At 39.0% G+C, this 236,436-nt stretch overlaps 2 protein-coding genes and 2 pseudogenes across 6 annotated transcripts; 2 read left to right on the top strand and 2 right to left on the bottom strand.

The window, feature by feature from the left end:
• Positions 1 to 2,522: 2,522 nt before the first annotated feature.
• SH3RF2 (SH3 domain containing ring finger 2) lies at positions 2,523 to 169,532 on the bottom strand. Of its 5 annotated transcripts, none has more exons than XM_072630651.1 (12): positions 169,441 to 169,532; positions 167,454 to 167,980; positions 108,933 to 109,202; positions 93,492 to 93,587; positions 87,871 to 88,194; positions 59,044 to 59,103; positions 39,836 to 39,927; positions 38,178 to 38,348; positions 29,616 to 29,845; positions 25,302 to 25,663; positions 16,895 to 17,201; positions 2,523 to 3,457 (listed from the first exon to the last, which is right to left on the bottom strand). In XM_072630651.1, the coding sequence occupies exons 2-11, from the start codon at positions 167,832 to 167,834 to the stop codon at positions 16,929 to 16,931; spliced, it is 2,259 nt and encodes a 752-aa protein (XP_072486752.1). In that variant the 5' UTR covers positions 167,835 to 167,980; positions 169,441 to 169,532; the 3' UTR covers positions 2,523 to 3,457; positions 16,895 to 16,928. The 5 variants fall into 5 exon arrangements, with proteins under 5 accessions (XP_072486752.1, XP_072486755.1, XP_072486754.1 ...); XM_072630652.1 differs by lacking the exon at positions 2,523 to 3,457 and adding an exon at positions 16,612 to 16,660; XM_072630654.1 differs by lacking the exons at positions 167,454 to 167,980; positions 169,441 to 169,532 and adding an exon at positions 109,509 to 109,850.
• Positions 64,212 to 64,887, bottom strand: LOC140518472 (deoxyuridine 5'-triphosphate nucleotidohydrolase pseudogene; annotated as a pseudogene).
• On the top strand, positions 109,782 to 110,093 carry LOC140529571 (large ribosomal subunit protein P1 pseudogene; annotated as a pseudogene).
• Positions 169,533 to 220,429: 50,897 nt separating the features above from the next.
• Positions 220,430 to 234,614, top strand: GRXCR2 (glutaredoxin and cysteine rich domain containing 2). Its single transcript, XM_072630648.1, has 3 exons — positions 220,430 to 220,765; positions 227,047 to 227,274; positions 232,749 to 234,614. The coding sequence occupies exons 1-3, from the start codon at positions 220,430 to 220,432 to the stop codon at positions 232,929 to 232,931; spliced, it is 747 nt and encodes a 248-aa protein (XP_072486749.1). The 3' UTR covers positions 232,932 to 234,614.
• The last annotated feature ends 1,822 nt before the right edge of the window (positions 234,615 to 236,436 follow it).

Raw genomic sequence — 236,436 nt, 5'->3', positions numbered from 1 at the left:
GGATCCCTTGGGACACCTAGAGCTTTTCTTTTTGTAAAGCTACGAAAGAGAAGATTCACAGTGTGTTTTCCTCCCCTCCTTGCCTCCCCACCCCCACAGTAACAGTTCTCATTTCTATATTCTGTAATGTTTAAGTATTTATTCACAGAGCTGTCCACACTGATGACCACAGGATGCTGCTGATACAACTAAAGTGATTCACATACATGTAAACTCATCAGTATTTTTCTCTGGTCTCTTCAGTCATATCCTGTGTCTGAAAAAGAGCAGAGGTATTCTAGCTCCCCATGGCAACTGCTCTCATACCAAGCAGATTACCCGTGGAGCAGAAAGTTCCCTTTTCCTTTTCTTTCTTCATCTATTCCCTTAGTCCACAATAATAATAATGACAACAATTAATTATAATGATAATGGTAATAATGAGCAACAGGCCAGAAGAAATGAAACCACCAAACTCCATGATAAATAGCTGAAAGCCTGAGCTGACCTCATTTGAAACTCATGTCCTTGATCTTTTCCCTCTCTTTCCCTGGCCTTATAGATTTTGTACTGTGGGGTTGTCACATCCCACATTCTCCTTAGGGGATGGCAAGTTTTCTGGCTTCTCTGGGAAAAGATCAGATTTTTTTGCTCAAATATTTGGTTCATCAGCTAAACAGGTTTGGGAGAGAACCAAAAATCCATGAACCCTCCATTTGAAAGTCATGGGGGAAATACGGAATGCTAAAAATACTGTGTATAAGACACTTAAGAAGAGTAATTTCTTGGTGATCTAACAATGTAAGGGTGATGCTAGTGCACAAAGATGGAGATATTCCTCATCTATAATATGAGGACCATAGCAGATCCTACCTCACAAGTTTATTGTGAAAATAAAATGAGATTTTATATATATGCATATGTATATGCATATATGCTACACATATATAGTACTATGTGAACCCTGGAGCACCATATAAATGGCAGGTATCATTGTCAGCATCATTAAGTTAATGAGGGGAGAATAAAGAACTATGAAATATACTATATTGCCTGGTGGCTTCAGGACACTTAAAATTAAGGTGCTTTTCCGACTTAACCTCTTAGCCCTTGTAAAGTCAGGTCTTGCCATTTATCTAACAGGTGGCTTACCAGAATCAACTGTGACTGGGAAAATATTCTCAGTGTTTTAGATGAGGTTACAGTTGGGGCAGGCAGGGTTTGGTAAAAAAAAAAAATCACTGCTTGGCACCCTGTACTACTTCTGAGGCAAGAAGAGACTTCAATCTCATTTCATCATCACAAAGCAGATGGGGCCAACTCTTACTTATTCAGGAGTTGGTTATTTAGCGGGTCTTTTTTAATGATAGTAGCTCATACAGCAATCACTGTCAGCAATGCCATTGTCAAAGATATATATATATATATATATATATATCGATCCTGTTTGTGAATGATCCAAGTCCCTTGCTTTCCCACTCACCCTCTGGTCAATACTGCTAGCATATAGGGGTTCTTGGTGCTTGCTGCCATCTTTATCTGACATTAGTCAAGGGAATGGAAAGATTACAAGACCCAGTACGCCATGGGATCATGATTCCCATTGGTTTAAGAATGATAGCGGTCTTCACCCTACAATAGCTGGTTAAAATATAGATGAAAACTCTGGCAGGATCACATGTATTTCCCATGCTTGACTGTGTTACTAATGGCTTGCCCTTGGTCACAAGTGGAAGGGATAAAAGAAAGTGGATAGATCAATGCAAATCCATCGTCACCAGTACAAAACAAGTAGTCAATGTATTCTACTGATGGTGAATTGTAAGGTTATGTTTGCATACATAGGATAGAATGCACTTTTTAAAAAAGCTCTTGTAAAAGTTTCAGAGTAGAGGAGAGGTTAAAAGTGTAGGCTAAAAAAGTTTTTGGATTCTTTGGAAATTGAATTTACCCATGCTGTACTGCCTGCCCCCTCTTCCCAGCTGGTATGGATCATTCAAATTTTGCATTATAAGCTCAACTTGCTTCATCTTTAGGAACTTTTTTTTTGCATGTTTTCATACTGACTTATTTTGGAATAAAAGGAAATACATGGCAGTGTACCATAGTGAATAGTGCACTAGACTTCGAGTTAGAAAAATCTGGTTCCAGATCCTATTTCATGCTTACTAGCTGTGTCACTTAGCTTCCAAGATGCCTCAGTTTCATCTTCAGTAAAATAAGGGTGTTGGACTTGATGGCTTCTAAGGTCCCTTCCCCATATAAATAAATGATCTTATGAACCTGTGACTTATTCCTGAATAAGAAGCGAAGAGAGGCAGAATGGAAACAAAGACCTGAGTTTTTTCTAGTTCTGCCTCTGACATATACTGGCTGTAGGATAACCTAGAGCAAGTCAGTCAACTTCTTATACCTCAGGCAACTCTTTAAGACTTTCAGTTATAGGTGAGTTCTTGACTGCAAGTGGGGAGAGAATTTCCATACCAGGAGTTCCTGGTGAAATGAACATTCTGGATCAAAGAGGAGACGTCCAATTGCAACTCTTCATCCTCCATTTAATTCAAATATTGACCATAGCAACTAGTCATGTCCTTCTCATTACCTGATCATGCTTTATTTTTGCTTGAGATTGTTCATTACCAGTGCCCTCATTTCTTTGATCAGTACACCCCAACTGTAGAGAGTCCCTTGCCCAGAAGGCATCCAGATGGAAAGAGCAGTTTTGAAACCACAGGAAAGTGGAATGGAAAAGAATAAGGCTTCAGAATCAGGACCTAAGGATGCTGAATGTGGAGTCAAGGGAAAAGGAGGGGGATTAGGGACATCGTGAATAAGTGCTGGCCCTTAAAAGGAAAACAAAATATTAAGAATTCAACTGTCTTAGAAAGCTTTAAAAGACTGGAGATAGGGGCTCAACCAGGTTATCTCTGAAAGGTAGGCTGGGTTTAAGATTCAGTGATAAAGGGGAACAGCCCCACCCACCAATTCCTTAGGCTCCATGAGCAGGATAACTTCTGCATAATTCTAAATTGTAAGAGTAAAGACAGGATGGACAGAGAGCTGGCAGTCATCTGATTCTAGCCTGACCTTTCATTTGCCATTGAAATGCCAAGATTAGCGAAATCAGAACGATGTCTAGGTTCACATTGAAAAGAGACATGAGTGAATGGAGTACCCGGGCTTTCATGCCCCCAAAGGGAAGCCAAAGATGTGTAACCTGTGCCAGTACATGATTCTCAGGTTTCACATGCTGGCTCATTGCCTGTTAATACTGTAGATGACTAGAGATTGTTTTTCAGTTCCATTGCTTCTCATATTAGACCAGGCCAGTGATATACCTGTGGCATCCCTGATGTTAAAATAATTTAACACCAATTGAAGATTTTTCCATCAAGCATTCTTCAGACAAACATAGATATTCATCTTCAGCATCCAATTCCTTGCTTAATTTATCCCAGGAAGAATAAAGTAGCAGGACCTGTGGAGGTTAAAAACAAGACAAAACAAAATAACTCTTAGACTCTAGGGTATATTTAATGTTGTTTTGCAACATTAGGTTTTCAAATCAATTAACTCAAAGCCATTTTTTCTGGCTTGGAGAACTTGTATTGGTTACACCACTCTCAACTCTGCACATTTACCAGTGTTCTCTTTGCAAACACACCTGCTTCTTTATCTCTTTCCTCTGTCACTCCACAAAGAGAACCTAAGAATCCGACTTTGGCTAACCCTAGGAAAGAGCAAATAATGCAACCACTGGGGAATAGAAGAAATGAATTCCATTCTGTTTGAACTTTATTCTTGACCTTCAAGGGAAGTTGAGATTTACTGACTAAGGTAGATTGAGAACTTTTTACCCATCAGCACAGCAGTTTGGAAATTTACTTGGCTTATAAAAGTCCCAAACTCAGAATTTTCTCACAAACATTCTTACTAGAAAAAAGGTAAGAAGCAAGAGAAGGAGATGAATCATTCTCTGTCAATTTCCTTTGGCTTACTGCCTGATTTCATATATATGTATCCTGATATCCTTTATGCCCCAGGGCATAAGCTAATTTAATGTCCTTGCTTTCTCTTTGTCTCACTGCTTGAATAAGTAGGGAGTCAACAACCAAAATCCTGCTGGTAAGATGGAGGACTTCTAGGCCTTACCCTCTCCCTGCCACTGTATCCTTACAGGATTCTCAGATCTTTGCTATTTACCCTGCTACACCTTAAAGACCTCCAGGCACTTCTGCCTGAGCTTTCCATTCATCATTAGGCCTTTCTCCTGCCACCTGCCCCACAACAGAACGTTTTAATGTGTATACTCTCCCCTTAATTAGTGTGAACTCCTTGAGAGCAGGAGCTGTCTCCACCTTTCTATGTGTATAAGCTTAGCACAGTGCTTGGTACATATTAAATGTTTAATAAATGCTTATTTATTCATTCTTCATTTCATTTCATTCCTTTGGGAAGACTCTGATAACAACCAACACTGCATCTTTTCAGGGAAGCTTGGTTGGGAGTCTTAGCTGGTTCTCCAAAAACTTAATTATGATTCATTGTTCAGGCAGCTAGATTATTGAAGACATTCCAGCTTTCAAGGAGACAATCCCATTTGTGCTTAGAAGCATTTCTCTTCCCAGGGTTCTGGCAATTCAACAACTGTGAAATGAGGGCCTTCTTGGCACAGAGCAGGCATCCCAGCCAGCAATGTGAGAGATGCTTACTAACCAAACCTCCCCAGTTAGGTGCATGTGTATATTTGGTTCCTTAGTGCCTCTCCTGGCTTTAAGAAAACAAGACTCAGTAAGAACAGTGAAAGGCATCATGTGGTCATCTTGATACTTTAATTGAGTCTGAGAAGTTTGAGACCAAAATCTTTTCACCTAAACCCTCTGCCTCCTGACTTCAGGGCTTTGGTCAGCAGTACCAGCGGCTCCTAGTTTCCCATGTTGGTAACCCTGGATTATCTTTGATTCTTTATTCTTCTTTATCTCTCACATCTAATCAGTTCTTAGGCTGTTGATTCCATCAGTGCAAACTCTCTTACATTTATTCTCGCTTTGTTATTAATACCTAATTCAGGTCATTACCACTTGCTTAGATTATTACAATAGTCTCCTAACAGGTCTCCCCACTTCCACTATTTTCCCACAGCAATTCAACCTATACATTGTTGTCAGAATCACTTAAAAAAATAGTTACTTCTCTTCTTAAAAATCTTCAATGGCTCTTTATTATCCTATTGAATAACATTCAAGATCATTGCATCTCAGATTTGGAGCTGGAAGGGATCTCAGAGATCATCTGAGCCTAATCCCTTCATTTTACAGATGAAGAAATTAAATGTCTGGTCCAAGATCACATAGGAAGAAGGCATTAAAGGTAGGATTTGAACTCAGGGCCTTTGACTCCAGAGCCAGTGCTCTTTCCATTGTATTGTCTGTTCTCCTTTGAATTTTAAGGCTCTCAACAAATTGACATGCTCCCCACCTTTCTAGCTTTGTCTCTCATATTCCTCTCCTTCATACTCTCTGTTCCAGAGAAACTGGACAACCCTGACCCATTAACAATACTGTATTCTCACATCTTTGTGCCTTTACTTAAATTGTTAGACCCTATGCCTGGAATACATTCCCTTCCCATCTTCTTCTGGTGTTGGACTTCTACCAAATACTGCCTTCAGACTCCATCACACTGCAGTTTAGTTTGTAATTCGGATATGCTCATGGGATATTGTATAATAGAGTTGTGTTGGGTCATTTTTTTTCTCCTTTGGTCTAGATCTATGTTTTCATGAATATAGTGAACTGCAGGTGAGGAAACTCCCTCTACCCGTGTAACTTATTGAGCCAGAATATATGACACAGGACTTGAATACAGGTCTTCCTGACTATCTACTATACCATACTGCTTCTCATTGGTATCAGATGCCCTATTAGGTTGTAAACTTTGCATCTCCCCATCACCAGCACAGTCTTCTACACACAGTAACAATACTGATAATGGTAATTAGCATTTGTAGCACCTGAAGGTTTACAATCCTCACAACAACTCTACAGGATAGGACAGGTGCTACTATTTTTCTCTTTTCAGAGATGAGGACACTAAAGCAGACCTAAGTTAAATAATTATCCCACACAACTAGTAAGTGTCTGAGGCAGGATTAGAACTCATGTCTTCCTGAAACCAAGTTCAACATTGTATCCTCTCTTCTACCTAGCTGCCTAACATATATTTGATAATTGATAGATTAATAGGAAACACACTGTCCCTGACATATTGTTGGTACTTAATTTTTTTAAAGGATTAAAATGTCATTAGAATGTGTGATGATTGATGAATTATCTTATAGTCTAATGCTCTCATATTTAAAAACATTTTTTTCAATTAAAAATAATTTATTTTCTTTTCCTCCCCTCTCAAGACACATTGGAAAAGAAAAAAAGAAAAACAAAATTCTTGTATCAAATATGGATAATCAATCTCAACATATTCTTATCTTGGCTATATTCAAAAATGTGTGTCTTATTCTATATATTTAATCCATCACCTCCCTGTCAGAAGGCTGGCCACATTTTTCATCATCAGTCCTCCGGAATCATTGGGGTTCACTGTGTCTATCAGAGTTCTTAAGTTATGGAGTGGCTGAACTAATTATTGTACATGGATGAAATGGAATGAATACTATCGTGCCTTAATAAAGTATTTAGTTGTGTCCAGTGATTTTCTATGTTCTTTAAATACTTATGTAACATCTTCTCAGACATAACACAAGCTGATGTTTTAGGTATCACTTGTTACTATTTTGTAAGCTCTCTCAGGCCCCATCAGGAACCATGGCAGTCTTCTGTGTCCCTCACAGAAAGTGGTCACTAAGTATTTTTTGATAGATTAATAGGCCAACAACATGGAAATAATCATTTGTATGTTCATTTTGAGACTTGACATCTAATAACCAGTTTTGGTTGCAGACCATTGTTTCAGCACATAAGAGAATTGTTTTTCTAACTCTACCAGGTCTCTTGAAGTTTCTTCATTTGGAAATGAGGAAAAAATGAGATGAAGCAGAATTTCTGAGAATAATCAAGGGAAAAAGAAGAAAGTATATCCAAGGAAACATCCAAATTAAACTATTCACTTTATAAAATTGAAGTGAAATTCCAAGTGAATAGTCAGAAAATGAGGGTCTTCCCAAGACTGACTGTATAATGTTTGCTCATAGCTCCTGTTGTCTATTTTAAGTGTTTTGCATATTAAATAGGGAATGTTGTTTATTCAGAACATAATACCATGGGAAGCTGAAAATACTGTTGCCTGCAAAACAGCTTTATGGCCATTTCTATGACACAGATACTTCCTTTGGACTAGTTGGAGCAATAATCAGGATGGAATGACCAGGGCTATGCTTCACGGTGCCAGAACTTTAGAGTCCTCTGACAATACCTTTGCTCCTTCAGCAAGTAGAAACTGAGTTTAGAACTTAGTTAAAAAAATAATTAAAATACGAAGGTACTAGATGACATGCTTCCTTTCCTTCCCTACAACCCACCTGTGTCAGAGGCAAGTTCTTCCCAGTCCTGGCTCCACCATACTCCTCCCCTTTGAGGCCTCCCCAGCAGCAGCCATGTTACCATGATATTAGTGGGTGGGAAGTTTCTACCTACAGGGACTATTGCCTCATGTTTCAATATCTCTCCAGGACTTCTCTGAGTTGGTCTTAGAAAGTGGATTTGAGTGTGCCTTTTGTGCTGCTTGCCCTGGGTATGTTTCATGGAATTTGTCCTGGCCATCAGAAAATGTTCTTCTGGGAGTTCCATGATCACCCTGATAAGCTACAAGCTTTAACTTTTTTGATTGCCATACAATTTTCATTCTACTTTTTTTACTTCTTGCTTTCATTCCATTAAAACTCCAAAATTATTTTAATACATGAACCTCTTTATAGTCATGCTAACCTCATCTTTTACTTATATTTTTATCACTAGTGTAATATTTTACACTTATCTCTTTTTAAGTTTAATTTAATTTGTTGAGAACTTCTTGGATCCTGACTTTGATCCAGTCATTATATTCCTCCTAAATTTGTGACATTTACAAATTTGAAAAGCATACCATCTACATCTTCAAATGAGTCATTGCTAAAAATGTTAAATGGCACAGGACCAAGTATGGGTCTGTGGGACACTCCACTAGAGATCTTCTGAGCTGATACTAGACCATGAACAATTACCGTTGCCTCAACTCTGAGTCTCCTTAACGATTGTCTATTCTCCATTTCTCCCAGAGCCTAGAACAACTTATGCACATAGTAGGACTTAATAAATATTTGTTGAACGAATGAACCCTGTTGAAGTTGTCAGACACTCTGTATCTTTTTGCCTCCTCCTCCAATGGCTAAAAAGAAATTCAGAACCAAGCAAAAAAAAAAAAAAGATTCTCAAAAAAGCAACCTTACTTATAAATAGATTTTGCTGAACAGAATATTTGGAAATTTAGTTTCTTAAGCTTAAAAATAACCTTCCCTTCAAAGTACCTCCCCATCTTGTTCTGACAGTTCTGTTTCTTCTGGAAGCTGTTGTTCCATCTCTTTCTATCTGTGACTGACATACTCTTTTCATATGGTTTATTTATCTTTTTTCCCATGAGCAACACAAAGCTTCTACCCAGGGGTTCCTTAGGGGATCTGTGGTGCACTTATGCAGAAATATTTTAAGTCTCAGCCAGGGCCCCCTGCTCAGGCTGCCTTTCCAGGTTCAGGTTTGATTTTTGTTGATTTCAGCATGAAAAGCCCCTGAATGGAAACAATTCTTACAGCTGTCAAGTTGGGTTAAAGAGTTCAGTTAATTTGTATGGAAAAGATTTTGGGATGGAATTAATTGGCCCCTGGGCCTCATGTCCAGCATTAGCCCAATCTTTGTCACTTTACAATAGTCTTAATCAAGTCCATCCCACTAGCAAAGATGTCAGTAACACTAATGAAAAAACAAAAAAATTGTTTTTGCAAATAGATGTTTTTTGTCCTTCTCCTTCCCAGCTCAAATCCCTCTGTTTCTTTCCATGTCTGAGGCACTTGCTTATCCATCAGTGACCTCATCTGTGTAATTAGCCTGCTTCTGTGTGTGTCCCCCCAAACCTCTTACCTTCTAGCTTTTGATGATCATTAGTATGGTAAGTAGAGGGATGCCAGCTTTTTCAAAGTTCTTTGGATCTTATAGAAGAAGATGAGAGTGTGGGTTGTTTTGGAAATTGAATTCCTTTTTATGGGGATTCTACTAAGTATAATTTAAAGCAGGCAGGCAAAAGCAGAAATAGCCTGCTAGAAGAGAAAATCTGGGGAATGAAAAATGTTTACTGAATTTCAACATCAGTGATCCAAAATGAGATAGCAGCCTCAACTCTTGTTCCAGGTTTTCCTAGTCATGCCCAGTTGCTCTTGTAGCTGCAGTAACTTCATTTTCTTTCTTTTCTTTGGGCAGAACAAAGATATGCTGAAACTCCCTTTGATGATCCCCTCCCCTTGACTTTCTGCAATGAAGTCCAAAGTTGTCTTAGCCTTTTTTCTTAAGGCCCTGTCATCTTCACTGTGCTCAGTAGAATATTTATCAAATAGATTCTCACCCTCTTTTCACACCTATGAACTCACCAACATATTCTTTATCCAACCAACTACTGATGATATTCACTATCTACTTGTCCAACTGAGTATGGCGCAGATTTATATATGGTGTTACCTATCTACTTGTCCAACCGAGTATGGCGTAGATTTATATATGGTGTCACCTATCTACTTGTCCAACCAAGTATGGCGTAGATTTACATATGGTGTTACCTATCTACTTGTCCAACTGAGTATGGCGTAGATTTATATATGGTGTTACCTATCTACTTGTCCAACCGAGTATGGCGTAGATTTATATATGGTGTTACCTATCTACTTGTCCAACTGAGTATGGCGTAGATTTACATATGGTGTCACCTATCTACTTGTCCAACCGAGTATGGCGTAGATTTACATATGGTGTTACCGATCTACTTGTCCAACCGAGTATGGCGTAGATTTATATATGGTGTTCACAGAAGAAGATGAAAAGATGATGAAAGTGGGGAGCATGTTATAAGAGAAAGAAAACTATTGCTAGGCAGTTATTAGACAAAGGATCCATTGGTTGAAGTAATTTCCTCACTGGAAGTTTCCTAAAGTCTGGGCTCTCTCTCCTCCTCCCTTCAAAAATGCTTCAGAAGATCTAAGATTTCATCAGTGTGACGAAATCTTTCTCCATGGCAAATTGCAGTACTTGCATGCTTTAGCATGCTTATATGAATTGCTGTGGCCAACAGAATTTATCCCTCTAGCATCTCCTACTGCTTCCTGATGGGAGACCTCTCCACACTCAGCTAGGCTAGTGCTTGGGTGTCAGGCTGGGATTCCCATCAGAGTCACTGGGTTCATTCTGAGCATTCTAATTTGATAGGTTTGGCTGCTTGTGCCTTTCAAAAGCCAGGGTGACCTCCATGATGCCAGGATGATTCATCAATGGATGTCATTAGTGGATTGTAATTATACTGTTACTTCGTGGTCTTCTTGTGAATGAGATGATATAAAAGTATAATGTATTACATAAATATAGGGATAGGCACTAGACCTGTGGTTTCATTGGTGTAGGGAACTCCCACGTGAGGAAACTCTTCACTAATGCAGAAAAACACCTTCTTTGCAATTTACAGCAAAATGCAGTAGTGTTATACTCAAACAGAAATGGGGCAGGGCGGATGGGTGAGGGGCACTAAACCATACATAAGGATCCCTAAAGGATGCATATTGATTTCAAAAACCACATATTAACATTATCTATGTTCTATTGCATTTTTCTCATTTTGTAAATATTTTCCAATTACATTTTAATCTGGTTTCCACCGAAGACTGTGCAGGAATCTTGTTTGAGGAATCACGCCTTATGGCTGTGTTTGACACTTCTGGTTGAAACTATCAGGGCTCAGAATAGCCTTGGGCACTGGAAATTAAATGACTTTTTCAGGGTCACAGCCTCATATTTATCAGAGGCTGGATTTTAATCTGTCTTTTTGGTTACTGGACTAGGTCTATAGTCACTGCTCCTTTCAACCTCTCTATGTAAATGGAAGACACACATAAAACACTTTGTAAATCATAAGGTGTGCTACAAATGTATGGTTGTTATCATTCACTGATTCAATTCAGTGATTTCTAGGGGACCTTCAGAATCTGAGGATTGTCTTTCAGTTTCTGCAGGTGGAGATCTGGAGGTCCAGCAACCAAAACACCTCTCTTTTCATTCATTCATTTAATCTGCCATTTCTTACTTGAAAACTTCCTGGTAAGCACTTATGGTATAGAGCAAAGCTTGCCAGACGAAGAACCCGAAGATTCTGATCTGAGGCCTGACTCTGTCGCTGACTAGCTCCTGTGTGACATTGGGCAGCTCTCTTCACCTCTGTGTTTGTTTCCTCCTCTAGAATTTGCTACTTGGACCATCCAGGGAGGTGGATAGAGTGCTTTTGGGTTAGAGACTCTCTTGGCAAACCCGAATTCAAATCCTGTCTCTGACCCTGGGCAAGTCACAGTTTTTATATGTCTCAAGCAACTCCAGAAGATTTGTGTCCTTGACACAGACAGGTCTGTATTGCTGTCAAGTCACATATAGGTTGTGATCTGTGCTGGTGAAGGGCATCGCCATATCTGGAGTTCCCCCATGCTCTTCTTCATCACATATCCATGAAACACTGCAACAATCATTATGCTGCCTGCCTGATGGGGGTTATTAAGTCTGAAAATGATATAATATATGTGAAAGCAAGACGTCTTATTCTCCTTTCCATCAAAGCCAGTCAACACTGTGCATTTGTAAGGGCCTATCATTATTGCAGTTAAGGACGGTGATTAGCCTAATAGCCTGTCATTTCTTGGTAAGAATTCAAAGCATAGGTCAGCAGGCTGAAAGAGCTTCTGGGAATTCTGTGTTTCTGCACAGATCTGGGGAAAATACAATACCACGGATGAGGCAAACAGATGGCTTTACATCCAACAAACAAACAAAACTCCTCCATCTCAAGTAAAGTGTCTTTCCAGGATTCATTCCAAATACATCATGCAGCGGCAAGGACCTACTGAGTTAATTCTTCCAGTGTCATCCTTTCAGCAAAATGGGTTCCACACAGTTCTTCTGAACTGCCATGACACACTGTGCAGGGAGATCTGATACCCCTTCCCCTTAGCTAAAGGAGTTAATGGTCTTTATCTTCAGGCTATGAACAAAATGGCCTAGTAGCAGCAAAGCTGCTGGCCGATCATTCAAACAAGAAAAGAAACAAAAATGGAGCCCTTCGAGTGCCAGTTCACATACACCCTTGGGTTACAACTGGGACAACTTTGCTAGGCCTTGGCTGTTCTGACTGTCGCTACTGCTACTCACTAAGACATCCAGGGTGAAGAGGGCTTAGGGCAGGTCTGTGCTTTGAGAGGTGGGGGAAGGGAAAGAGAGGGATGCTGGCCCTTGGATCTTGTCGAACACAATGGCTCTCACCCCTGCTGAGTTTGTGCCAGAGGGGCTGGTGAGGCCAGGGGAGGCCCACACATTATGATGTCTGAAAAAAAAAATTGTTCTCTAAAAACAGCAGGAAGGAAACAGCAGTTTCTGCCTAGAGCCATGGCTACAACTATTTGTCAGGCAGAGGGCAAGCAGTCAGTAAAGATAGATAGCCCTTAGAAAGGTTGAGTTCAATCTATGGTGATCAGATGCAAATTCACCTAACCCATCCTGGACACATATGTTGAACCTAACTTTAAAGTTCTCCATATGGGGTGGGAGGAAGAAGGAAGTCCTCGATCTCTGACCTTAACTGGTAAACTATTCTGCACTCAGCCTTTTCAGTGTTTTTCATCATATAGGAACAACATAATGGAATGAATAATATTTTGCCTTGCAATTTCTGGTGTGTGTAGTGGTGGTGGGGTTGCCAGTGGGAATCTGGACCCATGATTTCACTGTGGGGAGGAACACTTGGGTATAGCAATTATCTTGGCCAATGCGGGTTGGCAATTCACTGGTAACTTGCAGTTCTCCTTTCCACATTGTGACTTTCCTCATTGCAGTTTCCATATAATTCAGGATGGTGTAAGAAATTAAATGGGAATTTAGGGGGTGTTTTGTGGACAAGCAAAGGTCAGCAGACAACATAAAGCCTATAACTAAAAGCTTAACTCAAATGTGACAATAAGGTATCATAAACACCCCAGAAAAGGAAAAAGAAAAAAATCCAGACATCTTCTCTGGCACAATTTTTTGCCATGCCCCTAACCCCCTCAATGTGGGAGGGCCAACTGTAATTGAGAGCTGCCTAGCAGATTGAAGGAGTCAGTCAACAAGTGTTTATTAAGCACTATGTGCCAGCATGGTGCTAAGAGCTGGGAATACGAACAGAGGCAAAAACTCGATCTCATTTCTCAAAGAGCACACATTCTAATGAAAGAGACAACAAGCAAAAATGTACACAAAGGTATATGTATGTATATGTGTATATGTATACACACGCACACACATATACACAGTGTAAGTGGAAAGTAATCTCAGAGGGAAGGAGTAGGGGGAACTAGGAAAGGCTTCTTGCCAAAGGCATCATTTAAGCTGAATCTTGAGGAAGCCACGGAAGCTGGGAGCTGGTGGTGAGAAGGGAGGGCACTCCAAGCATGGGACATAATCAATGAAAAGGCATGGTCGACAGTAGATGGAGTGTTCCAGAACTGCAAATAGTCCAGTGGAGCTAGCTGGATCTTAGAGGAGTAAAGTGTAACAAGTCTGGAAATATAGGAAGGGACTTGGTTGGGAAGAGCTTTAAATGCTAAACAAGATTTTATATCTGATCCTAGATGAAATAGGGGAGCCATCGGACTTGTCTGAGTAGGGGGAAAGTGATATGGTCAGACCTAAGCTTTAGGAAAATCATTTTGGTAGCTGACTGCAGGATGGAATGGAGAAGGGAGAAACTTGAGGCAGGGAGACCAATTTAGGAGGATGTTGTGACAGTGCAGGAGAGAGGTAGAAAAGTCCTGTACTAAAGAGGTGGCTGTGTGAGTGGGGAAAAGGGAATATCTGTGGGAAATGCTGGGAAGGTGAAAACAAGATGGCGACAGATTAAGAATGAGTGAATGAATCAAATGAGTAAGAATGACTGAGTGAGTCAAAGATGACACTGAGGTTGTAAGCTTGAGTGCCTGAAAGGACAGTGGTACCCAACCTCCAGCAGGCAGATGCTGGACCTCCAAATTATTGCCCTGGCCACAGGGGCTGCTCGACCCTTAGGCTCTCAAGACCCAAATAAGAAGTATGAAATTCCTGAGAGAAAACATGTTTAAGGGACTGCTATTGGGACAACACTATAAAGTAGGTGAGGCAGATGAGCCCAGATGCTGGATTTTTCTCCTACAGGGGCTTCCCTCTCTAATATTCTGTGCCCTCTTGCCCTCTGTCTTTTTCTTATACTACCTCCCCACACAACAACAAAAAAACCTGCGTTCACTCCCCTTTCTCTCTCCATACAAGCCAAAGTATAAGTGACTAATAACAGCTTCGAACATTACCTCTTTTCCCTTTAACCAGGGACAAAGCTGAGCCTTAAAGAGGATGAAGCTCTTTGGCTGGATCTCTTGCATTTATCATAATCCTTAAATTATAATTATATGTATTTCTCTCTTCCTCCTCTCCCCTCTCCCTTTAGAAGGCAAGCTTCTTTAGAGACTGATCAAGTTCCTATCCATATTGGCATCTTCAGCACTTAGAATATAACTGAGGTCCTTAATAAATAGGTGTTGGATAGAAGCAAAGAATCTATCTGAAGACTTAATGGCAGAGGATATTTGGGGCTTGTCTAATATTTCTTGGGCAGCTAGATGGCACAGAGGATAGGCTGCCAGGCTTGGAGTCAAGAACATTCGTCTTCTTAAGTTCTAATCTAGCCTCAGACACATACTAGCTGTGTGACCCTGGGCAGCTCACTTAACCCTGTTTGCCTCAATTTCTTTATTTGTAAAATAAGCTGGGGAAGGAAATACCAAAAAATTCCACAAACCCCAATATCTTAAGTCTATTTTTAAATAGGATCAGATGAAGGGGTTATTTAACTATATGCTTAGAGAAGGGAAACCAACAAAACTCAGGGCCTTGCCAGGTTGTACAGAGATGAAATATCTTGGGTATGTCAGATGTCACTGTAGACCTACCCCTAACTCATACAGGGAAAGCAAATCTGAGGGTGCAATGATTGGAAAGCTGCTTCCTCCCCTCCAACACCCCCCCTCATATAGTGTTTACTAGGATCATGTGCTCCTAGGAGAAGTTGCACTGTAGGATGCCATGTTATATGACTAGTTTGGAAGACATTAGCTATGCTTTCAGCAAAATAGTCAATTCTGTCATTTCAGCAAAAATAAATTTTAAAAAATCCGTTGAATTGAATGTTTAGTGTGATGCAAGCCAAACAGCCAGAGAATTCAGGTGGTTTTGCTTTTTTTTTCATTTTTTTTTTTCCCTCCTGAACTGTTTTGGGGTGGGGCTGTACAGCCAGACAGATCTATTAAGAGAAGGCCTTCATCTTGAATATTTTATGTGTCAACTCCCTGAGAGAATTATTGTCCTGGCCCTGCCTGTTCAGGATCTGGAAATATCTCTGTATCTCAGCTTGCTAAATGTATGTTTGGGTACAGTAAGCAAATACTCTAAGACTTACAGGGTGTTTTCAATCAAGGAATCTCCAAGGGCCAATTTACATGATTAGTCTAATGGACAGGGCTGCTGTAATTCTACCTTCTTCATGACACGCATACTCACCTTCAAACACCACATTACCAAGCACCCACAGTGTTTGGGGCTCAATACATGGTAAATAATAATAATTAACCCTACTCTTAATATAAAGCCTTCACCATGTTTTTTCTGGCTCAATAATTTGGGTTATCAGATTTAGCCTCCACAATAACTGAACAATTTAACAAGACTCTTCACCTGTCTGCCATGGACAGCACCACCTCCTTTATCTCCTTCCATTTTCTGATACCTTCAGTACTGTGGCCAAGTGACTATTCACTTCTCCCACTGTAGATGGCATCCCTCCTTCCCTAACAGCCACTGTGAAATACTTCTTCTTCTTTCCTTCCTTCCTTCCTTCCTTCCTTCCTTCCTTCCTTCCTTCCTTCCTTCCTTCCTTCCTTCCTTCCTTCCTTTCTTCTTTCCTTCTATCCCTAGACTAGTGGTGATGACATCTAGATTCTAGTCCTGTATCAGCCACTAACTAGCAATCATTTAACAGATCTGGGCCACAGTTTCTTAATTTGCTAACTGGGAAACAAAAAATACCTGTACCACTTACCTTCCACAGCTATGCATATTAAAGCATTTTGAAAAGTTGTGTCATAATAGTGCAAGATGGCATTATCTTTTTGAAGTTAAGTAAGACCCTCCCCTCTCATCCTCCTGATATTTTTTTGGGGGACAAACAGAGAATACTGACTCTTTGTGTGTTTACACAGTGAATCTCCATTTCCCGGCAGGACAATGATTATATGAAAGGGAGACAAACTAGCACCCAACAGAAGCCTATATTTTCCCTTTTATTCTTCTAGGAAGAGGAAAGACATGGTCCCGGGGCAGGGCTTCAGGATTCTCTAGAAAGGTGCAAGAAGAGGTAAGACTTTCAGAAACAGAAGCACCAGAACACTCTTTTAATCTGTGGTAGACTATTAATAGCTTCCTTCTATTTGGTCTCCCTGCCTCAAGTTTCCTTCCACTTTAATCTGTCTCCTACATAGCTACCAAAATGATTTTCCTAAAGCACAGATCTGACCACAAAGACAGGCAGGAGACACACAGTCAAGACAGAATGTTTAAGCATTATTCACCTCTTTGGACTTTAGGAATAGTCGCACCAGAGATTCACTTGCTGGGTATGATGGCTATGTCAGAGGCAGGGAGTACTGGAGTTACGGGCCTTGAATACTTTGGCTTTCTCCTGTGGTCTGTCTGCTGCCCAGAATGGGATCCACTTCGATGGACAAATAAGGTTGTCATCTCTTGGCACAAAGGGCCTGTTTCTGACTGCGATCCTTTGGACATGGCCACTGACTCCGGTTTGCCAGAGGTAGAATGAAAGCTGTGGTGTTTGGGTGGAGGAGGGCTGTAGTTCTGAAATCTCACTGTTTTGACTTGCTGCAAAGGCAAAAGAGAACAAAAGATTACTGGTGAGTCAGAGCTGTGCTGGATGTAAACAAAACAGAAACTCTGGAAACAAACTGTTCACTTCTGTCCCTGGGGGTTTGTTGGTGTTGTACATCCTTCTTGGTATGCTACCCCACCTGAACCCTACCCATCCATCCAAGGTGCAGCTAGGTGATGGGGGGGGGGGTAGGGTACTGGAGTTGGTGTCAGAATGAATAGAGTTCAAGTTCTGCCTCAAATACTTACTAGTTGTATGATCCTGAATATGTCACTCAATCTCTCTGACCCTCAGTTACCCCATCTGTAAAATGGAGATAATCATAACCTCTATCTCACAGGGTTGTTACAAAGATCAAATGAGTGCTTTGCAAGCCTTCAAACTCTGTGGAAATGCTAACCACAAGTCCAAAATATGAAATTCTTAGTCCAAATTCCTTTTATAGAAAGTTTTATTTGGAATGAAAAGTCTTGAAAAGCAAAGAAACTCAGAACAGGAAAGATCCTCGGAGTCACTTATTCCAACTTGCACCTAAGCATAAATCCTCTCTATATTCCTGAAATACAATCTCCATGGGAAGACTGCTTGAAGATATCTCTTGGGAAATATATGGTCAGAAAATATAGGTCAGTCACTTACTGAGAGTGAGAATATCACCGAATGGACAGCCCTGGTGCTGGAATAATACCTATGAAATATTAAAATTCCTGAAGGCAAAGCTCAAGATCCTCCAATAGTATGTAAGCTACTTGAAAGCCAGGATCGTCTCATGTCTGTCTTAGTATGTGGCCTGCCACATGGTCTTAATAAATGCTTATTTATCGATTGAGTCACTCCGTTTCTGAGGATTTATGTGAGGGTATGGACAAGACTCACATGGGATAAGAATGGATATATAGCACTGGAGAATATACTCAACTGAAAAACAACTGGAGAAAAAAATTTAAGTGTCTTCCCTCAAGTAGCTTACATTCTACAGATCCACTGACATCTTGGAGTTCTGACTGCTTCCTGAAGCCCTTTGTTTTGAGGAAACAAATCTATATGAAGTAGACAGGGTAAGGATTCTGGGAGTAGTTAGTGTGGATGCTGTGTGGCCCAGAGGATGTCCCTGGCTTACTTCACATTCCAGCTAAACTGGATCACCAGCTATTTCTTGATCTCTGTGCATTCAAGAAGGCAGTCCCCCCCCCACCCCCCACTCTCATGCTTGGCACACTTTTTATCTCTGCCCTATGGAATCTTTCTCTTCCTTTTAGAACTCAGTTCATGCATCACATTCTCCATGAAGCTGCTTTTTGATTCATTTCCCTCTCCTCTGAGCCAACCTCTCTCCTCCATCTCTTTCCTGAATTATCTACACATTTAAAGTGGAGACTCCTCAAGGCCAGAAACTATACTCTTACATATACCCCAATACCACAGGCTGAACAGCTGAGTGGGTGTTCACTAAGTACTCACTGACAGAGTTTTGTCAAAGGCAATGACTTCAAAGGTGATGGAGCATTAACTTGTAGCTGGAATCTACCATATGTCTTGTGTAAACTCCTAGAAAGTACAGGTTATTTCCACTTTTCTTATTATCCCAAGAACTCAACATAGTGTTTTGCACATAGTAGAGTTATCCCTTTCACATTGTGGGGGTTAGGGGTGTGGTGTCTCTTCAATCAAGAAAAACCGAGTAAAACTTTTTGGCTCTCCCTTCATACCAGAGAAGAAGTCTGAATTTTTTCTTTTTCTTTTATAGGTGTTTACAGTAGTTTATTATAAAGTTTGGCTTAAGTATTTGATCATAGGCTCTGTGTCAACTGATGGCCTTCACGTGATGTCTGCAGCTTAGGCAAAACTCCCTCCCTTAAATTCCCATTTAATTTTTATGTGGAAGGGATAACTGTATTGTACTTAATGTTTGTCTCTCTATCTTGCCCCCCCCCCCCAAACCCTGTCCCCTTTCCTGTGTCTGATGGGAAGTGGCTAGGTCTCATGATGCAGTTGCTTGCTCTGAACTGTGGTCCAATGCCATGATTATAATTCAGGAGGCAGTGACTATAATGCCCTTTTTTTCCAGAGGAGGAGGAGGTTACTGAAGTCTATTCAGATAATGGTCTAAGAAGGTTTGAGGGCAGAGGTGGTACTCTGGCTGGACTTTGAAGGACAGACAGGATTAGCAAGCAATTGAGAGAGAGGAAGGTGTTCTAGTCATCAAAAAATAGACTAAAAAAAGTCATGGAGGCAGAAATGCATATAATGTGTTTATTTAGTTTTGCACATATTCAATTCTTTAACTATCACCATTAATATTTTAGTGTCCCTAAGTTCTTAAGACAGGTCACTCTGGCAACCAAATTGAATAAAATTAATTCTGATTTTCCTGTGTCTTTGGCACAACTTCTCACTTAACCCAGGTGAACAGATGAACAGGCTACTCTCAAGGCTCCTGCACATCAAATGCTCAATTACAACTGAAATTGATTGGGTGCTTTAGACAATGTGCTTTGCATATAATATCTTAGTGGAGCCTCACAGTAGCATTATCATTTCCACTTATAGATGAAAAAACTGAGGCTCAGGGAGATTAAAGGATTTAGCTATGGTTAGTTACATAGCTCCATACATAGTTACATAGCAAAACTGGGATTTGAGCCCAGGTTTTCCTGATTTCAAATCCAGGACTCTGTTCACTATATGGCGTGCTGCCTCTCACAGAGAATATAACTCACAAAAGCGTGCGAGTGCGTGCGCACGTACGCACACACTCTTCACCAAATGAAGCTTAGATCACTTTCCTTGAAAGAGCACTTTGGCAGGCACCTTTCTCATATGAAGTTTACTAGTAGATCAGGAAATTATCCTGACCTCATTAGCCTGAAAAATAGACAGTGATACAACCTTCTATATTATTTACTAATTCTACCTCCTTATATTATAACCTCACCTCCTTTTTCTTTCATTCCCTCAGGTCATTAAGAAAGCACAAATAATTTGTCTTTAATAAATGAACTAATCCTAAGAAGTTCAGCTGAAAGAATACTTGACTAACAGATTTGGAGTCTAGTCCCGACTCTCCTCATTAATTATTCATGTGACCTTGACAAACCATTTAAATTCTGTTTCTTGGTAGCCTCATCCATAAAATGAAGAAAATAGCTGCCTTAGTATGCCTCTGGTTTGTTGTGAAGGTCAAGAGAAATTATGTATCAACCAATGAATCAATCGCTAAACAAGCTTACTATGGATGTGCCAGGCAGCTACATGGTACAGTGGACTCTGGGCCTGGAGTCAGGAAAACTCATCAACCTGAGTTCAAATCTGGCCTCAGACACTTATCAGCTGTGTGACCTTGGGCAAGTCACTTAACCCTGTTTGCTTCAGTTTCTACATCTGTAAAATGAGCTGGAGAAGGAAATGGCAAACCACTCTGGTATCTTTGCCAAGGAAACCTTAACTGGGGTCATGGAGAGCCAGACACAACTGAAATGACTGAAAAATAACAGAACATGACTGGATTTAGTACTAATTGTAACTTCATGATGTCACAGTCCTCTTTGAGAATGAAGAACCACCACCAACAAAGAGAACTCCAAAAAATATAGAAAGTTTTCACTACTTGGCTCTTTCTTATTTTTTCCAGCATTATAATTACTAGTTTTTCATGCATTCTGCTGCTCAGTTAAACTGGCCCCTCCTTGCTGCTCCTCACACATGATAGATATTCTATTTCTTTTCACTGGCTGTCCTCCATGTCTGGAATGCCCTTCCTCCTCATCTCCATCTCTTATCTTTTCTCAAGAATTTTTTCAAATCCCACTTTCTGCAGGCCTTTCCTGGTTCCCCTAAAGTTAGTGCCTTCCTTTGGAGATCGCCTTCTATTTATTTACTCTATATCTATCTTGAATATACACACATATATGTATATACAGTTATTAGCTATCAGTATATATGTATGTCTATATATTATCTATCTACTTATCTGTCTGTCTAAATATCTATCTATATCTGCATGTCCCCTCCATGAGAATGTGAGCTTCCTGAAGGCAGGAACTATGTTTCTGTCTAGCCATGCTTCTCCTATTTTATCCTTGTGATATTGAATAAATAAATGGTTGTTGCCTGAATGACATGCACATGCTATTACTTATTATTAGCTGAAATAAAGGAGAGTCGCAGGGGAAGAATTAAGAAGGTCTGAGTCTGCACTCCAATTCTGACACATAATAGTTGTGTGGCCCTGGGGAAGTCACTTAATCTCTCTCTGAAACCTACTTTCCACGTTTGTAAAGTAGGAATAATATTTACACCATGTACCACGTTTGTTGTTGCTGTTTGGTCATTTCAGTTGTGTCTGACCTTTCATGACTACATTTGGGGTTTTCTTGGCAAAGATACCGGAGTGGTTTTGCCATTTTCTTCTCCAGTTCATTTTACAGATGAGGAAACTGAGGCAAACAGACTTAAGTGACTTGCCCAAGGTCACACCGCTAGTAAGTATCTGAAGCCAGATTTGCAGTAATGAAGAGGAGGCTTCCCGACTCCAGGCCTGGCACTCCATCCACTGTGCTGCCTACTTGCCCATATACCACTGCAGAGGAATATGCTTTGTGAGCCTATAGATATGAATTATTATTGTTTTTAACTCTTCTCATTGCTAATGAAAAAAGCACTGCCCTGGAGATTGAGAGACTTAGTTACTTAAATTCTCTACGGTTTCAGTTTCCTAATTAGACCTTTATGGCATCTTTAGACTCTTCTATCTTAACATTCTATGACTACATGAAAGGCACCTTTAATCCAAATCTCAGTGCTTTTAGAACTGAGGCAATGAGCTGAGTTCATGCAGGTACACAAGGAACCAACTTAGGTTTTTAGAAGATAAGCATAGAAGACGGACATAACGGCAGATAACAGCAAGTAAATAGAAAAGCATGGTGTGTTCTCATATGAAGAGTGTTGGGAATGCTGAAGTTGAGACTGGTTAAAAAAGCTAAGGACCAACAAGAAAGGGTTTTAAAAAACTATATTGGGGATAAGAGGAGGATCAAAAAAGGGATGGAAGCAGTGCTCTATGTGGACAGGACAATGACCACTGCGGAAAGAGAGGTGATTGGTTCTTATTTCACTTCTATATTTAACAAATATGGCTTTTTATGGGGAATAGGTACCCATTAAATAAGAAGACTGTAAGATAGCTGCTAGCTACTCTTGATGACTTCAAGTCCTCTGGTACCAAAAGACCTGGTGGACGTGACTACTGAGTCACATTGTCAGTAATATTTGAGAAACTATGAAGAAAGAGAATTTACACGAAACTTTCATAGGACTGGAGAACAAGGGAAAAGGTATCCCAATTTTTCAAAAAGGAGAAGGAAATGATATTTGCAAATTATAGGCTAGTGAACTTGACTTGGATTCCTCGAAAATTCCAGATAGGAGGGATAATAACTGAACATCTGGAGAAGGAAGCAATCATCACAAAAATCAGCATGGCTTCATCATGAAAAAGGTATGCTAAATGTTTTTTATTTCCTTTTTTGACAGTATTAGTAGGTTAGTGGGATCAGAGGAATTCTGCAGATCTTATTGAAATACAATGTGCTTAGATTTGAGAAAAACATTTGATAAAATGTCTTTATATACTATGTATATAATATATATTATGGACAATATATATTATATCTATATATCTATACACATATATGTGTTAGAAAAGATGGAGCAATAGAGGATAAATGCTGGAACAATTAGAGATGGATTCAGAAGCGGGGTAACAGCCAGATTCAAACCAACTTGAAAAGAAGCCTCTAACGGACTGACCCAGAGATATGTTCTTGGCCCTGTGCTTTTTGACATCTTAATAAATGATTTGGATAAAGGCATAGATGGCATGCTTAACAAATCTGCAGAATGCACAAAGCTGGAGAGGGATAGCTAACACAAAGGATAACAGAATCTGGATCCTGAAAGATGGACAGACTAGAACATTGGGCCAAATCAAAGAAGTTGAATGTTACTGGAGACAAATGTAAAGTCACATTTGGGTTCAAAACTCAATTTCTCAAGTACAAAATAGGAGAAGCATGGCTAGACAGCATATTTTTTGGAAGTGGATCTAGATCCTTAGTGAAAACACACATTTAATAGGAACCAACAGTACACGGCAGACAATAAGGCAATTTTTAGCCCGCATTTTAAAAAACCTTGCTTCCAAGAATAAGGAGGTGATATTTCTCTTGTTGATTCCTTTTACTTAGGTTGATCATGGCTTTTTGGGCAGCCATGTGGTACAGGGGATAGAGTGCCAGACCTGTAGTTAAGAAGACCTGAGTTCAAATTTGCCCTTAGATATGTATGGCCCTGGGCAAGTCACTTAACCCTTTTTGCCTCAGTTTCCTCATCTCTAAAATGAACTGGGGAAGGAAATGGCAAACCACTCCAGTATACGTTTGCCAAGAAAACCCCTTATGGGTCATGAGGAGTCAAGCAAGGCTGAAAATGATTAAACAAATTTTGGAGGGGCAGAAGGGCAGCTAGGTAACACAGTGGATAGACTGCCAAGCCTGAAGTAAGGAAGACTCCTCTCCCTGACTTCAAATCTGGCCTGAGACATTTACTAGCTGTGTGACTCTGAGCAACTCACTTAACCCTGTTTGCCTCAGTTTTCTCATCTGTAAAAATGAACTGGACAAGAACATGGCAAACCAATATCTTTGCTAAGAAAACCCCAAATGGGGTCACAAAGAGTTGGAGATAATTAAAACGACTCAGTAACAACTTTGCTGTACTCTGACTTGTTCAGACTAATTTGTTGTACTGTGTTCAACTCTAGATGCTACATTTTAGGAAGAATACAGAAGAGGGCAACCATATGATGAAGGGTTTTGAGTTCATGCCTATCACCACCCTAACCTAGCCCAGGCCCTCATTACTTCTTGGCTAGACGATTGCAGTAGGATCCTGAATGGTCCCCCCACCCCATCTACTTATTGTGCTCTATAATCCTTCGTTCCACACAGATGCCAAATTAATATTCCTAAAATGCACATTTTACTCTACAGATTAAGAAGTTTTAGTGGCTTCTCATGCATTACTTTCTGCTGCCTCTGCACCTTTACACAGGTTGTCTCCATGGTCTGGAATGTTCTCCTTCATCTCCATGTCATGGAACCTTCAAGGCTCAAGTCAAGCATCCTTTCTTTCAAGAAGTCTTTTCTGATTCTTCCAGCAGTTAGTGCTTCTCTTCCCCTAGCCCAATACTGTGTATTTATTTTATTTGGAGGCAATCAGGTTTAAGTGACTTGCTCAGGGTCACACAGCTAATATCTGAAATTGCATTTGAACTCAGGTCTTCCTAACTCCAGAGCTGAAGCTCTACTCACTGAACCACCTAGCTGCCCAATTAATTTTTTATGACTCTTCCATTTACTTATCTATGAACATACTGCATTCCCCCTGTAAAATATAAACACCTTCAGGGCAGGGGCTATTTTAGTTTTGTAATTGGATCACAAGTATTTAGTGCCTGTCATTCCATAGGTGCTAAATAAATATGTACTGATTGAGAGTTATACCTAATGTAGAGAAGATGGAGAGGGAACATGATAGCTGTCTTGAGGTAACTGGAGAGTGATTAAGAGGAGGAAGGATTACACTTGTTTTCCTAGAAACTGGATGGCACGACTAGGACAATGGGTTGATTCTCCCCATAAAGGAGCAAATGTAGGCTAGATATAAGGAAGAACCTCCTCATGATCATAACTATCCAAAAGTAGAATTGGTTTCCTCTAGAAGTCGCAGGTTTCCTCTCATTGGTTATCTTCAAGCAAAGGATAAACTGACCACTTGTATTTTATGAAGAAGAGGGGATTCCTGCTTGGTACAGGTTAGACAAGATGGCCTGTGAGGTCACTTCTGACTCTATAACTCTACATTGACTAATTCAGGAAGCATCAGTGCACCAGATTGTATCCAAAGTAAACTCATGAAATAGTCATCTCTGGCTGATATTCAAATGCTGACCCTGTCAGAATATTTTCTAAGTGAAAAATTTTGATCCCAAAGGACAGATGTCGCCCTCCTTGTGGGAGCCCCACACCTACCTTTTCAGTGCCAGTTTTGGAGTTCTCTGGTTTCACTAGGATGGATGGTGGAGCCGATGCAGGTGGCTTTATGGGAGGTTCACTCTTGACTGGGGCTTCTTTGGTTTCCACAATGATGGAGCTGGCAGCTGAATGGATCTTGCTATCAGTGCCTCTGCTTCCAAAAATGATGCCAGGCTCACTGGCTGGAGAAGCCCTTGTACCAACTTCAATCACAGTGGCAGTTGGAGGTGGTGGAGGGAGGGATTTTGACTGATAAGATGTGAATGGATGGGTTCGAACTGAAACTGTTGGGGTCCGCCGGAGGGAGCCAACAATGGCGCTTGGGGCCCCAGACAGGGATGGTCTCTGAAGTGATCCATCTGGAAAGTAAGATGATTTATATATCAATTACAGAGGGGTCCAGCTGCTTTTGTCAGACTCAAGTTTACATCCAGAATTCTTATCACAAGAAACAATATTCTGCAATATCCTGGAACATTGCTGTGCTTTTCCAACATGAATCACATGCATTCCCTCAGGATCACTCAAAGTTCTATACTCACGTTCCTGTTTTATACCTAGCACAGACAATATATTTTTAGACAGTGACATTGTTTTGGGGGAAGTATTTCTTTGTTCCACAAATTAGGGTGTTAGGCCATGATGAACTCTATATTTTGCTGTTGTTCTGTCGTTTCAGTTGTGTCTGACTCTTCACGATCCCAATTTGGGGGTCTACATTAAGATACTGGAGTGATTTGCCATTTCCTTCTCTAGCTCATTTTTACATATGAGGAAACTCATAAGTGTTAAACAACTTACACAGTTTATCACACAGCTAGTATCTGAGGCCAGATTTGATCTCAAGAAGATGAGTCTTCCTGACTACGGGGTCAGTATTCTACCTACTACCCTACCTAGCTGTCCCCAAATTAAGGAGTTAGGCTATGAGGAGACATATGTAGGATGACAGATTAAATCAGAGAGAACGTTTTTTTAAAGCTTAGCTAGTACAGTCCCTGGACAATTCACAACCCTGTTTGCCTCAGTTTTCTCATCTGTAAAATGAGCTGGAGAAGAAAATGGCAAACCACACCAGTATCTTTGCCACAAAAACCCCAAAAGGGTTAGGGAGAATTGGACAAAACTGAAATGACTCAACAACATAAGTACAACCACTTTTCATCTAACAAATGAGAAACCCAGTAAGATTCACTGATGTCATATATAGCAGAAACGCAAATTTGAACCCAAGTCCTCTGACTCCAAATTCAGCGTTCTTTCTACTGTATCAGCTGCAGAACTCTGAGCAGTTACTTGCCGATGGTGATAGCACCAAGCAGACTAGCCCAATGGGGTCTGAGACCACAAGATCAAAGTATTTAGAACTAGAAGAGACCTTAAAAGTCATCTAGACCAACCCCCTCATTTTACAGACAAGGAAATGAGACAAGAGATTAAGCAGGCAGACTTTGTCAAGAACTTGAATTCTCTCTTCCCTCCCTTTCCTCCCTTCTGGTTTTTGAGATACATCATTATGATAATAAGAATGAGAAACTCCTTTTACCAGATACACAGTGACAAGATCAAAAGGTATTATCTTTGGTGGAGAAGCAGAAGTAAATACAGATTTGGGAGCTAGTAGGATCATAGCATGGCAGTGAGGTGCTACAGAATACATCTATTCGATCACTGATCTTGGACTTAGGAAGTTCAAATCCAGCCTCAACACTTGGTAGCTGATTGACCCTGAATCACTTAACCCTATCTGCTTCAGCTCCTCATTTGTAAAATCGGGACATGCCACAGATGAAAATGGCAAACCACTTCAGTATCTTTGCCAAGAAAACTCCACGGGCAAGTCCATGGGGTCACAAAGAGTCCGACACAACTGAAGAACAACAAGGGATCATCATATCAAGGTGTTCTGGAAACGGAAAACATTGAGTTCTACACTAGTGCTACAATTCACACAGTCCAAAGGTATTCATTCTAATGGGGGAAATGCATTTCTGATTTTTTAACAGCAACTTTATGTTTTAATACAGGATCCTTGAGGTAGTCAGACTGAAGCCTGAGACTTTCTGTCTTGCAAGTGAAAAGGGAAGTCAGACATTTATTTCTGGGGACTTCTGGGCTCTTGCCTTCTTACCTTAGGACTCTGTCTCTTATTGGGTACCACAGCATTTAAGGCTTTGGAACAAAGATACCTTAACCTAGAGGGGACTTATCTTTTGCTACTATTATTACCCAAAGAGAACTAGTCATCATTCACACATATATTCCACCTTCCCCCCACCTTGAGTATGACGCAGTGCTTTGGGAACTGAACTCAGTTTTCTAGTCATTTTATTGCTCATAGTATAGATAATTCAATTTTGTAAGAGTCTGAAAAGCAAAAACCTTGGAGGCTCAGCCCATTCTGATCCAAAGTATTTTTTTTAAGTTGCTATTTTACAGTACAAAGTTAACATTTTTGCTTGATCTAATTAATGTCTATAGCCCCTAAAATTCCATGATTACATATTAAATTTTTTTTGAAGATTAAAAAACAAACAAACAAACAAGAAACAGAGCATCAGGGAAATCAGAGTACTAGAAAGAAGACAAGAAGTTTTAAATATGTTGATTGCCCAAGGGGGTGAAAAATTCTCTGCATCCATATGCTATTAATATCTCAACACTACACATGTTTACACATTGAATGGGCTGATAATATGAAGCTGAAATGGTTGAGGGTGAAATGTTCTTTTGGGGTCTTCTAGGACATGATTCCCCTGATTCACAGGAAAGTAAAAATCCCTGCTTACTCTGGATAGTTAGTTCTACTGCATTTTTGTGTTTAACCAATCAGCAGGGATTCCAGAGGCCCAGTTAAAAAACAGATGGAATGGTTACATTTATAGATTACATTTGTTCTAAAATCTTCTCCCTAATTCTATAGAAGGCCAAAGGATCCAACAAAAGAAAAGAGTCTGGCTGTCATGGAGACTAAGGATCTCAAACCCAAAGTCCATATCAGGCTTCAGTTAATTGAACTAACCTGTTTGCACTACTATCATCTCAACCTTCTTTTATCTAGACAAAGGCACAAAAGGTGGGATTATGGAATTTGGCAGGCCCACATTCAGTTCAAACTTATTGAAGGTTTCAGATCCTTGACCTGGAAAACTAATGGAGTAACTGCCAGTGAGGGTCATCCAGGAGAGTCCTAGGGATGTCCTGAAGCTAGCGCTAAGGGACTCTGGAGAGCTAATTGTTAAGTTTTAAATGTGAGCATTGACATTTCAGAAATTGACAAATGCTACAAATTAGGGCTTGATTTATTGTTCTGTTGATTGTCTAAACTTAAGAAAGTAAAAGAGAAAATATAATAATGCAGATTAAACTCAAAGTGTGTCCAGCATATGTGTTTGTATACCCATATATTAGTGTGCCCAGCAAATATGTGTGTGAGCTGGGTTGTAGGTGGTGTTTTTCTTCTTTTCCTTTTTGAGGCAATCTAGCCTGGGTCAAACATCATTCAAATCTAGGACCATTTGTTTGCAAATGGTTAACATTTGCAGAACTAGTTCTTCATTTACCAGCACCATCATTGGCTTTAGTTGTATGATGTTTGACCCAGGTTAGATTGCCTCAAAACAAAGAAATAAAAAACAAACCCCACCACCAACCCAACTGAGTTTTTGTGAGGCAAAATATATTCAGTGGTTCAGTTAAATTCCACACCTCTTGTTTTGAAAAATAGCTTTAATCATTTCACCCGTCTCTTAGTTCAGGACAAATGTTCCTCTACATCAGGAGTTCTCAAAGTATGTCCTTGGCCCTTTGGGTCTACAAGACCTTTTTGGGAGATCTTTAAGGTAAAAATTTTTCATAATAATACTAAGATGATATTTGCCCATTAAAATACTCATCCTTTTCCAAACTCATATCTATGTGAGGCTAGATTTTCTTCACATACTTCAACCAAAAACAACATACAGCAAACAAACTGAATACAGAAGCAGATATGAAATCGTTGCTTCTATTAAGCCAGACTTTTAAAGAAATTTGCAAAAATGTCAAACAATGCCATTCTTCTATTTTCTGAATATAGTTTTTTTTTAATTAGGCAATGTTATTTAACATGTAACGGGATTATTATTGTTTTAAAATTAATTAGTATTTTGAACATTTCTCAGTTTTAATTCTTAATTCAGTAAATATCAATAGCTATAACTTACATAAGTAAAAACTCTCTGGAATTTTATCTCAATAATTTTTGAGAGTGTAAAGGTATCTCCTGAGACCAAAAATGTTTGAGAACCTCAGCTCTGTCTCATCACTTACTTTTTCTCATGCTGCTCCGTACTTTCCGAAGGGAAGCCTGTCCAAAGGCTCCTGGTCCACCTGTGTTTCTTACTGGGTTGACTACAGCTGTTGGCACAAAGACTGATTTAAAGGGATGACCTTGTCTGGGATCATTGTCTGAGATACTCCCTTGGGATGAAACTGAAGAGCTGGATAATGTCCACGTGGCATAGAGAGGAGTCCTGGAATCTGGAAAACCAGATGTCTTCCTGGTGGATATGTTTTTAAAGAAAAAAAGAGAATTTTACAATAACAACAATAACAATAATAATTAACATATAACTAACATTTCAAGTTTTGTGAAGTATTTCATGTGTAATCTCTTTTGTTCCTTCTCAACACCCCCATGAAGTCATTAACAATTTGGCAAGCATTTAAAGATCTACTGGTCAGGTACTTTGCTAAGCTATAAGAAATATGAAGAAAGAAAGGCATGAATCAGTCCCTGCTCTTAAGAAGCTCACAAAAAATGGTGCTATTATAATCCCCATTTTACAACTGAGGTTGAGGGAAGTGAATTTGCCCAGGGTCACACAGCTAGTAAGTGTCTAAGGCAGTATTAGAACTTAGGTCTTCCTAAATTCCAAGTCCAATATTTTATTCACTGTGTCACTTATGTTTAATTATTCCAGGGGGTCTTGCACTCTAAATGTGGCAATGTTTCAATACGTTTGGCTCCTTACCATCCTTCAAACCACAAACTCTCGATTAAGTTATTGAAAATTGATCATAAACTTAACTAGATTAAGGCAAGATATCTCTAATCCCAGAGAAGTGATTTCCATAAGAATACGGTTTCCCATTTTCAAGTCCACTTGCAGAAGAAGAAGACCTGTTATTTCATCAGCCTCCTTCTGCCCCACTTCAATCATTCCCTTACTAAAGTTGTTCTTGGCACTTGAGTGAACAGCTTATACAATAACTTCGTGCTCAGTGCTATATATCTGGTTCACTCATCTTGTGCTTTAAGATTCGCAAAGCGATTTTACATCTGTTATTTTCATTTGATCCTTACACCAACCCTGTAAAGTAGGTGCCATCACTACCCCCCCAACATTTTATAGATGAGGAAACTGAGGAAGAGAGAAGCATCTTGCCCGAGGTCACACAGTTAGTAGGTGTATGAGGCAGGATTTGTATTTATGTCTTCCAGTCTCCAACACTCTCTCCCACTGCATTGCATAGCTGCCTCAACTGTAGTACTCTTTTTTGTAATCTTTTAAAAAAAATTATGAGCCTAACAATGTCAATTGTAATATCCTTGAAAGTAAAAACCCTTTGTTCCTGATAGGATAAGAAATATATGGATGATATAGATCAATTTTGTTTTTACTAAAGCCCTGTGATTTCACTGGCATAAAAAATTCCAGTAGAGGCAAATCCCTTTCCCAGTGCTGACCTTCAACATCCAATCTACAATGTATAGTCTTTGAGACCTGCCCAGGATGGTGGTCTCCAAACTTTTTTGATCATGAACCACTATCATAAAAAAATCTAAGCTCCATCCATTTGTGTATGTTTATTTATTTACAAATTATATACATATACTGCTGTAAGAATAAAATTATGTGCATTATAAAATATGTATAAAATGGAAATAAAAAAGGATAAGATAAAAAGGAAATAATATTTGATTCTAGGGAGAATAGGGAGCTATTGAGGGTTTAATTGAGCAAGGTACTGAACATGATCACACCTGTGCCTTAGGAAAATCTCTCTGGCGGCAGTGTGGAAGGGCTAGCGAGGGGAAAAAATTGAGACACAGAGATTCAATTTAGAAGACTACCGCAATTGTCCAGGCAAGAGGTGATGAGGACCTGATGGAACAAAGGTGGTCTCCAGGTAAGTACAGAGAAGGGAATAGATGTAGGAAATGTGGAGGCAAAACTAAAAGATTTGGCAAGTAGTCGACTATATGGGTTAAGGGAAAGTGAGGAATGAAGCCCAAGAATGAACACCAAGGTTGCTACCCTGGGTAACTAACTGGAAGGGAAGATGATGGTGTTCTTGACAAAAACAGGGAAACTGGGAAGAAGGGCAGGGTTGGATGATGATAATTTAATGGTATTTTCAATAAGAGGCAGCTTAATGTCTCATTGGATAGAGCACTGAGCTTGGAGTCAGGAAGACCTGAGTTCAAATGTGGCCTCAAACACTTACTAGTTGTGTGACCCTGGGCAAGTCACTTAACTTCTATTCATCCTTAATCCACTGCAGAAGAAAATGGCAAACCACTCTAGTATCTTTGCCAAGAAAAGCCCACGGTGTGCTGTGGTCTACTAGGTCATGAAGAATTGGCCATGACTGAACAACAACAAATTTTCAGTTCAGAACACAATTCATCCATGACTTTTCAATCTGTGATTTACTCTGTTCTACCCAAAATCAAAAGAGTGGGGAAGGGAGGGATCTCACAGACCTTTCTCCTCTGAGAGGTACCTACTACTGCCATGAAGTGGCATGGGGAACAGTAAATGAATATGTGGAAAAGAGGAGGGGTGGAATTTTCTCAATGACATATGTACATCTGGTGCTGTGTGGTACAGATTATATGGCATCTTGCTTAGAAGGAAAGAGAGATTGGTGGGAGTTTGTAATAACAGAAGAAATATTGGGATATAAAGGTAGACACTTTATTTTGAAGATAAGCCCCCAAATTGGCTATAACAAGGAGGTTGACATGTGATCAATTCAATTCATTTCCCTCTTCCTGACTGATCACACACCCATCTTGGGTTGATCAGGCCATAGACTTCAATTTGGACAGCACTGGCCTAGGGCCATAAAGAGTCTTGCCCAGGGTTTATATAGCCAGCACATGTTAAAGATGGGACTTGAACTCACAAGTGTCCTGATTCTAAGTAGAAATTTAAATTCATTTTGCCACTGTGTTTTTCATATACTCATTAGGTTTTTAATAAATGTATATTGATTGAAAAAGTGAAGCTCCTTGAGGGTAAGGAAATCCCATCTCTGATACTATCTGTGCAACCCACGGTAAGTTACTCAAAATTGCTGATCCCTCATTTCTTCTATCTTGAAAACTGAGGTTATAAAAGCACCGATGCATTTACAGGACTGCTGAGAGGATTAACAACAGTGGCCTAAAGTGGACTCCAATACCACGTGTTCGATCAATTATTTTTTAAATAGATGCTGGCAGTGTTGAGTACCGACATTTTATCAAACCACTATATGATATAAGACTATATATTATGGTTGACTTTGTTTCCTACTCAGATCCAACCAAAGCCCCCTTGGGTCCCAAACACTCTCCCTTTAGGTTCCAAGTTTTCCACTAGTGGAGAATGGTGAGAAAACCACCAAAGGCTGTCAGGCTGTTCAGCAACATTGTGTCTGCTGAGCTCTGAACAAGACCTGTCACTCTGGGCCAAGTCCTAGGTTCCTCTGTTTGCTGGGGAAGGCTGTGCCCTCTTTAACCTAACTCTGACCCAACAGGAAGCTTTCCCCCAAGTAGCCCCATCATTCAATTTGTCACGCTGATTGAATTACCTCTGCTAATTCACTAGGAATAAAGTCTATTAAGGCTGGCAATGATACACTCTTTCAAAGAACTTCCCAGTCTTCTTTTCTGGGATTCTTTTTTTTTACTTTTACTTAGGAGGGTGATTTATAGTTTTTTTTAATCAAGTGTTTTTACCAAGATAACTGAGGCATCACTTCATTATGGGCAGGCTCAGCTAAGTCTAGAAACTAATCTCTGGGGCCAAGGAGGACTTTCTCTGTGATCCTCAAACTGGTTATTGTTTCACTGACAGGGCTATCTCTGAGGAATAAGGTTCAGGGCTATCTGATGATTGGAGGTCAGGCTGCATCCGGGAGATTTATAGATGTGGGGGAGAACAAGAGAAATCACCAGAGCTTGAGCAGGATCACCACTGCCAAGCCAAGCAGGGGACTGTACTAGGCCACCAGGATGAAGAAGTCAAACGTTCTTTGACATATAATAATAAATAATAGCTAATATTTACATAGCATTTACTAGATATGCCACGAGTTGTGCTAAACACTTTTACAACTATTATTTTATTTGATTTTTACAAAACCCTGAAAGGTAGGTACTACTATTATCATTCCCATTTTATAGGTGAAGAAACTGAGACAAACCAGAGGTTAAGTGACTTGCCCAGGGTTCACACAACTTGGAAGTGTCAGAGGCTGGATTTGTACTCAGTTCTTCCTAATTCTAGACCCAGGGCTCTATCCCTTGAACCACCTAGTTCCCATGACTCTGAAAAATGAATTGACAAACTAGAGAGGGAAATAGCAAAGACTGATTCAACACAAAGATGACACACAATTAATGAGGCCAGTTCCAAGATCATTCAACCTGTCCTTTCGTTGCTTGAATATTGCCCTTAGGGTGTGGTCTCATTTTTCTGCGCTTAGGGTTCACCCAGGCACTAGGAATTCCTAAAGATTCGGTCCCATGGATAGGACCAATTGCTTCTACATTTTTTAGCAAACAAACCTCTTCATTATCCTACAGTTCAGCACTTATACAGTGTTTAACAAAAAATACTTTGAAAGGATTTTGCAAACATTTATTAGTTAATACCCAGAGCACCCCAGACAGGCAGGTAACATGTATGATTCTTGATTTGCAGATGGTGAGGTTATAGGCAAAGGAGGATGATCCCTTGCTCAAGGACATCGTGCAGTTCCCGGAACGCTGGGTTCGTTTGCTTTGCCTCACGTGTGAAGTTGCCTACGAACACAGACCACAGTACCTCTCCCAGTTCTCTGCCCCTGAGACAGGGCAGTTCTATGCTTTGTCCATCAGACGGAAGAAATGCCAAAGATACTACTGCACCAGGCTTGACCTTTGCTCTGATATTCTCCTTAGGTGGGACAAGAAAGGATAGCGATGGTCGGGCACTGGCAACATTTTTCATATTATTCAATACTGAGCATAAGAGAAGAGCACTCATCTGCTTCACCTAGGCATAAGCCAATAAGGACTAAGAGGACAGACATAATAAAAGCAGCCTTAGCAACTGGGTAGGTAGTGGCTTAGCAGATGTAACCCTGGTGAGGAGAAGGAATAATATCCCAACATTCCACTGTCTGACACAGAAACATAATCCTAGACCACAGAATGTTGGAGCTGGAAGGGATCTTGAACATCATCCAGTCTAACTTCCTCATTTTACAGGTAAGAAAACTGAGGACCACAGGAGCAAACTGTGGCTTGTAAACTGGTCCTATGTCTTTGACTCTGTCAGATAAGAGAATCATTTTCGACCCATTCTGCCTACCGTATTAACACTGTTCTTAGGGGTGGGGAAGCTGCAGCCTCGAGACCACATGTGGCCTTTTAGGTCCTTGAGTGTGGCCTTTTGACTGGGTCCAAGTTTTATAGAACAGGGGATTTGTTTTTCTGAAGGGGATTTGTTCTGTGAAGTTTGGATTCACTCAAAGGGCTAGGGCCATGTGGCCTCAAGGCTGCAGGTTCCCCACTCCTGCCCTAGTCTAGTTTCTATGAAATCCTGCTTGCAATAAATCCTGAAAATCCGAAGTTTCTGTAGGATTGGTGCTGTCCTATGTATGTGACTACTTAGTTATCTTTGTTTAATCTGCGCCACAGACTCTTAATCCTAGTCAGTCCATTTGTAAATTCCTGTCTTGGATCACAAGAAAGACGGAGCTAGAACATAGGTGAGGACATGCAAACCTTTCCTTACTCTTGGAAAAGCACAATCCAATCAATTCAACTCAAACTATGTATGCTGCTCATAGGGGATGAATACAGACATTTTTATAAATGAATGATGGCATTGTTAAGCCCTGAGGAGTGAGAGGAACTGACCTTTCTTTCCACAGTGGAAAGATTAGTTAAGGGCAGATATTGTCTGTGTCCAGATGGGAAAACTTGGCATCTGTTACCCATGTTCAAAATCTTGAGCTGAAGTGGCTCATTTTGCATTTAGGCAGCTCAGGTGAAGCACCAACATGTCTCACACCTGGAAAACAGCTGGTGCTCCAATTACCCAGAGATCAGCCTCCAAACCCACTTTATCCTGGAAGGGATTTGAGGATCATGCCTTGGTCTTCTTACCCACTCACACCCATAGTGAAAAAATAGTGGTTACAGTAGCAACATCTGTGAAAACCTAGGACAATGATAACTGTCATTTCCAGGTTGGAAGCAAGACTTTTATGAGTTTCATAGTGGTTTATTAGATCTTTGTGGAGCTGAAACTCCCTTTTATCCACTCCCGACATACAGTAATTTCTGGAGGTGAAATTCAATAAATACCTAAAACAACAACAACCTTACATAGGAGAAAAGCCAAAAAAGCAAGAAAGAAATCTGATGCACCTCTTAGTTAATTGGAATTGAATCTTGCCTCTAGCACCTGTGGATCTTTGCTGACACAACAAGGATCTTGGGTTGATGTCAAAATGTAAACTAATACCTTAGTTTTAAGCACCTACCTACCAGGAGGAGTTCAGGACAAATTCAGCTGTTTGTTAGCTTTTCAGCCACATGCTACAGCAATTCGGTCTTCCTTTAGTGTTCTCAGTCATTGAGTTGATAGATTAGTTGAATTTTCACCAAAAAGTTGAGTTGAATCTTTCACTTGCAAGGAACTTTCCCTTTCTCCTGTCACCTACATACTATCTTTGACAGTGGTCACCCAATTCAGCCTCTCTTTATATATTTTTCAATGTCAGGGAGCTCATTACCTCACAAAGAAGTCCAACTTACTGTTGGACACCTTTAGAGAGTACATTTTATATCAAGATAAAATCTGCCTTGCTGTATTTCAACTTTCACTTGGTCCTGGAATTCTGCCCTCTGGAGCCACATAGGACAAGTTTAATTTCCTCTTCCAAATGACGAACCTTGAATATTTGAAAACAAAGTTCATGCTTTTCCCCAAACACCTCTAGTTCCTCCCACTTTCCTCAACAATAACATGATTTTCAGGTCCCCCTCTCCTTACCATCATCTTTGTCCTTCTCTAAATGTGTTCCCTCCTAGCCTCTAGCACCCTAAACTTTTGAACCCAGTATTCTAATAAGTGATCTGGCAAGGGAACAGAGGACAGTGGGATTATTTCTTCCTGGGAAGGTGTGACCCTGTGGTATGTCATAAAGAGATCTTTGTTGCTTGTGATGACCTTAGGGGTGACTCCTTATCCTCTGCCAGTTTTTTAACTGAAGAATTGGGAATCCTGGGAGAAGGAAAATGGAGGTAGAGAAGGAGAGTTTGTGTGTGTGTGTGTGTGTGTGTGTGTATGTACACACACAGCCAGCAGAGCATGTCAAATCACCCCTAATGCCCAAGAGAGGTTCTTAATCCTTTTCATGAAGCTGACAGTGGGCATGCCCAAACCTTTCAGAGGGAGAAGCAAAGTCCCAAACAAAAGCTCAGTTGTCCCTATAAGATCCTCAGCTTAATCAAAGAATTTCCCTCATCAGTCCCCTACATAAAGATGGCCAGGTGGCTGGATCAATAAAGTTTGTGTCTATGTTACAAGCTGAAAAAAATTGTTAAAATGGCATAGACCTAGAAGAAGGTTTGGGAGAGAGAATCTTCTTTTTCTTGGCACAAAATCATAAGGAGTGATGTGAATTCCTGGAAACTCTAGCTTGTGCCCTGGCATCCTGAGAAACTTTTCAATATGTTTTGGGGGAAGCAGTGTGGTATAGATTGAGTCGAGAAGACTGGACTATAAATCCCACTTACCGTACTTATGAACTATGTGATTCTCATTACTTGATAATTATCATTATTTTAATTATAATCATTATCTGACTTCTCTAAGTTTCAGTTTCTTCATCTGTGAAATGGGAATTAATAATACCTATAGTATTTACCTCAGCAGAGTGGTCGTGAGGCTCCAATAACCTACATGAAGTGCTTGGTGAAGCTTTAAATGTCATGTTAATGTCATTATTTTTCTTCCACTGGAAAATTTCCATGATGCCTAACCACATTAGATGGTCATGAAGTGAGATACAGTGGGAAAAAATTCTGGGTTTAGAGTCAAAAGACCTGAGGTTGGATCCCAGCTCTACTTCTAGTAACATATTATCTGTGGGACTTTGGGCAAGTCATTGAAACTTTCTGGTCTTTAGTGTTGTCATCTATAAAATGAAGGGATTGGACCTAAGGTCCTTTTAGCTCTAAACCAATAATTCTACAATATCTCAGGTTACTTAACTTTTATCTGTTCTTTCCTTTGCCTCTATCACACTCTACCTTATACTTGTTTGGGACCCCCCCACCAATTAAAGGCTAAAACACCATGAAGACATAGACTGTGCTATTTAATTGTTTTTCACTTTTGTGCTCTAGTGCTAAATAGTGTCCTGAACATAGTAGGTACTTAGTAAATATGTAATTGATGGATCCATTAATTAACAAATCAAGTAATTAATCTACAGAGAGAGCTTTTGAGACAGAAGTTGCTGGCTCCTGCCGTGGAGGACTGTTAACTACATCACCATCAGGTCACTGGAGTAGACTGACCTTGACCTCCCCAGAACTATGACCTTAATGAAACAAACCTGAAAATAGGAACAACATAGTTGTTTGGGAAGATCCCAACTCTTCCAGTGACCAAGGACACACCCTTAAGCCAGCCTTCATGGTACTTTCCAAGGACCCGGACGCCTTCTCCTTTTTGAAGATCTAATTCATCTGGTCCATGGGCTGAATAAGAATGCAGAGCAACGAACCTGGGGAAACAGAGATACTCTGGTGAAGAGAATGGAGACAGTAAAGCCTGATGGGTGGAACTCATGCTCTATCCCCCCAAAATAATGACCAAGGACCATTTTGGGTGAGGGCATGGGACCTGGCATCTAAGCAGAGGTCAGAAGAGAAGATTCTCTTTTTGACTCCTTCTATTTAAAAAATGACAATGAATGCATTTTTTTCTTAAGAGGAAAGGCCAAAGGAATTAGGTTAACAGAGAATGGAAAAGAGAAGACTTGGCAGGGGGAAGAATATGACACTTTTTTAGGTCTAAGAAGAGGGTAACAACATTCTCCATATTACCTATATCACCTGTATCTCACAAGGATGTTGTAAAGAAAGTGTTTTGTATACTGGAGAGGGCCATAGACTAATGTGAATTAATTTCATTATTTAATATTGTTGTTCTTCTGCACAAAGGACAAGGCAAAAGGGAATGGATTTTATACCACATCAAAAAATGATTTAGAATTAGGGAATCTCAGAATTGGAAAGGACTTCAAAAGCTCAAAGGGTCATATAGATCTAAAGCTGGATAGAACCACAAAGTTCACCTAAATCAATCATTTCATTTGACAGATTAGGAGCTGGGCCCAGGGAGTTTAAGTGACTTGCCCAAGGTCATGCAGGTCATAATCCTCAGAGAAGGGATTTGAATTCAGGTTCTGTGACTGCAGATCTAATCATCTTTCTAATTTCTATATTTGAAAAAGGATCCCCTCTACAAAATACCTGACAAAATGGTCCTCAATTGATTCTTGCCTTGAGAGAGAGACATTAGAAAGAGTGTCTTGATTTTGGGTTATAGCAGTAGGGTGCTGGAGCCAGCCTGAATTGGCTTGTGAGAGCTGATTGTTAAATGTTTGGTATGAACACTTATACCTCAAAAATCAAATGCACTATAAATTAGTGCTTGTTTTGCTTGCTTGCTATTTTTTCGTTTGTTGCCTAGACTTAAGGAAGTGATACAGAAAATGTTAATAATGAAAAACAAACCTAAAGATGTGTTATGCATTTTTTTAAAAAGGAAAGCTGGTTGTTAAACATTTACCAGCACACCACTGGTTATGAGACACTGTAAAATGCTATTAAGGGAGACTGTGCAATGCAATACTGGGGGTTTTAAAAGTTAACTTGAACTGGAAGGGTCCACAGAGGTAATCTATACCAATTCCCTCATTTTATAAATGAGGAAACTGAGGCCCAGAGAGGTTAAATGACTTGCCTAACATAACTTATGTATAGAGTCAGGATATCAACCTAAGACCTCTCAATTAAAATCTAGCACTTTTCCCATTGTACCATGTTTCCCCTTCCAAGTTATTTCCTGAGATAGTTTAAGAACACTGTACTTGAAGTGGAAATGTTTGTTGTTAGGATCTTGGAAGAGCTAAGAGGGACATGGTGTGGTTGACCTCTCCAGGCTCCTTCTAGCCCAAGAAACAAAGGAGTTTATATTCATACTCACATATTAGCTGATATGTGTTGCTGGGAATAGGGAAAGTTGACAATCGCAGCAGAGTGTCCCAGGGATCCAGATGTGTTGTAATAAGTGCTGACCTGTAATACACATACACACACACACACACACACACACACACACACACAGACAGCAGAACATTAATCAGATGAGTTCACCAATACTTTTCCTTGGAAGTCAGAACAATTATGCAGATACACCTGGGAAGAAACAATTATACCTTTGTTTGAAGTTCCTCTTTGTGGGGAGAAACCCTGCAGTAGTAGCTCATGGCATCTTGGACCAGAGTGACCCTGTTGGTATTGAGCCCCAAACTCCTCCTGAGACTGGTATATGATGATTTGGCAAATCTAATTCTACAGTGACTCTTTTGAGTTTCTCTCTTTCTGCCCTTTTACCCACTCAGAGGTTCTTCTCCCCAAGGAAGATTCCTGGTCTCCACTATTTATGCCTCAGTGGGAATTCCTGTGTTCCCCATATTCCCTCTGCAAGGGAGTTTTGCATTTGAAGTTTCAATTCTTGCTGCTGAATGAAATGAAAGACTGTTTGGTGTGTTGGACTTCAGACAAGAGTCCTGAGATTTTCAATAGGTATGACATTCATTAGCCATGTGACTCTAGATAAGTCACTTAACTTCTCTGGGGCCTCTGTTCCTTCATCTGTAAAATGAGGGGATTAGACTAGGTGACCCTCTAGGTCCTTGCAAGTTCTAAATCTATGATCCTATGAGTCATGAAAAAGGCTTTATTTCCTCCAAAAGGCATTTCAAGAATTAGTATGCAGGTACCAGGGGTGGGTATTTTGGGGAAAGGATAGGGGAAATCCTTTGTTGCCCCATGTTGGTCACCAACAACTCTGTCTATGCTTCAGAGGCCAGAAACAAGTAGCAAACAATTTTCTGATAAAATTTATGCATAAAGTTTCAGAATGGATAATCTATAGGCTGATAATGGAGAAATGACTGAATTTATTTTTATTATAGAGCATTGGTGTCAAACTGAAAGAGAAAGAGGGGTCACTAAACCATACATAAGGATTCCAGCAGGTCACATATTGACTTGGAAAACCACATATTAATATCATTTACATTCTGTTGCATTTTTATTTTGTTAAATATTTCCCGATTACATTTAAATTTGATTCCTCAGCAAAAGAGTGTTGAAAGGACTCTGTCTGACACTTCTGCTAGAGGGCCAAAAAAACACAGCTGGTGTGTGATCCTTTGTATGTAGGGTGGAAAGGCCTGCCCCCATCTTCCCCACCCCTCATCCACTCCCTGCCCCTCCCAAGCAGGCTGCCTTCGACATTTAATCAGGTACTAGGCAGATTTTCCAAGGGTTCAGATCACTGTTTTGGCTCCTTTGCTTACCTTTGGAAAAGTCTAGCAGGTACAGAGTACTCTACAGGGCCCTGGACAAACTGCCCTCTTGTAGTCTGAGTCTTCATACTTATTCCATGTATCTGCCTAAGACCATCACACCTATTTATACATGTATAACTGACCTAACACTATATTCGTTAATTACCGTACGACTGTCTGTCCCTGGGATCTTAGGTGAAATGTATATATGTGTCTCTGTGAGCATTTCAACAAATGTTTCAAAGGTTTAGGGCTGGAAGTAACTTTAGAAATCATCCCTTCTAATCCTCTCATTTTACAGCTAGGGAAACTGAGGCCCAGAAAGGTAGTGACTTGTCACACAGACAAAAAGAAGTAAAACTAAACTCTGAAACCATATCTTCTGACCCTGAACGATGCTATTTCTGTGTATGAGAAAGTCATATGTCTATAATTCCATGTGTGTGTATGTATACACAGATATATGTATATTCACATGAACGTATGTGTGAATGTTGGAACAGCTCCATTGATATTGTATCAAGTTATCCAGCTGGAAATCACTCCACCTTCTCTCATCCGGGTACTTTTTCCATGACACAGAGTTGTTCTGAGGTTTGTAACCAAGTATTGTGAAACTGGTTTTCTCAAAATAAGTATAAAATTTCAAAAAGGAGGTGGCTTTGGGCTAAGCTGCTAGCTGCTCTGCTTCCCCATAGTAAGGCAAGGTAAGGCCCTGCTGGGTTTGGGAGAGATGCCAAGGGAACATCTTATTAAATGGAAGACTAATCTGGTGTTGGTGGAGATTGCTGGAAAACTGATTAAACAGGATAAACTTCATTTAACAGCCATGACTTTCAAATGTTAGGTTTGAGCTGAAAATCCCTTCAATCCATAAACATTGCTAATCGCCTAACAAGAAGGGAACCACTGGAGTACAAAGAGGTAGGTTTCATCCTGTGGTTTGTCCTGTCCTATGCCATTCCTGCCTGCTTAAGGAGGGGTCTGTGGGTTGGGGTTAAACTCCTGCATGGAACCTAAGAGGGAATAAGAGTGTGTATTTGTGACCAACTGAGCAAAGAGAGGAAAGGCAAAATGTCTAGTTTGGGTCTCTGTGTTTCTGTGTGTGAGAGGGAGGGAAGGAGGAGGCAACTAGGAGGGGAAAGGGAAAAGAGAGAGAAAAAGAGACAGAGACAGAAAAGGAGGAGAAAGAGGAAGGAAGAGAAGAAAAAGGAGAGGAAAAGGGAGAGGGTGAGTGAGACTGAAACAGAAAACAAAAGATAGAGGAAAGAAAGATGGGGCAGAGAGAGAGAGAGGAGAGGAGACGGATAGAAAAACAAAGAGGGGAGAGTGGAGTGAAGATATTTAGAGATAGGAGATGGGAGGAAAACAGAAGCATAAAGACAGATGAAGAAAGGACACAGAGGACCAGAGACAGAGTGAAAGAGGCAGAGAATAACTGCAGATATAATAAGGAGAGGAAGACAAATAAATAATAAGGTGGAACTTTGACTTTTGAATGAAAGCAAGTCTCTTCTTACTACTTGGAGTGAAGTTAGAGATAATCAACCTTCATTAGTAAATGGGTAAGACAACTGAACTGACGTATCACATAAACTCAGTCCTGGCTCTAGGGCTCCAAGTTCTTCTGGCCTGAGGAATCTAGCATGAAGATCAATCAGTCAACAAGCATTTATTAAGTACCTACTGTGTGCCAAGGACGAGTATTTATTAAACACATTCTATTTGCCAGCACTACGCTAAACACTGGTTATAGAAACAGAAGCAAAAGACAATCATTGCCCTCAAGGAACTCAAAATCTAAATGAAAGAGACAACAAGCTAACAAGCACAAACAATCTATAAGAGGGTAGATATGAAATGACTAACAGAAGGAAGGTACCAGAGTTAAGAACAGTTGGGAAAGGACTTTTGGATTTTGTTGCTACCTGAAGGAAGCCTGGGAAGCCAGGAGGTGGAGATGCAGAGGGAGAGCATTCCAGATTTCCTAACACCTTGGATTTTGGTAGCATTTTGTTTTCTAGTTTTTGGTGTACTTGTAGAGAACAGTGGCTTGGGATCTAGGAGGTCTGATTTCTCAGCCTAGCTCTGCCACAAACTCCCTTACTGCCTGAAGGCAGTTGTTCAACCACAATGCTCTTATTTCATCTGTAAAAGGGTGCTAGATTAGAGGATGATCTGTAAGGTCTGCTCCAGCCCTAATATTCTGTGATTCTACATAAAACTTCTCAGCCTGGCTTTTGAGACACCCTCTGATTGGGCTTGAGGCTTATCCTTCAATAAATAAAAAAGTAAGTATGTTTTGCTTTGTTTTGGTTTTTCTCATGGTTTTTCCCATTCATTTTAATTCTTCTATGCAACATGACTAATGTGAAAATGTGCTTAAAATAAATAAATAAATATTTATTAAGCACCTACTATGTGCTAGGCCCTGAGGATTAAAATACAAAAGCAGACAGGCCCTGCCCACAAAGTGCTTATATTCAAGTGTTGTTGTGCAGGAATTTCAGTCTTGTCCTACTCTTTGTAACTCCACTTGGGGTTTTCTCAGCACAGAAACTGGAGTGGTTTATCATTTCCTTCTTCAGCTCATTTTACAGATGAGGAAACTGAGGTAAAAAGAAGTTACGTGACCTGCCTCAGGTCACTCAGTGTCTGAGACCTGATCTGAACTCAGGTCTTTCTGATTCCAGACCCAGGACCACCTATCTAGCTGCTTCTTTTATACATGCAGCCTCTCCTAATTATCTTCCCCACCTGGCTGCTGATGCCATTTTACCATCTCCCTCTCCACCCCAATACTTCATGTATATATTTTGTGTTTACTTTTTTGTGTATATGTGGTTTATTACCAGTATAATGTAAGCTGCTTGAGGGAGATTCCTTCCTTTTTGTCTTTGTAATATCATCCTGGCATAATGACTGGCCCAGAGTAGGTAAGAAATAAATGTAGAAGTAAATTAAGGTAAAGGTGTCTTCTCTTCCTAACTTCATGTGTTGTTGCAAGGGTCAAAAAAGAAGTCACAGAATTTTCATTTATTTTGATTAAAAAAACATTAACTGTGAATAGCACTGTGCTGGATACTGGTAATACAAAGATTTTTTTGGAAAAAGTCTCTCACTTAAGGAGTTCACTTCTTATAGGGATACTGATACGTACATAAATGAGTATGATGCAAGTTAGATATATGATGGTAAAGGAGAGATACAGAGAAAGCACTAGGGAAAAGCTGGAAGAAAGAGAGATCATTTTTATGTGTAGGAGGGTCTCACTCAGAGAAGGTTTCAAAGAGTAGAAGGTATATGAGCTGAGTCTTGGAAGAGGAGAATTTCAACAAACAGAGGCTTGGAGAGAGGCAGTGCTAAGTAAGGGGTGAGGTTTGAGAGTGCAAAGCCGATCAGGGATTTGCTAGTACTATTTGGATGGAAAGTAAAATTCTTGAAGTGAAATAACCCTGTCAAATATGAAACAACTGTCCTGGTTAGTGAAGACTTTATGGACTTCCCCGCTATCTTCTGGCCAACAATCTTGCTAAGTTCCCTCTCAATCCTCCTTAACACAAATCTTTCTAGTTCTGGAACCATTATCAACTCAATACTGCTCTTGGAAAAGGGTATATCTGATTGTTCCTCTGTGGGTCTGCTGACCATCCTTAATACCTAATAAACCTAAGCAGCCCCCTTTGACTTAGATTACTCCTTCCTATGTGTTGTCTCCTCCTACTTGAATGTAAGGGCAGCTAGTTAGCTCAGTGGATAGAGTTCTGGGCCTGGAATCAGAAAGACTTGAATTCAGATCTGACCTTAGTCACTAACTGTGTGACCCTAGGCAAGTCACTTAACCTCTGTTTGCCCTAATCCACTGGAGAAAGAAATGGCTAACTCTTCCAGTATCTTTGCTAAGAAAAGCTCATGGACACCTTGTGCTGTGGTCCATTGGGTCATAAAGAACTGGTCACATCTGAACAATGACCTATATGAAATGGCAGTAATGAAGGAATACAGATTTAACGAAATTTTTTTCCATTTTCACGAATTTTTTTTGTTTACTTAATGCATTAAGTATGTACTTATAATGGTGTTCAACACTTCACTTTTCATCCTTTCCAATTTTGCCCCTAATCAGTTCTACTTAACTCTTAATCCTTTGCCTTTTGGTCTTATCTCTGCTCATGACTTGCCAAAACATAATTCTTGAATACATCATTCTTCTCCTCTGCTCTGAACAGTGCTGGAGGAAATCATACAAACTTGTATCCTTAGAAAAGCTCTCACTTGACTCTACCATGCCCCCTCAAGTAATTGTTCTTTATCTCTCCTTTCATAACTAAAGTTCTGGGGGCAAAAGCTGTCTACAGCTCCTTTCCTCTCACTCACTTCTCAAGTCCTTGCAATCAGGAGTTCCAGCTTCATTATTCAAACCCCAAGAAACTTCTCTCTCCAAGGTTGCCATCGATCTCTTAATTACCAAATCTGAGATCCTCTTCTAAGTTCTTTGTGACCTCTCTGTAGTATTTGACACTGGTCACCACTAGCTCTTCTTATATTCTCTGTTCTCTCTGGGTTTTCATGATGTTACTTTCTCCTGGTTTTCCTCTTGTCTGTCTGGTCAATCTATCTTCTTTGCTGAATCATCAATTATCTTGTCAAGTCTCTAGGGTTAAATTATTATCCATATGCACATGACTCCCAGCTCTATCTCTCCAGCCCTTGTCTTTTTCCTTAATTTCAGCCCCACATCACCAAATGACTTCCAGGTATTTCTAATGGGATGTCCCATAAACATGTCAAATTCAATGCAACCACAGTGAAACTCATTATATTTCCATTCTAACCCACCTCTTTTCCTAACTTTCCTATTTCTGTTAATGACAACACCAGTATTTCCAGGCATCCAAGTTTGCAGATTCAGCATCATCTTTGACTCTCTTTCCTCTCCCTCACTTTCCAGATCCAATGAGTTGCCAAGCCTGGTCAATTCTATCTCCTTGACATCTCTCAAATATTTTTCTTTTCACTCACAAAAAGTGTCTATTTCAGGGACTCATCATTTTTCATCCGGAATATTGCAACAAACTCCTAACTGGGCTCCCTGCCTCAGTTTCTCCCCATCTCCAAATCATCTTCCACATAGTTGCTAGAATGATTTGGTCTGACCATATCTTTCCCCTACTCAAAAAGTACTTTGTAACCTGTCTCCAGACTGCCTTTCCCACTTCATACACACATCATTCGCCTTCACATATCTTGTTCTTCAGACAAACTGTCCTACCTGTTCCATCTACCACCTCTGTACACAAGCTATCATTCCCTCATGCTTAAGATGACCTTCATTTTTGCCTCTTGGGATCCCTAACTTTCTTCAAAAAAATCAGATGCTTTCAAGATGGTAGTGCCTCTTCCTCAAATTGCTTTGTATCGCCTTTGTATGTATAATGTATTTCCTTAACTGTGTTCATGCTATTTCTTTTGTCTTTGTATTCTCAGGGTTAGCACACAGTAGGTACTTAACAAATATTTGTTGATTAATTGAGATAAACTTTGAAGGACACTTCATATGTACTTATGTATGTACATGTTGTCTCCTCCAATAGAAAGTAAGGGACTTAAATGAAGGGACTGTTTCATTATTGTCCTTGGATACCCAATTAAGTCTTTGATATATAACAGATGTTTAATAGATGGTCTTTGATAGATGGATAGATTCTAGATCCATAGACTGGGGAGTCTATGGATAGATTCTAGCCAACGGAGAGATGTTCAGAGAATTTGATCAAAGCTTTGTTCCCAAGCACCGTGGAAATATGGAGCCCCACCTAAAGATATACTACACTACGAAATTCCCTTCACTTCAATTCAGCAAGCATTGACTAAGTAACTACCATATCCAGAGTAGAGAGCCACATGGATGTACTGGAGCTGGTCTTGAGTCAGGAAGACCTATATTCAAATCTCAATTCTGATACACTTTGGCCATGGGAACCTGGACAAATCATTGGGGCACTTGATGCCCCAGGCAATTTGGTAGGGTTATAATTTACAGAGAGGTGCCAATCTGCACTGGCAGAAGTTCTTCACTCTGAGTACCCTGTGGTGCTGGAAAAATAGTAATGGCTGATATTTACAGAGTGCTTTAAAAGATTACATAGTGCTTTACCAATAATATCTCCTTCGATCTTTATAACAACCTTGTATTATTATTAATGCCATTTTACAGATGAGGAAACTGATGCTAAGACAGGTTAAGTGACCGGCCCAGAGTCACACAGATACTAAGTGTCTGAGGCAGGATTTGAAATAATAGATTTAGCTGGAAGAAAAGAAGGAAGGAAGGAAGAGAAAGAGAGAGAGAAAGAAAGGAAGAGAGGAGCAAAGAAAAGGAGGAAAAGAGAAAGGAAGGAAAGAAGAAAAAATATTCAGAGCATTCATTTTCCAGAAAGATAATTAAGACAAATCACTAGCTGGTTCTAGAACCCAGGACTTCTGACTCCTAGTCCAGGATTTGATGCATAGTTCCATGATGTAACATCTCCTTTTCCTGAACTCATCGTTACAGTGATAAGTGAGACTTTTCTTAGGAAGCTGCTTTGAAGTCCTCAAAAGAAAAATTCCACATAAATTTAAGCTATTATTATATTCACACTGCTTGCTATGACTACAGCTATTACTAACTTTATAGACAGTATCCTGAGCAACAAGCAGAACATAAAGTTTATTCTCTCTTTTTTCTTTTCTTTTTTTTCCCTGTGGAAAAGGCAACTTCTAGATGAGGTCATCATCCCAAAGCTGCCCCATTGATCACTCTTCCTATCAGCATCCATCTCAGTGCCAGCAGAGTCCTCAAGCTACCCCCCTCCCCAGCCCCCACTTGTTCTTTATGATCAGGGAGCAGACAAGTGATGTTTGCCTGAAAGTAAAAACATCCTCCGAGAAAGGGAACTAATCTATCTTTCCCAATGAAGCAGGGCATTGTGAACTGTCAGGATGGGGCCTCTCAGGCAGAACTCATAAAACATCCATCAGCAGAACCGAAGGACACAGCTCATGCAATGATGTAGAGACTTCTTTTCATTCTGCTTCTTATTAGCAGATACCTTTGCGTATTCTGCACTCCTGACATGTTGATTCTGTGGAAGACATTTTTCTTCCTCTTCTGTGTGATTTTTCCCACAGTGGGAATTACTGGTCAAAAGCTCTAATTCTAAACTTCTGAAGGTTTGGTAAGAGCAGCTGAGAACTGTGAAACTGTGTTTAATTAAACTGAGTTTGATGAAAGTAAATAGTAGGGTTAGTTACTATTCACACATCTTCAGGTGCTCTTTCTAAGCCTCCAAGACTCTAGGCATTGATAACGTAGCAGCTGTGGGGGAGAAGATATAATCTAGGTTCACCAGCTGTGGGATAAATCATTCTCTGCTCTTTTTTCTTACTTTGCTGTTAAAATAACTGAGAAAAAAGACAAAATTATAGGAGAAAATATGACACCTAGGACATTTACTCTCTTAGTGCACTGTATTTGTGACTTAACAGAGCAAAAACAAAATGAATAATTAAGAGATAGGGTGCAGTTTCCCTGAAGGTGTTTAGCATTAGGCTTTTGGGGGATGGTCCATCTTTTTGTACTTTTTGGGGGGAAGGGTTGGAAAGGAAAGAGAGATAGGAAGGAGAGAATCTTTCATTCAGTGAAGTGGAGTATATCCTTAGATGGGGCTCCATTCATTTCATTTCATTGAAGAATGGCTTGGAATTTTTCTAGCCCACAGCTTCATTCTTGATTTTAGATTAAAAGGATGACAAAAATGGCCAACTATTGAACTACATAGTTTCAATCTAGGTCCTCAGCAAATTCTCAGCTAACACATAGGAGGGAAACCTTCTGAGGGTGGTAGTAGGAGAGAAATTAAAATCTCAAGGGCTCTTAACCTGGAGCCTGTGAATATTTTTTATGTTGATAATTGTATTCCAATATAATTGGTTTCCTTTGTAATCCTATATATTTCATTTTGCATACTTAAAAAATAGTACTCTAAGATAAAGAATCAATACGTTTCACCAGATTGTCAAAGGGACCTATCATATGAAAAAAATTAAGAACGAACCCCTACCATGGATTGACTAGAGGAAGAGGAGTGAGGAAAGGATTGACAATGAATGCGATTGTGTTGGACTTGGGCTTGCTGAGGCTTGCATCTTTGGGACATTCTAAAGCCAGCTTTTGACTCCAAGACTCAATTTCATTCTAAAAAAGATTCAACTGTGGGCTGCTGGGCCCTTGTACAGGGAGACCAGGTTCCTTGTTGGAGCTATTTTTTGAATTCTGTGGCTTTCTCTGAAGGGTGGGGCCCAGAAGTTCTATTGTCCAGCACTGCCTTTGGCTTCATGCCAACAGTAGAGTACACTAACCCAAATATGAAGCCGTAAAAATAAACCCAACTTCTGTTAGCTCTGCCAATTTCTTTTTTTCTTCTTTCCACTTTCAACACGTATATTTTAGAGATAAAGAGCCTGTTGTGTCTAAAGTAGACTGGTACTTCCTGAGCTGAAATTCAAAGGAAGATGTGCAGACAGAAAATGTTGATACAACAGAAAGCTATTCCATGGGGTATAGGATATGTTCAGGGAAGACTAGTACCTCTGGTGTGAGGGCTGCTGACCCCTTTTCAGGGCTACCTTCCACCTGTGGTGTCCACCTGATGCACCTAACTCTCACCTGTGGTTCCAAGAAAGTGTAGCACTTGCAGCAGCCACATCTTGGTAAACCATTTTGCTGGATGGGCTAAACCAGGTTGAGGGTAACCAAAGGGAATCACCCATTGGTGAATTGAGGGTGTTGTCTACCCTAACTATGTGGAGACTTTCTCTGGTGGATGAGAACAATTTGTCCCAACAGCCATGAAGGCAGCTGAAGCAGGCATTGTAGAGTGCTTAGAGCTTGGTTAGACATGAAAGATGTCAAGATCATCCACTGCATGTTGAGCCATCACCAGTTGTCTTGATGACTCTGGAAGATGGAGTGAGACTGACCACTTCGTGCAGTTCTGTCTCATTTAAATCCAATTTATGTACAAATCAAAAGACATCACCCATACACTTATTTCAAAGTCCTGTAGTGACAGGCAAGTGACAAAGCAGCAGGTGCAGATACATTGGGGGCTGTAGTCCCAACCCTGAACATAGGCGACCCAGACCACAGGGTCATCTTCTCACTGGAAGCAGCAGTGGAATTCAGCAGCCTCCTGAGTATGTAAGCAGCCTTTTAAGAACTGTACTGCTCACCTCCTGGTATGAGGAAGGGGCTAGAAAAGGTATCCTAAAAATTGTCTGCTTAACCAACCTTGATCTGGCTGGTGGGGATCCCACTCTGCCATCAAAATTCAAAAAAATATACAACAGCTCCTGCAAAGATGATTTCACTCACCATTGGTGAATGGAATGTGTGCATACTTATAGACAACACAAAATCCAATAGACCTGAAAGACAAACAGCTATTTTTCAAGAGAACTCATTAAGTATCACATCTAAATAGCAGCCCTGAGTGAAACAAGGCTGGCAAATGAAGGCCAGCTTACTGAAGTTGGAGCTGGGTAAACCTTTCTTTGGAGAGGCCACAGTGAAGGGCAATACTGTAAAGCTGGTGTAGGTTTTGCAATCAAAACGAATCTAGGTAACAAGCTTATATGTCTACCAAAAAGAATGAATGACAGGCTTGTGACAATGTGATTGCCACTTATAGGAAAACACCATGCCATCATCCTTAGTACCTATGTTCCCACCATGACAAACCCTGATAAGGTCAAAGAAAAATTTTTAAGAAGACCTAGAGACCATTATCATCAACGTGCCAAAAGAGGATAAGCTTATAATTTTGGGTGACTTTAATGCTAGAGTAGACTAAGACTACCAAATATAGCAGCAAGTTCCACAACACCTTAATGCTGAAGACTTGTGCATCTCGTGACCTTCCCATCACCAACACTGTTCCATTTACCTAAATACATCTATGGATGTACCTTTGCAGAAAACAATGGCATTTAATAGACCATGTGATTGTCTGGAGATGAGACAGATAGGATGTGAGAGTGATGAAGACAATGTGTGGTGAAGAGTGCTGAACTGATTATACACTTATTCTCTCCAAACTAAATATTTGCATTCAACAAAAGCAGCGGCCCTAAAATAAAATGATTACCAGAAGAATTAATGTCAATAGATTAAAGTGCTTCTCTGAGTAAGAACAGTTTGTTGCTAACTTGGAGGGAAGTTGAGCCAACACATGGTTGGCAACAGCGAAGCAGAAAAGGAGTGGACAGCTTTCAGAGGCTTGGTGTACAGCACTGCATTTGCTCATTTGGGTCAGAACACTTGCAAACACCAAGACTGGTTTGATGAAAATGATGGGGAAATTCAGAAGCTGCTAAATGAAAAATGAGAACAGGGTAGTTCATCCATCTCTAAGAAGGCAGCATTTAATCCATCAAAAAGTAAAAGCAAGGTTTAGAGAGATGCAGGATTCTTAGCTCAATAAGGCAGATGAAATTCAGTTTTATGCTGATAGTAACAATCCAAAGTGCTTTTATGATGCCCTGAAGGCTATTTATGGGCCAAAGATCTATGGTGCATTTCAACTACTCAGTGCTGATGGAGTCACATTGATTAGTGGTAAATATCCTAGAAAGATGGGCTGGACACCTCCATAGAGTTCTCAACAGACAGTCATCAATCAATGCTAAAGCCATTGACCAATTACCTCAGGTTGAAGTCAGTCCCTCCCTAGCTGGTGTTCCAGCTGAAGAAGAGGTTTTGAATGCCATTAGGCTTCTTTCATGTGGCAAAGTACCTAGTGCTAATTGTATTTCAGTTGATATTTACAGGGGGGGTAGGTCCATTGCTCATACAAAAGCTGACAGTGCCTTCACTGTCCACCTCTATAAAGGTAAAGGAAGTAAATTATCTTGTGACAATTACGGGGGGGGGGGGGGGGGGGGCGTCTTTCTAGTAGTCATTGCTGACAAGATTCTTGCCAGAGTCTTCCTTGATAGACTCATCCTTCACCTGGAAGATGGTCATCTACCTGAGAACCAGGGTTGCTTCAGAAAGGGCAGAGGAACAGTCAATAGGATTTGTGCAGCTCAACAACTCCAGGAGAAATGCCAGGAGCAGAACAGAGGTCTGTACATAATGTCTGTAGATCTGACCAAAGCCTCTGATACTGTCAGTTGCAAGGGCTTATGGAAAATCATGTCAAAATTTGGTTGCCTGGGAGAAGTTCTTCAGTATTGTATGTCAATATCATGACAGCATGCTTGCCTGATTCTGGATAATGGATAATGCTCTTGCACATTCCTAGTCACCAATGGAGTGAAACAAGGCTGTGTGCTTGCTCTCATGCTTTTGAGCATGATGTTTTCAGCCATGTTGTCAAACTCCTTCAACGAAGATGAACATGGTATCAAGGTCAGCTACTGAACTGATGGTAAATTCTTCAGCTTAAACAGGCTACAACTACATGCCAAGACTAAAGTGGAGGGAGTGTTGGTGTACAGTTTTTTGTTTGCAGATGATTGTGCACTCAATGCAGACTCTGAAGCTGAGATGCAACGAAGAGTGGATCGATTTTTTGCTGCTTGTGCTAATTTTGGCCTAACAATTAACACCAAGAAAACAGGTGTTCCATCAGCCAGAACCACACCATTCATATGTGGAACCACTGGTTACAGCAAATGGAAAAGTTCTGAGTACTGTGGATAAGTCTGTTTACCTTGGCAGTACACTTTCAAGGGATGTACACATTGATAATGAGGTTGATGCACACATTGCCAGAACTAGCTCAGTTTTGGGGAGGCTCCAAAGGAAAGTATGGGAAAGAAGAGGTATCAGACTACCAAACTGAAGGTCTACAGAGCCTTCATGCTGACCTCATTGTTGTATGGCTGTGAAACCTGGATAATATACCAGTATCATATAAGGAAACTGAATTGTTTCCATTTGAATTGTTTTAGGAAGATTCTGAAGATCATCTGGCAGGACAAGACACCAGATGAGGTCCTCTTTTGAACTAAACTGCTAAGCATTCCACCTCTACTGAAGAGAGTGCATCTCTGATGGGTTGGCCATGTTGTTTGAATGCCAAATGTATGCTTGCCAAAAAGACTATTTTATGGAGAATTCACATCGGGCAAGTGTTCATGTGGTCAGAAAAAGCAATAGAAGACACTCTCAAGGTCTCTCTTAAGAATTTTGGAATTGATTGTATAACACTGGCACAGGATCACCCAGCACAGCATGCCCACATCAGAGAAGGTGTTGTGCTCTATGAACAAAGCAGAATTGAAGATGCTCAAAAGCAATGTGAGATGTGCAAATTTAGAGAATTCACCCTATATGTTCACATGGACTCTTTGTGCCCAACCAGGGGTAGAGAATTCTGAGCTTGTGTTGGTCTGATTAGCCACAGTCAGACACACGGTAACTTGACTCTAGCATAATGATGTCTTCAAGGACCACAATCAAGTCATTTCATCAAGTCCCTGTTCTTTACCCTTGAATGCCTTTCCCCTTTGGCCTTTTGTTATTTTTGCTAATTCCTAACCCTGGGCCATCATTATATCTGCATCTCTGCTCTTACTCCCAAGCTGCTGCCTCTGAATGATCCTAGAAGAAGTTGTGAAAGTACAGACTAGATTTCATCCACTCTAACTCCAAATGGGCCTTTATTATGCAAGGCCACTCTACTATTGATCTCTAACTCTTTGTCCTACCTGACAGGAGCTATAAGGATCCTTCTGTTTATCAGGGTAATGATCATGTACAAGAGCAATTAGACTTTTTGGCTTAGTCCCAGAGGGCAGAACCAGAAAAAATGGGAGAAACCAAAGAATCAAATTTAGGTCTGGACTAAGGAAAATCTTCCTAACAATGAGAGTTATTCCAAAGTGAAATGAACTACCTTGGGAACTAATAGGTTTTCCCCTCATTTGAGACTTTCAAACAATGGTTGGGCAACTACTTGTTTTGTTTTGTTGTTGTTGTATTGTTGTTGTTGTTGTTGTTTTTAGGCAATCAGGAGTAAGAGACACACAGCTAGTAAGTACCTAAAGCTGGATTTGAATTCAGGTCTTCTTGACTCCAGGGCCTGCTCTACCCACTGTGCAACCTACTGCCTTTGGGCAACAACTTGTAGAGAATTCTAGGAGTTATTTTTTTCAGGTATGGGTTGGACTAGATGGCCTCTGTGGTCCCTTTCCACTATGAAAAAAAGAATCTGTGAATTCTGAGAACCTCCTTCCTCCAGTTTCCAATGTTCTTCCCTTGGCAGATAATTTGGATTCTCAAGAAGACTGAGGCCATCTATCATGAGCTCTCTCATATCCCTTCTGCCATAACCTTAAAGCCACTGAAAACTTCCTTCATTTCATCTCTCCCACTGTGCCCTTCATGTCATACCCATAGTTCTCCATCTCTCCCATGCTTGCAACCTCAATGTCCATCCTCAACTCTTCACTCACATGCATTCCACATATCCAGTCCTTTGCCAAATGGTGCTGTTTTTACCTTCACAACATCTCTCATGTAGGTCCCCTTCTCTCCATTCACACAGCCACTACCGTAGCATAAACCCCTTCCCTGGACAATTACAATGGCCTTCTAACTGATCTCCTAGCCTCAATTCAACCTCCACTTCAATCCATCCTCCACTAAGGTGCCAAGGTTACTTTTCTAAAGCTCATATCTGACAGTGACTCTTGCTGTAGTGGCTCCTTTTCCCCTCCAGGATCAAAAATAAACTCCTCTGACACTGAAAACTTTTGTTAACCAAGCCCTGCCTCTTCTTGTCTTCTTTTACTTTGTCCTTGGAATTATTAAACGATGCTCTCCAAAAAGGAAAAAAACATTTTTAGTTTAATCTGCACTATGAACATTTTTCTCTATCACTTGCTTAAGTCTTGACAATCAATAAATCAAGCCCTGATTTGTAGGTTTTGCTGATTCCAAGGTATAAATGTTCACACTGATTATTTAACAGTTCACTCTCGCTAGCTGGTATGAGCTGCCTCCAGGATACCCTGGATCACCTTACACTTTGCATGCATCGCTTTCTTAACTCTGTTTCTTAGTTTCCTTGTTTTCCTTCAAGGTTCAGCTCAAATCCTACCTCCTGCATGGGGCTTTTCCTGGTTCCTGCCATTACTAATACACTCCCTCCCTCCCCCCAGATTGCCCTTTAGTCTTCTTAAACTTTACTGCCCACCACAGATTCTTCAATCCAGTGTCACTGGTCTCCAGGATATTCCTTAAACAAGACACTTTACTTCTTAGCACCAGGCATTTTCTCTGGCTGTTCTCCATGCCCAGAATGCTTTCCTTTCTTAGCTCTGCCTACTGATTTCCCTTACTTCTTTTCATTCTAAACTAAAATTCCACCTTTTCCTGGAAGCTTTCCCTAACCCTTCTTAATTCTAGTGCCTTCCCTTTTAAATTATTTCCTATTTATCCTGTATATGGTTTGCTTTGTACAGATTGTTTGCATATTGTCTCTCTCATTAGATTGTAAGTTTGTTGAGAACAGGGTCTATTTTTCCTACTTTTGTAACCCTAGCATGTAGCACATAGTAAGTGGTTAAAAAATATGTGTTAGCCGATTGCCTGACTTCTCTGGGGCACAGTACGTTGATCATTTGTGCTCTCTCTTTTTTTCTTGCAGTCTCTCATCTTCAATCTCTCCCCCTACACTTTTTTCATCCTCTCTGTTTACAAATATACTGAGCTCTCCTTTATCGTAAAAATCCCTTCCTTTGACCTTGCTATCCTCTTTAGGCTCTTGTTCATTATCTTTCCTCTTCCTCACAAGTAGAGTTCCAGAAAGAGGAGACTATGCTCTCTGTCTTCACTGCTTCATTTTTTACTCATTCCTCATCCCCTTGCAATCTGGCTTCCATTCTTACCTTACTACTGAAACTGTTTTCTTCTGACCTCTTAGCTACCAAATAAAGTGGCCTGTCCTTAGTTTTCAGCTGTCCATGGCAGCTGACATTGTTGGCTTACCCCATTCTCATTCTTTTCAATACTCACATATCTTGGTTTCTAAGACATTGCTTTTCTTTTTTTCCCTCCTCTATTTGCCTGATTATGCCTTTTTGGCCTTCTTTATTACTTTTCGAAAAAGGTTGATCATACAGAAGTGGAGTCTAAAATGCCTAAATGATAGGATTTAATGGAATCCAAGGGTTTCGGGTTGTAGGATTGTAGGTTTAGAACTGGATGGGAACTTAGGGGCTATTTAGTCTTAACTCTTCATTTCACAAATAAGGAACTGACATCCAGAGAAGTTAAGTGACTTGCTCAAGGTCTTAATTGGGGGGCTAGGATTTGAATCAGGTCCTTTGACTTCTAAATAGTGACTTTGACTCTTAAACAACAAAGTAATGAGTTGACCTGGGGCTGTATCAGGAAGGTATCATAGACTTGCTATAGATGACAATCCAAAGGGGCAGAAAAATAAAGAAATATTGCTTTGGCTACCTAGTTGGTCTGTGAAAAAAGTGGAAATTAAGAAGTTGCAGACATGAATCAAGAGGCTAATTTGAATAGAGGGATCACACAGGTTAATTAAATCACAAGTAATTTAACAATAATCCTTTATATCGATATAGTATCTTTCAGTATGAATATTTAAACTTGACTTCCTGAGTTCAAATCTGGCCTCAGACAAGTGTCACATAGAAAATCATTTAACCCTGTTTGCTTCAATTTCCTCCTCTGTAAAATGAACTGGAGAAGGGAATGGCAAACCATTCCAGAATTTTTGTGAAAAAAGTCCTAAAATGAGTCACAAAGAATCAAACACAACTGAAATGAGTGAACAACAATTTTTCAATTACACCATTTTCCAAGTTAAGGTCAAAATGGATACATGATCTAGACATAGAGAGAGATTTTACAAGAAAATAGAAGAACATGGAAAAGAAATTTACATGATAATTTTGTTGTATATTTAAAAGGAATAGCAAGTAGTGAATAGCAGATTTGCAGTTTGCTGTGCAGTCATCTCTTTAATTATACTATGTAATAGAAATGCTTGTTTTATTTCATAAATTAAAAATAATTTTTTTAAAAATGAAAAGAAAACAACAAAAAACCCCAAAGCACAGGCACACATATTACACACAGGTTTATATAAAGACACAAAATATGCATATCTAAAAATACTTATTAAATATATGTGTGAGTAATATATACATATATATGCACACCATATGTATGTGTACACACATATAAATACATACACCCTTAAAACAGTACTATAAGGTAGGAAGGAAAGAGATTATTTTTCCTATTTTTAACAAACTTGAATCTCCTTCGAAGTATTATTGGTATTGAGGCTTCTGGATGGCATGGAATGCTAAACTTCCACTAACCAAGCTTATTCTCTCTTTTTATTATTCCTCTTTCACATCCTCTCACTATGTTCTCTCCATCCATTCCAGTGTTTTCCTTCTCTCAAAGTTCTGGTGTCATTTCACTCACAAGATGAGGCTGGACAACACTAACAACTGTACTACTCAACAACTCTCTCTCCACCAACATTTCACTATATATAAAGAAAGCATTAAGTGAATGCCTACTGTGTGCTCAACCTAGTTATTTTCCGGAATAGAAGAGAAGAATGTACAGTAGTCCCTTATAAACAAAAAGAATGACAAACATGAGTAATGAAAAATATACAAAACTATTATATAAGACAGCTTTGTAGAAGAACAACTTCAGAAACTGTCAGAGTTCAGAGCAGAGGACAATAGAAGCCTGGGATAATTAAAAAGGCTGCAGGGGTCATAAACAACAAGATGGAGGACTAGACACTTTCCCTAATCCTCACAACCTCTCAATCCTCTTCAAAATAGGAATTCTGTATGAGTGATAATGTAATTTCAGCTATCTTCATACTCTGACACTGTTATCAAATTCAAAGAGAAATGAGGGCACTAAACCATATGTATGGGCTGCATATTGACTTCGAAAATGACATATTATCTGTGTTCTTTGTATTTTTATTTATTCTGTTAAATATTTCCCAAGCACATTTTAGTCTGATTTGGGTCGCACTCAGGACTGTTGCTGGCAATAATGCTCTGTTCTAAGATATTCAGACCTCTAATGAAGTCAGACAAAAACCAAAACAGATCTTGAACTAACAGGAGAAAAAACTAATTCCTAACCCAAAATATGCTCACTCAGCACACCCTCCTCCACTAGCTAACACCCTTTGGCAGGACCGTACAAGCCAACCCATAGGCTTGCAACAGAACCCAGTTATGTCTTCCACACCTCCCAGTGCTACATAAAACCAAAAGGCATACGTTTGCTCTGTTTGGGACTCCAGTGTAGCTGTGCCCTGTGTTACAACAGTATTTAGCTGCAGAACAGAAGGGCCTGGGATAAGATACTAGTATGTATAGTGATCCACAGATAAGCCTGAGGAAGGGGGACTGGTATGCAGCTGGGACCAGTTTTGTCCCCTGGAAGACATATGGAGCAGACACCAGGGCCAGTGAGATATGAATACCTTCATGTGGGAGGAGGCTGATAATGCTTTAAGGTTCAGTCTCCAGGGAAACAGCAATCAAATAGGAAGGAGTCAGAAAGTTAGTAATAAGGGAAAAAATAGGAAATGACTGAAAATCTTGGGTTTAAAAAAAACTCAGTTAAAGACTTTGAGTATATGCGGACAAAACAACAGGGAAAATATTAATAATAGAAAGGAAAATGGCCTCCAGATCAGCTAAGCAAGCCAGATATCTATGAGTAAATATTGTAAGATAAAGGAAAATGAATCAATACCTGAGAAGGCAGAGGACACTGTGAATTTCCAAGAGAGCATGGAATCACAGTCGGATGTTCCTGAATGATTTAAAAGAGAAATAAGAGTTATGAAAGCAAAATTCATAGCTAGCACAGCAAAAAATAATCCATAGAGCAGAAAAACTTAAAACTGCTCTAGCAAACCTAGCCAAAGAAACACAAGAAAAAATAACTGATAGGGAATGAAAATACACAGAAGTGAAGGACAAATTAGTAACTGAAACCAAAAGCAATAACATTAAAAGAACACATAATTCCCATACAAGAAAAACACCAATCTCAAAGACAGGAAATGGAGAGTGAATTCAAAAAGTCTCTCAGAAGAACATTAAAAGCCTCAGAGAGTCTTTCAAAGCCGCTTTTCTGGATCTTTTGAAAGAGGTTTATCTTCTCCACCAAGCCAGATGTAGAAAGGTTTCACCTGCTCCTAGTAATCTGTCAATTGCCCCAAACATTTCATAATCCTAGATATCCAGATAATTTTATGATGAAGTCTTGTTGCATTCATTAACAAGGGACATGGGGCAAGGTGTTGGACTTGGCTTGGGCTCTGTAAAATTCAGACTTGGCAAGAGCTTAAGGAAAAGAGGGAGGGAAAGAAGGAGGGAATGATTTCAAATGATGAATAAACCTAGGTGTTACCACACCCACTGTCATTCCTCTGTACTCCACTCCCCCCAACTTTTCTATGATCCTGTTTATTTTAGCAGCTAAAATACTTGTCCCTTACCTAGCAACTATTTGTCTGTTTTTAATGAGTTATAAATAGGGCTTTATTTTATTCATTAACATTAATTGATTTCAAGGCTCTGATCTCCAGCATAATCTCCCCTTCTAGTGTCACCATAGCTATAAAGGAGTCAGTGAAGATAACTGAGTCAGAGGTACAAATGGATTTTAAAAATAGTTTATGAAGGCTTTCTCTTCAATTCTTTTTGTAGGTATTCCTTTCACTGTTCTTTTCCTCATCTTTCAATGTTAGGGCCTTGGCTATAAATTTTCTCCAAAGGCTAGCTACTTCCTCTTCCTCTCTTTTTGGGTCACTCAAGTTATAGTCCCTGCTATGGCTGACAACTTGCTGCTTATTACTCCTCTTCAAACAGCCCTTTCTCTGCCAGCCCTGAAGGTATGTTGGTCACCTTTTATCCACTGGCATTGTGCTTGGGGACGTTGCTCTGACAGGTGTACATTTCTTCCATATACGGGTGAGGGGTGAGAAGTTTCACTTTGCAGGAGTGGCCCTTCCCTGGGCTGAAGTCCTGAGAGGTTCAGGTATTTATTTTTAAAGGAGGCCCAGATCATTAAGCAGAGGGAAGGTATTAAGTCTCAAATCTCTAAAGCTGCCAAGGTTAGTCTTTGGGAAAGTTAGAGATATATTGACTGGGGGTTTATCTTAGGTATCCTTTTGCCTCTCCTTTGGAAGACCCATTTCTATGTAAACATCTGTTTTAGTGACTCACCTAAGGATGTATGGAATATATTCCTAAAAGCTAAGTGACTTTCTTAAAGTCACATTGTTAAGTCTTAGGCAATAAAAGCTTTCAAAGAACCATAGAAGGTGCTGATGAATGTGCATGTGCATGACATATGCTGCAGCTCTGTGTGTGTGCGTGTGTGTATGGGGGTGTAAAAGGCAAAAGACAAAGAACATCCAGGATTAAAGAATTTAAACAGTTCTAAGGTAATCTGGAAGGCCCTTTGGTCCCTCCTGTGCACAGGATGAAAGGAAACCCTAGGACATAGGTGCATGAAGTCACGAACAGGGGTTACTAGCAAAAAGAACCTCATGGAAGATAGATGGGACCTTCAGGGGTTATGGTGGGAATGAAGAATATGAGTTGGCAACAGCAGATGGAAGCTGAGTCAAGGTGATATCTACAGGACAGTGTTGAAAGGTGGTGGTAGTGGCAGCCTAGAGCTGGGACAAGGGCAGTGGATGTTAGAGCAAAGGACAAATGAACCCAAAAGACAAGGAAAGGGAATCTGAAACTAGACGGGCCCTAGGACAGATGTATGAGGTGGGCAACTGAACATTTAGTTCCTTGAGTTTTGCTAGGCTTATGTAATTAAATTTCAGGGTAGAAATTTGGGGAGAAACAGCACATTCTAGAAGAAGAAATATTACAATTTCTGTGCTAACTGAACTAAGATGGTAGTCCCTTTCCTGTGCTTAGACACCTTTTAATAGACATACACTATGTTAATTTCTTGGGGGTTGCAGTTGCTTGTAGGGTGCTGCATCTTTGCAAAACACAAATAAGATTTTGATGTTCCTGTGAAGATTTCTGAAAAGGGGGAAAATGAGCCATGGAGTAATGATCATTGAGAAGTCTTTATGACTGAACTTGAAGCCAGGGCTTATCTATTTACAAGTATATGTATTTACATATGTGTATCTATACTGTGTACAACAGTGTCTCTCCTTTCTCATTTTACTCAAGCTAGCCTACCCCACCAAATCACTGTCAGAGAACTATGAATCCTCTAAAACTGAGGGTCACTTAACTGAAGTTATTAGTGATCTCTTAATTGTTAAATCTTGTTGGCTTTTGTCAGTCTTCTTCCTTCTAGGCTTTTCTGTATCATTTGCTACTGTTGATCACATCCTCCTCCTGAACATTGTCTCCTACTTGGATTTTATGATACTTCTCTTTCCTAGTTCTCCTTTTACCCATGTGATTGGTCCTTCTCAGTCTTTTCTTCTATATTATCATCCACATCCAATCTCCTAACTGAGCATTCCATAAGGCTCTGTCTTATTCCCTTTTCCATCCACACTTCTCAGTGTGACTTCATCTCCTGTGACTTCGGTTATTATGTCTATGCAAATGACTCCCAACTCTACATATTCCCAACTCTACAAAGCCCATATCTTCTTCCTGAGCTCCAGTCTCCAAATGGCTATCTCACTGGCATCTCAAACTCATTATGTTCAAAAGTGAACTCGTTCTCTTTCTCCCTAAATCCATTTATTTTCCTAACTTCCCTACTTCTGTCAAGGGAAATACTATTATTCCAGTCACCCCAGTCCACAACTTTGGAATCTTCCTCAACTTCTCACTCTTCCTGACTCCTTGTATTCAGTTTCCAAGACTTGTTGATCCCACCTCCAGAACATCTGTCTCCAAAGCCATCCCCTTCTCTTTACTCATTCGGGCACTTCTCATCGGTACTACTGCAACAGTTTCCTTATTGGCCTCATTGTTTTCAGACTTTCCCTGCTCCACTCCACCAGTCAATATGTATTTATAAAAGCATGGGAAATACAAAGGCAAAAATGAAACAGTCCCTATGCTGGAGGACTTTATATTCTATTAGTCCAGATAGCTGGCAAATGGACAGTCTTAGACAGAAGAGAATAAACAGTCATGTAGCCACTACTATGTGCTAGGCACAATGTTAAGCACTTTTGTTAATGCTATCTCATTTGATCCTTCCAACAACCCTTGTGAGGCAGATGCTATTATTACCCCCATTTTACAGGTGAAGAAACTAAGGCAAACAGCAGTTATGTTACTTGCTCAGGGCCACACAGCTAGTAAATGTCTGAGATTGGATTTTGAACGCAGGTCTTCTATTTCTTCTACTTCCAGGCCTAGAACTCCCTCTAAACACAAAAATTAAAGCAAAAGTCTAACCATATGATTTCCTGCTTAAGAAATGTCAATGATTCCCTGTTGTCTATAGGATAAAACACAAATTCCTTTAAGCTCTTTTCAATTTGGTTTCATTCTATTTTTCCAGGCTATATTATATCTTTTCATACACTTGGTTTTCTAGCTAAACTGACCTATAGTATTTCATATATGAAGGAAGAAAAGAAGGAAGATATAGTGCTGGACTTTGAGTCAGGAAGACGAGTTCAAATCTAGCTTCAGACATATGAGTTCTAGCTGTCATCCTGGACAAGTCCTTTGACCTCTGTCTGCCTGGGTTACTTTATCTGTATCCAGATGGCTCAGGAGAAGAAAGTGAGGTGGGTGACCTTGCACAGTCCTCCCTCTCTCAAATCAAAGTCAACTGCAAGTCATGTGATCATCTTGATGTCATGGTCCTCTTCAAGAATGAAGGACAAACACAACAACAACAACTTAAAGAAGTCTGTTCATTGAAAGGGTGTATCTCACTCAAAATGAGAATACTATAAAACTTTAGCCTGAAAGGGTCAGGGTCTCACATTGTACCCTGGGCCATCTCCAATCATCCTGATGAATATCAGGCTACTGGACCCAGATGGCTCAGAAAAAGAAATAAGGTTGGTGACCTTGCACAGCTCTCCCCTCACTCAAATCAAAGTCAACTGCAAGTCATGTCATCATCTTGATGTCATGGCCCTCTTTGAGAACGAAGGACAAACACAATGACAACAACAACAACTTCATCTGTAAAACAGAAATAATAGCACCTACCTCAGAGGATTGTTGTGAGGGTAAACTGAGATATTTATAAGGCATTTTGCAAACCTGAAAGCGCTATATAACTACTAATTTTTATTATTACTATTCTAAAGCCTCCTGCCACCATCCCTCAGGAACCTGTCCTTTTCTGAAGGACACTTTATCTTTATCAACCTGTCCAAGTACTTGCTGTTGCTATCTACTGACCTCCAGGTCCTTCTCCTTTTTTCCTTCATTAATTCATCACCTGGTTCCCAGATTCATTCTTGGCTCTACTACTTGAGGATTTCAGTATTTCTAAAATCTCTTATTGACTATCATACTTTAAACAGCATCTCTTCTAAACTTCCTCCACTCCCCAAACTCTAAATGCCATCCCTCACCCTTCCTCTTCTCCCTGACCCCCAGTAAATGACCTTACTTTCTATTTTACTGAGAGAATGAAGACCATCCATCATGAATTCCTCCAGCTCCCCATCTCCACACCTCAACACCTTTCTATATCTTACCTTTCCTCCCTTCCTCAGCTCCAGTCCCATAGGAAGAGGCGGTCCTTCTCCTTGACAAGATCAATCCCTCTACTTTTGCCCCTGGTTCCATTCTCACTGCCTCCTTTGGCAGTTTACTTCATTAATCATCTCCTCTCTCCCAGCTTTTTTACTTTCCATTTTCATCTCTTTCTCCAACAGCTATAGCCATCCTAAGGTCTCTCCTATCCTTAAAAAGAACTTGCTTTGACCATGCCATTCACCCATACCTCATTTTCTTTCTTTCTTTTTTTTTTAAGCAGAAATTCATTTTATTAACTGTTTTAGGGGAAAAGCTGCTCTAACTACTCTTTATATAATATTAGTTTCGACCAGTTGAAACAAAATCTCCTGTTCCACGTTCAGTGTCATCTAAGCCTTGGACTTCTTCAAGTTCTAGATAAAAAACCCATTCACAAATCAGCTGGACAAACCGGTCACCTTTTTTCACTTCAAATGTTTCTTTGCCAAAGTTAAATAGTACAACCCCAACATTTCCCCTGTAATCTTCATCTATGGCACCAGCTCCCACATCTATGTTTTGCAGCTAAACCAGAATGTGGAACAAGTCTACCATAACACCCAGTAGGGAGAGAGATCTGAATGTCTGTTTTCACAAGGGCTTTCTCCATGGCTGGCATTGTATAGTCATAGGCACTGTACAGGTCGTAGTCCGCGGCCTGCGCCAATCCCTCGGAGTGGGCCATGTAATGCTCCGAGAGGCAGGCGAAGCAGAGGCACATGGGGCTCTCCTCGGGCTGCGCGGGCCAGGCACGCTTGCTGGGGGACACGGCGGCTGGGGTGGCTTCGGAGCAGGGCATGACTGCAGAGAGAGGACGGGAGCACACCTGCGCTGGGTGCTAAATGAATCTCTCCCTCATTTTCTTTTCAAACTCTTAGAAAGATTGACCTGAACTTGATATTTCTACTTCCTCATTAGGTTCTCACTTCTCATCCCCTTGCAACCTGGCTTTTCACCCCACTCCTTTACTAAAATTACCTTTTCAGGGGTTGCCAATGATTAATTACTAAGTCCAGTGGTCTTTACTCAGTTCTCATCCTTTCTGACCTTTCTGTGGCTTTGACACAACTGATTAACCCCCTTTTCCTGGATACTTTCCACTCTCCTGGATTCCATGATATTGTTTTCTCTTGTTTTTCTTCTGAAGGTCCTTTTTTGAGGGGGTTAATCATTCATCTTAGGAAGAGTTCTGGACCAGAGGCAAAGGAGCTGGGGTCAAAGCCCCTCTCTGGCCTTGAGCATGTCACAACCTCCTGAACCTTGGTAAGGTGACAGGGCTGGACTAGATGACTTCGTAGGTCTCTTCCAGTTCTAGATATACAATCCTAAGACTATCTATCTTTCACCTAAGCATGAATCCCCCTTGAATGTCCCAAGCTCTCTTCTCTCAAGAAAGTAGGATTTGAAGTCAGGAAGAAGTAAGTTTGAACTTTTCCTCAGGCATTTTTCATCTACAAAATGAGGAGGTAAGAGAACTTCCCTTCAAACTCTAAATCTATGATCCTCTTACCTTCTTTCTATGCTCACTTGGTTATTTTGCCTTGTTTCAGGCTCACCACACCACTTCCTGGCCATCTCCATGCTGTGTTACCTTTTCACCTTTAACTCCACCTTGTGCTATCACGTAGATTGTGAGTTCTAAATTTTCTCCTCTTCCCTCTCCTCTCCCCTCCCCAAGATAGCAAGCAATCTGTTATAGGTTATACAGGTACAATCATATTAAATACATTTCTACATTAGTCATGCTGTAAAGAAGAATGAGAACCAAAGGGAAAAATCATGAAAAAGAAGAAACAAACAAGACAAGGTGCGTAGGAGTGTAAAGGGGTCCTGAGAACTGCTGTTCTGTTAGAATTTAAACCTTTTGAAAGTGGGGACTATTTAGCTTGTTTGTATTTGTATCTCCTGAGCTTGGTATACAGTAAGCACTTAATAAATGCTTTTTTCCTCCCATTCATTCATCCACCCATTCATTCCCTTGATTGTGACATATGTTCCTATGGATTTAATGATACTCCTATCCTGATGACTCTTTAGTCTATAATCCAGCCTTAATTTGTCTTCTTAATTTTGTCTCTACATTTCTAACTACCTGTTGGACATCTCTACCTGAATGTCCTAGAATGTTCCACTGGCACTTCAAATTTAGCATGTCCCAAATTGAACCCACATCTCCCCCATCACTTGCTCTTCCAATTTTGGCCATTTCTTTGAGAGTACCACCACCCTCCTAATCAGTCAGGTTCAAAACCTCTGATTATCTTTTACTCTCCCCTCTCATTCAACTTTCATAACAAATCAATTGGCAAATCCTATCAATTCTATTTCCACAACATCTCTTCTAACAATTCATCTTCTCATATGACAATGACACTAGTTCAGGTCCTTTTTATCACTTGTCTGGATTGCTGCAGTGGCATCCTAAATGGTCTCTCTGCTTTCAGTGTCTCCCTCTCCAATCTATGCTTCACATAAAAGTATCTTTCTAAGATACATGCCTGACAGTATTGCTCCCTTCTTTAAAAAAAAATCTTCAGTAGCTCCTTAGTATCTTTAGAATAAAATACAGACTCTTCATGATCTGATTCCAACCCACCTTTCTAGCCTTCATTCATATTGCTCTCTTTCAAGAACTCTACATTCTAACCAGACTAGAATACTGGCTATTTCCAGAACTCAATATGCCATCTCCTTGCTTCTGTGCATTTGCAAATAATTCCCTCATTCAGAATGTCTCCCTCCTCATCTCTGGATTTCTGAATTCTTAACCTTCCTTTAAGGCTCAGTTCAAATGCTACTTCCTATATATGAGTAATCCTGATTCTCCCGACAGAAAGTCTTCTCTCTCTCCTTAAAAATTCCTAGAATGTCTTCTCTACATCTTTCCTTTGTTTCCACTCCCTATTGTATATTTTACTTATTTGTATATGTATGGCATCCTCCACTAGAATGCAAATTCTTTGAAAACAGAGATTATTTTTTGTTCCCCCTTATACACATTACTATGTTCTACATATAGTAAATAATACATTTTAAACAGAATTAAAATGAATATTAGAGATAGATGCAACTTTAGAGATCAACCCTAGGCTAATTCCCATTTTGCAAATAAGGAGGCTGAGGTCCAGAAAGAGGTAGGTGACTTGCACTGGATCCCAAGAAACAGATTCAAAGAGTTCAGAGAAAATATAGGTAGGATTCCAAGGTCTATGGTTCTTCAGCAAAGTCAGACCAAGAGAGATGCGATGCTCTTAGGAATGATATTTTGATAACAAACACAACTGAATACATTAAGTAAGAAAAGGAGGACCACAGGAATTCATCAACCAACTTAGCTTTTCAAGGTACACACAAGTGCAAGCAGTTGAATACCAATTAATAAAAGAGTAGCATGGTCCTGTAAGAATGAGGTCTGACCTCTGAAAGACCTAGGAACTGGGATCAACACAATGACCAACCATAATTCCATGTGACTCACTGTAAGAAACATGCTATCCAACTCAAGATGAAGAGAGGATGGACTCAGAGTTCAGATTGAAGAATACTTCTTTTTTTGACATGGCTAATACAAGAATTTGTTTTGTTTGACTATATATATTTATAATGGGTTTTGTTTTTCTCACTTTCTCAATGGGTTCAGGAGGGGAATATAGAGAAGGAAAGAATTCAGAAATGAAAACAAAATACCAATGAATTTAAAAATAAAGAATAAAAGGAACCATGTCTAAGATTCTAAAACCAAGAAGGGACTGAGGTTTCTGATGAAAGCTAATGATGGGGGAAAAAAAAGCTTACAAACCTATACTTAGGGGAAGAAGAAGACCAAAGAGATAGATCAGATTGTGGTTTATGAAGAATGGGATGGTGATATTATATCTGGAGAGAAGGAAGAACTTCTCAACTCCTATTTTGCCTCCATTTTCTCTATCAGTTTGGAAAGTGGAGAACAATAATGGTTACCAGGAAATTGAAAAGAGAGTACTTTAGCTGCCTTGAATGAATTCAATTCACCATTCCTGGATGGTAAACTACATCCCAAGGCACAGAAAGAACCTGTAGATATGATTGCTGAGTTCTTATTTTTGACAAACAGCAGAAAAAGCGATAGGTGCCATTTGATTGGAGATGAACAAAACTCTCGATTTTCAGAAGGAGGCAGAGGGCAGATTCTTTAAAGTAGAGTCTGGTAAGCTAGACTTTGATTCCTGGTCATTCTGCTTCCCCAGCTTCCATTAAGGAATAGTTTATGAGCACTTAAAAAGGGAAGCAGTGATCACCTCAAGTGAGCATGGGTTCATGAAGAGCAAGTTATACTGGACTACTCTAATTTCCTTTTCCGACCGGCTTACCACACTAGTCAATCAGAGGAATGTTGAGGACACAGGACAAGTCATTTTTAGCTTTTCACCTTTCCTAAATGCCTCTCTATCCAACAGAATTCTCAGAAAGCAGAAGTAGGAGTACTAGAAGGAAGGTACAAGGAATCACAGTTCAGCTTGATACAAGGAAAACTTTTCTAGCAGTTGTCGACCTGAAAGTTTGGTTAAGAAAAGGCAAGCAGGCTAAATGCATACAGTTTATTCCCTTTAAGTTATCGATTTACATGGTCACGGAACCAGAAGAAAATTCTGACTAATACAAGAATGACCAGGCTTAAATCTGTTTAGGACAATCCAAAGTGGTCTGTGTCCTTCAGATTTATGGTCTCCATGAGTGATTAACTAGATGTGGGAAAGGAACTTCTTAACTGCATAGGTTGTAAATACAATAAGATAATAGAGTTGACAAAGTTTCAATTGAAATTACGACCCAATATATCTGTGTTTTCTTTACCATTAACATGCCATAACAGAGTACATGTCCACAAAATATTAAGATATGGAAAACATCCCATTATTCAAGATAGTGTCTTGGGTTAAAGGTCTTGTAAGGAATGCTAAATCAGCCCTATCTGGCTTTGCTGACATAGGAAGAGGTATTCTCTGAGTTTACTTCAGAGAACAAAGAGACTGTTAGGTCCAGGCTCTTCTTAATTCAAGCTCTGACCCTTATTAAAGTCCAAAATTTATATTAAATGATTATCACAGTTAAGGCTGATTCAAAAGCTAGCGAATTCCCTCTCATTGGAGATCTTCAAGTGGAAACTAGCTGAACCCTTCTCTGAGGATATTGTGATGAGTACTCTTAAGAAGAGCTGGCATTTATATAGCTCTTTAAGGTTTGGCAAAGCATTTTACAAGCACTATATCATTGGATCCTCACAACCCTAAAAGGTAGGTGCTCTTATCACCCCCATTTTACAGATATGGAAACTAAGGTTCAGAGAGAGTAAATAGCTTGTTCAGAGTCCCACACCTGGTACATGTTTGAGGCAGAATTGGAATTCAGGTTTTCTTGACTCCAAGTCCAACACTTTACACACTGCATCACCCAGCTGCCTCTATTTCTTGTTCAGGCACAGTTTAGACAGATGGTCTCTGTGATCCTTTTCAACTATGAAATTCTTTGGTTCTATGTTGAAAGTTAAGGGCAAAATCTGGAATGCAGAATCTCAGGATCCCTAGTCCAATGTTCTTTCATTTAGATGAGACTGAGTATGGTGAAATCTGTCTTAGTTAAAAGTGAGCTAATCAACTTTCACTTTAAGGCGTCGAGAACTTGCCTGTGGCCAAACATTGGTAGCTTTCCCTTCCCACTTCTCCCCTGCTCCCTTTCCTCAATCCCCAAATCTACAATATGCACCTGTGACTGAATATTCTTATTAACCCTGCTGGGAAGAATTTTCATAGTAAGGATCTTGGTGCTGACTATAATTCTAAGGAAGTAAAGAGACTTCACCTTTCTCCCTCACTAATGTCCTTTTTAATTTTGTTTGGTTTATGATTTTATTTGAGTAGGGAGGAAATACTCTTCACTAAGAAGACTTGTAACTATTCTACAATTTAGAGTTGCCTGGGGAAAGTGATTTGCCTGAATTACACAGAGAGTATATGTCAAAAGGGAAACTTGAACTCAGGAAGTTCAGGTGCCTGGACCATCTTGCTACCCACTATGCAATTGATATTTCCATAAGTGCTCATAGTGACTTTGAAACTGAAATGTAATTACAAGCATCATCAGTTAGCAACTCTCTCAGTAAGCAACCTCTAGTAGGCATTTTGGACCAGAAAGAATAGCATACTTTCTAATCAGTGTTTATAGGTGCTACTATCAGGCCTAAGGCATAGGAAGGAAAGAAGGAAAAGAAATGTGACAGACCAGCCTTAATTTGATTTGAGAACAGCAAATCAGGAAAATCAGTCACAGCTCTGATGGCCCTTTGTGTCCAGAGAATTATTCTTTCATACTCCCTTTCAGAAGTAGAGTAAAAATACAAGAAATTCATTTTTAAACATGTTCTTTTTCAGATGCAAATAACGTATTAGTATGCACTTAGTTGTGAAATTTCCACTGAAGTTGAATAATTTGAAGGTAGGGAAAAGGGGAAATGAATAACTTATCTCTTCTGTTTTGTAAATTCAAAATTAAATGAACATCTTTTTTCTTTTTCTTTTTTTTTAAAATGGGATTTCCCTGTGGTCTGCTCCCTTAGAATATCTTTGTTCATTTGTTTGTTTGAGAAAACATATCCAGGCACAGTGTAAACCCCGTGAAGCATTAGTGAAGGGTTTTGATGAGATCCCAGTTTTTCTAGGAGCAGCTTGCTCAAGAGGGGTGTTCTTTGGAGATTGTAGTAGTAACCCACCCAACCTCAAGGCCTGATCTTTGCTGATGCCAAAGGGAACAGTTACAATATCATAAGCCTGCTTGCTAAACAAAATCAGATGCACTTTCAGCCCTACTCTAACCTCATAGCAATCTGAACATAAAGGCATACAATCAGAGTCTCCCCAAATTGTCCGTGACCTGAGAGATCATTTAGTTTAAATTCCCATGCTATGCAGGAATTCACTCTAAAGTAGGAATGTTTATCCTTTTTGTGTCATGGACTCCTTTGGGAATCTGGTGAAACCTATAGACCCCTTCTCAGAATGACATTTTTACATAATGGAAGGAAATGACTAATTTCAGATAGAGTTCTGAAAATAAAACCTTAATTTTTCCCAAGTTCACAGGCCCCCTGAAATCTATCTACAGACTTAATTATCTGTGGAACCTAGGTTAAGCTATTCCAGCTCAAATCTCTAAGTCAGATGATCACTGCCTCTGCTAAAACAGATGGTATAGTGCATAAAATACTAGACTTGGAGTCTAGAAGATCTCAATTTGAATCCTGGCTCAGACACTTATTAGCTGTTGTGACCTTTAGCAAGTTACTTGACCTACCTCAGCTTCAGTCTCCTTAACTGTAAAATGGGATAATAATAACACCTACCTTCAAGCATTCTGGGGATCAAATGAGATAAGCCATGTAAAGTGCTTTGAAAACTTTAAAATGATATATACATGCTAGCTCTTACTTTATAAAGCTGCCCATTCCAAGGTGATATCGCTTTAACTGCTAGAAAAGTCTTTTTTTATATTCTTTGCATCTGTTTGGCAAATGCATATGTGCCATAGCAGAACTGAAAGTCAGTTCATCTTCTAGGGTAATAGGATGAAGGGTCAAGGTCATAGGCATTGAGTATGTATGTCCCAGCACTAGAAGAAACTGACAAATCCTGGGCCAGATACAGATCCATCTTCCACTCTAGGTTGCAGCAATGGGCTAAATGCCAAGATTAATTGGATGAAATGATGATGTAATGCTGTACCTCTTATGAGAGAACTGCTGAATCAAGGTTAATTATCTGCTTCCATCACCAGAAAGGCTTTTCCCTTGGAAGACCTCACTGAGACTGAGTCTCTCCAGGTTTGTGGTTTTTCTGAAATGCCATGCTGAAAGCACACTGACTTTCTAATATAAGTACAGTCAAACAAATCTTAGTTATGCAGAATATTAAGTCAGTGTGGTTAAGATACTGTGTGGTGTCTAATGGGCAGACTCACCACCCTCTCACCTCAGAAGGCTGGATTAGGGGCTTCTACACAGAACATCCCTTTTGGCCACTGTCTTCGACAATTCTGACTGATCTTCCCTATCCTCAGGTACAGAGTGGGTTGGGTGTGGGCAGTGGCAATAGGAATATTATTGGGGATCTCACAACACACTGGGGAATATACCTGAGAATGCCCCTGAGGAAAGGACAAGTTCAGATGGACCTTGTGGAACGCATCAGACTGGACTTGCCTTCTTTTTGTACCACCACCTCCACTTCCACCATTTCTCTGCAATGATTTTAAATTACCCAGGAAGAACCTGTATGGCTAGTGACTGTGGTGAATGTTTTTTCCTAGGGAGACTATGAACTCTGATTAGATAACTGGTTAAATTGATGAATAATTCTCAAGCTGTCAGTCCTTCTCTCTTAAATCTCTCCTTTGCTTTTTCCAAAGAGTTTGAAGTATTTTACTAAGTAGATTGTTCCCCATACCCTGCCTTTCCATTACTTCCATTGGCTATAATTATTTATAAATGAAAGGCAGCATCTTTTTTGAGAACAGAGTTAGGTTAGGGTCAAGGAGGCAAGGGCTTTAAGTCCTCAGACCTGAACTGGATATAGGTGACGCTGAGCGAATCTTAACTTCCTTTGTGTCCTCAGGAAGCTGTCTAAGAAGGTAAACTGCTGAGTGGGCGAAGATCAGCTTTGGTGGTAGGAATATGCTTGCCTGAGAATTCCTTAAAGGTCCCATCTCAAAACAAAACACACAGGTCACAAAACAATTCACAAAGAGCTCTTATTTTCAAAGTACTTTACCAAAACATCAGAACCTGCACTGGAAAGGAAGCAAGGGAAAAAGCAATTTTTCCCCCATTTACTTTAGAATATCAGAATATCTTGAAGGTTATCCCTCCCCATCCTGTTCCCCTTCCCCCACCAAAAAAAATCTGTTAGTAACTTTGAGCAAACATTTAGTCCTCTGTCCTAGATAGTGGGAGGAGAGGAAAGGAATTTTGGGGGTGGATGTTACTGGAAGATTTTTGAGCAAAGTGAATTCAGAATTCTTAATCAATTTAGTTTCAGTTATTGTTATGATTACTTTTAAAAAGCCTCAAAGATTTCACTAATGATTTTTATTTGCATGTTGTGCTTGCTGGCTGCTAATAGAAGAGCTATGTTTCTTACATTTATAATATCCAAATCTAGACAGTATCTTAAGAAATCATTTAATTCAATCTAGAGAACTAACTTTTTCCCCTTCAGTACATTTATTCGATTGTGAGTTCCTTGAGGGTAGGGGCTGTCTTTCGCCTTTTTTAATTCTCAGCTCTTAACTTAAAATATAATAATATAAATTATATAAATTATAATATATTAAACTAAATAAATTATTTTTATTAATATGTTATATTAATAATATATGATATATTCTATTATATTAATATAAATTAAATAAATTATAATATATTAAATTAAATAAATTATTTTTATTAATATATTAATAATATAGGATATATTCTATTATATTAATATAAATTAAATAAATTATAATATATTAAATTAAATAAATTATTTTTATTAATATATTAATAATATAGGATATATTCTATTATATTAATATAAATTAAATAAATTATAATATATTAAATTAAATAAATTAAAATATAATAAATTATATAAAATGTAACATAAAATAGCAGGCACATAATAAATGTTTAATGATTGACTGTATCCTCCAAAGAACTGCCTGAGGTAAGGTCCCTTTCTAGGCCCATATCTATGATCTTCTTAACCATCACTCTGGCTATTTTACATCTTTGCTCAAAAGCCTTTATTGGCTTCCCAGTATAAACTCTTCATTTTGGCATTCAAAGCTGATTCACAGTCTGCCTTTAACATCCATGTCCCTCCTTCATGTATATGATGTTCTAGCCCGACTGGATAACTCTCTATTCTTCACTCTTGTCCTATTCTTTCCTGTCTCTGGGTCTTTGCTCATATTATCCTTCCTCCTTACCACCATCACCCTCCATCTCAGATTGTTGAGGTCCTTCCCTTCTAGAATGGAATTCGGCCACCCCCTTTCTGCCCTGTCTACTGAAGGCTTTCCCTTCCTTGTCCAACTCTGATATTATGTCCTCCATGAAGCTTCCTCTGAACTCAACTATTCGGAAATATTCCTACCCCCTACTGGCTTTTCACATTTTCTCAGGGGCATGACATGAGAAGCTATATCAATCTGTGAATGACCAGTTATGACAGATGGCCTCTGGGTGTAAATCAGAAGTCATGGTCGCTCTCTGCTAAAAATTCTGTCACTGTTTAGTTTATATATACACAAAAACCCCCCAAACAAGTGGGTCTGCTGGAGGCCTTTCCACTTCTAAACAGGTCCCAATAAAGCATTTCTCTGGAGTATGCTGTTACTTTACCTTCTTCTGTTCTCAAGGCCTAACTAAAGTAAAATGTCAGAAGTGGAGGTTTGGTTACAACTTAAGAGCACTCACTAGATCTGAAGCCAGTGGATGTAGGTTCAAACTTGGTTTCTGCCATGAACAAGGAAAGGCACAATTTCTCAGAACTTCCATTTCCTCTGCTGTAAAATAAGAGCATTGTGGAAGATGGTGTCTAAGGTCCCATCTGGCTCTCTCTACGCTCCTATAAATTCAACATTCACAAAGTAGATTTTCTGTCCTCAGTGCTGAGACTACCAAGATGAAAAGAAATATCATCTCTACCTTCAAGGAGCTTATCATCTACTGGAGGAGCAGGCAGTGTGGACCCAAATAAAAATGAATAGAATGTATAAGGGTAAAGGAAATATTGACAGCATGATAGAGGAAGATGAGGAAGGAGAGAACACTTCTAGTTGGGGGAACCAGTAAAGGAATGGATAAGGAAGAAATATAATCTACTGCACGAACCATGGCCTACAGGAATGTCATGGAACACTGTCTATAAGTACAGAGACAACCATGGGTCATGCTGCTGTGGAATACACTTTTGGTGATGAAAAAAACATCACTAAGGAAGAAAAAATGATAAGAAAAATCATTTCAGATCTCCTGTCGAAGGCTTTATAGAGAGCTGAATATAGAACAAACAACAAAGATGACAGTCATTTTTTAATGGTAACAGCATAATCTATCTTCAGAGTAGGAGATAAACTTTAGGTGATTAATTCACATAGTACCCCTGGCAGGTAAATATTATCCCACCTGGCAAATGAGAAAACTGATGAACAGGGAAGTTAAGGACCTTTCTTGCCCAAGGCCACACAGAAATCATAGGGGAATTTTGATTCTATCTCATTGGTCTAGCTGGGCTAATACCAGCTATGTCTTTTCTTAAAAGGATAGTAAGCGTCTTGAGGCTGTTTTGCTCAGTGGGTGAAGTCACTGGATAAAATTTTTAGGGTTTACAAGTCTGATTCCAAATGGTGCCTTTAGCTTTTTGGATGACTGTGAATAAATTACTTAACCTCTATATTTGTTGCAGTTTGCTCATGGAAAGTGAGATAACAACCTTGCACAGCTAGAGTGAAGGACCACTCAATCGAGAATCTAGAAAATAGGTGTGGTGGCCAGGGATGGGGTGAGAACCTATTCTATTTTTAAAGCCCTATAGTGAAAAAGATTGCATAGTTTTCTCCTTCTTGTCATCCACCTAACAAGCTGTATGGTGAATAAAAAGAATTCTTTGTTTCTTACAAAATTTCTCATTCCATAGTTAGTACTTGGTTTTCCTCATTCTGTACATCGAGATACTGAACAACTTTAGCTAGCAAAGACAATAGTAAGTAAAACAGAGCTATTGTTACCCATAAAACTTCTCTTCTCTAAGTTAAAAAAAAATTTCCAATTCTTTTCATTTTCTTGTGGGCACAGTAAAGGACACAGAGAACCTACAACCAAATTATGTCTTAGGACTGAGTTCTGCGAGGCCCGTAAGATTTAGGGATAGACTGGAGGGAAGAGATAAGCAGTATATAAGGCTGGACGCAGATAACAACTCATTCTCCTTACACAAGAGAACAGTGATGGAAAACCAGCCAGTAACATCAGGAAGTCAGAAGTATGTATTTGGAGGGTACCCTAGAACTGAGGGAACACCCAGAAGTTATCAGCCCTGAACAGTCCTCAGCATGGAACAACTAATTCGTGCTTTTCATCAGTGGGTCTGAGGCTGGGCAAGATTCAGCAAAATTGTGAAGCAGGCAAAAAGTCTGTCTTGAATACTCTTGGACTGGCCCAGCTAGTACCTCTTGTTTCTTCTTGAAGTACCAAATGTTTCTAACCTTCTCATGACCCCACCTATCCTGTGTTTTATTCTTGCTCCCAGCTGGTTTTCAACTCAGAAATAAAATGATTATTACGGTGTTTATTGTCTTTATAGCCACTAAGTATCTGAGAAGGCCTTGAACCCAGATCTTATAATTCCAAGTCTGCAAAATGAAAATGAAAATACTTATATTACCTACCTTACAGAGCTCATCTTGCAGGGAACATCTATATTTTAAAAAGGGACCAGGAACTGGAAAGTACTTCTCTGACTAAAGGTATGAAGTTAAATTGGTAGAATGACAGGAGGTGAGGTTGACAACTGGGAGTAGGGGATTGGGGTAGCTCTTTCTAGTAATGGAAATGATCACAGCTGACATATGAGTACTTTAAGATTTCCAAAACACATTATATATATTATCTCATTTGATCCTCCTGGGGTTATCAGTTGTGAATAACTAATGCAGGCATTCCATAAGTATGTGTTAGGCAGGCTGGGACCTGGCAAAACTGTAATATCGGCAAAATTCTTTGCTTAAGGTCCTACAGGGAAAAACATTTCACATTCTTTTCTTTTGGGTTGCCCAACAGATTAGGGTTCTCCTCAAATTTAGTAGGTAAATCCTAGTGAGTTGCCTCAGGTCCATAGCATTTAAAAGACTCATACTCAGGCTCACACATCTAGCACATATTAGGGACAGTCAAGATCAGCATTGTTATGGCAGACCCCTGCACCCCCCCAAAAAGCAAACCAACAACCCCAAATTGTGTGGTCTTGGGCAAGACACTCAGATTATACAGAATGTTGGAAATAAGGTTTTATAACTGCAAATACAATCATATCTCAGTTACAAGGCGGACAATGCAATTCTTTGCCTATCCTTAGTGACGGTTATAAAAAATTACTTTTAATTCATGTCCCATGTCATGACTTTCAGCATCTAGGGAATTCTTTCTAAACAAGAAGGTAGGTTTTTTATCTTAATGGTTCCCCTGAAGTTGAATTTAGTTAGCTCCTACCTACCTATCTAAAATTCCCCATTAATGCTTCCCATAGATCCAAGTTTGATCTTGACTCCTAAAGTTTGATCCTGAATTATTTTCTAGCACCCCTGTTTTACATAGCACTATAAAGCTATAAATGACCTTTATGTAGTGTTTTATAAACCTTATCTCATTTGATCTTTAGAACCACCATGTGCTCAAGGTACTAAGATTCTCATTTTATAGATGAGGAAACTGAGGCTCCAAGAGTTTAAGTGACTTACTCCTGGTAACATAGCTAGCAAGTCACAGAAACAGGATTTGAAAGTGTAATTCCAAATCTAGTACTCTACCTTGGTATATCAACCACCCAAAATAGTGCCCTATGTCTAGCCAGAGATATATCTTGAGGTGAGGAGTGAATCTTCCCACTGACAGAGACACATAATGATAGAGTAAAATCATTATTTTGCATGATGTGATTCAATGTGAATAAAGGCATATCCAATCTATGGTGATCATTTAAGGGCTGGCCTTACCCCTAGGCAGACAGCTACCTGAACGATGGGACTTTGGGGGCATCAGGAAGGCCCTTCTTCTCACCTCTCCGCCAAAGTAAGTCCTTCCCTCTTCACAGATGTCTGAAAGGCCTTGAACAGGACAAAGGCTTTCATTTCACAATCAGAGATCAATTTTGAAAAATAAACACTTCTGGAGAGAGGTAACCTAGTGACGAGTCCACAAAGAAGCACAAATAATTCACATTGGATACTTGGGTAAGAGCAGATATGAATCAAGGAGGGACAGAACAGGGGACCATGGGAAAGAGTAAAAGGAGAGAAGAGGACCTCATGGAGGGGGAAGGCAAAAGGAAGGACCTTTTGGAAAGAAAGACAAACTTCATAGACTTCACAATTTTCTTTGCAGCTGGCTCTAAGGACCCCAGGACTGCTCTAGTACATATACCAGAGGGATACCAGATTTCAAAGAGGACCCTAATTTGGCTCAAATCTCTTTGTTGCTTCTCTTAAAAGTAGAAAAGAGTCGGAAGGATGTTCTCATACTTTACATGCTTTGGAAGTCCCCAAAATGTCTTCTGTTTTTTTCCAACTGGTGGAGCTGTCAAAACTTGATTCCTGGCATGCCTGCAAAGTCTTGAGATACATCTGGGACCCCCTTTTCTCCCAGGGAAAACTATTTTGTGGGGGGATAGGTGAGGGAAAATGAAAAAGAAGAGTCCATAAATATCTGCCTACTGTATCTTAGAGCCATAGGTCCAACTTACTACCCAGGAAATCAAAGGAGGCTCAGAAGAACAGATGGGCAGAGCCATTCTGGGCTGTGGCATCCTAAGGTTGCTCTGTAGTGTGAATACATGTAGAGAAGGGACTAGTTCAATGTTGTTGTTATTGTTGGGCACCTAGGTGGTGCAATGGATAGAGCACTGGGCTTGGAGTCAGAAAGACTCATCTTCCTGAGTTCAAAGGTGGTCTCAGACGCTTACTGGCTGTTGGACCCTGGCAAGTCACTTAACAAAGATACTGGAATGGTTTGCACTCTCCAGATCATTTTACAGATGAAGAAACCAAGGGTTTCTTCAGGGTTAAGTGACTTGCCCAGGGTCACGCAGCTAGTAAATGTCTGAGGCTGGATTTGAACTCATGAAGAAAAATCTTTGTGACTCCAAGCCAAGTATTCTATCTACTCCACCACTGAGCTGCAAAATCAGCAATCCCCTACATACTTAGTACTGTCAGATGATAATACCTCTGCCACCTACTTTACAGGATGGTTGTGAGGACTAAATGGGGCAATGGTAGAAAACGTTTTGCAAACTTTAAAGTGCTATATAAATATTGGCTCCCATTACTGCAGGAAGAGAACTTGGAGGGTCAATTAGTTTAGCCCTTTATTTGTACAGATGAGGAAACTGACCCAGAGAAGTTATTAGACTCCTTGACTTTGTTTGACTTTTGGCTCTACTTTAGATGAAATAAGAACAGTTTTTAATTATTTCACTGATATTTAGACAAACAGGTGGTAACACTTATAATCTACTACTGACAGGGTGCAGAGTATAGTATCAATATTGTGGGGTTGGGTTCTTCTAGTCATGTACTTTTATGTTATGAAAGTATCAGACATGCTCTGAATCAAACCAGAATTTCTTGTTCTAGTATACTCTCTCTATAGATTAAGCAAATTACCAGAAAAAAAGATTGAAAAGTGTAGAGAAATTAAAAAAAAAACCACTCTATTAGTCAGACTTCTGGAGAATAAAATTTTGTGTGAGTGATATCCTTCCTACGAAGTGGGCTCAGAACTTTTTGTTCACACCCTCCTGCAGGATCTATAAAGGAAGAATTACAAGGTGCATTGTTTCTCCCTGTTTTAATTATGAATCATAAAGCCTCCACCCATGACTCAAGAAGAACTTTCCATTTCTCTCTCTCTGCAAGATGTGTATGGGGGACGACGACTGTGTATGCATGAATGGAAATATGTTCATGGATGCCCATATCTGTGTATGTGTGGGGGAGGAAAGTCATGTGTTTGTGCTTTTAGGAAAAGTGTATCTACACTTCTATGAACAGATGCAGAGTGAACAGAAACAGAATGAAGACAACAATATATACAGTGACTACAATACTGTAAAGGAAAAAAACACAGATTCCCAGAGTTCTCAGGGACCTCAGAGGCCACTCATCCGACCAATGGCTGAACAAGAACTCCTCTGCAATCCATGATCCTCCAGTTTTTGCCTTAAGACCTTCACTGATAGGTAACGCACTATTTTGAGGGTAGTTTTCACTGGGAAGAAGTATGTTCTTACATCAAGGATAAATTTCCTCTTTGTAACCTCTGTTGTTCCTAGTTCTGCCCTCTGGGTTAAAGAGTGAAAAATTAATCCTACTTTCTTTTTAAAAATTTGTTATTATTTTTAGTCCTACTTTCACATGACAGCTTTTCAGTATCTGGAGACAGCCATCATGTCCCTAAGTCTCCTCTTCTTCAGACAAAACATCCCCAGTTTTTTCAATGGATCCACATGAGTCATGGACTTGAGGCCCTTCATCTATCTGGTTATCAATATCCTTCCTATAATATGACACCAAGAAGGGGCAGCCAGGTGGTGCAGTTGATAGAGCACCAGTGTAGGAGTCAGGAGGACCTGAGTTCAAATCTCACCACAGACACTTGACACTCACTAGCTGTGTGACCTTGGGCAAGTCACTTAACCCCAATCGCCTCATCCTGGGTCATCTTCTGATATCCTGATGAATATCTGGTCACTGGATCCACATGGCCCAGGAGGAGAAGTGAGGCTGGTGACCTGCACAGCCCTCCCTCACTCAAAAACAAAGTCAAGTGCAAGTCATGTCATCATTTCTCTGATGGTGTGGTCTTCTTTGACAATGAAGGATGAACACACACACATGACACCAAGAACTAACAACATTATAAGTCAATGTGGTCTGACCAGGTCAGTGAATAGAAGGATCATCATTTATTTATCCCTGGAAACTGCATTCTTGGGGACCATATTGGACTATTGCCTTAAATTATACTTTCAGTCCATTAAAACCCCAAGACTTTATTCAGACATATTCCTACATAATCATGCAGATAAGTAATGGAGTGGAGAGAGCACTAGGCTTGAAGTTAGGAAGACCTGAGTTCAAATCCAGCTGTAGATGCTTGCTACTTGCTGTGTAAACCTGAGCAGATCACTTAACCTCTGATTACTTCAGTTTCTTTATCTGTAAAATGGCTATAATAATAGAACCTACTAAATGAAGTGATACTTATCTTTAGCTCAGTGTCTGGCACATAGTAGGTACTATATAAATGCTGGCTGTCATGATGATGACGATGATGATGATGTCTCTCCCATCTTGTACTTATAGCATTGATTTCTTGAAACAAAGTGTAAGACTTTCCATTTATCCCTATACATTTCATCTTATTAGGTTTGGTACAATATTCTAGCCTACTAAGATTTTTCTGAATCCTGAATCTATTATCCTGTTCATTAGCCATCTCTTCTGGTATATATCATTGTAAATTTAAGGAGGATCCTATTATCCAAGTTACTGAAAAAAAAATGTTTAACAGCACAGAGCAGTTCTACTGGAGACCTCCTACTAAGCTAACATCCACGATCTGGGCAGGGGTATGGGCTGGTAAATGTTTAACAACTGGATTTCTAAAGCAAACAAAGAAAATGGATGCAAGACATACTTTTAAGTATAATTCGCATAATATTTTCTCTGTCACTTTCTTACGTTTAGACAATTAAGAAATAATAAATCAAGCCCTGATTTATAGCTTTGCTTATTTCCAAGGTGCAAATGCTCACACTGCAAACTGAACATTCAGCTTTCATCAGCTGGTTTGAGTTGGCTCCACCACATCCTTAAATTTATTAAAGACTACTCTTAATAGTTTTGAATTCTCTCCATCTTTTCTATGAGAATAACATGAGTTACTTTATTAAATATTTTACTAAAATCTAGGCAAACTATATCTACATATTTTTTCTAAATCACTGATTTAGTCATTCTAAAAGCCATCAAAACTCAGATTCATGTATTGATCAATGTTGATTGCAGAGGGCTGACGGAGACATCTTCCTTCTTTTGATACAGAAATGATGGTCTACAGGTATGTAACAGACTAGAGCATTTGATGTCAGATAAGATCAATGTGTCAATTTCTTTTGCTTAATTGTGATTCTTTTTTACAAAAGATGGGTCATTTTTGTGTGAGGAGTTTTATTGGGAAATGAAGTTTTAAAAAATCATTAACAACAACAACAGAAAGAATGTTACTTTATAGAGGGGAAAGTATGTGTATGTATATACAGAGAAAATGTATGTTTGGGTCTGTGTTATTGGAGGGGGAATGTTGTGTGTGTGTGGGGAGGTATAGGGGCTGAGTGATATGCTATAGAGAGGGTTAAAATGGCAGGAGTAGTCAGCTTCTATTGACTTATATCGACCTTTCAGTTCATTAACCAACCCCACCCCTCCACTCTCTCCCATCCCCGATTTTTCAGACTTACTCCTACTTAACCATGCAGGTACGTGGCACACTGGGCAGAACACTGGGCCTGGAGTCAGGAAGACCTGAGTTCAAATCCAGCATCAGATACTTCCTAGTTATATGACCTGGGCAAGTCACTTAACCTCTGAATGCCTCAGTATCTTCAGCTGTAAAAAGGGAATAATAACGCTATCTATGTCCAAGGGTTGTTGTAAGGATTGAATGAGATCACTTAGCACAGTGCCTGGCACATAGCAGACACTTAATAAATGTGTACTCCCTTCCTTTCCTTGTCCCCAACTTAGACCTTAACTATAGAGCAAGAAAAGAACTGTTGCACTATTTCTAATAACATTTTAGTCTCAGAGAAGTCCTTGACTTTCTCCTCTTTCTTGTCTTGTTAAAAAGGGATTAGAGCTCAGTTAAACTGTTTAATCCCAAGGTAGAGATTCATGTTTAGAAACAAGATTTATAGCTCCTTTAAAAAATCAGTACAAGCCAAGTTTTGGCTTTTCAGGTTGCTACCTGCGCAGCTAAAAAGAATGTTTGCAGTAGAATTCCCAGCATGCAATTCACTTCTTAATTACTTGGTCTCATCAATCTACTCTTTCATCTTCCAAACTGCCTTTCAACCTAAATAAGCACCTGCTATAAGACAGATTTCGGCTCCTGGGCTGCTTTACTATCTGCCCCCTCTGGTTTATAACCTTTTAGGTAGCCCTATATTAAACTGAGTTGTAATCACTCAGACCTTTTCATAATAAGCCTTTGAATAGGAATTGTGTTCTTTGCTCTGCCTACATTATACTTCCTGCCTGCTTGTTCATCTCCCCTATTCTCCTACACGCTCTCTTCCGTAGCCAAGGCCAACCAGCATCGTATTATTCTCCCATGCTAAGTTTCTGGCACACTGTCCTGTATTCCTAATGTAATCTCCCACCAATCTTATCTCTTTCAAAACCAAGGATTCCTAACCTTTGGGAGATTATGGACCCCTTTTCAGATTGAAAAAAAAATTCATAACAGAAGAAAATGCTAAATATCAATTAGAGAGCAGTGAAAATAAAGTTATAAATTTTTTTCCATCCAAGTTCATGGACCCCTTGAAATCTATCAACATACCCCTTGGAGGCCTGTGGAGCTGAAGTTAAGAATCCTTCCTCTGGAATAGCCTAGTGATTGAATGCTACATTTAGAATAGGGAGTTTTCTCCTTTGTAAAATGGTAGTAATAATAATTGTTCCAGCTCAAAGATGTCTGAATAATTAGAGACATTCACACACGCGCGCGCACACACACACACACAGAGTGTTTGGGAACTTAGGTGGCCTTAGAAGACATTTATTCCAACTCCATCATTTTAAAGAGCACAGAATAACATATTTAGAATTTGTTGGGACCTTTGTGGTCATTTGGTCTAACTTTCATATTTTATAGATGAGGAAACTGAGACTCAGAAAGTAGAAAAGGCTTGCTCAAGATCTCCCATGGTAGAGCTGGGATTTGAACCCAGGCCTTCTGTCTTCAGATCCAGGGCTCCTTCATGGCCCTGAAATGCACTTTGTGACTGGAATGCATTATACACTACAAATATAAGCTATTATATGTTACTGCATCCAAGCCCTTCCCCTTCAATCTCACCTTTTTTGGAACTTTTTTATTGACTAACTCAATGGATTGTGCTTTCTCCCCTTTTAAACCCCTTTCTAGCTTGTATTCATCCTTCTTTGTGAGATGCCAAAAGCAAAACTAAGATAAAAAATGCCAATTATATATGTTTCTTTCTATCTAAATCTTACCAAGCCTTCAGGAGCCACCTTAAACTCCACCTTCTTCATGAATGTTGCCTTCTCTGAAAACTCCAGTCCACACTCATCTGTCCTTTTCCTAAAATATGACCCTTCATTATATTATTTCGGTAATCTACGACACATGGACTTGCTTTTCATTGTACCTAATAAAAATATTTGCTAGCATTTATATAGTGCTTAAGGTTTGCAAAGTCCTTTACACATGTTATCTTATTTGGTCCCCACATGAAGCCTACTGGGTAGGTGCTATTTATTATCCCCATCTTATTGATGATAAAACTGAGTCTGAGAGAGGTGAAACAATTGGTCTAGAGTCACACATCTATTAAGTGTCCAAAGTAGTACTTTAATTTAGGTCTTCCTGATTCCAAGCCTAGCACTTTATCCACTTTATGCCACTTAGCTGCCCAAATGTTTCATTTGTGTAAATTGAGGCTGTGAGTGAGCTCTTGTGTGGTTGTTATTTGAACAGGATGATTTCTGAGATGTTTTCTGGCTCTAGTCAGAAGGGACACTGGCTTGGAGAAGACCTTGGCTCGGTGAAGACTATGTCAGCACAGGACAAACTCTGCAAAGTCCCTAATCAAGATAGAAAGCCTGTAGAAGTCCGTCATCAGATCAGCCTAGCTATCTTAAAGCTCATCTCTGGAAGCTTATCACAGGTGAGGATATTTTTGTTTTGGCTGTAGCAATTCATAAGCCTGTTTACTAAGGCAAAGAATAGTGTCCATCTTCTGCATCCATAGAGAGAATTATCTACACCCAAATTATAGATCTTTTAAAGAAGTGAAAAATGAATCTATAGACCATGAGCTAAAGGGCTGTTGTAAAGGGATTTTACATTCTACATGTGCCGAGCACTGTCATTTTGAGGACTGAATAAATAATGTATCTCACACATATTTATTACTGTTTTTCAAAAATGAGTGGATGCTGTTATAATTAAAAACATACAAACTGATTGAAAAACAAAGATGGATGCCTGAATGTGAGGCAGAATGACCATTTTCCACATACCCACTTCAGCAAAATCCTGAAGTTTGAATTAGATGAAAAAAATGATCAAGAAATCCAATGAAAATTGACATTAAGTGATATCTTCCATCTCAGATCTGCATAAGAGGTCAGCCAGAAGCCTGAGTGTGATTGGGAAGGGAGCTCTTCCAGAAAGGTTAGCACCAGCATGACCAAAGTTGCATGTTGTATGCAAGGCTATGTGTCTGGAGATAACAAGAGTCAAAGGCTCCCCCCAAAAAACCTCCAGATAGTCAGAAGGTCCCAGAAAGAGGCACAGAAAGTGGAAATGTAGGGAAATAGTGCAAAAGTGACCAACATGCTATTTAGTAGCTCTGAGACTGGGACACTCTGAGCCTAGGAACTCTGAGGTCCTGCGCACTCTGTTCAGAAATACTAGAAAGACCCCTGATAATCCAGCACTTCAAACCTCAAAGATCTGGGGGTTGGAGTTGACAGGAGCTAACTGTAGGAGGTGATCAACATAAGAACCTAGGTGACAAAGGGCTTTCCAGACTGAACATCCCACTCAAAACTGTTGTAGGGGTAAGAGTTTGGCCCTGGCATAAAGTCCTAATTCAGGAACTAAAGGTAGAGAGACAAAAACAACAAGAAAACCACTAACCAGTATAAAAAATTATTGCAAATCTAAAGAACTTCCTGAAGGAGAAAGTAGATCTATAATAACTGCAAGTAGAGTGTCAAAGGGGACAAAAAAGGATTTTCCACATGGGTGCATGAATTTCTAGAAGAAATAAAGCAAGAGATTAAAAAAAAAACAATAGCTCTAGAGAACAGAATTGGAATATGAACAAATAGTTTAGAAGAGAAAGTTGTGAACTTTACCCAAGTAAAGGACTCTTTGAAAACTAGAATAGACAAAACAGAAATCAATGACCCCAAGAGACAGCAAGATGTTTAGAACAACATCAAGAGATAAAAAAACAGAAGAAAATGTAAGCTATTTGACATGAAAAACAACTGACCAGGAAAACAAATGAAGAAAAGATACTTTAAGAATCACTGAACCCCCTGAAAACCATGATTAATAAAAGCCTGTGCCATATGTATCAAGAAATCATAAATGAAAATTTCCCAGGTATGTAATAAACAAAATCTAGAACTCCCAAATCAAAGAAAAAGTACTACAAATATTCAGAAAGGAGCAGCTTAAAAACTAAAGGATCACAGTCAGCATCACACAAGACCTAGTGGTTTCAACTATAAATGAGAAGAGATCATGGAATATAATATTCTGAAAGAAAGAAGATGCATATGTACAACTAAGAATATCTTAACCTGAAAAGCAGAGTATAATTCTACAGGGTAAGAATGGACCCTTAGTAGAATAGAAGAATATGAAGGATTTCTAATGAAAAGACCAGACCAGAGTAGGAACTTTGCAATATAAATACAAAAATCCAGAGGATGAGAAAGATAAATTTATTTGAACAATTGTCAGAGCTGTATAATGTGCCAACGTTCTAATAGAGAGAGAAGAAAAAAGGGTCCTTTTAGAACCTTAAGTCTTCAGAGGGGATTGAGGCAGTTTAAATAAGAAAAATAGAGGACCTAAACATGTATTGGTTATGTTCTGAGGATTTTTAAGAGGAAAAAGAGAAAGAAGGATACAAGGAATACACTAATATAGAAAGGAGGAAGAAGGGGGTAGAACTTGCTATTTCTCATAACTGGATTGCGTGATAAGAATATACAAATATAGAGGAAAAGGTGGCAAGCATGTGCATCAGATGAATCTCACTCTTATCTGAGTGGACAAATAAAGGTTGAACACCTCCCCCCCCCACACACACATGCACACAAAGATTTTTTGGCATAGAAATTTTGAAATTAAACAGGGAAATAAGTGATAAGAAGTTAAGTGGAAGAAGAATATCATGGACAGAATAATTACAATCAAAATAAGCCTCTTTATCCTGAAGCACGGATTAAAAGGGAGGAAAAAGAGAATGACTAGAATCTAAGGGGGTGTTTTAGGCTGCTTCTTAGACAACTGAGAAATGGATGAGCAAATTCTGGCATTTGAATGTGATCAAATAATATTTCACTGTAAAAAATTATGAGACAATTTCAGAAAATCCTGAGCAGTATAAACTGATACAGAGAGAAATGAGTAGGAGAACAATTTTAAAAAGGTTAGTAGCATTGTGCTTCACTATGCTTATTTGTTACAAGGGCATTTTTCTGTCTTTATTTCTTTCCCTTGGTTAATTGTGGAGAAAATGTCAGGAGAAGATGGGATTACCAACAGTGATGCAAAAAAAAAAGTCCATTGAAACATTTTTTTGAAATGCACAGAAGAGAACAGAAGGGAAATTAGGAAGGAAAACAAGGAAAATAGTTTTGAAAGTAGCACACAGAATTTATTTTATACTTTAAAAAAGGAAGCAGTATGAAATGGAGACTCATGAGTTTATAAACTCTGTGTATGGAAATTATCTTTTTTGGTGCTTAAGTTAAAAAAATTAAAATGAAAAGAAAAAGCATTATTGAATTTAGGGTAGTTTTTTGTCAGTACCCATTTGGTCAATCAATGGATACCAACAGTACAACTACTAAAATGTGTTAGTCTACAGATATCTTTCAACATTAGAAAGGGGCCCTCATGCCTGAATAGGATGGGAACCACTATATTAAATAAGAAACAAACATGACATTACATAAATCATTTCCTAAAGTTCAAGTCTGCCCCTAGTTTAAAATGTCAAATGTGTTTTCTTACCTGTACAGGGCTGTTAGGTGAGAGCTCTACCTTCTCAAAATTCTGAGCTGCCACAGAAGGATTGCTGGAGCTGATGAGCACAGGGGAGCTGATTTCCACCATCTGTTGCCCTGTGGGAGAATGGACCATTCTGTTGAGGGTATTCAAAGCTGTCATGATGGAGAATTGTCTTGGGTTCTTCCTCCTGGATTCTATGACCCGATTGAAAGCTGGTGTTTCTGCCACTTTGCTTCTAGGAGAAGAGGATCTCAGGGACATACTCTTTATGTGGGATGACCGATGGTTTTTACCCTTCTCTAGTAGATGTCTTGCAGTGAGGTTTGGCTGAAATACAAACGATCCAATGAAAACTGTGGTTCTGTCATGTTAAGCTCAAATGTAAGACCTTTAGGACTTACTGGGCTAGTCTCTATAAATAATTCCATCCAAGTCAATGTTAAGCTATTTGAACTCAAGGATAACTTTTGGAATTCTATGAATTGGTTCCTTTTACTCCAGTGATATAAATTCCTGGGATTCTGTTCCCTACTATCATACCAACAGTGTTTATACTCATATTTAGGCTCTATCTAGATAAGTATAGCAAATCTGTGTGTTTGATCCTGGAACTAGGCAGCTTGGTACTGCAGAAACAATACTGAATTTAGAGACCTGAATATGGAGTTAGCATCCAAGTTCAAATCCTGACTGTCATTTTTGTCAATTCATTTTGCTTCAGTTTCTTCATCTGTAACTTAAGGGGTGTATGTATTTAGAGAGATAACCTCTACATTCTCTTCTAACTCTAGATATAAGAAGCTATGATATTAATTTTTGCAGAGATGGAGTTAGTGTTGGACAACTTTCAAACAGCAGGCTGGATCAATTCCCATTTCCCAAATCTTGGGCAGAGTTACTACGGGCATGCCATTGCTAAAGTCCTTCCTCTTCTTCAGTGTAGACACTACTGGCAATCCTATAGACCACAGAGCAATGGTACAATAGCTTTCAAAAGCAGATAACCAAACAGATACCCCAGATTCACAGAAACAGAGGTAAATGTTATTATGAAAGTAAAATGATCAATTTGCCAATTTGTAACTATGGATTCCCTCACTGATGTGGTACAATAAAAATGTTCTCAAATAGGTGATATTTCCTTGTTATTAGATTGTAAGCTATAAGAAGTGAAGGACCAAGTGTTATTCAACTCAAGCACAGTTACTTCATATATAACAGATACTTAATAAAAATTTATTGTAATTGTTATTCTGTCTCTTGACTTAGACCATGCACATATGTACTGGCCTCTTTTTGGGTGGTGGCTAAAATCTTCTCTATTGAATCCTGTTGTTCCCCACACCTAGAACACTGCCTTTTCTCAGCTTATCCTTAATCTACCCATTCTTCAAGATCCAACTTAAGTATGAAACCATTTCTATGAAACCTTCTCTACTCAAACTCATCGGTTGTTTTTTTTTAATTTTCTCTGAAAGACCATAATACTATCAATCATTTGGGTACTTAATCATACAGTGTGCTGGAATGTTATTTTACTATTTACTCTTTATGAGTCATGCCTCCCAAGTTAAATTCTAAGCTCTTTGAGGGGATGACAGAGTCCTCTCTGTTCTAGGCACCAGTCGGCCATTCCGTCATTATTGAATTTAATTGATCAAGCTCATTTCCATCTGAAGTAAGACTACAACTGGAGAAATCAAGTCCTTCCTCGCAGATTTAAAGATTCTAGGTAAGGCCTACAATAATCCCTTACAGGGCAAGAGTAGTACAAAACTCTGGGCTTTGTCTATTTTGTCATCCAAAGGGAACAATTACACCAGCTGGGAGAATTGTAGAGCTCTTAGGTATTTAGCTACTCATCTGAAAAAAATCTTTTAGGTTCAATGAACTCAGAAACAGTAATATATTAAATTAAATTTGACAAGCATTTATTAATGGTCCATTATGTGCTGAGATACAAAGACAAAAATTAGAACTATCCCTGACTAAGAGAATGACACAGAATCTATTGGAGATGGTGTCCTAATAAGATAGCACTTAGGTTCCAGATTTTGAATTTCCCCTTTCTCATTCAGGTACAACTCTGAAAATGATAAATAGAAAAAAAAAAAAAACAAACCAAACCTGGCTTTTGCCAAAAGTTCTTCACAAGAAATCAATGTTTCCTTCTAAATGTCTTTAATGATATGGGTAATTCAAAGTTTATTTGAAAAATTTTCAGTAAGTTCTAGCTTTAACTAAGTAATGACAGGAGTCAAATGTAAGAACTACTTTGCTCTGTTTAGATTTCAAGTATTTTTAAAAATCTTAATCTCTGAACATAGTAATACACTCAGTAATACACATCTTTCTGCTAATTATAAGAACAAATAGAGATATGCCTAGTTTGATTATTTCTTTGGGTGTCCTTCCAATTACTGATTTTGGAGGGAAGGAGAACATAAAAATGATTATAAAATGTAAACCTTTCCAATGATAAGATTTCAAAGACTGATGATTAGCTCTATGATGTTCTTCATTTGGGGAACATGAGGTAAGTCTCTGTATAAAGTAATCAAGAAGATATTATTCAAGGGGTGGATTGTAAACATTTAGAAAAGGAAACAGTGAAGATTCAGCATTGGTTGACCAAGAACAAGCTATAGCTAAAATTCTCTTTTAGATAAGTTACTACCACCTCCAGAGAAAGAACTGATGGTGTCTGAATATAGATCAAGGCATACTATTTTCCACTTACATTCTTTTTTTAGTTTGAGTTTTCTTCCACAAAATGACTAATATGGAAATATGCTTTTACATGATCACACGTGTATAATCTATATCAGACGCTTACCATATCAGGGAGAGGATAGAGGAAGAAGGGAAGGACAGAATTTGGAACTCAAAATTTTTTTTAAAAAAGGTTAAAATTGTTTTTTTATATGTAATTGGGAAGAAAATAAAATATTCCTTTAAAAAGATTTTTCTCACTTTCAAAAAAAGGGACAAGTTACTAGAATTATAGAAGGGGGAATACTATAGAAAAAAATAGTCATTTATTAAGTATTTACTATGTGCCAAGCACTGGAGAGACAATACATAAATAAACAAGAAAGCCCCTACCCTGAAGAAGCTTTTATTCTAGTGGAGGAAGACAATAAATAGGTAAATCAATCAATAAGCACTTACTTACAAGTATTTACTGTGTGTTATACAGGAGAGCTGAAAGGAGGAAGATGTTAGTGGGCAGAAATGCAGTGCAAAGAATCCAGTGATGAGCAAAGTAGAGGCTAAAGACAAGAAGCCAGGGTGCATGATGATTAGTTGAGGTTACTGGGGACATTAAGCCTGAAGAAAATAAGAGTGAATAAAGACATTAAAACTGTCCTTAGTATCTGAAGGAATATGAAGAGGAATAAGACTTCTTTTGCTTGGTTTCAGTGTGTAAGCTAGGACCAATGGGGAAAATTTCAGAGAAGCGGATTTTAGCTTAATATAAAGAAACCTTAACAATTTGAGCTATCCAAAAGAACAGGTTACCAGACAATTGTGTCTTGAGTTCCCTACCACTGAAAGTTCTTCAAGGTGAATCTGAAGGATCAGATATCTACTTGGAGATGTTGCAAAGAGGAGTGTTGTTTTGATCAGGGCTAGAGTAGATGTGACCTCTGAAGTCACCCCCACTTCTGATTCTACAGTATCCTATGTCATCCCTCAAATTCTAAAGGGAGTAAGTAAAAAGTGATCCCTATAATAAGCTTGATCAACCAACCACTAATAAATACTTTATTCAGAATATATGGTATATCTAGGACTGCACTAGGAACTAGGGGGGGAAAAGGATACCCTTACAGACTTTCTAGTCCCTTTGGAGATTTGGACACTAGAAAAAATTAGATAATCCTACACAGTACATAATTTAGTACAAAACTGTGAGGATAGAGACAAAGTGGAGTAAGAGTTCAGAGAAGGAACAGATCATTGGATGTCAGAGTTGTTAGAGAAAACTTCATGGGATGGGTAGGACTTTGAAGGATGGGTAGGAGTTGAATAGGTGGGAGTGGCATTAGGCACATGTGGAAATGTGGGTTGGTAAGTGGAAATGGGGTGATAACAATGAAGAGACTGGCCTTATTGGAATAAGGGTTTCATATTGGGGAGTAGTGAGAAATTGGGTTAAATAGGTAGAATGGGGTCAGATCATAGACTGTCTTCAAAGTCAGACAGGGAATCTTCCCAGAATAATCTCTTTTCACTCTGGCCATTCTAATCTTTCCAGAAAACCCTTTTTGTTTTATATACAGTTGTTGTTTAGTTATTTTCAGTGACATCTGACTCTTCATGACCCCATTTGGAGTTTCCTTAGCAAAGGTACTGGAGTGGTTTGCCATTTCTTTCTCCAGCTCATTTTACAGATGAGGAAAACTGAGGCAAAGAGGGGTAAGTGATTTGCCCAGGGTCACACAGCGAGGATGAGTCTGAGGCCAGATTTGAACTCAGATTTTCCTGACTCTAGTTCTGACACTGTCCATTGTGCTACTTTGCTGCCCCTTATACTGTTGTAACTATATGTTTATATGATGTCTTTCATTAAATGTTTCTGGCTTCATCTCCTCTTCAGTGTCCTCAAGTGTCTTTTTTCATCTTTACTGTAGGGAAAATTCCTTAAAGGGAATAATTTAACAGCTACTACTTTTATAATTTACCAGTGAAATGATTGTATTCCCTTTTATTATTACTACTACTAATAGTCAGTTAGCATTTATAAAGTGGTTTAAATTTGCAAAGCACTTTATAAATATTATCTCATTTTATCCTCACAACAACCCAGAAAAAATTTAAGTGTTATTATTATACCATTTTACAAATGAAGAAACTCAGGCTGAGAGAGGTTAAAACGACTTGCTCAGGATCACACAGCTAATAAGTGTCTGAGATTGTATTTGAACTCAAGTCTTCTTGACTCCAGATTCACTGCTCTATCAACTATGCCATCTAGATGCCTCTGTATTTTGATTCTGGAATGAATCCTTTCAACCATGTTGGGGTTACAGAAACATGTAGTATAATGGATGGGAAAGTGGTAGTATAATAATAGAACGATAGATAATTATCCTGGTATTAACTAGCCTGCAAGCCTCCTGAACACGGAGACAATGTCCTCATAGTCTTTGTTTCTCTCTCCTGCTTTGTACAGAAGGACAGGGACTGACTGGATTGGTGATTTCATTTGTATAGGGAACTGCCAGGTAAGGAATCTCTCTCTACTAATGTAGGTTGGCACATTCTCTGCAACTTACAGGCTTAGAGAATTCACAGAGAGGCTAAAATGTCTTGCTCTGGGTAACAGCAGTTATCAGAAGCAGGTTTTGAACCCAGGGCTTCTTGACTTCAAGGCTGGCTTTCTATCCATCATACTATACTGCCTCTCATTCTGTACATAGTACATTCTTAATACATTGGTGTTGAATGAATGAATGGTCTATTTTCATTACCTTTAACTCTCAATCTAAAATAGGACAGAACTAAATAGAGATTCTTACTTTGGCATCTCTGCTCTTGGAAAAGGTTAGCATGAGGCCTTATACCAATTATTTAGCAGTTTCATGGGCTTACTTAGATTTGGCTTCTACATCACTTACCTCTACAAACAAGATGGGGAAGATGCCGACTTTATCACCTAATTTGCCTTCCGCCCAATTCTCATCAACCCGGCTAATCACGGTGATAACATCATCCTGAAAGAAAGAAAAATTTCATCCTCCACATTATCTCCCAGACTTGGATGAGTGACAGATTATTTGATGTAGGCTCACTTTGAGTTCCAGCTGTTAGACACAAGAAATTTCAAACCCTTCACAGAGATATCCACACAGTATTTGGTTGTTCATTCAACAAATACTCAGCTGGTCTTAGAGTACCTATATTACTCTCCCTACTCCTTTCCACACACCCACATACATATGGGGGCAGCTGCTCCCTTTCTTAAGGTTAGGATCAAGTTGCTTTGGGGTGAGCAGGTTCTCCTTTAATGTCCTAAGAAAATGACCCAGAGCTATTATGCATTTTGTTTAGGGGCTGGCAGAAACTTGGTAATGACTCAGGGAATGGAAGTGGAAACGGCACAGAAGAAAATGAACTCAGGAAGAGGGGCTGGACCTGACCAAATATGAAAGAGAAGAAATTTGAGCCAGAGGCAATGATTTAGAATGTTATAGGGAATCTATTTTCAAAGGATCTTGCAGTGCAGATGACAAAAAAAAAATAGAAAAGGTCCTAGATGCAGAAGCTATCACTACCCAACAAACACAAACAAGATTAACAACTATTGACCCATATGCTGAGTTTCTCATCTCTATAAAATCTTTATGAAAATATCCAAAGAAAACAGGTAGGTGTTTGGGGGTTTTTTTGTGAATGATTTTCCACAGAAGACCACCTTTAAGTCACACAAACAAGTAAAAGCTATACAGAATGTAAGATGTTACTTTTTGTTCACTACTTAAAAAGCACTCGATTTGAGAGAGTGAAGCCCAGTCCAACCAGGTCTCCCCTTACACTTGGTAAGATCATACAACTGATTCTTTGATAGATAAAACCACAAAGGTAAATGTGCTTACCAATTCTTTTGTTATAAATAAACAAGCAAAAAGCAAAGCATGGAGACATATGCTCACCCACAGGGTTCAAATTACACAGAGTGGAAATGAAAGAGAAATTCCACATGGACAGTGAGGTCCTCAATTCCTGTTCACAGATGATATTTGGCTGACTGCACTATGACACAGGACACTACAGGGTCTCGTAAGACTTAAAACCAATGAAAAGAAATCAATGAAGCAATACAAATGGGAGTCTCTTCCCCATCACTGGATCCTTTCCATCTATTGTATCTACAAATGCATCTATCTAATTAAAAATAAAAACAAATTTCCCTTGATTCTTCGGCTTCATTCAGCTACTATCCATTATCTCGTCTCATTTTCTTGAGATTTTTTTTAAAAAGTACCTACAAATCCACTTACTCATGGTAAGTGGTCTCCCTGCAACCTTTTGCAATATAGTTTTTGCTTTCATCCCTCCAATGGAACTGTTCACTCAGAGCTCAGTAAATTTCCTCATAGTCACCAAATCTGACAGTCTTTAAGTCTTCAGTCCTTTGATTTCTATGCAAAATCTTGCTCTACTGATCACTGCCTACTACTCTATTTCTTTTTTTTTTCAGAGTTCCCCCCAACCCCAATCTCCTAATTAACTTTTTTTCTTACCCTTCACAGGGCTTTGAAGTGTCAGAGCCTAAATGTGATGTTTTCAATGATACCAAATTTGTTTTATGTCACAGTTTCACTGCTTTCCTTCTAGTTTAATCTTTTCACCCACACTGTTATTATTTTATGTATGTATGTGTAAACATTATATATGAAACTTAGTACATTTGCTGGTGGAGAAATAAACATAGAATTTCAGAAGTGAAAATGAGACTTTAGAATATAAAGTGTTAGAACATATAATGTTAGAGCTAGAAGAAATTACATCCCAGCCATCTTACTTTATTGGGATAAGGTTACAGAACCCTAGAGGAGACCTAGGTTACATCATGTCTATCCTAGAAAAGTTACTCATACAGATAGAAATTAGTGAAAGTCATACTATGTGTAGGTGGCTGGAGAAAGAGAAGGATTTTTAAACTAAAATTCCCAGTTTCCTGTTTTCCTTCTATTTTTGGTTGCACTGGCTTTGTTTGTGCAAAATTTTTAAATTTGATGTAATTACAATTATCCATTTTATATCCTTTAATGTTTCCTATCACTTGTTTGGTCACAAATTTTTTCCTCATCTATAAATCTGACAGGTAAAATATTCCATTCTCCCCATATGTATATGGGTGTGTGTGTATGTATGTGTGTGTTTGTGTGCATATGCATCTGGATATCTGTTCTATTTACTAGGTGAAATTCACTAGACTAGGTTGTTGTTGTTGAGTCATTTCAGTTGTGTCTAACTCTTTGTGACCTCATTTGGAGCTTTCTTGGCAAAAATACTAGTGGTTTGTCATTTCCTTCTCCAGCCCATTTTATAGATAAGAAACTAAGGCAAACAGGGTTAAATGACTTGCCCAGGGTCACACAGCTAATAAAGTGTCTAAGGCCAGATTTGAACTCATGAAGATGAGTCTTCTTGATGATAAGCCCAATGCTTTGTCTACTGTGCCACTTAGCTGCCCTCACTAGGCTATGCTGCCTGTCAACAACAATAAGCAACACAACAATCATAGCACATATTGGTATAGAGCTTTAAGGTTTGCAAAGAAAGCACTAACCTCACACAGTAGTGCAAGACAAGAAAACTGAGGGTTACCTATGGTCACACTTAATAAGTGAAGAAACTAGGACTTAACTCTCAACTTGAGAACCATGAGTTGCTAAGGTCTTTGGACTCCAACTCCAACACAGATAGGCACAAAGTAAGAATATTATATGGTGCATACAGAGGACCCTTTTGCCTGTATTCTGGCATCAACCTTCTTCCCTCTCTACCCCCTTGAGCCCTGAATTCGACCCTGGGATGCTCAGCTCTGCGAGATGAGTTTTCACCTTATCTTGACAGGAACCAGACTTCTAACACCCAGCCATCTGCACAGCATACCACTACACATAGCCCATTTTCCCCTGCCCCCTCAGTCCCCTACCCAGTCTCTCTTTATGTGTTGTCTTCTCCCATTACCAGGTTATCTGTTGAACTATCTTGTTTGCTTTTATTTGTATCCCCAATGCTTAGAATAGTGCCTGACCCAGTAAGCACTTAAACAAATTTAGTAAGCACTAAACAAATTCTCTCTTTCATTGTTTTCCTTCCTTCCTTCCTTCCTTCCTTCCTTCCTTCCTTCCTTCCTTCCTTCTCCCTCATCTATCTAGGTGTCATAAATGGCTTTCCACATGGTATGATTTAAGGAACGATCAAGCAGGCTTCCCTTCTCCCAAATATCAATCCCACTTGCTATCTGTCATTATACCATTATAGCTTTATTCTTACAAAAAGGGAAGGAGTGCTGAGAGAGGAAGTGAGAAGTACCCAAAGATAGACATGGACTTTTTTCTGTTTGCCCTTGGGGTAGAAATAGAACATGAAGATATTTTGAAGTAGGGATGTTTTCTAGACTGGAGGGTAACTGAGCATTTGCCTGGTCAAGTCAGTAAGTCAAGAAATATTTATTAAGTTCCTATTATGTGCTAAATTCTGAGGATACAAAAAAAGGATAAAAAACAGCCCCTGCCTTCAAGAAACTCAAAATCTAATGGAGCAGACAACAAGCAGACAAACATGTACAAAAAGGACAAATAAGAAATAATTAACAGAGGAAAAGCACTAGAATTAAGAGCAGTCAGGAAGGGTTTCCTACAGAAGATGAGATTTTACTTGGGACTTTAAGGAAGCCAGGGAGACCAGGAGGCAGAGATGAGGAGGCAGAGCATTCCGAGCTGTCCAAGGGACAGTCAGAGAAAATTCCTATAGCTGACAGAGGAAATGTCTTGGTGGAACAGCAGGGTGGGTTTTGGGGTATTCTGCACTATTTATACTTTTTTGGAGAGAAAGTGAATACCAATTCTCTGACAGTTCTGAAAACTTTGTGTGTGGGGGACTTCTCCTAGTCTCCTACATGTAGGTACCTTGACCTTGTCCTTAAGTCAAGTTTTACTGTACTTACTTTTATACTTTAAAAAACAAACATACAAATGAATGAACCTTGTGATTTCATCAGGGAGGAGGGTACTCCCTCAGCTCATGCAGATCATGATTTTTCTATGCCTTAGTAAATGTCTTCACCAGTTATTTGTGGCCACAAAAATTTCATCATCTAGTGTCTAGCCTCTTTAAACTTACCTAGGCTGGTCTACAGACAACTGACCTCATCCAACCTCTCTGTGCTAATTTGGGAATAAAAGATACAAGGGCCAACACCAGGCATGTACTTAAAATTTTCTAGGTTGTTTGAACTTGTCAGAGCTAGTAATCTCCTAGAATAACCTTTGAGAACTCATTCATTTGTTCATTCAACCAAACAAGAATTTAAGAGATAGCTTGGTACAGTAGAGACAGTTCTATAGTCTGAAAGATCTGGGTTTACATCCTGCCTCAGACATTACGAGCTATGGGACTCTGGACAAGAGACTTAATCTTCTATGCCCCAAGTTCCTCACCTATCAAGTGGAGGGGCTGTATTACATGGTCTCTAAGGTACCTTCCAGCCCTAAGTCTACAATACTAAGATCATAGTAGGTCCTAATGAATCATAAGATCATAGGATCAGAGATATAAAGCTACAGGGGACCTCAGAGGCCATAAAGTTCAAGCCCTTCATTTGAGAGATGAGGAAACTGGTGCACAGAGAGGTTAAATAAACTGTCCAGGGTTGCACAGCTAATATTGTATGAGACTGAGGCTACAGAGAGAAAATAGTCCCTGCCCCTGAGGAATGTCAGGATGAGGAATATTGGGGAAAGACTTTATGAAAGAATCTCCTTGCAAATTTAAGGCCCAAAACAGCCCACCTTTGGCACCTTAGGAAACCAGGAAATTGGCATTGAAATGCCAGGAAATTCATGTAAACCATAATTTCCACATAGAAAGTACAAGGAAGTTATCAGATCTTAGGGCTATGAAGAAGAAAACTAGTTTCCATTGATGTGGGGATAAAATTACCAAACCAACTACCTTTCCTGAGTCACTAAGTTCAAGTGCGGACAAGATTCTTGTTTAGTCTAGTTTGGTTTGATCTACTCAAAGACATTTGGCAAAGGAGGAAAAAAGGCACAAAAACCCAAGGGAAATAACTTACATTTTTATTTCTCTGAATGAATGTGAAAGTTTGGGGAATGAGCATAATAAAGGTTAAATTCCTATATGGAAGTATTCCAGTTTTGTGTGAAATGGCTATTACTTGCAAACTAGTGGAAATTTGTCCAGCAAAAATGCTTTCAATGAAAATCCCATTGGGAAAAACTTCTAGAACCAGAAGAGATCTTAGAGGCTATTTAGTCTAATCTCATTTTACAGATGAAGAAACTGAAGCACAGAGAAGGTAAGGGACTTGCCCAGGGTCATATAACTAGTTAGTGTTGAAAGCATGATTTGAGTGCAGGTCTTCCCTTGATTTTTATAAGTATCCTGTGTTCTCCTTGCTCATTTCCTTTCTACTTCTTTGAACTCAGTATTTTCCTTCTCTCACCTCTCTCTATTCATGTACTCACTCTCTCCCACTCATCCAATCCTGCAGTGCATCTAGTTACCTAATTTTTTGAAAGAGTGTATATGATTAGGAAGGGGAGGGGTTTTAGTATGGGTATATATGAGCTTATAGGTCACATACTTCAGGAAGTCTTTCCTGATACCCTTTGTTGGCTGCATGTTTGGGTGACATTATCTATGTTTCTAAAATGAGTGCTATAATGTGTATACCTTTCTGTATGTGAAAATATAGATGTTCCCTGGGTTTCAGTGTGTACTGGTTGTTTTTTAATTCAATTCAATAAGTATTTAGTTATCTGTTACTAGGTTCTAGAGAGGCACAAACAAGACACCCTTGGCTTTCAGGTCAATTAATATTCATCCTTCATTCTCAAAAAGGACCAATGACATCAGGAGGGTGATGTCTTGACTTGCAAATGAACTGGATTTAAGTGAGGCAGAGTTGTACGAAGTCATTAGTCATTATCTCTCTCCTCCAGAGTCACTGGAATCCAGCTGCAAGACAAAGGTCAAGACTACTGGTGATGGCCCCAGATGAAATGGGAGCGGAGGGGTTGGTATATGCGTATTAAATATGGATAGTTTGTAACTGTTAACAGATATAAGGTGTAGAGATGATAAAGACTTAGGAGAAATGCTATCAGTTGCATGCAAATAGTAGCTTGTGATTAGTCCTATTTACAGACAGTCATTTTGGTGAATGATTTAGAGAGGCAGCCTAGTATAGTAGAAAAAATGTTGAACTTGGAGTTAAAAGACCTAAATTCAAATCCCTATTGTGCCACCTACTAGCTTTGGGATTTTAGGTAAGTCATTTCACTTTTCTGAGTCTCAGTTTCCTCATCTGTAAAATAGGGATAACATCTGTATTACCTTCTTCAAAGGACTGGTAGGATCAAATGAGAGATGCATCAAGTGAAGTGCTTTATAACTACAAAGAGCTGTATAAATGTGAGTGATTAGGATATGGATTGAAATTTCTACTTACATATGACATGTTTTATTTCAGGCTTAAGTTACATTGTATTGGCTCTGGGCTACCCTGGGAGATACAGTAGAACTGGCAGCATTAAAGTGATGGGCTTTCCTTTGAAAGGGGAGGCAATATGTTAGTTATTTAGCAAAGGAAAACAAAGGCAAGAAGAAATAAAATCATATGGCTCCAAATACATAGAAGAGGGAGCAATGAAAAATGAACTTATGGGCTAGGTACCCATCTTAATAGTGGAAACAAAAGAGCCTTGTTTATAAAAGGACTGAACACAGATTGATGCTAGAGAAAATGCCTTCAAGAGGATGGGGGGATCCATAGCTCAGCCCCAGCAATGGAAATCCAAGTGAACTTTTAAGACTCAAAATCTGTCTCCTGGCCTCTCTATCCATTGTTGCCTTCCCAGAGGCCCTCAAATATGTCCCAGGAACTCCCATCCTTAAAAAACTTTCATTGTAGCTTACCCTCAAACTATTATTGTACACCTCTTTCTTTTTTCATGAACAAACACTTAGACAAAACCATTTATGCTCCCCAGCTCCACTTCCTCTCCTCTCATTCACTTTTCAGACGTGTCAATCTGGCTTCTGAACTCTCTGCTCAACTGAAATTTCTACAAGTTTAACAATGATCTCTTAATTGCTTATTCCTAGTGGCTTGTTTTCATCCTTCCTGACCTCTCCATTGTAGCTTCTGATGCTGTTGGGCACTCCTTCCCCCCAGATATTCTCCTATCAGTGGGTTTTCATGATGCTGCTCTCTTCAGGCTCTCCCCATTACCAGTCTGATGTTGCCTTCTTCTTTGCTGGATTATCATCTATTTCCAGACTTCCTAAACATGGGTATCCCACAGAGCTTTAACCAGGACCCTCTTCTTTTCTCTCTACATTCTTTTTTTCAATTATCTCATCGCCTCTTTTGGGTCCATTTATCATCCCTATACAAATGACTCCCAGATTTATGCCTACTCTCTCCTAAACCTCAGTCAAGTCCACAGCAACAAATGTTTTTTGGACATTTCAATCTGGATGTCCTATAAGTATCTCAAATTCAACATAACCAAAATGAAACTTATCTTCCCCTGAAGGATGCCCATATCCTTCAAATGTTTTGGTTCTTGTTGTGGGTACTACTCTCCTTCTGGTCATCCAAGTTCACAGCCTTGGAGTATTCCTACAGTCTTCCCTTCCCTCCCTACTTTAATCAATTGCCAAGACTTTTAGATTTTACCCACCAATATTTCTCACATTCATCTCCCCTCACTTGGCCAGTACCTTCATTCAGGCCCTCACCATCTCCTGCCTGAATTACTATTGACAGCTTTCTTATATGGAAGGCAATTTGGTGACTCTATAAATAGAGTAGCTGGGTCTAGGGTCAAGAAGTCCTGAGTTCAAATGTGATCTTAGTCATGTATTAGCTGTGTGACCCTGGTCAAGTTATTTAACTTCATCACTGGGAAATCTCATTATCTGCAAGACTGAAACTCCCTCAGTTCTCATTTCTTATTTGTACCCTCTGTCTCTCTGATGGGACTCTGACTAAAGGACTGGGCTGTGGGATCCATGGCATCTATTTAAAGATGGGGCTCATCATCTCCTCATTTCCCATCAGCTACAATGATTTTAGACTTCTCCATCATGTCCCTGTACTGGGTACCTTCCTCTTCTTCCCCCCTTTTCAGCTTCCTTTTGTGTGCTGTCTTCCCCCATTAGACTGTACGCTTTTGTTTTGTTTATTTTATTTTTAATTTATGTAATAAAAAAGCATTTCCATAATAGTATAATTAAAAAAGATGATTGAACATGAAGCTGCAAATCTATTATGTACAACTTGCTGTTCCTTTTAAATATATAATAAAGTCATGATGTAAATTTCTTTTTTCTTCACCCCTCCCAGTGATGGCCACCATTAGACATATATGTGTACACACACACATGTAAAATCATTTTCTATATTTTCTATTTATCAATTCTTTCTCTGGATGCAGATAGTGTCTTCATACATCCTTTGAAATTAATTTGGGTATTTTTAATAACTTCTTGAGGGCAGGGACTATCTTTGTTTTTGTTTTTATTTCTGTATTTGTATCCTCAGAGCTTAGCACTGTGTCTGGAACTGTGCTTGCCTCAGTTCCCTCAACTGTAAAATGGAGATAAAAGTGAGATAATAACAGTACCCACCTCCCAGGGTTGTTTGTGAACATTAAACTGTAAAGTGCTTGGCACAGTGGTGGCGATTAATAAATGCTTGTTTCCTTCCACCAGCTCTCCTTGCTTCAAATCTCTCTCCTCTTCAATCCACTTTCCACACAAACCTACTAACATAATTTTCTTAAGGCTTGAGTCTCATTAAGTCATTTCCCCTGTTCTCTGGGAACTTTTAGCGGCTCCCCACTCTTAGGATAAAATACAGACTTAGCAGGGAAAGCTTCTCGCTACTTACCTCCCAGCTACACTTCCAGGTTTATTGTACAGTCTTCCCCTTCAAACATTTTAATTCTAAACAAATCTGCCTTATTGCAATTCCCCCAACTGAGCATTCCAATCTCCTATCTAAGGGCTTTTTATCTAAGGGGGTCCTCACCCTCTTTACCCCACTCCCTAGCTCTCCAGGGATGGTGCCTGGAACACATTTCCTCACCTCTTCATCTCAGAATCCCTTGCTTCCTTTCAGGCTTAGCTTATGGGTCATATCCGTTGGAAAACCTTTCCTGATACCCTTTGTTGATGACATTGTCACCTCCTTCTTCAAATTATCATGTATATATTCAGTTGTTTATATGTAGTATCTCCCTAGCAATATTTGAAAGCTCCTGAAAGCAACGAAAGGTTTTCATTTTGTCTTTGTAGTCCCAGGGCCTTGTGTACAATGGATGATTAATAGATACTTTCTGGCCTGTAAGATGTTCTATTTTTAATTTGCTCAGCTTATATCAATTGCCCCCTTGGTTTTTGTGGATGTATAGTTTTCTGGTGTGCTTCATTTTTCAACCTCTCCCAAATGAAGTTAGTGATAACAGTGGTATAGGTACAGTCTACCATCTAAGAAAACAAAATATGATTTTATTTTATTTCATTTCATTTTCTTTTCTCCAGTGAAGGCACCCACACTGTCAAGCTTTGGCTTTTCTACCCAAGGACCTGTCTTGACTGCTCTGCTCTTGATAGAGTAAACTTCTCTTGCAGTAAAGGATCTTTCCTTGGATAACATTTCCTTTAAGGAAAGATAATCACAAGTCCTGGTTATGGCTATGGAGCTATGGGGCAAATGGCAGAGATTTCTGGGTCTAGCTAACGGCTGCCAGATCCACCCCAAGTCAGGAGGGGATTTAAATGGAGAGACAACTGGAATAAACCTGATAATACTTGGTACCTTAGGGATTATTCACATAACTGCTAGCTCTGAATTCATGATGTAATGGAACTCCATATTGTCTTCAGCCCCCTCTCCATGGCAAATCCCTTAAGTTTCTGCTACCTGAGGATTCCCAGAAAGTCTGGCCCCTAGGCTCATAGATTTAGCTTGAGAGGGGGTCTTAAGAGGTCATCAGATTCAATCCTGTTCCCCACACCCCCACACACATGCACATTGGATAAACAAGGAGACCAAGGCTTAGAGAGATTAATTGACTTCTCCAGGATCACATAGAGAGTCAAGATTTGAACTCAGGTCCTCCTTATCCCAAGCCCTACTGTGGTAGACAGTAATCAGGAGTGACACTGTAATTTCTTGCAGTCAAACTGTCCTTGAATGATGGCCATCTTGACTCTGAGGTGGCCCTACAATCATGTTGCCTAAAGGTTAACACATCTTGTTCTACATCTAAATAGAACTATTTAATTTAATACAGAAACGCAAAAAAGTTTCCCTGTTACCATTTCTCCTTTTTCTTTAGGTCTTTCACAGATGGCCGAGTGAGCCCAGCCTTGTACATCCTCAGTTGGGGATAGTCTGAGTGGTCCCATTAAACAAAAAAGACCAAAAACCCTTCTTCAGACTTTGGGTATGTGGGCAGCTGTGAATGCAAGGAAAGTGGGGTCTTTGTTGTTGTTGTTATTTGAAGATGTTTCTCAGGCCCATGCTAAATTGTAGACATCTGAAGGGTCAATCCCCTTTGAACCCTGACAATTAGATCTTCATGCCTTTTGGCTCTGAGCCAATCAGGTGCTGAGTTTCCAGCACTACGCACATGGGCTCTCATGCCTTTCTTTGCCCAGCCCATAAGGTGCCGAGTAAAAATATATATATAGAGGCAGCATTGGCCAACTTGAGTGGAGTAGCCCCATCCCAAAAATGTGCCAGAGTGATGAGGGCCCTGGAAATGAGTTGTGCCCAGAGCCCCTCAGGACTTGGAAACTGAGTCTGGAGCAGTGTCAGGACTTGGATTCTTTCACTCATTTGAGTGTGCATATACCTGAGAGTGCTAGGTGGGAACCTGCAACAGCAACATGGAAAGGACACATCCCCAAGGAGACTTTTAGGATTTGGACACTCTATTTTGATTGAGGGGATTGTAACCTACTATAACCTAGGGGTGGAATATGTTGTATTTTCTGCTGTCCCTCGGAATGTGCTATGTTAAGGAATACCCTGATCTGGGATCCCCTGATTGTATAAACAAGTATTTTGGGATGTCCTGAATGATATGCTTTGTTTAAGGCCATGTGGCCACCCTGGTGATAAGTTATGTTGTTATGAATTGAGAATGTTTTAGTTTCTTGAATAAGGTTTAGTTTTGAATAAATAGAGAGCTTATTATGCTGTGTGATTTGACCCTAAATATTCACAGCAGAAGCCCTCAAGTGTGCTGTGTTGCTTGACATTACAGCAACCAGCTTACAGGAGATGGCACTGGCAAAGACCCTTGCATGTTCACTGGTCCCATCTCCCTATGATACCGTAATGACAGAGGAGCTGGGCTGGGGCACTAATCCCATCCCCTCATTGATTTTTGTTGTTCAGTCAGTCTTACTCTTTGTGACCCCATGAACTATGGCATGCCAGGCCCTTCTATTCTCCACTATCTCTTGAAGTTGGTCCAAGTTTATCTTCATTGCTTCCATGGCACTATCTCATCCTCTGCTGTTTCCTTTTCCTTTTGCCTTCAATCTTTCCCAACATCAGGGTCTTTTCCAATAAGCCCCATCTTCTCATTATGTAGCCAAAGTATTTAAGTTTCAGCCTTAGTGTTTGACTTTCCAATGAATAATCTGAATTAACTTCTTTAAGTTTTGACTGATTTGATTTACTTGCTGTCCAAGGGACTCGGAAAAGTCTTCTCCAAACATTGTACACAGTGACAGTAACATTTTTCATGACTAACTTTGATAGACTTAGCTTTTCTCAGCAATGCAAGGATCTAACACAACTCCAAAAAGCTCATGATGGAAAATGCTATCCACATCCAGAAAGAGAACTATGGAGCCTGAATGCAGATCGAAGCATACTGCTTGTTCTCTCTTTTTTTCCTTCTCTCTTGTGGTTCCTCCCATTGGTTCTAATTCTTCTTTACAACATGACTAACGTGAAAATATGTTTAATATGGATGTATCTGTAGAGCTTATATCAGAATGCATGCTGTCTTGGAGAGGGGGGAGGGAGGGACAGAAAATTTAAAACTAAAAATCTTATGGAAGTAAATATTGAAAACTAAAATTTAAATTAATTTTTAAAAGGTCTTCTCCAGCACCACAATTTGAAATCATCAATTCTATATCACACAGCTTTCCTTATATTTCATCACTCAGAGTCATACATTGCTACTGGAAGAACCATAGCTTTGACTATACTGACCTTTGTGGGCAAGGTGATATTTCTACTTAATATTATGCTGTCCAGATTTGTTCTTCCAAGGAGCAAGAGTCTTTTAATTTCATGGCTGTGGTCACCATATGTAGTGATCTCTGAGCCCCAAAACATAAAATCTGACATTACTTCCATTTTTTCCTCTGTTGGCCAGAAAGCGATGGTTGCTATGATCTTAGCTTTTTTTTTCATGTTAAGATTCAGTCCAACTTTTACACTCTCCTCTTTCACCCTTATCAAGAAGCTTCTTAATCATTCTTCACTTTCTGCCAACAGAGTGGTATTTTCTGCATATCTGAGATTATTGATATTTCTCCAGGTAACCTTAATTCCAGCTTTTCACTCATCCAGCCTGGCATTTCACATGATATATTCTGCATACAAGTTAAATAAATAAGGTGATGATACACAGCATTGTACTTCTTTTCCAATCTTAAATCAATTAGTTATTCCATGTTCAGTTCTAACTGTTGCTTCTTAGTCCACATACAGGTTCCTCAGGAGATAAGCAAGATGATGTGGTATTCCCATCTCTTTGAGGGATTGCCACACTTCATTGTGAGTATTCACACAGTCAAAAGCTTTAGTGTGGTCAATGAAGCATAAATTAATGTTTTACTGGAACTCCTTTGCTTTCTCCATAATCCAGAAAATGTTGGCAATTTGGTCTTTAGTTTCCTTGCTTCTTCAAAAATCATCCTGCTCTTCTGGTAATTTTCAGATATTGACATATTGCTGAAGCCAAGCTTGTAGCATCGTAAGCACAGCTTTGCTGGCATGTGAAATGAGTGTAACTGTTTGCTAAATTGAACATTCTTTGGCATTTTCCTTCTATAGGAATGGGATGTAAACTGATCTTTTCCAATTCAGTGGCCACTGTTGAGTTTTTCAAATTTGCAGGCATATCTAGAGTGCGGCACTTTAACAGCATCATCTTTTAGGATTCTAAATAGCTCAACTGGAATTCTGTCACCTCCACTATCCTTATTGTTAGCAATGCTTTCTAAGGCCCGCTTGACTTTATTTTCCAGGATGTCTGGTTCTAGATCAGTAATCACTCCATTGTGGTAATAGGTGGTGTTAATCTATTTTGTATAGTTCTTCTATGTATTCTTCTTAATCTCTTTTGCCTATATTTTTGTTCTTTTATTATGCCCATTTTTGCATGAAACATTCCCTTGATATCTCTTATTTTCTTGAAGAGATCTCATCTTTCCCATTTTATTATTTTCTTCTACTTCTTTGCATTGCACATTTAAGAAAATCTTATCTCTCCTTGCTATTCTCTGGAATTCTGCATCCAGTCAGGTATAGCTTTCCTTTCTCCTTTCCCTTTCCTAATTCTCTCAGTTTTTTGTAAACCCTCACCAGACTGCCATTTTACTTTCTTACTCTTCTTTTTTCTTTAAAATGCTTTCTATGGCTGCCTCCTGTACAATATTTCGAACCTCGGTCTATAGTTCTTCAGGCATTCTATCTACCAGATCTACTATCTTAAATCTATTTATCTCTTTTACTTCATATTCCTAAAGGATTTTATTTAGGTTATACCTTTATGGTCTGATGGTTTTCCCTACTTTCTTCAAATTAAGTCCGAATTTTGCAATAAGCTCATGATCTGAGCCACAGTCAGCTCCAGGTCTTGTTTTAACTGACTGTTTAAAGTTTCTCCACCTTTAGTATATCATCAATATTATTTCAATATTGACCATCTGATGATGTGCATGTGTAGAGTCATCTATTGGGCTGTTGAAAAAGAATGTTTGCTATGACAGGCAAGTTGTCTTGACAAACTCTATTTGTCCCTGCCCTGCTTCATCTTGTACTCCAAGGCCAAACCTGCCTGTTATTCCTATTATTTTTTGATCTTCTACTTCAGCATTTCAATTCCTTATGATGACTATGACATCCTTTTTTGGGTTTTATTTCAAGAAGATGTTGCAGGTCTTTATAGACTGATCAGCTTTGGTCTCTTCAGTTTCAGAGGTTGGAGCACAGACTTGAATTACCGCGATGTTAAATAGTTTGCCTTGGATTCAAATAGATATTCTGTCATTTATTTTTTAACATTATACACCATTATACCCTTTTATTGACAACAAGGGCCACTGTATTTCTTCTAAGGGATTCTTACCCACAGTAGTATACAAAAGGATCACCTGAATAAAATTTAACCATTTCTATCCATTTAAGTTCATGTACACCTAAGATGTAAATGTTTAATCTTTTCATCTCCTGTCTGACCACATCAGCTTACCTTGGTTTTTGTACTAATTGGCATAGTTTTGTCCATTTTATGGAACTGTTTACTCCAGTTTATAAAAAGCAGCACCACAGTTTGAATTGGATTTGCTGCACCCAATTGCGTGCTGCCTTGGTGCTAAATAAAATACCTTTACCTTTCTTTTCCTGAGTTTGTCTCCAAGATTTCTTTTAATAGGACTAAATGACATATGTCTTTTCTTAACTGATTTGGAAATACGAAGCTAGTTTTATAATTTCTTAGAGCCTAGTATTTCCTTCGAGGAACCAGATTTCAATAACTGCCACCAGAATAATGCCTTGGGCTGGTTACAGTTTACACATGGCGAGAGTGGGTGCTTAGCATAATGTCCAGTGTGACAATCATTAGTCCCTCCAGGGGTTTGCTGGAGCCAACCAGAACCAGCCTTTTCCATTGTTAGCCCATTGTAAATTTTCAGTGTGAGAATTTATACCTTGAAGATCAAGAAACTACAAATCAGCACTTATTTTATAATTTTGTTGATTTCTAGACACAAGAAACGGGTGAGGAAAATGTTAATAAAGCAAAAATATAAAAGTATGTGAGCATTTTATCAGAAAGTAAGTTATTAAATATTTCCCAGTATACCTTTGCCCCTCCCAAGACAACCAGCCTCAGCTTTGTCTGAATGACTACTCTACAAGTCAATGATGCTTTTTTAGAGGAAAAAACAGTTCTCATTAAAATAATATAAACCATCACTCTCTAGTTATTATCTTAATAGATTTTCCCTTCCCCAGCCTACTCCTTTACCTTGAGGAAAGTCAGACAGTCTTGGTTCTCGCTTTTGTCTTTATCTTTCAAATCAAAGTTATAAAGAGCCCGACAGAGTGGGGGAGGTTGTGGAAGCTGCTTAATGACCTCTACTGAGCTGGTGGGGAAGATCCCACTGACACCATTGATCTCTCCCTGGTACCAGTTCTCATCAAGTTGTCTCCGCAGGAGGATGATATCTCCCTTGTTGAACCTCAGGTCACTTGGGTTCTGCCCTCTGTAATTGTATAGGGCTTTTGCTCTTGGCACCTGTGGGGAGACAAAGTAGAAAATTCTTCATTTGACTTATCCCCCCAAAAACAGAGGTAGCATGGTGACATGACACGCACTTTGATCTGACAATAGTCTAGTCCTGACTGACTTCAGTTGACTGTATGAGCTTGGATAAGTCATCTAACTCCCCATGTCAGTTTTCCCCATCACTAAAACGGAGTTAATTATGTGGTTTACCTTTCTCACAGGTTGCTGTGGGGAGGAATTGAAATAATAGATATAGAAGTACTTTGAAAAAATACATAGTACTATGGGAGTTCCATTATTTTGGTTTTATTTTACCTGCATGCATAACTGTTTTAACCATTGTGAAGCCTGAGTCAACTGGTTGTCACTCAAAATAATCCATCAATTCAGTCACAGTTTTTTAAGCAGATTTTTTTTCTGTCGATAGAGAGTAAACTCCCAATATAGCTTAAAGATTTTTGGGCTCTTCAGTTGTCTGTAAGGTGCTTGGCTCTTCTTCGGAAGCTAAGGCCTCATTGGGGGTGAATCCTCACTTCAGCTGGCAGCTAGCAATGCTACAAACAAGTCTCTCCTCATCCATCTTCTGAAATGGCTGTCTCAGAGCTCCCTTGTAGTTCCTCTGCCCTCATCCTTCACGAGGATGAAGCTTCTGGTCACGGAGGATACAATCAATGCCCTCATTAAAGCAGCTGGTGTGAATGTTGAACCATTCTGGCCCGGGTTATTTGCAAAGGCCTTGCCCAGTGTAAGCCCTGCAAGTCTCATCTGCAATGTAGGAGTTGGTGGACCTGCCCCAGCAGCTGGTGATGCTGCCCCAGCTGACGAGAAGAAGAAAGAGGGAGAAAAAAGGAAGAACCGGAGGAGTCTGATGACAACATAGGCTTTGGTCTGTCCCACTAAATATTTGTTGTAACATAAATAAAAAGCTTAACTTAAAAAAAAGATTTTTGGTTAAGTTTGACAACTCAAATGGAATTTCATCAAGATCCCTCCAGTGTAATGGGCAAATTTATTTTAATTTGTCTTTCTTGTTTTATTTCTATTTTCCTGAGTGAGATGATGAATAGCCTGATTTCATGCCAGAGACCCTGGCTGCTCATGAGAGAAGTGATGAAAGTACTGGCTGAACTCTTCCAAGGATCTCATGAATCCACCATGATTATTTCAAAAGGAATTTTGAACAACTGTCTGTGGCTTAGGGATATAGAAAAACTTGAAAATTCCCTTTGCAGATTGGAGTAGGTAGTTGTACCTTTCTATCAAGCAAGATCCTGAAGACAGAGTGACAGCTCCAGCCCAGAGAGCACAGCAGTGAAAGAGCAAAGGAGCTGGAAGCAGAGGGAGGGGAAGGTGGGGAGGGAAGCTAGGAGAGTAAACCAAGTTGAGCAGGTTCAGCCATCTGTACACGCGACCAGCAGTCAGCTATGCAGGGAAGCTGCTCCTTACCCAGAAAAGCTGTGGACAAAAGCAGGAATGAGAACAAGGGATTTCCAAGGGCTGAGGCAAATCTGCTAGTTACAGGAGGGAATAATAACTGTTGAAAGAGTTGGTGTAAAATCATCACTTTAGTAGCTGCCTTGACCTCTTTTCTCCTTGTCTCTCTAGTGCTCATTTTTCATCCATTCACTCACTAATTCATTCATTCAGCAAATATTTCTTCATGAACCTCTACTCGTTATGGGCAACTATGTGGCTCAGTGCTGGGTCTAGAGTCAGGGTGAGTTCAAACCCAGCCTCAGACACTTACTAGCTGTGTGACCCTGGGCAAGTCATTTCACCCCTATTTGCCACTGGAGAAGGAAATGGCAAACCATTTCAGTATCTTTATCAAAGAAACTCCATGGACAGTATTGGCATGCTATGGTCCATGGGGCCAAGAAGTCAGATGTAACTAAGCAACAACAGCGTAACATTGATTTGATGCTGGGGAAGATAGAAGTTAGGATACAACACAGTCCTTGCCCTCACAGAGCTTACCTTTTAGTAGAGAGATAAGACAAACACAAAAAACTTTAATAGATACTACCCAATAAGTACATAGGAGGAGTGCAAAGCAAAATCCTTTATGAGTTATGAGAAATAAGGTTGTAGCTGCTGTGGCAATCAGGTAAATCTGAACAAAAGGAAGGTGTTTTTCGTTTACTTTGATTCATGGTTGGCCTAGGAAAGGGTGAAGGCTGCTGTTCATAGTGGAGATCACTTATTGTCACAGGACAATAAATCTAGAGCTGGAAGTCTAACATCCTTATGAAGGAGGAAAATGAGGTTGAGAGGGGAGCAGACTTGCCCAAGGTCACATGGAAGGCCTCGATTTGAATCCTGACCCAGAAACTTACTTGCTTATGTGTTAGCAGGTCACTTTACCTCTTTCAGATTTGGTTTCCTCATTTGCAAAATGGGGCTAATAATATCAGTCATATATATATATATATATATATATATATATATATATATATATATCTCACAGGCTGCTGTTAATATTAACAGCTAGTATTTATACAGTGTTTTCAGATTTGCAATGTGCTTTACACAGTATCTTCTTAGATAATAAAAATGTGTATGATATGGCTTATGGATATTATCATCAGTTATTATCATCTACCACCTTGGGGGTACTTAGTCAAAAAGGAATCACAAAGTAGGTGCTTAATAAATGCATATTGAATAAATTACTCAGCTGCATTCAGCCAACTCCCACCCAAATCATGATGCCAGAATGAAGTTTTAAAAGCATGTGGAGGTGTGGGGGGGAGCCAGGGAGGCTCTTTCTCTTTCCCATTCTGAAAATGATGGCGAGTGCAGGTGGCACACATGGTTTAATGACTGCCGAGCAATGATACCCCCAACTCAAATTTCAGAAAATGTTTAAGATTCTTTGAAGACGCTTGAACTTTGAAATCCCCAGGTGGAATTAATAGCAATACCACCTCCAAGCGCAGCTGCCACCTCCTCTTCTCTCCCACCCCCCTCAGAATGGAGCTGTGTTAAATGAATTTCTGGTTGCTATTTTTGATGTGAAGATCCTATTCATTGGCTCAAGCATCATTTTGGGCAGTCTCTCCCCGGGGCCACTCAAGCCCATCCTCATTCTTGCAATGAGGCTTTCTTTCTCAGGCTACAGAAAGAAATAGGCATGAAACGAAAGCCACTTAACATGGCTTTTCATCACAGACTTCATCCAGGGCTGTGCCTTGTAATGGAAATGCATCTCTGGAGTCTTGGCAATTTGTTCTCCTTGCAGCTGAGACTATTAGCATGAATTATTTAACTCGGAGGCCCTTGAATAAAAGTCAAGCACCCGAAGAGACTCAGATGGCTAATTCCACCCCATCCTAAATGGTTTCTCTAGGGGAAATGGCACAAAGACCCCAGTAAAATATCATCTGATGTATTGTTCGCAACCTTTTTTATTGTCTGTTACTGTTTTCTCTCCCCACTACCGTGAAGCTTCCCAGCCAGAGTCACCAAATTGCCTTCTCCCTACTCATCACACATGGAGGCTGTCCAAATTGAAGTTTAATGTGGGTCTCAAATGGAGGTGGCATTCCGTGCTGAGGCCACAACCAGTAATGATTTAGTGATGAATTTGTTCAGGGGCTCCTGGTCCCTACCTAATTTGATCACCTGGAAAGGATGAGGAGTGTCAGTGAGGATGGTACACTTGGTATTCTCCTGCCCTCTTTCAGAGTGATGGCAGGACTACGGGGTATGGAATATCACACATGCTATCAGACATGGTTAATATTTTGGTTGGTTTTTCTGAACTACTTTGTTCTTTTCAAAACTTTGTTACAAGCGATGGCTCAAATAGGTAAGAAAGGGGAGAGGGATATATTCAAAAAGATAGAGATGTAAAAATAAAACATTAAGAAGAAAATAATGTTGATGAATGCATTGAAGTAAACATCCATGCCTCTTCATATAGGAGATGCCCCCAATTCCTGGTGTGGTATTTCCACTTAGAATGCCTTGAATTTGGTTGTTGTTGTTCAGTCATGTTCGACTCTTCATAATACTGTATATGGAATTTTCTTGACAAAGATACTTGAGTTGCTTGCCATTTCCTTTTCTAGTGAATTAAAGCAAACACAGATAAAGTGACTTACCCAGGGTTGCACAGTTAGCAAGTGTCTGAGGCAGGGTTTGAACTCACGTCTTCCTGACTCAAGGTCCAGCAGTGTATCCATTTAGCCACCTTACCTAATTGCCTTATTAACTTGGTACACCCACCATATCTCCCAATGAGGACAAATGAACGATGTGTGGGAAGGTAAGCTATTAAAAAAATACCATGTGAAACAAATACAAGAAAAACAGTCTGTTAGTTGATTACTGGTATATATGTTACATTCACACCTCTCCCCTCATTAGAATGTGAATTCTTTAAAGGCTGAAATTGTCTTTTATTTTGTCACTGTATCCCCAGTGCCTAGCTGAGTGCCAAACAATTTTTTTTTAACCTAGACCTGTGATTTTATTGATGGAAAGATCTACTGGCTAGGAAAATCTTTCTATTAATGCAGATCAGCTGCTGTTCTATAACTTATAGTCACAGAGAGTTGCCTGAGGGTCAAACAGTATGTATGAGTCGGATATGACCCTAGGTAGTCCTGACTTCAAGGCAGCTTCCCCACTCTTCCAATGTTACTTCTCACCGCAGGGGTTTCTGCATGCATGGCTCTGAGAAGAGGCCAAGCAAGGCCTTTCTGGAATTCAGCAACAATGGTGGCTTAACCATCCATATTAGGATCAAAGATTTTATAATTTGAGAGCTGGAAGGGACCATAGAGGCCATGTAGTTTGACCTCCCCTCATTTTACAGATGAAGAAACTGAGGCCTGGAGAGGCTGAATGACTTGTCAATGACTATACAAGTAGTAAGCAGTGGAGTCAGGATTTAAACCTAAGTCCTTGGACAGTTAGATGGTGTAACAAATAGAGCACTGTGCTTGGAATCAGGGAAGATTCATCTTTCTAAGTTCGAATTCAGCCTTGAACACTTATTATCTGTGTGACCCTGGGCAAGTCACTTAGCCCTGTTTGCCTTAGTTCCTCCTCTTAAAATGAGCTGGAGAAGTAAATGGCAAACCACTTCAATATCTTTGCCAAGAAAACCCCACAATGGAGTCACAAAAAGTTGGATATGATTGAAAGGACTGAACAGCAAACACCTCCAACTCCAAAGCTAGCATTCATCCCATTATACCAAACTAAGCTAATTTTCAATTTGGAAGGACAGAAAAGTGGTACATTGCTTGAAGAGAGAGGGTAAGCAAAGTAAATGTAAAAATACAGCCCCTTTGGCAAAAGGAGAGAGGCCTGGCTTAACAATGAACATGGGTGAGGTCTTCACAGTAACAATAATAATGATAGCCAGCATTTATTTTGCAGGTAAGATTTATAAATATTATTTCATTTTACTCTAAAAACAACACTGGGGGATATATGCTACAACTGTCCCCATTCTACAGATGAGAAAATTGAAGCAGAGACTAAATGACTTTCCCAAGGTCACACAGCTAGGATGTAGATCTGAAATTGGATTTAAACTCAAGTTTTCTTGACCCAAGTTCAGTCTCCTATCCCCACTGCCCCGCCTAGCTGCCTCTTCTCCATTTACTTACCTCCCAACAGCTTAAGGAATACTTAAAGGAAAAGAATGGCTTGATTTTCTCATCTTCTGGTCAAAGTAGGACCAATGCTAGTGTTCTCTCAATCAACTGATTGCCTCTTGAGTTTGCATAAGGGTGGCTGGAGGATGGATTTGGGAAGGAACTAATTCTTTTTTTCTTCTGAGACCATCCAGAAATATTGGGAGATAGCTTCTATAGTCTACATTCAAGCCAAAATGGCCAACTTTTTATTTTTTTCCAACTTAGGATTCATCACCTACCTCAATGCCTTTAATGGATTGTTCCCATTCCACCCCTGCCCCCTATCTGTATGCCTTTAATGAATCATCCCCAGAACTGGTATTCCCTTCCTTCCTCACTACTCTGTCTTAGACTCCCCAGATTCCTTTAAGGTTCATTTGAACCATGATCTATGGGAAACCTTTTCTTAACAGAGTTCTCTCCCCTCAAATTATTGTGTGGTTGTTTTCCACCCCTGTACCCGCAGAATGTAAGCTCCTTGGGGATAGAATTTAGGGGACGGGCTTTAACTCTGAATCCTCAGTTTCTAGCATAATGACTTGCAAATAGGCACTTACTGTAAATTCTTGTTAGATTATATGACAAAAGAATGCACAAATGGTGAAGAAAAAAGATTAGAGAAAACCAATAGGGTCAGATGTGCTGCTCTGGGGACATCATTTTTACAAGGATTAGAGAAAGAAGAGCAACACAGTCTCCATTATCATTTCACTTTACTGAGAGGACACTGAGGCAAATTAATTACACAGCAATGCAACTTCGACCAGTGAAGGACTGCCTCTCGTTCTGACAGTCACATTAGAGTAGAATGGTCAGTGGAGGTTATCAGTCTTAAAGTTGCAGGAAAGCAATCAGTAAGCTGATGCCAGTGGTATATCCCAAAGTGCTGATGGCCCAGCCCAGGCTGTGTGTGTTTCTCTATTTTTTTTTTCCAAGGAGGGATAGGAGCTGGGAAGTGACAGTGCTCACTTAATACATCCAAGCTGAGCTGGTTACTCCAGTGAATCTCCAACTGCCAGCAGCAATAAACCTCTTAGGAGGCTCATGTTACCATGGCTATTTAAGTAACCCATGGCTATTAAAGAGGCAGTGTGGAGTAGTGGATAGAGAGCTGGCCCAGGAGGCAGGAAGACATAGCTCCTGTCTCAGCCACACATTGGCTGTATGACGCTGGGCAAATCATTCAAACTCTCAATGCTCTAGGCAATTCTCTGGCTCTAAACTGCTGAGAAAGTGCTAACTTGTCCTGATAAAGGGAATATCCTCATCCTGTATTATTTTTGGGACACAGGGTATCCCAAAAATCTTAGCATGCGTTTATGATTGAAAAGCTTAAATCAGTAACAAGACTTTTCCAACACTATGTATATGTAATTTCCTAATAATGAAGTTGGAAGTCCAGTCCCTATCTGTAAAGCACTTGATAGTAAAAATTCCTGTATCTGGAATATAGATATGAGATCAATTTTCTGTGGAATCTCTGATATTCTCTGCTCATTTTTTCCCTAGAGGGTTCTACATTTCAAGGATGCTCAGGAGATCCAATGACTTTTCTTAATGACTAATATCAATTTTTCTCTATGCTGTGCTTTGATCATAATAATGATAATATTACTAACATTTATGTATGAGTTTAAGGTTTGCAAAGCAATATCCTATACATTATCTCTTGATCATCACAACTCCATGAAACAAGATCAGTCAGTATCATCCCCTTACCTCCACCCCCCCATTTTACAGATATGGAAAATGAGGATCAAAAAGGTCAAGTGATTTGCCGGGGGTCACATGCCCTGAAATAGCTTATTATTTTGACACTGAGGTCAACCTGGTAGATAACGGATTTGAAGTTGGCTGTGTTATGCAAGAGATGATCATTTTGTTGAAGCATTTTATTAACTTACTTTGGGTAAGTAACTTAGGTAGCAGCAAATAAAGTAAAAAAGTTTTAAGTTTGTCTCAGTTGCCATGCTGGGAATGGGGGGTGAGATAAGGAAGGGCACACATTTGGTTTGCTCTACATGTGGTTCCTCTGACTTGAGTAGCTTAAAAAGCTCCTCCCTCCCTGAATTTCTAGTACTCTTTCTCAGCTTCCTATCTTATTTTTCCTCCTCCCTCTCAGTTTTTTTCTAACCTTGTCTATTTTTTCCTGCCTGCTGGAAGGTTGGTGGCTGATACCTTGCTGGACTCTTTTGCTTAAATATCTCTAAAGCCACTGGGGAAGGATCTAGGGAAGTTCTGACAGGCCATTGTTCTGCAGATGCTACTTTCCTCCATTCCTTGTATCATCTACAAGCATAGATTCTATCCAGAGATTCATCACCTTCTTTCCCAATCACTGAGAAGCAACAACCTTAGGGACTGAAGCTATTTTCTTTAGTCTTTCATCCCTCCTTAGCCTCTTGTCTTCCTCTTACACTGGTCCTGCTTTTCATTCTTTCTCCTCTCTTCCCGAGTGAGTATGATGTTATCACTCTGTCAGTGGGCAAAGTCTCTGCTTCCCCTGGCAAGCCCAAGCATCTTTCCAAACTCACAAAGATATTGTTGCCTGACGGAGATAAGGAGGCACAAACAGACTACAGTTATAGAGCAAAAAACTGCTCAGGGCAAAAGTAGTCTCCTTTTGGTTCACTAATCAGTTCTTTTTTTTTTTTTAATCTGTTTGCTCCAAACTTTTCCTCAGGGTGCCTTCAACTTCCATTCACATCAGAACAACCTCTGAAATGGGATAGGAATTGGAGGCGTGGAGATCTTTAACAGGGCACATTGTAACCCCTCTGGGAGCCAAAGCCCTGCCTTCTCTCTCTCTTTCTCTGCTCACTTCAAAGGGAGCCAGGTGGGCAGCAATATTTCCTAGGGGATGAGCAGATGGTACGTGGGTGGCCTGACTAACAATGGGTAAGGAACACCTCACCCAGGTTGGTTGGGAGCTGAACTACTGGAAAGCATCGCTGATTCTCTCCAATTTTCCCAACCTTAATGCAAGTCTTCCCAATAGGCAGGGCATTTTGGAAATGATACCCTCTTTTTCTGTATATTTGGCATAAGAAACTAAGCCAAAACTACCATGTAAAGTGAAGAAAGACAAAAGTAAAATGTTTCCTTCAGGGTGCAAAGCATCTCTGATTATGTATAGGCAGCCCTCTTTCCATAACCTTCTCCCTCTTCCAGTTATTTGGAACCTGCTTCCCCTACCCCCCCCCCAAAGAGTGAACAATATTGGTAGATGGGTGGGGGGAACTAGGAGTGAGGGCCAGTTTCTGAATGTGGGAAAACAGCTGTCTCTAGAGCCACAGATTACATGATAGAAAGACCAGATACAGAGCTGTATCTTCAGGATGGCAAAGTTATCTGAGAAGTCAAGATTTTTCACTGCCTGTTTTGTTACTCCAAATTATCAATGTTATGTACATGATCTCTTAAATGAAGGGGAGGTAGGTGCATAATCAAGCAATCTATCAACACACATTTATTAAACGCCTACTATGTGCCAGGCATTATGCATGGTGCTGGGGACTGCCAAAAATGAAATGGTGTCTGCTCTCAACACCAACACAGCTCAAGTGGCTATCTTGGTGAGATGGCGACAGTAATAATATCTGACTTTTGTACAGTTCTTTTAAATCTTATTTCATTTGACCCTCATGAAAAGTCTCCTAAGGAGGTAGTATGGCTATTAGAATAGCATTTCATAAGCTAGGAAATGGAGGCACTGAGAAGTTAAATGACTCATCCACGTTCATTTAGTTGCTAAGGACCAGAGCTAGAATTTGAACCCACATCTGTCTGACTCCAAATCTTCTGCTGTTTCCACTGCATCACAGCTGCCATGAAAAACCAAGAGAGGTCATCACATTTACCTCACTGTCTCCTAGAAGACAGAGATCATTTCCATTGCAACAATTTATGTTTAGAAAGCTTTATGCTAACCTTAAAAGACTTGAAGCATCACTACTGGGACAGAGACAAACCCCCCCAAACTTGTGAGCATCTCTTTAAAATCCATTCAAGATGTAAAAACTTGACAGCGACTCATCACACTCAGGACTTTCTGACCTACCTCAGGAGCCATGAGGAAGAAGAGGAGGAGGAAGAGGAGGAAAAAGAAGAGGAAAAGCAGGAATTGAAGAAAAAGAGAAGGAGGAGGAAAACAGAGGAGAAAGAGGAGTAGGAAGAGAAAAATTCATGGTGAGATAGCACTTGAAAGATTCCTAAAACAATTTCCTCACAAAAATGGTGTGGAATAGGCAAGTAAAAGTATTATAATTCTCATTTAACAGAGGAAACTGAGGTACATAGCAATTAAGTGGCTTGCTCATGGTCTCATAGCTCCCAAGTATCAAGAGCCAGAACTCCAACTCAGGTCTACAAATTCTCAAACCAATGCTATTTCCTTTATGTTTCTCACAGTAATCAAAGTTCTATAATCCCTCAGTATTTACAAAAGCACTTTCTTTGTACAAGGAATTCTTCACGTTTTTGTGTCCTGGACCCCTTTGGCAGATTGGGCAAGTCTAAGGATCCTCTTTTTACAATAATGTTTTTAAATGCAGTAAATGAAATACAGAAGATTACAAGGAAGCCAATGATACTGAAATACAATGATCAGAATATTAAAAAAATAGTTCACAGATCCCAGGTTAGGAACCCCGACTTTATGGCAACCCTGTAAAATAGCTCCAGTTTGTGAGTTAGAAACCAAGAGACTCTAAGAAGAAAAATGACTTGGCCTTAGACATATGTTGAGTAAATGTCTGAGCTGGAATTTGAACTATGGATTTTTGAAGTCAGAAAACTGAGATTCAGATCCTGACCCTGCTATTTACTGTGTGACTAGGCAAGTAATTCCACCTCTCTGAATCTCAGTATTTTCTCTATCAAATGGAGTTGGGAGGACATGTGCTGGAATGCAGGGGTGGGGAACCTGTGGCCTTGAGGCCATATGTGGCCCTCTAGGTCCACAAATGTATTCCTTTGACTGAATCAGGGGTGAGGAACTCATGGCCTGCTGGTCCCCACTCCTGGACTAGATGATCTCTAAGGTTCCTTTTAGCTCTAAGTTTTTTTCTTTTTAATTTCATCTTTCAAAAAACACAATTATATTGATATAATTTTTTTTTATAGCACCATTATTTCCCCTAGCTCTAGAAAGAAGGGAAGGAGGTTCAGCTGTAAAGCTATCATTCTATGAGATACATTCCAGTTCCAGGACCTCTTCTACTACACCACATGTGTTGTCCTGAGGAGTAAATTCAGAACCCAGGCCTGTCTGTAGTTAACCAAGCCCAAGAAAATGCAGGTCAAGAATATTCTAAAATTATACATTTTCAGCATAGCAACTAGAGAAGCTGTTGAGGCTTCAGGGTCCTTAGCTGAGCCATCACAGACGAACCAACATAACAAACATAACCCCTGTTTTGAGGGTATAATTCCCAAATTTCCTGTTTGTTATTTCTCCAGGAATGACAATTGTAAAGAGATGACACCCACCAAAGAGCATAAAGACTTTTTCTAGGTCACCCTTAAAAATAGTCCAACCTCACAAACTTTTAGCTTGGGTAAAAAATATCCCTTCCAAAGCCTTTTATTTTAAAAAACAAAAAATTTATATTGACATCTTTTGTTCTTACTTCATCTTCATTTGAGAATATATTCCTCTTATCTTTCCTACCAAGCAAACCATCTCTTGCAGTGATAATAACAATAACTAGAATTTATATAGCACTTCAAAAAAGATTTTTCAAAGTACTTTGCCAACATCTCATTTTATTTTCACAGGTTGTTGTGTTCGTCCTTCGTTGCCGAAGAAGACCGTGCCATCAGAGAAATGATGACATGACTTGCATTTGACTTTGTTTTGAGTGAGGGAAGGCTGTGCAAGGTCACCAGACTCACTTTTCCTTCAGAACCATCTGAATCCAGTGATAAGATATTCAACAGGATGACTGAAGATGACCCAGGATGCATTGGGAGACCTTGGCCCTTTTAGGCTTAGCTTAGCTCACTTAGGGTGAAGTAACACCCATTCATTGAATAGTCCTGTTTAAGAAGTAGCCAGGGCATGGCCCTTTTAATGAGGCAAAGAAAAAGAAAGATACCAGGCTGGGAGGGAAACAGCAACAGTTACTACTGATAATCACTCTTAAGCCAGGAGGGTCCAGAACAACCTTGGGAGGTAGGTGAGATAGCCAAAAATTATGTGACTTGCCTAGGGTCACACAGCTAATAAATGATTGAGGCTGGATTTGAACTCAGGTTTTCCTGACTTTAGAGGTAGCTAGGTGGTGCAGTGGATAGAGCACTGGGCTGAGAGTCAGGAAGATCTGAATTCATATTAGGCCTCCAACATTGACTAGCTATGTGGCCCTGGGCAAGTCATTTGACCCATATTTGCTTTGGTTCCTCCTATGTAAATTGGGGACACACTGGAAAAGGAAATAGAAAACCATGTCTGCCAAGAAAATCTCAAATGAGATCAGGAAGAGTCAGACATGACGGTCACAACCACAACTTCCTGACTTCAGGTCCAGTACTCCATCCACTGTATCACTTAGAGAAAAAGAGGGGGATAAAATAGTTATCTACCAAGTCTGACAATATATACAATGTTCCTATTCGATAGTTCATCTCCTCTGGTAAAAAAAGGAAAGGGATACATTTTCTTCTTTTGTTTTCAGAGTCAAGCTTCAGCATCATCATTACACAGCAGTCTGCTTTTGTTGCTATTTCTATTTAAATCATTGTGGTCGTTACATATATTGTATTCTTGGCTCTGCTTGCATCACTCTGTATCAGTTCACATCATTCTTCCTACGCTTCTCTCTATTCATTATATTCTTTACTTCTTATTGTGCTATAATAGTCCTTGCGCTACAATGTGTTTAGCCATTCTCGAATCAATGAGCATCTACTTTGTTACTTTGTTACCGTAAGAAATGTTACTGTAAATATCATGCTTGTACAGAGGATCTCTTTATCTTTGACTTCCTTTCAGTATATGCTTAGCTGTGGAATCTTTGGATCAAAGGGTAAGGATATTTTATAGTCCTTTTCCTAATATACTTAAAATTTTTAAAAAGATTTTATTTTTTCCAATTACATATAAAAACAATTTTTACCTTTCTTTTTTACAATTGTGAATTCTGAATTCTCACCCACCTTCTTTTCCCTCCTCCCTCATTGAGAAAGAAATTTGATAAAGGTTATACATGTGCAATCCATATAAAACCTATTTTCATATTAGTCATATTGTGACAGAAAATAGAAAAAAAAAGAAAAAGAAAAAAACCCAGTATGCTTTGATCTTCATTCAGATTCCATCAGTTCTTTCTTTGGAGGTGGATAGCAATTTTCATCATAAGTCCTTAAGAACTGTCTTAGATCTTTGTATTGCTGAGAATAGCTAAGTCATTCACAGTTGTTCATGGTACAACATTGCTGTTACTGAGAACAGTCTTCTCCTGGTTTTGCTCACTTTACTTTGCACCAGTTCATGTAGATCTTTCCAAGTTTTTCTAAAAGTATTCTGCTGATCATTTCTAATAGCATAATAGTATTCCATCACAATCATATATAACAATTTGTTTAGCCATTCCCCAACTGATAGGCATCTCCTCAATTTCCAATTCTTTTTCCACCACAAAAAGAGCAGCTATAAATATTTTTGTTCATATGGGTCCTTTTCCTTTTTTGGGATTTCTTTTGGATACAGACCTTGCAGTGATATTACTGGGTCAAAGGGTATTCACAGCTTGTTTGCCCTTTGGGAATAGTTCCAAATTATTCTCCAGAATGGTTGGATCAGTTTACAATTCTACCAACAGTGCACTAGTGTCCCAATTTTCCCATATCCTCTCCAATATTTGTCATTTTTCTTCTCTGTTATATTAGCCAATCTGAGGTGGTACCTCAGAGCTGTTTTAATTTCCCAGCATACTTTTTAATTGCTGTCTAGAATGGTTGGACCAATTCACAGCTCCACCAACAATGTATTAAGGTGAATGATATCTTTCTGCCTTAAGCCTACCTTGAAGAGTATAGTATTGCAGAATGTTTCCCCCATTTTTAATGCATCCATAAACATTTTTTTCATTCAATTATATAGAGACAAATATGAGGTGGGGGTGAGGGTAGGACAGAGAGAGAGAATTAAGGAGCTTCTTTTTCCATATTTTCAGAAGGGGAGTGGTATATTAACATGAACTAAAGAGATTTCCCTTTCAACACCTGTTGATTGGAATGGCTCCAATCTGGTTTTGGTGTGTATTTGTTGTCATTGAAACTTGTTGGCATGCTTGAGCAATTTCTCTTACAGCAGTTGGGGATGGATCAGATTCTCAGTTTAGCAAGATAGTATACACTTTCCTCCCCCCAGGAGCCCTAGTTTTTCCTCTCATTCTTCAGGTGCTCCTTTGATGGGCTTTTCTCACTTCTGTCATGTTGGATGTGAGTGTTAATGCTTGTAAATCCTGCAGAAAGTTTTCTATGGTGTTGCTATGAGTGGAGTTTCCTTGGTTATTGCTCTCCTGAGTTCCTTCTCTTCTTGGTGGAATACTCACTCTGTGAGAGAGAGATGCTTTGAGCAAGTCATTAAAGCAGGGGTGGGGAAGCTGAGGCCTCGAGGTCACATGTGGCCCTCTAGGTCCTCAGGTGTGGCCCTTTGGCTGAATCCAAACTTTACAAACAATTGTTTTGCATTAATTGTCTGCACTAAACCATCCCTTCTCCTCTTTTTATCAATGACCTGGTAAAAGAGCCCTGCTGACTTGCAAGGGTAATTAGAACTTTGTTCCATGGTACTGTCTGTAGGTCTGGGTCCCCATTCCCACACTCTATCCCTTTTCATGCCGTGATGTTTCTATGTTTTGTTTTGAAATGATGAAATGACAGCTTTGGAAATGGAAGCATTACGAAGACAGCAAAGATGGCACTGACAGCGTGAGAACCCAAGGTACAGGATCGCTTTAAGAGAAAGATGCATAAGTTAATGTCCTTCATTTGGCATTTCCTAGCTATCCGGAGTCTCTACCCTCTAGGTTAATGTAGAGATGACCTCCCTTTCTGAGGAGAAAGGAAAGGTATGGGGAGTACACTGGGGACTTGCTGACCTTTTGTCACCTCAGTATCTCAGACATATGGGAGAAGCTCCTCTGAGTATCTAATTATCTTCTGTAAACATAGAAGTCTGCCATATAAAACAAGTAGGATTAGAGTATGGCCAACAGTAATTATTTTCCTTTCATTATTTGCATCTGTCTATTAAGTCAGATGAAGTTGAGGGGGTTGAACTTTCTCTTTAGCACATACAAGGAAAAAAAATTTTAAATCAACAGAGTGAGTCTCTAGAATATTGAATAGAAGGGATTCAGGGAAGGGGAATTAAGGATGGTATTCTGTCTCCTTTGCCTATTCCTTTATAGACCATTCTTGATTATTCAGAGGTTGATAGCCTCGGCCCAGGGTGGGGAACTTGTGGTCTTGAGGCCACATGTGGCCCTCTAGGTCCTCAAGTGTGGCCCTTTGACTGAACCCAAACTTCACAGAACAAATCCCCTTAATAAAATGATTTGTTCTTAAAACTTAGACTTAGTCAAAGGCCACACCCAAGGGCCTAGAAGGCCACACGTGGCCTTGAGGCCACAGGTTCCCCACCCCTGACCTAGTCTGTGATTATTCATGGCTTTAATTTGTTTTTTTCCTCTGCCTCCCTCGTGCATCCTACTTTGGGGCCAGTTAATGACCCACTAAGTAGTGGGCAGGAAGAAATTCAAGCTGGTTTGAGAAATACTCTTATGTGGGAAGAAGATAAAAAGTCATATAAAAGTCTCAAAAATCTGTAGATGTCAATTAACCAAGCTTTTTATCATTCTCTAGTAACACAATCTATAATCCTAATTTTTTATTAGCATAGGAAACTCCTATCAAGGAAACTCCCTGTAGCAATGCAGATTGGTACCTGCTCTACCACTTAGAGTTTTGAAGACTTGTCTCCAAGATAATAATAATAATAATGATAGTGTAAAATTGGTCCAGGGCTGATATTCATCACATGACCCAAATGCATCTGTTATACTGAGTTCATGTGTGTCATGATTGAATTTCACTTGTGGCTGTGGCGTACTTGAGTCTTTTTTAGTTCTGATAAAACGAATAACAAAAGAAGCCAAGAAGCAAGGCTCTAAATTTTGAGTATTTCACAGAAATCCATAAAAGAACAGACTTTGTGTTTCCAATATTCCTTGCACACTGAAATACAAACCAATTCTTGGTGTTCTTTCCCTTCCCCTTGGCTTCCATTCAGCCCTGGGCCCCATCCAACAAGACTGAGCCTACCATCATAAAAAGCAGGAGGCAAATGAGAAAGGGAAGCAGTTCAAAGTCTTTCTTTATGGCTGGCAGAATTCTGCACTATAATTATGTTAAATGAACTAGTTATAACTTCTCTGTTATTGACACTGGATTATTATGGGATTGTACACATAGGTTTGCAGAATTCAATGATCAAACTTAAGGGCTGTCAGACATTTCTTGTCATCTGTCCAGCTCTCCCTTCCTGGCTCTCCACTGGCCTCCCCACCCCCACCCCAGTCACATAAAACAAAACTAATAAACAAACATGCAAAAAAAAAATCAGGAAGGAAGAAAGATGAGGTCAACCCCTAACCAATGTTCCTAGTCCATACAGAGCGGCTTATTGAAATGGTCTCTTCCAGAATTACAATTTGTCCAATTTAGTGTTCTCACTTGAATGCCCCTTATTGCTTACAAAGTGACTACCATCTGAATGATGAAAAAGATGAAAGGAGAAGGGTAGATTTCTATGACCACAAGGTCATTATAAGAATCCAAATAGTATTCTGGGAGTAAGCAGCAGAAGGCAGTGATGTGGGTTTGGCCCCATCAGCTGTTTCTAAGTTAGCACATGTCCTATTTTCTTCTTAACTTGTCTTGCCTCAAACAGTTTTCTATGAATAAACCCTTGCCAGTGACTCTGAAGAAAGCAGACAAAATTTACTAAAGTAATACTAAAAGCATCTTTTTCTATATAGTCTTAGTATTGGGGAGTAGGAGAGGAAGTAAAGTAATTTGCTAGAATCTTATATCAGATTTTTAGAGCACAAAGTTCTTTTTCAGAGGATGTGGTTCAGCCTCTAGGTAATATGAATCCATATAATAATGAAACAAGATTGAATTCTACTCTCCATGCATCGATGGCCTTTCAGTCCATGATCTTAGCTGTACAAATAAGTTTATAGATCCATGAGTTGATCAAATTTTTCATCTATCTGACAAAATGCTCTCTGGCTCTTAGAATATTTTTTCATCTACTTTTTTTTCACTCCTTATTTCGGGGGCTCTAAACCTTTTTGTGTGTGTCATATTCCTTGTTTGGTCAAACCTATAGACCTTTCTAAGAATAATGTTTTTAAATAATTAAAGAAAACGTAAAATTTCAGTTAGAGGTTATTGAAAATGAGGACATAATTTTTTTCCACCGAAGTTCATAAACCTTACTTTGGTTTCTCTTAGCATTCCTCTCTAGAGCTCTGTATACACAATAAGAGTTAACATTTATATGGTATTTACTGTTTGCCAGGCAGTGTGCTAAGCACTGTACAATGTTTATCTCATTTGATCCACACAAAAACTCTGGGAGGTCTGTGCTATTATTATCTTCTTTTTACAAATGGAAACTGAGGCAAATAGAGGTTAAGTGACTTGCCCAGGCTCACGTAGCTAGTAAATTCCTGAGGCCACATTTGAACTAAGGTCTTTCTGAATCCAAGCTTAGGATTCTATCTACCATACCAAGTAGGTGCCTAAATCCTGAAGATTTCAAAGACAAAATTTTCTAAGAAAATCCTAAAAAAAAATAAGGCAAAAGGAAGACTAGTATTCAAAGAAACAGAAGATGTTAGTGCTAAAAGGAATCTTAGAAGTCAACTAAACTTACTACATCATTTTACAGATGAAGAATTAGCAGAGCCAACACTTGAACCCAGGTCTCTTGATTCCAAGTTCAATGTTCTTTCTACTTCACTTTGTTTCACCTCCTCCTTCCCCTCAGTTCCATTTTGGTCCATAACCTGATTTAATTTAGGCTCACTGTCCTGAAAAGATGATTACTGACAAGATCTAGTCCTCTTCAATAAACTCCAAGGAATATAAGATGAATTTTATCAGGACTTCTTATCTTCCTGGAGATGCAGAATGCCTGAAGGAAAGTAGCTTTACTTGTATTAAATTAATAAGCATTTCTTATGAGCTAGGCGATGTACCAAACAGACACCAGGAATATAAAATAATCTGCCCTCAAGGTAGGGCAGCTAGATGGCACAGCAGATAGAACACTGGGCTTGAAATTGGGAAGACTTGAGTTTAAATCCAGCCTTAGACATTTCTTGGCCGTGTGACCTTGGGCAAGTCATTTAACCTCTGCCACTGGAGAAGGAAATGGTAAATCATTTCAATATTTTTGTCATAGATATGACTGAACAAAACACTCTTAAGGATTTTATATTCTATGCTCTTGTACAATGTGATACAAAATAAATGCACATTAAATAGAGGTAATTTGGGAGGGGGGTTGGGAATCATTAGCATTAAAGTCCCATTTACATTTGGGACATCACTGGACTAGGAGGACACAATAGAAACACTTAGAGTTAAAAGGGAACTTAGAGAACACTTGTTGTACAGAGGAAGAAGTAGAACCAGAGAGGCCAAGAACCCTGCCATATACCACACAGTTAGTATGTATGAGACTGGTTCTTACAACTAACTCCTTGAACTCAAAATCCAGTGCCTGTTTCTGTATATCACACTGCCATCTGAAAAAGGTTTGGGGAAGGAATATGGAAAGAGGAGATCTTGTCCCGTATGAGGCATTTTTTGAACAAATGGAACTTCTTATTCCCACCCAGATTAAAGAAGGTTCTGGGGCCATCACCAGTCACATTGACCTATGTCTTGCCACTGAATTCCGAAGACTTGGGAAGGGAGAATGAAGCTGATGACTTTGCACAACTCTGCCTCACTTAAATCCAGTTCATTTGCAATTCAAGATATCCTCCTGATATCATTGGTCTGGTTTGAGAATGAAGGATGAACAACAGAGAAAGGTTCCAACTAGGATTGATCCATCGGACCAATGTAGCCTTTATAGAGAGCATTCCAACACAGGTTTGTAACATGCAAATTGCTACTTAGAATTTCATGTAAATGATATTTCAATAGCACAGAGGGAGTCAGGATCTTTAGTCTAGTTGCAAGATCCCCCCAATACTTCTCATCTATATTACATTTGCCATGGCAGGGCAAATGGCTGTGTCTGTGAAAATATGAATAAATAGGATGAGAATGAAAGAATCACCAAGCCCAGTATCTTAGGTACTCAGAAATACAGGTATGTGTAAGTAACTTGGTCCATGAAGGTAAATTGACAATTAAGGGGGAAAAAATGAACAGAATGTTCTAATCCTGGTTTTAATTTCCCTGCTCTCTATGGACTAAGCTAATATTTTATAATCCTAAAACCTTTTCTCTGTTTTTATTTATTCAGTTCTATTTATTAAGTAAATACTTTAGGATGACAATGATGTAATTAATAATGATGATGGTGATATGATGATTAATAAATGATCTCTCAACTGGGTTTTGTTATTTCAACTCAGAGTAGGATTGCTTCCTTCTCAGGTCTCACGTATCATTTTTTTTAAAAAAATACTTCTTTAATGTCTTCTTTTGGTACAAGATCTGTGATTTTACTGGAACAGGGAACTCCCAGTGGGGAAGATCTCCCTACCAATGAAGGTTAGCTCCTTTTCTGTAACTTGTAGCTTTAGAGAGATGTCTGGGACATTGAGAAATCAAACGGTTTACCCATGGTTATAGAGTCAGTTTGTGTCAGACTTAAGATTTGAATCCAGGACATCTTGACACTAAGGCTAATTTTGTAGTCATCATACTGCAATTTATTTGAAATGTATTTACTATAATATATCCTTTCATCATATGGTTATGTGTGTATATTAGATTAGATTTATTAGATCTTTATTAGATTATAAGCTTTATAAGGGCAGGGACTGTGTCTTATTAAAACTTCACCCCCTCTTCCCCAGTCTCCCCAGTGTTCTGTTTAATAAATATTTGTTGAATTTGAATGAATACTAGATGACAACAGATGAAATAAGGGGGTATAACCAGTTAGGTCCGTCCCTTATGAAGATTAGGCATATAAGAAATAACTTAATCAATTAATCCAACAAGTGCCTATTGAATATCTACTCAAATGCTGCTCATATAGAATATTTTTATTCTTATATTGTATGACATATCATTGTGAACTGATTTCAATAATTTTATCTCCCTCCTCATGCAATTTCAGCAGTGGAAGGGACCTCAGAGACCTTCTAATCCAATACTTAGCTAAAAAAGAATCTCCTCTATAACATCTCTGAAAAGTAGTCATTCAACCTTCTACTGAAGACCTTAGATAAGGACAACACAATAGCCTCTATACTTTGGGACAATTTCAACGATAGCAAGTTTTTCCTTAAACCAATCCTAAATTTGTCTCTTTACAACTTCTTCCTATTTTTTCTGGCTCTGAGACCAAGCAGTGCAACTGTCTTCCCTCTTTCACATGACAGCTCTTCAAATACTTGAAGACAGTCCTCATGTTCCCATGGTTTCTTCTTCTCCAAGCTAAACAGTGAGCACCAAAAATATTTATTTACTCAACATATAAAACTTGGACCACCTTACTAATTAACAGGAGGATCAGTGGTCTTGAAACTGAATTTGATTCTCTCACACATCCCTGAATGTCAGGAAAGGGGTCTGTGAAAGCTTCAATTCCTGAATTTGGAAATAATATTCTAGTGTTTGTATCTTGATGTATGCCAAGCCAAAGAGAATATGCAACTCTGGGGTTTGGCTAACTTGCCTTCCATTGATTTGGGGTGAGTGTCTCAGATTTCCAAACAGTTCATTTTCCCAGTCCTTGATCTGAGTAATTTTATAGTCTGGGTGAGGAAGCATTGATGCTGTCTGCAGCTGTCCCTTTAAATAAAGGAAACTATCCAAACTAGGGAAGGGTAAGAGCCTTCCAAGTTTTGGGGAAAACAACATAAACAACCCCCCACCCCAATTCTTTGTTTTCAGTATCAAGTGTCTAAAAACTTTGTTTCTTAGGATCAGCTCTGAATAGAACTTTCAAAGACATCCTGTCAAAGTGGGTGTTGGGAAATTGGGCTCCAGTGTCATTTGGGAAGGAGTAAGTATCCAGAAATAGAACAGGGACATTGTAAATGAGCCGTGAAAAACAGGCCTAGGCCCAGGCCCAGATGTGCTTCTGCAAAGGTTTGGCAGAACACTGACAGACAGGGATGTTGTCCAGAAGAACTGGTCCCTCTCCAGTGGGTTAGGTTGACTTAACCCAAGATTTTGAACACAGCCTTGCTGTGCTTTTGTTTTGACCTCTTGGAGGCTCAGATGAATTGACAAAGGGTTAAATAGGCTGTTATTCTATGTAGATGGTCACTGTTTTACAAGGAATGGTTACCTTTGGATTTTCAATTAATTGTGAATTCATGAGTTTTCCTCGGCAATCATACCAGATTCTTTAGAATGACTATCCATTTGTTTGGAAACAGTCTTCTTCCTCCTCCTCATCCCTTCCATTTCCTGTTGCTTATTTTTCCTTTCATTTGTATTGTAATCTTTTTACCATTTATTTTCTTTGTTTATTGCTTCTTCTCTTTCAATCTACCCCTTTTCCAATTCTCAATCTTCCTAATTTTCTTCTGTTACACATATTTTCATTTTCTCACCTGGAAATGAAAAGGAACCAAAGGACTGTGTTCACCAACTGAAACTGTGAGAGAATAATCTTGAAAGGCAGTTTCTGTCACTGTCAACAGGTGGGATCTAGGGTGATAGTATGATTTCACCTGTTGATTTTTATTTTTTAATTTCTAGTCTTTTGTTAACATGAAAGCTGTGCGATGACATAGGAAGAAAAATAAGTTTCACATGTGTGTAATACATCAGTGTTACAAAGGTATATCTGATGGGAATGGACTGCATTTTCTCAAATGTTTGGTTCCAGTGATCATTCATTAGGAGAAATTCCTAGGACTCTATTTTCCATGAGATTATGTACCTGTGGTTTTGATGATCATGTTACAAGGAGACAATAGGAAGGATAGGTTGGAAGAGGAATCTGGGAAATAGAGGAGACTCTGGGTGAAGTGAGGGGCATATAAGACTATAATTGTGACATTTAGGCATCTATGCGAAATCCTATCATCTTCCTGATGTCCCAGGGAGCAAGACAAATGACTTTTAAAGCAGAGAGATAAAACCAAGAGCAGGATGAAAATAAAAGATACAGTCTTCAAGCAAGAAAGCTTACCCTGAAGTCTCTAACCTCCTTGTTCTCATTCCAGGGAGGGAGGGAAAAGAAAGGGAAAGGGAGACGGATAGAAAAAGAAAAATGAAATGAGGAGAGGGAGTAGTGGGAAAGGGGGGGAGAAGTGATGTTCCAAGGAAACCAAGTGGGTACTTGAACCAAATGAGTTAAATTAAAGTCATTCAAAATATGATCCTAGACTCAGAGCTCTAAAGGAACATGGATGCAATCTATCCAGTCTCAGAAAGGTGATTCAAACCCAGACTCCTGGATTCCAAATTGAACCTGTTAGTGCACCAAATGCCCCACACTGAATCCTAATACATTTAAAATGCAGTTGAGTGGAAAACATATTCAAAAAATGAATTAAAAAAATGAAACTATGCTAGGCTGAACTTTTTTGGATAGAGACTGCAGGGTCTTGAAGTCAGACATTAATGGAGTGTCATAATGTCAAAAAGGCTTCCTGTGGTGTCTTGCCTTATTATATTTTCATATTCTGTGGTAGAGAGCTTCCATGGACACAATTCTCAGTTTCACTGATTAGATATTTTATCTGACCTCTTAATGCAAAATGAAAAAAAAAATCTTAGTTACTTTAGATTGGGGTTTTGTGCCCTTGGTGAAAAAAGAACAAGAGAAGCTGTAAATATTTTTATAATAAATACAATAATGATAATAATAGCCTGCATCTCTTTCTCCATTCATGGACCTGATGAGATTTCAATTATTTTTTCAAGTCCAATATCTCTCAAATCAAAGTTATGCTCTAAGTTATGCTTTGTATTTTTATACTTATTTTTGCATATATTTATATGCATACATTTCTTCTCTCCCAATAAAACATAAGTTCCTTAAGTGTGGAGACTGTTTCATTTATGTCTTTGTATCCCTTAGCTTTTATCACAGTGCTTGGCACATAGTAGATGCTTACTAAACACTACTAACTGATTCGTAGGGGTAGCTAGGCGGCACAGTAGATAGACTGCAGGGCTGGAGTCAGGAAGATTCATTGTCCTGAATTCAAAACTGGCCTCAGACACCTCCCAGCTGTGTGACCTTGGGCAAGTCAATTAACCCTGTTTGCCTCAGTTTTCTCATCTGCAAAATGAGCTGGAGAAGGAAATGACAAACGACTCCAGTATGTGTGCCAAAAAAACTCCAAATAATGTCATTAAGACTCAGACATGCCTGAAATGACTGAACCACAACACAAAAAACTGATTCATTGATACTTAGACCTGAAAAGATGCCTGAGTTCATCTAAGTGCCACCCCAACATGTTACAGATGATTTTTTTAAGTCCAAGGAATGGAAGTAACTTGACCAAGGTCATACAGGTAATAAGTGGCATATATGGGATTATAACCCAAGTGCTCTGATTCCAAATTCAGTTTCCTGCAACCAACTCATCTTCCCCATCCCCTGAAACCAATGTCAACTCCTGATTTCCCCATTTCCGTTACAGATTCTATGATATTCCCTGTAACTTATCTCTAAACCTTGGAATCACCATTGAGATCATCCTCTTTGTCTTTTCCAATTAGTTGCCAAATTCTGTCAACTCTAACCACCCTATCTTTTTTTTAAATTAAATTGTTTTATTTGTTTTCAGTGTTCTACAATTACTTCTATATATTTTAGATATTTTCCCCCTCCCTTACCATTCCCTCCCTGAGACGGCACACAATTTTATATAGGTTCTACACATATATTCCTATTAAAACGTTTTCATCTTAGTCATGTTGCATAGAAGAATTAAAATGAATGGGAGAAATAATAAAATAAAACAAAACAAAACACAAAAGAAAGTGGTCTGCTTCATTCTGTGATCAAATTCCATAGTTCTTTCTCTGGACATGGAAGGCATTTTGCCTCAAGTCCATTGGGAATTTTTTAAGGCCCTGCATTGCAATGAAGTACTAAGTCTACCAGAAAAATTCCTCACACACTGTGGTTGTTGCTGTGTACAAAGTTCTCCTGGTTCTTCTCCTTTCACTCAGCATCACTTCATCTGAAGTCTTCCTGTTCATCACTTCTTATAGCACAATAGTATTCCATTACATTCATATACCACAATTTATTCAGCCATTCCCCAGTTGATGGACATCCCCTTGATTTCCAGTTTTTGGCCACCACAAAGAGAGCTGCTATAAATATTTTTGTACACGTGGAACCCTTTCCCATTTTTATGATCTCTTTGTGATACAGTCTTAGAAGCAGTACTGCAGGGTCAAAGGATATGCACATTTTTGTAGCCCTTTGGGCATAGTTCTAAATTGCTCTCTAGAATAGTTGCATCAGCTCACAGCTCCACCAACAATGAATTAGTGTTCCAACTCTCCCACGTCTTCTCCAACCTTTATCATCTTCCTGTTTTGTCATGTTAGCCAGTCTGATAGGTGTGATAACCACCCTATCTCTTAAACTTCTTCTGCCAACTCCTCTTCATGTCCACTGTTTTCTCACTGCAGTTCAAGCTCTTATTACCACTGGTCTAGGTTACAGTAATGTTTCTTAAGGAACTTCCAAGTCTAGAGTAGTTATACCAAAGATAGCAAATTCAAATTGATACAGAGCCCACTACACTGATCAAAAGGAAACCTATGAACTTGCATTTTGACTTAGTTTTAAAATGTAATGTAATTTTTATTTATTTTGCTAAATATTCCCCAACTACATTTTAATCTGGTTTGGGCTGCACTTGGGAGGGGGAAGGCTGGGACCCACAGGCAGTGTGTTTGACACCTCCACCCTTGAGCATGACTTGCACAGTATTGGAGCATGTAACACAGTGCCTGGCACACAGTAGACACTTAAATGCTTACCGACTGACTGTCAGTGTTACTCACAATTCAAAATATTTAAGTCCAATCATCAGTCAAGGCTGTTCATGTTTTGGCTCCAACCCACTTCCTTCCTTTCTTTAACTACACTACCCAAAACTCAGGCAAAATCTCCCTATTTACACCGCATCCTATCTGGGCTTTAAACTTTTGATCTCATTGTTTTCCATCTTCTGCAATGTCCTTTTCCCCAAACTCTTTCTACTGAAGTCATTGATCTGTCCTTCAACACTTGGTTCAAATGCCAACTCTGTCATGAACCCTTCCCTGGTTCTTCAATGGAATTTTCCCCTCTGATTCCAAGTACCTTTCACATCATACTTACCAGTTTTTCTAAATCTCAGTCTACTGTTCGTAAAATGGGGATAACAATTCTTGAACTACTGACTTCAGAGGATCGTTATGGGGAAAGTATTTTGTAAACCTTAGAGAATCATGTAAATTGGATCTATTATTACAGCTATTATTTGTGTAAATGTCTTATATTCCCTGTAAGTAAGACCTTTGAGTGCCTAATTCACATTTGTATTGTCTATCATTTGCAGTTTAAGACTTTCTTAATATCTATCAAATAATAATAATAACAACAGATAAATCAGTGTATATTTAATAATAACTGCTAGCACTTAAGGTTTACAAAGCACTTTACATATACAAGGTAGTCAAAAAGTCTTAGTGCAGTTTTGAAGCTTAAAACTGCACTGAAACTTTTGGGATATTATCTCATTTGCTTAGCAAATATTTGTTAAATTGAATGAATTTGTCATCTTTCATAAATGGATGAGGTTCTTTGGGGGGGACTGGGGAATAGATGGCACTATAACATGCCCAGAGAATTTATCACCATGACTTATACTGAGAAGTTAACAGATTTTCAATCTGCTAGAGGTGTTGAGAATAACATGGAAGAGTGTGTGTGTGTGTGTGTGTGTGTGTGTGTGTGTGTGTGTGTGTGTGTACAGATGCTCACTGCCTGATGCTGTGGCCTCTGGGTCCCAATTCTACCTTCACCCCTCCTTCTTCCACTTGTCCTCCATGACTCCATTAAGAGGGCATATGATCTCGGACAGAATTTCTAGGGGTGAAGGCCACTTGTAAATACTCTTTGAAGCTCAAGGAAGAGAGCAGAGAGTATGAGGACACTTCCATTATAACAGGATCAACTTTGAGCTGGGGCAACTCTGATGACCTCTATTCCCATGACAGCCACCTCCCTAGAAGGTCAATCCGTGTCACGATCGCTCATGGTGACAATGACATCCCATGGATTATTTGTACCTCACAACCATGGGGTAGTAGTTATATGAGGAGGCATCCAGATGTAAGCAAGTGGAAAGAGAGCAGATGTTCAACAGCATCCCTTCACTCTTCTAAACTATCTTCTCCACCCCGCAACCAGCATCCTGATTATCTAGGACCACATCAAAGCCCATGCCATAGAGTGAACAGAGGGTATGTCTAACATGTTTTCTCTGGAAAGGAATACTGTGTTGGGTGTAGGAATGACATGAGATATAAAATCCTCTTGTTGATGCCTTCACAGTGTTTTGTTCTGGACCCTGTGGTGACTCCCTGGCTTCTGAACATTGCTACACACTCGTGATTAGACTTGAGGATTTGGTTATTTCATGAACTCGTATTTGACCTGGCATGACATCCTCTTTAATTATCTTGGTTAACGACTTGGAGTGTAGCCTCTTCCCTCTGAAGGTTTTTGTTTGTTTGTTTGATTTCAGGTCCTATTCGTTGCCTCATACTCCCTTAAAAGAGCTAGCACCATCAGGGATGCGCAAAGACAAATACCTTATCTGCCCCCAAAGAACTGGCACTGAGTTACCCTGATACTGATGGAATGTCCTTCCTATCTTTACCCCTCCAAATCCTACTTGCCTTTAAGGCCCACTCCACATCCTATGAAACATTTTTTTTTAACAAATTTGGTTTTCATACTCTATTCTCTTCTTTGATTGTTTCCTAAGTTCTGATCTCCTCAACTAGATCATAGGCTATTTAAAAAAAATTAATTGTAAGCTCTTTAAAGCCAAGGACCCTGTTTTATACTTTACTCTTCCTTTCTGTAGCACTTAACACAGGGCTAGATACAAGAGATGAGCAACCAGTTATACACTTCATTATTAACTGGTAGAGTGATTGAATTTCATTACTTTGATCCTAAAAAAGATAAGAATTTATTTCCCCTCCATAGCCTTTACTCCCCCCTGGTATTAGAATGAAGCTGTGCCTTTACTCATTCAGGTCCTAGTTTGGAAATACATTATTGTTTTCCTTCCTTCCCTCCTTCTTTCCTTCCTTCTTTCCCTCCCTCCTTCCCTCCTTCCTTTCTCCCTTTCTTCCTTTCCTTCTCTTTCTTTCCTTCATTTTTTGGTTTCTTATCTACCTACCTACCTATTTAAGCTGACAGGGGAATGTTTATCTTTTGACAGGGGAACAAAGTCTCTAAGCCTGAAGGCTCAGCCTGCACATTGGTATGAACATGGTGGGTGACAAGCTCATGCAGTATTATTAGAACTCAAAGGAATTATTTGGCTTGGGCTACAAGTTTCTACATGATGTGGAACATCCCAATGGGAAGAGGAAGCACCACAGCAAAGAAGTGCTTTGGGGTGGGAAGTACTACAAAGATGTGTTCATTAACAATCTGTACAACTTGAAAGTGAATCACAGCTTTACAAAGAAATTACACTGCATTTTTTTTCTTTCTGTCAATTGCTCTGATAATAATGTGTTATGGAGATAAAATTGCATTTGTAACCATGTCAGTGAAAATTACGTGTTCATGATTAATCAGTGCATCTTCTGGCTCACAAAGTCTATAAAGCTGAACCTCTTCTTGGGGGAAGGGGGGAACAATAGAAACAAAAACAAAACAATTCATGAAGCTCAGAATCCAGAATCGAAAGACCTTGGAAGAGCAAAAACATCCATTTCTTTCATCCACTTTCCTTGTAGTGTGTCAGAGTCCAAAATGACCCAGGCAAAATACAATGAATAAGAAAAATAAGCAGAGCATAAGGGGTATCGGATTCTTCCCCATTGTGTGTAGGAGACTAGACTCTAAGAAATGAAAATAGGAAGCAGACTTTGGGGAAAAGTGCTCAAGTACCCCCAAATACCACCTCAAATCCCATGTAACCTATTGCCGCATGTCAGCTTATATCCCATGTCACCTCATGTCCCACGCTACATCTTCCCCCAGCTTGCTCTGTCCTCCCTGAACTGCAGTTGCCAGATGTGAATAGAAGAAGTGATAGAGAAGCAAAGAAGAGCCATTGCCAACTTTTCCCCCCTTCCACCACTATGACCTTCTCTTTTCCCTCATTCAGTGAAACAAGGGTGGCCTACATGTTGCTTTTCTATCATACTTATACAATATATACAATAAAACCAATCAGATCCTTATCTTTTTCTTTTGGAGATTTCCAGAATAGTTCTATGTGCTGTCTCTCTATCCACTGGGAATGCTCTACTTTCATGTAATGGTTTGGAAAGTATTTTCTATTTCTTTTATGACATTTAGATTCTGACCTTTATTTTCGGTAACCTTGAACAAGTTATTTAATTTCTCTGGGCCTCAGTTTCCTCATCGGTAAAATAAGGGAGTTGGACTAGATGTCCTTCAAGGTTCCTTACAACTCTAAATCCCACAGTTATTTGTGTACTTTAAAACACACCAAACTAAATATAGTGCCTTGTCCCTTTAATATGACTATGATCCCTTTCATTGTAGGGAACATGTCCTAAAATTCTCTGATGCCCTGTAGCACCAAGGACAGTGCCTGATAAAGAGTAGCCATTTCAAGACTTTGCTGAAATGAACTGAACTATAAGACTGAGACAATTAGCTAAGCAAAAGTGTTTTGGTTTTTTTTTTACACTACTCCACCTGCCAGTGTCCATTTTTTACCCCTCCTCCTCAATTTCTATTAGTGGTAAACACTGATTAGGTTTGAAATTTTTAAAGTTCCTGACTCTTTTTTGTTAATCTGTTAATTTTTTTGTTAATTTTTTGTTTAGTCTGTGTGACTAAAATCAACACAGTTCAGTTTGGAGCTGGAGGGCCTAGGTTTGAATTGGTCAAGTTACTCAGCCTCTCTGGGCATCTGGATTAGACTAGGTAGTTTCTAAGGTCCCTTCTTGTTCAAAATCTGTAATTCTATGGAGTTATGGATTTAATATCTCTCTCATGGCACTTAATTCTACCATCTATCTAATGATAACTATAACAATAATGAGTTAACATTTATGTAGCCCTTACTGTGTGTTAGGCACTGTGCTCAGTGTTCTACAAATATTATTTATTTGATCCTCACAACCGCCCTGGGAAATGGGTGCTATTGATTATCTCCATTTTACAGATGAGGAACCTGAGGCAGACAAAAGTTAAGCAGTTTGCCCAGGGTCACACAACTATTATTTGTCTGAGGTAGGATTTGAATTCAGGTCTTCCTGATTCCAGGTCCAGTGTCCTATCCACTGCATTGCCTAACACTATGCATTATAGAGGCTACAATAACTCAGTAGACCTAAGATTTCTTCAATTAGTGAATATTATTAGTATGATATGTATTGATATGGTATAGATTAATACAAATATTACTGAATAACTTGTGCAATTGAATGAAATTGTTTGATTCGCACTATCAGACTGTATATACTACTTGAAAATAACAATTGTTTTATTTATTTTGTGTTTAACATGGTGCCTTTCACACAGTAGACCCTGAAGAGATATAGGTTGAGCTGCATTTACCTATCCTTACATCTAATGTCTATAAGCCCTCTGAGGACTAGGACTGCATGATTTATCTGTTCATCCCTCATAGTCTTGCACAAAACAGGTATGTGATAAATGCTTGTTGAATTTATTTGGGCTGAAGTAATAAAGGAGACTAGTTCACTAAATTTAAGTCCATAGGATCAAAGATTTTTGAATTGAAGGGATTTCAGAGGTAATCTAATTTAACTCCTTGATTTAATAAAGTAAGAAATTGAGGCCCAGACAGATGAAATAATGTATCCAAGGTCACATAGGTAGTAAGGGGAATAACCAGAATTTGAAGCCAGGTCCTCCAACTTCAAATCCAGTACTCTTTCCATGGTACCACTTTTTAATGACTATGTACTGACACAAATGCAACCTAAGGATAGTGCAGTACTCATAAAGCAAAGAGAGAAGGGTGGTTCCTAGAAAAATTGCAAAGTGTTTCTGGTCCTCTTCCATTTTTTTTTTTGTTTTTGTTTTTGTTCCACAGCCACAACTCTAGCCTTGTTGTAGATAACCAAAACCACCAAAAGCAAGATCATCACTTTAGGTAATGGCCCTCTTCACATCCCAATGATAAAATGCCTCCCCATTGTTACATATACTTCCTGGAGAACCAACTGTAACATACAAGTGGATCCTTGAAGGGTAGAGCAAAAATAAAACAAAACAAAATCCTGACTTAGCCTTTGTGAATTTCGCCCTCTTAATTCTTGCCCACAGCTACAACTTAATTATAGATGAAGTTTATGCAATTTCAGCTTATTAGAGAAAAGCAATGATTAAGAGCTGAAACCATTAAAGAGGTAGTGTGGTTACTCTGGGGTCAAGCCTCAACTCTACCAGCTGAATAACTTTGGGCAAGTCACCTCTCTGAACTTCAGTTCTTTCTTTTGTAGAATGGGGATCGAATTTGCATAATCTGCTTCACAGGGTGACTGTGAGATTCTTAGAAGATGGTATAGGTAAATTGCTTCATAACTATAAGATTCTATTTAATGTGAGTAGGCCCTCTGGGCCTGCTTCGCAACTCCCACTCAGATTGGTAGACAAGATCTCTCAAGATCCTGGGGTGACTCTGAGCAGCTGAGATTTCCTAGTATTGTTGCTCATGAGCCCCATCCAGTATGCTTCCCAATATCAATCAACCAGTTGGCATTAGTTAGTTTTTGGGAAAGGGTATTGTTTAAGATAATATTGTAAAAACAGATGGTACAGAGAACAGTCTCTCAAAAGTCTGGGGCACATTTTCCTATAAATACACACAATGTCTTTGGGGGAAATGGATGTAAGCTTAGAGAGCACATATGGCAAAAATACTGGTTACTGGGTCTTTTTCCCTTGGTATCAGAAATCATGAAGTCATCATGACATTTCCCTTAGGTGAAGCTTTTTGCTGGGTTTTGATTTTTAAAGCTGCCTTTTCGCATCATGTCTGCTTTATTCTTGATGTGTTTCTCTGTTTCTAATGAAGTTGCTATTGACCGCTGTTGCTAGAGGACACTACTATTGGCTCTGGTGGATGAGCTACCTGTGCTGATGGGAAGTCCAGATCTTTTGATCGTTCATCAGGTCAGACATTCAAAAGATCATCACCTAGTCAATGGTGGGGGATAGAAGTGAAAACTCAAATCCTCTCCTTCCCGTTACCAAGAGCAATTCCATAAATCATGACAAGCTTGGTCTGTTGCTAGAAGCTCTGCTTTAATGTTTGAATCCAGATCAGCTTGTTATAGTATACAGAGCCCCAGATGTGTATCTGATTCTTTCTCTCACTTCCAATGTTTCTTGTGTGGCTTGTTATATGATTTTATTCAACTGATCAATGTACTTCACTCCTCCCAAACTGATACAGGACTTCGTTCAAACCTAATTTACATGTGTGACTGATTAATTCAGTAAAAGTGCCTAGGCATTCTATATTTAGATGGCAGAGGGTTGTTCCAAATCTTACCCTTCTACCCTGTTTCTTACCCATTAAAAAGGGAAACTACTTTTGAATTTCGTGACTTCGTTTGATTTACACTCTGCCTCCAGCAGAAAAGGCACTAGATCTGGAGTTGGGAGCCTGGATTGGAATGTCAACTTTGCATGACCTGGGGCAAATCTTTTTAATCTCTCTGAGCCTCAGTTTCCTCATCTGTAAGAAAAATGGAGGGGTTGAACTGGATGACTTCTAAGTTCCTTCCATCCCTAAATCTATGATATTATGTCTCTTCAACCAGTGGAAAGAGACAGATGCAAATCTCATTTTTAAGATTTTTGGATACCTAGATAAGCATAAACTAGGACATCTAAAAGTTAAAATGTTTTTTATTATATTTAAGTAAATTATCTCCTCCTATAATTTAAAAGATATCTGTTCTATACCTTTTCAAAATGGAGATTATCTAGTCTTCCTAATTATAATTTATATGTCAAAGTTTCATGAAACATTTACCTGATTTCTCTTAGACCCTTAAACTTAAAAAATAAGTAGAGGCAAGGAAAGAATGTAGCTTAAATCAGAAACCATAACCTTGGTCAGAATTCCCAAAAGACATCAAAGCAACTATCAGTCCAATGCAGTTGCCTCTCTCCCTCCCTCTCTCCTTACTTTCTCTTTTCTTCCTCTCTCCCTCTTTCCTCTCTCCCACCCCTTCCTCTAGTAGAATGTAAATACCTTAAGGGTAAATACTGATAAAAAAAAATCTTTACATCCTCAGAAGCTAGACTTACATATTATTACTTAATAAATGTTTGTTGAATTGAATTTTAAAAGTTAACAATTTTTTAAATGTAAAAATACCCTAAATTTAAGACAGAGATTAGGATGAAATCAACATAATTCAAAAATAATCAGTCAACATGGTCAACATGATATGAGGATTTGGGGTGACAGAAAATTTATATTCTTAGTTAAACAACTGAACTTACAGATGTTTTCTTTAATTTGATTGATGGATTATTCATCCACATGGCTTTTTAGTCAGAACTGTCAAGCTACTTGTGATTTGTAGGCAAAAGAGATGCCATAGTCCAAGCCATCCCCTTTGCCATCTGTTTGTCAGGTTAAACAATCTTAACTCAACCCAGCTTAATCATACCTTGTACTCTTTTCATTCCTGAGAATCCTGAAATATTTCCCTAATCATACATAGAACGCTGCGTCCACATTTCTACCTCTTGTTTCCCCTCTTTTCCCTTGGTGGGGGGGTTGGGGAGAAGGGCAGAATTAGACAACTGAAAAAAAAACAAACCTTAGGGCAGGAAGAGGATATAAAAAGTGTGGAACTTAAAATGAGAACTTTTCAATGAGTCAGAACGGCCTCATTTCTATTAGTGACCAAATATGGGGAAGATTATAGGTAGTGAGATGATTTTAAATTATTTTTATCACAAATTCTTTTGAATAGATACTTGAAGCAAAGGGTGAGGAATAGATAAGGGAATGTAACTTCTGAAAAATCATACCTGCTCCAAGAAGCATTTTAATTTTATAGCCACTGGGGTCTTCCTAACAGTTAAGGCTGGGTAGTGTTAGCTGTAGGAGTATATGTTAGTCAAACTAATTTCAGCATCTATATAAAAATTCGCATCAGTTTCTTGGTGCTATCAAATACATCACTACCTAAGAAAGTTTTACAAGGGATTTCATTTGAATTTTATGCCTTGTTTTCACTGAAACTGAAAACAATATTTGTCAGTTCTTAGTATGCCAAACTACTTTACAGGGCCTTTCTGATCACAACTTTGACCTTGCTAATATTAACTTAAATGCCAATAGCAATTTTATGTCCTGCTAATATTTTTCCTAGGCAAGAATCTCATTTTCTATTTCAATAGCTTCCAATTGGCACAAAGGTTAGAATTCCATTTAAAAGAAATATTGTACAGTTTTAACCTGTAACCTACAATCAAGTAAATAGAAAGATGGAGAGTTAGGTCTGCTTGCCCACCTTCCTACCCAAACTATGAAGCAAATTTCTTTAGTCATAAGAAAGCCAAAGGTGGTGTCGGACTATTTTTCCTATATAGATTTTCCCACCATGGGCAAAAAGACTCAGCAGAACTGTGCCTTACTTGAATAGCTCCTGAGCCAGACTTTGGGTGGAAAGGTGTTCAGTATACTTCTTTGGATCATAATCATAGTGATAATAATGATGGTAATGGAAAAGGAAGAGGAGCAAATGGAAGAGCTAGGAATAGGGTCCATCTTTCCTAACTCTTAGTTGATGGGCTTTTTTCTTGGTATTGAATAATGGTTTATATGTATAACAGGCAAGCTGGGTATACCTTAGATGATTATAGATTTGTTGGCAACATCCATAGTTACACTGTATGGTACATGTCAGACGTAGGCTTTCTTGGTTTTGTTGGGGCAAATCAGTGTTTCAATTTTAGCCACATCTAGCTTCTTGTATAGCCTGCTTGAACAGATGTCTATTGGCTTTGGCATCCACAATAAACTGTCAAGAGTTTTTTTTTTTTTTATCCTCAAACTTCTTCTTGGAGGACTCAGTGAAAAATGAGAATTTGATGCTGATATGATGATCAAACTTGTTTTCCTTATGAGTGCTTTATAAGGGGTATTTGGTCTCCCTACTGAAGCCAAGATGTTCTCAATCACTAGAAGCTGGAAGGCATTTGGATATTCTGTTTATGGCTGTGGATGCAAAAAACAAGTGTGTCTCTTTGGCCTTTGTGGCCTTTGACATGGCTTCTGCCTGGGGGTGGGGAAGGGGAGGTTTCACTTTTCTTCTTGCTTTCTTCTTTGTCATCAGCACCATCAAAGGGGAAAGGTTCATATGCTTTTCATTACACTTATCATTGTAACCTCTAAGATGAACCTTGTGATGCCATTTATTCTATTTCTGAAAGATATTTTGGGTTCTGCTTTGGATCTTATTTTGACTGAGACACCTCACTTTCACCTTTGTGCCCATGCATAGGCTGTCTCTCATGCTTGGGATGCCTTGCCTCTCATCTCCAAATGTCAGAATTTCTAGCTTTCCTCAGGGGTTAGTTCTTGTGTCATCTTTTGGAAAGTCTTTCTTGATCTTCTTAGCTGTTAGTAATCTCTCTCATCTTTCCAAATTATCACGTACCTACTTATCTACTTATATGTTGTAGCCCCCAGAAGAAAGTAAGCTTCTTGGGAGCAGGGACTGTTTCTCATTTTGTTTTCATATACCCAGAGCCTAGCATATATTGCCTTGAACACAGTATAACTTAATAAATGCTTATTGTATTGGACTAGGTTCCTTTAGAGTAGATTCTCTACCCTTGGTTTAGACTCCTGGGAGCATGATTGAATGAGAGGATACTTATAAAGTGTTTAGCGCAGTGCTTGGCACATAGCAAGTACTATAAAAATGCGAGTGACGTTAATGATGATGATGATGGCAGTGACAAAGGACGTATGATGGTGGGTTTGTTCTATAGGGATCTGGATTGTCAGGTAAGAATGAACTACACACTTAGGTGGCTATACCTGCGTCTTTTCCAGTTATAATGTAAATTCCTCTTCTCCAAAGGACATAAGGTCATGTCATTCTACTAAAACATATCATTTAGAGAAACTTTCTTGTCCTTATAAAGCAAAGGTTCAGTGTGATATGACAGATGACAACCAATCAAACATACGCAAACTTCCCGTGCCAGAAAGCCAAATGCAATCATAGGTTGTATAAAAAGAGGAGCAATGTCCAGGATTAGGGAGGTGACAATCCCTCTGCATTCTGCTCTGTTGTGACCATACCCAAAATAGTCTCTTTAGTACTGGGCATCATATTTTAGGAGATTGTCTGGAGGCGGGAAGCCAGAATAGTGAAGGCCTTAAATTCATAAACTATGAACATCGTCTGAAGAAACGGAATATTTAGCCTAAAAGAAAAGAAGAATTAGCTAGGATATGAAGTATTTGAAGAGTTATTGTATTCCACAGCTCCAGAAAATAGGTGTAAGATGAATGGGTGGAAATTTTAAAGAGGTAAATTTAGGTTTAGGATATGCTCAATCAGTATTTAGGGCAACAGCATGGAAGTTTGAGGTGGACTTGCTCTGGGAATGCATGGTGGGTGTTGTTCAGTCGCTTTTCATTAGGTCCAACTTTTGTGACCCCACATGGATTTATTTTTGGCTATGATAGTGGAGTGGTTTGCCATTTTCTTCTCCAGTTCATTTTACAAATGAGGAAACTGAGGCAAACTGGGTTAAGTGACTTACTCAGAATCGTACAGCCAGTAAGTGTCTGAGGCCATATTTGGACAGATCTGAAAGATGAGTCTTCCTGACTCTAGGCTGAGTGCTCTAACCACTGCACCACCTAGGTTCATGGTGGTTTGGAATTCTGACTCAGCATGCCCCAAAGGGATGCTCCATACAGAAAACAATTAGATCAAATGGCCCGCCTCAGATGGTAGTGGATTCCCCTTCATTGGAAGTCTTTAAGTAAAAATGTATCTACAGAATACAAAATCTACAGTTATATTAGAAAAAAAGGATATTATGCTATGTATGCTATATCTACAGTTAAACTACAGAGAGGATTTCAGATCAGGTCTCTTCCAACCTCAAGATTCTGAGTATCTGTTTCTGTTGCTCCTGTAAGAAAAACGTTTTTGATAAAGTAGCTTGTTAGAGAGGTCTAATACACCCAGAAGTTCTGGGGTGGGGGTGGGGGGAAAGAACATAATAAAGGCATGTGGCATAATAAGGCATAATAAAAGCCTCTTAGCTAAGAGCCCAATGTGGGCATGTGCTTACTTTAGAGGTTATTTATGGGACAAAGCATCTTTGTAGCATAATGATGAGAACACAAGAGATGGGTTTAGTGTCAGATGACCTGAGTTTGAATCTCAACTCTGCCAGCTGCGTGACCTTGAGCAGATTACTTAACTTATCTGGGTCTCAGTTTCCCCCACTGTAAGGTAAATAAGTTTGATTAGGGGGTAAGGAAGTTCTTCCAATTCTAAAAAAAAATAATAAATCCAAGGATGGTATGAAATTTTGCACATATATGTGTATACACACAATACACATAAAGTATGTGGTTTCTGTATAAGGCACTAACAGTTGTGATACTAAAGAGTGAGAAGACAGGGTCCTCAGTTTAGTTGGGAGACAGTTTTTACCCAGGAAATTGTTTAAGAAGACTTGTAAACACTGTGTTTATAGCTATGTTCTAAAATATACTTAACTTTTGATGATACTAGAAGCTAAGCATGGTCAGTCTTGGTTAATACTTGGTTGGGGAAACTGTCAGAGAATATTGAGTGCTTTGAGCTTAAAATGGAAAAGCAACATGATATACAGGAGAGAGGGACTTCCTTAGAGTCTGAAAGACTTGGATTCAAATCTTGCCTCTGACACTTACTGGTTCCTAGACCCTGGGCAAATCACCAGATCTCTCAGCACTCTAGTCTAATTGCCTCCAACTATATGCCAATGGCCAGAAATATTCATGGGCAACAACACTTCATAAAGTGAAGTGTCACTTTATACTTTCGGTAACCTAGGCCACTGTTCAGTGAATTATGTTAATACAGAATGGCAGACTGGATCTTTAGATCCCCAAATCTCTTTTCCTTGATGATATCAATCCAAGTAATTGTATGATGGCCAACACCCCATTCCATGTTGTGGAGATACTGCTTAAAGGTAACTGGGTTCTCATTAAAGATAAGGGGAAGGTCACCAGTTTTCATATGCCTAAACAAGCAGATTCCTTTCCAGGTGAAGAGGTTTTTTTCCCATATGCCATTTACTATGCATGAATGATTGGAAATGAACGTCAGTTAGAAATATCATGCGCTTGCTATGGTTAAGCACAAAGCAAAGACATCACCAGCTCTAGTAGAAGTGAATGATTCCAAAGATATCTGGCTGTGGAAGATGTATACACAGTGAGGATAGGAAAAGAAGGGGCAAGGGAAGGGAATAAGTATTTATATGATGCCAATAATGTGCCACGCACTGTGCTAAACTCTTCACAAATATTATTTCATTTGGTCCTCACAACAACCCTGAAATATAGGTGCAATTATTATTCTCATTTTTGGTGCTACTGAGTCATTTCAGTCATGTCTAATTCTTTGTGTTCCCATTTGGAGTTTTCTTGGCAAAGATACAAAGTTCTGCCATTTCCTTCTCCAGCTCATTTTACTGATGAGAGCACTTGGGTGCATCTTCCAGGTTTTCTATAAAGAACTGAAAACTTAGTATAGGGTGTCCCAAAAGTCCCACTGCTTTTTTTTAAATCTCTAATAGTTTAACACTGCACTAAGGCTTTTGGGACACCCTGTATCAGGAACATGAAGTATAAATGTCACTGTTTATGGAGGGTTTGTTTAATCCCAGAGACATGAAATTGTTAAAAAAAATTATAAAATCTTAAAAATTATCTAATGACAGTTATATTAGGTGCTGAGCTTAATTTTATTACAAGAATAAGCAGAAGGTGTGGTCAGGTATTTTATATATATATATATACATATGATGCTGTATGTGAGCTATACATTCTGTGCCATAGGCTTTACTACTAGAGATGTTATCCTTCCCACACCCTCATACCCCCATTTTTATTTGGTAGAGGAGAGGAATGTTGAGGAATAGATTAATTTTGACTTTATGACTCCATCAATTCCTGAGATCAAAGATTTAAAGTTCAAGAGGACCTTTTAAAAAGCTGGAATTCTTATTTAGCCCAACTCCCTTATTTTTCAGGTAAGGAAACTGAGGCATAGAGAAGTTAAATGACTTGCCTAAAGTCACAAAGTAGCAAAACCAGTATTTGAACTCAGATTCTCAAACCAACTCTCTGTAGAACTACCATTTTTCTATCTCCCAAGGTAAAAACTTTGGGGTTTCTCTCTCTCTCTCTCTCTCTCTCTCTCTCTCTCTCTCTCTCTCTCTCTCTCTCTCTCTCTCTGTCTCTCTGTTTCTCAATCACTTACCAAGTCCTGTTGATCCCACCTCTGGAATAGCCCAGAATCTTCTCATTCCTCTTCCCTTTCTATCAGCTGAATTCCTACCCATCCTTTAAAGTCCAACTCAAAAAACTCAAGGAAGACCTCCCTCATTCCTTTAATTGATAAGTGATTTTTCCTCTACTAGGCTTTGCAAAAAAAAAAAAAAAAAAAAGCCAAAAAAACCCTTAGAAAACCTTTAACACCTCTTATATGCACTTACATAATTTTTTAAACCACTCATTTTTTTGGGGGGGTCATATTTCCGTACTATATTATAAGCTGCATAAGGGGAGGGACTCTTGTCTCTTCTAAACTCTTGTAATCTCCCACAAAGCCAATAGCAAGGCTCTGTTGGTAGTAGATGCTAAATAAGTGAGTGTTTAACTGAAAGCTGGGCCTTTTTTTGATATCAGACAGTTAGCTTATAGATGAAATGAGATCAAATCTAAAATCCCTCAAATTAACAAGCATTTATTGAATATCTGCTATGGGTCAGACACTGTGTTAGGCACCAGGATACGTATTCAAAAGTGAGACAGACTCTGCCCTTTTGGATAGATGATAAAACATGTTTGCTGATAAGGGTATATTTGGTGTGCACAAAATAAATACATGGTGATTTCAAAGTGAGGGACCTGACAATTAGAAGAATGGGCAAAGGCCTCTTAAAAGAAGCGACCTTTGAGCTAAGCCTTGAAAACAGCAAGAGGTTCCAAGAGGCAAAGGTAAGAAGGAGATCAGAGGCATGGTTGGAGCCTGCTTTTTTCCCCAATGTAGTCTTTGCAGGCTCCCCAGAAATCAGATTCCAAAAGTAAATCAAAATGATTTTCTGTTATGATTTTCACTGGGCTACATTACAATAAAGTAACAAAGAAGTCTGTATTCAACTTAGCAGGATGGTCCTAGATCCAGACTTCTTATAACTCCTGGTAATGTTCTCTTTTTGGCACAATCAGTGACTCACTGGGCCTTTTCCCTTCCATCTCTCTTCAAAGAATTCTAGTGTTCTAAAAATCCAGAAAAAGGAAAACAAAAAAAAATTTTGAATTGCAAATGATTTTATTTTCTAATAGAAAAAGAAAGGGAAAGAAGGGAAGGGAAGAATTTAAAATTGAGGCAATGAATCAGGAGCCTCCCTGTCAAAATGTAGGCTTCTGTATTTTAGCTCATTTTTATAAGAACCCCAGAGGAAGGGAATATTGACATGGTCTGCCCATGAGAATCACAGAACCCATCCATTTACTTTCCTTTCTGATATGGGAGCCTAGCTGTTTTAGGAGAAGTCTGATAACTTTGCCTTCTCTTTCCCCGAAACGTCATTCCCCAGCTCCTTGGGAGAGCTCTGAGGGAAAGGCTCCATTTTCAACATGTCCATCCCTGTTTATTAGAAAGTAGCAAAAAGGAGACTTGCAGGTGTCTCTCGTCTCATCAGGATAGCTCACTAATATAATACCTTCAACAAACACCCTTCTTGAACATAACTCTGCAGTATTCTATTCTTGCCTCCGGCTTTGTGCTTCTGCCTCATTGCCTTGGCAACAAATTAAAATACTTCTATGTGTTCAGTAATATCGCCCTTAATTTTGCAAAACCAGGGTAACCGGATCAGAAGACTTCAGGAGGCAGTGCTTTTGCTTTCTTCTCTCTATCTGGTGCCTTTCTGGTTTGGCTTCTTTTTTTTTTTCCTGTTAATTAACTTTAAATCCACGACAAGCACCTACGTGCTGTTTCTAGCCCACTTGGCTGCAAGGCAGAAAACACCCTTTTTCATGGGGGAAAAGGTGAAAGCTTGAAAGGGTGTGCTACTGCAGACCCACAGACAAAATGGTGGATGTGCGGCAGTCTGTTTCCTCTTCTTTGTTGCTAAATGATGCTGTCAAGGGCTCTGCAGTATTTTAGGTGGACCTGGATTCAGCAGACCTAAACTGAAGCCTTGGCTCTACCTCTCCTTGGCCTTGTGAGAGTCAATGTATCACTCTGATTCTTAGTTTCCTCAGCTGCAAAAATGGGGAGAAAAACACTTACACAACCTCCCTCCCTCCCCAGGGTGTTAGTGAGAGCTGTTGGACTTGGGAGTCAAGAGGAGTCGAGTTCAAATCTCTTCTCTGATACTACCTAGCTATGTGCATTTAGACATGTCACTTAGCCTCGTTTCCTCATATTTAAAATGTAGATTTTGATACCTGTACTATAGTATTTCACAGGATTGTCTCATGAGGATCAAGTAAGATAATATGGTAAAGTGCTTTGCAAACATCACAGCATTATATAAATGTCAATTCCTATTATGGTAGGCAGTGTGGTATATATAGTAGCTAACCATGGAATCAGAAAGGCCTGGGTTCAAACACCATCTCAGATACTTGCTGGCAGTCTGTGGGATCTGAGGCAAGTCATTTAACCTCTCTGAACCATAAAATGGGTTATTGTAAAAGTCAAATAAGATAATACATGGAAAGTATTTTGAAAACTTTAAAATGCTACAAAATGTACACTGTTATTAATAATGTATGTGAAGGTGCTACATAACTGTTAAGTCCTATATAAATACCAGCAGACATCATCATCACCATTATTTTTTATGAGACTGTGGAGAAGAATATGACCATGTCTTTAGACAAGATGAGGACAGGATGGTTGGGGAGTATCTCCTGGTGACGTGAATAGTTCTTTTTCTTGTCACACTAATGATGGTAGTCAAAGTTGAGCACAGAAAAGAAAAATGTTATTACCACATAATATGTGTCAATTTTGGTTTTAGTTGTTTGCCTCAAACATGCAAATATTTACCTTATTTTCTCCTGCCCCAAGGCTTTCTTGTCAGCATCTCAGGGAAGAGTTTGGCATTTAATGTTATAAATTTTCTGCCTTTCTCTTCTTTACTATTACAAACTTCATTTCTTCTTAAACCTTCCAAAATACTACTCTCTCTCTCTCTCAGCTGAGGAACCCATTTTGTACTTTACTGAGACAGTAAGAGGCCATTTCTCATGAGTTTCCTCCCCTACTTGACATCTCAAATCCATTTACATCCTTGTCCATTTTTTCCCCCTTTACTCTAGTGGCTAATGATGAGTCAGCCCTTCATGGCAAGAATATCCCATCCACCTGTACAGTGCATCCTTTCCCCTTCCATCTCCTCTAGTATATTTCTATCATGTTCACTCTCCTTCTCCTACAATCTTGAATATCTCCCTCTCTCCAATCTTGAATATCTCCTTCCATTCTGCCTACAAATATACTCAGCTCTTCCCATCCTTAAAGAAAAAACAAAAAATAAAACAAAAGAAAAAAGCTTCCTTTCAATTTCTTGACCTATATTCCTCCTTCTCTTCACAGTCAAATTCCTAGAAAAAAATAAGTTCACTGCCCTTACTTCCTATCTTCTCACTCACATCTCAACCCTTCAAAGTTTGGCTTTCAGGGTCATCACTCAACTGAAACTTGACTCTACAAAATTACCAACAATGTCATATTTTCCAAATCTGATGGCCTTTTTCTCAGCTTTCCTCTTTCAAGAATGTCTCTGCAGCTTTGACACTGTTGATCTCCCTTACTCTTCTGGATGCTCCCTTCTTGATGGGTTTTTAGGACACTGCTATCTCATGATTTTGTACCTGCCTGGTTGTTCCTACTCCATCCACATTGCTGGATCATTATCCATGTCCCATCCCGCAAGGTGGGTATACTCTGGAGTTCTGCCCTGAACCCTCTTCTTTCTCTCTAACAGGGGTTCTTAACCTTTTTTTGTGTAAGGGACTCTTTTGGCAATCTATACAACCCATCTCAGAATTATTTTCTTCAATGAATAAAGTAAGATAAATAGGATTAAAATAAAACTAATTATATTGAAATATAGCCATGCAAATAGTTTTTTTTAAGGTTCATAGACCCCAGGAAAAGAACCCATTCACTATTCCTTATATGTCTTGATGATCTCATCAATCCCCTTGTGTTCAGTTATCATCTATGCAGATGACTTTCAGATTTATATATCCAGAATCTCTCTGGAGTTCCAGTCCTCTATCATCAGCTGCTTATTAGACATTTCCAAAGGTTGCACAGCCATCTCAAACTAAACATCACAAATAGAGCTCATTATTTTTTACCTCCAAATCCACTGACTTCCAAACTTCCCTGTTTCCACTCTTCTTCTGGTCACTCAAGTTAAAAACATCAGTGTCATTCTCAATTCTTCACTCTCCTCTTCACATATCCAATTAGTTTTCAAGTCTTACTATGCCTCCCTCTACAAGATCTCTTGCATCCATCTCCTTTCTACTCATGTGGCCATTACCCTCAGCCAGAAGCTCGTTGCTTCTCACCTATATTATAATCACCTCCTAATTGGTCTCCCTGCCTCCAGTCTGAACTTCCAGCTTGCTGATTCAGTTTCCTTCCTGGACTCCTCCAGTCCATATCTTCACCTGCTCCTACCTGCTGTGAGGTAGCCCTTCTGAGTCTCACAGACTTCTACTTCTCCAACTGTACAAGGCTGGATCCTTGTAGAAAGTATTGAACAGTTTAATCACCTGCCTCCCTCAACATATCTTTTCCTTCAAGGGACATACTCTTGTCTGAGACTCAATTTTCAGTGGTTAGCATACTCCCACTTCAACATTCTCTCCCCATTCCAGTAATTCTGAATCCCTGTCTGTCATTGTACAAATCTCATTCCCTGTCTCCTACTGCCTACTCCCTTACTCCCACCACCCTCAACTCTACTCCTCAAATGACTCATTTCAGATCTATGGGCCCCTTCCACTGTGCTCTTTGGAATTTCTGCTCTATAGTGAACAACCTGCTTTCATCTTACACCTTTTACTTTTCCATTCCCTCAACCTCCTGGCTGTCACTGAGACGTGGCTCTCTATTGATGACATAGCACTGCTGGACAGCATTTCTAGTAGTGATTGAGCTTTTACTCAACTCCCTGATCATGGTAGGAAAGCAGAAATAGTCTCTGTTCTCCTTTGCCACTTCTGGACTCTCTACCATTATCACTGGGTAACCTCTCCCCCTTTAAGCTTTATTCAATCTAAACATCACTCAATCAAGATTCTAGGAGCTGTTATCTATCAATCCCCAGGATATTCTTCTTTCTCAAGGAGTTCAGTGCCAGACTCATGGTCTTTTAACCTCACAGTCTTTTTACCCCAACCCCTACGCTTCTACTAGGAGACAGCAACATATATATTGATATTCCCCCAAATTTCTTAGTTCCTCAATCTACTCAATTTTTATGACTTACCCCTCCACTCTGCCTCAACTACACACAGAGACAGTCATACCATTAATCTCGCCATCACCCACAAGTGTTCCACTTCCATGTTGGTGAAATTCCAATTTCCTTTATCTGATTATAATCTTTTATCATTTCATCTTTCCCTCTCCTTCATGATCCCAAACTTGTTCTTCCTTAACATGACTTCCAATCCTTCCACCCTTCAGTTCTTTCCCGTACCATCATCCCCATGCTGTTTACATTCTTCTTCCTTCCTATCTTGATCCTTTGATGAACCAGTTCAACATGACATTATCTCTAGATACAAATCCCTTGCCTCTTTATCCCATCATGGATCATGCCTTGCCAAATTCCAACCCTGTATTCAATCTTCTGCCTTTGCTGTTATTCATGTCCTAACAAATAAAGTTAAGAAAATCAGGAAATCATTCTGACTGGGTTCACTACATATGTAAACATACTATCAGCTGGGCCCTCATTGCAGCAAAGAAATCCTTTCCTACCTCCCAAATCCAAATGACCATAGCAGGTATTTGAAATCTTCTCATCCCTCTTCAAGCTTTCCGTGGCACCCCCTTCCTCCACTATTTCAGTTGAGGATCTTTTCTCAAACTTGACTGGCACTCCCTTTTCTCTCTTCCTCATCTCTTATCACTCAGTTGTCTTTCCCCACTATCTCCTCCTGCACTTTGGCCTCACATGAAGAGGTAGCCCTTCTTGCTATGTGTACTTGTTTTCTCCAGCAGATTGTTCCCTTTTCTGATCTCCAGTCTTACCACTTTCACTCTCTCCCTAAATACTGGCTGCTTCCCTGCTGCCTACAAACAAGTTCATGTCACTCACTTCCTTAAAAAATCTTTACTTCATCTGATCGCAACTGAACTCCTTAAGAAAGCCAACTGTGATTGATGCCTCTATTTCCTCTTCTATCAAACTCCTTTCTTGACTCTGCAGTTATAAGTAAGCCTCCAACCTCATAATTCAATCTGATCTTTTAATTACTAATTTAATACCTTTTTTCAATCCTCATTTGACTTATCTTCAGCTTTTGACACAGTATTTCCCCATCTTCTCCTGGTTATTCTCTCCTCTCCAAGTTTTTGGGACATTGCTGGTTCTCTTTTTACCTGTCTGGTCACTCCTCAGTTTCCTTTTCTAGTCTTCACCTAGGTCATACCTACTAACTGTGAGTGTCCTCCAAGGATCTGTCTGAAGCCATCTTCTCTACTCTCTCTACTGGGGGTGGGGAACCTGCAGCCTTGAGGCCACATGTGGCCCTCTAGGTCCTCAAATGCAGCCCTTTTGACTGAATCCAGACCTCACAGAACAAATCCCCTTATTAAAAGAATTTGTTCTGTAAAACTTGAACTCAGTCAAAAGGCTGCACCCAAGGACCTAGAAGGTCACATGTGGCTTTGAGGCTGCAGGGTCCCCACCCCTGTGTATCTTACTGGGTGAGCTTATCAGCTACCACAAGTTTATCTCTATACAACTGATTCTCAGACCTATTGAATTCTCTCACCTTCCATTCCTTTGTCACCAAATGCCTATTAGATATCTTGAGTTGATTTCTCCAACTCAACATGTCCAAAAGAGAAGTCATTATCCTTTTCACAAAGCTTTGTCTTCTTCTTAACTTCCCTATTGCTAGCAAGGATGTCTTCTTTTCCTGGTCACTCAAGCTTACAAATAAAATGTCATCCTTAACCCCTTATTCATGTATACCTCACATATCCAATCTCTTGTCAAGTCTTCATGTTTCTACCTTTACCACGTCTTTCATATATGTCTCCTGAGAATCCTATAAGACGTCAGCCTGAAAGGGCCAGGGTCTCACATTGCATCCTGGGCCATCTCCAGTCAGCCTGATGAATATCAGCCCACTGGACCCAGGTGGCTCAGGAGAAGAAAGTGAGGTTGGTGACCTTGCACAGCCCTCCCTCACTCAAATCAAAGTCAATTTCAAATCATGCCATCATTTTGATGTCATGGTCCTCTTTGAGAACGAAGAACAACAACACAGAGTCACCATCCTTTATCACTTCATGCCTGGACTACTGAAATAGCCTTCTGGTTGGTTTTCCTGCCTCAAGTCTCCTCACTCCAATCCATCTTCCATTCAGCTGCCAAAATGATTTTCCTGTACCACAGATTTGACCTCATCATATCCCTCCCTCCTATGAAAATAAAATTCTAGTGTCTTCCTATTACCTTCGGGAACAAATATTAAAACCTTTCACAACCTCTCCCCTTCTTCTTAGTCTTATACTTTTTTCCCCTACACATAGTCTATGATTCAGTGAGACTGGCTCTCTTTCTGGTTCTTTCACTCAATCTCTAGACTCAGTACCTTTTCACTTGCTCTTCTCTATACCTGGAATACTCCCTCTCTTCACCTCCAGTTCTTGACTTCCCTGACTTCTTTCAAGGTTAATTTCAAACCACCTTCTGCAGGAGGCCCTTCCCAGCCTTTCACTCTCTTTTAGCACCTTTCATTTACTCTGTATATATTTTGTTTGCATAGTTGCTTGCAAGCTGTTATCCCTGAAGGCAGGAACTACTATGCATTTGCCTTTTTTTGTGTCCCTGATATTAGCACAGTCATAGTAAGCACTTAATAAATGCTTGTTAACTGACTGATTAAAGCATTGAGTAAATGCAAACAATGATGATGATAACACAGGCAAACACATTTTTGTTTTCTAAAGCCAAAATCACAGAATTCATCTAGCCCAAGCCAATAGTAACTGCTGAAAGACTAGGATTGAGCACTTACAAATGCCTCATTTTCCCCAAGATATTCAAATTCAATTAGACTATTATTAATGAAGTATCTAATAAGTGCAAGGCACTGTACCAGGCATGGGAGACCCAAGATGTAAAACAGTACAATCCCTTCTTTTGAGGAGCTTACCATTTAATTGGAGGATAGGGCATAGACAAAAATAAATATGGTAAAATGAGATGGGGCAAAGGCGAAATATAGACAAAATTCTCTAGAAGAATTTGAGGAGGGAGCGATGTCTTCCAGTTAGTTCACAGCTTTTAGGAATAAAATGAACAAAAGTTAGGAACCAGGTTCTTTTGGAAATATTTAGCTATGCCAAACAATAAGAATAAAGAAAGTCCAACAAACAGTGGAATGCTAAACTTTGTTACATGTCCATTCACATTACTGATCAAAAACTTTCCATGATGGCTACCCACTATCTCCAGAATAAAGATCAAACAAACTCCTTAGAATCACATTCAAGGCTCTTCACAACTGGGCACCACATTCCTTAGTCTTATGTCACAGTGCTCCCTCATCACATTCTACATTCCAACCAAACTCTATTACTTTCCGTCCTCCAAATATGGATCGAACTCTCTTCATTTGTGCCTTTACTGATGTTGTTTCCTAGACCTCAAATACTCTCTCCTCACTCCTTCACTGCCCCCAGTGTCCTGTAGGTCTCTGCTTCCTGACATCCTCTTTATGCTTCCAGGCCCTGCTAAAATGTAGTTTCATCTAGATAACTTTCCCTGATTCACCTGGCTGGAATCAGTGTCTCCTTCATTTGATATACTCTCATGCATTATAGTCATCTGTATACTAATTTCCCTGATAGATGATAAACTTGTGGGAGGAAAGATGTATGTTTATTCATCTTATACTTTTTCCAGGGCCTAGCACAGTGTATTACACACAAGTGGCACATAATAAAGGTTTGTTGAATGTATGAATGAATTTCTACCTATCTTATGTCATCATGTGTTAGATATTACATGTTTTATTCAGTCCTATTTAACTGAGCTAGTGGTTTCAAATGGTTAGTTGATAGAGTGCTAATGAAACCTTAGACACAGTTTTGAAAGGGAATAAATTATTCTCTGACTAAAAACTTCATCCCTAATCCCAAGGAACCAAGTCTCAAATTCCTCTCGCATGCTCTCAATGTTGTCTTTACTTACAATGAAATCGCAGACTTGGGTTATCTGATTATTTAATGTGACTATTTGATATTTGTTAAACACTACTTGCTAAACTATTTTCTTAGGTAAATTTGCTTGGATGAATTCAAGCCTAATTCTTTAAAGAGTGGGAACTCAAGTGAGGTGATGGGAGGGGAAAGTTGACATTCAGAACTTCTTTTCACTGTGGCAGGCCAAAGTGAGGGGTAGAGGATGTCTGGAGTGTACAATTTTAACTACTCACTGGAGAGGCAACATAGGTTGTGGATACGGAGATGGTATCAGAGTCACAAAAACCTGGGATCACATACCACACCTGACACATATTGCCTGGGTGAACCTAATCAAGTCACTTAGCTTCTTATTATCCTAGGCATCTCTCTCAAATTACATATTGGAGAGTAGCTGCAAATCTACATTGGTTGAGAAAGCATCTTCATTGAGGACTATACTTACATCGATGTAGATTCAGGCAAAAAATAAAACAGAAACAAAAGGAGATGGAGAATTCATTCTCATTTAAAACATTTTTAAAAACCATGTTGGTTTTAAGTTTTTATTAGATGAGAGGAATAGGGATCATTAAGTCTTTTGATATTGGAGTATATCAGTTTCTGTTTCAAACTTGATTGTAAGTTCTTAAGATAAACAGCTCCGTCCTTTGTGTCTTTTTTTCTTATTCTGACTGACTGAGTGACTGAATGTCAGTTAACTGCACATGTAGTCATTCTCCCATCAACACCAATAGGGCAAATAAAATACCAGGCTAAATACTTTCCCATATATATCTTAGCATTTCCTCTCTTCTTTGGACTAACAATTCATGAACTAACAATTCATGGTTTGAACTTGGCCCACAATATTCTTTGAATGTGATGTTCATCACCCCCAAAGCCATTTAATATGGTGATTTATGATAAGAATATTTCTATGTCACTAAATGCTTTTATGATTATCACAGCATGCCACTCATTACCCACGTAGATGTTTAATGACATGACTCATGAGAAATGTATTTACACAGGAAAAATTATTCCATTATTTGAAGCAAGCATGTGAACCCAAAGTTTGCCATGGTTTTGAATGGAAACTGAGATGAGATGAGTGCCAGGGACTTTAGGTGAACAAAGCTAAAATTCAAGCCCAGGGAAACAAAACAACTCTGTTTCTCTTGGGATCTCCAAAAGATGGCACCTATTTTCAAGACAGGACTTGTTACTTATCTGCTGGCTTTAACATAATCTACTGGGGATTCATATGAGACATCCCAAGCTGGCAAACTGGGAGTTGATTTGGAATATGAACCTGGTACATATCACTGAGATACAGTCTACAAGACTGTAACACACCAACATTGACTTTGGCCTCCCTTCTCTCTTCCCTCTTCCCTGACAACCCAAGGGACTATCAGATAACTTGGTGATTTTCATAGTAATGAAAGACTACATCTGTTAGCCCTAGTAAAGAGGAAGGTAGCTCAGTTATCTTGAAAACTAGACCATCTACTTGGACCCATGTTACCTTGTTTGGCTGAGCTGAATTATTCCCCAGTTGTGGACATGGCTGATGTTCACATCTGACAATGTGGAACTAGAGAACGGAGCTTCTGTTGTGGCTGAAGGGATCATTAGGTGAAGCAACTGAGTTTAAGCCCCTGATTAAGGGTAGTAACAACAACTTTAGATTTTCATCAGGAATGGACCTTGGAGGCCAATGAGTTCAACCTAATTTTGCAGAAGAGGAAACTGAAGCACTAACAGCTAACATTTTTATAATGCTCTGAAGTTTGCAAAATGATTCACAAATAAGATCCATTTTATCCTCATAATCTTGTGAGGTAGGTGCTATTATTATAATAATCATTTTATAAATGAGGAAACTAAAGACCCAGAAAGGTTAAATGACATCGTCACCCAGCTAGCAAGTATTGATCTAAACTTAGCTCTTCCTGACTCTAAGTCCAACACCTATTCTACCTTCTTCTCATTTTAGCAGCCCTCCATCATCTGATTCATATTACACAAAGTCCCCTCTCCATTACTGTCTTAGTCCCACAGCCCTAATTCTAGCCAAGGGAATTTCTTTAACGTCATAACTTCACCCCTCCCCTGATAATATCTATCATTTTTTTTTCTTTTACTGCATCTAAAATAGGTTCTTTTCTTTTAGCAAAACACCTCCTTACTATCTATAGAATACATTTCCTCCATGATGCTCTGTCTCTGTGAGTAGAACTTGGTTCTTGTTACCCTACTGCACTATCCAAAAAGGCCCACATACAGACACTCACTTATGTATCCAGGCACAGTGATATGTGTACATGAGAACATGCATCCACATTTGTGTTGTTTAGTCTGTCTTGTCACCACTATTAGCCTTCAAGCCCCAAGCAAGGTTCTCCTCTTCCTTCTTGCTTAACCTCCTACAGTGCATTGAAAGCTGTGCTTGTGATTAGGTCAGTTGCTCCCCACAACTACATGGTATAGTCATCAATTTTGCTAAGATAGCAAAGAAGATAAAATAGTGATAATGCTAATGATGAGGATGATATGTTCTTTGCATTCCAGGAGCCTGGGGCTCTGTATGATACATGATCCCAAAGCCATTATTAGGATTATGCATGCCTCAGTTTGTTAGTCAGCAGCCTCTTCTTTCTCAACTCGAACATCACCTTTTTTAAATTTAATATTTTATCTCTCCCCAATTATATGTAAAAACAATTTAAACCTTTAAAAAAAAATTTGAGTTTCAAATTCTCTCCCTCCCCCTCATTGAGAAGGCAAGCCCTTTGACACAGGTTATAAGTGTGTATTCATACAAAGCACATTTCTATGTAAGTCATCAAACATCGCCTTCTTTCCTGATCTCCCTAGCTGCTAGTGCTTTTCTTTTTCAAATTCTCTTGAATTTATTTATTTTGTATATATTTGTAAATGTCATGTTGTCTCCCCTGATGGAAAACAAGCTCTTTGAAGGTAGGGATTGTTTTGTTTTGTTTTTGGTCTTTGCATCCCATGTTCAGCATAGAGCCTGGCACACAGTAAGCACTTCATAATTGCTGATTCAATGACCAAATATGACCCCAGACGACTCATGAAGAATGCTGCCTTCCTCCTGACAAAGAGGTGATAAACTCAAGATGCTGAGTGATATATACATTTTTAGAACTGGTCAATATGGGAATTTGTTTTCTTTAATTATGCATACTTGTTACAAGGGTTTTGTTTTTCTTTTCTTTTTCCAGTGAGGAGGAGGAAAGTTGGAGGGAGAGAAAATAAAAGCTTGTTAATTTAAAAAAAATTAATTTAGAAATAAAGAATCAAATAAGTAAATGGATTGATATATAGATAAACAATAATTGGATAAATAAGTGGATGAACGCATAGATGAGCGAATAGACAGATAGACAGATAAGTGCTTGTTGACTGAGAGTCAGAAAATCTGGTTTCAAATCCTGGCTCTGCTACTCATTTGGTGTTTGGCCTTGGGCAAGCTGCATCCCATCTTCGGGTCTTAGCCTCCTCCTCTGTAAATGAAGTGTTTTCTCTAACACAGATAGGTACAAATAGCAAAGAAAAATAAAGGAGAATGAATGTGGCTTATTATTTATAACCTTTGGTCCCTTTCATTGGCTTAGCACTTGTCCCAGCAAAGTGCAAAGCTAGACAGTGGCCCACAGAACAGGGTGGATGGGAATGCTCATCAGGATTAAAAAGCTGAGCAAATGCTTTCCCTCCCTCCCTAACCTCATTATGGAATAAAAGAGCACGTGGGCACAGCAATCTTTCTTAAGTGGAAAAACAACAGCAACAACCAAAAAAATGTGTTAGCTAATACCTCCAGTGACACATCAGGTGCACATGGCAGATAATTATACCTGAAAGAGGAAGACCTTCTGCCTTTGCTTCCCCACACTGGTGGAGCTAAGGCTGGCCCTTGGGGATCAGTGTCAGTCTGTATAGCCTGGTGGTACCCTTTGTTTACAGATAAGGGATGAGACAGTTAACTGACCTATTCACCCATGAAGAGAAAAGGCACATCTGTAGTTATGGCCTTGATAATAAAAGAAATGTAATATATTTGGCAGCTCCTTTTTGTTTTAAGTTTCATTCAAAACCGTGGTTGCAAGAACACCGTATTATCTTTTGACCCTAGGAGTACATGGGAATGGAAAGTAATTGGGGAAGTATTTGTGTGTATGTGGGAGAGGTGGGCACAATGTCAGTTTCAGGTAAAATACAACATTACTGGTGCATAAGATTTTTTGAAAACTATTGGTAGACTTCTATTAAGTTTCTTCCCTCAACTCCATATATCTTATATGCCTCTAGTTATTACATGTTGCTTCTCTCATTAGAATACAAGATCCTTGAGGGCAAGGACTATTTTTGCTTTCTTTGTATCCCCAGAAATTAGCACATAGGAAATAATAAATGCTTGTTGACCAAGTTAATGAACCATTTGGGTCTTCCACCTTCTTAACCTCTGTTCTTGCCCTATCTGACATTCTCTTTGTCAAGTTACGTATTCTTTCCTCCTGCACCTGTGTTGCAGCTGGTTCACATTTCATGGAGCTCTTGTTTTTAGGTGTTCTGGATAATTACTGACCACATGCAACCTTAGCAAGAACAAATGTCTACATCACAGAGTTGGAGGGAACAAGTGCCTGAGGTAAAGGGCTTTGGTCATTGCCTGGCTTATGTACAACTACAGCCACCAGATGAAATCCTTGACCTTTCATTCACTTTTACTGGTTTAAAGAACAGCTGAAAGATACTTCTATTCTAGTACTACTTCTAAGACAAAGTCAGATTCCCTGGCTTTCAGGGTGGTAGGTGAGCTGTTGGTTTGTTTGTTTTTTCTCCTTAAGACAGAAAGTATGGCAGGAATGTCTATTGAAGGCATGATGCTGAGGAGCAAAGATAGGATGGTGAGGTGAGTGATAAGTCAGGTGAGATAATGTTATATGTGTAAGTGCATAAAAATCACCTTTGTTCATGCATCAGGAGAAGAGAAAGGTGAAGAAGGTTAATAAAGCTTCTTTATTCTATCATAACAAATGGTCAGTTTTGCTATTTTGCAGGGGATTAGCAGGGTGGTGCTCTACCTCTGTGACTTCATGAGCAAACCTCTTCTACCAATGCATATTTGCAATTGGGCACTGAAAAGTTGAGTGACTTGCCTGTGGTCACACAGTCAGTATGTGCAGGAGGGAAGCAGAACTTGAACCCAGATCCTCCTAACCAGTCCCATAACTACTATGTCATGCTCTTTCTCCCATGACACCATAGCCCTACCTATCCCTTTGTATCAGAGGGAATCTGGGAAAGGGAAGCTAATCAGTGAGGTTTCCTCTAGGAACAAGTAATGCCATAACAGAAGACACAGCATGCCTTAATTTTAGCCAGGGATCTCACAGGATCTTAATTTTGAACTAGAAGGTAACTTAGAGGCCATCTAGTCCAAGTCTCTCGTTTTACAGGTCCAGTCTGTGAGTCTGGAGAGGTCAGTGACTCATCCAAGGTAACACAAGTGGTAAGTGGCAGAGAAAAGATTTGAAGCTTTTCCCTCTGTGATATGCTAATTCCCTAGTCCTTTAACACAAGTGTTAGTTTTTAAGGTAGTGAATACATGCTAACATAAAGAGTCAATCATCTGAATTACTGTGACAAATCATTTGAATTAAAAAAAATGAGCCAGAAATCAATATGTTGGAGGAATCTTCTACTCTGTGAATTATGATGGTTTTGGGGGTTTTTTTTGACACTCACTTAAACAAGGGGTCTTTCATCTGAGTTGGGTAATGGACAATTGATTCCAGAAAGGTATCACAATGAATTCCAGGGAAAAGAGATGGGTTTTAAAGTTCCCATGGCTTTCTGGTAAGTCTGAGATATCCCAAAATTGTCAGCCAGGCTGTTGACTTGCCAAGATGCTTTCAGCTCAGCCATGTCTCTCTAAAGAATAAGAGCGACACAGGAGCTGCTTGGTAACCCTGGAATTATTTGGATGACCTCAGCAGTCAGCCTGAAACAATTGCATTCTGTAGAAAAATACGTGGTCAACTTTCAAGGCTATGTTTTACACAATAGTGCTTGGATCATGTGGAATGTGGACACCTTTGCACACAGGGCTATTCCCTTGTTATCTTGAGCGGATACCATGAAGTGTGAGAGCTGGCATACATTTTGACATAGTAGGTGGCTGGAGAATGGGTTCTGTGCCTATAACTGCCAACCCAGAGATATGAATAATCTTTTTTAAAGGGCTTGAGAATAGCAGGTAAATTAACTCTTTCAGGGTACCAGGCTGTAATTGAATACCTTAAGAGAGTTGTCTTGCCAAAAGGTAACCTGCCTGGAATAGATAATTTACCTTCTATGAGTGAATATTTCACACATAGTATTTTTCTTGTCTTGGCTCACCATAGAAAAAAGTACAATTAGATTTTATTAGTCTCTCCTGCAAGGGCCACATCTCCCTCTAAGTTTTATAGAATGCTTCATGCACTGGCAGTGCCCAATAAATGGTCAATAATAATAGTAATGATGATAATAATCATGTAAGTACCCTTCATCTAAGGCTCTAGAAGTGCTTTGCAAACATTAATTAGGCAAGCCTCACAACACTTCTCTGTTTTTATACTGTCTTGCACCCTGTTACAGATAGGTAAATTAAGACCCAGGGAAGTTATGTGACTTGCCTAAGGTCACAAAACATGTCAAAAATAATAATAATAACACTTGGGATTTATGGAGCATGTCTTCTAAGGAAACACAAAAATATGGTAAAGATAATCTTTGTTAAATATCCTGGAGAAAAGCAGATGGTAAATATTAGTGCCATTTTATAGCTGAGTAAACTGGGGCATTTGTATCTAGTAACTCAGGTTGCATTGGAAACAAAGCCTTGCACCTCCACCATGCCAAAGCAATGTTCTGGCTCCTGCACTGCTCTCATTTTCCTCTTCTGATCATGGGGCAGATTCACTGTTATTTTTCAAGCTTATAGGAACTGTGCCTATTTCTGGTAGCAGGAACAAGTTGCAGAATGATAGCAGAGCACAGTGCCAGGTACAAGTTTGTGCACAACCCCAATTGAGAAGTCAAGATCTAAAACATCAAGGAATGGAGGAGAGAGGTGTTCTAAGACATCATTACCCAGGGGCTGAAATGAGAAGGGTCAGGAGGGAGAAGGTTTGTGTGATGTAGGGCATCCCAGTAAACTAGCTTGGTTGATCTTGGGTACTGAACTGGATTCTAGTTGACAGCTGGGTTTAGTTGTTTCATTCTTATCACAGGAGTTAGTGGTAGTGCAGCCACCACCACCACTTCACATTTTCAGTGGACTCCCATGTAATCTTGGACAAATCATTTAGTTTCCCTAGGCCTCAGTTTCCTCAACTGTAAAATGAGAGAGTTGGACTAGAGGGCCTCCGAGGTCCCTTCAACTTACGATCTATGATCCTGTGAACTTTAAGGTTCCTTAAAGCTCTGAATCTGCGGTCCTGTGGTTATTAACACCCTTTTTTACATCACAACCCCTGGCTGAGTGACCCACTGGCCAGTCACATAATAAAAAAATGTTCGTCTAAAATCCCACCTTCTACAGGAAACTTTCCCTAACTCCTCTTCTTAATTTTCTCTTAAATTATTTCCTCTTTGCCCTGTAATATAGTTTGCTTTGTACAAATTTGGTTGCATGTTGTCTCCCCTGTTAGACTGTAAGCCTCTTTTTGTATACCAAGGGCTCAGCACAGTTCCTGGAACATAGTAGGTGCTTAACAAATGTTTGGGGCAGCCACTGACACAGTGGATAGAGTGTAGATAGAGTGGTTAGACCCACATGAGGTCACGAAGAGTCAGACAGGACTTAACAACAACTCCAACCATCATAACTTACTCCATAAATATTGCTGAAGTGGAGGAAAACCAGGCTCCACACGGACTTCTAATACCTAAGTTCACATTTCAGTCCCTTGAGATATTGTGCAGACAGCACTGGACTTGGAGTCAAAAGGATATTGGTTGGGATCTGTTTCTCACTATCTCAATGACCCTGAACAAATTATTTAATTAACCTCTACTTTCATTTATATATTGAGAGGATTATGTGATATAAACTCTGAGGTCTAAATCTATGATCCTTTAAGAGAAAGAAGTGGTGAAGTTTCAAAGGCACCAAGTTCTTTAAGCAGTTGATTTGTTGACTGACCCCTCATCAATTCAATTCAATAAACATTTGCTTGTTTGACTTTTCCTGACTCCATTTGGGGATTTCTTGGGGAGTGATCTGACATTTCCTTCTCCAGCTCATTTTACAGGTGTGGAAACTGAGGCAAATAGGGTTCAGTGACTTGGCCAGAGTCACACACTATTGGAGAACAGATATAAACTCAGGTCTTCCTGATTTCCGTCCCAGTGCTCTATCCAAGGAGGCACCTAGTCACCTAAAAGTCATGGTAGACTACTATGAAGACAGCCACTTAAGCTTCTGAGGGTGATGACATTTGGACTTGGTTAGGGATTTGACCCTGGGTTTGTGTAAACCTAAGAGAGAAATTTCTCCATATACAGGTATGCTTGATTAATGTGTGCCCTCCCCCTTTTCCATTTCTCCTCCCCCCACCCCTCAAAGTTGGGTTCTAACTTTGTCTGCACCATCACTTAGCTGGGGGGAAGAAAGGAAAGGCAAGCAGCTGTTTGGAATGTGAGTTTAAACCCACCAATATCCACATAAGCCCACAACTAAAGAATTTGCACAGATTTCCCTCTCTTCCTGCTTTCCTTTATGAAATTTTACATATGTATCACCACAATGAAGTTAAATAATACAGAACTAGGTTCTCAGAGGAACTCCCTCTTTCCTCCCCACATACACACATACTTCTTAACGCTGGGTGGTAAATCTCAGCTCTCCAGAGACACAGTGAAAGAAGCTGTCTAAGTAAAACCACCTCCCTACTCTCCCTCATCTTGCCCACTGAAGCACCAAGTCGTGATTGACTGTGCCGCTGTTATTAAAACTCTCTTGCTTTCATTATTTCACAGCTGCTTAGTCTGCCCTTGCATTCTTGTTTTCTAATTAGGCCAAGTAAATCAGCTATCATATGAGCTGGCTACAGTCCCTAGGTCTACATCAGAAGAAACTCCAGCATGCTGAGTTCAGGGGTAAAACTGTAAATATTCTTGTTATTTCCAAGGCACACTTCTTTTTATAAAGATAAATCCTTTATAGACTGTCCTGAGATAAGGAATATGCAAGAATAGTATAAAGTTATGATAATGCCACCAGGCTGAGACAAAAATACATACTTATAGCATAAGAAGTTTAAATATACAGAATTCTGTGGGCCATTAATATTTTTAGTTGTTTTTTATGACAGTCACCAACATGTCTTTATTTAATAGTATATAAATTTCCAATGTAATACTCATCTATTATACTAGTAATAATCATAATAATAATAATAGTATTTATATAGTGTTTTAAAGTTTACAAACTTTCTGTTAACTCATTTCATCCCCACTAAACTCTGTGAAGCAGGAGTTATTATTACCCCAATTTTACAGATGTCAAGGCATAGCATGGTGGGGGTAGGTAGATCAATAAATCCATTTTCACATATTTTTCCTGCCTCATCCTTGAGATTTTAATTTCTTGATAATTTTTAGCAATTATGAATGTGCATTGTCATAATTGCATATTATGATTGGAATAAAGGGATAGGTTGGGGCGAAAATCTAACTAAAACTGAATCTGGAAACTTTCCTGAACCTCGAAGACAAAGCAGTTTAAAAATGTCCCCTTCTTTTTTTAATCATGTTTCCCCACTTATTGGTTTTGTTCCTTAAGAGCAACAGTGAAAAGTGTTTTAAAAATATTGTTTAAAAAAAATCCATCTCTATTACTTCCTGGAGCAGAAGAACCTGGAAAAACCAGAAATCTATAAAAATACTCTAGAAGTGGGCAGGTATAAGAAGAGTTCCTAGACTGTTTGTAGAGTTTTGGAGATACTTGGGATCTCACCAAGTTGCACAGCTAAGCAAAAAGGATAATAATAGCTAGCATTTATATAGAGATGCAAGATTTGTAAAATACTTTACAAATATTATCTCATTTTACTTTTGCAACAACTCTGGGCGTTAGATACTATTGTCATCCCTATTTTACAGATGAGGAAACAAAGACAGACAAAAGTTAAGTGACTTGTCCAAGGTTCCACAGCTAGCAAGTATCTGAGGCTGGTTTTGAACTTGGGTCCATCACAAAAATAATAAACAGTAAGTAAATTCACTGAAGCCAGAAATTTTATGAGAAGTGAAGACTCAACTAAAATCAAGTACTCCTTAGCCATTTGTATTTCACAATCCAGTCTTCGACGTGACAGTATATCAACAGATACTTTCTTACCCCATCCATGTGGATTCGGGCATTGGGAGTCAGTCGGTATGGACTGGGCTGCGAACCTCTGGGATCTGTCCTGGTTTTCCTGCTTGGGTCCTGAGAGGTCAGTATGCCAGGTCTTCGAATGGAGCCCATTCTCACCATGCTCTGACCCGATCGGACGCCATCCAGGAGACGCACCAAGAGCAAGTTGGCTGGGAGCTCCTCAATACCACAGAAGACAAGGGTTCTGCATTCTGGGCACCTCAGTTCCTTGCGTGCTTTGAATATCCTCTGTAGACATGGTTTACAAAAGGTGTGCTGGCAGGGGAGGACTTTGGCTGTGACATCGAGCTTTTCAAAACACACGGGACACTCCAGAAGATCAAGTAACGCCAAATCATCCATCTTATTTTAAAACTCCAATCCTGGCCTGAATGGACAGAGTCCACATGGTAAGGTGACCTGAGACAAGAGTGGGGGATGGGGGAGCAGGTCAGATCAGTCCTCAGGAGAACACCAGCTGGGTCCTGGATTTCAGAGAACCTCGATGTCTGAAGAAAAAGAGAGGACAAAAAATGTGACTGCTTTGAAATGTATCCCACCTACAATGTGAAGCAGTGCCTCATAAGGCAATTTGCAAGCGTGTACTTTGTTCCCGGCATCTAAGTTTCAAGTGAGTCGTGATTTAGTAATAGCAGGTACAGCATTGCCTCTCAAGCCTGCAGCAAGAATCTGAGGGGGGCTTTCAGTTGGGTGACAAGTAACCGGAGTTTTAGAGGGAAAGCCAAAATCCAAGGTGAATAATTCATATTGAAGTGTCTATGCTAATTCCTACCTGTAGATGGAAGCTAGAGGTGGGTTGGGAAGTACAAACCTGCCTCCGTCTCAGTTCTGAAAACTTTTAACTCACAGCAGAATCAAAACCTCTTGGAGGATATAGATCTATGACCTTCTTTCCTCATTTTTCTAGGCATGTGTTTGATAATAAGAGGCAGCTTGCTTTAGCAGATAGTGGGCCAATCTTAGTCAGGCAGTCCTGCCTTGGATACAAACTCACTTTGTGCCCATGGACACATGGCATTCTATTGGGGTAGGGTAGGGGAAGCATGCAAATAAGTACAAAATAATTTGGAGAGAAGTGCGTTATTAACTGAGGGATCAGGAAAGGCCTCTTGTAAAACTAAATTACTGAGGAATTGCCAGTAAAGGCTGTTTCCACATCCGGAGTCCCTCACGATTCTGCCCTTCGGATCGTCTCCCCCGCCCCCCAAAAGTTAATTACAAAGCAATATAGTATGCAGTTGTAAGGTTAGCATCTTTTAAATACGTTAAATACGTTTCTTGAATGAGATTTCTTAGCAATGCATGGGAAACCTTTCACCTAGCAACCTGCTTCAATTACAGTTTTACCCCACACTGCAAACTGGTCACTTTAAGCCTCCCTCTGCTTACTTAGCACGATTATCTAAGACAACCGCAGAAGGCAATATTCCTCCCACAACGGGAAGTAACTGAGCCTGTTTAGCTACTTTGACAACACTTGTTTTAACTGAAACAGAAAGGAATTCTGGACTGTTGGCCACAACTTGCAAAAAGCAAGCCGAGTCCAGAGTTCACAGGTGTGATTTCGTGTGTGAGTGTGTGTGTGTGTGTGTGTGTGTGTGTGTGTGTGTGTGTGTCTTGAAAGTCAAAATCCCAAGCCTCAGAAATCCCGTCCTTGCTCCTGATGGGCGTAATGGCCCTCCCCAACTCGCTAGGGCTAAGTCTCTCTGAGAAGTCCGACGCTTGTCACGCAGACTAAGCCAGGCTTCAGCGCTGGTGCCTACTGAGTAATTCTTGGGAAGGAGGCGAAGAAAGGGTGGCGGTCAGCCCCCTAGCAGCCAGAGAGACCTTAAATGCAGAGTTGGCTCTGGGCACTCCCACTGCTCCCCCGCTCCCCTGCTTCCCTCAAAGATGCCAGGCTCTGGCTCGCTCCCGTACGCAGTCAGCTCCAGCCGGAGCCTGCACTAACCTCACGCCGCTGACCTTTGCCGAAGAAGCTCAGCCCCAGTGTCTCGTGTCTTCTCTCCGAGCTGCAGCCGCCTTGAAAACTTTAACAACTATGTATGTTACTCATTTGGATGGCTCGGCTTACTCATCCAGCTCTGTTAACGCTTTCGCCGCCGGGCTGCAGACGCTCGGCAGGTTTCGGGAGGAGGAAGCACACTCCCTGCGGCGCAGCCCATTGTTTTTTTGCCGCCCTGCTTATTTCTGGGAAAAGGCGAGATTGGGGAACAAGATTAGGAGGGCGTCAATAACAGCGAACCCCCGGCACAAAGCACGTGTATGGTTTGCACGTTCACCTTTTCCACTCGCTAGTCTAAGAAGTTGAAACATGTCTCTGTCATGATCAAAGTCAACATCATTCCCTTCATTTGAAACCTTGAACCCTCCTGAAGGTTTCCTCAGAATGACCCCCACCCTCCCCTAATCCCTATTTGTAATAACATAAATGCACGTCCAGGATTTGACCCATCATATAATTGCGCCAGCTGGAAGAGATCTTCCAGGTCAGCTTGCCTGATACTTTCATATCCAGATGAAAGACCCAAGAGAGGTGAAGTGACTAGTTCACGGTCCGTAGTTAATGACAACTGGAACTAGATCCAAATTGTCTTTACTTCCAGCTCAGTGCTTTTCCCATATTACACGCTCTCACAATATAACATTATAATTCTTCCATTGTTTAAAAAGTACATTAAGATAAATACATGGGAATAGACAATGGACTAGGGTGGAGTGGTTATTTTAGTTTTTCAAACTTTGCCCAATGTTGTTCTGAAAAATATCCACCCAAAAGAAAATGTATTGTAGATATGGAGTAGAACCTGAATATTTCTGAGCATAACTTTTTTTTTTTTTTTTTTTTTGGTTAACCACTTTTTGTTGTTGTTTAGTTGTGTCCAACTCTCTGTAATCCTATTTGGGGATTTTCTGGGCAAAGACACTACAGTGGTTGCATTTCCTTCTCCAGCTCATTTTACAGATGAGGAAATAGAGGCAAACAAGGTTAAGTGACTTGCATAGGATCACACCGCTATTAAGTGTCTGAGGCTGAATTTGAGCTCATGAAAACAAAGTTTCCTGATTCTAAGCCCAATGCTTTATCCGCAGTGCTACCTGGGGGTGCAGTGGATAGAGAACCAGTGCAGGAATCAGGAGGACCTGAGTTCAAATCTCACCTCTCACACTTGACACTCACTAACTGTGTGACCTTGGAAAAGTCACTTAACTCACTGCCTCAAGGCAGTGTCACTGCCTCATCTTGGGTCATTTCCAGTAATCCTGATGAACATCTGGTCACTTGATTCAGATGGCTCTGGAGGAGAAGTGAGGTTGGTGACCTGCACAGCCCTCCCTCACTCAAAACAAAGTCAAGTGCAAGTCATGTCATCGTTTCTCTGATGGCATGGTCTTCTTCGGCAATGAAGAACGAACACACACACCTAGCTGTCTTAACCACTTTACTTCATAGCTAACCAATTTTGAGAGATATTTTTCTGTTCAATTTTATAGATTCCTATAGCGTTTTTATACATATATCTCCTTTTTAAGCTCCTGCTTTGCCCTTATCACCTTTTCCAAATAATTGCTGGCCTTGGCTTGTTGTCCTTTGGAAAGCCACGTGAAGTTACTGGCTTTTACCTCCCTTCTACTCTGTTCCTTACTCCATAAATTTATAACCTGTTCCTTCTCCCCAACTCCCGATCTATCTGGCAGCTTCCTTATCCAAACAAATTTTTTGAAAGATGCATGTGAACATTGTTTTCTGTTTTAATGGAAAATGTAACTCATTCTTGGGGGAGGAGGTAGGACCAGACCAGTGATTTCATTAGGGCAAGGAAGGTCCCTGTGTGAAAACTCCCTCTTATAGTCTTAGAGAGTTGTCTGAAGGCATTGACAGGTTAAATGATTTGTCCCTGAATCACAGAGCTAGAATGTACCACAGTCAAGACTTGCCATGTCTTCCTGGCTCCAAGGCTCTATCTCCTGTGCCACATTACTTTTCATATGCAAGCATTTATCTTTTTTATTGGAGCAGGAGAACTTCCTCTTTTGGGTGAAGAATTTGCTCTACTGTTGTTGATCAACACCTTCTTTATAGTTTATGGTCTTACAAAGTGACCTGGTTATTCAAGTGACTTATCCAGGGTCATATTAGTCAGAGACAGGACATATAGTCAGTAAACATTTATTAAGTAGCTACTTTGTGCCAGGCTGAGTGGCTGAGTGGGTAGAGTGCTGGCCCTGAAGTCATGAAGACTCCTCAAGTTTAAATGTGACCTCAGACACTTACTAGCTGTGTGACCCTGGGCAAGTGGGGAGCTGAAGAAGGAAATGGCAAACCACTCCAGTATCTTTGCCAAGAAAACCTCAAATGGGGTCACAAAGAGTCCGACCCAACTGAATTACAACAACAGTATACCAGACACTGTGCTAAGCAGAAACATATGTATAGATACACATTTTCACATACATATGCAAACCTTTGTATTATACTATTTATATGCAAAATGTGAGACTTCTCGCTTCTCTTCTTCCTCATCTCCCTCTGTTCCATCCTTGTCATTTTTAGCAGTACTTTTCCTGTACAAGATTATGTTTTTATGCTTTCACTGAAGAACTCAAAAGATAAAATAATTCATAAGATGCTTATTAATTATCATCATTAGCAATATTAATACCCCTTATTGATAAGGAACTTAATATTGCCAGTGCTGGAATTCTTTGCATTTTAAAAGAAGAAACCTGGTGAAAGCAATACTGTACTCAAAGGAATTAATTGCCATTGGTGGAACTGCAGACATCACTGCCAGAGCAGTGAACATCATTCAGGAGAAGCAGTGGGTCTTCCCAACGGTCCCTATAATATACCATATAGGTGACCATCTGGCATACTTTGGGGATGACTAATCCTGACTGAAACCTTGGGAGGGAGTTCTGTTGGTAGCTGCTCCTTTATCTTCAGAGGCAGGAGGATAGTATTAAATCAGGATTTCCCCAGTCTTCTTAAATGCTTATTTGGCAGCAGTTCAGATGAATATCTAAAGAATATAAACAAACCAACAAATAAAACCCCACAAAGTGAACTTCTCCAGACTCTAGGCTCCTACTTCTTTTTTCCCTCCACTATACATGTAGCCTGTTGTCAGCAGTTGTGTTTGTAAAGATATCGTTGGCTATATGTAGTATACTTAAATATATATGTATATGTATATATACATATATACATATATATAAAACACTTGTACCTGCTGTTTATATTTGCAAATATACCTCACTTTATGTAACAGTCAAGTTCCTGAAAAGTTATAGTCCAATCTGAATTTTAGCAAATTTTTTTTAAATCAGACCAAACTTTATGTTCATTCCTTGATTGGTCTTTCATTGATAGTTGCTTTCTAATACTTCAACTTCCCTCCCCACAGCTCTGAGCAGCCAATAGGTACTCAGCTATCATCACTTAAGTCCATGATGATCATACAATGACAGAATCTTAGAATCAAAGAACCTCAGAGCTTAGAAGGGGCCTCAAGTCATGTAGTCAATCAATCAATAAACATTGGTTATTTTCATCACTCTTCATGATCCCATGGACTATATAGCATGCCAGGCCATTCTATTCTCAACTGTTTTTCGAAGTCTGTCAGGGTTCATGTTTGTTGCTTCTATGACACTATCTATCCATCTCATCCTTTGCTGTCCCCTTTTCCTTCTATCTTCAAGCTTTCCCACCATCAGGGTCTTTTGCAATGGATCCTGTCTTCTCATTACATGGCCAAAGTATTTAAACTTCAACATTTGAACTTCCAGTGAATTGTCTCAATTAATTTCTTTAAGTATTGACCGATTTGATGTCCTTGATGTCTAAAAGACTCTCAAAAGTCTTCTCCAGAACTATAATTGGAAAGCATAAATTTTGCATCATTCAACTTTCCTTACAATCCAACTCTCACTGCCATACAGTGCTACTGGAAAAACCATAGCCTTAACACTACTGACCTTTGTCAACAACATAAGGTAATGTCTCTGCTTTTTAGTATGCTGTCATCTATATCTATCTACCTGTCTATCTACCTATCTATCTATCTATCTATCTATCTATCTATCTGAATACATACATACATACATATATATATACATATATATATATATATATATGAATAAAAAATCTGACTCTGCTTCCATTTCTTCTACCTCTATTTGTCAGGAAGTAGTGAAACCAGTTGTGAAGATCTTAGTTTTTTTGATATCAAGTCAGTTTTTACACTCATCTCTTTCATCCTCATCAAGAGGTTTCTTAATTCTTTTTTTATTTCATCATTTTTTTTTCAGTTGTGTCTGACTTTCTGTGACTCCTTTTTGGGGGTTTTCTTGGCAGAGATGCTCCAGTGGTTTGCCATTTCCTTCTCCTGCTCATTTTACAGAAGAGGAATCTGAAGCAAACAGGGTTAAGTGACTTGCCCAGGGTCATACAGCTAATGTGTGAGGCCAGATTTGAACTTAAGAAGATCAGTCTTCCTGACTAGTGGCCTGGCATTCTATTTGCTTTGCTACCTAGAAGCCCAAACATTTGTTAAGTGTCTACTAAGTGCCAGCTGATGTACTAAATGCTAGGGATGGGGGAAAAAAGAGGCAAAAGATAGTCCCTACCCTTAAGGACCTTATGATCTAATGGGGATTTAATTAGTTAATTAACTAATCCAACTTCCATCTGAAGCAAAAATTCCTCCACCCTCCTACTAGTTTCCCTACTTAATGGAAACTTTTTATAAAATTCCAGAAATATTTTGGGATATAATTAACTGCTCTCTAAATTATCTGTTTTGAATACTGTGCTTGTCATATTCCTGCTTTTTTTTGCTATGTGTCACACATGTCACAAAGGTAGGGATTTATCTTTTTACTTCTCTTATACCTAACTGCAGTGCCTAGGACAATACTAGATATACATTAGGCTCTTAATGATGCTTGTTGGCTATTTCCTGGCTGCTCAAAGTTGTCTTTACACTTTTATTTTCTAATAATGTTAGGTCACATTTGACACCTTAATTGAAAGACAAGATGGATGCAGAATGGGTAATTGCTTACCTATGCAGTGAGTTCCAGGAGAACAGGGACCATTTCTTTCCTAAACTTTGCTTCTTCTCCAGCAACTTGCATAGGACCCTGTACACAGTAGGGACTCAAAATGTTAGGTGCCTGGATGAATATATGAAGCCCTAAGAGTCAAATATAACAAAATGAATGACTGTTTAACTTGTCGTTTTTCCTTTGGGGTTGTTAGCCTAGAATTTAGTTGGTTCTGAGGTTCTTTCTGAAGATCTCAGATTTGGGACAGAATTGAAATAAAGGCCAAAAATCTCTTTGCTATACTACCACTGTTCTGTGATATACTCCTGGGGAGGATTCAGAGACATTCTGAGCTTCTTGGACATCTCTGACCTGGAGAAAACCAGGGGTCCACATGGATCCTTGAGATTAGTACAGAAATGAGACACACTTTCTCTTCCCATTTCCTTTGCACATCACTCTAGTCTAGGAGTATAAGAATGAAACAAATTAAGTAACCATTTGGCTTTTCTTGTATTGATAATTGTCTATATGGACCATACAAAACAGAAACGAAATATGTGATAGCTTAGAGACAGAGCAAGGGGCAAAAATGCAATAAACTCAGATATTTTTTAAGTCCCAGAGCAGTAGTTCCTCTCCAGTCCCCAGCCTCTAATTTCCTCCTGAAAAGGAAGTCCAATGGGATTGAATTTTCCTTCCATCTTTAGAGAAATATGTTTTTTACTATCATTATTTCATTATAGGCAGACTAGTGGTTTAGTCTGCCTATTGCATTCACAGTCTTAGGTATTCTTATATGAGGTGAGAAGAGACAGAAAGTACTACATATTACCATAAAGAATTTGAAGCATAGCATATATTAACTACAAAGTAATTAAAGCAGGATGGGTTGACGTCCATGCCTTTATTAGCATATTTATAACAGCTAAGAACAAGATGACCATCTTTTAAAATCATTGATGAAACTACTTAAGCTGCTGTGAGTTTTGGTTAGGTCATAATTGATATTGTGTCTTACCAAAGAAAAAGAGTTGTGATCTGTCCTCCTGCTCCCCAACCTGTCTTCCCACTTTTTATTTTGATACTTCCTTCCTGATGAAATCAGGAGGTGTTTTGCCTCAAAACCACTGTCAGTATGCAACCCTAAGTCTTATAAATTCAGGGCAAGTCTCTACAAAAGCAGTGATTCAACTAAGTTATTGAGTAACTTATAAGCCTACAAATTTGCTCAAATATACAGGAAAGTTGTAAAATGTTCTTCCTTTAAATGCCTACAGAGGTGTCAGATTTCTCATTCCACAGAGATCTCCTTTAGGAATATATTGAATATACAGGAGGTAAATGCTTTATCATCTGTGATATTCTTTTCTCTCCGTTCAAAACTCTCAAGTTTTCTTGTCTGCCAACTCCTGATCACATTTCACTTTCTGATAAATTTTGCATCTAAATGTGCTTCCTATTTATGAGCTGATCCAGAAATTTATTGTTCTTCTGGTCTTTTTTGTAACTTCTGGTTGGCTATGGGCCTGTGGTCATGCATGGAACTAGAATCATCTATTTGACTTTGGTATCCAAATTAACATCTCCAACCAATTCCCCACTTTACTACCTCTATTCCCTTCTCTCTTTGCTAGAACAAAAGATTCTGCGCATCCCTCCAATCTGTCCTTTCATAGCTTGCTTCCTCCCATGTATAATATTCAGTGGGGCTTAATTTCCTCTTTATCTTCCTGAGTAACTTATTCAGTTCAAAGTGTTCCTTGAGAGGGAATCTCTCTCAAGGTTTCTGTAATTATATGATATTTTTGTACCCCAAAGAGCTAGAAGGGGAAGATGAGGCTGAATATTTCTTTAAGCCCTTGAGTTATAGGGTACAGTGAGCTTTTAATACATGAAGAGGGTCTCTTTAGGTAATATTGAAAATGCCCTATTGCATTTCCTTTCTAGATTTTTATGTCCATCAACATCCAACACAGCCCAAGCAGTATGGGATCACCTTTGGAAGCAAAGAAACTTGCACACATTAGTATCAGACTCATCTATGAGAAAAAAAAGAAAAAGGAATTGAAAAACAGAAAGGGGAAAAAAGATTTCACTTTGAAGCTAAAATAATGCAAAATACCAACAGACTAAATGAAGGCTGAGAAGTAAATTTGGTTAAAAACTCCTTTGGTTTCTTAATAACACATGGAGAATCCCATAAATAAAACAAGAATCATTATCTTCATTTTTTTTTCTTTCCCAGCTTCTGACTGTGTGGACTTTGTATCTGCTATCCTAGAAATATATATATATATACATATGTATGTATGTATGTATATATGTATATATATATATTTGTCCTGCCACATGTCTGGCTTTTCCATTTACAAAATTTCACTGGTGGCAATTAGCAGTGGGTAGGCTAGGAATGTGGGCTGACAGGGAAGATAATTCTGGGAGGTGACCAGCTCAGAGCATCTTCTCCCTTCCCGTCTTTACTTCATGAGATTAAGAATTGGTTGGATTCCCTCTCCATAAACCTCAAGGCAGAAGATCTGAACAAAAGTAAATTTCTAGGGGTTGTTTTAGACTGAAATAGATCTTCAGACATCAAATGACCTTTGGTTAACTCTAGTTTGAAAGAACCTTGGGTGTGTAAACTCTTAGGGCCAACCTGGGTTGGGTTCATTGTAGAGTCACTTCAGTAAGGTTGGCCCAGATTACCCTGATCCATTGTAATTTACTGATTGGAGTAATGCACTGAGTAACAACTGTCAGAAGTTTTATCAATGAATTGCCATCAATAGGGGAAAAATGAATAATATTCATTTAAATTAATTGGTAGTTTTTTTAGGTCATCTGGCTACTTTCACAATATTTCCACTGTCTTCCCTTTTCCCACAATTTTTATGCAAACTTTCAGGAAGGTCTGTTACTGAATAAGTAAATCAGGAAAAGAGAAAAAATGAACAATAATGGTTCAAATACCTGGCTCAGAAACTCTGTGACTCTCAGATGGCCTCTGAGGTTCCTTCTAGCTCTATGACCTTAAGATTAATTTTGATCATAGAGAACAGATAATGCAATATATCTCCCTCTTCTTCAGAGAGAATGGGAGGTGGCAGCTACAGGTACAGAACAGTATACATTTTCTGACACGGTTATTATATAGGTTAGTTTTGCTTAGCTGTTTTCTTTTTGTTTACAAAGGAGAGGTAATTCTATGCTGATGATTAAGTTATAGCTGGTAATGACTGATATAAAAATGAATTGCATTAATAAAACTTATGAAAAGGTAAAAAAAAGAATATTTCTTGACTTCAAGGTGATAGCTGGGGAAAGAACTATATTTAGCAAAGGAAGTACACAGTTTTACACCTACCTTTTTTGCACCTAACCTTTAATATATGTATATATATATATATATATATATAAAAATATATATATTTATATATGTTTCTAGGATAGCAGATACATGTAATAAACAATGTGCATTAATTAAGACATTGACATGAAAGGTAGTTTGAATATTCCAAGCCGACTTAAAGGGTGTGTGCGTTATGTGTGGGGAGCTGATTAGAACCTTACATACCATCATGGTAATTCCTCTTCAACATTGGCTAGTGCTCCAACTGGCAATCCCCATCTTGGCGTCACCCACAAAAGGTTTTACTTGCCCGGAAAAGCGGGTGAATATTCAATTAATGGGAAGAGAACACACATGCCCATATTGGTAAAAACTTGTCCTCTCACTCCTACAAAGGGGGTGGGGAGGGGGCAGGACTGCGGCTTTCGAAAGGGAGGGGCAAACAAGATGAGATGATTGGTGTCACTTTGGAAAGCACAGCAAGTTTTGTAGTGCTACTTTTCCACCCTTTGACTGGGGTGATCTCATCCTCTGCTAAATCCACATTCTCCTTTAGTGTCTCTAGTTTTAGGGTGGAACCATTATTCTGTATGTGCCATGGGTGAATAAGAATCCTTCCCATTTGTATAATGTGTCAGCTCTACAGTGTCTACTTTCCTATAATCTCACAAAATGTATGCAAGTTAGCTAGAACAATTATAACTTGCCCCATCTTACAAAAAATAAAAGGGAGTTTAAGAGGAGTTTAGTGACTTAAGATTACACAACTACTTACAGGCGGGATGGGAACTTGAATCTAGATCTTCACACTAGTACTGCCCTTTACACTAGACCAGGGGTGGGGAACCTGTGGCCCCAAGGCTACATGTGGCTCTCTAGGTCCTCAAATGCAGCCCTTTGATAGAATCCAAACTTCACAGTCAAAGGGCCGCACTTGAGGACTTGGAAGGCCACATGTGGCCTTGAGGCTGCTGGTTCCCCACCTTTGCTGATTAGATTCTATACATATGTGTTTATATATCTCAGCCTTGCAAATAAGGTACAAAACTTTCACCAGTTCACAATTTGATTCTGCTAGCCCAGTTTCCATGAGACCATTAGATTATAAGGTTGATTCCTTGAATATAAGTTTTCCTTTACCCAGCATTGATCGTTATTCACTACACATAATTTAATTCAATCCAATGTAATTCAATGAGATTCAGTTAATTGCTTACTCTGTGCTAGGCAGGGTACTAGACATTGACATAAAGATAAAAATAAAAACAATCTCTGCCCTCAAGGTATTTACTTTCTATTGGGAGCAACAATAAATATATACCTGGACAAGTGTAACAGATATTTCTGATGCCTCCTGGAAGAGGGGGCACTGGATCAGTCAGCAAGCCATTCAAATAGAAATGAGGTCCACTAATTCATCCAAGGGGATCCCTGCAGGCCACACATTGGTTTAGTTTTAAAGTGTTATATTATGTTTGGGGTTTTTTTGTATTTTTATTTTGTTAAATAGTTCTAACTACATTTTAATCTGGTTCAGACTACACTTGGGAGCGTCGGGCTACATGCTACCCATGGGCTAGGTGTTTGATACATCTGGTATAGTGGATCAGGAAATGGACCTGCTATGAGGAAGACCTAAGTTCACATGCTAGCTGCATGACCTCAGGCATATTATTGCTCCTGGGCATCAATTTTCTCATCTGATAAGAGAGAGGGTTGGACTCGGTGGACTCTAAGGTCCCTTCCAGCTCCAAATCTATAATCTTATGAAGGTAGGAAATGTATGCAGGAGTATATGTCTGGTTTCTGGTTTCTGTTTCCTTTGCCCTGAAGAGACTTTCTGTCATGAATTTTATAAGCTTGTAGCAAAAAAGAGATGCTTACATATGCTCTGTTTGAGGTTGTAGCTGAGCAGGTGCCTTGCTTGCCATCACCCTGTGGTTGAGTAGGGCAATCAAAGTGAGAGTCAGAACTGTTCCTGGAAATCTAAGGGTGGGGAAGCTATATGACTGCAGACTTAAAAGTAAGCAAAAGGAAAGTGGAACAAGGAGTAGAAGGAATTGAAGCAAGGCTGCATCAGACTGGCCACCCAGATGGGCAGGAGCAAGACTGGTCCAGATTGGCCTTGCAGCTTTTATGAGACTGAATTGTATATGGTGACACACCCCAACTTTTTCTCCCCTTTTCCCCCAAAGTGCTTATTAAGCAAAACCCACAATTCCTTTATGTGTTGTTCAGTAAATGTATCCGACTCTTCATGACCCCATTTGGAGTTTTCTTGGTAAATATATTGGAGTGTTTTGCCATTTCCCTCTATAGTTTTTTACAGATTAGGAAACTGAGGCAAACAGGGTTAAATCATTTGCTTAGGGTCAAGCCCAGAGTCTCATTCACTGTGCCTCCTAGCTGCCACAATTCCTTCCTTTATTCTCTCCCAAATCTGCTGGAAGGAGATTGGGGTGGGTGAGGGTGGAGTAGGAGTGGAGCAATAGATTATACACAACAATTTCACTGAAGTTAGCTCTTCAGAAGCTTCTTTACCAGTTTTGTTTGCCTTGCTATGCTTCTTGAAGAGGACCATGAAATCAAAATGAGGGCGACTTGCAACTGACTTCGTTTTGACTGAGGGAGGGCTGTGCAAGGTCACCAACCTCACTTTCTTCTCCTGAGCCATCTGGGTCCAATGGCCTGATATTCATCAGGATGACTGGAGATGATCCAGGATGCAATGTGAGACCCTGGCTCTTTCAGGTAAAGAAAGGTCTTATCACATTCTCACTTTGAGTGAGATACATTCATTCAATGAATAGGCTTCTTTAAGTAGTTACTCAAGGGATGGCCCCTTTAATAAAAAAAAAAAAATAAAACTGGAAAAATCAAACTGGGAGGGGAAGACCCTCAGGGTTCCTGGGTAAAAGAGAAACAATTACTATTTAGTAATTACATTCACTCTGTGCTAGGTGAATGGGGACTTGTTGTCCAGTCTATGAGCTCTAGAGTGAATTGGGTTTAAGGCTTGACCTTTGAACAAGAAATATAGCCAGTAAACCCCAAGGAAAAAAGGGAAGATGAGGGAGAGAGGGAAGGAGAGGGGAGGAGAGAAGAGGAAAGGAGCTGCTACTCACTCACAGGTTGTGTTTGTCGCTCATTCTCAAAGAGGACCATGACGTGACAGATGATGACATGACTTGCAATTGACTTTGATTTGAGTGAGGGATGACTATGCAAGGTCACCCACCTTACTTTCTTCTCCTGAGCCTTACTGTGTTTTAATAAGTCTAATGGCCAAGAGAAAAAAGGAAATTGTCAATGCCTATGTAGAGGTAGGTTGTGACTAAGAAGGGGAGACTCCAAATGGAGGAAATGGAGACTCAGAACAGAAAGGGGATTCCCTTTTGGGGGAAATTTGAATGATATTCTAGGTCATACTTCCAGATCTACAAAGAATCCTGGGGCCAAGGGAGAGCAGGTTTCTCATGTGTAGTTGGATCACCATCTGGTGAGCTGTGAGAGAGGCTGCAGCCTTTGTGGCTAGTTGCAGCAGACCTGACTACCCTGACACAGCCATTAAGCAGGTGGCCCAATTATATATTTATACCCCAGCTGGTTGGTTAATTAATTAATTAATTATGTGCCAGCCCTCAACACTTTGTTGATTATAGAAAGCAAGCATGGACCAGATAGAATGGGCATTGTTCTGAAAGCAACCTGATGGAAATATCTAGGAGCACCTAATTTGTACTGCCTCTCATGTCAAGAAACACGAAATAGATACAAATTTAACATAAATTAATTCTAGGAGTAAAGTTGAATATTAATAATTGGTATGGGGGGTAGAGATTAGGAAAGATATCCATAGGGGGTGGCTCTTGAGTTACGAGTGAAGCTAGAAATTCCAAGAGTGGAGCTGAGTAGGGGTAAAGCTGTCCATGTGAGGGGACAGCCTATACAAAGGCACAGAGAAAGGAGATAGTTGTATATACGGAACTTCAAGCAGTTTGGATGGAATGTAGAGGACCCAAGGGGAAGAAATGTGAAAGTCTGGAAAGACAGGTTGGAGTGAGATTGTGAAAGGGTTTAAATGCCAAGGAGTAGAGTGTGTATTTTATCCAAGGGAGCCATAGAGGCTTCTTGAGCAGGGGGATGACATGGGCCAATTTGGCAGTTGTGTAGAGAATGGATTGATCTAGAGAGAAAATTTTCGTAATTGTGGTAAAGCCTGTGGGAGAATTTTGCTTGGGGAGGGGAACAGTTGGAGGTGGTGTGAGAGAATTTCATAGCCAAGTGTCATGTTTGGGGATTTATAAAAAGCCCCATTACTCCCAGTAGTTTCTAAATATATGAAATGCAATTCCTCCCACCAAGGAAATCATAAGCCTTTTACCTATTTATTTCCTTCTCTCCATCTTCTTTTCCCTCTCCCTTCCTCCTCCTTTCTGTCTCTCTGTATCTCTCTGTCTCCGTCTTTTTCTTTCTCTCTTGGAGGATGGCAGAAATAAGGGCTGCTTAGACACTGCTGCCAGTTAATGAGCTGCTACAAATTACAGATCTAAAATTAACAGCTTCTCCTCCTACCCACCCACCATCCAAACATACAAACCCTCCATTCTGATTGTCTTTCAGAGCAAGAAAGTAGCCGAAGTTTCTACCTGTGTCTTTAAACCTCACAAATGAAAGCTAAGATAAGGGATTTGGGTGTTTTCTGGCACTCATGAGTGTTATTACTTGGCATGGCTTACGTACTCACCATTGCCACTCAGAGTAAACCTATCATTTTTATCTTGAAAAATCCAAAATTATGATTTTTTTTTCTCTTCTACTATAAACACAGTGCTATGTTCTTTCAGTTACTTTACCTTAATCTTTTGAAGGTGGCTCCATTCCCACTGGCTTTCCTCCCCTCATCCTGATGCTTTCCTTTCATTTGTTATGCCTTGTCTTGAAGAATTTCAAGAGACTAAAATAGATCTTGCACTTAGTTTGACTACAGAAAAACACCAACTAAATTTCATGGTTTAGGAGAAGAGCTGGAAGGATCATAGGATCATGGGCTTAGAGCTAGGAGAGACCATAGAGATCACTTAATCTAACACCCTCATTTTGTAGATGAAAACACTGAAGTTCCTAAGAGAAGACATTGATTTGCCCAATCTCATAAAACTACTTGATGTCAGAGACAGGATTAGAATCAAGTCTGTGATTGACTTCTATGGCCGAAGCACAGCCTGGGGTGTGCTGGAACCAGCTTCTATTGCTAAAGAGCTGATTGCTAAGAAATCCACAAATGCTGCAAACTAAGGCTTGATTTATTGTGTGGTTGATGGTCTAGACCAGTGGTGTCAAACTCAGATGGCAATAGGGGCCTTTAAAAAGTGCATAAGGATCCCTATGGGCTGAATATTGACTTATTTTATAAATGTAATATTACCTATACTTTATTGTATTTTTATTAATTTGATAACTATTTCCCATTTACATTTTAATCTAGTTTAAACCCCATTTAGATTGTACGGACATGATGAGGCCTTTTGACCATGTTTGACACCTCTGGTCTAGACTTAAGAAAGCGGTAGAAAAAAAATCTGAATTATGCAGATCAAACTTAAAAGTGTGTGTGCTTTTGGAGAATCAGTTGTAAAAACATTTACTTGTATATCCCTGAGCACAGGAGAGTATTTTCCAGGTGTCAGAAGTCAATGGGAACCATGTTGTTCAATGCCAAAACTGATCTCAAATTGTAGAAGAGGCCACATTTGTCAATGGTATCCCTATCTTTAATTTCCTTATGTCTTTTCATCTCATTCTCTTAACTTTACGCAGTCACCTAATGCCCCTGTGAAAACCTACTTGGAAAGAATACCATAGTCATACCTGATAGTAGCCTAATGGGTTATTTCTTCTAGGTTATTTGCATTATGGGGGACAACCTCTTAAATCTAAACAATAAAATTATAGTGGTGGTATTTCAGGTTATCAGTGACAGGCTGAGGATGGAGGTTGATAATTTTGGCAAAAGGACTTTCTTTTTATCCTTTCAAAATTTAATTGATTAACTTTTGGTTTTTAACATTCATTTCCATAAGATTTTGAGTTCCAAATTTTCTCCCTATCTCTCCCTTTCCCACCCCAGATAGCATGCATTCTGATTACCCCTTCCCCAAGTCTGCCCTCTTTTCTATCACCTCCCTCCCTTATTCCCTTCCTCCTTACTTTCTCGTAGGACAAGATAGATTTCTATACCCCATTGTCTGTATACTTTATTTCCCAGTTGCTTATAAAAACAATTTTAACATTTGTTTTTAAAACTTTGAGTTCCAAATTCTCTCCCTTCTTCCCTCCCCACCCACTCTCAATGAGAAGGCAAGCAATTCAGCATAGGTTCTTTATATCTTTTAAATCAGTCCCTCTACTTAAGAAGATAGAGTAAGATATAAGTTCCCTGAGGGAAGGAACAGTTTCATTTTTATTGTTGTATTGCCAGTGCCTACCATATTGCCTTATAAATAATATTATGGATTTAGAGCTGAAGGAGGTTCAGGAATCATCTAGCCCAACCCTCAGTTTACAGATGGTGGAACTGAGGACCAGAGAAGTTAAATTCCTTGTCCAAAGTTGTACAGATAAATGAATGGTGGAGCTGGTATTTGAACCCAGGTCTCTGACTTCCAAGTCCGGTACTCCTTCCACTTCCCCCTTGTCATGATAAGCGATTAATGAATATTTATTGAATTGAGTAAGATTCAATCAGGGCCTTATCTCATACTTTACTGGAAAAAAAAAGCTGAGGCTATTCAACAACTCTGTCTTTTGTTCCTCAGGACAGTTCAGATGATTCTGGTTCAGATGCTACAAGCCCAGCAGTAGTCCTTGAAAGTACAATTATTCCAGGTCCCTAAACATGCTGTGTTTTTATTATTAGGTCATATTCTTGAATTATTTCCTGATTGCTAATTCTCTTGCCTCTTCTTACATTATTTCAAACTTTTTTTTAATAAAAAAATCATAACACTGGGGAGATACCCAACATTGCAATGCTGCAATCAATGAAGTAACAAAATTGTCTGTTCTGATAGGTGTATGTCTCAGGGACTGCCTCTTAAACAGACAGGAGGCCTTCATCTCAGACTCACTTAGAAAAGATACTGGTTTGGTGGGCACAAATCTTTAAGAGTTAGCTGCTTGCTTGTGTTAAAGTTTGCTGGCCCCAATAAAGATGTCATTTGTTTGCTGAAAGGACTGGGGTCTCTGGAGAATGTTTCATAGCTCCAGAAATAATTACTCTTCCAAAAATGACAGGGTGAGGCTCTCACCTCTACAGTAGCCTCCTCCCCTCTCCAGAAGCTTCTTTTGCCATCAGTAAAATTCTATGACCAGCTGAGGCTATCAGGCACAGACCAGTATACCTACAGCATGTTTCACAAGATTCTAATTTTAATGTAAGCTTGGGACAGGTTGCTTCCCCTCTCCTTACGGCTAGTGTTCCATTCTAGTTAATTTTCCAATATAATTTTTAGTTCATCTATGTTATGTGTTAGACCATTGTTCCAGGCAAAAACAAAAGAGAATTAAAAAACAAAACAACTCCGGTACAGTGGAAAGAATATTGGCTCTGAATTCAAACAACCCAGTTTCAAATCCAGTCTCTCATGATTACCACCTGTGTGACCATGCCACCCTGACCCTCAGTTTCCCTATCTGTAAATAATGAGCCTGGATGAACTAGATGACTTCTAAGACCCCTCATGATGTTTTGTTCAAGGGATAGCAAGGAGGTAAGTATTATTGAGTCAATGAGTATGTGTAGGGAGTAAAGTGTTATAAAACTGGAAAAGTTAGGAATGGGCTATGTTATTATGTACTTTAAGTGCCAACAAAGCATTTTATATTTGATCTTGGAAGTACTAGGGAGCCACTAGAGTTTATTAAGTTAGGGAGTGATTGACATAATCAGGTCTGTGCATTAGGAAGAACACTTTGGTAGCTTAATGGAAGATGGATTGGAGTGGGAAACTTTTGAAGCAGGAAGAAGGCCAACAGAAGGTTAATGCAATTTTCCAGGCATGAGGTGGTGAGGGTTTATATTAGATTGGTATCCGTGTGTGTGGAAAGGGATATTATAAGAGAGATGCTGTGAAGGTAGAAACCACAAGATTTGACAGGAAATTGGACATGTGGGGTGAATGTGAGAAATCAAGGATGACACTGAGGTTGTGAGCCTAGATCACTGGGATGATGATGGTGCCCTTGGCAGTGTGATAGCAACCAAAATAGGATCTTTTGCTGTTTTTGTTTTAGTATAATCAAGTGCCTCTGATTGAATTTTGCCTTTCTCAATCAAGAGTCTTTACATGGCGGAAAGTACAAAGAAACAAGAGTTCCTTTAACTAGAAACAGTATATGTATTTGTAGTGTTAATTATTTTAATGTGATTAAAGATCTTCCCTATCCATTAATGAGCCTGCCCTTTGAGGGAAGCTTGATTAGGGGAGTTGTTTTGTAGGAAGGTCTCAAGTATCTTTTGTTTTTTCTTTTGAGGCACTGGGTCAGAGGGTTATGCCCTCTGGCTCTGAAAAGTGTATAAATACTCTGAGTTGAGGTTTTACTTTGGGGTTTACTGACTGGAAGTGTTTGTTTGGCCAGATGAGGACTCTGAGAAGCTGCTAAAGGAGCCCCACCCACCCCTTTGAAAACCCAGATGTTGGTGCTTCCCTCTCTGGTAATAACTATGGACAGTTGTACCTGTCTGTTGAATTTAGGCAGAGGAAGTCATGTCTGTTGATCTTTGATTTCTCTGTATTTTCTTTGAAGTTCAGGGTGCTGACTCCCTGAGCTAGGTGAATGATATATGTGCTTGATTAAAGGAATGATACATGTGCTTGACTGAAGTGATTATTAACACCTCACAAGCTGCCTTTCTTTATATGAATGCGGATCTAAGAACCTGTGGTAGCAGCCCTCCCTTGTGTATGTTGGGGTGTTTACTGTTACTGATAGTACAGGGAAGTTCAGAAAAGGGGAGGATTTGGGAGGAAAATAATGAGTTTGTTTTGCACATATTGCCTTTGAAAAGGCTTGCAGGACATCTAGTTTGAAATATGTACAAAAGGAAATTGGTAATATTCTCAGGAGCAACAGAGCTGGATATATGAACCTGGGAATCATCTGAATAGCAATGATAAATAACCCCTCAGAACTGAGTTCACCAAGAGGGATAGTATAGAGGGATAAAAGGGGCCCAGGACAGAGTCTTAGCGGATACCCACAGTTAGTGAGTGTGATGAAACCAAGAAGAGGCAGCCAGACATGCAGAAAGTGAACCAGAAAAGTGAAATCTGGAGAGGAGAGAGGATCCAAAAGAAAGTGATTGATAGTGTCAGAATCTATAGAAAGGTCAAGAAGAATGAGGATTGAAAAAAGGTCACTACATTTGACAATTAAGAGATCATTAATAACTTTGGAGAGAACTGTTTTGCTTAAGTAATTAGATCAAAAACTAGATTACAGAGGGTTTAAAACCAAATAAGGGGAGAAGCAATGGCGGTACCTCATAAAGTTGACTTTCTTGAGTTTAGGCAAGAACGATAGGAAAGATAGAGGGTGGTAGGTAATGAGAATGGTGTATCACCAAGGCAATATTCATAGCACTGAAGGCGACTATAAATATGCTGGCATAATTCTGAACCACAAAATATAACAGACTCTCCATATAGAAGGCAGAAGAAAAACATTTATTCAGACATCAGAAAGCCAAATCCCAATACCAAAAAGACAAATCCATCACAGTAACCAAGAAGTCAATACACATTAGCACTACAGGGGACAATGCCATTCCCAAGCCTTCCCTCCCCCAAACACTCACAACTCTAGTTGTGCCTGACTGTGTGCTCTCTCCTTGGCTCTAACTGCTCTCACAAACTTCCTCCCTGCTCTGCTCCCCGCTTCCTGTTCCATCCATTCAGCAAGCTCCTCCCACTGTATGTGACTTAGGCTTCTATGAGATTTAAGCAGGTCACATGGGCCTATTAATGGGTGGGAAAGATCTTCAAATTAAGCAAAAATATATTAACAATACAAATGGTCAGGTTAAACTAGGGTTTTTTTTTTTAAAGGATTGTTTGTAATACAACAGGGAAAGAGTCAATAGATTAGGAGAAATTGGAGATTAGAAAGAAAGTGGGGATGATGGAGAGGAGAATCTGTTGGAGAAAATGGGAGGATATAAGAATAAAGGTTCATATTGAGGGCTTTGCTTTGGCAAGGAGAAGGGCCACATCCTCATGTGAGGCAGGGATGAAGGAAGAGATAGTTGGGGACAGATGGCTGAATGATTTATGAGGAATGGAGGAGCAGAGAAAATTGTTGAGTGGCCTCAGTTTTTTCAGTGAAGTATGAGATGAAGTCCTGATTAGAAAGGATGCTCCTCTTATCATGGGAGGGACTGCAGGGGGCTTGAAGAGAAGAAAATTCAAAATAGCTGCTGTGGTGAATGGGATAGTGAACTGATTAGGGAAGAATAAAAAGATCACCTTTGCTTTAGTGATATCATGTAGCATAGATTTGTAGTGGACCCAGTAGGCATAGGTATGTGATTTCCCCCAGCTCCATGTATAGGAATGAAAGAAGCAAATGGTGGGAGTAATCCAAGGTTGGAGTTTGGCAGAGCATGATCAGTGATGTGTGTGTGTGTGTGTGTGTGTGTGTGTGTGTGTGTGTGTGTAGGTGTGTGTGTTATTTCAGTACTGTGGGCCAGGCAACTGAATGGCTGTGGAGGGTGGAGTGATTCTGGCTTGGGCAGCAGCGGCTCTGGAGACAAGTCTTGTCCTTCTGGTACCTGGCATTGAAGCAGGGGTGGAGTGCAGGAAATATAGTAAAGGAAGAAACACTCCTCAGTGATTCTCCGTGATTTTGTATACTACATGTTAGAATCACTCATGATGGAGAGATGCTCATCTTCTGAGAAGCATGAAACGGAGAATAGTTGAACAGCAGATTCATATCTCCCATCTCACACTCATTCCATGTTAAACCCTCTGAGTAGAATGGAGGAAATCATAAGCACTATTTAAATATGTATTTCTCTATCTTTCACTGTCTCTACTTCTGTCTCTTTGCTCTCTACCTCTGCCTCTGTCTTTAATTGAAATTATACAAATTAATTAATAATAGTGACATTTAAAGTTTTTATCATCCCATTTTACCCTCACAGCAGCCCTAGTCAGTAGGAAGTATTATCATCTCCATTTTACAGGTGAGGAGCCTGAGGCAGGCACAAGTTGTACCTTGCCCATGGTCACAGCTAGCAAATGTCTGAGGCTGGATTTGAACTCAAGTCCTTCTGATTGTCTATGTGATGCTCTATCCACTGCAAAACCTGTTTGCCTTTAAGTTAAAGATGTGATGAGACTCTACAATATTGCCTTTTATAAATTATTGGTCCTTTCTAGTGCTGTTCTTGATGAGGATACCAATAGTGCCCTGGGGGTTGAGTTGCTTTTCCAGTACTTTGTGAAGCCCCTAGTTTATTCAGTAACCTGAAGATGCCCTAAAATCCTTTTCCCCTTATCTTAAGCCTGTACCAAATGAGTTGCTTTTGTTTTCCTTACCCTGTGTTCCCCAGATCCTTTAATTTTTAAACTGTATCCTTCTGCCCTGTCCTTAATTCCTTAAACCAAAAAGAATTCTCTGTCTCCCTCATCCTGTCCTGTCCTTAATTTTTAACCCCCATAAAACCTCTAAAACTATGTCATCATTCTGAAACCTCTCTATAAACATAACTCCTCCAAATGTCGGGGTGTCACTTAGCTTTCTTGTTAGGAGACCCATGGTGCTTTATGTAATAAAGCTCCCAGTGGCTACAGAGAAGGTCTAAGTGAATTCTTTCACACATGAACCAGCTTTCCCAACTCTAAACTTCAACATTTCTTATGCTATATCTTTTTGCTATGGTATTGTAATAAGAGACATGCTATTGTTTAGTTGTTTTTCAGTTGTGTCTGACTCTTCGTGACCCATTTTGGAGTTTTCTTGGCAAAGATGTTGGAGTGTTTTGCCATTTCCTTCTCCAATGCATTAAGACAAACGGAGGTTAAGTGATTTGCTGAGCTATGTCACATAGCTAATGTGTCCGAGGTCACAATTGAACTCCTGCCTCCAGGCCCAGTGCTCTATCCACTATGCCACCTAGCTGCAATTGCTATTTGTCACTGGCAAAAGCACTAACATTGCACATTCTCTGCACAGTTTTCAAATTTCCCTTTTCCTTGACACTTAGTGGAGGTAAGATCTTCAACCTTTTGTCATTTTTGTTATTAACTTTTATGGATAACTCAGCTCTAGTTGCAAACTTCCAGACTACCTTACGTGCTAAATGTTCTGATGACTGAGCTGCTGGTACACGGTTTCTTGATATCAGGCAGATTCCTGCCTTGGACAGTTGTTAGCTGCGTGATTCTGGGCAAGTGATGTAACCTCTTGCAGCTTCATTTTCCCACTGTGTAAAATAGAAACAATAATAGAACCTATCTCACCGAGTTGTGGTAAGGACCATATGAGACAAGATATATAAAGTATTTTGCAAACCATAAAGTTATAGAAATGTGAACTACTAGCTATTTCCTGCCTTTGCTTGTAAGATCAGCTGTATTGTTTAGGTAATTTTGATAAATAATCAGCAGCTCCCATGTAAATACAAGTTGCCTACAGCTGCAGTCTGTCAGAGGAATCTCAAGGAAAATACAGCTACCAGACCCTTTACACCTGTAACCACCAGTGCCTTATTCTCTTTCCTTTCCTGAAACCTTCAGCCTATCAGATCTCAGGAAACATCTACCATCTGTCTTGCCACTCCTCTCTGAACTCTTTTCTGCCACAACTTCTCATTGGCTATCAACTTCCTACTCATCCTTCTAGACCTAGCTCCTGGAATTCTTCTTTGGAGGTGATCCCTTCTTCATCTGTTCTCACAACTCTTGCTAATCCCTGGCAATTTGTATCATACTTAGCTGGGTGTATGTCTTATCACCACCTACAGATTATAAATTTAAAGACAGGGATTTTGACTATGTCTTATTTATTTTTGTCTCTCCCCTAGTGAATCACATATTACAAGATTTTAATAAAATCAGTTAAATGAAAATCCTTTCTGGCTATGGATTCCATGATCTTAAGGGTTTGACTGGATGTCTCAGGTCGTTCCTGTGATGCTAAATCAAAAAGCATTTTGTTTTTACTTTGATTTTCATAGATGTTTTGGGGTCTCCTTTTGGAAATACAAGGTCAAATTAATAATGAGATTCCTCAGAAGATGGTGTCTGTTTCAGAACACATTTTTGTAAACCACTTGTGTAAATTTACTTCCAAATCCAAATTTCCCTCCATTTCTTTCAGAGTAATCCTTAGAAACCACTTTTGCCTTAAGCGCTTAAGGGCTCATCAGAAGATTCCCCTTAGGAAGGCCATTCCCCCCACTTCTATTATAGGGGCAAAGGCAACACATTCTACAAAGGCCTATTGTCAGCACTGAAAGAATACTCACTCTTCAGTCTTCCCAGATCTCACTCACTGAATTGTGGTGAATGTCAGTCTGCACCCCTCCTCCCTAGTCTTACTCTGAAAGCAAGTTTCACAAAGCATTATTTCAGCTAATAATGGTTTAAAAAAAATTCTTCATTAAGTGACATAGCCTTGCCTCAGGGCCTCTTGTTAGCATCTCTGTTGCTCATAATTAATGACATACATGCACACTCACACACACACACAGCAAGTTTGTCACTCAATTCTTTTCTTTCTTTCTTCTGTCATGCTTGATACCCGCCCCAGCATAAGCACAGACCCACTGAGCAACACTACCCTTTTTTCTTCTCCTGCCTCCCACACAAGCACTCACAGCTTTTTGGAACTATCAGCAGAGATTCTTTGACTTCTCCATTAATAAGCTTTTCTTTTCCTTCTTTTATATTTCTCCTCCCTGCCTTATTCTCTAATGTCCTGTGGGTATTTTTGCTTTTGCAACTGCCTTCAATTAGGCAAACAGCATTGCTGTGAGACTTTTCAGAAATTCCCTGAGCAGGAATGGTCCAGTAAAAATTGCTAGATCCGGATTCAGAGAACCTGGGTTCAAATACCGACTCTTCTTAACACCTGTGTGAACTTGAGCAAATCACTCTCTGAGCTGATCTCACTTTTGTCAACTGGGAAATGGAATAGATTAACTTGAATGTTCCTTCTAGCTCTAATCTATGACCTTATGAACTCTCATTTATTGCATTTCCAGATTAAGGCACCAGGCAGAACTAGCATGCTTAACTACCCTAGGGAAGATTAAGACAATTCTTTAAGGATAGTACAATCTGCAATTCTGTTTTTACAAGTAAATAGACAACATCCTCTCCTTACCCCTGATAATGTTTAATATAAAATTTTGGAATAATCTCTTTGTTCTCTCTGAAGGAAACTCAGAGGGTGCCTCTTCCTATGTCAACAAAGCCAACCAAAGCTGACTCTACATTCCTTAGGAGACCTTTAACCTAGGACACTATCTTGAATAATGGGACTTTCCTTTATATCTTATTATCTGTAGACACATACTATTTTATGGCATATTAATGGTAAAGAAAATATAGACATCTTAGGTCGTAATTTCTATTGAACTTTGCTTACCTTTCCTATGTCAGTTATCTGTTTAAGGCAGGAAGCCTGCCACTCACTAGTGGTGGGATTTTCTTCCTTGTCACCGAGACATATGTTTACCCAGCCTGGAATCGCAAGGCCTGACCAACATTACTTTGTTAATTGTCTTGTCTTACTAAATTTATGATTTGTTCAACTAGGAGAGTTCCTTTCTCACGGCATAATGTATATAAGCCAGAAGATTTCTGCACTAGGTAGCCAGAACATTTCTGGCTCCATAATGCATTATGTTACTGTTGTCTTTAATAGGGAATTGATCAATTAATTAATTAAATCATAAAATGTATGCATTTAGCCTGTTGCCTTTTCTTTAACCAAGTTTTCAGGTCAACACCCCCAAACCTGGATTCTCACCTGCAGAAAGGGGCACCAAAATGAGCAGCAGTTCTAAATCCCTGACCAGCAGGATCGCCAAGTTCACTTTTCTGTCCTCTGCTTCCAAAGCTTCCAAAGCTTAGAACGTGGAGTGAGTCTCCACTTTTCCCAACCTGCGACTGCAACTCTCACATTATCCTTATTTCCTTGGGAACCAGGGAAGTTCAGTCAAGGGAGAAACAATTAGGAAAAGGGGATTGGAAAACATCTGCTGATTAGGATGATTCTGTCCATTTTTACATTCTTACTGTTGAGGGCAGTGTTAGGAGATCTGGTTCAGATTTGAAAGAATTCACTTAGACCTTCTCTGTAGCCATTGGAACCTTTATTGATGCTAAAGCCCATGGATCTGAGATTTAGCAAGGAGCTAAACAAAAGCATTGATATAGGAGAAGAACCATACTTATATAGATATATATAGAAAGCTGTACAGCCTGTAGGATGATTTTAGGGTTTCTTATGGGGATTGGAGATTTAGGGACAGGATAAGTCTTGCAAGATAAAGACACAAGATGAGGATGATGAATGATAAGGGAGACAGGAAAATCTTTTATGACCCAGGATGGGAGGAGTCAAGGAATTTTATGGTCCAGAATATGAGGGAAGTTTTATGGTATTTCAAGATAAGGGGAAGAGACTCCAGGACACCCTCAAGCTCAGGAGGGGCCTCACAAGGTACTGAAAAAGCAACCCTTAATATTAACCCTTAAGGCACCTTTGTATCCACTTCACTGCTGGAACCTGCTTGGCCCAGACCAGCCATGGTGGTCTCTTCTTGCTATTTTTAAGGGGTTTGTAAAGTGCTACAGAAATGAAAGTGCACTATTAATATTATTATCCCCATTATTAATATAATAATAATAATGATGATGTTTTTGTTGTAAAGTAATTTTTCAGTTGTGTCTGACTCTTCATGGTCCCATTTGGAATTCTCCTTGGCAAAGAAACTGGAGTGGTTTGCCATTTCTTTCTCCAGTTCATTTTACAGATGGGGAAGCTGAGGCAAACAGCATTAAGTGACTTTCTCAGAGTCACTAATAAGCTTCTGAGGTCATATTTGAACTCATGATGATGAGTCTTCTTGACTCCAGGTTCAGCACTCTATCCACTTTGCCACCTAGCTTTCTCTTATTATTACCTACTACACATGTTTTCTCAGAAGAGATTTCAGAATTATGCCAAAGACCCTTGTTACCTTCCTCACTTAGATCAATATTTCTATCCTCTGCTTTAAAATCTTCTGCCTTATGAGTCCTGAACATTGCATGTTTACTTTGGACTAGGGCAGGAGGGAGGAGGAAGGGAAGGAAAAAAAAGGGAAAAAAAAGGAAAAAAATTATGTGATAACTTTATTATATATTTAAAACGAATAGCAAGTTGTACATAATAGATTTGCAGTTTCATGTGCCATCATCTTTTTTATTATACTGTTATGGAAATATTTGCTTTAAAAATAAAATAAATAAATGTGAAAGACTAAAAAAAAAAAAGATAAAATTAGTTGGAAAGAGTGTTGGTCTTGGATTCGAGTCTTGTTTCTGCTTCCCACTGGCTATGACATACTGGGCAAGTCATTTAACCTTTCAGGCTCCAGGCAATGATTTCAGTTTATGAATTGCAGAGCAGGTACCATTGAGGCCATTGTAGCACCAACTCAATATTCACATCACTACAGGTGGCCATGAATATCTTGGCACAATTCTGCATAACTAAATACAACACTCTCCACATGAAAGACAGAAGCAAAACATTTACTCAAACGCCAGAAAGCCAAATTTCAACACCAGAAAGCCAAATCCAACATAGTAACAAAGAAATCTATACACAGTAACAATGCAGAGGGAAACACCATCCCCAAGCCTTCCCTCTGTTCGGCTTCTCACATACCATGTAGCTTAAACAAATCACAAACAAGTTTCCTCACTCACCATAGCCAGCTGCCTTTCCCAGCTCTGATTTCTCTCTTACTAGCTTCCTCTCATCTCTGCTCTAGCTCTACCTCTTCCTGTTCCACCCTTCTTGCTCTACTCCTTCCTTTTCCATGTGACTTAAACTCATGAGACCCAGGCTTCTATGTGAATTAAACAGGTCACATGGGCCTATTAATGGATGGGAAAGATCTTCCTATTTAAGAAACAAAATTTAACAAGAAGTAAAAATGTATTATCAATACAGCCATATGAACTGCCTATGGTCACACTGCTAATTAGGGTCCTTGATAGGATCTGAATGCAAGTTCAGTATTTTGTACCTCAGGCCAAACTGCTTCTTAAATGAGCTAGGGTGAATTATAAAGGGAGATGGATCTTCTGTGGGCTGAAGTAGACACCAAGGAGTACATTACCCTTTGTTAGTGCTTTTGACAAAGATTACTGGATGACTGGAACCTGGACCTGATCAAGTGTGACAAATCTCATTTCTTAAATCCCACAATACCCCAACCTGCTCCACTATTCTATTTGCCTGCTCTCTTACTCCTTTCCCTCCCAATTCTCTTCTTCCTCTCTGTCCTTAGTCATTTATAACTTCCTTCATTCTGAATACTCTTCCCCTTCTTAGACTGGCTATGTGGTACTAAAACTACAACCACAATCGCATACAACTAAACCTACCAGCTGGCTGAGTCACTGAAGTAGAAAAAGAAAAAGTCACACTAATTATTTATTGTCATGTAGTTGACTGACTGGACTTTTCAGTTTTCAGCTAGTTATTTTGGCACAGTGCAGGCATAACCTAGGTTTGAGTCCTTCCTCACACATTTAATACCTGTGTGACCTGGGCAAGTAACTTAATGTCTCTGGGATTTAGTTTCCTCAACTGTAAAATGAGGGGTTCACACCTGATGACTTCAGAGACTCCAGTTTTAAATCTTAGGATCACATGAAAAACAAAATAGTTCCTGCCTGTGGGGAGCTTACATTCTATGAGGGAACCAATTAAGTACATAGATAAATCAATAAAAAAGTAATTTTTTTTTTTTTGAGGGGAGAGCACTGGCAAGTAAGAGGGATTAAGAAAGGCTTCATGTGGGAGCTGGCAGTTAAGTCAAATGCTGAAGAAAGCAGCTGGGGTTTCTAAAGGCAGAAATAAGGAAGAAGTGCATTGTGGGTATGACTAAACAGACTTTGACAACCCTCTTTATATTAATAATGAAGCACTCCCTAGTTATTCGACCCTCAGGGCATGTTCGGTTGACATTCCAGTCAATTGCTGGGACTTCCTTTCCCTCTTTAGAGTATGGTAGAAACTCAGGTAACTTCTTGTTGACCATGGTGGCTGAGGGATTTATGCCGTGTAATGATGAAAAAATTTTCAATTGGCTGCTGATTCAGAATTCCTTGGACATACTAAAGGGGTGAACTGGCCCTCAGGCATTCTCTTCCCTTTGTAGCGTGTGGCAAACAAGGAAGTTGCGTTTCCACAGTTTTGGGTGATCAGGATTGTGACCTAGCACAGTGCACAAGCTTGACCAGCTATTTGAGGGAAAGCCTATCAGAGAGGAGAACATGAAGTCAGATGGCAATGGACGGTGTCGTGGGAGATCCAAAATTCATAACAGTATAAGAAGCTTCCATTATTCTGAATGTATTTTAGTCTTCCTGTAGCCTTAACTGGAAGCTACCCATTCATTCAAGGGAATGGATGTAGAAGGCCCTCCCTCCTCTGAACCCTATTTTAATACATTTTTCTTGATATTCTTTTGTGTATTAAGTGCTTCTCTAACAAGTGTGAGAGAATAAGTTCCAAGCTCTGTGGAGAGTGGTGGGGGAGGGCAGCCTCTTCAAATCACCTACATGGCCCTGAAGCCATGAGTGTATTCTTCCTGGAATGAGATCTCCTCCTCATGTGTTTCCTTTTCTTTGCAGAGATCTGGAACTACATCTGACCTCTTTCTATCTTTCCCTCAACTGAGTTGCAGGGAGAAGAGACAGCACTTAAGTAAGCATCAGGTGAAATTGGTTGGGCCCAGGAGCTAGTACTGGAGCAGTTGTGATGGCAATATTAGAAGAAGCAGAGAGTCCACAATAGGGACTCTAACCATGAAAGAGTCTCCTATTAGAGACACCACTGGAAGATCATGCTTAGTTGTTTGATTAATTGATGTTAATTCATAGGTAAAATGGTAAAACAGCTTATTAGCAGGCTAATAAACACATGCTAGGTTCTGTCTTAAGTATGGGCAACTAGGTGAAGTGGATTGATAGATCACTGGCTCAAAAAAAAGATCACTGGTTCTACCAAGTCAGGAGGATCTGAGTTTAAATCCTGCCTCAGATACTTACTAGCTATATGACCCTGGGCAAATCACTTAAGCCTGTTTGCCTCAGTTTCCTCATCTGTAAAATGAGTTGGAGAAGAAAATGTCAAAGCACTCTGATATCTCTGTCAAGAAAACCTCATATGGGATCACACACAACTGAAACAACTCAAGAACAACAACTGACTTTAGTATTGTCCTCTAAGTTGTCTGTATTAGTAGGGAAAAAGTAGATTACTGAATTAGATTTTAGTCATCTGTGATATGTAATGTGATTTCTAGTTATTTTTACTTGGTGGGAACAAAAGGGCATGTTCTATCGCTAAATTTATATTGGATATTGAGTGTTTCCTTTACTTGCCCTTTTGAAGGGCATTGGGAACCGTAGACCAGGACCAAAGGTGAACTTACTCCTTGGGAATCTAAGGTTAGGTTGAAATAAAAACCTGGAAAGTCCAATTCTCCTATTGAGAAATAAGGCAGCTACAGCTCCATGAACCTGGGGCAAGCCGTCTTACCAGGTAAAGGACAGGGACTGGTTTAAGTCACCTGTACTTGTGGTCTTAGCTGAAAGGTGTCTAGCTAGCCACTGTGATAGAAAAATACTATTCTTATTATGTAGCACTTTAAAGTTTGCCAAGCATTTTTCCATCCAAGACTATCTCCAGTTTTTCTTGCATATAACTTGTTTGTATAGAATTATTTCCATGTTGTCTCCTCCATTAGACTTGCTTCGCTGAGAGCAGGGACTGTCTTTTGCCTTTCTTTGTATCCCTTGGAATTAGCATAGCCTCTGACACATGGTAGATAATTTAGTAAGTGCTTGTGACTGACTTTTCCTACATTCTCACATTTATTCCTCACAACAGCCCTGTGATGTAGGTTATTTCCATTAAAACAACAATGACAACAACAGGATTTGTTTAAGTCACTCTCAGACAGGAATTTCCTCTATCACTGTAAACTAACGTGTTCTCTGCAATCTATAACCTCACAACATTGCTGTAAGTACTAGAAGTTTAGTGGTGAGTCCATGGTCACCATACTAGCATATTTGGGAGGTATCACTTGAACTAAGGTCTTCTTGCCTTAAGCCAACACTCTATTCATTATACCACACTGCCTTTCCATTTCATGAATAACAAAACTGAAACTCTGAGTGGCTAACTGACTTGTCCAGGGTCACGCAGATAGTTGTCTGAGGTAACGTTCAATCCCAGGCTTTTAAATTCTAAGTCAATTTTACAGATGAGGACTAGGAGACACAGAGGATGGCACCATAGCCAACTGAATGGTGGCAGAGCCAACGCCCCAGCCTCCACAGAGGCTTCCTTAGCAGCTTTACTCTCTCAATATTCCACTTTACAGATGACATCTAGGGAAAGCAGTTTGGTGTCTTTTCCTAAGCGAAGTTAAACTATCATTTATTTTTTTTCCAGCACAGAAACTGGAGAAATTATTAGAACAAAACAGGGCTCTGGTGGGCTCTGGTGACCCTTCCTTTGCTAACTAGACAGTGTGAGATAGAGGATCTCCTGTGAAAAGGTTAAGCTGTACTCTGCAGGTGCTGCCTGAGGATATCATCTTTCAGTGAAAGATGGAGTGAGTTGCATTGATTGTCAATTTTGTTTTACCTCTGAGTTTTAGAAGACAAAGTTTCTCTGGAGCATCCTCCCCTCCAGCTTGCTTGTGTAGTTTCCATCTATTCTGGTAATGAATTCAGTTGGCATTTCCCCTCCGGAACCTTGTTATTAAAACAAACTCAACAGATACTCTGCTTGCAGATACAAAATACTGAGAATAAAATGAACTCAAATGTAGACTATAAGTCTCAATATTGGTTCAGCCACCGTGTGACACTAAGAATGAGTGAGAACATAAGGCTCCAGTTAATCCCCACATTTGAGCATCAGCCTCTGGGAAAGGAGTCAATCGCAACTGAGCTCCCTGACATGTTAGCATTGTAAATGGCAGAAAGAGAAATTGATAGGGAAAATATAAAAAGAGAAAACATATTAAGCCCATTAACTTGATGAATAACTGGCAGATTTAATGCTGAAGAATTATAGAAAAGGAGTTAAAACACAAGAATGGGAATGTGTTTGAAGAGCTACAGTGAAGAGAGAATTTTGCCTGCCCCCCTCCCCCAAATCTGTACTTACTCTTGAAAAAAAAGAATACAAACTAGGCCTTTGGTATCTTTTGATCTGCAGATGTAAATATGAGAGGCATTGTAGGGTAGTGAATAGGGAGCTGGCTTCAGAACCAGTAGGACCCATAGCTAAGTCCCATTTCTGACATACCATGTGACCCTGGGCAAGTAATTTAACATTCTAGGACCCTAGGAAACCCTCTAAAACCTAAAATGGAAAGGGATCTTAGATGTCCTCTGATTCTACTCTTTTTTTTTTTTTTTTTTTGCAGAGGAATAACTGAGGCCTAGAGAGTTTAAATGATTTGCCCAGGGTTAAACAGCCTGATGTCTGAGGAAGGATTCAAATCTAGGTTTTCTTGACTCCCAGGTTCAGCACTCCATCCGATGTGAAGATAGTGTGTTCATTTGCATTGGTAGAGGAAGTTCCTTACTAGGAGCTCTCTATGCTGATGGAATCAAAGGTTTGGTTAAAAAAAATTAACCTATTTCAATGGAAAACCTCAGATATACATATTAAATTCATACTAATGGGTAGTTTTTTTTTTTTAGACAATGGGCTCAATTTTCTTTTTCAAAACTGCCTCCATTAACATTTAAAAGATTGCTCCATATTCATCATTCCTATTTTAAACTCTAAGTCATCAAAGCAGTCCTATATTCATCAACTGATTAAGCCCACCAGGTTGTTGAATACACACCTACTATACCACCTGTGAACCCTGTGAAGTTTCTTTGCCCTTTTCTTCCCTTGAACACATCTAGGGAGTTTCAACACTCTTCTTGAGAATCCTCAGTAGGAAGCTTTAACTCTAGAATTCCTCCTCCTGAAGGTCTTCATTTTAGGGATTTAAGGAGCAACCAATCAGTTTCTGAATGGAGTTACCATTACCTTTGTCCATACAGCTGATTTCCTGTTTTGGAGATGTTGCCCCACTCTACCAGAAAATTTACAGTGAAAAAGTGCACAATTTAGGATCAGTCTGTAAGAGAAGAGGAAAATCATATTTGATTCCACTATCCTCTTAGTCTTGTAAATGGGAGAAAGAAGAATTGTAAGGAGGGGAAGCAAAAAGAGCAAGAATATATATATATGAATTTAATATATTTTTGCATATTGTAACTTTCTCTTACTGCCCATTCTATTTATTCCTAAGACCAAATCTGTCTTCTGATTATTTGAAGCATCTATTCAATCCAATCAATCCAATCCAATATTTTCCTATGTGATGATGTCACTGCCAATGACCTGGAATGGATTCCATCAGTAAACTTGTAACTGTTGGACTTGACCAAAGAAAACGAGTGGCATAGTTTGGTAATATGATTGTTAAATCACACAGAACTCTGAGGTCTAAAACATGAGTGATCCCTGGGTATTGATGAGAGACTCACATGGAAATGAAAAGCAGAGCAGGAGGACAGAGGAGGCCATCCTAGGAGAACTAGGACTTGTATCTATTTAACTTCCTAGGAGCAGTTCTACAGACATATGGGCAGCTCATGCTCTTAACGGTGATCACTCTGAATGTGGGGTTGGTTAGATTGGCTCAGTTCTAGCCAGAAATCCAGCATGGCCTTGACACATATTATGTTAAATCAACTGACTCAGAGACAAATTCTGAAGCATGAAATCTTCATAGGGAAAAAATAAAATAGGGATGAGACCTGTGCTTTCATTAGTGAACAGATTTCTCTGTGAAGAAACACTCTATGCAGGTCAGTATCTTTGCAATTTATAATTGTAGAGTTGCAGAGAGCCCTGAGAGATTATGTGACTTCTCTAGTGTGCCAGAGAGAGGCAGCTTTATCCTTTCAGTCCCTTAGGATCATGACCTAGATGTCATTCTCAGCTCCTCACTATCTCTCACCCCTTCTTCCCCTTCCTCCCCCTAGCCATATCAAATCTCTTGCTAAGGCCTTCTGATTTTACCTTTGCATCAACTTTGTAACATGCCCCCTTCTCTCCTCTGACACTGCCACCATTTTGGTATAGACCCTCATCACCTCAAGCATAGGCTATTGCAATAGCTTAATGGAAAGTCTGCCTGCCTCAAGTCTCTTGCTACTCCAATTCATACTTCATTTAGCCACCAAAGTGATTTTCCTAAAATGCAGTTCTGATCACATTACTGTCCTACTCAATAAACTCTAGTGGCTCCCTGAGATGTATGGAGTGTTTAAAGAGGACTGGCACCTCTGGTGTGAGTGCTTGCTGGGCGCTTTTCAGAGCTGCTCATCTACTTTTGTTGTCTACTTGGCATTCAACTCTCACCTGTGTGACTCCAAGAAACTGTAGCATGTGCAGTGACCACAACCCAGTAAACCATCTCAGTAGATGGGCTAGATGGGCTTTAGACTCATTGGTGAGTTAAGGGGGTATATACCTGAAGAACATAAAGACTTCCCCTGGCCAAATAGGCAGATGAGAATGCTTTGTTCCAGTGTCCATGAAGGCAGCTGAAGAGGCACTGTGGAGTGCTTAGAACTTGTTCAGACATCAAACATGCCAAGGTCATCCACCATATCCCAGGTCATCACCAGTCTTTTGTCTTGCCACTAGACTCTAATGACTCTGGAAGAGAGAGTGAGGTTGTTGAGCTTGTGAAACTCTTTCTCCCTTAAATGCTCATGATGTTGTTAGGGTATAGACTCTGGGAACCTGCTTGAACTCTCCTTAAATCTTCCCACTTAATCTGGCTTTTCATATGCAAATCTGTTACCCTTAACCTAGCCTGGTCCTCCATTGTCTGATATCTCCTGACTGCTTCCAGTTGTTTCCGACACTTGATCAGTCCCCCCAGTCCCATAAAGATCCTCCTTAGACTTCTCCTGAAGACCCTCCCTATACCCCTCCTCCCATTGCCCTAGACTACTAGACAACCCCTAACCCTCCCACAGTCTTTTCTGTATTTAAGTTTCATCTTGCCTCCATTAAGGTGCTCAGATTCAATCTAGCTCAGCTTGTATCTGGCCAGTTGGTTAATACAAGTGTCACAAATAGGGAGGCTTCTTAAGAGTCAACCCAACATGGCAAATCTTCAATAAACTTTGTTTTTCTTTGACTGAAAGAAGGTTTGGGTCAAATTCATTCGAGCAGGACCCAATGTGTTGGTATTTTGGGATCTCCAGTACCCTGAACTTAACAATGTCATTGTTCTTCTTCAAAAATGAAGGCCAAACAACAGCAGTGGCTCCCTATTGCCTCCAAGATCAGATACAAAACACTTAGCATAGTTCCTGGTACAAAGTAGGCATTTAATAAATATTTATTGACTAACTTGAACTTAGGTCTTGCTGGCTTCAAGACAGACTATCTATCCACTATGCTATGCTGACAGGTAAGGGGAAAATACATGAATTTTGGAGACTGAGTTGTATGGAATATTCTTTTTAGTATAAAGTTTGAATAAAGTTATGACTCTTTAAGCATTTTGACAGCTACCTGTGTGAGTTGTCGTGTGCTGTTTGGTTTCCTCAGGTAAAAATCATCATTTCTTTCATTTGACAGCCCCTCTCCCCCACCCTTAACTACCCTGGAGATGGACAATCAGTTTTAGTCTCTGACAAATCAATACTTCCAGGCAGTAGTCCTACTTGTTATTCTATCCTGCCTCTCTGAAGACAAAGCCTTCCTCTCTCTCTGAAAATTATCTGTTACTGTTATTGTACAGGTAAAGTATTTTTTTTCTATCACCTGCAGTGGTGGGATTCTGACAAGTCTTCTACCTGAAGTGGGAGAATTTGAGTAAGTCATTGGAGAGAACCTGGAAAAGTGAATAGAACTGACAACCTGAGCCTTGCTCACTCACTGATTCAGAACCTTTCAGTCAACTCTCAGTCCAATTATATGCATTTCAGTTCAACTCAATAAACATTTATTAAGCACCTACTATGTCCAAGGAATTATGCTTAGCTCTAGAAATACAAACATGGAATAAGGTTGTTTATAGTAGTTTTCTTTGTGTTGACAAAGCACTGGAAATTGTGGGGATGCCTATCAATTGGGGAATGACTGAATGAGTTGCAGTATATGATTGTGTTGTAAGAAATTTGTGCTATAAGAAATGATGAGTTCAATGATTTTAGAAAAACATAGAAAGATTTGCACAAAATAATGAAGAGTTAAATGAGCAGAACCAAGAGAACACTGTATACAGTAACAGTAATATTGTTTTAAGAATGATTTTGAGTAAGTTAGTTTTGTCTACATAAATACCCAAATTAACTATAAAAATATCCTCTTTAATTTGTCTTCTGGTCTCAACATTCAAGCAAAACTACTCTTTCCAAAGTTACCAACTATCTCTTAACTGCCAGATTTAATAATGACCTTTTCTTAATTCTCATCTTCTTGATCTCTCTGCAGACTTTGACACTGTCAATCACCATCTTCTTCTGCTTAATCTTTCCACTGTAACTTTTTTATGACACTGCTCTCCCCTGGTTCTCCCTTTACCTATTTTACCTCTCCTTTTTAGTCTACTTTCCAGAACATGCCTATGATTCCTAAAACTCTATTCTGAACTTTCTTTCTTCTCTCTTTATACTATTTCACTGGGTGATCTCATTAGTTCCTATAGGTATGATTATCATTTCTAAGCAGATATTTCTCAGATCTATGTATCCAACTCTAATCTTTCTCTTGGGTCTCAGTTTTGGATCATTAGCTGCCTTTTAGACATTTCTAACTGGATGTTCCATAGGCATCTCAAACTCAAAATATCCAAATATATCCAAACTTTCCTATTTACTATTGAGACTTCCACCATGCTTTATGTCACATAAGTTCACAACCTCACATTCTCAACTTCTCACTCTTATTCATCCCACATGTACAATCTCTTGTCAAGTTTTACTGTTTGTACCTTCACAGCATGCTTAGCATAGCTCTCCTTTATTCCCACTTGTACAACTATCACCCTAGCTCTGGTGCTCATCACCTCTTGCCTGAACTATTGCAATAGCCTTCTTTCTGTTTCAAGTCTCTTTCCACCATTCAGCTGCCAAAGTGCAAGTTTGATCAAGTCAATTTTCTACTTATTAAATACCAGTGACTCCCTATTACCTACAGGATCAAATATAAGATGTTCTTTAGGTCTCGTTTAAAATCCCATCTTGTATGGGAAACCTTTCCCAAGCCCTCCTTAATTCTAGTGCCTTCTCTTTCTTATTTCCTATTTATCTTGTATATGACTTGTTTTTTACATATTTTACTTGTTTCTTTGCTTCTCCCATTAGATTGTAAGTCCCTTGAGGACAGGGACCTTCTTTTGCCTCTTTTTGCCTTCTCAGTGCTTAGCACAGTGCCTGGAACATAGTAGGCACTTAATAAGTATTTATTGATGGACTGACTTTCATAACTTGATCCCTTCCAGTCTTCTTACACTCTCCTGCATGTACTATATGATCTAGTGATCCTAGCTTTCTTATTGTCCTCAAACATCAAAATCTATTTTCCAGTCCTGTGAGTTTTAACTGTTTGTCCCCCATGCCTCGAACTCTCTCCCTCTTCACCTCTACCTCTTGACTTCAAGACTTAGCTCAAATCTCACCTTTTTCAGGATGCTTTTCTCAGTTTCCCTTAGTGTCAGTGCCTTGTCTTTGAGATTACTTCTGTCTTTACCGTATAGATCTCACATGTACATTTAGTTGCAAGTTGTCTCCCTCATTAGAATATGAGTTCCTTAAGGGCAGGGAAAATGTTCATTTTTTTCTTTGTATACTTTGCAATTAGCACAGTGACTGGCAGACAAAAGGTGCTTAATACATGCTTGTTGATTGACTGACAAGATCCAATCCTTGTCCTAAAGATCTTACAAGTCAGTAAGAAGTATACTACATATGCATCAATAAGCTATGATGTGAAATGTGACAAAGATAGAAGTGAGATCTACAAAAAGAGTCCTCAAAGAATTCGAGGAGGTAGAGAACATTCTCATTTTTGATAGAGATCAGGGAAGGGCTTTCTAAAGGGGCTGAATCTGGTCTGAGTTTTGAAAGGAAAAATAGCTTTTATCAGGTAGAAAAGTGGAGGAAGTATTTTCCAGATATGTGGAATGAATGGAGGCAGGAGAAGGCAGCATGAAATTGGGGAACGGTCAGAGAGGTCTAGTATGGCCGAAGCAAAAATTACGTAATCAAATAACCAAACCAAATAAAAACATGTAACAAGAGAGTGTATGTAATGACCTTTATGACACAAAATCCACCATTCAACTGACAGAGAATAATAATGTGAAATGAGACTTGGATTGTAAGTTGGAGCCAAGCTAGTAGGCTTCAAATGCTAGAGAGAGTTTGTGTTTATCCTATTGGCAATAGGGAATCATCGAGGGTTTTTGAGGGAGTGATATTTTCAGATTGATATATTAGTAAAAATTAACTTGGCAATTATGTGAAGGTTGGATTGGAAAGTGAAAAATTAGAGGAAGGAAAACCAGTTGTGAAATGTTATATATGAAGGATGGCTTAGAATTAAAGACATCTCTCCGATTAAAATGAAGAATTTAAATGAGAGATTCAATAGGAGATAGGAAGAGGTGGAATTCTTCTTTGAGTCACTGGAGGGAGCTGACACAAAGCAGATGGACCCAGGGCTAGGGCTGCTTTCGATCAAAGTTGCATGGCCACGAGAGGGACTGGAATTCGATATTGTTTTAGAATACTAAGTGAAGAAACTGCATAGTGCTGTAGAAAGAGCATTGACGACAAATCAGAAGATGTGGATTTAAGACCTTGCTCTGCCCTTTACTAGCTGTATAACCAGAGGCAAGCCTTTCTAGGCTTTAGTTTTCTTGTCTGTAAAAAGGTGGCAGTAGATCATCCCAATGGTAACTTCCTACTCTTAATCCCATGTCTTTGCACTCCTTGAACATACACACTGACTGATGGTGGAATGCAGTCACTCAGTAGTTGGGTAGCTTAGAAAGATGGTTTAAAATTTCAAAAAATAGCCTTGAAAAATCCCTCCTTTGGTACTGACCGTTCAAGAATATTCTGGGTAATTTTATTTTCTTTATGGAATATTCACCCTTCAATTCAGTAGTACTAAGTATCTCTGATACTAAGTATCAGAGATAGAAAGATGAGAAACAGACTTCCTGCCCTTGGTCAGCTTATAGATTTAGACTACGTGTACCCAGGTGTGGATATTATAAGGTGGAATGTGTTGGAATCTTTGCCTGGGGCAAATTTAGTTGAGTCAGGTGGTAATTCTGAGAATAATCCTACTTATACGATTGGGAACTGGCATCTCATCCCCCCAGAGAGTCCCAGTCATTAGCCTTGGGAACACTGAATTTTGTGTGTGTGTGTGTGTGTGTGTGTGTGTGTGTGTGTGTGTGTGTGTGTGTGTGTGTGTGTGTGTGTGTGTGTGACTGGAATAGGACTCCATCTCGTGGCTCCAGAGGAATTTCAGGTGGGGTCTGGTATGGTGATGTCCATGAGGCAGAAATACCAATCCTGCATGTTGGCACTCTGGAGCAAAACCACATTCTTCCTGTGCTAATTATGACTCTTGATGGGGACCAAGGAGAGAAGAACTGCAGGAAAATTTGAGGAGAGAACACTTTCAGTTGGGGAGATCAGGGAATATTTCATGGTATGGTGACCTTGTCTATTCTTTTTCCGGGGCGGGGGGGAAGAGTGAAGATAAGCATCTAGACCCATAATTTCATTGGTATGTGGAACTCCGAGCAAGGAAATTCCCTTTACCAACGCAGATCTACATCTACTCTGCAACATATAATCCTCGAAAGTTGTTCCACCTAAAACGCATACTGGCTGAATGAATCTTGGCAAATCACTTAACCTCTCTATGCCATCCCCCTCCCCGCGAGAAGACCATGCCATCAGAGAAATAATGACATGACTTGCCTTTGACTTTGTTTTGAGTGAGGGAGGGCTGTGCAGGTCACCAGCCTCACTTCTCCTCCAGAGTCATCTGAATCCAGTGACCAGATATTCATCAGGATGACTGGAGATGCCCCAGGATGAGGCAGTTGGGGTTAAGTGACTTGCCTAAGGTCACACAGCTAGTGAGTGTCAAGTGTCTGAGGTGAGATTTGAACTTAGGTCCTCCTGACTCCTGCACTGGTGCTCTATCCACTGCACCACCTATTGATTGTAAGAAGGGGTGAAAATTGTAAAAAGGCAAGAACAGAGCTATGAAACAGAACAGGATTCTCCTTTATGAACTAAATTAATATCATTTTGCTTTTGTTCTCAGGTTTCCTTTTCTTCTCTATCCCCTTATTGACACGTATTTCCACATTTTGGGTCTTTCTCAGAGCACCCTGGGTTCTTTTAGCTTTTCACCCTCAGTGCATATTTTCTTCCTGAAGGTGGCAGAGTCTTCATCACTGAGCGACTATTCCACCTTAGAGCTAACAGAAACTGAGGGTGTTATTAGCCATTCAGTCTCTGTGGTCTCTGATTAAATAAAGATTTCTTACTCTCTCTTCTCATGTGAATGAAGTTAAGTGACTTTTCTAAAGTGCACAACAAGGTAAGTGGAAAGGGAGGAATTAGAATGCTAGCCCCCTGGTACCTAGTAGCCAAAGAATGTCCCTTAGGAGAGTGTCTCTGAGTGGTACAGTAACCCTCTAATGATGGAAATATATTTTTATCAATTCAATATAGCTTTTGGCCTGTGGTTTTTGGCAAGGTTGAAGCTGTTTCACTAAACTCTCATTCTATGGAACCCTCTGGGAATCATCCCATAGTGTTTCTGAAGGGGAGTATTTGGCCAGCTATCGACATATTTCTGCCAGCTCTCTACTTGTGGCCTATAAGAGAAAAGCTTTTCAAAGTACATGGAAGACAGACTATCTATTCTGATGATTTACAGATACATAGCACAGTAGATTAAGTTCTAAAGCAAAATGGGATATTTTCTCAGATGCCAGAGATGAACTGGATACCTGAATCACTAGGGACATTGATGTATTTGACAAATGATGTTCCAGTTATAGATATTTCCCTTGGTTTCCCATTCTAAAGTTTTTTGAAGGCTAATTCACATTTCTTCTTCTTCTTCTTTATAGTGATTTCATCTGTGTAGGGATCAATGCTATTATCTGAAACTTACAGGAAACTAGGCAGCTTAGTAGATAGAGTTCTGGAATTGGAGTCAGAGTCTGACTCCTGAATCTTGCCTGGGAGAGTCTTAGCTAGGAGAGTCATTTAACCTGTATGGACCTTAGTTTACTTATATGAAAAATGGGAATAGTAATAGCACTTATCTCACAGGGTTTTCAGAAGCATTAAATTAAATGAAATATGTATAAAATGTTTTGCAAATATTAAAACATGTTAGCTATTATTATTATTATTATATAAGAGATTTGCCTGGGACACCGAGAGGTTAAGTGGCTTGCTGAACTAATAAATGCCAGAAGCAAGACTTGATTCCACATCTCCTTGATTCATAATTGGTCTCATTAAAATACTACTCCATTTATAGAATCAACTTTCCAATTCTAAGTATGTAGTTTCATTAGTTTAACACCAAAGGACTGAAATTTAAGCTAATGGAATTGGAGTGGTGAGGTTAGGGGTTGGTGATGGTCAGAAGTAGGAAGTCATCTGGGGAGAAATACTGTACTGTCCAGAGAAGAAATATAAGCATGTAAGCACATCTCTTTAGATTGGATGACCTACTCTTCAAACTGTTCTGAGGAAAAAAATCAATACCACCATCCCAATACACACATCAAAAAGTGTCTCAGAATCTGGATCAGTAACACAAATGCAGTCCTCAGAGATCTAGCACTTTCCACAGAATGGAACATGCGAATGTAACGAGAAAGTCTTTTGAGATATCACCTTATGAGTTTCTTTTAGAGGGGGAGATTCTAGACTTTAGAATACATGCATGTAAAAGGACCCTTGGAAATCCTACTACACTTACAAGTGATCACTCATGCTAATAATCTTCTGTGACAACATATTTCAGATGATAATGCTGAGACTGGAGTTATATATATATATGCATATATACACACATATTATATATATGTATATACATATATTTATATATTTGTCCTGCATAAAGTATGAGCTGGTTAAAAAGATATATTTAATTCATAAGCCTTACCCTGATTAGGTCTGATAAATGTGGAAAGCAGCTTGCTGTAAGGAAAACGGGCATACTCATTTCACAATAATTGCATACTTCTCTCATCAAGATACAAATATAATGTAATTCCCCAAATCCCAAAGTGCACATAAAAATAAAGTCTTGCAAACAACCCCAGTCAGTTTGGCATAATAATTCCACTGCTAAGAAGGATCAAAATACATTAGGATTAAAATTAATACATACATAGAGAGGGAACCTAGGCAGGTAAGACCAATTTCATAAAAGCATTTTTTAGTAATAAGCTGCATACTTGAAATTATACAATGGCTTTTGCTTTCTTGAATAAATCTCTGTTTTCTGCTTTCCATAACCTGTAAGATATTCCTCTATATAGGTACATCTCTTAGTGGATATTTCTTCCTTAAAGTTTGACTTAAGTCAGACCAATTTTTGCATTAAGGAGGCATGAAAATTATACCTTTTCCACTTAAAACAAAATGATTCCCTATTATTTGAGTCTAGCATTAGGAAAAATAGCAGAACCTCCAATGTTTAATTTTCTTGTGTGGATTTTAAAAGCTTGACAGCATTTGCAAATATTTTAAGTAAATTAAAACATCTGCAAATTATTAGGAAAGTCATGGACATTTAAAAAATTCTTTGCATTTTAAAAGGGAAGAAGCCAAGTTTGGGCTGTTATATTTGTTAAAAATATGAACTGGGATTATTTCTTAATATTTTAGAAAATGAGGATAATTAGTTGACCCTGACATGATGCTTTATTATTCATTCATTTATTCATTTATTTCTTTTTCACAGCACTCTTGTGAGGTAGACAATAAGCTTCTTCAGGGCAGAATCTTTCCTGTTTTTATCTTTATGTCCCCAGTGCCTAGTAAGGCCTTGTGTGTTATACTATACATAATAGATATTTTTTAATTGAGTTAAATAGCCAAGGCAAAGGCTGTGGTCTCCATTTTATAGATGAAGAAACTGAGACTCAGAGAAGTGAAATGTTATATCCAAGGTGAGGGGAGTAGCTGGCAGAGCAAGGATTTGAATCAATTCCAACTGAACTCCAAGTTTAGGTCTTTTTACTGCATTATGTTGCCTCTCCCAGGGCAAATGAATTTTTTAAATGAATTTTATAAGGGACATTACATTTTATTTCCTTATTTCTTCACATGACATTAATAAGTTTTCTTTTAGCATTTAATATCCAATTCCATTCAAAACTGAGTTTGTAGCTCATGAACCTAATTTAATTAGAAAACATATTTGCCAGGTGGGTGAAAGCAAGCAAAAAGCATATTTTTTTCTATGCTATTTGTAAAATACATCAGTGTCTTCTAGCACGCTGAAAGACTATCCATTCACTGAGCTCATTTTGTGGACAATTGGAATCAGACATTTATCTGGTATCTATGGAGCTCCTACTCAACTGGACAGTTCAAATAATTAACCAATTTATTAAGCACTTAATAATGCTAGATTCTGTTGCAGTCATTTGAGATACAAATGTAAAAGTGAATAAATGAATGAGTGAATTAGGAGCATGTAATTAAGGGCTGCGATGCTTGGGGCACTTAGGTGGCACAGTGGATAGAATGCTGGGCTTGGAATGAGGAATACTTATCTTCCTAAGTTTGAATCCAGACTCAGATAATTACTATATGTGTGACCCTGGCCAAGTCACTTAAATTTGTTTGCCTCAGTTTCCTCATAAGTAAAATGAGATGGAGAAGGAAATGGCAAACCCCTTCAGAATTTTTGCCAAGAAAGCCCCAAATGGGGTCTTGAAGAATAAGATACGATCGAAACAATTGTACAACAAAAGCAACAAGTTTACTCTATGCCAACCACCATGCTAAAACCAAGATAGTTCCTATCCTTAAGAAACTTTAATTTTAGTGAGGAGACAATACATATAGGGGAGTGGTGTATGGGGAAGGATGTTAAGGTTTTGGAATTCACAAAGTTAGAACTAAATCGATTCATTAACATACATTTTCAAAGATAATTCTAGTGTTAATTTTATTCCAGTTCTCTAAGAAAGTGATGGAAAGCAAAGAGAGGACTAATGTCTATCCCCAAGGATTTTGCATTCTACCAGGGAATACATGTTCACAGATATACAAATATAGGGGATATACAAAGTAAATATACAGTAATATGGAGGGTGGGTTACTAACAACTGGGGGAATCAGGAAAACATTCCTAAAGTAAGTGACTCTTGAACCAAACCTTAAAGGATGTAGGGATTCCAAGAGGTGAAGGAAGGAGAATGTGGGGGAGGGCCTATGTAAAAGCACCAGAGAAGACAGAAAATGTTATATATAGGGAACAGGAATAGTGTAGTTTGCTTGAGGAGTAGAGTGTATGAAGGGAAATAATAGATAATCAGCCTGGCAAGACAGGATGAAGCCAGATTGCGAACAGCTTTAAAAGTTGAACAGAGAGGAGTTTGCATTTTATCCTGAAGGTAATGGAAAGCTAATAATTTGCTAATAATTTATTAACACCATGTCCCCTAAGATATATTACAAGAAGTTGTCTTTTTAATCAGCACATGAGAACACATTTTCTAAGAGTATTTTGCTTCATAAACCCACATTTCTTCTCTCCTCCCCCTGCCCTCTCCCCCACCTGCTGGAAGAAAGCTTGGGAATAATGCATATGGTGGATTTGAAATAAGGCAATTTGCTTCATTTTTCTTTTAGTCACAGAGGCTGAGATTATTGATACTTCTTTGCCTAAGCAGTTTATTTTTCATGAATTCTGGGTCTTTCTATGGCTCTTGGCATGGGTCCCTAAGGAAGAAAATTTTAATAAGGAAGGTTCCCAGAACCTTGATAAATCAGCCTTCAATTACTCTACAAAGGACTTAAACTCTCAAGTAAGAGTCCAAATCACCCACAGTTACATAGTTCTACTCCCTGATGGATACAGAGATCTACTGGATGGATGAGGACATAGTTTTCTTTACTGGAAATCAAGATATGTTTCTATGGTCCAGGAGGACTGACTCAGAAGTAGTCCTTAATTGTCCAAATAAAAGGGAGTCCTCTTGCTGGAGCAATAAAGGCCTAGAAGGAGCTGTCCTTGGTGCTATTTCAACACGCTCCCTAGAAGTTGTGACTGCTACTCAGACCATCACTGAACTTAACGTGTTGGTTAATTATGATATAATTAAGCAGCCTTGCTTTGTCTCTGTGCACAAGACTTTGCCCACTTTCTTAGTAGGTCATTTTCTGTTTAATCACATCTCTTCTTCTCCTCTTTTAAAAAAATGCAAATTTGACAAGCATCAATAAACTTTTCATCAAAGATCAGAAAAAGAGAATTGCATATAAAACAGTAACTGTTACTTACAGATTGTGTGTATGTGTGTTTGTGTAAGTAGCACAATAGTAGCACTACTATCCTGCTTGTCTGTGTCCTCTTCTGCACTTCTTCCTGTAATCTGTGCATTTTCATTTGTTTCATTGATATTCTTTTCTTTCTTTATTTCTTTCCTTTCTGCATCTCTATCACTACTTTCCTATATCCCCACACAACTCTCCTCTTAAAAAAAATAAAAGCTCTCTCTCATATTAAATCAGTATAGTAAAGCAAAATAAATATATACATTAGAAATACAACAAGCATTTATGTGTTGGACCCTGAGCTAAGCACTTGGGATACAAATATGGTGATAATAATAACAAGATTGTGGTGAGCTGGATCAAAGCAATGTGAACAAGAGACATAGTGCAACAGTTTGGGGTTGAGGCTGAGCAAGATCCAGACAGTGCTTTTTATAAAGAAACATAGCTCAACCATAAAATGGTAGTTATAGTACAACACAATATTGTAATATAAATTGCTTTCCTTGTTCTTCATTTGACTCAGTACCAATTCATCCAATTATTTCCAGATTTCTCTGGATTCATCCATTTTATGGTCTGATCATATCTCTTTATAAAAAGCTCTACCTGGGCCTTGCTCAGTCTCAACCCCAGCCTGTTTCACTATGTCTCTTGTTCAAATCCCTTTGTTCCAGTTCACTGCAATCTTGTTTAAGATAGCAATGGTAGGATTTGAACAGAGGCAGCACAATATGATAGTGTAGATAGAGAGCCTATTTGTAGGAAAGGAATATGCTGAAATATTGGCAAATGAAGCTTCAACTTTGCTTTGAGAATCTGCTTTCAGTCTGCACATGGAGACTCTTTAGGGGGGAAATGTGAGTGTCTTAGGTGTTAAAGATTATATTTCTTAGCCCCTTTCCCATCACTGTATTTATGATGAGAGTGGAAAAATCTGATCCATACAATGTTATTGATGTGGGCTCCCTTTCTAATTTTGCAGATCACAATCTTGCCATGCTTTATTACCCTGTGTGTTTCTTATCCATGATCTCCCCACAAATCCAACTGGCATCTATTAACTGCCTACTCTTTACAAAGGTATTGTGCTGGTGCTAGAATAATAATGGAGATAGGGAGCAGTCCAATGATATCATTGGAACAGAGAGCTTCCAGGTGAAGAAACTCTTTCTACCAATCTAGTCTATATCATCTCTGCAATTTTAGTCAGTTGCCTAGAGCACTTAAACTTAAGTGACTTTCCCAGGGTCCTGAATTAGGCATTAAGAGTAAAAAATAGAATGAGAAACCAGTATCCACCTACATTCTACCAATTAAGCCATGTAAATAGAATTTTATGTACATGATACCTTGAGGAAAAAAAGTGAACACTATCATTCGCATGAGGAAAGATTTTCCATTGGAAAGAGCACATGAGATAAGCTTTGAAGAAAACTATACAGTCTAAAAGACAGAGGTGAGTACATTCCAGGAGTGAGTAATAGTCTGTGCAAATTCACAGAGGTGAAGATAGAATATGAAATTTGGGGAACAGCAAGTAGGCCAGTCTATTTAGAACATAGACCATACATCAAGAAGGATATTATTGGTGAATGATAATAATAATTGCTGACATTTGTATAATGCTATTAGGGCTTGCAAAGCACATTATATTTATTATCTCTTTTGATTATCACAACAAACTTCTGAAGTAGGTGCTTATTTAACAGGCAAGGAATCTGAGGCTCAAGGACATTATGACTGTTTGAGATGACATTTAAGACCTAGAATTTGAACCGACTGATGTCTTCTTGATTTTAAGCCCAATACTCTATCTATTATGCCATGCTACCCCAGTACTTCTATGCAAAAAAAAAAAAAACAACATGGAGAAGGATGATGAAAAATATACTGGAAAATGTGATTCCACATTAAGATATCTGGGTAAATGGGTAAAGCATCTATGAAGAATTTCCTTTGTACCAGGTACTATGCTACATGCTAGGGATACAAATACAAACAAGTATGGTAGCCCTTTCCTTTAAGAAGCTTATATTCCATTGGAGGAAAGATAGCCAGAATGGGGAGCTAAAAATCAGTGATAGTAATGGGAGCATGAAGTGGATGGCATGAAGCAGAGATGATTCAGAGGAGGAGATCTAGGTCTGAAGAGGGCTGACCTATCAAGTCTGAAGGTAGTTCCAGGAGTAGAGTCCGATTTTCCAGTGATAAGATAGGAGAGATGGTGACCTGAATGGAGAACACATCTTGTAGAGATGGCTGACAAATGAAGAAAGAGGCAAACTATTAAGTTATTTAGAAGCCTCAAGTCTCTGATATGCATACCATACCTTCTTCTAGAACAGTTTGGGAGGTCCTGGACATAAGTTCCTGGTGACCTTTTTTTTTCCATTAGCCAATCTCTTAGTTTGACCTCTGTGACCTACCTCATGGTTTCAAATGCTGTTGTTGTATTCATTCTATCTTTAGAAGCAGAGGTCAAGTGCTTGATGAAAGCTATATTATTATAGCTACTGTTACTGATGCTGTTATTCTTGTATGTAAGGCTGTAAGTACATTTTGAGAGTCTCCTTTCCTCCCTCTATAATGTAGAAGAGTTTGTCAAAAGTTAAGTATGGTTTGGCTTCCATGTTGAATTCATAGTTTTCTTTGAGGTGTTACCATTTGCAGCCTCATAAATTTGATGGTCAAAAGTGCAAGAGGTTTCAAATTTTTTTTTTCAATTCTTTTAACATTTGCAAAAGGTTTTGTCCTCATCACCTTCCTACCCTAAGAGGACAGTTGCTTCTGTCATTTGTTCTCAGGGAATGTATTAGTATCCTAACTGAGCAAATTGCCCATCCAAAGATAATGACCACTCCAACTGTCTTTGAATAGACGTAATCCTTAGGCTAATTATGGGAATTCGTACATCATAGGTTTCTCCCAGAAATCAGGAGACAAATCTGGAGTACAGAAAGGACTAAGCACCTGTGTTCTGGTCAATTAGCATGCAGAAAAGTCTATCCACTAGCTCAGGCATATGCTACCCAGCCAGTTTCTATTTGTCATTATTCAAATACACTTGGAAGTTGAGGGACCTCACTGATGAGGACTGACATCAGATGCAGAGCTTTTCTACTACATAAGCAGAAGCCATCCAGTCTCAAATTACATTGCTACAGAAGACTTATTTTGTAGCCCATTACATGGGCACAAGTACATGTATCAACTTGGAGAAGACTGGTATAAGACCAGAATATTTACAGGTCCCTGAAAGCATCTTTCATCTGAAGTATGCAAGAGACCCTGGGGGCAGCATTTGCACTCCCAGAATTCACTATTCATACAAGATCAAGCCAGATATAATTCATCTCTGAAATAACACATATTCTTAAATAGGTTTCACCAGAAAATATAGGAGTTGTGTATAGGTTTTTCTTTCACTTTTTTAATAACACAGGAGAGGGAGAATAATGTTTATTTATTTAGAGAGTATCAGCTGCTAAATGTTGGAGAATCTCCAGGGAAGATTATTTAATTCTTAAACTCTTATATTTAGCTCAGGAATATGGTATATATGACTAACTTTGAACAGCATCACATTCACAGGCATACACAGACATGCACAGATACACACACAGAGGAAAAAACTGACCATATCTGAAAAGGTGGTAAAAAAAACAAACAACTGGCTATTGATGAAGGAGGTATTTTTGAAACAGCTGTATGTGTCTAATCAGAATATTTGACCAGTACAAATCAATACCCAGCTTGAAGAAAGGATAAAAATGAGATGTTATAAACAATTGCAGTAACTCCAATCCAACCTATTAAAGTAAGTTACTCATGTAAAAATTGAGAAGTGACTAAAGGAAAAAAAAAACATTGATGTTATCACCATTCTCTACAGAAGTTAAGTAAAATAAAAAATTGTCACAAGGGAATCAAATTAATCTAGGAACCACCTTACCTAGCAAATGCCAGAGGACCTGAGTTCACATCCTAACTTTAGAATTTACTACCTCTGTGACTTTGAACAAGTAACTTCACTCCTAAGGGTCTCAGATTCCTGATGTATACAACAAAATGTTGGACTAGATGATTTCTAAGGTTGCTTCAGATTAAAATCTATGATCCTGTGACCTCCCTTGCTAAATGTAGAGATATGGCAGGCAAAGACAATACCAACTCAGAACATAAATTTATTTGTTAAATGTTTTAGGAGATGATGATGGATTATAAGTAGTATCACTTCATGAAAAATGAAGAGCAGAAGAAATGAAAATCAGTCTATAGAAAGTATAGTACATGATGAAAATATGCCAGATTATTTTAAGAGAACTTACAAATCAAATTGAGAACAATAAGTAGATGAAATATGGAATAAATCTTTCAGCACTTCTACAGAAATATTTCTATTTCTGTAATCTATGACAGTGGAACCACTTTATTTGGACTTGCCTCAGTCTTTCATGTGTGATATGAGAAAGTGGAAATGGGATATGAGAAAATGAAGTTGGGGAGAACAGCCAGGGCAGATCAAACACAAAAAGAGGAAATTTGTGTTGGAGTCACACAAACTGTTAAAATGAACAATAACCACAACAACAAAATCAACAACACAGAAGAATGTATTCTATATGCCATTTAGTCCATTATATGACTGTGAACGTGTTCTATTATATAAGAAAATAATTTATGAAAATCTGCCTGTTTGATCTTTTTTTCCCCCAACAAGGATACTCTCAGTACATGTACAGTTCATTATCATTCAAAAGAGTTTTAAGAATAGATGTGTGTGTGTGTGTGTGTGTGTGTGTGTGTGTGTGTGTGTGTGTGGTTACTGATGACCTCTAGATTGCCTTTTTATGGTAATGGATAATATCAACTGAATTTTATCTTCATTCAATAGATGCTTTTCTTTCATATAGTCTGAATGCTGATGCCTCAATGCTTTCAAAAGTGTGCTATCTTCATCATGAATTTCTCTTAATCTTTTCAGTTATTCTTAACTTCAGTTTATAGTGTTATTTCTAGTTCCTCATTAAAAAGATCATAGCCACTGATTTCAGAAAAACCTGCACTTATTTGAACTGATGCAAAGTGAAGTATGCAGAACCAGGAGAATATTGCACATGGTAGCAGCAATAAGTATGATGATTAACTGTGAATGACTTAGCTATTTTCAGCAATATAATGATCCAAGACAATTCCAAAGGATTCATGATAAGAAAAGAACTTTAGAGAAAGAACTGCTGGAATCTCAATGCAGATTGAAGCATACTATTTTTCACTTTCTATATTTTTTAATATATTTTTTCTTTTGGGTCTTTGTCTTCTTTCACAGCATTACTAATATGATAATACGTTTTGCATGATTTAGCATGTACAACCTATATCAAATTGTTTGCTGTCTTGTGGGGGTGGGGAGTGAAGGAGGGAGAGAGACAATTTGGAATGAAAATATTTTAAATGAATACTTTAAATTATTTTTACACATAACTGGGGAAAAAAATAAAATACATTAAAAAAATAAAATCAGAGCCATCTTCAAGATATGCTGCCTATTTTCTAGTTTCCCTGTCTTCTCACTGCAACTCAGTCTTTTGCTCCTGGAAAGCTGGATTCTGATTGGTGAACTTTTACTTTATCTTATTTGGTCCCAGGACCATCATGCTACTATTAGGTTTTCTACAGGCCACGACTCCTCCCTTCCTCATTTTTCAGTTCTAGCTCCGCTATGTGTGTTGTCTTTCCTTGTTAGAATGCAAACTCCTTAATAGTAGAGACAATCTTGCTTGATTGTTTTTGTATTCCCAATATTTAGCACAGTGCTTAGGACACAGCAAGCACTTTATATGTTTTTCCTCCTTCCTTCCTTCCTTCCTTCCTTCCTTCCTTCCTTCCTTCCTTCCTTCCTTCCTTCCTTCCTTCCTTCCTTCCTCCCTTCCTCCCTCCCTCCCTCCCTCCCTCCCTTCCTTCCTCCCTTCCTCCCTCCCTCCCTCCCTCCCTTCCTCCCTTCCTTCCTTCCTTCCTTCCTTCCTTCCTTCCTTCCTTCCTTCCTTCCTTCCTTCCTTCCTTCCTTTCTTCCTTCCTTCCTTCTTTCCTTCCTTCCTCCCTCCCTCCCTCCCTTCCTCCTTCCTTCCTTTTTTTTGTCTTTCCTGCTTGCTGGCCTACATTTGATCACAAATTTAGAGCTTGAAAGGAACTTAGAAGCTATCTAGTCCAGCCCTCTCATTTTACAGAAAAGTGAAGTTCAGAGTGAGGATGTATATTTCCAAAATTGCTTAAGTGGTTAATGACAGCTACAATTTGGACGTAAGTTATTCAACTCCAAATCTAGAACTCTTTATACTTACTACACTGCCTTTCATACCATACACTACTTCTTCAGGTGTTAAAGTCCAAATGTAATTGTTGCACTGTCATTGTTATTAGGAATATAATTAAACACAAGAAACATGTATCAAATTTACTATGTGCAAAGTAATGTGCTAGGCACTAGGAATACAAAGATGCAAATTAAACAGTCCCTGCCCTCAGCAGACAAATTCTTTTGGGGGAAAACAGTACATATATAAAACAGTAAACACATAAGCAAACAAAAAGTGATTTGAGAGTATTAACAACTAGGGAAATCCACAGAGTCTTCTTGGAGTAGTTAGCATCTGAACTGGGCTTTAAAGGGTGGGTAGGATCTCCAAGAATTTCTTTGAGTTGTTCCATCTGTGTCATGAATCTTCAGTCTCTTCTTTACCAACTGACTCCTTCCCATAAGTCCACAAATCTTTCCACATCTCCTCAGACTCCCAAAAACATGGGGAGAGGGTGGTACAAGTGGACTGTGTGGACCTCAAAGGAGGTGAAATCATGGAAAGATAATGGGATAGTGGTAGAGAGATGGGAAATGAGAAGTATATTTACCCCTGATAAGCTTATGATCCTGTCTTTATTATTTAGTATCTATGTGACTCTGGGCAAGGTGTTGAACTTCTCTGGGCCTCAATTTCCTCATATATAAAATGAGAGGGATTGAATTAGATGACTTTTAAGGTCTAATCTTGAAGTCTTTCTCTCTCCATTTTATCTTTCTTTACTATTTCACTCCATATTAATTTCTCAAAACATCACTGACCTTAGTAACCTAGTTTACAACATCATTATTTCTTTAATTATTTTGTATAAATGAATCCTTTCTCCTAAGCCATAGTGCAATACTGGAAGACAAGGACTCATGTATCTTTTTCCTGCAACTTTAAATATAGTTTTGAGCACATAGTTGGGCCCTTAAATATTTGTTAGCTGATTAGCTTATCTTTACCAAATTCATACTTGCTCACATAAATAAAACAATCTACCTACAGGCTCAGGCAAGCTCATGAAAAAAACCACCAATCAAACTTACCTCATATTCCCTTCTCTCCTCAGATCCACAGTTACATTCATTTTCATGAGCATCTATCAATATTTAATGTACAGGTGTCGGTTTAGCTGTAACCTGAGAGTACCCTAACACCAACTTGAATTAATTATGCACTCAAGGGGAGAAAATTAAATGACTTTTCTCAAAGCCCAAAGTTTCCCTGGCTAAGTTAATTTTGGGGAACCATAGGACAAAATCTCTACAAATGGATGATCCCGAGAAGAAGACAAACCAAAAGAGTGAAAGCAAACCCCGAAAAGTGAGATTTAAAATATCTTCATCCTACAGTGGTAGAGTATTGAAGCAGGTATTTGAAGACGGCCAAGAACTTGAGTCCCCAAAGGACGAGTACCCTCACAGTTTTATCCAAGAGTCTTTTGAACCAGTGGAGAGTGTCTATGGGGCTGGAGAAGCTCCCAAACCAAGATTTTATTCTACAAAATTGACTGCTCAACGAATCAGCGTTTATAGAGAGGGAAATGCCTACACCCTGGCAGGTAGCCAGCCTCTCCTCAATGATTACAAAACTAATGACCATAAGGTAAGGACTGCACATATTTCACTAGCTTTCTGGAAAAGGCTTCCCCTTAAATCCTTCTGATCATTAGTATTTTAGATCAGTACTGAAACATCTCAGACTTGTATTTGACTCACATCCAATAAAAAATAAAAATGGCAAGTGAGCTACATAGGAAAGCCATTAAAATAACATGGGGAAAATAACATGCCTGTTGATAAGTTATTGGAAATTTGTGTAAGCACATATAGTATTCAAATTTTCACTCAGCATAATAAATTGTTATAAGGACTTGGCTAGGCTATTCTGTGTGTAAATTGAATAGATTGATTTATGAAGTGGCATTCATTCTCTAGCCACTAGACTGCCTTTTATAGAATTATGCAAAGCGAGTAGTTTTCTTTTCTAAAAGAGATAATGCAGCTAGTCATTTTTAAAAAAGTTTAATTATCAAAGGCTGCAGCACAGAGACATTTGTACCTACCATGGGCTCTGCACACAGCAAGGGCTTAATAAAAGTTTTTTGAATTGAGTTTATATAGGTTACAGATCAATAGATCAACAACTTTTACTTTTCTTCCTTGACCTATATCTGCCCCTACCCCTTGTCTGGCAATTTACTCTAATTAGCAATTTTACCAGCCACCGAAGGTTATGGAGAGATGTGCTGAAATTCAAATCAATCTATTGTTCTACTTATCACTAAGAAAATGTTGAGAGAGGAGGATGTTTAAAGTGACTGTAAAAATGAAGTTATCATCTGATCTGTGAATTTCAGGATGCTTATTATCATGGATAAGCATAAGTTGGTTCAAGGACAGGGAAGTTTTAGAAAGTATTTCATGATTTTTAAAAACTTAAAATTAGGTAGGTATGTCCTCTGCTAAATGACTTCTATTTACTACTTTGGAGGAAATACATTTCTATAACATACTAAGGGAGGCAGTGTGGTACAATAAAAAATCGTTGAACTTTCCTTTCTGGACTTGGAATTATGGAACCTGAGTTTGAATTTCATCTTTGCCACCCATACGGCATCTTCTGCATTCAGACTCTGTAGTTCTTTCTCTGGACGTGGATAGCATTTTCCATCATGAGTCTTTTTGGAATTGTCTTAGATCATCAATGCAAGTAAATTTTTTTTCCTCCAAATTTATTTATTTATTTGCTTGTTTGTTTTATTTTCGATTTTCAACAGTCACTTCCATAAGTTTTAAATTGTCTCCTCCTCCCTCCCCAAGACAGCATGCAATCATATACAGGCTCTACACATACATTCTTAATAAACACATTTTCACTTTAATTATGTTGCATAGAAGAATTAAAATGAAAGCAAGAGAGCATGAGTAAAACTAAACAAAACCAAATATAACAAAAGAGAAAATAGTCTGCTTCATTCTGCGTTCCTACTCCATATTTCTTTCTCTGGATATGGATGGCATTTTGCATCATGAGTCCTTTGGAAATGTTTTAGGTCCTTGCACAAAGTAAGTAATTTATTAAGAACCTACTGTATATCAGACATTGGGCTAAGCACTGAGATACAAAGAAAGGCAAAAAAAATAACACCTCTCTCCTCTCAAGGAGCTCATAGTCTAATGGTGGAGAGAACATACAAATGACTATATACAAATAAGACATATGCAGGATAAATTGGAGATAGTCTCAGATGTTATGCATAGCTTAAGGGGCATAAGGAACAGCTTCTTGCAGAAGGTGGAATTTTATCTGAGACTTAAAAGAAGTCAGAAAAACCAGGAGATGTAGTTGAAGAGGGAGAACATTCCAGGCATGGTGGATAGCCAGTCAAAATCACAGAGTTGGGAAATGGAAAATACATTTTCTTGTATGAGAAACAGCAAGGAAGCCTTTATCACTGGATAAAGCTTAAGAAACCTGGAAAGGTGAAAGAGGCCAGGTTATGAGGTGCTTTAGAAGCCAAACAAAGTATTTTATATTTAATCCTGGAGGAAATAGAGCCACTAGAGTTCACTGAATAGGGATGTAACATGGTTAGATCTGTGTTTTAGGAAAATCACTTTTATAGCTGAGTGAAGAATAGATTGAAGTAGAGAGAGTTCTGAAGCAAGGATACCAAACTGCAGGCTATTTCAATAGTCCTGACTTGAGTTGATGTAGGCCTGAACCAGAGTGGTGTAGGGTAGTGTCAAAGAAGAAAAAGAAATGGATATGATTGATAGATATTATGACAGTAGAATCCACAGGGATTGACAAGTTGAAATTTTTTGAGCATTTCTTTTGTATCTGTCATGCAGTTTCACACCCTTTTGTGTATTATATATTATTTATTCTTCATCTCTTCCTACCAAACTAATCTCCCTGGATAGGAACACTGTCTTATACATCATTCATACCCTGAATTTCTAACACAATTTCTAGAACATAGTAAGTAGCCAGTCAATAAATAACTATGGAATTCAGTGAATCAAGAGGTGGCAGTTTTTCTGAAAAAAACCAAACAAACAAAACTTGGGGTTTTAGTATAGTGCAAGCCTTGTTTGAGACAACAATGGGATACATCAGCCAAGAAAGCTAATGTCTTGGGCTGTGTTGAGAGGCATAGCACCCAGCACTAGGGAGGTGATAGTTTGGGTGTACTTTGCTTTAGTGAGACCACATCTATAGTATCATGTTCAGTTCTGGGTGCCAAAATTTAGTGAGGACGCTGATAACCTGGAGAGTATCCAGAGGAGGTATACTAGAATGATCAAGTTGATGCCAAATAAACAATAGTTGAAAGAAATGGGAATCTTTAGCTTGGAAAAGAGAAGGTTCGTGTTTGGGGGTGGAGAGAAGAGATACATGATAGTAATCTTTGAGTAAATGAAACTTGTTTTGTGGAAGAGAGAAGAGCTTTCTTCCATTTGATCTTAGCAAAACTAGGAGCAGTGGGTAAAAATTGCAGAGGCAAGTTTGGACTTTATATAAGAAAAGAACTTTCTACTACTTAGAACTAGCCTAAAATATAATTAACTAAGTAGTTATTGGATTCCCTCTTACCTAAGGTCTTTGAGCAAATTCATGATGACTAGTTGTGTATGCTGTAAATTGAATTCTTTTTTAAAATTTTGTTATAGGCTGAACTAGATGGCTATGGAGGTTCCTTCTAACTCTAGCAATTTTGAGATCCTGGGAAACTTCATTTTAAAATAAATGTAAAGAAACTAGAGAACAATGCAAAATGATTTAAGGAATGGAAAATAGGTTCTTTAAGAAATGGTTAAAGGAGGAAGACTTTCTTAAAACATAGGTAAATGATCAGTTAGCCTGTAAAGAGGGGATGAAAGGCAGGATAAATGCTACCTTTACTAGTGACTTTCAGGTTGCTCATCCCTAGTAAATATTTATTAAAAAAAAAAAAAGCTACTGTTCCTATGCTGGGCACTATGAAAAAGGAAGTACTTGATCATTCCCAGATTCCAAGGAGTAGAACTGGTACACCAACCAGTCCATCTTTATTCCCACAATATGTGAAATAAGATACCTTGAACTTAAGTTGCATGTGGAGAGAGTTTCCTTAGAAACAGTGAAGACTTCTTGGCTGTCAAAATGACTGAATAATGGTAAAGTCTAATCAATAGAGCATGTGGAATATTTATCTTTGAATATTTTTAAAGCTAGAATATAAAGGAAATGCTCAAGGCAGAAAATTTTCTGTCTTAGATGGGACTCTTAACCTTTTTTTTATGTCATACACCTCTTTGCCAGACCGGTGAAGCCTATGGACACTTCATAATAATGTTTTTTAAATGAATAATATACAAAGGAAACCAATGATCGAAATACAGTTAGCCACATATTAAACAACAACAAAAAGAGTAACTTCATAAATCACAAGGTAAGAATTCTTGATTTAGGCACTGACCCTCCTGGAATCAGAGGGTTCGATCAGTTGATCTCTTAAGGTTCTTTCAGTTTGTCTCAAAAAAAAAAAAAAACAACTAAAAAGCGGGAGAGCTTTATAATAACCTGTCTAACCTCTTTGATTACTTACCACTGGAAGGGAAATGGAGCCTTCTAGAAGTGCCACTACACATCTCTCAGTGCTTAGAAACTGATACTGAAGAGTGAAAGAGGACTCCAACTAACATGTAACCATAAGAAATGGAAGCTGCTACGTGATCCCTTGAGGAAGACCACAGGCAGCAGGGAAACTTGTGGCTTCAGAAAATTATCCTTTCAAATCAGGAGGGTAAATATAAAGGTCAATTTAAAGGACAATTAAGACCTGCTAAAAGTAGATCCAGAATGGATTTATTATGGTTTAGATACAATTCTATTTAAATGGTATATAATGCTGTCCCTGGTAGTTAAACTGATTTAGGCAAGTTTTTGGGAGGAGGAAAGTATCTATACTATTGAAAATCAGGTTCTCTTTCTTTTCCTTCCTTTCTTCCTCCCTCCTCTCTTCCTTCCTCCCTCCCTCCTTCCTTCCTTCTTTCCTTGCAGTTTTGTGAGTCCTATTCCTCTGTGTACTCTTTTGGGAATATCTCCTTTCCTTGTTCTCCCTGTTCAATTCCTATTCACTTTTCAGTGTTCAAATTGCATCTCCAGGTAGCCTTCTTTGACCCCCTTTCCCTAAATGAATGTTCACTCTAATGAGAACACCTCACTTTTTGTATCTTTCTTACTGCACTTTTGTATCCAACCTTGCTATATAGTTGTTAATGTAAATGGTTTATCTTCCTCACTATATTCTAAACTCTATGAAGATACAATCTGTTTTTTTTTTTTAATTGCTCACAGAATCTGGCACACAGCTTTGAACATAATGGCTTAAGAAATATTTGCTGAATTCAGTTTTATAATAATAGAACTTTACACCAATGTGGCCTTACCTTTTCATAGAATTAGAAGGGAATCCAGAGGTCATTTGTTTCAATTTTTGTATTTTATAGATATATAAATAGATATATCTTTGAAACCCAGTGGTTGAGTGACTTGCCTAAGATCATACAGGTAGTGTGTCAGGATTCAAGCTTGAGTCCTCCAATCCTAAAACTAGTATTCATAGTCAGAGTATCATGAAGTTAGAGATGAATGGAACTGAAAGGACATTCATTTCTTTCATTTTTATATGAAGTAACTCAGCACAGAGAAGTTAACTTATCTGGGTTCATAATGCTAATAAATGTTTGAGGTGAGATTTGAACTCAGGTCTTCCTGACTCCAAGTACAGTGCCCTATGTACTACACTAGGTTGCATTTCATAATTCTCAGAGTTCTTCCCATTGCACATTGCCTTTCACATTTTTTTACATCACATATCAGTAATATTAGGTGATGGTAGTCTATCATCTCTGCAAGACAGTTCATTAAAGGAAAAAATCATGGGATGTAAATGGTTTTGCTTAAAAGCAATCAGTTATCATTCCTGATGTTATTTTCATTAATAACCCTCACTGGTCTGTCTAGGCCTAACATAAGACAAGTCATTAAATAAATTCATGTTAGGCTCAGTTGGTAGATATGAAATGGAATCAGACAAATTCAGAAGGTCCATTGGAGCCAATCTGCCACTTTTTATGAAGACCCTTTGAAATGAAGTATATCCATAATTTCCTCTTTTTACATCTGACCTTGCTGCTGAGCCACAGATATGGCCTTAGTCTCCTTGGAGGAATCTGGCCTTCTATTTACTATGCTTGATTGAAATTATGACTCTTTCAAAAGCAATCTTTCTTCTGTTACTTTTACACTTGTTTTCAGGAAGAAAAACCTTAGACATGAGTTAAAAAAAACAATAAAGAAAAACCTTATTCTCAGTACCTCACAGTGGATTTGGGTAAAGCATGAAATATGTGGAATGAGAGGGAAAAGAATGTCAATTCTATTTGGAGACTGAGTCATTGAAAAACCTTTTGGAGCTCTTCTCCTGTCTCTTCCCTGTCTCTTTCTCTTCTTTCCAGCTTCTTTGTCTCTTCCTTCTCCTTTTATTCTACCTCGTCTAAATTTTTACATTTAGCTTTCTCTCTTTCCTTCCTCTTCTCCTTTCTCCCTCCTTTTCCATCTTTTCTCTCTCTTTTCTGCTTTCTCCCTCTCCTCTCTCTCTCCTCTTTTATTCCATTCTTCTTCCCTCATCTCTCTCCTACTTTATTTGCTTTCTCCTTTTTCTATTCTTTTCTTCTTCTCCCTCTTCTCTCTTTCATTTATTCTCTCCCTTCTCTAACCAGTGCATGTAAAACTGTTGGGCTTCAGTCTATTTTATAAAAGATGTTTTTCTGTCGCTTCTTATTCACTGGATGATTCATCACAGGTGCTGTGCTCATTTTCACTCTCTGTAGTCCCCACCCATTTTAGATTTTGGCAAGATAATCATCTATACTAATAACCTGAAAATCATCCGGACTTCAATGGACAAAAAAGACTTCATGAAAAAAGTCCTTGAGAAGGGAGAGGAGGCTGAGGAACAGTCTGTGGTGAGCAAAGAAGAGGGTGACGGAGACGGTGATCAGACTGATGGCCCACTGCCAGAAACAGAAACCACATTTGCCCACAACCAATATATCCAGGTATGGTAAAGTGGACTGTGATTGGGTTTCTGTCATGGGGATCTCCACCACAGAGACCACATGACTATGAGAATCTTTCCTGCTTCCTCACTTCCCATATTTTGTCTGCTTTAGTTCTCACAAAGGTCACGCTGACAGATACTTCCTTATGGTTTAAGAAAAGACTGAAGAAAAATGCAAACATCTTCTAAGTAAGTTGTTAACTTGTTGTATTCCCCAATGGAAGTGTCTTTTCCAAAAGCACATGGAACCAAGACTACTAGAGAATATGAAGTTAGAAGAAGGCACATTATAGAAATGTAAGCTATTGTCATTATATCAATAACTTATGTATAAAAAATATTTTAGATGTCTTTTTTATATTGCATTCACTTTACAGTCAACCTCCCCCTTATTGCCTTCTCTTGTAACAGAGAAGTACAGTTAAGTAAAACAAACAAATACATTGATTCTGTCTGACAACATGTGCTTCACTCTGTACTCAGTCTACCACCCATCTACTGAGAGAAGGAAGGCATGTTTTATGACCACACTTCTGAAGTCAAGATTGCCTACCCCTGTTTTGAAGTCATTCTTGGCTATGGGCAGACATTCAGTCTTTAAATAGCTGACCCCTGGACAATAAAACTTTGTTCAGATGAAGAATCTTACTATTTTGCTTGATTTTATGATGATTTATGTTTTTTTTGGGGGGAAATCTCTTCACATTCCTAGGCTGAGAACAAGTTAAAAGCTATATGAACACTCTTTAAAACAAAAGCTTAGCTGGCCATTATAGATAATCTTAGAAACATATAACTTTAGAATTGGAAGGCCAGGGAATCCCATAATCACTAAGAAGATCGTAGGGATCCACTAGCTGTATGATCCTGGACATGTCAACTAATCTCTGTCTGTTTCAGTTTTCTCATCTGAAATATGGAGATAATAGTAGCACCTACCTCCTTGTGGTGAGGATTTGTAAGTTTTACAAAGATAATATTTATAAAGCATTTTGCAAATATGCTATAATACTACCTATAACTAGCTTATCTCATTGAACCTTCTCACTTTATACATAAATGAGATAATTTGCTCGATTGGACATAATGATCGATGAAAAAATTGTCATTTAGAAATATTAGAAATGGATATTGAAGCCTCATTATTGTTTAGTACACACCGTTTTGATAATTTTATTTATTAATTCATTCCATGTACAAAAAGCATTCTTATATGAATTTACTTTGTAGGAAGGAATGGGAAAGCAGTTGCCTGTGCAGTAGATGTAGCAAGGATAAGCAGGGAGAGAGGAGAGAAGGAAAAAAGGGATGAAAAATTGATTGATCAATGAAATATTTATTGAGAACCTATTATAGGCACTACACTAAATATTGTGGGATTATATATATATATATATATATATATATACATACATACATATATATATATATATATATATATATATATATATATAGAGAGAGAGAGAGAGAGAGAGAGAGAGAGAGAGAGAGAGAGAGAATTGATTGGCAACCAATAAAATTGATTGGCAACCAATAAAATTTCTAGATGTATCATATGCAAAAGTGACTATCTAGGCCCCTGACTTTAAATTTCACTCTCATCATAATTATCATGTGCTGTGTATGTCAATGGAGTCCTGCCTTTAGGAAGTCTGTATTATTACATGTTCCTATTTAGACACATATGCAAAATAAAATGAATCCATAAAACTTTTATCATGTTTTATACTATTACTGGTATACTTTGTACTACTTTGATCACTGTGCTTTAAGAAAATAATTGAAACTAATTTGATGCTTTAAAGTTTTCAAAGAGCTTTATAGATATTATCTTACTTGAGCCTTATAACAATTTTGCAAATTAAGTGCACATTCCCTATATTACAGATGAGGAAACTGAGGCTTAGGAGAGGATTCGTAACTTGCTTATGGTCACCTAGGTACTAAGAGTCAAATTCTCGGTCAGAGACGTTCAAGGCCAGAGTGCTATCTATCTATTATCCCAGCAGTTCTTAAATATAAACTTTCAGGAAGTCCTCAAAATAAAAACCGTTTTCACAATAATACTAAGATATTTTAATTTCTAGTGTAGTAAATAGATACAACTCCTATAAATAAAAGCTCTTGATGGGGGTTTTCTCTATAATTTTTAAGACTGTAAAGCGATCCTGAAACTAAAAGGTTTGAGAACCAGTGGATTACATCATTCTGTTTCTTTAAAAAGATTTTAATTTTTTGTTCTGTGATTTCATCAGAGGAATTACTGGCATACAAATCTATATTATTATTTTGCTGGAGGGAAGGTGAGATTTCCAGATCCTTGATTTTATCACTGAGGAAACTTCTCTAATAGCCACAGATTGGCAAACTTTAATTTATAGTATTAGAGACCCTGAGAATTCCAATGACTGTCTAGGGTTGCAAAGATGGAATGTGATTCCAGAGCTGGTTCCCCATCTATTAGATCAACCTGCCAAAAGACAAAAAAAAGGGTACTCTTTATTTTAAAGGATACTGGAAAGATTTTTAGAGAAGACGGGAAATGATAACTAAAGTCACAGAAGATCAATTTCTTAAAGAAAGGATATTCATTCAGCATAAAACTGTTAAACATCTACTGTACACAAAGCTCTGTGTTGGGAAAAAGAAGATAGTCCCTGCCCTTAAGGGAGATATGATGTAATTAAGGGGTCCAGGACTTCATTATTTTCCAATGTAAGGAAGGCTTTTGTGCAAGAGATACCGAGAGATTTTTCATATACTTGGAAAATCAACCAACAGCACAAATGAAAACAAGAGAGACTTCCCTTGCATATAAGGAAGAATTTCTTGTCCTTTGGGTTAATAAAACAAGTGACCAAAGGATGTTTGACGTCTGTATCTCTAGAGGCAGCCAAGAAAAGAGAAGGTAGGTATGTGTTCAGGGCATTTGTCTATAAGCAGGTAACTGGATAGTTCTATTTGTGAAGATTCCATCCTGTTCTAGAATCATAATCTATAATTTTCCCCACATGTTTTCATGTAGTATGAGCAACAGTTACTGTTCAGGAGAGACTGATTTTATTAAAACTCTGGGCAGGGAGACAGTGCGATACAATGGATACAATATTTTATAATTTCCCCCCACGTTTTCATGTAATTTGAGCAACAGTTATTGTTCAGGAGAGACTGATTTTATTAAAATTCTGAGCAGGGAGACAGTGTGATACAATGGATGGAGAGTGGGAAGTGTTGCTTGACAGACATGGGTCTGAATCCTTCCTTTGAGGGATTCACTTTCCTTATTTGTTAAGAAAAAAGACATCAGGACAAAGTAGAACTAGATTAAAGTATGTTTCAGCAAACCTGGTATAAAAATTATTTTAAATTTCAGTTTTGAGAGATTTGTGAGTTTTAGAAGCTATGCTCCAAATTAAGACAGAATTGTACAGCCAAGATGCTACAGTAAAAGATTGCACTTAATTTACCTTCCTTCTGAACTATGTATTAAAATACCACTTGTATCCTTATTCTCTGGAAAAAGTTTCATTTTTAAAAAGGCCAAAGATCATCAAGGAGTTTCTTCTGACCAAGTGACTTTTTGTTCCACTACATGGAAGAATAAAGGTATTGGGGACCTTTATAAAAGATCAAGGAGTATGTATGAAAGTCAGAATAATCCTTGAACCCATATATTTAGCAATATTGAAAAAAAAGGAAAGAAAAGAAAGGAGAGAAAATTGAACTCAGAGGCAATGAAACACAGAGAAAAAAATGTGTGCTTGCTTGACTTGATCTCATAAATCACTAGAACTTCTGTATGGTTTATGTGATTTTACTCAGAACCTTGGTTTCCATTGAGACATATTATTTGTCTTTTTTTTTTTAAGAAAAAAATCTAAAAAGAAGGATGGGGAAAAACAGACCCTGAGAGAAGAATAAAAATCTCAGGTCCATCTAGAGTTATCTGTTTTCTTAGTGTTTGACTTGTATTGAAAAGGAAACACAATACCTAGAAACTATTCAAGAAATTGGGAGGTAATTCTTGAGAAGTAAGGTCATGCTAAAGAAGCACTCTGATTTCTTTACTAGTTGTAACTCTGAACAGCTAATTTTTATTTATCCTCCTTTAAGAGATGGGGGTCTCAATCTCAGTTCCCACATCTGGAAAATGGAGGTATAAGTTAACTTCTTGCCTCATAGGATTGTGGTGAGGGAAGTACTTGGTAAATAGTAAAGCCCTATGTGAATGTGAACTATCATTTCCCCCTTATGGTTCACTTGGGGATAACACTTTGCAAAGTGTATAGACATTAGAATTCCCTAGATTTAGGGTGTGAGATATTGCCTGAGATAGAAATTATTTCCTGGGAACCTCATTTGTGGCACAAACAAATCAGGTCCAAGTTTGGCCATAAAAATGGAGTTTTGAGAAAAATGTAGATTGTTAATTTTTCCCTAAGATACCTTTTTTGAAAACATTTTATTCTTTTTGAATAATGATGGGGAAAATGTCAGTATTCCTCAGTCTCCCTCACATTAATGAATCAGGAAACACAAGTCAACAATTCATTACCAAAAAAAAAAATTCATCAGCATCCCTTGAACCTCCTTTGCCAGTTGTACTGGTTTTATTTCACAGAACCAGAACTTCCTTGAAAAAGGTTCAGCTCCCTTTACCTCTAGGAAGAATCACAAGAGTTAATACACACCATGATCCTGCAGTGTGGTGGTAGTTGGCATGCAGTAAAGGAGGAAAAGTGAAAATGATAAGGTCATAAGATTGGGAAAGGAGGCTCAAAAATGTAGCATTAGAGTCCAAAGCTTTTTCATAGCCGTACATAGGAAAACTGGAAGAAGGCTACATAATTGACATACCCCTAATTAGCATACAAGCTATCTGTAAAAGGGTCAAAACAAAACTAATTTTAACCCACTGGAAACAATGACTACACATCACATGATTTACATGAAAGGTTTTGCAGAATTTAACAACAGAGTATTATAGCTTCATAGAGTGGAAAGCATTTGTCTAGCCCAGTCTTTAAAATGACTAATTATATATAACAATATGAATTCCTATGCAGACATCTAGGCATCAGTGCGTATAGAGCTGAAGACCTGATTTCAAATCCCACTTCAGATACTGATCAGAGGTGTGGCCCTGAGCAAGTCACTTAACCTCTGTCTGCCTTAATAGGCTCAGGTGTAAAATGGGGAAATAACATCCACTTCCCAGGGTTCTTGTAAGGATCAAAAAATATAATACATGTAAAGCATTTTGCAAAGTTTAAAGCGCAATATAAACGTAAATTATGTAAATGTAAATTATGAGTCTCTGGTGTAGCCATTGCTTCTGGCCGCTACTTATATGAGACACTTGTGGCAATATTCTGAAATCTTTTGCTACTCTCTTTCCTTGCCTAGAACCATTTGTGGAAATGAAGGGCCTGTGTTGAAAGAGTAACTAACTCTTGGCTTTATTTCTTTCAGGAAGGGGAGATCCCTGAACACAATTGCTTCCACTGTAGAGGATCAGGCAGCGCTACTTGTTCTCTGTGCCACGGAAGCAAATTTTCAATGCTGGCTAATAGATTTAAAGAATCTTACCGGGCTCTACGGTGTCGTGCTTGTAATGAGAATGGCCTCCAGCCCTGCCAGATTTGCAACCAATAACTTATGACTTCCATCTGTTTGGTTTGACTGTCTGGATTGGTTTCTGATAAACTGCCTGGTCCTGCATTTGATCTCATCAAAGGAACAGAGGAACCACTGTAGTTGTTGTCACCTGTGCCACTAGCAAATCTACATGATCTATCTATCTATCTACCTAGGGGTGGGTTGGGGAGGATGGGGTTGGGAGGCTAAACAGCAGGGGCATTTGGGACTTCCACTCTTTTCTGAAGCTAATGTTAACAGTGTCCTCCAGGGGGTCTCAGCTCAGTTCTCCTCTAATAGCAAATGTACACTTTAGTTAGAAGCTTGAAACTATTTTTTTGCTTTGTTTTGCTTGGGGGCTATTTCGCATATTCAATTCAACAAACATTAAGTTTCCACAGCACAAGATGCTGTGCTGGGTACTGTTAGCTTAAAGATAAAAAATGAAAGTCCCTACTCTCCAGAAGCTTAATGTACAAAGATACACAAATCTGAAGTATGTACAAAGTGACCCAAGGTAATTTCAAGACACACAAGTGGAAGATCAGAAAAGTCCTCATGTTCAGAAGGTATCCTTTAAGCTCCCCTTGGAAGGAAACTAGGGATTCTTAGAGTCAGAGGTGAGAAAGGAGGGCATTACAGATATGGCTGTTGGCTGCAATCCTGTGCAAGGAGAAAAGGAATGAAAGGGCAAGATTCTGGTGAATAGAATTCTGGTTGCTTGTAATGCATATTAAATCGTCATTGGTTAAATTGACATTCTAGTTTACGAGGAGAATCAGGGATTCCAAACATCTAGCAAGTCATCGCTAGAAATGCCAATGGTGGGAGTTTTTTAGACAAGATAAGCAAAAGAAGTAGACCCTTTCTTCCTGAGCCTTTAGATGATTATATCTGATATGCTTGGTTAATAGTTGTGCAGGTAGCAAGGAATATGATTACTTCTAAGGGCATGATAAGAAAGACATCTCTTTGTGTCTTTAACTACAGAAGTTTTAAGCCAAGACAAAGTTACTTATCACAAATTTGGTGCTTAGGTGGGTATGTGATTTTAGACTTCCTTCAGTTCATTAGAATTCTGCAATACCTCTCATCTCTCCATAAATGGTGATAGGTGAAAATAACATATTGCTAAAAATTTTCTTTTTTAGATCCTCCTCCAAATCTATTTTTGCCTCAATCAAGGCAGGTTTAGAAATGTTCCCTCCTCTATGTACGCTCTTATATATAGTGAAGTACAGTAGGGTGGGTGAGTAATAGTAAGTGCTGGTGTCTTAGGGATTTGTTGATCTCCAAGATTCAACTGTTAAAATAATTTCATAGTGTAATTCTTTTCAGGCAACTTAGATCCTTCTTTTTTGAAAAGACAAGAACATTCCTTATACAGGTAAACATTTTCTATATTCACTTTCTCTCATCAGGTCCCCCACACCATGACATGTTATTACTCACCCACCTTTACATATCTCTGTTATTAACTGCCTCCCACCTTTCTTTGTCTTTCCCAGTATTCTATCAGCTATTGGAACTGTGAAATGTCCCAGAATTATAGAGAAGGAAGTGATGTCGAACCACCATTTAATCAATCCCCCTGCCTTCAGGAATTATACTCTGGTATAAGGGAATCTCCCCCTTCCCATATTTTGTTGGGTGTTTTCTAAAAGTGTTCTTTTATACTGAATAATAAATGAATCATCAGAAGTTGCATTGTGTTTTTATTTAACTGCTAAGTGTGGAATTACATGCCTTGGTGGCATAGAACAAATGAAAAGTTTTGGTTGGATGGCTGTTTAAAAGAATTACCTGCATGATTCTCACACCTGCAATTGGATGAAAGCCTCGGGGTAAATAACCTGATTTGGGACCATCCATGGATTCTGAACTTTGATGTGACTATAGTTTCTTTTTTCTTTCTTTTTCTATGTGAGGCAATTGAGATTAAATTAAGCCTAGGGTAACAGCTAGTAAGTGTCAAGCATCTGGTTTGAGTTTGGATTTGAACTCAGGTCCTCCTGACTCCAGGACCAGTGCTCTATCCACTGTGCCACCTAACTGCCCCCTCCTTTTTTCTTTTTTCGTGTGACCACAGTTTCTTGAGCATCTTGTGTGATAAGGAAATCACTGGTCTTGCAGAAGTGGTCATACTCTGACTAAGAAGGTCTAAAAATTTCCCCCCTATACTTTAGCTTTGAGTTAAACTGTTGCATTGTGTGCAAGTTTTAAAACTTGCCCCCATAACTAGTTATATGATGATGCCAAATAAAGTGATTCTTTGCATTTATGAGCACTTTCGCATGTCCTCTTATTATCTCTTAGGAAGCATGAAGACCTAAGCTAAAGGTTTTATGGTCTTTGGAAACCATCTAGAATGGTAGGGGACTGCTATAAGAAACCTTATAGATTCATTCTTTCCAAGAATTGACAACTTTCCCTGGCATAAAAATATGGTAGTATTTTTCTTTTTTTTTTTGCCACAGTTGCCCAAATAATAATTCATTGATGGTTCTCTAGGAGATGAAGTAGAGGTTTGCAACTGAAGTCATATAGTTTTTAGACAATGTTTTTACTCATGTTTAAAAAATGTTCTCCCCCAAATCATGGGGAAATACTACTTACTAGCTGTCTGCTCTTAAGCAAGTCACTCTGTGTCTTGGTTTCCTCATCTTTAACAGGAAGAACATAAACTAGGCAAGCTCTGAGTTTCCTTTGAGCCCTTAATGCATTATCCGATGATTAAGAAAATAGTTCTTTCTAGATTTTTGTTATTTAAAAAAAGATCTAGCATAATTTTTTTACTGTAGTAATTTGAAAAGTAAGTTTAACCATGAGATTTGTGGTTAGTCCCGAGCTTCTCAGATATTAGTGCTATTTAAGAGTAAGATGAACTGGCCTTCCCTCTTCTCAAAGTGGATATATGTTATCTAGTAGAACTAATACTGAATTTAGATTAGAAAGGAATGCATTCAAATCTTAGCTATTCTATTTACCAATTGTGATACCTTAGGCAAGAGAAAAGGGAAAGGACCTAGACCTGTGATTTCATTGGTACAGGGGATTCCTAGTTCAATCAATTCCCTCGCCCAACACAGATTGGCCTCTTCTCTGAAGTGTCTAATCTTAGAGAGTAGCTTCCCTAGAGTACGGAGAGGTTGTCCAGGATTGCACATCTAGCATGTGACAGGGATAGGATTTAAACGCATGTCTTCCTGACTTTGAGGTCATCTCTTTTTACCACGCTGCCTCTTGTGGCACAGAAGATACACTTTAGGACTTTCAAAAGTCATGCAATCTTTCGAGTCTAAGTTGTCATCTATAAAAAGGGTGTAATGATACTTGTTATCTTTTCCACAAAGCTTTTATGAGGTTCAAATGAGATAATGGACGTGAAAATGGGTTTGTAAATCATAAAGTCCTATCCGACTCTTCATGGACTGATTTGAAGTTTTTTTGACAAAGATACTGGAGTGGTTTGCCATGTCCTTCTCCAGCTCATTTTACAGATTAGGAAACTGAGGCAAATAGA

This window comes from Notamacropus eugenii, chromosome 1, assembly GCF_028372415.1.
Source record: "Notamacropus eugenii isolate mMacEug1 chromosome 1, mMacEug1.pri_v2, whole genome shotgun sequence".
NCBI classification, from domain to species: domain Eukaryota; kingdom Metazoa; phylum Chordata; class Mammalia; order Diprotodontia; family Macropodidae; genus Notamacropus; species Notamacropus eugenii.
Note: the sequence above shows the minus strand (reverse complement) of the source record. Positions and strands in the feature narration are given on the sequence as shown.

Excerpts from the sequence above, each read along its gene's own strand:
- GRXCR2 (XM_072630648.1), top strand. The coding sequence starts at position 220,430 with ATGGATGATCCCGAGAAGAAGACAAACCAAAAGAGTGAAAGCAAACCC. Across the intron at positions 220,766-227,046 it reads ACAAAACTAATGACCATAAG|TCCCCACCCATTTTAGATTT; the intron begins GTAAGGACTGCA and ends CACTCTCTGTAG. Across the intron at positions 227,275-232,748 it reads CCCACAACCAATATATCCAG|GAAGGGGAGATCCCTGAACA; the intron begins GTATGGTAAAGT and ends TATTTCTTTCAG.
- SH3RF2 (XM_072630651.1), bottom strand. The coding sequence starts at position 167,834 with ATGGATGATTTGGCGTTACTTGATCTTCTGGAGTGTCCCGTGTGTTTT. Across the intron at positions 88,195-93,491 it reads TCCCCATCTTGTTTGTAGAG|CCAAACCTCACTGCAAGACA; the intron begins GTAAGTGATGTA and ends TTTGTATTTCAG. Across the intron at positions 17,202-25,301 it reads CCAAAACTGGCACTGAAAAG|CAAGTCAAAACAGTGAGATT; the intron begins GTAGGTGTGGGG and ends TTGCCTTTGCAG.